A 288358-nucleotide genomic window follows, 5' to 3' on the forward strand; every position below is an offset into this window, starting at 1 on the left:
AATGTATGATTTTTTTTCCCTTTATGGGTGGTGCTATTTGTATCTGGTTGACAGAATCCTCCTCTTTCATCGGAAAATCACTGTCCTAGTTCTTTAAACATTTAAGTTTTTTCCTTTAACTTTTAAATCCCTAAACTAAGGGGAATTAGCGTGTGTGTATGACTTGAGATGGAAATGGGATTTCATTCTTTTCCCCTTATTGCTGCCTCTTTAGTCTTTCCCCCTTGGTCTGCATTGCCAGGACCACCTTGAATTATGTTTCCTGCATGCCCACAGGTTCTATTGGTCTGTTCTGGGTGTGCTGCTCTACTCTGTCAAATTGAGGATATGAGAAGGTTGGGATGTGAGACGGTTATCAGAGGTTAACCCAAGGTTAACGGTGTATCAGAGGTTCTCGGTCCTGGTATCTCTGATGATCCCTCCGTCGCTGTGGTCCTTCTCCCCTTCCTCCTAAACACAGTCCTCTTGTCTCTCCTCCCCACATCTTATTTCCCCTTTTCTTTCCCCTCTACAGTTCTTTCCACTCTTTATTCCATTAATTTATTCTTATCATTCCATTATTTTATTCTAGAAATAAAGAACTCACTTGCCTCCCAAAGAAACGTGCCTCTCAAATAACTGAGCTGGAAGATAAAATCTTGAGTGAGGTGTAAGTTGAGAAAGAAAGCCTTCCAAGAGGGATAAACCCAAAAGGAGGAGGAAAACAGGGACACAGAAGCGATTCTTAGAGCGGATAGCATTTGAGTTGAGACTCAACAGGGCAGCGAGCTGACCCAGTGCCATCTCCAGGGGCAAAGCCTTCCAAGCACAGGAGCACGCTAAAATAGGCTCCACGGACAGAAAAGCAGCCGGCAGTGAGCACACAGGGAGTTAAGCGAGTCAGCAACTGCGTAGGGCAGCCTGCAGGTGACAGGGCCGAGGGAGGGGTCCCAGGCCAGCAAGGGAGACTGACCTTTCCTTGCGAGGCCTGGGAGGGTCCCAGAAAGGCAACGCTGCCACCAGAGATGTATTACAAGAAAGTGATTAGACAGCAGGGTGCTGGATAAACCAAAGATGAGAGCACTGGAGTCCGGGAGACTCTGAGGTTGCATTAAAATAATCTGGTCAAGAGGTGGGAAGGGCTTCCACCAAGGCCTTGGCCTCAGGTATCAAAATAATGGATGCTTGCTAGGCCCCCTGGAAAACAGAATCAATCAGTCTGTGTGATCACAGGCCCCAAGAAGGGATCAAAGGCAACCCAGAAGCCTTGATCCCAGGACCCTGGGCAATTTTCAGTTCCATTTATGGGGACCCGATGGGAGTTTCCAGGAGTGAATTAAAATGTGAGTTTGGTCCCTCAAAGGAGGCACTGATGCCATCCTTTTTGGTCTAGTATCTGGCTATATAAACAAGACATGAATAGCACCGTCCACAAAGGAAAAACGCATGCATTTCTTTACATGTACGGCTGACTCACTTTCTGTACACCTGAACCTATCACAACATTGTTGATCGACTGTACTCCAATATAAAATAAAAACATTAAAAAATAAGTAAATAAGCAAATAAATAAAAAAGTAAGAACTTCTGTTCACCAAAATATATGGTGCAGAGTAAAACTATATTGTGCAGGAAGCTAAGGAGAAACTCACTCAATGACTAAATGTGGTCAAAAATGGAGTCATTATCCTATAATTAGAAACAGACCTAACAGAACAGGACCTTTTGGGGAAACTAGCATCCTAGATCCGAGGGTCGATGCCAGGGCAGGTATTGAGGAAGGGGCAGTGGGCTGACCACATCTGTGGTCCCAGCTTAGTGGACGACTGAGATGGCCAGTGTGCATAGCATCACCTACTACAGAAGTCAAGTCTCGTGAGGACTGGAAGGAATCGCTAAATTGGATGATGCAGAGTTTATCACTAAATTTGAAAAGACTAGGTATATCTGTTTGAGAATAAACATTAGACGTCAAAGATTTGAAAACTTGAGCATGGACTGAGGCAATGCGAAAGATGATGTACACGACTCTTGAGAATTCGAAGTTAATGCAGAGGCAGCTATGATGGGACCAGCTGGGGGAATGGCAAAACAGATCATTGCTTTTAGAATGGGGGAAATGTATTTGTTGATCAGAATGATCCCCAGAAGAATTTGAAGCAGGATTTCTCTGGTGGCTCAATGGTAAAGAATCCAGCTGCCAATGCAGGGGACATGGGTTCAATCCCTGGTCCGGGAAGATCCCACATGCCGTGAGGAGCTAAGCCCATGGGTTGTAACTACCGAGCCTGTGCTCTAGAGTCCACGAGCCGCAACTACAGAGCCTGAGGGCCGCAACTGCCGAAGCCCGCGCGCCTGAGAGCCCGTGCTCCTCCACGAGAGAAGTGAGAAGCCCGAGCACCACGACCAGAGTCGCCCTCGCTCACCACAACTGGAGAAAGTCCGTGTGCAGCAACAGAGACCCAGCACAGCCAAAAAGAAACAGGTAAAATAAAAAAAGAATTTGAAGTAGAGGCTGGTAATTGAGGGGGGAGTGTGAGGCTGTGGAACAGAGAACACAGACGGGCGCAGACGGGCCTCCTGCAACAAAAGAGGGAGAAACAGCAGATGCAAAGCACGAAGGAGGCCCGGAGGAAGACACCCAGGCGCCCTGGGCTCAGGAGAAGCTGGCCAAGGGGACACATGGGCTCGTCTTGCTCTTCCTGAAGAAGAAGGAAGCATTTTCTGCGGCGGCTGGTGAGGCGTGGAGTGGGAGAGTCACAGAGGATTGCAGACCAGAGTCTGCAGACGGTGATGGGATTTAATCGCCCATCTGTGGCAGAATCCACAGGATCCCATCTATTTCTCTTTTCTTATTGTCATTGTTGTTGTCTTGTCATTACCTTGTTTTTTGCATAGTTTCAGATTTACTCTCCTAATAATATCAGCCCCAAAGAGCTGAGGGAAAGATTTTCGTTTTCAGCTTCACTGCTTATAAAATACATTAATAGGCAAAAATAGAAATCAAAGCCATCTTTTTTTTTTAATGTGAAATTACAGACTACATGTTTAAAAAACAAGTTTCCCTTCAACTCCAGACGCAGACCTAAATCTTGAGGGGTATAAAAAAAAAAGCTTCCACGTGGGAAGCTGGATTTTAGGCTAATGAATGCAACTCTATTTTTGATACTATGCTGTGTGTTTATATAAAATAGAGGAGCATTTTAGGCCAATTAGTGGCTTGCAAACCCTATACTTTTTCCAGCAAGGGCTAAGCTTGACGAACTTGAGAAGTTAATACAGAAAAGTTGTTGGCAGCGAAATTGTGCGGTCGGGTTGATTCAAGGCAACAAAGCTAGAGCATAAATTAGTTTTTATTTGTTAAAAGAAAAACAAACTCTGTTTGTTTTTGCAATACAGTTTGTTAGTTCTTTTAATTTGGGGGAAAATTTGGGGAATTCCAGTTCGCAGAGCAGTAAGAGGCTCGGGCCAGGGCAAGGCAGGCCCCAGCTCCAGGCCTGTGTAAACAGCACCCGCGTCTCCCTGGGTATACCTCGGTCAGGGCAGTGGGTTGGCCTGCCACTCCTGGACCTCGGCTGAACCGGAGCGCCGGCCGGGCGGTGACTGGGAGCGGAGTCACAGGGCACCATTCAGAACCGCAGAGGGAGCCGTGGGCACTGCCCCCATCCCCAACTGTCTTCTGCAAAGACTCTGGAACCCCTGACTTACAGCAAGATCTTGCTTCGATGGAATGCTGGAGATCCTGGAGGCCTCTCTCCTTCTTTTGGAGATAAGAAAAGTCAAGAGCAGACGGGCAGATGCGGCAACACGAGACCGTCCCAGTGCCCAGGTCCGAGGCACTTTGATGTCAACTGGGCCATCAGCAGACTCACTTGTTTGGTGGGATACGCGAGGACGTGAGGGCGTTCTGAGCCCCTCCTAGGAAAGATAGCACGTGTGAAAATCAAATGACCTGCCGTCCAGCTAATGGTGAAGCCTCAGAGGTTCTGAATCCTGGTCATCATTGTGCCTGCACTCAGGCCTCAGCTGCGACTCCCCACTGAAACCAAGCTAACTCTATCTCTAGCCCCTAAACTGAACCCTGTCTCTACCCTAACCCTAACCCTGTCTCTAAACCTAACCCAACGATAACTCACTCTAACCTTAACCCAAACCCCAAACACAACCCCAAGCCTACCTCGAGCCCCCGTCGTGGGGAAACTTGAGGTGGGGTTTGCACCATCTTCCTGACTTTTATGAGTTGGTAAGAATCGCAGAATTTGTGGCATAAGAGTTTCTTTAGAAGAAGTCTGCAGCCAGGCTTAGCCCAGCGTGGGTTTTTCTTCCCCTTTAGGGTTCACCAAACACTCTCCCATTTACACAGCCCTTGAGACTCATGACAAAACTCTAAAGTGCTGTGGTGGAAATTGCTAGTGGTTCCCAATGTCTATTTTGGTTTTTCTACAACAATAGAATTCCTGTATTAGTCAGGGTTACTGTATTACTCCAGAGAAACGGAACCAATCGGATACATGGAGAGATATAAGATGAGATTTATTGGCGGGACTGCTTCACAGGGTTACGGAGCCCAGGACGCCCCACAGTCTGCCGTCTGCAGGCTGGTGACCCAGGAAGGCTGCTAGTGTACCTTGGTCTGAGTCAAGGAGTCCTGATATCTGAGGGCAGGAAAAGATGGACCTCCCAGCTCAAGAAGAGGAAAGAAGTCACCTTTCCTTCACTTCTATGTGGGCCTCCATGCGCTGGGTGACGCCACCCACGTTGGTGAGAGAAGAGCCTACAGGTGAGGGAAGCTTCAGTCTACCAAACCAAAGGCCCACCTCTTGTAGAAACAGCCTCATAGACACCCCTAGACATTATGTGTTGCCAGCTGTCTGGGTGCCCCTTAACCTGGTCAAGTTGACACATAAAATGAACCATCACAAGCCCTGATTTTTATGTGGACACAAAAGACAGACCACACATCCCAGGCTTCCTTGAAGCTAGACGTGGCCGTACAGCTAAGTTCTGCCCGATGGGATGAGAGAAGAGGCAATGAGATGTTGGCAGGCGATGGGTGCTACTTCTGCGTTATGCCATTAAAAGGAATGCTGTTGGGTCATTCACACCTAGAGACTGTCACACAGATTGAAGTCAGAAAGAGAAAAAAAAATAGTGTGTATTAATGCATATATGTGTAATCTGAAAAAAAAAAACTGGTATAGATCTTATTTACAAAGAAGAAATAGAGACACAGAGGTAGAGAGCAAACATATGAATAGCAAGGGGAAAGTGGGGGATGAATTGGGAAATTGGGATTGATACATATATACTATTGATATATTCGTCCGAAGGACTGATGCTGAAACTGAAACTCCTGTATTTTGGTCATCTGATGAGAACAGCTGACTCATTGGAAAAGTCCCTGATGAGGGGGGAAATTGAAGGCAGAAGGAGAAGAGGGCATCAGAGGATGAGATGACTGGATGCCATTACCAATGCAATGGATAAGAACCTTTCCAGGGAGGCCTGGGGTGCTGCAGTCCATGGGGTCGCAAAGAGTCAGACAGGGCTGGGCAACTGAACAACAACAGAACATTATTCGTAAAATAGATAACCAGTGAGAACCTACTGTGTAGCCCAGGGAGCTCTACTCAGTGCTCTGCGGTGACCTGAATGGAAAGGAAATCCGGGAAGGAGGGGATATATGTGTGTGTACAGCTGATTCACTCTTCTGTACAGTAGAGACTAGCCCATTATAAAGCTGCTATACTCCAATATAAATTTTTAAAAATAAACAAAGAGACACACAAAGGCAAAAAAAAAAAAAAAAAGGCAATAGCAACCTCTTTCTCTCTTCCCACTTTGCACGAGAACATAGACTAGTACTGAGGGGGACAAACCTTGTTCAGGTGAGTTAAAAAAAAATGCAAAAAATTGTGAATTTTATAGATGCTAATGGTTGTGTGACCCTGGGTACACTATGTAAACATTGTAAGTGTATTTCCTCAATTTAAATGTGAAATACAAATAGCTACCTTGGAGAATATAATGTATATTAGAGGGGTTGTGTTTAAAGCAGTGATCACAGTGTTCTTAGGTCAACAGCAAGCTGAGCCTGGTTTTGTGAGCTTCGGAGGGGGCAGGGCTGGACAGAAAGGTGGGGAAACTAGCCAGGGAGTGGGACGAAGACCTCGGTCAGCACCGCAGGCCTTCCTCTCCTTTGTGAGACCACTGCGGGGGTTTCCTCAGTGAGTAGACCGGACTCTGTGGTTAGCACTGGGACGCTTTGTCCTGAATTCACAGTAACAGGAAGAGTGACTCAGTCTTCAGCCTCAAAGGATGGAGAGGCTGAGTCTGGTTTGGAACTTCCTCCCTCAAGTCAGGATCAGTCTGGGAACCAGGAGAACAGAGCTGAGTGTTAGGATGATTCATAGACATTGGGGGGTAGGACAGTGAAGGCAGGGAGCATGCGGAGAGGCAAAGGGGATGAGCCAGTTCAGGCAACAGCAATTTTTCCTAGCTGGGTGGTTTGAGCTAGGTTTTAGAAGTCAGTGGACCTAAGCGTGAATTGCAGCTCCGCTAGCTAGCAACTGTTACTGGTAGCCGTTTCCACATCTGTAAAGAGGATAATAGCTCCCTTTTGAAAATGGTTAACAGTCATCTTCCACTGAGTTCTGATGATGTGACAGTCTCTAGCAATTTTCTTGCCCATCATCTTGAGTAATCTTCCCAACGACCTTTGGGAGATAAGAACTCTCATGATTTCCGGGTTACAGATGAGAAAACTGGCCTGAGAGAGGTCAGAACACGGACCCACCATTAAACTCTCATGCTAGTTTGCTTTTCATTTAGGATTAAATGAGAAAACCTAGTATGCTTAGCAGACTTCCCAAGTGGCGCTAGTGGTAAAGAACCCACCTGTCAATGCAGGAGATCTAAGAGGCGTGGATTTTTCGATCCCTGGATCAGGAAAATCCTTGGAGAAGGAAGTGGCCACCCACTCCAGTATTCTTGCCTGGAGAACCGCATGGACAGAGGAGCCTGGTGGGCTACAGTCCACGGGGTCGCAAAGAGTTGGACACAATGAAGTGAGTGAGCACAATACACTTAGCACAGTGCTTGTGTTATTGCCTTAAATAAATGGTCATTTAAAAATATTATTCCAATTTTAGAGATGAAAAAAAATGGAAGCTAAGAGCCATGTTGATAGAACAAATCTCAGACATTCTGCTCTAAAGGCTTTACCAGCCCTGCATCCTGCCTTGGCACAAAAAGGGCTGTCTGAAAGCAGCCTCCTTGCCCAGGATGGAGTGGAGGGCGTGCCCTGCCCTCAGAGGGCAGGCTGACGCCCGGGCTCTTGAGGACGTGGCCCCAGGCCTCACAAAGAGGATGTTTTCCTCGCTAGACGCATCTTAGGGCAGCAGCCAAGCACAGCCTCCGTCCACCGCCCTGCCTGCCCCTCCTTCCCAGGGAGCGGAGCTGCTGGGGTCACGTGGCCTCCAGCTCACTTCTGTTTATGGAGTTTCTCAGCCAAGAGGAAAACCATTAGGTGTCAAATTGCAAGTAGACAGCATCCAAGAAGCTGCCTCGTCCAGCGTGATTTGCTGCCAAAGAACCTTAAATAAACTTTGTGCAGGGCAGATGTCTAAGCCTCTGCTGCATGCAGTATATTTCATTTGTTAGATTAATATGTAGAGCTTGATTTGGTCTAATTAATTAGTTTGCATTCTGAAAGCAGAAGAAAACAATGGGCTTCTTTTCACCTCTTCTGGTTCTCTTTGTAGGGTTTCTTTTGGGGAAAAAGCAAGTTAATGCATTACTTAAGATAAAAGAAAAATCTATCTGAGGACTTAAGCAATGCTTCATTTAATTATATTTTTAGCCAAAGGTGTAGGTAAAGTCAACAATTACCCTAGGAATCAACAGCTGTGCACAGCAGTAATACAGATAGAGAAGACTTGAACATGTAAGAGAAAAAAGTCAATAGAGTAATTAATAAAAAATCTAAAATGAAACACGTAAGACACTTTGCCTCCATTTTTTTTTTTCTATACAATACTTTTGGAAGGAAACTGAATCTTTTGGCCCTCTCTTAAAATATATACATATAGTAAGGTAGAATCCTCTTATATTTTACATGACAATGAATTTCATGCCTCTTGCCTGATTCCCCACCACAAGTTACATTAATATAAATGGGCTCAGTCATATTGGACTCTATGGCCCCCAGGCTCTCTGTCCATGGAATTTTCCAAGAAAGAACACCAGAGTAGGTTGCCATTTCTGCCTCCAGGGGATCTTCCCAACCCAGGGATTGAACCCACATCTCATGCACCTCCTGCATTGGTAGGAGTGTTCTTTATCACTTGCGCCACCTGGGAAGCCTGCTATTAATATAAATGACTCTCAGTAAGCAGGGAGATGCTCCTCAGCCCTGCAAAACTCCCTGCAGAGACAAAAGGGTATGCAGGAGTCAAGCTACTCCTGGTTCCTAACACTTGAGGTGGGGAGAGAGTTGGCTGGAAATAGACGGAAGCTGGGTTTGACACTTTACGTTTAGACACAGTGCAGTTTCTCAGGAGAGAATTCACACTGGAGACCAAGCAGGCATCCTGTATAGGCGCTTATTGAAATATTCTGGGAATAAAATTTTGGAAGGACCTAAGTCAAGTTCAAGGCAGATGTTGAGACTTCCTGGAAAACTGGAGAGTAGTATGGGACTGCTCTGTAAGATAGTGTCACATAGGCCAAAATGAGACACCCCGAGAAGCCAAGGCAAGAGTAAAACCTTAAAGCAAGAACCGAGGACGAAAGACAGTTGGAGGCCTAAACCATGAAATGTTAATGTGTGTGATCAATACAAAGGCAGTGGACAGTTATCTGAGTGGAAAGCAGGGAAGATTCAGATGGGCAAATGCAACCCTACATTCAGGGCTACAAACGCAGAGACAGTGAAGGGTCCAAAACTCAAGCTGGGAAACCAGTTGGCCCCAAGAAAAGAACATCAAGGAAAACTCACAGTACTTAATGTTTGATTAAAAGAACTGCCTTCTCCTAGAAGAGTAGCAGTTAAAAAAGAGAAAACGAACCTGTTAAAAGGACATCCATCCCGGGTGACGTTTGCAGTAAAGAACCTGCCTGCCAGTGCAGATGTAAGAGACACAAGTGCGATCCCTGGGTCAGAAAGATCCCCCGGAGGAGGGCACGGCAACCCATTCCAGCATTCTTGCCTGGAGAATCCCATGGACAGAGGAGCCTGGCGGGCTACAGTCCATGGGGTCCTAAAGAGTTGAACATGGCTGAAGCGACCTGGCACTCAGAAAAAGCAAGGTCATCAGGGAGGATACTAGCCAAAGAAGAAAAGAGACCATTCGGGACAATGGGCTCCCTCTCAGGGGCATGGTCCTCCTGAAGGCAACCTCCGCCCACCAGGTTTGAGGGTCATTTACTCAGAACACAGAGGAGGAGGCCAGATGCTCAAAAACCCAGGGTCTGCCTCCTTGGTATCCATACATCTGAGGCCACAGATGTGTAGCCATGAGTCTGAAGTGAGCACAGATCACTAGGACATAAGGTTGGATGCTGTGAAGATGCTCTGCAGACTACAGACCCTCGACCCACATGATAAGTGACCCCGTGCCTGAGGACTTGTCCCTGGCCAGGCCATGCTTCCCAGGGTGTTCATCTCGTGAGTCCAGAGTGAATGAAGGTGTGAGAGGGTAACTGGGACAACTGGTACAATGAAGACATTGTCGCCCACACAGGAGGTTGCCCCGTCCATGGGCAGCCAGCTTCAAGGCTGTGTGGCTTCAGGACCCTGTGAGGACGGTGGGAGTCGAGATCAAGGCATGCCTAGGTGTCCGGCTCAGCTGGCTGGGGAGCTTTGCCTTTAGGGGCTGCTTTGCGATCTTCTAAGATGGTCACCCTTCGAGGCTGGTGACCACAGTGAAAGCAGTGGGTGAGAACACGCGTCAGAATTCAGTAAAAGCCCTGAAGACGATCGTGCACAGGAACTGAGCCCAGCGGAGAGCAGGGCGACGCTTCAAGCGTGGAGTGCAGCAGGGGGAAAGAAGCCGTTGTCTCCCTGAGCAGAACAAAGACCCCTTCCCCCTCTTCTCCTCCTCCTCCAGGTCTTCCTCCTCCTCTTGCTCTTCAGCGGTGGAATTACAGTATATAAATGTGAAGAAACAGAAGAAGATGAAGTGAAGAGCGCCCTAGCAGATGGGTCGCAACAGTTCTCTGGGACGGAAACAGGACTGGTGAACTGAGCCCGGGGGCGGCGTCAGGCTCAGGCTGCTGGGGTGTTTACTCAGGCCAGAGCCACACTCTAAAAATAATTGAATGTGAGTGCTTTTAGGGGTATGCATTTTCCATGTTTTTGAAGCTGCCACCCTTAATATTTTATCAAGCTTTTCCATTCCTTCTTGTTATTTTCCTAACCTCTGAAGGTATGTGAGTTTGCAGACTCCAGCTCTTGAGCAGTTCTGGGAAGATCTCAAGGCCAGCGTTTTTAGAGGCTTAACCTCCAAAGATGATCAGACCTGCAGAGATAAGCTCGGGCCCAAGGGAAGGAATGTACGAAATCAAGACCACAACTGAGATGGAGACAAAAACCATTCCCGGGAAGGAAATACTGTTCTAAGAGCTTCCATAGAGTTTCAGACTTTTTATGATTAAAATAAACAGGTTTATGCACCCATGTTTTTCTGAAAACAACATATATGTGTAACCTGGAAGAATGGTACAGATGAACCAATTTTCTGGGTAGAAACAGAGATGCAGGTGGACTTAACGGACACAGGTGGGGAAGGAGAGGCTGGGACAGATTGGGAGAGTGGCATTGACATATGTACACTGCCCTGCACAAAACGGGCCTCCCCGGCGGCTCAGGCAGTAAGGAAGCTGCCTGCAGTGGGGGAGACACAGGCTCAATCTCTGGGTCAGGAAGATCCCTGAAAGGAATGGCAACCCACTCCAGTATTCTTGCCTGGAGACTCTCAGGGACAGAGGAGCCTGGTGGGCTGCTGTCTATGGGGTCACACAGAGTTGGACACGACTGAAGTGACTTAGCAGCAAAGGTCTAACGAAGAAGTCACTGAAGTCTGCAGAAAAGACCTTCCTCTGTCTTCCAAGGAGCCCAAAAGCATTGCACAGAAGGGCTTCTGTGCAAGTGTTTCTGTAACTGAGATTCAGAGACAGGGTCTTTACAACACTGTTCCAATTTGGAGCAAAGAAAGCTGTGACCAACCCAGGCCTTTTATGTTTTCTGCCCAGGAGGAGCTGGTGTCGATGTGGTTTAGATAGAGGAAGATGCTGCAAAGATTAGAGGCTTGGGATCTGCTTCTGGAAGCTCTGACCCCAAAGCGAACTCCCCTCCCAGGGGTTCCTGCTGTCTGAAGTCAGAGACCAGTGGGTTTCTGAAAGGGGTGAGTGGAGATGTCAGGCTGGACCACTTTGGAAAGATTGTTTGGAACACGGTCTAGAAAAATACCCTTCTCCACAGAAAGAATATGATGATTGACCCATCAGTACCATTCCCAAGAGTGAGTGAGCCTACCGACGCAATGCCAGCATGCATGTGGGAGCCTGGAGAGCGGGCCTGTCTGAATACGCCACTGAGTTTACTGACATAACACAGAAGTGTGTCAATCGCTCAGTCGTGTCTGACTCTTTGCAATCCCATGGCCTGTAACCCACCAAGCTCCTCTGTCCATGGGATTCTCCAGGCAAGACTACTGGAGTAGGTTACCGTCCCTTCTCCAGGGGATCTTCCGGACCCCAGGGACCTCATTACAGGCAGATTCTTTACCATCCAAGTCACCAGGGAAGCCCATATTAAGTTATAGCATTTAGAAGCTGTCCATCCTTCTCCGCCCTAGTCTCAAGCAGAGTAAGACCATTGCAAAGGTTTTAGCACAACCTGCTGGTTATTCTGGGAGAAGGCAATGGCACCCCACTCCAGTACTCTTGCCTGGAAAATCCCATGGACAGAGGAGCCTGGTGGGCTGCCAGTCCATGGGGTCACTAAGAGTCGGACACGACTGAGCGACTTCACTTTCACTTTTCACTTTCATGCATTGGAGAAGGAAATGGCAACCCACTCCAGTGTTCTTGCCTGGAGAATCCCAGGAACGGGGGAGCCTGGTGGGCTTCCGTCTATGGGGTTGCACAGAGTCAGACACGACTGCAACGACTTAGCAGCAGCAGCTGGTCTTTCTACTTGGCACAAGAAAGTGAGGAAAAGCATTCAAGCACACCCACGCAAAAACACCCCAGTGTCAAAAAATATCCAGAAGACAAATCATTCCCATGAGATTTAATGTTCAGCATTAGCTAATAAGAAAATATGAGCACAAATCAGTAAACACAAAGCATATATTTTATTAAATTTGTTTTTATTCACCGCTCACTCAGAAAAGAAATATATATTTTGGTTGAAAAAGTATCCTGAATTGAAAATGGAGTCTCCACAGACTTTTTATTTCTTTTACTCAGAGAAGTAATTATTTCTGTAAAATTAATTTTTAGAATTATTTTTAAAGTAGTAATTTTGTCTTCATCAAAGAAATAAATTGGAGCTTAAAAATAAGTTAATGATTTTAAAAAAAAAAAGTCTGGGGAAGTCCAAATTTAAACACTGAATATTTTGATATTTTGTTTTACTAATAAATTAACATTCCTCTTAGAGTGATAAAAAAAACATAAAGAGTAGTTGCATGCCTTATTTGTCTGGTTTTCTCACCCTAGTATAGAAATCCCACTGAATTCATATATATTGCATTTGTTTATAAGGGCTTTTATTTATTTATTTACTTTTGAGCATTTCATGATGTCTATTTTTTCATGTTTATCTGGTTGACAAAAGCTTTTTGTTGTTGTTGTTTTAAGCTTTTTTTTCTTTTCTTTTTAATGTGGACCATTTTTAAAGTCTTCATTGAATTTGTTACAATTTTGCTTCTGTTTGATGTTTTTGGGTTTTTTGGCTGTGAGGCATGTGAGATCTTTGCTTCCTGACCAGGGATCGAACCTACACTCCCTGAACTGGAGGGAGAAATCTCAACCACTGGATGACCAGGGAAGTCCCAATCTGGCAAAAGTTTTGCTTATTGGTATTTGGTTTTTAGATTTTAATTTTATTTCATATTGGAGCATAGTTGATTAACAATGTTTCAGGTATACAGCAAAGTGGTTCAGTTATACACATATATGATCTATTTTTCAAAATTATTTTTCCATTTAGGTTATTACAAAGTATTGAGCAGAGTTGCCTGTGATATGCTGTATGTCCTTACTGGTTTTCTATTTTAAATAAGCTTTATCAAAACATTTTCTAGGTCGTACAAAGCAAGGGCTAGAAGGGCGGATTGGACTGAGACCCAGGCTGCCAGCTCAGAGAAGCTGCACTTCCCAGGCGGGTGTATAGGGATGTATTTCCTCTGACACTTTAGGTTACAGTTGATTGAGGTCGGAACTGTTTAAGTCTAAGAATTTTAAATCTTAATTTTTAAAATATTTTTTGAAGACAATTTTTATCAAAGTGAATGTATAAAAAATGAAGAATTTCCACATTTCATTTATTATGAACCCACAGCTATATGTCTTTGGTAATCTTCATATTTTCTTTAATGATGGTATGATTTTTAAAGATATAAACACCAGTTTTACTTATAAATTAACAAATTAATGATACTCTTTGAGTCAGTCATCCACTAAGAATTACTGTTGAAATATGACTATTTTGATCATTGAACTATGACTATTTTACTGAAATTGGAACAGAATATTTGCTTAGCTCTCTGTAATAAGCCCAGTGCTGAGGAGCTACACACAATGGAAAAAAAAGGTAAAAGCTTCTCTTTTGTAATAATATCCCCCCAAAATGCTCTTCATTAGTAAATTTTACTTATTTGGAAGGTTATTTGCATTTGTATAAAAATGAACTATTTCACATGCATTAATGCTTCTTTTATTAAAAACACAGATTCTCGTGGAAAAAGAAGTCACCCATGTTTTAAATTCCTGTTTAGTAATAAAATCACTTCACAGAGACCCTGTAAAATTCATGATGCATTGAATGATTTGGCTTCTATATCGTACTACAATGGTAATAGCTGTTTAGTCAGATAAAGTGGAATTGCTAAACATGGACCCAAATGAAATTTAATCACGTGTTCATTTTTGCACAAGTCTGATGGGAAAAACACCCCTCCCATTCATTTTTCTGGGTCACTGTTTTTCATTAGCTGCTTCAAAGCTACCCCATTTCTTATCTTAAAACATGGCAGGTAGAGTGTGAAGTTAATTTTAGGTGAAGAAAGAAAACCAGGGAGACAGGTCTTAGACCCAAACGTTCCTCTCCAAGACTACAATGTCTACGCAAGAGCCTCCAAGGGCGATGCTGAGTATCCTTGAGACTCCTGTTGTTCCCTCCTACCCGAGTGCCTCTCTGAATTTGCCCCAGGGAAACCTCCCCTTCCTGTTTGATGGCAGGAAGACCTCCCCAGGCTGCAGGCTCAGTGTAGCATGAGCAGTTAGCTCCACTCTCTGCAGGGGGGTTGTGGCCGACCACAAAGGCACCCACAAATGTGCTTCCTTCCAGTTAATAGCGCTTTCATTACAATGTCCCCAGAGCCTACCATGGGCTTCCCTGGTAGCTCAGCTGGTAAAAAAAAAATCTGCCTGCAATGCAGCAGACCCTGGTTCAATTCCTGGGTCTGGAAGATCCCCTGGAGAAGAGCATGGCAACCCACTCCAGTATTCTTGCCTGGAGAATCCCATGGACAGAGGAGCCTGGCGGGCTACAGCCCATGGGGTCAGAAAGAGTCAGCCACCACCGCACAAATAAGCCAGCACAGCACGGAGCCCGCCATGTATCAGGCGCTCGAAAGACAAGTGACAAACTCACCGGGCATGAGCCCTGTCAAGGTGAGTCCTGATGATGTCAAGACGCAGAAGTGAAAGGACGCCACCAAGAGGGTGGTGGCTGCTGCCCATGGTGGGCAAGTGCCCGCTGCCGGGGAGAACAGCACAGGGCAAGTGCCCGCTGCCGGGGAGAACAGCACAGGGCAAGTGCCCGCTGCCGGGGAGAACAGCACAGGGCAAGTGCCCGATGCCGGGGAGAACAGCACATGGGGGGCAAGTGCCCGATGCTGGGGAGAACAGCACATGGGGGGCAAGTGCCCGATGCCGGGGAGAACAGCACATGGGGGGCAAGTGCCCGATGCCGGGGAGAACAGCACAGGGCAAGTGCCCGATGCCGGGGAGAACAGCACAGGGCAAGTGCCCGATGCCGGGGAGAACAGCACATGGGGGGCAAGTGCCCGATGCTGGGGAGAACAGCACATGGGGGGCAAGTGCCCGATGCTGGGGAGAACAGCACAGGGCAAGTGCCCGCTGCCGGGGAGAACAGCACGACTTTTGTTCTTCAAGGTGGGGGACTTGGATGAGAAAACAGGGTGATAAACTTAAGGATCATGTGTTTTATCATCATCATCAAATCAATATTTTGCTTGAGGTGGCTCCCCAGGTGGCACTAGTGCTAAAGAACCCGCCTGCCAATGAAGGAAGCACAAGAGACGTGGGTTTGATCCCTGGGTTGGGAAGAGCCCCTGGAGGAGGAAATGGCAACTCACTCCAGTATTCTTTCCTGGAGAATCCCATGGACAGAGGAGCCTGGCAGCCTACAGTCCATGGGGCTGCAAATAGGTGGGCACAACTGAAGCAACTTAGCACATGCGGCACAGTATAAATTTATATGGGCAGACCTTGGAGATATCATGGTTTCAGGTCCAGACCACTGCCATAAAGTGAATGTCTTAATGAAGGGAGTCACATTCATTTTCTTCTGGTTTCCCAGTACATATGAAATCTTGTTTATACTGTACTGTAGCTTACTAAGTGTGCAAATCATTATGTCTTTAAAAGTGTAAATTTCTTAAGTAAAAATGCTTTATTAATTTAAAAAGAAAGCCATCACCTGACAAGCCAGGTTTGCTGCTAACCTTCAGTGTGTAAACAAGAAAGCATTTGTAAAGTGTGGTAAAGCAAAGGGTAATAAAAGTATGTCTGTGCAGAAGAAACCTGAGAGGTGACTGACCGCATTAAAACACGTGTAGTGACCCTCCATGGAGGAGGCAATGGCAACCCACTCCAGTGTTCTTGCCTGGAGAATCCCAGGGACAGGGAACCTGGTGGGCTGCCATCTATGGGGCCGCACAGAGTCGGACACGACTGAGGCGACTTAGCAGCAGCAGTGACCCTCCAATGTTCCTGCTACTAGAAGTTGCTACAGAAAGGATACACAAATAAATTCTGACATAATTCTTGATTTTGAGCAGCCGAGTTTCCTGAGACACTTGGATAATAGTCATCATGGAATATGACATCTACGAAAACCACAGTAGAGTTCTAAAAACTGTGCAAGGAGAGTAAGGCGAAGGGGTGATGAAGTCTAACTGAAGTAGTAAGAAGATACTTAGAGATTGATGATATTTGGGATGTGTCTTAAAGGCATAGAGGTTCACCAGTCTGTGATAAGAACTTACTAAGTCACCAAGAAAGGACAAAAGTCTATAGTTGAGCAAAGGAAATGTAGACTAAACATAGACAATATAAGGGATAGGAAAAAATGGTAATTAATATGCTCAGAGAATGTTTCCCATCATAAAGTATCAACATGAGGTGATTAAAAATGGAGATCCTGAGAATAAATTAATTAATCAATTAGTAAAAATTCTTATTAATAAAATTATATTTTAGAAGGAATAATCAGTGTAAGGTAGAAAATGAAGTTGAAGACTCAGAGAGGAGACCAAAAAATAATGTTTTACTTTAAGCAAAATAAATAAAAGAAAATTTGAGAATTAAGAAGTTCAATATAAAAACAAATGTAATCTTTACCTCCCCTCACACACATATAAAGAAGAAAATGGGATGGGGGAGGAAAAGAGAGAGAGAGATCTAGAGACTGAGAATTAAAAGAGGAAAGAAATCATCACACACATGATTTAGGGAAATTTCCCCAAACTGGAAAATATTAGTTTCCACATGAAGAGGCCTCACAAGTGACTAAAAGAGTAGCATTAAAAAGAAAACAAACAAAACAAAACCTTATGGTGAATAATAGATCCTAAAATATCTCAGGAAGGAAAACAAGAAACCTCCAAAAACAGGTATCAGAAATCAAGTACCATTAGACTTCCCAGAAGTAACAGCCAATGCTGGAAATGCCTTTAAAAATCAGAAGGAATCTAACAGATGTAGAAATTTGAGAAAATGTCCCCAAAAGAAATCAAATGTAGCTTCTGCACAACAAAAGAAACTATAAGCAAGGTGTAAAAGAAAGCCTTCAGAATGGGAGAAAATAATAGCAAATGAAGCAACTGACAAAGAACTAATCTCAAAAATACACAAGCAACTCCTGCAGCTCAATTCCAGAAAAATAAACGACCCAATCAAAAAAATGCGCCAAAGAACTAAATAGACATTTCTCCAAAGAAGACATACAGATGGCTAACAAACACATGAAAAGATGCTCAGCATCACTCATTATCAGAGAAATGCAAATCAAAACCACTATGAGGTACCATTTCACGCCAGTCAGAATGGCTCCGATCCAAAGTCTACAAGCAATAAAGGCTGGAGAGGGTGTGGAGAAAAGGGAATCCTCTTACACTGTTGGTGGGAATGCAAACTAGTACAGCCACTATGGAGAACAGTGTGGCGATTCCTTAAAAAACTGGAAATAGAACTGCTTTATGACCCAGCAATCCCACTGCTGGGCATACACACGGAGGAAACCAGAAGGGAAAGAGACACGTGTACCCCAATGTTCATCGCAGCACTGTTTATAATAGCCAGGACATGGAAGCAACCTAGATGTCCATCAGCAGACGAATGGATAAGAAAGCTGTGGTACATATACACAATGGAGTGTTACTCAGCCATTAAAAAGAATACATTTGAATCAGTTCTAATGAGGTGGACGAAACTGGAGCCGATTATACAGAGTGAAGTAAGCCAGAAAGAAAAACACCAATACAGTATACTAAAGTATATATATGGAATTTAGAAAGATGGTAACGATAACCCTGTATGCGAGATGGCAAAAGAGACACAGATGTATAGAACAGTCTTTTGGACTCTGTGGGAGAGGGAGGGGGGGATGATTTGGGAGAATGGCATTAAAACATGTATAATATCATATAAGAAACAAATCACCAGTCCAGGTTTGATGCAGGATACAGGATGCTTGGGGCTGGTGCACTGGGATGACCCAGAGGGATGGTATGGGGAGGGAGGTGGGAGGGGGGTTCAGGATTGGGAACACATGTACACCCGTGGCAGATTCATGTTGATGTATGGCAAAACCAATACAATATTGTAAAGTAATTAGCCTCTAATTAAAATAAATAAATTTAAATTAAAAAAAGAAATCAAATGTATGGAAGAGAAATTCAAAGACACAGTTCATGAAAAAAATCATGAAAAAGTAAAATCTAAATATAAAAGTTGGAAGTGCAGAGAGCCCCAAAATAAACCCCCTCATATACAGTCAATTAATCTATGACAATCCTGAATATTCATGGGAAGGACTGATGCTGAAGCTAAAGCTCCGCTACTCTGGCCACTTCACGCGAACAGCAGAATCATTGGAAAAGACCCTGATGCTGGGAGATATTGAGGGCGGGAGGAGAAGGGGATGACAGAGGATGAGACGGTTGGAGGGCATCACTGACTCGATGGACATGAGTTTGAGTAGACTCCAGGAGATGGTGGAGGACAAAGGAGCCTCACGTGCTGTAGTCCATGGCGTGGCAAAGAGCCAGACAGGACTTAGAGACTGAACAACAATCTATGACAAATGTACCAAGAATATACAATGGGGAAAGGACAGTCGCTTTGATAAATGATGTTAAGATGTATCTCACTGGATAACTTATAATAGAAAGTATATTTCAGATAGTTTTCCTTTATAAGTTATTACAAGATTTTGAGTATAGCTCCTTGTGCTATGCAGTAGGTCCTTGTTGGTTACCTATTTGATATGTATTAGTTTATATATATTAATCCCAAACTCCTAATTTATCCTCCACCTTTCCCCTTCTGTAACCATAAGTTTGTTTTCTATGTCTGTGGGTCTATTTTCTGTTTTGTATATAAGTACATTTGTATTATTTTTTTAGGTTCCACATTTAAATGATATCATAGGTATTTGCCTGACGTACTTCACTTAGTATGATAATCTTTATTTCATTCTCTTCAGACGGCTGAGTAGTATTCCATTGTCTATGTTTAGGTACCACATCGCTTCTTTTTTCAAATTTAAGTTTTTTTCATTTTTGGCTGTGCTGGGTCTTCATTGCGGCACGAGCTTTTCTCTGGTTGTGGCAGTTGGGGGCTGCTCTCCAGCTGTGATGTGCTGGCTTCTCCTGCAGGGGCTCCTCTTGCTATAGAGCATGGGCGCTATGGGCTTCCGGCCTGTGGGCTCCGAAGCTGCAGCTCCTGGGCTCTGGAGCACAGTCTCAGCGGCTGTGGTGAATAAGCTTCGTTGCTCCATGGCATGTGAGATCTTCCTGATCAGGGACTGAACCCATGTCTCCTGCATTGCCAGCCAGAGTCTTTACCCCGAGCCACCAGGGAAGCCCCGTACCGCATCTTTCTTATCCATTCCTCTGTTGATGGTTGTTTGGGTTGTTGCTTCCATGTCTGGGCTATTGTAAATAATGCTATAATGAACACTGCTGTGTGTGTATCTTTTTGAAGTGTGGTTTTCTCTGGATATATGGCCAGGAGAGAGATTGCAGGATCACATGGGAACTCTGTTTTTAACTTTTTAAGAAAGCTCCACACTGCTCTCTATAGCAGCTGTACCAACTTACATCTCTAATCACTGGAGAAATGTAAATCAAACCACAATGAAGTACCACCTCATACCCATCAGAATGGTCTGCATCAAAAAGTCTACAAATAATAAATACTGAAGAGGGTGGAGAAAAAGGGAACCCTCCTACACTGTTGATGATAAGCTTTTAAAAGTAATAGTAGTTCTAAGCTGAGAAATTGCAAGATTGAAAGTGGGAACAGAGATAGGAGAAATTGGACCAATTCAGAGTTAATTGTCAGTAGGGTAGGAGGTCTGAAATTAAAAGACACTTGCTCCTTGGAAGAAAAGCTATGACCAACCTAGCCAGCATGTTAAAAAGCAGTTACTGTACCAACAAGGGTCCGTCTAGTCAAAGCTGTGGTTTTTCCAATAGTCACGTATTCCTGGATGTGAGAGTTAGACGATAAGAAAGCTGAGCGCTGAAGAATTGATGCTTTTGAACTGTGGTGTTGGAGAAGACTCTTGAGAGTCCCTTGGACTGCAAGGAGATCCAACCAGTCCATCCTAAAGGAAATTAGTCCTGAATATTCATTGGAAGGACTGATGCTGAAGCTGAAACTCCAATACTTTGGCCACCTCATGCGAAGAACTGATTCCTTGGAAAAAACCCCTGATGCTGGGAAAGATTGAAGGCAGGAGGAGAAGGGGATGACAAAGGATGAGATGGCTGGATGGCATCAGTGACTTGATGGACATGAGTTTGAGCAAGCTCCGGGAGTTGGTGATGGACAGGGAAGCCTGGTGTGCAAGGAAGTCCATGGGGTGGCAAAGAGTCAGACACGACTGAGCAACTGAACTGAACTGAACTGAATTGAGGGTAGGAGGTCTGGTGGCCAAGGTGGTGGCAGGAACTGGTGAGGCTTCGGACGAGCATGTGAAGTGAACGCACAGAGAGGAGAAGGAGGACCAGAGCTCTCCATGGAAATTCCAGACCATTCCCAGTTCTTTTTTTTTCCTCTTGTAAAAATTCATATCAAAACATGTCTTGCACTTGTAATAATTTTAGCTGCTACATAAAACACAAATCTCAGATAATATTCCTAGAAAGATATCTTATATGTAAATCTCCACATGAAAAATATATAAATGTAGAACGACATTAAATAATGAATTATTTACAAAGTATGTCATTTTGCAATGCTAAATAAAATTAATCTCTTCCTTTAACAGTGTATAAATTTAGAGTTGATTTTATTTCTGAAATTCGCATGTTCTCTGAATGACTACAGGGCATTGGATTAAAATACACTATAAAAATCTGTAGAGAAAAAGAGTGGATTTTAGTAATTTGACTAAACTTGTCACTGATTTTGACCTTTTTTAACTTCCTGTATTTAAATTGTGAATAAATATTTTGCTACTTCTTCCAAGAACAAATAGAGTTTATTTACCACTGACTCTCATCAAAGAGAAATTTGACTTCCATGATTTAATGCTACTCTAAACAAAGAGAATACTGCCAAAGCCTGTTTTATTTACAGAAATAACTTGTTTCATTTAAGAAGTCATTTTATAAAACTAAAACCAACTGTGAGCTCAGATGAGAAACGTTAGACTATATTAAGGGAAACCCACACGCTTGCACACACACTGAAAAATCCAGGTGAAAGTGCTCTGCTTTTATATCATTGACACGTATTTTCTCTCATAATTCACGACTCCAGCTGTTGAGACGAAGCATTTCTTGGATGTTGAACTGACTGTGGTCGCCTGTGGTGGTGGTGGTGTACTTGTGTCCTCCAAGAGGGAGTTCTTTAGGATTATTAGACATTCCAAAATAGTGTGGGAGGAACGTCATCATGAAGCTTCTAGGACAAAGAGCTAATGGATTATTAAAGATGTGTAACCTAATCAGAATGCATCCTCAGGGACACAAGAGTGTAAGAGGGAGAAAAACACATGTTTTAAAAAATGTTGTAAAAATAACCATCGCCAAGATGTTCGGCAGAGCATAGCTAGCTAACTGTTCTTTGCTATTGTCTATGAACACCCACTACAGTGCCCGAGAAACAACGGGAGAGTATCTCCCAGAGTAACCCAGAGTAACTCAAAGCAGACACTAGACAGCTGTTGAGTAAGTTTTTTTTTTTTTACACGTTTATTTTTGTATAATTTTTTTATTGGGCTTTAGTTGTTTTACAATGTTGTATTTGTTAATACTGCAGAGCAAGTAAATCAGCTACACATACACATATACTCCTTCTGTTTTAGATCTCCTTCCTACCCCCGGAATTGAGTGGAGCCCCTTGTCCTATACAGTAGGTGTGCCTTAGTTAGCTATTGCATTTTTATTAGTTATCTGTTTTATACACCAATCCCAATCTCCCAATTCATATCACCGCTACCCCCAAATTATGACAAATACCCAACTTTTACCTTTAAATCTTCTGCATATCCTGTTTTCTATCCCTGTCTTTAGAATGTCCACGCAATGAGAGCAAATGATTAAATATAAATGGAGACCCCCTTATACAGGGATTTGCTGCTGCTTCTAAGTCGCTTCAGTCGTGTCTGACCCTGTGCGACCCCATAGACGGCAGCCCACCAGACCCATAGACGGCAGCCCACCAGGCTCCCCCATCCCTGGGATTCTCCGGGCAAGAACACTGGAGTGTGTTGCCATTTCCTTCTCCAATGCATGAAAGTGAAAAGTGAAAGTGAAGTCGCTTGGTCATGTCCGACTCTTCGAGACCCCATGGACTGCAGCCTACCAGGCTCCTCCGTCCATGAGATTTTCCAGGCAAGAGTACTGGAGTGGGGTGCCATTGCCTTCTCTGATAAAGGGATTTACTATGTGTCATTTTCTTATAAATGTACTAATTCAATTCTCTGCCTTGTTTTATAACTCATAACATGTGACAAAAGTCATGCAACATAATTCATGAGGGATGATTTCGTCTGAACTAATGAAAAATGTAAATTATGAATTGCCAGGAAAAAATCTCAATCCACAGTTACCTAAGCACATCTTGAGGAAACCCCTTCCTTGAGCCCATGTTAACAAATGGGGGCAAGTTCTGTGGGCAACTCAACTCCATCCCATCTTTCATCCAAAATATTGGCAGGGCACAGACTCTTTCCCTCTCTACTGCCTAACCTTCTCCTTGCCTTACAGAGTGAGCATGGTAACATCATGCAATCCATAAAAATTCAAGAGGATATTTTTATTCTTTGACACGTCATCAGCCTCTCTTAGGGGGGTTTGTTATACCTAAGTAGTTCTATCTAGTCCAACAAGTTCTCCGTTCAAGGGAAATTAAATCTAACATCCCAGAGGTCCCACTTATACTATGGTTAAAAGGAACATATGAATTATGAAAGCCCTGGTTTTTCTAGAGGGGAATTTCTGTGTTCTTTTACACAGGAAGCCTACTTCCAGATCCCTGGCATCCTAAGTTTGGGGACAGCTAGGTCATTGGCAGGGTTTCCCTGATGGATCAAATGGTCTTTGGAAAAGACCCTGATGCTAGAAAAGACTAGGGCAGGAGGAGAAGGGAGTGGCAGAGGATGAGATGGTTGGATGGTATCACCAACTCAATGGGTATGAATTTAAGCAAACTCTGGGAGATAGTGAAGGACAGAGACACCTGACGTGCTACAGTCCATGGGGTCACAGAGACGGACACAACTTAGTGACTGAGCAACAACAGGTCAGAAGAACCAAGCTCCCTTGGACTCGCTCACCAGAGATGGGGAATGAGTCATAATCTCCACAAATGTGGTTTGCATTTTATGGTGCTCTGTTAACGGGTTTCAAATACTGATTGATGCGTCGTCTGACAAACACACTGAAATGTGATCTAAACAGTAAGAACTTGTTCTTCTTACCAAACTGAGAGACAATGGAGCAATGACATTTGAGATTTACTGTTGCCTTGTATTTCCTGGCACTCACTCCGGGGATGAGGTGATCTTTGTTTATATGCGTTATGAGGGCAATCCTTTCCCAGGGATGTGTAAGAGTGTGTTTGTTTTGGGATAATAATTTCAGTGTTATGAGTTCAGCTGAGCTTACGACACTGTACAGTGCTGTTGCGAGAGCCATATACTTCACGTGGTTTTGTTTTTGTTTTAATCATGGGATAAAGACAGCAAATAAGTTTAGACTGTTTTTTCCACTGATTTTTCAAAACACATGAACAAAGTTAATACCCGAGAAGGCAGAAGGGCAGAACACAGACTATGACGCCAGGAAGAGCTGGTTAAACCCTGAGTCTGTCATTTGCCAAATGTGTTATAACAGGCCAGGCACCTACCTTCTCTAAGACTCAACTCCTCACCTATAAAATGGAGATATTACAAGCATGTGCGGCATAAAATTTATCTGGAGAAACAGATGCAGATAAAATAAAATGCCTGGCGTGAATTATACCTCAATAAAAGTTATTACAGTAATAATATTTATATTTATTAAGAAATGATACAGGATGTATACCCCCTTGATTAGTATTGATCCAAGAAAATGTAAAGAGGTTTGCAAAAGACGCGTCTTTCCTGTTGACTCAGATGGTAAAGAATCCACCTGCAAAGCAAAAGACCTGGGTTTGAGCCCTGGGTGGGGAAGATCCTCTGGAGAAGGGAATGGCTACCCACTTCAGTATTCTTGCCTGGGGAAATCCGTGAACAGAAGAGCCTGGCGAGCTATAGTCCATGGGGTCACAAAAAGTCAGGCAGGACTGAGCAACCAACACTTTACAAAAGAAGGACTATAGAAAATGGACCTTTAGCAGAATAAATCTTTTCACCTGAAATAGGAAATGAAAAAAATCACAAATTTGAGCATATCTTTTGAAGAACCTTTAGACCCTTCCAACTGTAAAATTTGTGTAAGAGAATGAAAGCATAGCCTTTTCTACTCATTTTAACAGATAGTCTTTTCCTTTGAAGTTGTGCATTTTGAAGGTCTTTATATCAAGAGATTTGTTGCAATTAGCCAGGGCAATTACCACCCACTTTCTTGGACCTAATAGAGTGCTATGAGAACATTTTATAACAAATCTCCAGAGTAAATTAAAAACTAAATTAAAAAGATCAGTTCTAATTAGTTATAAGAAATAACAAGCTTCATATGCAATGTTTTAGCAAGAACAAAAATAGATATGAAAGTATCACTGTGTAAGTATTAGAGTTCTAAAAGCCATCTAGATCACCCACAATGCAGGCAGAGTCTTTACTGTCTGAGCCACTGGTGAAGCCCTGTTAAGTATTACACTTCTGAGTAAAAGCTAAAAGCTTACATGTAAAAAATTCATTGCAAAGACATTCAGCTAATATTTCACACAGTTTTATCTTTGCTTAAAGATGTTAAAATGTATATTTCTTTTCTGCAAAGATTCAGTTTTCATAGTAAAATGTTAACGTCTTAGGAGTAATGAACCTTCTGTCTGCCCACTCCCCCAGCTCATCCTTTACTGCAACTTCTCATGTGCAGAAGAAAAACATGTTTCTAGTTTGCTTCTGTTAAACTACTGATAAGAGAAATTACTATTGCTCTATTATTTAAGAATTTATTTTGTGTCTTCTCAAAAGGATGGACTCAAGTGGAAAATACACATTTAAACACACAACGTTCACATTTTGAAGATGTCACTTGCAGCTGAAATCTCTAAAAATAAAAATAAAAAAACTCTAAATTTTACCTATACCATAGCATAAATGGCAACTGATCAAGTTTCTATTAAAGAAACTGAGGTACCGAGTTTGAATGAAAGAAGTGAAGGCCAGTTTTCTTTCTTTCTGGAGCTCATAGCTGCTGACTCCTAAAACCTCTTTTTTCATTAGTAACTAAACAATGTAAATTAGAAACTTGCTTCATTCTAAAATACTTCTCCTAAGTTAATGGCACAGTACTATAAAATAAGGTAAATATTTATTTTTAATTTTGTGTGTATAGTAATAAAAGAAATAGAAGGCTGAACGTAAGACAAATGTGAGTTGAATGGAAAACAACTGAATATGCATAGTTGACACACTTAAACTTAGTCAAGAGACTGAAAATGTAGAAAACCACGCCAACTCAGAGGCAGTTGGTGACTAATGTAATAAGCTCATGTGTAATTCAATAAAAAGGGTTTTGTTTGTTACCTTTTCTTGCATTTTTTCAGGTCCCAAACAATTATTAGACTATAGATCTTTTATAAATGAGATCTATAAAGCTGTTACACAAATGTTAACTGCAAAAAGCCTATATTTTAATACATGCTTACATAGTTCATATATGAAACATGTGACACAATACATTATATACAAGAAAAGGTAATAGTTGAATTTTATTGTGGTTGCTGTTACCAATTCATGGTAAAAAGTAGTCTAAATATTTGAGAAATTCAGAGTAAATGCATTTCAGTGAGACAAGAACAAACTTAACCATGAAAAATATGCATGTGCAATATTATATACCTCCTATCAATGTCTTATTCCATAAAAATAGGTATGTTAGGCTTCATATGTAAATATTTAGCACAAATACATTCTAATGACTCTACTTTTGTCCTAGGGATTGAACACACATTACATTTATTTAAAGATGTTTATTGAAGCTCAATTGTAGCAAACACATCATTTTGGGTCAAAAGTATCAAGCAATAAATTTCACATATTATACAGAGAATAATCTGTGCTTCAAAATTATAAACTCCACATGAAGATAACAAGATAGGCTTTCTTGAAATTTTAAATTAGATTAAATAAGCCTGAAATATTGGACTAAATGCTAACATATGGAATATAAGATTTCCAAATGTTAATTTAGTTAACTGTCCCGCAGTACACACATTCTATTTTTATGTCTATTTCTGGAAGTAAAATAGGAAACCATAAGATGTATTTCAGCAGGACAAGGAGGCCATCTTGAGGTCATTCTAGAAATGTACATGTCCTTCTTACTGGCAGCACACACACAATTTATGATTTTAAAAAAATAGAGCCTTTGAGCAAAGTTAATATTTCTAGTATAAAATACTGTCATTTTTCTTCAAAACCAAAATGGCAAAGTTTCTCAGAACATTTAGATTTACTTGAAAGCATCCTCTAACTCCTCCCCCATATCTGTCTGTTTCTGCCTCTTTCTCTTTCACACACACACACACACAAAGAGTACAAACAAGCTGCTTCTTGCTGGATGATAGAGATGGATAAAACTTAAAATAAGCATAAGACTGTACAAAAATGCTCCAGCAAAACTGTCTTAAATATTTTTCTACAGGTGTAAAACAAAAGTTTCCCGCAAACCCCGGTCCACGCCCTTCATGAATCCACTGTGTATCTATTTTGCCTCTCTAGTTCTAGAAAAGTAGAGACAACCTTGAATCCGGGGTTTGGAGCTGCCCCGCGTCTGTCTTTCCTATGCACTCTGAGTTAAAACGGGACTCGCGGGACCATTGGCAGCATGCTCCGGCCCCTCAGCACCTTCCGTGGGTTTGGCACCTCCAGCCTCTTTGTCTCCTTCGGGAGTCTTCTCCAGGGCCTCCGGGGGGCTTGTGCAGTTAGCATCCGGCTTAGCTTTGTCCACCTCGTTATCAATCTCAACCTTATCTTCTGGATGCTTGCTTTTCTTTACTTGTCCATTCTGGGCGGGATAGGCGCCAGCAATGACGTCATACAGAAATTGGTATTGCTCCTAGCAAAGGGAAGAAGCCAGGGATTACACAAAAGAGGTTTATGTCCTTTTTTCTTTTTTTTTGTTAACATCAGATGAAAATGAACAAGACTTAATCATTTACTTGTGGAGGACTCTGGGTAACAAAACTATTCCTGTGTGTTTTCATAAAAAGATTGTTTTAAATGACTCACTCTCCTTAGGGTTCTAAAGGACTGACTGCAAGGCAGTCTTCAGGACTGATCTTGTAGCCATGCCAAATCGGTGTTCGGTCCCCTCTCAGGCCATAAGGGGGTATCTCGTTCCTAAGCTTTTGCAAAGGAACCCATCTTGGATGCCCATTCTTTTGGTTCATGCCTACATATCACATGGCATCCGATCCAGAGTCTGCAGGAAGCCAGTCTGAGCCCCTTAGGTTAAATTCAGTGCCCTCATTCGTGTTCTAGTGATCTCTCCATCATTTCACTCATATGTTCAGTCAATCGTGTCCGACTCTTTGCGACCCCATGGACTGTAGCCCACCAGGCTCGTCAGTCCACAGAACTTTCTAGGCAGGAATGGAGAAGAAATGGGTAGCCATGTCCTTCTCCAGGGGATCTTCCTGACCCAGGGATCAGACCCAGATCTCTTGCATCTCCTGCACTGCAGGCGGACTCTACCACCGCACCACCTAATAATTTCTCTGGCCTTTCACTTATGGCATCGCTTAGTATAGGTCTGCCTTTTCCTCACACTGAACAGTGAGTATCTTAATGGCAAAAGCACACAGCAGGCACTCAGTACACTTTTAACATCAATACATGCAAGGTCAAGGTCATGCTCAAGTAAGAGCTGCCAGTGTTTGAGTGAGTGGTTAAGTCTGCATTGTGATGAGTGACTGACTCCCAGACCATCATCCGTGTCACTACACTTCAGACACAACTTGGGTGGATTAGGACAAGGCTCATTCAACAGCCTCTCTGTACCCATGAAACAGAGCAGGAGCCTGTGGTCCTCATCCCCCGACCCCAGTCCTCTGCTCGCCCTTGGTCTGTGGAATAACCTTAGTCAAAGAAGAAGTTTAATCAGAGAAAAGAGAAACAAAGGAGAACAGTCAAAGGAGACGAAATAGCAACAGTTTAGTCATTAAGCGTAGTCAAGGACCTTCAGTTCCTCTTCAAGGGCTGTAGATCATACTCCGAGCCGTATCCTGTGAGCTGTCTTATAGACAGTGAAACCCCCACCAGGTGGAGAAGTTAACTACAGGATAACTGGACTGTAGCCATAACAGAAGCTGCCACAATTCTGAGAATTGGCCTCAGAGAAACGGGAAGAAACCAACCATGGAACTGAAGACTCACTGCACTTAAAACAGTCAAGACGATGCTGGTCAGACCACCGATGACCAATCTGAAGATGACCGTGAGAGCTGACTGTGCTGTGTCTGCATGCAGTCCCCACCCTGGTCTATAAAAGCTGTTGCCCGCTGATTGTCAGTGGAGTGGGGGAGCCGGCTTTGGACAGGCGTCCACGTCCCCGCTGCTCCGGGTGCCAGCATCCAAGATAAAGCACTTTCCTTCCTACCAGCCCAGCCTCTTTATTGCATCTGAGTGGCGAGCTGCCAGACCCCTTTTTCAGTTGCATCCATACCTCTTGGGTAACTGACTTTGCAGGCCCTTTGGACAAAAGGTGAGTTTATCCCACCCCTACACCTGAGCTGGCCTTGTGGCCTGTTCAGGTAACAAAATGCAGAAGAAAACACATCCCAGTCCCAAGCCTGGGCCCCAGGGGTCTCACTCTGCAGGAACTCCGCTGCCTTTATGGGAACACGTCTGGACCAGAAGAGACACATGATCCACGCACCCCTGTTGCCATAGCTAAATGCCAGCCAACTGCCAGCCCAGGGGCACTCAAGGTCCCTTCGGACAAGCCAACTCCCAGTGGACACACCAGCGACAGCAGACACACGAGGGAGCCTGGTCCAGGCTGGCTGAGCCTGGTGTGAGCGGCAGGACTATTCAACTGAGCAAACAGATGATTGCACTATAATAAACGTCACCTTTCTTCAGTCTCTAAATGCCGGGCGGTCTGTGGCGCAGCAACACAAACTGATACAAGATTGCAAGTGGAGGGATGGGGGATTCATGAGCTTTAAGAAAAGTGTTCTTCATGAACCACCACCAGGCATCGCTGGCAAACTCCCATTAGGTCTCTTATTTATACTGATAACAATCCAAAGTGAACCATCATGTAAAATGCGATTTTAAAAGAGAAGACTAGAAAAGTAAACAGAAGAGAAGTAACAGAAAGGAGAGGATGAGAGGAGGGGGAGGGGCAGAAAGAGAGAGAAGAAGTGAAAAGGGGAAAAGACGTTAAAAGCACCGGGGCGGTGCACTTACGAAGGTGGGGACCATTCCTGGCCGAGCTCTGCGGAGCGACTTCACAGCTTGAAACACGTCTATCACTTCCTCTGTGTCAGCGCTTTCCAAGAGGTTGAACAACGCGCAAAATATTCCTGTTTGCTGAGATCCATCTCTATAAAAGAAAGAAAAGATTAAAAAGAATTCTACAGTTTATGGAGAAAGTGATATTGGGATAAAAATCAAAAGACAGAGAGAAGAATACATTCTTTGCTTCAGGTTTACTGTAATTACTTTATTCCCGTCTCTTAAGAGCAGAACGTTTCTGCTAAATGCATGTTTTATGCAAACTTTCTCAACCTGGGAATATAATAATCCTTTAGTTTAAAAACTTACACTTTAAAAATATACTTTCTCCTGTTTAGTACTTTACTAATTACCATGCACTTTAATTTACATATGAAGTTGTTAAGACACATATCATAAAGCCAATTTGACTGAAATTTAGGGAAGATAAAGGCATGGCTAGAAACTGATGAATCCAGAAAAACTGGACCTGATGCCCTGTAAATTACTAAACCACGTACTTTCTCTCCTCTTGCTGCCCCTCTAGTGCTTTTTTTTTTTTTCTCACAAACGTTAACAATTCTGCACTAATAGAAAAAGGATACCTAGTTAAGTTACTCACTAAGGAGAGGGCAGCCAAATCACTTATCAAACTGTGAGAGGCATGCTGCATTATAATAAAAATTCTATTTAGAGAATATTATTGGAAGGTTTTTGATGTACATAACCAAGGAATGTACAGTAGGTATTCATCTGTCCCCTAAGACACACATACAGTTTTAAATACTACACTTCCCTTCTTTAGTTTTCTTTCCATGTAAATTTTACCTTTGAAAACTCAAATAAATGCCAAAAAGTAGTATTTGTTTAAGGGCTTGGTTGTAGTGTATGTAATTTTAATAATAATAATGAGGCTTTCTCAAAAAGCCTCATTTCTTTTAAGCACTTCCCTAGTTTTACGTTTCTCATCTTACTTTACTATTTTAATTTCTAATTTAGTGTAACATTTTATGTAAATAGTTTATATCATGCATCCTTCTTTCAAACCTCTTATTTAAGGTGGAGACCTATCACAGATGAAACTTAAGGGCCTGCATAACATAAATTAAATAAAATCAAGTATTATTATGTATATTATTAAAATCTTTGCCTTTGGGGCTCTATTTAGGGAGTGAAGTGATGGGTTTCAAATCAAAGTTGCTAAGCATAAGATTTTGGTTAATAAATAAGATATGTGTATTGGAGGCAAAACAATCCAGAGTCCTCTGGATTCTACTGACAACTAATAGAGTGGCTCAATGCACTTGTAAAGGCAGAAACAAAATGTAACGTCGACCCATCCATCTGTCCACGCGCGCTTCCATCCATCCATTCATTCACTCAGGACAGGTCACATTCTGGGCTCAGCATTAGCGCTGATTCAGGGATTACATACCCCTGGTATTAAGGGGCGCATAACCTCATATCCCTGCACTAAAATATAGTCATTTCTACTGCATTTCCACAACACTTGCGCTGCTGGAACACGTGGGAGAGACGTGTTCCACTGCAGTCATGCATTTTTATCTATTAGGAGAAATCGCCTTTAATAGGAGGTGTGAGCCAAGAGGTCAAGCAGGACGCTGGGTTTTAGAACATATCCCGTGAAACCCCACTGACCTGCAGTGGATGAGAAGAGGCACATTCCTGTGATATTTATTCCCTTCGGCAGAATTCTTCTTGGGAAGTTTTTGTTTGAGATTCTGGATCATCAAGACCAGTTCTTTGGGTTCTGCGGGCAGCTCGTCCCCATTCCAGTTATTAAATTGGTACTGGTACACCGTTCGGGGATCTTTCCTCTAAAACCAGGGGAAGGAACATGAATTCAAGGGAGAAACTCAGCCCATTCGATAAGCTGATTATTGCTTTTCCCTCCCAGTTACTTCCATTTAAATCATTAAAAAAGTTCATCCTGAAAACATATAGAGAATTGCTTCACTCTCACAGAGCAATGCATCTTAATTTTTCAACCAGGTCAATTACACCAAAGACGCATACTCCTGAAATTGAGTGTGTACCTTGGAATGTCTCAGTTCAAACGCACGGACGGTATACGCTGAAGATTTGTTGGTGTCCTTCATGTGAACTTCCACATCTCCGTAGGTTTGCTTTCCTTCCTCCCAGTACTGAGCACAGGCTTCCTAGATGAGAAAGAACGTGGTTCAGCATCAGCTGCCCAAGGGCTCTGTTCGCCTGTCAACGCGCTCAGAGAGCCACCGCTCTCATCTCGACTTTGACTCCGTCCTCTTTCTCTCTCTTCTTCACTCTGCTCTGTTGAATGTGAAATGACTAACTGTGTTGTCAAACTGAGTTCTCTTCATAAAAATCTAAAACCTATTGGCAGTATTCTGGACATCCATCCAACAGATATATGGTGCTGCCTCATGCAAGGAACCCAGGGAGAGCCAAGGTGCCCAGCACACCACGGGCACAGCTCTGCCACCCCAGGCTAGGTCTCAGCTTTGCTTTTCCCACCTTTCCATGCCTCACCACCACCTTTTCAAAAAGGATGGACTGGGCTGATGTTGTCATCACCCCTCCAAGAACTTAGGTCTCCCTGTCCCTCCAGGGGTCCGGCGGGAAAGAGACCGCATCTTTAGAAGCTTCATCTGTATCTTGTCTGTGTCAGCTGGCTATCTGAGGAAAAGGTCAGACTGACGAACACATGGATCACAGAAGTACTTGCTCCTTCCTCAAATGATTTCCACTAACTACAGATCCACAGTTGCTGACCACGTTAGGCATTCCTGTCTGAAGTCCTGTTCCATTCCCTGGCTTTCCCAATTTAGGTGAAGGAAAAGATTACTAGAATCCCATGCCTTAAAAGAAAAAAAAAACATAAAATAGCTAGTGGGGAGCTGCTGTATAACACAGGGAGCTCAGCTCGGTGCCCTGTGATGACCGACACAGTGGACAGCAGGTAGGCATAGAGGCTCAGGAAGAGGATATGTGTGTCCTTACAGCTGATGCACGTCGCAGAGCAGAAACGAATGCAACACGGTAAAGCAATTCTCCTCCAGCTAAAGTTTTTGAAAAGAAACAAATGGAAAATGAAAAAAAGAAAAACATAAAAATAAAGGAAAAAAAAAACCTATTTTCTATGCACAAGGGTAGGGGAGAAGGGAAAAGAGAGAGAGAAAAAGAATACATATAGGATAACTGCATACTGGTGAGAACATTCATTAAATAAGCTTTAGCATATGTCAGATACAGTGTTAGGTGGTAAAGACTAAGATGTACTGCCAGGAAGATCTTGATAACTTGTGGTATTAAGAAAAGGCTCACATATATGTAACAGGCATTAGGCAGAAGATCAAATTAGGTCCGAGGTTCACCTACAACCTTAGAATTCTATGACAGTAACTCTTACATGGATACAAAGAAGACGGGATTAAGATACGGTTTTCAGGAGTTTTGTCTCTCTAGAAGATAGGATCAAAATGGGAAGAGAGGGCACGTCTAGATGTCAGAAAATTAACGCTCGCTGAGGAGAGCACAGGCGCTGCGTTAAGATTCTGTCAGTAACTCTACTTGTCCAGAGCGGACACTGTGGAAAACGTAAAAGCTGAGCATATGGCAAGATACACTGGGCCTGATTACTGATGGTCTTAAATGTCAGACCAAAGAGGTGGGTTTCTATCCTGCAAAAAAAAAAAAAAAAAAAAAAAAATAGAATAAAGATGTGGCTGTTGTGTGCATGTGTGGTAAAAGTCACATAAAATAAAACGTAGTATCCTAACCATATCTAACTGCACAGTTCAACTTGTTAGGCAGCTCTCACCATCATCCATCTCCCCAACTTTTCATTTTCCTAAATTGAAACTCTGTCCCCACTGAACACTGAGTCTCCACTCACCTCCCCACCTCCTACACCCACCCCAGCCCCTGGCACCGACCAGCATGCTTTCTGACTCTACGATGTGACTCTTCGAGGTGCCTCGTTCAAGCGGCATCAAGCAGTGTCTGTCTGTACCTACTGCATCCTTCCCTGGTGACTCTGACGGTAAAGAATCCGCCTGCAGTACGGGAGACCCGGGTTTGATCCCTGGGTCGAGAAGATCCCCTGGAGAAGGGAATGACCACCCACTCCAGTATTCTTGCCTGGGAAATCCATGGACAGGAGACTGGCGGGCCAAAGTCCACGGGGTTGCAAAGAGTCGGACACTCTCACTGCATACTGGAATGCATTTTTAAGTTCGACTCAATGCATGTCCTGCAAACAAACTGCACCTTCTTTTTCCCCTTGTGCTATACAGCAGGCTCTCAGCTGCTATACAGCAGGTTCTCAGCAGCCCCCTGCTTACACGGTCCGCCGTGTTTAGCAGAGGGAGGCTGGGGGTTGCTGTGCATTATTAGACAATCGATCTGTGAACAGTGGGCAGAGCTGGCGGGGGCTGGGGGAGGCAAACAGGAGGAATGGTCAGAACCCAGGTGAAAACTCTGGAGGCCAGCACGTGGATGGAAAACGGGGAGAATGAACAAATGGAACCGTGTGACAGTGGATCAAAGGGACTGGGATACAGAGATCCATCCAGTAAGTGATCCAAGAAGGAAGGATCAGATTTTATGACAGAAAGACCCAAAAGAGGAGATTCTCAAACGCACAAACCTTGTCTCCACTCTTCAGTTCTGTCAGCATAACGATCACCCTGACTTTTCTTTGGAAGACCATCTGCCAGAAGTCACCAATGGTCTCTTTCAGCGGTCCCTGAGCCGCGATCATCACTTCAGGTTTCCAGTAACTCTTTCAACAAAGCAAAAATTGAGACCCGGTTACTGCTGCTGGTGAGGGAATAGTGGGTTCTTAAAACAACCATGTGGAAAGACAGTCACTTAATTTGATCTCAGTGCTGTTACATAAAAATATTAAGATTCTTCGGTCCCATCCTGTGATGAACCATAATGGAAAAGAACATAATAAAGAAAGTGTGTGTATATATATGTATGTATGTATAATTGAATCACTTTGCTGTACAGCACAAATTAACACAACATTGTAAAGCAACTATACTTCAGTCTTTTAAAACAGTGACAAACAGATTCTTAGGTCCAAAAAACAATGTGATGTCTCTATAAAAGATATTAGTTAATGATAATACTTGGCTACTAAAGTAAAATCAAGTTTAGAAGATATTACTTTAGAAATCTAACAAATTTTTCCCTCCAAAAATACCATTTTTTCCTTTGAAGAGCTTAATGTGATTATTTTTTTAAAAAGCATAAGCATTTCAAAATTGCCTTCATCATGTCTCTAATTTATGTTTATATATTCTTCTGCTAGGAACCCCTGGTAGCTCAGCTGGTAAAGAATCTGCTGGCCTGCAGTGCAGGAGACTCCAAATCAATTCCTGGGTTGGGAAGATCCCCCGGAGAAGGGATAGGTTACCCACTCCAGGATTCTTGAGCTTCCTGGTAGCTCAGAATTAGCCTACAATGCAGGAAACCTACATTCAATCCCTGGGTCAGGGAAGATCCCCTGGAGGAGAGCATGGCAACCCACTCCAGTATTCTTGCCTGGGGAATCCCCATGGACAGGGGAACCTGGTGGGCTACAGTCCATGGGGTTGGAAAGAGACAGACACGATTGAGCAACTTAGCTCAGACAGCATTCTTCTATCTTAGAACTAATATTCTATGAATATGTATTTTAAGAAAATTGGGAAAAGAAATAAACTCAGTGAATATGCAAGAAGTATTTACTGAATTACGTAAAGTTCCTTGCTTGAATTCTCAGTATACTAAAAAAAAAAAAAAAAAATGGTATGTGACACAGACTCACTTAAATATTCAGAAAATCTGAATGAAAAGTTTTTAACCATACAAATAAGCAAACTTGGATCTGCTTGCAATATGGGTATCTGAGTATATGTAAACATTTTCAAATATCTGTTTTTGCTGAATTTCATTATTTTTCAAATTATATTATAGTCATATTTGCCATAAATTGTAACTAATAGTATTGTTTTTTATCAACTCATTAGGTTTTGATGTCTAAGTATTGCAATAAGTTAAGATATAGTATTAAAAATGGAAACTTTCACATCAGTGAATACATAGATATGGTCAAGCTCACCCTTCTTTTATAAAATCACTTAGTGCATGGCCGTAAGAACATATGCATATGTCTTAGAGGTGGGCCTCGGGCTTGGGAATGGTGAGGACTTACCATGACAAAGGAGGCATTGATGTACCCGCTTATCTCCTCCAGGTCGCTGTCCTCATCAGAGGACTCATCTGAATCTTGCTCACTCTCCTTGCTCGTTTCCAGCTCATGTTTCAGTGCCACTCTGTTAAAGTCATCTGTGCAAAATAAAAATAAAATTTAAATTTGATTTAAAAAATAAATAAATCTCTGCTTGACTGTCACGTGGAAACTAGAAAGTCGTTTTAAAGTGACAGATTGCGTTATGTATACTTATTGATCTACATGGAATGAGATCCTGTTCCATTCTCATTGATTAACAAATTATTTTTTAAACTCTAATGGAAAGGCAATCGATCCCAAGAAAGTCCCAGGAAAAAACATAGGACATAACTCTGTCATAATGTTCCATATGATTATTCAATATTTGATACATCTACTTTAGTTTTCCATGAAATAGCATCAATCTGATGGATAAAAGTTTTAAAAATACATCTGTAAGTTAATAAAATACATACCTTAGGTAAAACCTAATTTTTCAATTATATCTTATTAACAGTAAATTAGCAATCTTAATTAAATGAGTATCTCAAATAAATAATTATTTTATCGAGGAAAGTATTTAGTCCATAATTTCTAGCTGTTACTCAATTTCTTAAATTTAGAATAACCTCATCAAAGGATCTGATTAGTTATATCACCATCAATTTCATATTTTAAACTACATTCATAAGGACCACTTCAGAAATTAACTAGGTCAACCCTGCATTGATCCAATTTATAAGGTCGTCTATCTTAGGCTATATTTTCTCCATGTTAGTTTTAGTGTATGAATATTTATTTAGCAACTGAATAAAATTATAGTTGTATAGGTACGGTGCTATCAATATACTTAAATAGCAAAAGATGCATGTTTTGTCCTATTAAACATGATGATCAAGAGTTTATAGTATATTTCCTGCCTACTTTTAACCTCCCTGAGGTAAGGATAGGATAAACAGAAAACATAAAGGGAACAAAAAGATGTAATTTTGCTACTTGGCAATTACCCTGGAGTAAATAACTGCAATAAACCAAAGATGAGAGAAAACCTGTAAAGAGAACTTGGCCTTTCCCCAGCTTAAAAGGTTACATCTTTCTGAAAACTCATTTCTGAACTAATTGATAAAAAGAAAACACTGAATACCGTCTGTCCTCCAAATTCCATTGTCAATGTCTGGGGTTCAATTTGTTGTATTTGCTACAAGTAAATTTAAATAACCTATAACTAGTCTCTGCTGTCAAGCAAATGTTGAAAAGTTGCTTCCCAAAGGTTTGTGTCTATGTCTCACATTAAGCAAATTCAAAGAACTTCACTATGATACAAAAGATAAAAATAAACTGCATACATGGAATGATTTTAGAATTCCTGTTTTTACTCTTATTTTCTTCTTGGTTCCCAATATGCTGTGTCCTCCAGCTCCTATAAGAAGGAAGTCTCTGAAAGAAAGAAACAGAAAGGAAACACCTTTTAAAATGTAATGACTGGTTTAGTTTATTACTGCAGCATAAAGTGTTCTCTAAAGAAAAGAATTTCATTAAGTTTTGTGAAATTTGCATACATTCCTTAAGGTCCCAATTTTTAAGTTTGTCCCTGATCTTTTTTTTTAAACTATTCAGGTCTTAAGTACTTTGACATGGTGAATTTGAACATATACAATTATATAACAGAATATGTTTCCCAGTGAAGAGGTGCTAGACAGTAAAAAAGTATGGTTTGATCTTTTATAAGTTAAAAGCACTGCACAGATATTGGCCATTCTCCATATGGCAAAAACAATGTTAAATTATTTTAAAGGACCCAAAGTCAATTCTCCTCCAGGGTAAAACGTGCACAGATGACTCGGCTCATGCTTTGCATAATCAACATTTCATTTCTTTAAGCACTCCAGACTCTTCCCCTCTCCCTCCTGGTGGCTAATCAGTTGGCAAAAGCTGTCATATGTCTGGGTGAAGCTCTCAAATCCTGCATTTCTCTCCTCCTGCTTAGGACAATCACTTTCATTTCTCACTTGAAAACATCAACAGTCTCTTTGCTGGCCTCTTTACCTTCAATCTCACTTGCTCTAATCCTTCTAGAACACAACAGGGCACGTTCCTCTCAGGTTTCTGGCAGCTTCCCGTGCTTGTCAGGAAGGACCCAACATCTATCTGCACCGCTCAGGAAGCCTCTCGGGAGGCGGCCCCGACCGTCTGCAGCCTCACCTCCTGAAGGGCCCTCTGCGCTGCAGCCAAACCAACTCCTCCACCTTTCGATGGGGCCAAGCACCCTTTAATTCTCGGGAGACTCACAGGTGTGTTTTCTGCCTGGACTACCCATGTCCCTTTTTGTCACTCTGCTAACTTCTACTTGCCCTTTAGATATCTGTTCAAAGGTCAGTTTCTACCGGAAGATCTCCCTGCCTGCAGCCTTTTCTTCCTAATAAATAACTTAAACAAATATCTTTCAAGTGGATAAACAGCCTAAACTGAGGGAGCTCAACATGCACAGTTGAGTACCATTATACACACAGTTACACACACTCAGTTATACACACTCAGTGGAAAAGACCCTGATGCTGGGAAAGATTAAGGGCAGGAGGAGAAGGGGACGACAGAGGATGAGATGGTTGGATGGCATCACCAACTAATGGACATGAGTTTGGGCAAGCTATGAGAGTTGGTAAAGGTCAGAGAAGCCTGGTATGCTACAGTCCACAGAGGTACAAAGAGCTGGACATGACTGAGAGACTGGACAACAACATCAATACAGATATGTGTGTGCACATGTATATACACATGTATATATATTATGAACACATTTAGAAAAACTATGGTGTCTTCTTTCAAAGTCAATACAGCACTTTGTTCCAAACCACACTCATGTCTTCACCTCCTATAATTTTCCTCCAATCTTCAGCCATCCACAGTCTCCTCTCCACTTTTGTAGATAGGTTTCATTCCAAAAATTGCATCACTTTAGAAGTTATGATTTCCACCATACCTGCTATGGAAAGTTGCCTCCATTGTTCCCAGCCATTTATTCTAGCACCTCCAATTCAGTAATCTGCAATCCTATCAAAACCTTTAACATACTGCTTTTATGACTTTCTCATTGTACCGCATGTCTTTCTGTGGCTCACACGCTCTTTACTGACTACCCTGAATTATTCACCTGCAAGCACCCTCAGCCCCTTCACCTCCCAACTTTCGATTGGTCACTTTAAAATATCCTAGATGTGGTTACCCCAACTGCACACAGCCTCTAACCTCAACGTTACTGCAGGAAACAAAAACAAAAAAACAACTGGCTGACTCTCTTGGAAAATCCATGACCATAAATTTCGAAAGATCCAACAGTAATTTCTGGCCACCCCACTCCCTTCACCTGGGAGACTGCTTTCCTTCTCTGATAGAACTATTTCAAATCATTTTCTCTTTCTTGAGCATGAACTCTTCTTTGCCACTCACTTCTGCCCCACCCCCAAACTCTCAGCCAAGGATCTGACTTCATATGCTCTTAAGAAAGACGAGGCAATTAGACAGGAACTGCCTCAATGTCCCATCACTAATCCACCAGCCAACCTCCATCTCTACCCTCATTTTCTGCCTCCCTTTCTGCCTAGCTGGAATAATTTCACCGTTTCTATCAGAGCTATGGTTACCACCTGTGTGGATCACACTCACTAGCCACTTCCACACACAAATCACTTTGACTCTTGTGCTTAGAAGCACAGGCTCAATCATATTTGCTCAAAGAATCTACCCTTTCTTTTAGTGACTTTACATATGAATTTTTATTTCAAACAGTGTCTGTGTATATGGAGTATAGCAGAGTTAGTGAATTAAATGCAGTAGAAAGAGCAAGAATAAGAAAACACCCCTTACTGAAGACCAAGCTGGTAGTCTGCTGGTTTTTCCATCATAGTACAGTCTTCAGGTTGGATCATGTTACTTGGTGACTATCTCAAGTCCTACCCCAGTCCCACTCTGATCCAAACCATTAAATGACTCTGCATCTGATTAAAAGCACGTTCCTGGTCTTGTTGTGATAACATCTGAATTGACCAGTTTGGTAGTTCACACACAGATTCGATAAACTGAAAATTACAAGTGAAAGAGAAAGGTAACAAAACCTTTGTGACGGCTGAACAACCTGGAGATAGCTACACCAACTCTCTGAAATGGGTGAGCCACGTCCTAGGGCAGTTTTAGAGTAATTGCCCAATAAATAGGTTAGGACACACGTATTTACCCTTCAGTTTCTGTCTACCGGCTCCAGCCAGTTCCCGTTCCTAAGTCGTCATAAACTCCTATAATTATTTCCTTTACAAACCAAAACCAGATGCAGTTGTTAAAGGTGAGATGTTACGCTGCCTTTGGCGGGCCGATTTTGTGGTTCTATACTATTATTTTGACACTTTATTTTACACCAGGTTAATGAGGAATGGTTAACATGTTGGCCACAGAGTCAGATGTCTAGATTTAAACAAGTTTCCTACATAACAGTTTTGTGCTTTCAGGCACTTCTCTTAAACTATGGCAAAGCCCAAATACAAGAGCCAGCCCATGTACACAGGACAGCCTGGGAAGCAGACAGAGGTTCAGGTGGCTGCTGTTACCTGGAACTCAGCCTCCAGTGGGGAGGGATCACTGGGCGGGTCTCTTTTCTTCATGTTAGACAGGTATGGGTGTAACTCAGACAGGCTCACTTCTGTCTCCCCAAACTGATTGTACTCCACCAAGGCCTGGTGAATCAAGATGTACTGTGCCTGTCATTTCAAGGAAGGACAGAGACAGTTAATTTATCATTTACAGTCCTATGAATCACATTTAAATAAAGTACACATCCCCCACATTTGGTTCATCTGGAGACAATGTATGGAAGAGAACACTGGTATCTGCCACATTTAAATAATCTGGAAGTTGGCACTCATAGTTCTCCGGGAAATGAGTAAATTCCATCTCGGATTATTTTGCCAGGAAAAAAAAAAATAGCTTCACAAATACATTAGGCATCTTATAGCTTTTATTTTATTCCTAACAGTTAAAAAACACTATCTGTTACTTCCTCCTGGGACTAGTGTTGAGTTAGTAAGTTAAAATACTAAGATATAAAACTATAAAGTTCCACACTGTATCTGAGAGGAAAAAAAAGCAAGTTGATGTTCCATAGAACACATTTTTTAAAAGTTTTCTAGCACTTTTTAAAATAGAGATTATACGAAAGAATCTGCCTGATTTGTGGGAGACCCAGGCTCAATCCCTAGGTTGGGTAGATCCTGCAGAGAAGGGAATGGCTACCCACTCTAGTATTCTTGGGGCTTCCCTGGTGGCTTAGACGGTAAAGAATCCGCCTGCAATGCAGGAGACCCAGGTTCAATCACTGAGTTAGGAAGATCCCCTGGAGAAAGGAATGGCAACCCACTCCAGTATTCTTGCCCAGAGAATCCCATGGACAGCGGAGCCTGACAGGCTACAGTCCATGGGGTCACAAAGAGCTGGACATGACTGAGCAACTAACACACATACGAGAAAGCATAAAATACCAAATCCAGAGTTCACTATTATTAAACTTTTATCATATTTGAATTTACTGTTTTTAAACAAATGACATATTTCTGATAAAGTTCAAGATTCTTTAACACCACCTCTAGTTTGACTGTATCCTTCCATTCTATGTTATTTTTCCACAGGAAACAGTTCCTTTTTTTCTGGTGCACGATCCATGTTAAGACCCCTACAATAACATGTATGTATTTATAAACACCATATTCCTGTGTCCTTTCTTAACAGCTGCATACATAGTGCTGTACCTGTTTCATCTGGGGACTGTATTTGCTCACTGCTCTCACCTGAGCACCTGCCCACACTGAGAGCTACAGACCCGTTAACCTGCCAAGTGCAGTGGAACATGGTGTCCAGAGTCCACCCGCCCACGTTCTGCTGGCCTATTCCCATGCTGCTGTGTATTTAAAGGTTTCCATTTTTTGTTATCCTAGCAATGCTGAATTCAGTGAGCACTCCTGAATGTGTGTCTAGTCGTGCAGATTTGGAAATGCTTCTTTTGGGTACATACAGTGTATGGAATTTCTGGGTCAAGTGCAGACATTCTCGATAACAATATTTATCGATTACAATTACTGACTATGTCTATGTTCCGGGGATTTGTGTAAGTGCTTTACTTGGATGACCTTGTGTGTCTTAACTCTAAGGTAAATACTCTTTATCATCTCCATTTGGATGACTTCACTGAAGCACAAGAACTTTAAAAACTGGTTGAAGAGTGCATGGTATTAAGAATAACTATCACTATTTGAAACTTCTAAATCTAGTCCCCCAAACTAGACTCTTAACCACTGTACTGTACTATTAGGTCTTCCTAGTTTTAATTTTATGAAATGCTGACAAACTTGGTTTTGGCATTTTTGTTTCCCAACCTCGTATGTGTAAATGGTATTTCATTATTTTTTAACATATACTTTATAGTCATCCTTATTCCACAAGTGCTCTCAGCCACCAATGCAAAATGCTTCTAACTGTGATCGGCGCTTTAGTTTTCAGGAACCAGAAAGAAGCTGTTTGAGAACAGTTTGGATTCCTTTAAGGTTACTCCTCCCACCATGGAAAAAGGTCTAAGCCGGGAGCGGAAAGTGAGGAGCGTGCCCGGAACACACCTCGACCTGCACCATCAGGCACCTCTGCCGCCGGAGCTTGACGACGTAGCCGTAGACGTCCACCTTGTTCTCCGCCTCCAGGCCTTCCAGCATGGCATCGATGCCGATGTAGGTGCCTGTGCGCCCAACACCAGCGCTGGCAAAGCACATGAAGGCAGGACGATGAGCAGAAAGGCCCAGAGCGCCTCCCACCTCCCTGCCCACCCCACCCCCTAGGCTGATCCAGAGCCCGTGTTAGAGTGTCCTGAGCCACAGGGCAAATTCCCCTTGCCTATTTTGCATATGGTAATGTAAGTTTCCACGTTACTCTTTCCTTATATCTCTCCCTTTCCTCCCCCTCCCCATGTCCATGAGTCTGTTCTGTCTGTTTCTCCACTGTTACCCTGTAAATAAATCCTCAGTACCACTTTTCTAGATCCCATATATATGTGTTAGAATACGGTATTGTGTTGAGGTTTGACAGAAAACAGCAAAATTCTGTAAATCAATCATCCTTCAATAAAAAAAATGAATTAAAAAAAAAAGCCCAGAAAGGTTAAGCAGGGGAAACACTGCAACTTTCTTCTCACAGACTTTCTAGAAGCAACAGCTGCTGAAGGGGAGCGTGGCCCCGACAGCCCCACGGGCACAGGTGTGAACAGCCCCGGTGCTGTCGGGGGTGGTCTTCACGTACCTGCAGTGCACCACGATGGGGCCGCTGAAGAAGTTGCTGAAAGCGTTTACCCTCCTGCGCAGCTTGAGGAGCAGGTGAGGGTCTTCGGGGACCCCGTGGTCCGGCCAGCTGGTGAACTGGATGTGAGTCACTGCTCTTCCACTTGCCTTTTCTTTTCTCTGGTCGGGAGATAATATTTCTTTTAGATGATGTGTATTTTTTAAACTATGGAAAGTAAATAGGTGGAAGGGAGGGCCAGTGCACAACACTTCTCATGCGAGTTTTTTTTTTTTCCATTCATGATTGCATTTTCCTCTCCAGTGAATAACTAGGAATTGAGACATCATGCAGGGATGGCATGCACTAACCGGTAAGCAATTACTTACCAGGAAGGTAAGTAATGTATGACAAGTGTGGCTGAAACTGCTAGGAACTTTCATGCTGCCAAGCCAAAAACAAACAAACAGTAAAAACACAAGAACACACACAAAACCGGGGGCTGGTGCATGGGACTGAAAAGAAATAAAGTAAAAGCTACTCTCACAATGGTTTGAAATACTTCTTCTTGGGTAGGCAGACAGGACTATCATCATAGGAAGAAAGTCTGATTAATTATTTGACTAATGCTGTATTTCTCATATTAGAAATGTCAGTTCAGACAGTAGAGAGAGAATTGGGGAAAGTCAGCTCCAGATTACAGCTCATGTTCGTCCCAATTTCAAGGCAAGCATTAGAAGACACATAATTCATAATCTCTAACCAAGTATGAAGAGGAACTACCAGCTTGGTTGGTTGTCATTTTCAGATCAGAAGTAACTGAGCTAATGAAGAAGAGTAAGGTCAGACTAATCAATGTAACCAGATTGGCGTCGGCCTCTACACATCACCCCAATCTATGACTGGTCCTTCCTGGCTCCAGTGTATCATATATTCAGCCATGGACCACTGGTTTCACAGCCCTCCAAGGTCATAGTTGTTAGCTGTTCAGTTCAGTTCAGTTCAGTTGCTCAGTCGTGTCCAACTCTTTGCAGCCCCATGAATCACAGCACACCAGGCCTCCCAGTCCATCACCAGCTCCCGGAGATCACTCAAACTCATGTCCATCGCGTTGGTGATGACATCCAACCATCTCATCCTCTGTTGTCCCCTTCTCCTCCTGCCCCCAAATCCCTCCCAGCGTCAGAGTCTTTTCCAATGAGTCAACTCTTCGCATGAGGTGGCCAAAGTTTTGGAGTTTCAGCTTCAGCATCAGTCCTTCCAATGAACACCCAGGACTGATCTCCTTTAGAATGGACTGGTTGGATCTCCTTGCAGTCCAAGGGACTCTCAAGAGTCTTCTCCAACACCACAGTTCAAAAGCATCAATTCTTCGGTGCTCAGCTTTCTTCACAGTCCAACTCTCACATCCATACATGACCACTGGAAAAAACCATAGCCTTGACTAGATGGACCTTTGTTAGTAAAACAATGTCTCTGCTTTTGAATATGCTATCTAGGTTGGTCATAACTTTCCTTCCAAGGAGTAAGCATCTTTTAATTTCATGGCTGCAGTCACCATCTGCAGTGATTTTGGAGCCCCCAAAAATAAAGTCTGACACTGTTTCCACTGTTTCCCCATCTATTTGCCATGAAGTGATGGGACCAGATGCCATGATCTTAGTTTTCTCAATGTTGAGCTTTAAGCCAACTTTTTCACTCTCCTCTTTCACTTTCATCAAGAGGCTCTTTAGTTCTTCACTTTCTGCCATAAGGGTGGTGTCATCTGCATATCTGAGGTTATTGATATTTCTCCCGGCAATCTTGATTCCAGCTTGTGTTTCTTCCAGCCCAGCATTTCTCATGATGTACTCTGCATATAAGTTAAATAAGCAAGGTGACAATATACAGCCTTGATGTACTCCTTTTCCTATTTGGAACCAGTCTGTTGTTCCATGTCCAGTTCTAACTGTTGCTTCCTGACCTGCATATAGGTTTCTGGAGAGGCAGGTCAGGTGGTCTGGTAGTCCCATCTCTTGAAGAATTTTCCACAGTTGATTGTGATCCACACAGTCAAAGGCTTTGGCATAGTCAATAAAGCAGAAATAGATGTTTTTCTGGAACTCTCTTGCTTTTTTGATGATCCAGCAGATGTTGGCAATTTGACCTCTGGTTCCTCTGCCTTTTCTAACACCAGCTTGCACATCTGGAGGTTCATGGTTCACGTACTGCTGAAGCCTGGCTTGGAGAATTCTGAGCATTACCTTACTAGTTGTTAGTGATGCCGTAAGAGTTTAGAAGGCCAAGGAGAAATAGCCAACTGGTATATTTTTTTCCCCTGCACAAAATGTATCTGGATCATATGGAAATACAATTCAGATTACTGAGAAAACTTCCAATAAATGGAATTGAGAGAAACTATCAAAATTATCTATGTGTGTATGTGTGTGTGTTAGTCGCTCAGTCGTGTCTGACTCTTTGCGCCCCAATGGACGGCAGCCTGCCAGGCTCCTCTGTCCATGGGATTTTCCAGGCAAGAATACTGGAGTGGGTTGCCATTCCCTTCTCCAGGGGACCTTCCCAACCCAGGGATTGAATCTCAGTATAAGGACCTCCATTTTTAATACCTTTATTAAGATATTTTCACATTCCTTTAAAGAGTAAAAGTTTTAATTATATTCACAGAGTTGTGAAGTCATTACCACTAATTATAGGGTATTTTCATGACCCTCCAAAAAACCCCGTACAGATTAGCAGTCAGCTTTATTCTTGCCTCACCCACCTCCATACCAAACAATCACTAACCAACCTTCTGTCTCTGTAAGCGTGACTATTCTAGACTTTTCATATGAGCAGAATCATATAATAATATATGGGAAGACCACCATTTTAACAGGCCACACTGACAATTTTTTTTTCTGACCTAAACATTTTATCTCTCCTACAGAGTTAGAACTTTAGACTTCTTATAGTAGTCTCTATGCCATTGTATAAATATTCTTTCCATAATGGTAATAAACCTATTGAGACTAAGGACCATTTTTGTCACTCATTCAATAATTCAGTCATTCATTTAACACAATTAATGAGCTCTTTCTACTTCAAGGGTCACAATGTTATAAACACTTTGAATGCAATGTGGACAAAGATCATCTTCACTGTGATTTACTTGACCTTGGTGGCTTATTGTTTTAAGCAACTCTTCCCCCACATAGTTCATTAAAAATAAAATTTCCAGGTATATTTCAATGTCTCACATTGACAATTTCATAGTCACATTTTAGGCTAACTGTACGAAAATTAAAATTCTATCAAAACCAAACTCACGTTTCCAACAGTCAGCTTCTGAATGATGTAATCTGGGCATCTTTTGTGCTCGTTGATCTCCACAACCACATCTCCATAAACCCGGCTGCCCTCGTCCATTGATGGCCAGTACTCTGCACACTTGTTCTATGTTTAAAAAACCATTAAGCATTTAAGTTTTTCATTTAAATGAACTGTTCATTAAACACTCTTTGTAAAACAAAACAAACAAGAAATGTGTTCTTTGAATGTCTCAAAACATGTTTCTATTCCATTTCACTGGGATGCTTGAAAAGTATTCCATTTCCCAAGAAGTGCCCAGAAGGATTTCCTTCATTCTACCCAGCAGATGATCTTCCCAGGCTTAGCTGAGTATTAAATGGGGACGTGCTTGGTGGTGAGCAAGAGATTATGTGGTTGCATGTGGTTAATTTCAGGCTGGGGCATGCGGAGGTTTTCAGGTTTCCTAAAGTCACGTTACATAAATTACCATCTATCTGCCCAAGGTCAGCATGAAGGTCAATGTGTTTCAAGTAGTCACAAGTACTTGTGAAACCAGCTCACAGAAGTGTACTGAACTTAAAATAAGACTGTAACAAAATAGGAATCCCATAGGAGTCCAGCAATTAAGCAGAAACATTTAAATTTTTTCTTAAATACATAGATCTGTATGCTCAGTTGTGAAGTCGTGCCCGACTCTTTTGTGACCCCATGGGCTGCAATCCGCCAGGCTCCTCTGTCCATGGAATTTTCCAGGCAAGAATACTGGAGTGGGTTGCCATTTCCTTCTCCAGGGACGTATATTTATATATGTACATATTTATCCTTCTATAGGTATGAAAATTTAAATCAAATGTTCAAAGAGAACTGTTTTGTCATCAAGCACATACGGATGTGACTTTTTGAAATGCAATCCAGCCTCTCTTTTCCTAACATCCAGCCTCCACCTGTGAGTCCTAGACCTTCACCCTGAGAACCTTCTGGGTTCCTACCTTGTTCCCTTCCTCACATCGAGTGACCATGACAATAACCGTGGCTTTCTGCTCCCAGATCATCCTCCAGAAATCATCAACAGTCTCATCCCTGGGACCTAGGGGGTAAACAAATAAAAACTGGTAAGAAATACCCTTTTTAAAGTGCTAAAAAGCAATTTTTCAAAAAGAATATCAGACTACCAGAGAAATTACCTTGTGCTGCAATATATTTCCTGGGTTCTTTGAAACCCTGTCCAAGACAGACAAAAAGAAATATCATTTACTGAACGTTCAATTATTCATTTACATGCAAAAGTGTGAAGTAAGGAAGTTACTTCAAATCAGTCATTTCTTGGGTGTGTATCTTCCTGAGCAGTTTCAAATTATAAGGATGAGTTTATTAACTCATGATCAGTCATTTAACTGTGCCAAACATATTAACATTTACAAACAATATCCATGACTTCATGTGTCTTTGTGATATACCCTAAAGAAAGCTGAAAAGTATGTAGGTTTTAGCTCCATCTGGGACGGTGCAGCAATTTATAAGAGTAATCAGGCATTCCTACATTTTATATCCTGTCAAGCTTTAAAGCACTATCTGCCACAATTTAATCCTCCTTACCAGCCATAGAGTAACTTTGGGGATTTTTACTCAATTTCTTTCAATAACTCATCCTGAGGTTAGCCTCAAACTTCTACCTTTTATCTAGTGCTGGGATATACCACGGATGGCCTCGTATCAGCCACATCATGTATTATCTATAGAAGTGTGGCCATGGGCTTCAGAGCTGAGTAGCTGTGACAGAGGTGGTGTATCCTGTCAACCCCCCAAAGCTGCTACCTGGCCCCTTACAGAGAAGCCTGCCAATCTCTGCTTTCATAGAGTGACATTTTTTGTATCCGAGATATATATTTCAGGTAAATTAAACATCATACAGAACAGTGTGAATATCATGGTAACATTTTTGGATAAGTGGGGGTAACAAATATTGCTGTTTCCTGGTTTATGTATAAAGAAACTCTCAGTGGATAAAGAGGAAACATGATGTGGTGGTTTAGTAACTAAGTCGTGTCCCACTCTTGTGACCCCATAGACTGTAGCCCGCCAGGCTCCTCTGTCCATGGGATTCTCCAGGCAAGAATACTGGAGTGGATGGCCATTCCCTTCTCCAGAGGATCTTCCCAACCGGGGATAGAACCCAGGTCTCCTCTGCTGCAGGCAGATTCAAGAATAATCTATGATAAAAACTGAAGTTTAGTATTAACATATATACATTACTATATATAACAACCAATAAGGTCATGCTATATATTCCGTAATAGCTTCTCTGTATTTTCATACTGCTTATTTTTTTTAATTTTGTGTGATGCATTACTTCATTAGCAATGGTATAATAAATACAATTTTACAATATTTTGGATAAATTAACCATGTACAATATCCTCAGACATTTATCAACTGAACAAGGGCAAAGTAACAAATTAACCAGTGGCTTCCAGTTCTCATGTCTATGGTGAGGTGCAAAGGCAGGGCTCTTATGAGAAATACACATATAGATAATTTAGGTAATATACAACACAGGACAGGCACCAGAGTATTTTAATTCTTATTATCATTTTGTTGGGAGACAAAAATCCTATATTACCTAGCAGTGATAGTAAATAATAAATAACTGTCCTTGCAAATATTAGTGATGATGTTGTTTATACCAGTGACATTGATGGGCTTCCTTCAAATGATTTCAAATAATATTTCTAAAAACTTGCCATGAGTGGACATATGTATATGTATAACTGACTCCCTTTGCTGTAGCCCTGAAACTAACACAGCATTGTTAATCAACTACAATGCAATAAACTCTTTAAAAACATAAAAATTGCCATGACAAAGATGGAGCTGAATAGAATATATAGACACAAGAAAAGTGAAAATGGTCAGTGACAGAATGGTGAAACTGTAAAACCTCGCCATGAGGCATTTTTTACTCACATCAATATAGCTGGCATTTATATAGTTTGATCCTGCATCTCCATTTATGTCAGAGAGTTCAACACGGTTGTAGTCATCTGCTCAATGAAAAGAAATATTAAATAAGTGAAATAATGAGTAATCAAGTAGCCTCAATGTATGGGAATCCAATTCTCAATGAACAACTTACAGGGAAGGATATCAACATAGCGATTTTTGTTCTGGTTAAAGGATTTTCGGGCATCCTTGATGGAAAACTTGCTGAATACCCGTGGAATGCTCTGAAAGACACAAAGATCCTTTGGGTCAGAGCAGATTGTAGAAAAACCACTTCCCCTCACCACTTATCGTTCTGAACAAATGAGACATCCTGGTGCGTATTTCCTTTACCCTGTTGAACAAGCTGCATATGGTAATTGAAATGAACGTTATTAGGAATTATGCAAAAAGTCCTCTTTAAGAAAATGAATGATGGACTACTTGGAGAATAAATCCCATGAGAGCAAATTTAGCAGTAATTGCTCTGCCACTTTCAAATTCATTGAAAAGCACACTTGGATAATTATCTAGAGCACAAGGACACATCAGCCAAATGTGTTTCTGGACATGACTTTGTAACTAGTACTCATTCACTGAAGCAGCATTATCTTGAAATGTTGACTAGTGTTACGACTATGAATCTCTCTGCTGGTCTGCAAATACCTGGTAATAATAGCTGCTTTGACTCCGCTGCACTATTATGTGGGATAAACTATCAAGGCCAACAGCTACACAACACATTTAAGACGGATCATGTTGGTGACAAAGAGAACTTTCTCGTCCTATGGCAAGAGGAGCACCCACCTGAAATTCAGCCAGGAAGAGCCTCCCCTCGTCAGCCATCTTCCGCTTGTAAGTCTCCAGCAAAACATCTGCATGGATGGGCTCCACGTTCATCAGCTGCTTCTCATCATCTTTAAACACATTAAAGGTTCACGGCTAGTATCACATCTCTTTTTCCCACGTTCATACACATTTCATTAGAAGCAAATCTTGGGTTAGGCCCTGAGCGTTTTTTCCTTCTCACACACAGTCCACCTGGAACATCTCACTCACATACAGAGATTCACCTGTAAACCTATGACATCTAAATTTAGGGCTCTAATACTCTTCTGGTCTTTTATGGATTAATCTTTCCCACTGACTCTCAGGTCTTCCACCCAGTTATTCCAGAAGGACCCCAAACTCAAGATGTTCAAAGTCATCTCCCCTTTATTCTAGCATCTCAAATCTCAGCAAACAGGAACACCATTCCCAAAGTCAGCTAACAAGCAAACTTCCAAGTGACCCACGATTTCTCCCTCTGTCCTTACATCCAACAGGTCACCGTGTACCTCCCCTTCTGCCCATGACCATGGGATCCCTCCTCATGGGACCCCCTCATCCACATGATGACCCCTCTCCCTGCCTCCAGTCTGTACCCACCCTGACTGACTTTTTAAACTCCACAAATTCATCTTCTGATCCACAAATATGAGCGTGCAACTCCACTTGCTGACAAAAAAAGCTCCCACTACTGTTTGTGCTCCACAGTCTACAGGTTAAAGTTTCGATGTTTAATGTGACACACGAGCACTTTTTGTAATTTCACATGACTCATCTCAACCACAGTTTCCTATACTCTTGTTCTGTATCTTAGGCACGAATATTTGCCAAGTACATCACAGAGGTTCTCCCCACGCCTCCATTCACACTGTTCTCTCTGCAGAGAATGCCCCTCCTCACTGTCTATCTGCACTAACAGATTTCAGGCCAAGTATCACCACTATAAGGATTTCTAGGGCTATTTCCTTTGTTCCATTATATGCATTTCCAGTGGTCATGTATGGATGTCAGAGTTGGACTGTGAAGAAGGCTGAGCGCCAAAGATTTGATGCTTTTGAACTGTGGTATTGGAAAAGACTCTTGAGAGTCCCTTGGACTGCAAGGAGATCCAACCAGTCCATTCTAAAGATCAGCCCTGAGATTTCCTTGGAAGGAATGATGCTAAAGCTGAAACTCCAGTACTTTGGCCACCTCATGCAAAGAGTTGACTCATTGGAAAAGACTCTGATTCTGGGAGGGATTGGGGGCAGGAGGAGAAGGGGACGACAGAGGATGAGATGGCTGGATGGCATCACCGACTCAATGGACGTGAGTTTGAGTGAACTCCAGGAGTTGGTGATGGACAGGGAGGCCTGGAGTGCTGCAATTCATGGGGTCGAAAAGAGTCGGACATGACTGAGCGACTGAACTGAACTGAACTATACTTACCTATATTGTATTTTTAAATTTTATCTATTTTAAGTTATTGTGAAATATTGTAAACGTATAAATAAGAGAATTTGATGACTACCCTGATACCCGGGACTCATCTTAATGTGATAATCTCTATACTTGACTGTAAACAGATTGCATTCATTTTTTACGCCACCAGAATATGAAACTCATTATATACCAGAGTTGCGAAATAACTTACTAAAGAACAAAATATATTAAAGTAAAGAGCTATAACTGCATATGGACACTGACAAACAACAGTTTCAGAATCTTAAGAGAATATAAGCTGCCACACGTGTTGAAAGTTATGCTCCTGCTCCTATCCATGTACATCCAGCAGCATCTCTTTCAGTATCCATGTTAATGCCCCCTATTTATTAGATGAAAAAAATGTTCACTAGGATTATATTTAGCTTTTTGACTGTGGAAATCCTCCATCCAATCACAACTATCACACGGCCCATGCACACCTGTTCCTTTGGGTGGTTAGAGCTCCCCGGCATTCATTCATTCTGACCTAGGGCCACCTTGGGGGTTTTATGGGATTTGGGTACGTTCTAACCACTCCAAGGGGCAATCTGTGGCAACTCTGAGATAAATGCTCCTTGACCCTTTCCAAGAAAAGTTAAAACCAAAGAGAGGAGTGCTGAAATGTTTCCAATCTTGAGTATGTAAAACCAAATCATTTTCTTTATTAAAAACACAGTTTCAACTTCTTGAACCCCATCCCCATTTTACTGGATAAAAAAACACATTTTTAAAGAGAATTGAAAAAAGTACAGTAAAAGTTGAAAAAAAAGAGAGAGAGAAAAGATGAAATATGCTTTCATTTCCAAAGTCAGGGCGCGATCTTTTGTCATGTCTGTCAATGTGCCTTTAGTGGGAACAGCCCCCGTGCCACCCTTGTGGGGACGTGGACACACTTGCCACCTCGCTGCCCGTGTGACCTTCCAACTGCTCTTCCATCACACTCCTTTGTTGGTCTAATGATTCCCCACCACCTTAGAAGACCTAGCTTCTTGCCTTCTGCATAGACAGCTTTCTATCTTCTGTCTTTCTATAGCATCATATATACCCCATGCCTACGGCACCTAGCAAATTCTGTCATAGTTGTCTGTGTCTGTCTTCCTCTCAGTTCAGTTCAGTTCAGTCGCTCAGTCGTGTCCAACTCTTTGTTAACCCATGAATCACAGCACTCCAGGCCTCCCTGTCCATCACCAACTCCCGGAGTTCACTCAAACTCATATCCATCGAGTCGGTGATGCCATCCAGCCATCTCATCCTCTGTCGTCCCCTTCTCCTCCTGCCCTCAATCCCTCCCAACATCAGGATCTTTTGCAATGAGTCAACTCTGCACATGAGGTGGCCAAAGTATTAGAGTTTCTGCTTCAGCATCAGTCCTTCCAATGAACACCCAGGACTGATCTCCTTTAGAATGGACTGGTTGGATCTCCTTGCAGTCCAAGGGACTCTCAAGAGTCTTCTCTAACACTACAGTTCAAAAGCATCAATTCTTCGGCACTCAGCTTTCTTCACAGTCCAACTCTCACATCCATACATGACCACTGGAAAAACCATAGCCTTGACTAGATGGACCTTTGTTAGCAAAGTAATGTCTCTGCTTTTGAATATGCTATCTAGGTTGGTCATAACTTTCCTTCCAAGGAGTAAGCGTCTTTTAATTTCATGGTTGCAGTCACCATCTGCAGTGATTTTGCAGCCCCAAAATATAAAGTCTGACACTGTTTCCACTGTTTCCCCATCTATTTGCCCTAAAGTGATGGGACCAGATGCTATGATCTTCGTTTTCTGAATGTTGAGCTTTAAGCCAACTTTTTCACTCTTCTCTTTCACTTTCATCAAGAGGCTTTTGAGTTCCTCTTCACTTTCTGCAATAAGGCTGGTGTCATCTGCATATGTGAGATTATTGATATTTCTCTGGGCAATCTTGATTCCAGCTTGTGCTTCTTCCAGCCCAGGGTTTCTCATGATGTACTCTGCATATAAGTTAAATAAGCAGGGTGGCAATATACAGCCTTGACATACTCCTTTTCCTATTTGGAACCAGTCTGTTGTTCCATGTCCAATTCTAACTGTTGCTTCCTGACCTGCATATAGGTTTCTCAAGAGGAAGGTCAGGTGGTCTGGTATTTCTATCTCCTTCAGAATTTTCCACAGTTTATTGTGATCCACACAGTCAAAGGCCTTGGCATAATCAATAAACCAGAAATAGATGTTTTTCTGGAACACTCTTGCTTTTTCCATGATCCAGGGGATGTTGGCAATTTGACCTCTGGTTCCTCTGCCTTTTCTAAAACTAGCTTGAACATCTGGAGGTTCATGGTTCATGTATTGCTGAAGCCTGGCTTGGAGAATTTTGAGCATTACTTTACTAGCGTGTGAGATGAGTGCAACTGTGTGGTAGTTTGAGCATTCTTTGGCATTGCCTTTCTTTGGGACTGGAATGAAAACTGACCTTTTCCAGTCCTGTGGCCACCTCTGAGTTTTCCAAATTTGCTGGCATATTGAGTGCAGCACTTTCACAGCATCATCTTTCAGGATTTGAAATAGCTCCACTGGAATTCCATCACCTCCACTAGCTTTGTTCGTAGTGATGCTTTCTAAGGCCCACTTGACTTCACATTCCAGGATGTCTGGCTCTAGGTGAGTGATCACATCATCGTGATTATCTGTGTCGTGAAGCTCTTTTGTGTACAGTTCTTCTGTGTATTCTTGCCACCTCTTCGTAATATCTTCTGCTTCTGTTAGGTCCATACCATTTCTGTCCTTTAATGAGCCCATCTTTGCATGAAATGGTCCCTTGGTATCTGTAATTTTCTTGAAGAGATCTCTAGTCCTTCCCATTCTGTTGTTTTCCTCTTTTTCTTTGCATTGATTGCTGAGGAAGGCTTTCTTATCTCTCCTTGCTATTCTTTGGAACTCTGCATTCAGATGCTTATATCTTTCCTTTTCTCCTTTGCTTTTTGCTTCTCTTCTTTTCACAACTATTTGTAAGGCCTCCTCAGACAGCCATTTTGCTTTTTGGCATTTCTTTTCCACGGGGATGGTCTTGGTCCCTGTCTCCTGTACAATGTCATGTACCTCCATCCATAGTTCATCAGGCACTCTGTCTATCAGATCTAGTCCCTTGAATCTATTTCTCACTTCCACTGTATAATCATAAGGTATTTGATTTAGGTCATATCTGAATGGTCTAGTGGTTTTCCCTACTTTCTTCAATTTAAGTCTGAATTTGGCAACAAGGAGTTCATGATCTGAGTCATAGTCAGCTCCTGGTCTTGTTTTTGTGGACTGCATAGAGCTTCTCCATCTTTGGCGTCAAAGAATATAATCAATCTGATTTCGATGTTGACTTCCCTGGTGGCTCAGATGATAAACAGACTCTGGGAGGGCACAAACAGAACCTTATGCACATCAGGACCCAGGAGAAAGGAGCAGTGACCCCACAAGAGACTGACCCAGACTTGCCCGTGAGTGTTCAGGAGTCACCAGCAGAGGCGTGGGTTGCCGGTGGCCTGGGGCAAGGGTTGGGGGCACTGAATGTAGCAGTGCATGCATGGGACTTTTGGAAGGAGGTTGCCACTGTCTTCATTACCTCCACCATAGTTAGTTCAGTTCAGCTCAGTTCAGTCGCTCAGTCGTGTCCAACTCTTTGCGACCCCATGAATCATAGCACGCCAGGCCTCCCTGTCCATCACCAACTCCCGGAGTTCACTGAGACTCACGTCCATCGAGTCAGTGATGCCATCCAGCCATCTCATCCTCTGTCATCCCCTTCTCCTCCTGCCCCCAATCCCTCCCAGCATCAGGGTCTTTTCCAGTGAGTCAACCCTTCGTATGAGGTGGCGAAAGTACTGGAGTTTCAGCTTTAGCATCATTCCTTCCAAAGAAATCCCAGGGCTGATCTCCTTCAGAATGGACTGGTTGGATCTCCCTGCAGTCCAAGGGACTCTCAAGAGCCTTCTTCAACACCACAGTTCAGAAGCATCTAGACCCTAAAATTTTAAATGCAGAGTCTGTGACCTGTCACTGCCATAGTTTCAGGCACACTCTGAGAAGGTACAGATCCTTGCTGGTTAAATAAACACATCAATGAATTTAAATTTTATCACAGAGGAAGTCAAGGTTAGATTTTTAAAATGTTGAATTATTATATAAAACAAGGGAGATATTTGCCAGTTAAAAAAACGTGCACACTTACCCCTTTCAACGAGTTCCTGCTGCTCATCTAAATTGCTGTAAAGATAAGAAATGTAAGTTTGCATACTCTTAAGAAACAGAATTCAGTTGGCAAGTGATTTATATTTAATGAATGTCTTGAGGGAAGGAGGAAGTAGAGATGGGGAGGATGAAAGGGAGAGGGGACAGGGTAAGAAGGCATACGGGGGGGGGGGGGGGCGGCGGGGGAAGGAGAAGAAAGGTGGGGAGGGGAACCAACCATGGGAGGTTGGTCAGTCTCAGAGAAGTGACCGCATTTTTTAAATTTGGAACTTCTTGATTTTCATAAAGTGTAGTTGTTCCTGGCCAGAGGAATGTATATGCTTCCCGATATATTTCTCTCCATTGTCACTTCCAGATACCTATGACCCACTTTGTACAAAAAGAACAGGCACATTCTTTTCATTGGTTATTACTGAAGGAAATCTATCCCATTATTAGTGAACATAGAAAAAATAACATTGAATATAAACCAATAAGACCATAGGAAAGTCTTTCATCAAAGGTTAGTGATGTCCTAGACTTCTTACTGTCATCTCTGCTGCTGCTGCTGCTGCTGCTGCTAAGTCACTTCAGTCGTGTCCGACTCTGTGTGACCCCAGAGACGGCAGCCCACCAGTCTCCCCTGTCCCTGGGATTCTCCAGGCAAGAACATTGGAGTGGGTTGCCATTTCCTTCTCCATCTCTGAATTCCACTTAATTGGTTCCAAGTTGGCCTCATAAATGGGACTTTCATCATTATAACTATTATTATTATCTTTTCATTTTGAAATCAACTCTTACCTGGATCTTTTCTTATGCAGATCATAGATTTTATAGAGAACAATGAGCAGGGCTACTGATGTCACAATAATCAGAAATACCAAAAATATGATGAGTGCTTTAGCATTATCTAGAAATGAAAAAGAACACAGGAAGAGAGCTTACTATGTCAAATACGTTGCTGGATTCTTTGAGAAATCACTTTTAAAGTACTTACATTTAAACACTTTCATTTCTTTTGAAGTTTTTAAAAAATATAATTTTTAGAATGAGACCAAAGACAGAATGTTTCTGATTTTGTAAAGTCTTGCCCATATCTTGCCCATTTATTGGTTCTGAACCAATAAAATATTTCATATTTTAAGAATTAATAGAGTATAGAAGAGCAATTCTCTACCTTTCTACTAAATAATGTCCATTTATGAGACACTATCATTTAGATTTAATTATCTTTCTTTTGGTCACTCCATTAGAAAGGGATCAAATAGGTAATCTAGTTATGATTCTCAGAGATAACCTCCTATAGTTTCTATGCAGAACTAGCTAGCTTCTTAAGGGGATCAGAAAGGTCACTGCCCTACATGAGATAAACCTGCTTATTCAGGTATAAAATCAATTAACCACAAAACAAAATTATTTTATTCTAACCTTGATATTAGACTTCTCCTGACATGAATTTTCACAAAGGTTTAATGTGAAATCACATCCTTTCTTGGAGAAAGGGCAGAGAAAAGAGAGCTTATTGGAAATATCTCTTGTGCTGAACAAGTAGGTAATGCTGTTCATCTACAGTGAAAGTCTGGTGAAATAATGTGGAGACATCAGGGTCTCAGTACTGGATACAGACTTCTTGGGTTCCCAGCTTAGATCCACCACTTCCTGACTGGGACCTTGGCCACAGCCCTGATTATCCTTGTATCTCCATCCCTAATTAGCAAAGAGGCTAAGTTTGATCCACAGTAGCCATGTAGCATAGTGTCGGGACATAGTGCTAATTATTCACTAGTCACCCAAAATATATTGGGTCTTAGTGTGTGTCACTGATTTAAGTATTTAAGATCTCTCAGAGAACGAGACAGACAAAGATCCTTGTACTTGTGGGACTGACATTCTGGGAGGAAAGACAGTTAACAATATATACTATAAACAAGAGAACAGTGACATAGGTTGAAAGATGATGAAGACTGGAGCGTTGGCTGCACAGCACTGAACAACTGTGAGGAGATAACCCACATCCAAGGGCAGAGAGGCCCCAGCAAGATGGTAGGAGGGGCGAAATGGCATTTAGAATCAAACCCCATTCCCACCAGTGATGCTCAGAGGGCTCAAACAAATCTTGTGCACACTAGGACTCAGAGACTCCACAGAGACTGAGACAGAGCTGTGTTTGAAGACCTCCTAGGAGGGATGGACCAGCAGTGGACTGCTGCAGAGGCAGGGGCTCTGGGTGCAGCAGACCTGGGTATGGCATAAGCCCTCTTGGAGGAGGTCGCCATTACCCACCATAGAGCCTCCAGACCATACACAGGACTGGGGAAACAGACTCTCAGTTCAGTTCAGTTCAGTTCAGCCGCTCAGTCGTGTCCGACTCTTTGCGACCCCATGAAATCACAGCACGCCAGGCCTCCCTGTCCATCACCAACTCCCGGAGTTCACTCAAACTCATATCCATCGAGTCGGTGATGCCATCCAGCCATCTCATCCTCTGTCATCCCTTTCTCCTCCTGCCCTCAATCCCTCCCAGCATCAGGGTCTTTTGCAATGAGTCAATTCTTCGCATGAGGTGGCCAAAGTATTGGAGTTTCTGCTTCAGCATCAGTCCTTCCAATGAACACCCAGGACTGATCTCCTTTAGAATGGACTGGTTGGATCTGCAGCCCAAGGGACTCTCAAGAGTCTTCTCCAACACCACAGTTCAAAAGCATCAATTCTTTGGCGCTCAGCTTTCTTCACAGTCCAACTCTCACATCCATACATGACCACTGGAAAAACCATAGCCTTGACTAGATGGACCTTTGTTAGCAAAGTAATGTCTCTGCTTTTGAATATGCTATCTAGGTTGGTCATAACTTTCCTTCCAAGGAGTAAGCGTCTTTTAATTTCATGGTTGCAGTCACCATCTGCAGTGATTTTGCAGCCCCAAAATATAAAGTCTGACACTGTTTCCACTGTTTCCCCATCTATTTGCCCTAAAGTGATGGGACCAGATGCCATGATCTTCGTTTTCTGAATGTTGAGCTTTAAGCCAACTTTTTCACTCTTCTCTTTCACTTTCATCAAGAGGCTTTTGAGTTCCTCTTCACTTTCTGCAATAAGGCTGGTGTCATCTGCATATGTGAGATTATTGATATTTCTCTGGGCAATCTTGATTCCAGCTTGTGCTTCTTCCAGCCCAGGGTTTCTCATGATGTACTCTGCATATAAGTTAAATAAGCAGGGTGGCAATATACAGCCTTGACATACTCCTTTTCCTATTTGGAACCAGTCTGTTGTTCCATGTCCAATTCTAACTGTTGCTTCCTGACCTGCATATAGGTTTCTCAAGAGGAAGGTCAGGTGGTCTGGTATTTCTATCTCCTTCAGAATTTTCCACAGTTTATTGTGATCCACACAGTCAAAGGCCTTGGCATAGTCAATAAACCAGAAATAGATGTTTTTCTGGAACACTCTTGCTTTTTCCATGATCCAGCAGATGTTGGCAATTTGACCTCTGGTTCCTCTGCTTTTTCTAAAACTAGCTTGAACATCTGGAGGTTCATGGTTCACGTACTGCTGAAGCCTGGCTTGGAGAATTTTGAGCATTACTTTACTAGCGTGTGAGATGAGTGCAATTGTGTGGTAGTTTGAGCATTCTTTGGCATTGCCTTTCTTTGGGACTGGAATGAAAACTGACCTTTTCCAGTCCTGTGGCCACCTCTGAGTTTTCCAAATTTGCTGGCATATTGAGTGCAGCACTTTCACAGCATCATCTTTCAGGATTTGAAATAGCTCCACTGGAATTCCATCACCTCCACTAGCTTTGTTCGTAGTGATGCTTTCTAAGGCCCACTTGACTTCACATTCCAGGATGTCTGGCTCTAGGTGAGTGATCACATCATCGTGATTATCTGTGTCGTGAAGCTCTTTTGTGTACAGTTCTTCTGTGTATTCTTGCCACCTCTTCGTAATATCTTCTGCTTCTGTTAGGTCCATACCATTTCTGTCCTTTAATGAGCCCATCTTTGCATGAAATGGTCCCTTGGTATCTGTAATTTTCTTGAAGAGATCTCTAGTCCTTCCCATTCTGTTGTTTTCCTCTTTTTCTTTGCATTGATCGCTGAGGAAGGCTTTCTTATCTCTCCTTGCTATTCTTTGGAACTCTGCATTCAGATGCTTATATCTTTCCTTTTCTCCTTTGCTTTTTGCTTCTCTTCTTTTCACAACTATTTGTAAGGCCTCCTGTCCAAAAAGACAGCCATTTTGCTTTTTGGCATTTCTTTTCCACGGGGATGGTCTTGGTCCCTGTCTCCTGTACAATGTCATGTACCTCCATCCATAGTTCATCAGGCACTCTGTCTATCAGATCTAGTCCCTTGAATCTATTTCTCACTTCCACTGTATAATCATAAGGTATTTGATTTAGGTCATACCTGAATGGTCTAGTGGTTTTCCCTACTTTCTTCAATTTAAGTCTGAATTTGGCAACAAGGAGTTCATGATCTGAGTCATAGTCAGCTCCTGGTCTTGTTTTTGTGGACTGCATAGAGCTTCTCCATCTTTGGCTTCAAAGAATATAATCAATCTGATTTCGATGTTGACTTCCCTGGTGGCTCAGACGATAAACAGACTCTGGGAGGGCACAAACAGAACCTTATGCACATCAGGACCCAGGAGAAAGGAGCAGTGACCCCACAAGAGACTGACCCAGACTTGCCCGTGAGTGTTCAGGAGTCACCAGCAGAGACGTAGGTTGCCGGTGGCCTGGGGCAAGGGTTGGGGGCACTGAATGTAGCAGTGCATGCATGGGACTTTTGAAAGGAGGTTGCCACTGTCTTCATTACCTCCACCATAGTTAGTTCAGTTCAGCTCAGTTCAGTCGCTCAGTCGTGTCCAACTCTTTGTGACCCCATGAATCATAGCACGCCAGGCCTCCCTGTTCATCACCAACTCCCAGAGTTCACTCAGACTCACATCCATTGAGTCAGTGATGCCATCCAGCCATCTCATCCTCTGTCATCCCCTTCTCCTCCTGCCCCCAATCCCTCCCAGCATCAGAGTCTTTTCCAGTGAGTCAACTCTTCTCATGAGGTGGCGAAAGTACTGGAGTTTCAGCTTTAGCATCATTCCTTCCAAAGAAATCCCAGGGCTGATCTCCTTCAGAATGGACTGGTTGGATCTCCTTGCAGTCCAAGGGACTCTCAAGAGTCTTCTCCAACACCACAGTTCAAAAGCATCAATTCTTCAGCGCTCAGCCTTCTTCACAGTCCAACTCTCACATCCATATATGACCACAGGATCCATACATAAGTCCCAGGTAAATAACAGAGGGAACACAGCCCTACCCATCAATAGAAAATTGGATTAAACATTTACTGAGCATGGTCCAACCTATCAGAACAAGACCCAGTTTCCCCCTCAGTCAGTCTCTCCACCAGGAAGCTCCAATAAGCCTCTTATCCTTCTCCATCAAAGGGCAGACTGAAAACCACAATCACAGAAAACTAACCAATCTGATCACATGAACCACAGCCTTGTCTAACTCAATGAAACTATGAGTCATGCCATGTAGGGCCACCCAAGACAGATGGGTCATGGTGGAGAGTTCTGACAAAACATGGTCCACTGGAGAAGGGAATGGAAAACCATTTCAGTAGTCTTGCCTTGAGAACCCCATGAACAGTGTGAAAAGGCAAAAAGATAAGACACTGAAAGATGAACTCCCCAGGTGGGTAGGTGCCCAATATGCTACTGGAGATCAGTGGAGAAATAACTCCAGAAAGAATGAAGGGATGGAGCCAAAGCAAAAACAATGCCCAGCTGCGGATGTGACTGATGATGGAAGTTTGAAGCTGTAAAAAGCAATATTGCATAGGAACCTGGAATGTCAGGTCCATGAATCAAGGTAAATTGGAAGTGGTCAAACAGGAGATGGCAAGAGTGAACATCAACATTTTAGGAATCAGTGAACTAAAATGAACTGGAATGGATAAATTTAACTCAGATGACCATTATATCTACTACTGTGGGCAAGAATCCCTTAGAAGAAATGGAGTAGCAATCAAAAGAGTTGTCAACAAAAGAGTCCAAAATGCAATACTTGGATGCAGTCTCAAAAATGACAATGATCTCTGTTCATTTCCAAGGCAAACTATTCAGTATCACAGTAATCCAAGTCTATGCCCCAACCAGTAATGCTGAAGAAGCTGAAGTTGAACGGTTCTATGAAGACCTACAAGAACTTCTAGAACTAACACCCAAAAAGATGTCCTTTTCATTATAGGGGACTGGAATGCAAAAGTAGGAAGTCAAGAAATACCTGGAGTAACAGGCAAATTTGGCCTTGGAGTACAGAATGAAGCAGGAGAAAGGATAATAGAGTTTTACCAAGAGAGTGCACTGGTCATAGCAAACACCCCGTTGCAACAACACTAGAGAAGACTCTACACATGCACATCACCGGATGGTCAATACTGAAATCAGATTGATTATATTCTTTGCAGCCAAAAATGGAGAAGCTCTATATAGTCAGCCAAAACAAGACCAGGAGCTGACTGTGGTTCAGATCATGAATTCCTTATTGCCAAATTCAGACTTAAACTGAAGAAAGTAGGGAAAACCACTAGACCCTTCAGGTATGACCTAAATCAAATCTCTTATGATTATACAGTGGAAGTGACAAATAGATTCACGGGATTATATCTGATAGACAGAGTGCCTGAAGAACTATGGATGGAGGTTCGTGACACTGTACAAGAGGCAGGGATCAAGACCATCCCCAAGAAAAAGAAATGCAAAAAGGTAAAATGCTTGTCTGAGGAGGGCTTACAAATAGCTGAGAAAAGAAGAGAAGTGAAAAGCAAAGGAGAAAAAGAAAGATACACTCATTTGAATGCAGAGTTCCAAAGAATAGCAAGGAGAGATAAGAAATCCTTCCTCAGTGATTATTGCAAAGAAATAGAGGAAAACAACGGAATTGGAAAGGCTAGAGATCTCTTCAAGAAAATTAGAGATACCAAGGGACCATTTCATGCAAAGATGGGCTCATTAAAGGACAGAAATGGTATGGACCTAACAGAAGCAGAAGATATTACGAAGAGGTGGCAAGAATACACAGAATTATACAAAAAGATCTTAATGACATGATAATCATGATGGTGTGATCACTCCTAGAGCCAGACAACCTGGAATGTGAAGTCAAGTGGGCCTTAGGAAGCATCACTACAAACAAAGCTAGTGGAGGTGATGAATTCCAGTGGAGCTATTTCAAATCCTACAAGATGATGCTGTGAAAGTGCTGCACTCAATATGCCAGCAAATTTGGAAAACTCAGCAGTGGCCACAGGACTGGAAAAGGTCAGTTTTCATTCCAGTCCCAAAGAAAGGCAATGCCAAAGAATGCTCAAACTACCACCCAATTGCACTCACCTCACACGCTAGTAAAGTAATGCTCAAAATCTCCAAGCAAGGCTTCAACAGTACGTGAACCATGAATTTCCAGATGTTCAAGCTGGTTTTAGAAAAGTCAGAGGAACCAGAGATAAAGTTGCCAACATCTACTAGATCATGGAAAAAGCAAGAGAGTTCCAGAAAAACATCTACTTCTGCTTTATCAACTATGCCAAAGCCTTTGACTGTGTGGATCACAATAAACTGTGGAAAATTCTGAAAGAGATGGGAATACCAGACCACCTGACCTGCCTCTTGAGAAACCTGTATGCAGGTCAGGAAGCAACGGTTAGAACTGGACATGGAACAACAGACTGGTTCCAAATAGGAAAAGGAGTAGTCAACACTGTATATTGTCACCCTGCTTATTTAACTTCTGTGCAGAGTACATCATGAGAAATGCTAGGCTGGATGAAGCACAAGCTGAAATCAAGATTGCTGGGAGAAATATCAATAACCTCAGATATGCAGATGACACCATCCTTATGGCAGAAAGTGAAGAGGAACTAAAGAGCGTCTTGGTAAGTGTGAAAGAGGAAAGTGAAAAAGTTGGCTTAAAACTCAACATTCAGCCCGCCCCCGCGCCCCGTCCAGCCAGCTCGCTCAGGCTCGCTCCGGCCCGGGGCCGCCCCGTCCGCCCCGCCCCCGCCGGCGGGACCGGAGGGCTCTAGGTGCCGCGCGGAGACCCTCTGCACCCGTGTGATCATGGCGCTGCGCGCGGTGCGGAGCGTGCGCGCCGCGGTCGGCAGCCTGCGCCCACCTAGTACCCGGCGAGCCCTGCTCGCAGCGGCCCTGGGGACTGCGGGTGGGTGCCGTCCGGGCGCTGCGCACCGGCCCTGCTCTACTGTCGGTGCGGAAATTCACAGAAAAACACGAATGGGTAACAACAGAAATTGGTGTTGGAACAGTGGGAATCAGCAATTTTGCACAGGAAGCTTTGGGAGATGTTGTTTACTGTAGTCTGCCTGAAGTTGGGACAAAGTTGAACAAGAGGAGTTTGGTGCTTTGGAAAGTGTGAAAGCTGCTAGTGAACTCTATTCTCCTGTATCAGGAGAAGTAGCTGAAATTAATAAAGCTCTAGCAGAAAATCCAGGACTTGTCAACAAGTCTTGTTATGAAGATGGTTGGCTGATCAAGATGACATTCAGTAACCCTTCAGAACTAGATGAACTAACGAGGGAAGAAGCATATGAGAAATACATAAAATCTACTGAGGAGTGAAAATGGAACCCCTAAATAAACTGCTTTGAAACAAACAAACAAAAAAACCCTCAACATTCAGAAAACTAAGATCATGGCATCTGGTCGCATCACTTTATGGCAAATAGATGGGGAAACAGTGGAAATAGAGACACACTTTATTTTCTTGGGCTCCAAAATCACTGCAGATAATGACTGTAGCCATGAAATTCAAAGACGCTTACTCCTTGGAAGAAAAGGTATGACCAACCTAGATAGCACATTAAAAAGCAGAGACATTACTTTGCCAACAAAGGTCCGTCTAGTCAAAGCTGTGGTTTTTCCAGTGGTCATGTATGGATGGGAGAGTTGGACTGTGAAGAAAGCTGAGCACCAAAGAATTGATGCTTTTGAACTGTGGTGTTGGCGGAGACTCCTGAGAGTCCCTTGGTCTGCAAAGAGATCAAACCAGTCCATCCTAAAGGAGATCTGTCCTGAGTATTCATTGGAGAGAGTGATGCTGAAGCTGAAACTCCAATCCTTTGGCCACCTGATGCAGAGAACTGGCTCATTGGAAAAGACCCTGATGCTGGGAAAGATTGAAGGCGGGAGGAGAAGAGGGTGACAGAGGATGAGATGGTTGGATGGCATCACCAACTCAATGGACATGAGTTTGAGCAAGCTCTGGGAGTTGGTGATGGACAGGGAGGCCTGGCGTGGGGCAGTCCACGGGGTCAAAAGAGCCAGACACGACTAGGTGACTGAACTGAACTGAACTGAACTGAGAAGATGAGGAGTTAGCTGGACAGGTATCTGGGGGATGCGTCTTCAGGCACAGGTGGGATTAGGTGAGAGCCTCGAGGCAGAACACACCTAGCATCCAAGGAGCAGCAGGAATCCCCTGAGGCTAGAGTGGGGGAGAGGGATGGGCATCAGGAGATGCCAGCGAGAATGTGGCTGGGAGTCAGCAGAGGGCAAGGGTAAGATTGGAGGGGCTTGTGAAGCATTTAAGGTCACATTGGTGTGTGTGTGTGTGTGTGTTTTCTTGTTTGTTGTTTTGCTGCACCACTACGTTTGTAAGATCTTAGCTCCCCAGTCGGGGTTGGAACCTACACCCTCCAGAGAGAACACAGAGCGTGAGCCGCTGGGTCTCCAGGGAATGCCCGCTTACCTTGGTGTTTGAATTAAATCTGTACCACCTGCAGGATTTTGAGTAGAGGAGTAATAAACTGTGACTTGGGCATTATACAGATTTTTATAACCCCCTTGTTGAAAGTACTATCATCCAGGCAAAATACGACAGTGCCTCAGATGAGGCTGGCAGAGCAGGTGTTAGGAGAAAGAAGTCATACAGCACCATCAGTGAAGACCATGAAGGCTGTGCGGAGCTGCCCTCAGGGAAGCAGAAGCTCAGTTTGGGATCTGAGAGTCTGAAAGGACAAGTAGACAACCCAAGTGCAGGTGCCAAGTAGGAAGCTGGCTAGAAAGGATCTGAGACTGGACAGAGGGTCTCCAACATACAGCTGTTGCTTAAAGCTGTGAAGACTGAATGATTAACCCGGAAATTAAAAGTGGATAGAAGTCCCAAGACTCAGTCCTGAGACACGCAGGGTTAAAAAGTAGGAGGAAAAGATGCAGCCGGCAAAGGGACTCTAAAGTGAAGCAGGATGAAAGGAGCTTTGCTGTTGCCAGGTGTGCGGGTGAAGAACTAGGGTGGCAGCTGAAGAAGAAACAGGGTCAAAAGAGATACTGCAGTTGCTCCTGCCTGTTTGCTTTTAAAAACTGCATGCCGATGAGACCTATCCAGCAGAGGAGGGAAATGATGACCCAGGAGAAAAAGAAGAAAGCTGTTAGTCACAGACGTTGGTTCCAGGATCAAGGGATTCCAGAGTAATGGCAAGAGAGAGATTATGGTGATGGATTACGAATTGACGTTGTGCATGGTGGGAGCCCTAAAGGAAATCAGTCCTGAATATTCATTGGAAGGACTGATGCTGAAGCTGAAACTCCAATCCCTTGGCCACCTGATGCGAAGAATGGAAAAGACCCTGATGCTGGGAAAGACTGAAGGGAGGAGAAGGGGATGACAGAGGAGGAGATGGCTGGATGGCATCACGGACTCGGTGGACATGAGTTTGAGCAAGCTGTGGGAGTTGGTGATGGACAGGGAAGCTTGGCGTGCTGCAGTCCATGGGGTCACAAGGAGTCAGATGCGACTGAGGGACTGGACTGAACTGATGGTGGGAGTGGAGGGCCTTGATCTACATCAGGGTTCACTACGGCTGCTGTGCTCACTGTGCTTCATGAAGATGGGCAGAGACCTAGCGTTCTTCTCTTGCAGGTGAGGAAACAAATTCAACCCTCCTAAATCATGTTTCTAAGGCAATACAGAAATTATACATTTGAGGTGGGGGTGGGCTGAGAAGCCTGGGTGCTTTGAAGGAGATGGGTGGCGAGGAGAATGTCCAGATGGTGCCAAGGTTTCCAGGTCTTGGTTATCTCATCAATCACTAATGTAGGCACCACGGCAAAGAAACTGCAGAGCGAACGCCAGCCTCAAGTCAGCGGGGACTTTCCCGCTGGAAGACCCCGAGACTGTTCTGGGTGAGCATGACCTAACCACGAGTCCTTTAAAAAAGCCGAAGTCAGTGATTTGAGGTGCTGGAAGGACTCCCCAGGCTGTCTGGAGCAGGTCAGGTGGCAAGAACACGAGGGGCTTCTGGGAGCTGATGGCAAGCCCTGGCCCCGGGACCCCAAAGAAATCAGGTCAGCGGTCCCAGCACAGCAAGAAACAGGACTCCTCCAACCTGTATCGACCCTGGAAGCATTTGTATGCATATTCTCCAGATAAAAACTCATCCTGGCCGACATCTAGGTTTCAGAAGACCCAGTCACATGGAGCGGGAACTCTGACTACTGAATTGTGAGCTAATAAATCAATGGGTGTGGCGTGAAGCCGCTGGTTTAACCCGTTGGACAGCAAGAGAAAACGAATACACAGCCACCTGTCCCGTGTGCTTTCAGCTGGAGACAGTCCGTGGGGTTGAGGGGAACGACTGATCTCCTCCCCTGCCCTGCTCCCCTCCTCTGCCCGTGGCTGGCCCTGGCTAACTCTTAAGCAGACTTATTTTCTCTCCCTTGCTGTTAAGTGTGTCCAGGTAACTGAGATAAGTGTAGCAGGCATATCAATCACAGCTGGGTGTGGTATTTTCCACCCCATGAAAGACCCTCCATTCCCTTCTCCAGAGTGCTGGCTGGAGCTTGGTTGTCATCCCAAATTCAGGGGCCACCTCTGGAGAGGGAAGCCCCTGGGTCCACGTGGAGCTTTGAATGAGTGTGTGGAGCAGGACTCTGCCCTCAACAAGGACATAAACATCGCCAGTTGGAGGAGAAACAGACCTAGAGCCCATCAGACAGAGTAAAGTAAGTCAGAAAGAGGAAAACAAATAATGCGTATTAATGTCAGGATGTGGAATCTAGAGAAATGGTACAGACGAATCTCTTCACAGGGCAGAAGTACAGATGCAGATGTAGAGGGCAGGCAGGCGGGCACCAAGGAGGGGGGACGAACTGAGGGCCGAGCACTGAGGCATGCACGCTACCGCGGGAAGCCGCTGTCCGCGGGAGTTGGGGCTGGACAGCGAAGCCTGCCCAGCTCAGCTCAGCTCAGCTCAGCTCAGTGCTCTGCGATGACCTAGAGGGTGGGCTGAGGGGTGCAGGTCCAAGAGGAAGGAGATGTACGTATGCATGTAGCTAAGTCACTCCACTGTACAGCAGAAACTAACCCAGCAACTGTGAGGCAACTATACTCCGATTTTTAAAAATGATTAAGAAAATAAGCAGTGTCTACTCAGTTACGCCACAACGATTTGGGGATCTGTCTGTTACGGCATCCACCACTGTCTTAACTGATCAGTACCCCTCACTCATCCCACACTGACCGAGCAAATGCTATGCTTCCTACAACCACGATGGTCTCTGGGGATAGGACAGAAAACACGGCATAAAAGGCACCAGTTCGGAGGGAATCTTCCTTCTCTCTGGAGGGAAACGAACTCTGGACAGGTAAATAAGCCAATAAAGCGATTATATATTTTCCTTGGATTTAAGGGGGAAAAGGTAGAGAACTGTAAAAATAAGAGAAACCTATTTTCTACATGATCCGTGGAAGATTTCCTGAGCATGAGACATTTCTTTTACAGCCAGAAGCATGGAGTGACTCAGCCAGGCTAAGGGCTGCCCAAACTGTGTGTCTGGAGACAATGGATGATGCTGGAGAAAATAAATCAGAAACAACATTGGGAATCTCCGCGGTCCACACGGCCCCTTAAGGACAATGGAACTTCTAATCACCTTCTCCCCTGTGTCTCACTGTAACTAGGATAAAATTGCCAATGAGAACCAAACCCTCAAGGAAACCCTCTCACAAAAGATGGATGCCAAAATAATACATCAACTTTTGACTCCAAAATGTGACTCAGACAAACTCCAAAAGGCCAGCAAAAAGAAAGTAAACCAAAGAAAATTTTCCGCGGATAGTAGTCTCCAGGTCACAAAGGCCAGTGGCATCCAGGAAAATAAGTGCGAAAGACCCGCAGAGGACCAAGAATAAAGAGGAGAGCCGAAGTGTTCCCGGAAGAAAATATAACAAGGGGGCATAGGAAAAGAAAAAGAAGCCGGGAAGTCACACGGGACACAGTGGAACAACAAACACACTTTGAAACTATTCTTCTACAGAGCTTGCATGGGTTTATTTATTTGCCACACCATGCAGCATGTGGAATCTTAGCTCCCTGAGCAAGGACTGAACCCACAACACCCTGCAAGAAGCTGAAGACTTAGCCACTGGACTACCAGGGATGTCCACGGAAATATGTTCAAAGTCTAGATCTTTAAGCTTAGATTCCATCCCAGGGTAACATATTGATCAAGTGCCATTATAAAGATATCTTAATGCATGCAAAATTGGAATATTTCCTTTTTACAGTACCAGATTAAAAAAAAAACGTAAAATTTAAAAAATACATGAGATTCAAAGGCAGCGATTATAAAACGGGAAACTGATGAAGGGAAATTTTATAATGGCATCAGGGCTGTACCCTTTGAGAGCTTCAGAAGAAAAGGGCCCAAATGTTAAAATACAGGTGGTAGAGTGTGATGCCAGAAAAACTGAGTAAAATACATTTTGAGTAGCTGTGCTTCTGCAATTCACAACTCAAGAGCCACCCCACCCTTGAGTAGATGTCACTATTAAAAGGGGACCACATGATTTATCTCTTAGGAGAATCTGTTGTTAGAAAGAGTTGATCCTTTTTCTGCCTTATGGAGAAAAGGAGGATGGGGTAACCCTATATCTCCACTGAAGGTAAAATATGATAAAGATGGACTAGCAGCTGTGGTACTTGGCAACACAGAGGACGTCAACACAATCCCTGAGTGCTACATGGCGTCTGGGCCAGGACGGCTGTGGATGAACCACCGTCCTGGTGAGAAGTGCTGACCTTGGCTTCCCTGAGTGCATGCACCCAGCGCACCTCATGTTACTGGGCTCACCCCTGTTGGCACCTTTGGCAGCTGTGCCCACGGAACTGTTACATGATGTATCAGTTCCTTTCTTGACATGGAGCTTCTAAGCTGGGACACTCTGCCACACGTGGCCTCCCTCTTCTCAGTGGAGTCCAGAGGGTCGAATCGTTCACGGTCCTCGGACTGCGGTGGGCAATGCTGCCAGGAAGTCCTTGGCCAGACGCCGCTTCTGACTGTGTTTCCTGCTCTGTGTTTCTCCGAGTGAAGTGGTGCCAAGCTGGGCTTACAGACGGTGTGTGAAATATCCCGTGGAATCTATGACCCCCAAGAGTAATGCTGCCACTGTGAACTGTTCACATCATCAGAAAAACTCAATGAAGCTGTTGGTATTGTAAGAAAAGTGCATGGAAATAAAGTTCAGGAGAGCTGGCTGAATGTGTATGGCATTTCACATCAGGAGCCTTCATTTAAAATATCTGAGCAGAAAGAACTAAAACTTTTTATGGGACCTAGTCAAGCAAGTTTGGAAAATAAGATGCTTTTATATATTCCCTCTTTGGAAAGACCTGGGGAAGTAAAGCATTACTGAATGTGCACGGCATATGAGGTGCCATCTGAAGGGGCTTCCCTGGGGTCCAGCGTTTAACACTTTGCCTTCCAATGCAGGGACCGCAGGTTCGACACCTGGTCAGGGAATCAAGATCCCACGTGCCTCAGGGCCAAAATAACCGAAACATAAAATGGAAGCAATATTGTAACAAACCCAATAAAGGCTTGAAAAATGGTCTACATCAAACAAATCTTAAAAAAATAAAAACCAGCTATGTTTGGTAACACCACACTTGGAGGTCTGAATTTAACTTAATTTACAAAGCTAACAAGCAGAGAAAACTTCAACAGTGCTAGGTCTTCTTCCTCCACAGGCTCAGACCAAGAAGCAACTCTCGAAAGAGCAGCAGATGATATTGTTTTTAGACATGGAGGAAACTGTAAGAAGAACTGAAAACAGAAATAGTGAACATTGGGCGTTCTGGTGAGCAGAACAAGCAGAGGGCGGTGGTGACGCCCAGCTGTTATCCTCACTGTTACAATGACATCAATTTCAGGGATTTTTCCCACACACAGCTCTATTTTGATTACAGCATTTTTGCTTGCATACTCAGTCACGTCAGACTTTTTGTGATCCCATGGACTGTAGCCCACCAGGCTCCTCTCTCCAGGCAAGAATACTAGAGTGGGTTGCCGTTTGCTTCTCCAGGGATCAAATCCAGGTCTCTTGCATTGGCAGGTGGATTCTTTACCACTGAGCCACTGGGGAAGCTTTTAGGGACTGTTTATCCTAGCTTAGTTGGGTAAATCAGCATAGATTTGTAAGAACACCTGCTTCTGCCAAGCATACAGTTGAGGGACAGAAAAAAAAAAAAGAGTGCTGGCTTCTGCAGCACATATACTAAGACTGAAACAATATAGAGAATTTTAGTGCCACTCCTGCATAAGGATGACACACAAATTCATGAAGTGCCCATATCTGGGGGGAGTTTGGGATGAGCAGATGCAAACCGGTGTGCATACTGAATAGATTATAATGGATAAACTACAAGGTCACACTGTATAGCACCGGAAACTATATTCAATATCCTGGATAAACCATAATGGAAAAGAACATAAAAACAGAGTGTTTTTAGACGTATGGAGAAGGCAATGGCAACCCACTCCAGTACTCTTGCCTGGAAAATCCCACGGACGGAGGAGCCTGGTGGGCTGCAGTCCATGGGGTTGTGAAGAATCAGAGACGACTGAGAGACTTCACTTTCACTTTTCACTTTCATGCATGGGAGAAGGAAATGGCAACCCACTCCAGTGCTCTTGCCTGGAGAATCCCAGGGATGGGGGAACCTGGTGGGCTGCCGTCTATGGGGTCGCACAGAGTCGGACACGACTGAGGCGACTTAGCAGCAGTGACATGCTTCACTGTTCAGCAGTAATTAACACAAGCTTGTAATCAACAATTCAACTGTACATCAATAAAAAGTAAGTTCAAAAAAAGGTAATTTCTAACGCAGTCCACAAACGATTTCTAACACGGAGCACAAAACAAATGTGCTGGTTCCTAACAGGAAGAAACATCATAAACAGAATCATAATAGGAGTCTATGTAGATAAATCCTTCATGAGTTATTTTATGAAACCAACCAACTTTTAAGAATTGAATTTCCTAAACTGAACTTAAGATATTATTTTCTTTTTCAGGAAACCTCAGGTTGGATACATTCAGTTGATTGAAAAGCAATGTCCAGAATGACCAAAATTCTGCTTATGATAAATAAACAGCTTTGGCTAACTAAGTCTAGTTTTTGGTCACGGGAGTAAGGTTGACTGGTTCGATCTCTGGGTAGGAAGATCCCCTGGAGGACGAAATGGCAACCTGCTCTAGTATTCTTGCCTGGGAAATCCCATGGACAGAGGAGCCTGGCGGGCTACAGTCCATGGAGCTGCAAAGAGTCAGAGGCACAGATTGACCCAGCAAACACACAAAGCATTTGTCTGAAAAAAAAAAAAATACAAACAGCAAACACACACATGCCCCACGGAGATAAGATGACTGAAGATACCAGACCGCCCCCTCAGCTTACTTTACATCCAAACATGCTTATGTCAGAAGGCGGGTGACTGAAGACAATAGCGGAGCCTTTCTTTCAAGTTTTCAGATAAATGCTAACAGGACAAAATATTCCACTATGACATTTATTGAGTATTGTGGAGTGGCCAGGTGCGTGCGGACAGGAGAAGGGGCCCCAGAGCACGCAGGGCGGCCCCGAGCCTGCCCAAGTGCAAGGCCTTATTTCAATATAATGTTCACCCGCATGTACATTTGCTCACACAACTTAAAATATAATATTTATGGAAATATATAATTTGGAAATTTAATAATTACATATGAGTACAAATGTAAAATAATAAAGCACTGGAAGCGTGAACACATATCCCATGAAAACAGAATAGATAGCCAAGAGAAGACTTACAAGATGTGGATGCTCTAACACTCTCCGGAAGACCAACAAATTTTGTATTGTCATAATAGACCTGGGTTTCAGAAACGAGAGAGAAAAAGGTTTTCTAAATTAAATTTGTGAATCACAATATAACACATTCCTATTTGTCATATATTGCTGTTTATTTTCATTAAAATGTATACTGGATAACTTGAAACTTCAAGACTATGGCAATAGTCTATTATCAAATTTCTTAAATATTTACCAGTGAAACGATATAAAGAAATCTTATCCCATTTAGCAATAATAATAATACTGATAGTTATGGTCAGCAAGAACTAAGTGGACACAAAGGAATAAAATCCAACACACCAAAGTGTTCATTATTCAAAGTTAAAATTCCCTATGAATAGACTAATATCGTCACATTTCTTTAAAAAGGAAACTCTAGTGTATACTGCTTACTAGAGTTACACATACTCTGTACAAAAAAATTTTAAGACTAAGTGGAAACAGTTTAATGTAAGAATCACACTATTTATATTAAAGTGATTTAGTTCATAAGGGTTAAAATGATACAAATCGATGACATGGCAACATCTACAGTTTAGACGTAAGGAGTTCAAAATATTAAACATGATCAAGCAAAAACAATTTAGATACACAAGGGAAACTGCATGGACCAAGAAAGCATTAAGAATCTTCAGTCAAAAAAACAAAACAATTGAGGTAAAAATAGATTTGAACAGTATAATTAAAAGAGATTAATGATAAATATACTTTGGCAATCTGATGTGAAGGACTGACTCACTGGAAAAGACCCTGATGCTGGGAAAGACTGAAGGTGGGAGAAGGGGACGACAGAGGATGAGATGGTCAGATGGCATCACCGCCTCGATGGACATGAGTTTGGGTAAACTCCAGGCCTTGGTGATGGACAGGGAGGCCTGGCGTGCTGCAGTCCATGGGGTCGCAAAGAGTCGGACATAACTAAGCGACTGAACTGAGCTGAATGATAAATATGATAGATCTGTAAAAAAAACATACCTAAGCTTTTACCCTGTGGAGGATATACAATCTCCCCAGTACTCGCAGAATGTTTATAAATATTTATCTCACATTGAGCTGTAAAAAATAGTGTAAATTTCAAAGGGCAGAAATTGTAAAAGCCCAGTTATCTTTTAAAAATAATAAGTATAATACAAAAATGCAGGAACTAGAAATGTGCAAACATTTTCTTTAAAAAAATTAATTAAAAATGCTTCCAAATTACAATTACATAATCTATGGGAATTATTAATAATTAGAACAATCTACTTTAAAAATCCATTCATTCAATTTTATGTCAGTCATTGAGAGATTAGGGATAAAAGACATGGGATAGAGTGAAAATTTTAGCAAAGGATAATCGATAAGTTTAAAACTTTTTCTTAGTTAATAAAAAAGAAAAGGAGAAAGAAATAGTCAAAAATCACTTTCAGTTCCCAAACTAGCAGAACATCAAAATAAACTTACAATAATGGAAAGTAATACATTAACAACTATAAAAACAAGTGTATTGATTTATTAACCAGAGAGAAGACTGATGTGTAAAGCTAAAACGTTCCTCCTTCATGAAGGTATAAATGTAGCAGCGGGTTCTGAAATAAACATAAAAGCAAGTTATGGGAACTGCAGAGAAGAAAACAATAGTCTTTTGAAGAGTGAGGAAGAGAATGGAAAGCTAACTGTCTCCTAGTTTGAATTTTAAGATTGCACTTTAATATGGTGTTGAGCTATATTTTTCCAGAATAAGTTATCACGATTGACACATGGGAGAAGAAAACTCCAGAAAGAGAGAAGAGTACTAAGTTCCTAAAGAGAGTAAAACCTAAGTGTTTTGAGAAACAGAAAGAAAGCCAGTGTGCCTGGAGCTTCCTGGGTGCTGAGGAAGATGAGGTAAAAGGGACAATGATAGGTAGTAACAGTGCATTTGTTTGGGAAAAGAAAAGAAGTGCACTCATTCAAACCCTCCTATACTGTGGGGAGGAATGTGAATTGGTGTGGCCACTATGGAGAATAGTACGGAGGTTCCTTAAAAAGCTAAAATTAGAGCTATCATACGGCACAGCAATCCCACTCCTAGGCATAAATCCAGAGAAAACATGATCTGAAAAGGTGCATGAACTGCGATGTTCACTGCAGCACTATTTACAACAGCCAAGACCCGGAAGTAACGTAAATATCCACCAGCAGAGGAACGGACAGAGAAGATGAGGTACATGGACGCAGTGGGATATCACTCCGCCATGCAAAGGAACTCAACAGTGCCATGTGCAGAGGCGTGCATGGACCTAGGCTTCCATACACAGTAAAGTCAGTCAGAAAGAGAAACATCGCTCATGTATGCGGAAGGTAGAAAAACTGTAGAGATGAACTGACTTGCAGCGCGGAAATAGAGATGTAGACGTAGCAAACAGACATGGTTACCAAAGGGGAAGAGGGTGCGAGATGGTGTGGGGCTTTAGGAGTGACATAGAGACACACTGATACTGTGTATAAAACAGACAGCTAGCGAGAGCCTGCTGCCCAGCACGCGGAGCGCTCCTCGGCGCTCTGTGGCGACCTAAATGGGAAGGAAATGCAAAAGTGATATGTGTACATGTATGACTGATTCACTTTGCCGTACAGCAAGAACCTAACAAAACATTGCAAAGCAACTATACACCAATGAGTTAATTTTTAAAAAAATCTTACATTATATGTAACTTCCTTTTGGCCCAATACATTCTTTTTCAGGAATTTATTCATACAGAGACAATAAAAGACATATTCAAAGATGCTGTTCTTTTCCAATAAGAGTGTTTACTTATTGTTGCTTTTAACAGAGACCAAAACAGTGATGGCGAGTAGAATGCAATAAAGCCATAAGACAGAACCTTGTGCAACCATTAAAAATTAGTAGCAGAATATTTAATATGGAAAAATGTTCATGATACAGTGATTTTTGAAACATGCAGTTTATCAAACTGTGTGCTTTTATCATGGAACTGGTGAGACAATGAGAAATATATCCAGTTTCTGACACAGAGCTCCTAAAACCTTCGTAATTTCCTGCGTGCATGCTCAGTCATTCAGTCATGGCCAACACTCTGTGACCCCATGGACTGTAGCCTGCCAGGCTCCTCTGTCCATGGATTCTCCAGGCAAGAATCCTGGAGTGGGTTGCCATTTCCTCCTCCAGGGAATCTTCCAGACCCAGGGATCAAACCCAGGTCTCCCACATTGCAGGCAGATTCTTGCTCACTGAGCCACCAGGAGTGATAGTCTTTTCTTCTACTGAAGTAACTCTGAGTGGGTTCCCAGATGGCTCCCACAGGAGGACTGCCAAGACCAAGCCATAGTCAGTCTTGGAATTTTCAGCCCCTCCCCCATTCTCGTGAGAAGGGAGAAGAGTGGAAAATGGAGTTAACGACTGATCACGTCTGTGTGATGAAGCCTCCAGAAATTCCCAGAAGTACAGGGTTCAGAGAGCTTCCAGACTGGGGAGCACATTCACAGCAGGAGAGAGACACACCCTCAACTCCAGGGGGACAGAGGCTCCTGCACGCAGACCCTCCCAGACCTCCCTACATATCTCTTTAGCTGGCTGTTTACCTGAATCCTTTCTCACAGCCTTTAAGTATCTGCCTGAGTTATGTGACCTGCCTTAGTAAATTAATCAAACTCAAGGAAGGGGTGATGGGAGCCCCTGACGTGGAGCCCAGTCGAGCAGAAGTAATGGGCATCTCTTAGCTGTCATTCCGAAGTGGGGTGGGGCCAATCTCATGGGACTGACCCCTCCCCTGGACATTCCAGGGGAGTGCCCCTGGAATACAGCACTTTCTCTGGGTAGATGGTGTTGAAATTAAGTTAAATTATGGGGCACCCACCAGTAGTCTCAGATAGCTGCTAGACATGGGGAAAAACCTTTACACATTTGGTGACCAAAAGTGTCAGAAGTGTTTCAGGTCTTCAGCTTTCTTTGGAAATTCTTCTCTGTATTTCTTACAGGGAAGAAACACAGTAGACAGAATGAACTGAATGAGCTGAGGCTTTCTCCTACAGCAAGAGGAAAAGATTGAGCCCTCCCATTTTAGAAACACATACACAAAATATGATCAGTAGACAGTGAGTTTATGGGTGAGTTTTTAAACTCTTTGCATACATTGCTATTTCCCTACATTTTTTTTTTCTATTTTCTAACCTCAATGTACCTGTAAAAAAATATTTGTAATTAAAGAAAGCTCACATTAGTAAAGACACAAAGCCAAGAAGAACAAAAGATGTGGCAAAGTAATAATCAATAATTATCATTAATAAATAGTAACAATTTGTGCACTGTGTTTCTTGACATAGGAACAATAATTTATAAGTAGTCATGCTGAAGGTCAAAAATATTCCAACCAAATATCTGCCATTAAGACTTATAAAGTGTGATTCCTTTAGACATCAGAGCTTCTCAAGCTTGTGTGAGCACTGGTCCTAGTATTATTTACGTACTGCAGAATAATAACTATAATATATATCAGTTCTGGAGTGATTATAGAAATTGTAATCTTACCAAAAAATTATATTCTGTTAAATATTGAAGATCTTCTACCAAGAATCTGCATTCTGATCCTGAATCTTCTTTAACCAAGATATTTCCAGTTCTTACTTCCAAATGGTACAGCCCTTTGGGGCCATTAAGCTGGTCAGGAGGTTTACAGCTCACAGCTATAGTATTTTCTGTCCTCCGTGAAGCACTTAAACCATTGACCTTGCTTGGATCTATCAAAATGAAAAATAAAAAAAAACAAACACACAGCGGTTACTTTAACCATTTGTTAAATGAGTATTTAAATTACTGGATAATATATGTGAACAATATAAACCATTCTAAGTGCTTATTTGGGGATAGGGAAATTAGGAGATAATGTACATAAAAAAGCTGTTTAAGAAAACGTCTGAAAATAAATTACACATCTTTCAATGAATATTAGCATATAAGTTGCACTTGAAGCTATGAGATTTTTGTGATTCTCCCAAAGAGAGCGTGCTGTTCTTCTTGTTCTTCAGTCACTCAGTTGTGTCCAAGATTTTGCAACCCCAAAGACTGCAGCACCCCAGACTTCCTGTCCTTCACTGTCTCCTGGAGTTTGCTCAAACTCATGTCATTGAGTCGATGATACCATCCAACCATCTCATCCCCTGTCGCCCCCTTCTCCTCCTGCTCTCAATGTTTCCCAGAATCAGGGCCTTTTCCAGTGAGTTGGGTCTTCATATCTTGAGGCCAAATTATTGGAGCTTCACCTTCAGCATCAGTCCTTCCAATGAATATTCAGGATTGATTTCCTTTAGGATGGACTAGTTGGATCTCCTTGCAGTCCAAGGGATTTTCGAGAGTCTTCTCTAGCACCACAGATTGAAAGCATCAGTTGTTCGGCACTCAGCCCTCTTTATGGTACAATCGTCATAGCTGTACATGACTACTGGAAAAACATAGCTTTGACCACATGGACCTTTGCTGGCAAAGTGATGTCTCTGCTTTTTAATACGCTATCTAGTTTTGTCACAGAGAATGTGTAGAAGTAGAAAACAGAGGAAATGAAAAGAAGGGGCAGGGAGGGAAGAGATAGTGATGGGGAAACCTCGAAGACCTACAGATGGCTCAGGCCCTCCTTTTGGAAGCACTTACATGACCCTGGGGATACCTGGCTGAATTCTTCATCAGCAACAAATCGTCTTTGTGTCTGTGATAGCATAGGAATTCAGGAAAATAAGCAAAGTGTAAAGTTTGAGGACTTGGACTTTTGAAGCATGAACTGAAATGACATTAGGGGCAATTTATACCCAGCCCCGAGTAGAACACCTGTCCTCTGTGAGCCTAGCCCCAGGGAGGGTCTCTGGAGCCCTGGCTGCTGATCTGCACAGGGCTGTTTCTTCTGTCCCGACCCTCATGGAGTTCACAGTCACCCCAGAGACGGATGGAGCTTTGCACCTGGAATCTGTGGCGCTTCCCATTGGTGGCAAGAGTCAAATGAATGTAAAATGTGACTTAAAACAGTAGGCAGTTCATTGTAAAGAGAAGAAAATGCTGACAAAATATTATGGTTTATGAAGTGCTTGTCATGCAAGCAAAAGTCAGCAAGTGAATGGTTTGTGAGTGTAGGATTCTCAGGTATCTGATAGCAGTCGAAATTTCCAGACAATAAAGAAAACAATAGGTAATTCATTTTTCTCTAAGTTGGTTAGGTACTTAATTGCCTGAATTCTTACACACTGTACCAGCTCATATGTTCTCAGGCTTCATTCTTACAATTCTGTGATTATACCTGAAGGACACAGAGAAAACCTCAAATGAGAGCTTTTAAATTGTTGTTTTTTTAATTATTATAAACCCTGGATAGTAACAAACGTGCCAAGTCAACGCACTTCCCAAACGAAGAATAAACATGAACTTGCTGTTTAAACAGTTTAGACTTCGCTTCTCACCATTCATAGAAAAAAGCGTTAAAGTTCATAACTTACTTGCTGGATCTGTCTGAAATGTATGGGTTGCATTTCTACTGCGATTTACTCTTCCTGTGACCCGGGCTTGTAACACCACCGTATAGTTTGTGAAAGGTGTCAAATGGTGCAAATCTATTCCGTCCTGGGTTTTATCCTGAGGGGTGCAATTTGGTCCACCTCAGAGAGAAAAATAGAAACATTTATTAAGTCATCAAAAGTCAGGATTACCACATATTTAACTTGGTCTGTACATTAAATCATTCCAAGCCCACTCCAAACTGAGTGACTGAAATACAAAAATATTGTTTGTGCTCAGAAGTACATACAACTATCGGCAAATGTATTGAATGAATGTAATTCCTCCAAATAAACTCAAACATTCCAAACTAATGGTTTCATAGTTAATTTGGTACATAACATATTAATAAATGAGTCCAAGCGTATCAGTGAAGATGGTCTATTTTCTTTCTGAGAAAGCACAGCCCATGGTGGATATTATGAAAGTCTTTTTTCCAGTACTTTAGTGAAACTCTTTCTGATAACCTCCAAACTTTGAACTTGGTATGAGCTACTGTTAAGGACTTCAGATGCAGAATGCATTTGATCACTGATAACTCCGTCTCCTTGTCCTACTCCTCTGAGCACTACAGGAATTGAGACGACGAGGGAAAGCGGCGGAGTCTGAAGGCCGCGAGAGACGGGTCTGAAGGCCGCGAGAGACGGGTCTGAAGGCCGCGAGAGACGGGGCTGCGGGCGAGCTGGTTCTGAAGGACCCTTTGAGCAGAGTCAGTGCGTGAGCCTCCGTGGAGGCTGCATTCAGCCAGTGACCAACCCAGCTTCTGAGAAAAGGGTGCACAAAGCTTGATGTTGTATCCCTCCCTGCCCATCCCTCCCCACCCATTCTGTTCAAGGCTTTTAACAGGGCAGTCATAAATCTGGATAGCGCTGAATAAGAAGGATCAGTACTCGTTGCAAAAAATAAACAAAAACTTGTCTGACCACAATAACCAATGTATTACCTCCTTCTAAGCCTATTATTCAAATGCTTTTTTAAACTGTATAGAATACAAAGGAACAATAAACATTGTTCCATAATTCCCTCCATATACTCTGGCATTGAAAGAACTCCATAGTGGAGAGAGAATATAAAAAGTGAGGAATACAGCAAGGGAAAGTGAGAAGGAGATTCAGAAAAGAGAAAAGAAAACCAATGTGCTCACACAGAAACCAAACAAAGAGAGCTCACGGGAGAGGGGTCCAGCGAGGCAGACTATCCAACCGTCCTGCTGTTTTATCTTCCTATAATTTCCACTTTTATTTTCTCATAGACATAACTTTTCAAAGTACCATAAGCTCAAATACATGGCAAACATTTCTTTTCCATATGAGAAGACTCCGTATGAGTCCTCTTATGCTAACTGGAAAACTACATGTGCGTGGAGCTTTGCTTTAGTAGTCTGATTATTATGATTCAACCAGCAAAAGGCATATGTTATCAAAATATACAATAACACACTGAACAGATGTGACTTTCTGCCTCTTGAAATCTGAAAATTTCACCTACCCATCAAAGAGATGGAACTCTGTGAGATGTTCCAACTCAAAACTACTTTAAACTATAGGGCAAGGACTGTCAAGAGGGCTATCCCAAGGGCTGAGTCTATTCTGAGATGGTCCACAGTCCCCACTGTCTTCTAAAGGCATTTTAGATACTTCGCATCGTCCAGGAGAGGTCTGTTCTCTTAAATAGTCCCTCCAAAGGAAGGGCGAGCCCAGTGGCTGGACTTCCACAGAAGTTTCATGCTAACTAGAACTACGTTCCAAGATTCCACTGGCCAGTAAAGTGCCCTCCATGACTAAATAGGAATATGTTCATTTTTATTCACCCAATTTTGTGTGTACGCCAGCTGGATCGAGCTATGGAAGCGGCTTGTTTGTCGTCCAGAACAATAAGTTCAAACCAGTGCAGCTCACTTACATAATATGCGGAAGACAGCTGAGTATTATCGTCCAGAGATTTTCCTTCTCTAGGCTTTAGAGTGTAAAGATTATAAGTAAGAAGGTCAAGAAAGACAAGCAATATTGGGGATGTTCTGAGCTTCAGGCATCTCAGAGGCTGGGGAGTCCATAGTGAGTGCAGGCAGTTCTTAAAATCAAGACATATAGGATGCCCATCACGGTTGCTGTGTAGAAAGCTCTGTGGCTTACTCACTTCTTCCATATATCTGCTGCTGCTAAGTCACTTCAGTCGTGTCCAACTCTGTGTGACCCCATAGACGTCAGCCCACCAGGCTCCCCCACCCCTGGGATTCTCCAGGCAAGAGCACTGGAGTGGGTTGCTATTTCCTTCTCCATCCATATATCTAGTGTTTTCCAATTTTAGATTTATCTTTCCTGATATGGAATTAAATTTTCTACAAGTTACCTGGAGTAATCCAATAGCAAAGAGAGAGTCTGTCAAAATAACTTTGAGGTGGTGTCCAGGTACACTTTCCTTCAGTTGCACTTTCAGCAGAACAAGTAAAATTCTGAGGTGCTTCTGGTTCTGTTGAGAGAATAAGAAGATAAAATATGAAAAAAACAAGACATAGAGAAACCATTTTTCATATTATTAGCATGCATTGTTAATAGTCATCATTTGATTAACTATGAATCAAAGATGAAATTGTAAGAAAGATACCTGCTCTTGTTACATTTTCTTTAGAGATCATTTGGCTCAGAAAGTAAAGAATCTGCCTGCAATGCAGCAGACCTGGAATCAATCCCTGGGCTGCGAAGATCCCTGGAGAAGGGAATGGCAACCCACTGCAGTATTCTTGCCTGGAGAGTCTCACAGATAGAGGCGCCTGGCAGTTTACAGCCCATGGGGTTGTAAAGAATCAGACACAACTGAGCATATAACACTTCTGTATATCTTCTTTTGTAACTACATGTTTTATAAGGTACTAGAGGATTGACTTTGTTAATAATTCATTTACTATTCAGTACCTACGTTCATGGAAGAGACTGGCTTACAGTGCCCTCATCTTTGTGCATGTTTGGTATCCACATAACAGTATCCCTAAGCCTATTCCAAACCCTAACAATAATCAAAGTGAGTTGATAGATTTACATGTTTTCTATACTGTGGGGTAGTTTGGATAGGACAGAAACTAAGCTTACCTTTCTGGTTTATCTTTTTTAAAGGGTAGGTGAAGTAAGCAGACAGGGAGTGTGAAGTGAGTGAAGAGGTATTATATTGTGATTTTAAGTCTAATTTTCTAACTTTTCCCCTAGGCAAATGTTCATAATTTGTATGTTCTAGAAAATTATTCATTTTATCTAACTGTTCATATTGGATATGAGATTCTTTATAATCTGTGAAATTTCTGCTGCTGCTGCTGCTAAATCGCTTCAGTCGTGTCCAACTCTGCGTGACCCCAAAGAAGGTAGCCCACCAGGCTCCACCATCCCTGGGATTCTCCAGGCAAGAACACTGGAGTGGGTTGCCATTTCCTGCTCCAATGCATGAAAGTGAAGTTGCTCAGTCGTGTCCGACTCTTTGCAACCCCATGGACTGCAGCCTACCAGGCTCCTGTGTCCACGGGATTTTCCAGGCAAGAGTACTGGAGTGGGTTGTCATTGCCTTCTCCATGAAATTTCTACTGTATTTTTAATGTCCTTTTGTTAATGCATGGGGGAAGGTTGTTTTGCTAGAGGTCTATTTTATTATTCTTTTCAAAACCAAGCCTTCAAACTGATTAGTAAATTCCTGATATCTTTGCTTGTTTCTTCTTTCAATAATCTGTACTCCAGGCTTTGTTATTTCTCCTTTCTAATATCTTTGTATTTTTTTTTCTGGTTCTTTTCCAAGCACTCTCCATTGATTTCATTCAATATGAGCTAAGCAATAAAAGTTCCCATAAATTATCACTTGATCTTACTTAAGGTACAAATTCCCCTCAAATATGTCTTTACTTTATTCGAGTCTGAATGCCTTTGCTTCAAAAGGTAAATTTAAACCGTTTTATTTATACTAACTTTTGATATGGTGGTTTGTTTAGTCGCTAAGTCGCGTCTGACTCTGCTGACCCCATGGACTGCAGCCCGCCAGGGATCTTTGGCCATGGGATTTCCCTAGAACACTGGAGTGGGTTGCCTTTCCCTTCTCCAGGGGATCTTCCAACCCAGGAATCGAACCCAGGTCTCCTGCACTGCAGGCAGATTCTTCACCAAGTGAGCTATGAGGGAAGTCCGACTTTTGATATACTTTGACATTTCTGCTCTTTTACCTACTGTTTACTACTTAGCCTTTTGTGTCTCCCTCTCTGCCACATTTTTCCTCTTCCTTCCCCTCCCCTTCCCCATTTTTCTTCTTCTCCTCCTCCTCCTCCCCCTCCTCCTTTCTCCTTTTCCTCCTTTAATATGTAGAACATCTTTTATTCCATAACTTTCTTTTACTGATTATACACAATGTCATCTATTTATCTGTCCTTCATATTTTTAATGGTTGTTCATAAATTGCCTCACAATTAACATATTTTCCTAGTAAATTTCTAAAGTCAACTGGAGTCTCTTCTGGTTGTTTAGTCACTCAGTTGTGTTCAACTCTTTGGACTGCAGCACGTGAGGTTTCTCTGTCCTTCACTCTCTCCTGGAGATTGCTCAAACTCATGTCCCTCGAGTCAGTGATGCCATCCAACTATCTCATCCTCGGTCATCCCCTTCTCCTCCTGCCTTCAATCTTTCCCAGCATCAGGGTTTATTTCAATGAGTCGGCTCTTCACATCAGGTGACCAAAGTATTGGAGCTTCAGCTTCAGCATCAGTCCTTCCAATGAATATTCAGGGTTGATTTCCTTTAGAATTGACTGGTTTCATTTCCTTGCAGTCCAAGGGACTCTCAAGAGTCTTCTCCAATACCACATTTCTAAAGTATTAATTCTTTGGTGCTCAGTCTTCTTTATGGTCCAACTCTCACATCTGTACATGACTCCTGGAAAAACCATCCCTTCGACTATATGGACCTTTGTCAGCAAAGTGATGTCTCTGCTTTTTAATTCACGGTCTCGGCTCATTATAGCTTTTCTTCCATGGATCAAGCATCTTTTAATTTCATGGCTGCAGTCATTATCTGAAGTGATTTTGGAGCCCAGGAAAATAAAGTCTGTCATTGTTTCCATTTTTTTCCCCATCTATTTGCCATGAAGTGATGGGAACAGATACCATGATCTTAGTCTTAAGTCAGCTTTTTCATTCTCCATTTCACCTTCATCGAGAGGCTTTATTTCTACTAATCTCTTTACTTCCATTAAATATGACTGAAGTTTTAGCACTTTTCGATTCCTTCTCCCTGCCATCTTCCAGATGCTGTTATTTTCCAGAATTTTATTTTTCAATTGCTACTAGTTATAATAATCTTATTATTTATGTTGCTGGCTTCTCAGTAGTAACAACTATTATTTTGCTATCAACAATTCGCTTTATCACTGCTTCTCATTAGCTTCTGTGCTCACCTTACTCCTGTGAGAGGCAGGATTTGAAAGTGGCCCAGAAGAGGCAGGAGACACCAAAAGGAGGAGGCTGCTACAGGAGCGAGGAGACGCAATGGGAATTGTGTGAACAAGCATGTCACTTACCTCACAGTCTTGTTTCCGCCTGGACCTCACAGCAGCCTACAGTTTGCAAAAACTTCATAGGGGTTTGGATTCTCTGTCATTTATTTCTAAATTCTCACTTTAAAATGGACACAACGCCTTTTCGTGAAACCCTTTCTCCAAATTCATAATCTTTTTCTATGATTCTCAAAGAATCATAAGAATATAAAAAGAAAAGAAATTTAACATACAAATGTAAGCAATATACTTACCTCCAAAATCTGTTTCAATAGTTTTATTTTGGCTAATAAGAAGCTGTTGGTTATAGAGTACTTGTGAACTACAGGTATAATTAGTTCTGGGTTTAAGATTCTTCACTTCAAATTTTTGCTTCCTCACTTTAAATGTGTCTTTATTATCACTTGGAGAATAGTCATCTAAAAAAAATAAGGACTGCATATGAGTATATGAGTGTAATATATCACACTTAAATTTCACTTTGGTTTTATATCTATAGTTAATATCTATTAGATTAAAAACCTATGCAAATGGTCAAAACAATAAGTAAAAGATCCAGAGATCTGCTGCAATAACGTGTGGTTTTGCTACAGTCATTTTTAAAGAAAACACTGGTAAGTAGAAGTGAACTTGAGAGTGTCTCTAATTTAACTGAAGAAATGAGGCGTTAGTTCATCGTTCTCTGTTGAGAGTTGAGACTGCATTTGAGTCAGCCTTCATCGCGTGGATAATGAGATCACGGCTATGTCATCAGCCTGCCGCATGTTCGCTCTCGCTTTCCTCATCCTGCTCATGTCCAGGCTGTGCGTCGTCCCCAAAACATGATGTCTATAACCAGTCCCACACTCCACCCTCTGTGAGAGTGTGTATTTTCGTCTGTCTGTCTTGCCAAATACAGCCTAGCAGGTGGCTTTATGCCAAGGGAGGGAGATTTCATCCCAATAAACTCAAATGAAGAGAAATTGAAAGGTATTAAATCATTAATTACTCAAAACAAATTCTAACTCAAGTACCCCCCTTCCATGAACACCAACTCATATCCCTTGCAGCACTGATGTTTCTTTTTCTCCTTTCCTTTGTAAAAGTCTTCTGGCAGTTTTTTATGAGTGTTGTTGATGGAGGGCTGACAAAGGAGCTCGTGGAAGCACATGCAATTGCTTGCTTTCCGATTCGTGCTAGGAGTCTGTGTATCTTAACTTTTTAAACTCTTCTCTGATAATCTCTTCAGCAAAGCCTCCTGTGTAACTGTTGCCAAGAAAATTCTTATAAATAAAATGATACTGCTATTTCAAAAATTACGCAGTATCTGTCTCTTTTGTGAGTTTGAGTGGTATAAAGAATACAAGTGTTTGATTCCAAACATATCATGGACTGTGCAAGAGAGAGAGGGACAGAGATTGAAAGAAAGTGGATGAAAGGAGGGAGGAAGGAATCATTAGATAATATTCAGAGAAACTTCCCACTATAGGAAAAAAAAAAAAAAACCTCCTCTGATCAATGTTAAATTCTTACCACATTTAAATTTGTATTCAATTTTACTTTCATTACACTTGAATTGTCCATTAAAGGGAAAATCTTCATTTTCCCAAAGTAAACAAAGGGAAGTATTTGCTTCTTTATCTTCCACACAGTCTTTCAGCTGAAACTTATTAGGATCTGTCAGAATAAAGATACAAAAATGGATGATTAATATTTCATAATGCATGCCATACGCTCAGTGACAGTTATTCAAATATATTCATGATACAGAATCTGGCAAGAATTTAGATTACTTTTGAAAAGTTGAATAATTCTCAGGGTTTTGCATTTCTTAAGTCTTTGTTCTTTTTTTTAGATTTTTGTTTGGGATCTATTTTTCAAAAGTGGCGTAAATTCTAAATGAAATGCTACCAACATATGTAATGCTAATTCATTTAGAATTTACGCTACTTTTAAAAAATAGAACCCAAGCAAAAATCTAGATAAAATTGCATCTTTTGCACATTTTAAAAGACTGGCTTCATTTTGTATTTTTACTTATATTTTCCGTTTTTCATTTACTCTTTGATTATTTTCATTGAATGGTCATTACACAGAGCACGTGTGATTCCCTCTGGGTAATGCATTTTTAAAAAAATTGTCACTTTCTGTTTTTATTTGATCATTTATTTCAGTAATATTTTTAAAAAATGAGTAGGTTAAATAAGTTTATTTTTTCCATAAACATCAGATGTCTAGCCTACATAAATGTTAATAAGTAAATCAATGATCTTGAATTAATAAAAGATGTAAGAGATTTAACAAACTTACACGGCTCCCAAGTCCCGTTTTGAAAACACATTTAGTGAAGGTAGCGTCCCTGAAGTCCACATAGTATCTTAGTCCCTTCTCTTTCCCAGCCGTTGCTGAGGCACCAAAACCAGCTGGATCCCCCTAACGAGACTATAACTCTCTCTTTTTTTTTTTTTTGGAGAAAGTACTTTTTTTCCCCACAAACATCAAATCTTTGACTTTGTATCTTTCCAAGATATTCTAGACATGCACAGGCCCACTCAGTCCTGTTGGACTCTTTGCCACCCCATGGATAGTAGCCCCCCAGGCTCCTCCGTCCATGGGATTCTCCAGGCAAGGATACTGGAGCGGGCTGCCATGCCCTCCCCTAAGGGGTCTTCCAGACCCAGGGATTGAACCCACGGCTGCTGCAGCAGCGGACAGGCTCGACAGGCTCTTTTACCACTGAGCCACCTGGGAAACCTTTATTCCAGACACAGTTGCATTTAGAAGGATTAATATATATAAACATTAATACATTATCTGTGTATATTAATATTAATATTATCAATTAATATATACACATGTGCATTGATGTGTACATACATATAATGTATGCATACATGTATATACATATAATGTGTATATATAATGTATAAATATATATATATTAAATGACTTGAATTCAGTTGAGAAGAGGAAAGAAGCTCGTGAATAATCGCTCAGAGAAGTAGATTATATCTGGTCGCACAAACCACGCCGTAAAAGAGGTGCAGGGAGGCGAGTAAGGGATGAAGAGAGAAGGCTGCTCCGAGGTCACCACTTTCCCGGGTCAGGAGGGCAGCCCGCCCCGCCCCCGCCCCACGCCAGCTTCCCCTCCCCCCGCCTCGCGACAATCCACACGCAAAAGCGCGCTGTTGTTGTAAACACACAAACAGAAAGCAACCGGCATTTACCTGGGGGTACCTCTAAGGGATATTCCAATGGAGGCTCACACGAAGGGTGTGACATACTGATAATCCTAGTTTCACATGCAGACAGGCCAGGGTGCTGCTCTTCACATCTAAGAGGTTCACATTCCTCTCCCGTATAATCGAGTGTTGCAGTAAATGTGTTGTTATCGTTGAAAGAGTACCTCACAGACACATTTCCGTATTTGTCCCCTGAAAGAAAATAAGACAGCCAGGATCATCTTTGATTTTTCAGAACAAACAAACCTACATTAACTACAAACCCCTTAACATAGTTTTTTAAAATATCCAAACATCAACAAAAATAGCCCCAGGAACATAAAATGGAGAAGGAACGCGTCAGCGCCTCTGTGTTATTCCTTCGTGATTGTCTTTACATCGCTGTCCCATCAAAGACCCAGCTCATGAGCCTGTATTTGGATGATTATGGGACTCATGTGTCTTCCCAACTGGACTGTAAATTCCATAAGAGCAAAATCTATTTTGATCATCACCATAAATTCAGATCCTTGTGTAAAACCTGTCATTAGTAGGGTCTTAAAAGTGGCTGAAATACACAAAACAGAGAGACATACCGGAAAAATTTCTTATTCCAGCTCTATCATTTCCCTTGCTTTCTAAACTGCAGTACTTGATTCTCTCTTTCTCCTGACACAGAGAACATTAATTATCTGAGAGCAGAGGCCTCACTATGCCTCTGCTTATGAAAAGTTATGGACAACAGCTCCTCCTCAAGCTTTCTCGAGTGTCATCTCACACTCTCCCCTTCATTCGAGCACATTCCATTGACTCACAAAAACACCTTCTCAGTACACACTGATGTATTCACTCATTTTTTAGTGCAACAAAAATTATGACGCACTTGTTTTAAAACACTGTCCCAAACAACAGGAATACAAATGTTCCACTTTGGGGTCTCTAACGTGGAGATGGGCACGGGAATGGGCTAGAGAGGACAGGAAAACCACCAAAACAAGATGATGCACAAAACAACACGGGAATAAAGAAGCAGAGGAGCCTGCTGTGGTTAGAGGACCGGGAGAGGCTCTCTAGGGCACGTGACTCAGTTTGCAGTTTAAAATAGGAGCAAGACATAGAAAAAGTGATGGGGGAGAGGGGCGGGTGAGGATGGCACGAAATTCCAAGTGTAGGGAAAGAACCTGGGTGAGCACAGAAGCAGGAAGAAATGTGCTCAGAAACCTAGAAGCAGCTCTCTGTCAGTCTGTTTCTATTTTGTAAATAAATTCATTTGTATCACTTCTTTTCAGATTCCAAATATAAGGGATACCATATGGTATCTCCCTTTCTCTAACTTACTTCACTCGGTAAGACAATCTGTAGCTCAGTCTCTAGAGAAGAAACTTATAGGGGGAAGGACGGGGGTAAGGGACAGTTAGGGAGTTTGGGATGGACAAGGACACACTGCTATATTCAAAACGGATAAGAGCGAGGGCCTCCTATACAGCACAGGGAACGCTGCTCAACGTTATGTGGCAGCCTGGATGGGGGAGAGTTTGGGGGGAAATGGATACATGTATATGGATGGCTGGATCCCTTTGCTGTCCACCTGAAACTATCACAATCAGCGGTACTCTAAAACAAAATAAAAGGTTAAGAAATACAACAATGAGTTATCTCCGTGTTACTTATGTGAAAAAAAGTAAAAAAGTAATAATGCAAGAGGAATCTGATCATGAAGGATCATATTAATTAAGCAAACATTGAAGGCTGGTGTTTGCACTGAATATATGAAGAGCTACTGACCGCGGGACTCCCGTGGTGATATTTAGAAACACGTGGAGTGCGTGAGCCCTGGTCGTGAAGAAGGACTCTGCTTTCACTGAGAACAGAGGAAGAAGATAGAAGGACAGATACAAACTGTTTTCAAGCATCTGCTTTGAGGAGAACCCTAGTGAGATAGAGAGACAGAGGAGACTTTTTCTTCTTGATCAGCCTAGAAGGTGCTATTCACATTCCACATTTATCATTACACGGAATCCTCCCGCAACCCCAAAACAAGCTTGCTATCACCCCACTTTAAACACCCAAGGTAAGGGTAAGTGGCTCCACCAGAGCTGTTTAGCTAGTAATGATTGATCCTGATCCTCAAGTCCAGGTCTGAACATGACATCAAACTTCTCACCCTGAAGGACTCTGGCTCTTAAGAGCTGGAGCTAATCATTGGTTAGAGATTAGAGCCACAGAGTTTATTTTGCTGGGGTGGGGGAGCAGAGGTCTTGGAAACTTGAAACAAAGAATGAAATCATTAAAGTGATATATGTTGCCTCTAGGTAGACAAACTTACCACATGATGGCTTAGATGCATTAGTAGGAGCTGAAAGAAAAAAAGAGAATGCAGATGATTAAAACCAACTTTTAGCATATCTCTGCCCTTAGTCATTTTAGGGAAGAGTGGTTTACAATGTTTGATCTTCATAAACTGTAGAATCTACCAAATTAGATTGAACAGAAAAGACAGAGTTGCAGTGCCTAGTCCCATATTTGGATCTCAAAACCTCAAAGGTTGTAAACCAAGGAGCTAGCCCCTAAAATATTTTCATGAATTTACCTCATAAGCCCAATCGTGATACAATATTAAGACTTTTTGACACACATCTGATTATGGAATGGTGATGTGGCTGACTATTTAAGCAGCCAGAGGCATTTTTAAAGTCTTTATCCCCTTGATTAATCTCAAAAGAGGTTTATATCATTGTAACCCCTAGAGAGTTCAGTTTGCCTCTCTGCTTGCAAAGAATGTCTTCCCTGGTGGTTCAGACGGTAAAGCGTCTGCCCGCAATGCGAGAGACCCAGGTTCGATCCCTGGGTCAGGAAGATCCCTGGCAGAAGGAAATGGCAACCCACTCCAGTACTCTGGCCTGGAAAATTCCATGGATGGAGGAGACTGCTGGGCTACAGCCCATGGGGTCACACAGAGTCGGACACGACTGAAGCGACTTAGCAGCAGCAGCAGCTCCACGCTCTGGTTTCACTTTTGTGAGCTCTTCACCCATATACTAGACTCAGGGTGAAAAATCTGTCCATCCACTGAGACAAGTATTGTGTGAGCGTATATATTTAACTGGCGAACAGGACGGAAATGTCGCTTGTGGAAGCTACGAGATCCCTGCTAGTCTGGTCTTCGAGATGGAGAAACTGAGGCAGGAACAGCGCCCCGGCAGGCTCTGATTGGCTGACCCATCACAGACTCCGCCAACTCCTGGGCGTTCACTCCCGGATGGAGGCCCCCTCACCTCTGTCCCCATACCCCCCGCCCCCGGATGCTGAGGCTCCCCTGCCACTGACTTCTTGATACAAAGCCTCCCAATGAGAGAACTGTTCTGTTCATACCAAGACCGAAATCCACTCTTAAAAGTCCTGGTATAGCTAGCTGGTCATCTCTACTCAAATTCGTCAAGTTCACACTCGAGGGGAATGCTACAACCGGCACGCAACAGGTTATCGCAGTGACACCGGCCCAGATCTCAGCAGCTCTCGCACTGCAGACACGGGTCAGTGCTTTGGACTAACTGCCCCTCCACGGCCCCAGGATTAGGACACTCAAGTGAACATCTTGAAGACAGAGCCTGGGGTAGATGGGGCCAACGCAGCGCCTTCAGGGAGCGTGTCCCCAGTGCGTGGTGGTGGGGTGACTGCATGACTGGGGGTCGGGTTGTCACCTATGGTTGAGGGAGCGGTTGCAGGGCTAACGTTGGATGCAGTGGTCAGTGCGGGGGTCGTGGTCTGCTCATCTGCAAGGAAATGAACAGAGGGTCACAGTTAATGAGCTTGTCCTATAGAAGGGCGAGGGGAAAATGCCTCAGCAAAGATCATTTCTTAAAGGAATCTTTTCTAGGGGCTTCCTCCTCATTTGAATGGAGGCTTGCTTGTTTCTAAAAGAAAGTGAGTTAAAGATTTATCTACACGTGGCCCTTTAAGATAACTAAGAGTTCATACTATTGGAACCAGACACTGTATATGCTGAGAACAAACCCTTCCTTGGTATAATTCTGACGTGTGCAGTCTCCCTCCAATGAGTCTCCTTCTCATTCTGTTACAACTCTCCTTATTCCAATTATTACACTAACGAGGATCCCGGTTACCTTTTTGTATTATTCTTTTCATACCAGGCTTTTTACATATCCCACCCTCATATCAATCTTATGAAATGAGTATTATTATACCCCTTTTTACAAGTGAAAACCAGACACAGAGAAAGTAGGAGCAACTTTCCTGAAGTCAACTAGAAAGTTGAAGAGGCTGGATTTGATCTCAGGGCTATGGGACTGAAAGCTTGTTACCTTTCTTCTTTGCCATGAACTTTTATAAAATAAATAATAAAATAAAATATGCCCAGAGGAAGCTTACTGGTAAGGTTTTGTTGCCTAATTTAGTATCAATGTGTGAAAATTTGTAAAACAGGAAACCCACTGAGCCCTGTTGGGTGTGAAATAAAACAGCTGCCTGAAGGTCTCAAGTTTCCATTTCATGATCCAGCATCTAACATGCCTAAGGCATCACAGTCAAACCTGAGGTGTTATCCTGGGTGGTCGGGTTGGAGGTGAGTGGAGGTGAGGCTTTATCTTGGGTGGTCGAGTTGGAGGTGAGTGGGAGTGAGGCGTTATCCTGGGTGGTCGAGTTGGAGGTGAGTGGAGGTGAGGCAGCACGGCTGCTGAGTGCAGGGCTGCGGGAGGTGGCTGGTGGGGCAGTGGGGTCTGCAGGCAAGGTGGTCGTGGTCCCTTCTCCTGGGGCACCTGCAATCACAAAAGCCATCAGCATTCCTGCCCGGCAAGTGCAGGGCCACGCGGCCCGTGGAGGCATCGCCTACTGATCAAGCTAAGGCCTGGCAGCAAACACTCAAGCACTCCTGCAGCATCACAACCTACCCGTCTGCAAACCCCGATGAAAAGCAGCGCGGCACACGGAAGAGATGACTTGAAGGGCATCACAACTCACATTGTAAAAGCATCGGGGGCGGGGAGCTACCCTGGTGGCTCAGTGGTAACGAATCCTCCTTCCACTGCAGGGGACACTGGGTTCCGTCCCTGCTCTACGAACACCCCGCACGCCAAGGAGCAACCAAGCCCGCGCACCGCAACTACTGAGCCTGCGCTCTAGCGCCCAGAGTTGCAACTACGGAAGCCCCCGCGCCCTAGAGCCTTTGCTCTGCAACAAGAAGAGCCACCTCAAGGAGCAGTCCCCATCTAGAGAGGAGCCCTGGGCTCTCCACAGCTGGACAAAGCCCGCGTGCAGCAGCAAAGACTCAGCAGCGGGAATAAATGAGGCATCTGGGATCTGGAGAGAAAGTCTGGATCTGCCCTCCCACCCAGGGAGGCCTCGCTTCCTGGCGGGGGTGGGGGGGTACCGTGGGTGACGCTGAAAATGCACAGAGTGGGTGCTGCTGGCGGGGCAGAGGCCGCAGAGGTGGAAGTGAGCTCTGAGGGTGGAAGGCTGCGGTGAGGCCCCCACGGAGGACCTGCCCCCGAGCCCTGCCCGGAGCCTCGGGGCGGAGGAAGCCAGCGGTGCGGGTACTCCCTCCTGATTTTCTGAAAACAGAGCTGGGGGGGGATCTCGCCTGCACCTTTGCGGAACTGGGTGCTTTTTTCTTCCAGCTGAGGGTCACGATGTTCCCTTCAGGATGGCGGCTGCCCTTGCCAGGGGAAAGTGGACTGGTTTAGAGCCCAAGAACGTCATGCTACATGGACAGCAGCCCCCTGGGTTTCCAATCACAGACGCGCTCATGGGTGTAGAATCAAGGATGGCCGCCGATGAAAGCCCACCATGTACTTCCTTAAGACGTCTCATTGTCAAGGTTCAAAGCACCCACCGCGTGTCACACATCCCCCAACCCCAGACACACTCACACACACACTTCACCCAGAATCACAGCACAGGGGAGCAACATGTATTCACTCGGTGCTAACTAGATGCTTCGTTGTCCTGGCAGAAACAAAATACGGGCTAGCTCCTGGTTGAACTTGTGTGGTGGCTTCACTGCCCTGACCACTGGGGTCACTGGCTCAAGGGTATGAGGTTGGCTGCGCTTCTGCAGTTAGATGCTGGGTGTGTCAGTGTGTGACACGCACGTGCACGTCCCCCGGTGGCTCTGACGTGAGCACGCAGGCTCCCTCCCATCATGCACATCCATGCCTGCCAGAACTGAACGGGCATCTTTCCCAGATTCTGGGTCTGAGTTCTCAGCTCAGGCTCCAGAAGCCCCTTAACCCCCAAATTTAACTAAAGCCGCTCCAGAATGGAGAACGTAAACATCCGTTCTTCAGTTCCAGATCCTCAGAAGAAGCTTCCCACAGAACCAGGAGAAGAGTGGAAACTTGGTTTGTTTGTTTTTAAGCCTTCAAAAAACCAGCAGGCACACGACTGGCCCTTCTGAAATCAGTCAGGCTTGACTTGAGGCTTCCTGCACACCCTTTTCTCCTCCTCCACTCACTAGCTCATTCTCTCTGTCCCTCCCAAGGGTCCCTAGTCCTCAGGGCGTCCTGAGAGCCCTCAGTCTTCCTGGTCCAGACATCCATAACCTTCCCTCTTCAAGGGAACCTACTCTTCCTGGTGGAGTGATCTCAGAGATGGCACAGGAGTGGCAATCACAATTTAATGAGGTTAATTGAGCCTAACAAATTTTTCATTAGTGGACGTAGCCACCGGGACAGAAGTCCGTGATGGACAAAGCAGACAAGTCTGTGTGACAATCACCCCTGCCCTCATTCATGGATGGGAAGCATCTCGGAAAAAGTCCTTCCATCCACAACTTTTGAATCTGTGGATTTGCTAAATCTCCGGATCTTTTTAGGGCTTTCCAGGTGGCTCCATGGGGTCACAAAGAGTCCAACACATCTTAGCAACTGAACAACAATAGGTGGCTCAGTGGTAGAGAAAACTCCCAAGGCAGGAGACGCAAGATACATGGGTTCAATCTCTGGGTCAGGAAGATCCCCTGGAGAAGGAAATGGCAACCCATTCCAGTATTCTTGCCTGGAAAAGTTTCCACGGCAGCTGGAGTCAGTGAAATGGGGTGGCTGTTTAAAGCTCATGGATTGCCTGTCATAATTTTTATGCCAAAGGAACGGTTTTAATACTTCAAAATAATAATTTGATTATTGCCAAGATTATTTTTCAGAAAATAAAATGTGTTTTGTTTGAAAGCATATGAAGATTTCCATGCTAATTTAACCATTAGTATTATTGTGCCAGAGCAAGTTAGTATTTGTAAAGAATTCATCCTTATGTCCAATCCATTTCCTTTTAAACCTTTTTTATCAAGCTTTGCTTCATATGTAAATCTCTGGCTTTAATGGTTTTGGGGGGAAATTGTGGAAATAAAAAAGTAGTAATGTTGTGGGTGTGTGTGAGATAAAGTAGGGAATCTCTGAAATAGAAAACTTTGTGTGCTGTGCTGTTACTCAGTCATTAAAAAAGTTTAGCATGAAACTAGACATCAGCTCCCTCATCCTCACATTCCTTTTGTTAAAGGGAATTTGAACGCTTGCCATGTTTAGGTAGGTCCCAGCCACCATGCCTGCCCTGTGGTTGCAGGGGAAAATGGGATAAAGATTAAATATAAATTATTGCAATTGATATAACTGCTTACCACAACCAATAAACTTTACTGGGATGGTACTCAAAACTGTGTGTGCCGTGAACCACGGGTCTGTGACGGCGCCACCCATGCTTCTGTTTCAAGCTAAGACTGATGACCTAACTGAACAAATAAATTTCTTCTTCTCTTTAATCAGAGCAGGTCTATTAAGCAGTTTGCCTCAGAAAGTGGCACCCAGCACATTATTAAGGCAAAAAGCAGGAACAGTCCTCGGGATGGTCGGTTTACGTGGCAGATACACTTGCAAACCTAACATTACACAGAGAACCAGCAGCTCATTGGTGTCCCTGGATTCTAGGAACCTCAGAGATTTTCCCCGGCAGAAACACCTCCCATGCACTCTGTCACTTTGCTACCAACATGGCCCTGTTATCTTCAATTCAACTGTTAGGACTCACGACCCTAATTAAATAATTTAAAAAACAACAACAACAACAAGAATCCAAGAACAAAGCTGTATTATTAACCCTCAGTGTGATTAAAAAAAAAAAATCAAAGGTCTGAAAGAAATCCAAGAACAAAGCTGTATTATTAACCCTCAGTGTGATTTAAAAAAAAAAAAAAATCAAAGGTCTGTCTCCAGTGATTTTCTGATACTGAGAACCTGGGATTGAACCAAGAAAAGCTCTACTTTGGGGTAAAAGCCAAGAAGGGTAAGACTGACAACCTGAAAGGGGATGTTCTGACTCTTGGAGGGCCATAGAAAGTCTAGGTGAGCAGGATCCAGGAAAATGAGGCTGTACGTGAGCCAGAGGACACTCAGAACCCACCCCCCACATCCATGCACACCCTGATATTACCCAGGGGGCTTCCCTCTCCCCCCTTCTCCCCAAGAACAGGCTTCGTGACTTTAGTCCGCCAACATTCCACTAAAACCTAGAGCTTCTACACTTCACACACTTCAGCGAAATCACAGACACAGACACTGAACACAGAATTTAAAGGCAAACTGTTCTGATAACTTTAAAATTAAAGAGAGCGCGAGAGAGACGAGTTTTCCTAATCCCGTGTCAGTTAAGATCTCCGCCAACCTGTCACAGCAGTGCTATGGTTTCCCCAAGAGGTCGGGGGTGCTTTCGTGGTGAGACTGTCTGGACTCGCAGGAGGCGAGATCTCTGAGGAGTCTTTTCCTCCTTTAGAGATGTTTGCGGGTGAGGATGCAGTGGTGCGAGCAGGTGAGGGGCCACCTGGAGTCCAAGTGGAGGGCTCTTCAGTTGTGTTCGGTCATGTTCACAGGAGATGCAGGAAGGAGAAAAGAAACACGTGAGTCATACCCCAGATCATACCGTCTGAGCCTGCCAACTCCCCGGCCCATTACTGTGTGTACATAAACATACACACATATACGTAAATATATACACACACCATACTGCCAGGAGCCATGGTATATATGTGTATATGGGGTGTGTGTGTGTGCATACATATGTGCACACGCATATATACAAATAAAGATGCATGCAGAGGAATAGATAGAATATGTAGACATATGTAAAGCAAGCTACAAAACAGGGGCTAAAGGCAAAAACAGGGAAATGGAATAAAAAGCAGTGACCGCCTCCCCGCCTCTTACTTCACTGGTGGACTCTGTCCAAAGCACTCAGGTTCAGAAGGATGAAACACAACATGTGAAGATGATTAAAAGAAACCATAAAGACTGATCAAGGCAAAGGATAAAGAAAAATACAGTTGGAAGGGGTTCATTAGGAGGGCTAGGGTACCAGGAGATAAAAAATGAAAGACAAACGTTCTAGATGCATACACTGATTTTTTAAATCAATCAGATTCAAACAAAGCATGGTGTCATGTGGCAGCCTGGATGGGAGGAATCTTGGGGAGAACGGATACATGTATATGTATGGCTGAGTCCCTTTCCGGTCTACCTGTAAACTAGCATGGTATTTTTAACCAGTTATACTCCAATACAAAACAAAAAGTTTAAAAAAAAATTAATAAAATGGAAAAAAGAAATTCAAAGAGTGAGTAAAAGACTGGAAAACAAAGTTCACAAATATATAAATGACCTAAGTCTCCAAAAATAATTTTTTTCATGATAACAAATGAAACATCAATCTGAGATGCTGAGGTAACATTTCCCCCAGTTTCAGTTCACTTCAGAAAAAAGAAAAATGTGGCGAGGGGGCGGTGGAGTAGAACGGTGCAGAGTCGAGCTGAGCGCACAGCGGAAGAGGCTGCAAGCAGGGCGAGCAGGCGCTGTGTGCCGGGGGTCGCGGCACATGTGCACTCTTCCTCGGCGAGCAGGTTTCCTCTTCTCAGAGGACGCGGAAGTACACCCGTTGTTTAAAAAAATAAAACAACATGGTGATCTCTGACTATTGGGATTATAGAGATCCATTTTTTTCTGAATTATCTGTTTAACCTGTGTTTACTTCTGTGAATAGCAAATTTCATGTTATGCAATATCTAATTCATGAAAAATTGAGTTCTATCACACAAGCATTTTGATTCATTCAGTTCAACAGGATTAGGCAAGTAAGACTAGCACAAAAATATTGGGAAAAGGAGAGACTGGCGGGGGGGCGGGGGCGTGGGGGGAGGCAGCGACCAGCAGGACAGAACTAAGAACAGAAATGGAAGATCCGAGCAGAGATTAAGAAAACAGAAACAGCAACGACGGAAGGAATTCGCAGCTTCAGTTATCCATGTTGAAGGTGACGTGAAATCCATTTTTCACCAAATAGCCATGAAATCTGCCTGAGTCACATGGAATTGCCCCAAGGCTAGAGCGCCCGAAAGATCACAGAACTAGTCTGTGATTACAGAAAGAGACAGTGCAGTTGTTCCACGTGTTCTTTGCCAAAGAAAGGTCCCAAACCCTAAAATTTCATAACCTAGGACGTCACAAATAAAGGAGTTTAATTAACAAACGTTCATCCACAATGACACACCAAGACGTCCAATGGAGTATTAAGTGGCACCTTCCTGTCTTGAGCGTCAAGTGCTAAATCTAAACTTTGGGGTCTCTCGTTGCCAAATGTCAAGTGACCGGACGTGCGTGGGGCTGGGGGGAGACTGGAGGAGGACGGGGGTGGGGAGAAGAAAGAAGGGAGGGAGGAGCTGAAGATTCTGCCCAATAACATTAATCCACATCCGTCACTATAGACTTAACCAGTGTCTTGTTTTTACTAACGGTGTCGGCAACGTTCCAACGAGCCCTTCTGCTTTCAGGAAAAGAGCCTGGTTCCCACTGATCGTATTCTCGTACTTGGGAGAGAATATTCTGGCTTGCATCGGGGGCCACTATTTCACTTACCCGGGTTCACCGTTTGGAGGCTTGTGATGGCTCCGTGCAGAGAGCGTGGAAACTCTCTCAGTAAGGTGAGGGTCACCTACTGTTTTAAATGTTCCCTCTCCTTTCCACCCCCTTCCCATCACTTCTGGCAAAAGTAACCAGTTTCTGTGGTTGAGAGGAACTTACCCTTCTGTAAAAGGTGGGTATGTCAGTAGATGGAATAAACTGATCACAATCTGCTATGCTTCAATGACTTTCGTATATTTATAAGACCTCTCTGCCATGGGCTAAAGTTTCTTTAGGGAGAGGACACATGTATACCTGTGGCCCATTCATGTTGATGGATGGCGAAAATCATCACAATATTGTAAAGTGATTATCCTCCAAATTAAAATTTTTTTTAAAATAACAAACAATTCTGAGGAGATTTCAAATGTGCCTCATTAGAGCTGTGCTCTATAATTGTTAAACCAGGGTTATCTTAGGGACATTACCTATCTTCTTAATGATTAATCAGGGTATCTATAACATATTTTCAATAACAATAACATTTAACCAGTGTAATTTATTTTTAACCGGATGTAACCTAATTTTTCTCTCTCCTTTGACATGTGAAATATATGAACTAATTGTCAGCATCTTCATTGCTTAAATTTAATTTACCTCAGGATTAGGACACTTGTTAAAACAGTTCAGGTGTGACAATACAACTTGGAAATGATTATTTAAAATATCTCAATACTGTCAAAACTTGTCTGTTGCAGGAATTTATACATTATATATATATATATAAAATATTATGTTTAGAATTCTAATTTATCATATAGTTCCCTAACTATGAAGCTCTGCAATCTGACCAAAATAAATTGATGTCTTTATAGTGATAAAATTTAAAAAGAGATTGAAAACTTGCTGTATGGTTTACTGTCAGGCGTAAGAAAAGCTATAATTTATACACAATAATTCGTCTACAGATAATAATATGTTCAGGTAGTTATCAAACTTCATATCTTACAAGTAGGAATATTAAGAACAAGAGAATGTCAAAGGTCATTCATGATTATAAGGCTTGTCTGTACAAAACGATTTCACTAGAATATCACAGAAAATTTTATCAACATTAAATATACAAAGTTAGCAACAAAAAGTAAAATAAGTAAAATGTAAATACCTTGAGTGGAAGGTGGGGTAGAGTTTCCTGAAAAAAGGAAAACAAACATCTCTTAGAAAGTTTCAAATTTCACACATACATATGTAAATATATATATATATATATACATGTATAGCATCTCTATGTTAATTCACATTCACATAGTCACAATTTTCAGTACCTTTCTCCCGGTGAAACCATAGCTCTTCTCTCTCTTTTTTTTTTAATTTTATTTTATTTAACTTTACAATATTGTATTGGTTTTGCCATATATCAAAATGAATTTGCCACAGGTATACACGTGTTCCCCATCCCGAACCCTCCTCCCTCCTCCCTCTCCATACCATCCCTCTGGGTCGTCCCAGTGCACCAGCCCCAAGCATCCAGTATCGTGCATCGAACCTGGACTGGCAACTCATTTCATATATGATATTATACAAGTTTCAATGCCATTCTCCAAAATCATCCCACCTCTCCCTCTCCCACAGAGTCCAAAAGACTGTTCTATACATCAGTGTCTCTTTTGCTGTCTCATATACAGGGTTATTGTTACCATCTTTCTAAATTCCATATATATGCATTAGTATACTGTATTGGTGTTTTTCTTTCTGGCTTACTTCACTCTGTATAATGGGCTCCAGTTTCATCCACCTCATTAGAACTGATTCAAATGTATTCCTTTTAATGGCTGAGTAATACTCCATTGTGTATATGTACCACAGCTTTCTTATCCATTCATCTGCTGATGGACATCTAGGTTGCTTCCATGTCCTGGCTATTATAAACAGTGCCGCAATGAACATTGGGGTACACGTGTCTCTTTCAATTCTGGTTTCCTCAGTGTGTATGCCCAGCAGTGGGATTGCTGGATCATAAGGCAGTTCTATTTCCAGTTTTTTAAAGAATCTCCACACTGTTCTCCATAGTGGCTGTACTAGTTTGCATTCCCACCGACAGTGTAAGAGGATTCCCTTTTCTCCACACCCTCTCCAGCATTTATTGCTTGTAGACTTTTGGATCACAGCCATTCTGACTGGCGTGAAATGGTACCTCATCATGGTTTTGATTTGCATTTCTCTGATAATGAGTGATGCTGAGCATCTTTTCATATGTTTGTTAGCCATCTGTATGTCTTCTTTGGAGAAATGTCTATTTAGTTCTTTGGCCCATTTTTTGATTGGGTCATTTATTTTTCTGGAATTGAGCTGTAGGAGTTGCTTGTATATTTTTGAGATTAGTTGTTTGTCTGTTGCTTCATTTCATAGCTCTTCTCTTAACGTCATGTTTATAAAGCCCAAGTATGTCAAAATTACACTATTAATATTAGTTTTTGAATTCTCGGGTAAAATAAAAATAATGGACTAAAGGAGAACTGTTGGAATTAATTTCAAGTCTGCAAAAAAAGTTTTAAAGGACTTCTGGAAAGTTTTTCCCAAACGAATTCCTTTATTGAGATAAGTATTGATTGCTTACTATGTTCTGTACATTATGCCACGTTCTAGGATAAAATATGATCAAGATAAAGAAATTCTCTGCCCTCGATGAACTTAGTCCAATGTGAGATATAGACAAAAAAGAAAAGAAAGAAAAAATAAAGAGAAAAGCCATACAGTGTGATGACGGACAAGAGGAAATATGACGTAGAAAAGAATATGCTGCTGCTGCTGCCAAGTCGCTTCAGTCGTATCCGACTCTGTGCGACCCCATAGACGGCAGCCCACCAGGCTCCCCTGTCCCTGGGATTCTCCAGGCAAGAACACTGGAGTGGGTTGCCATTTCCTTCTCCAATGCGTGAAAGTGAAAAGTGAAAGTGAAGTCGCTCAGTCGCGTCCACTCTTCTCGATCCCATGGACTGCAACCTACCAGGCTCCTCTGTCCATGGGATTTTCCAGGCAAGAGTACTGGAGTGGGGTGCCATTGCCTTCTCTGAGAGAAGAATATGAGTATCACCTAATGCAGACTCCCAGTGCTGGTGGCTGGCGGGTGGAGGAGGTGTTGGAGAGCATTTCTTGGTACATTTAGCCTGTGAGCTCAGGGATTACAGTCAGCTACCTTACTGGCGTGATGAGAACTGGATCCCAGCCCACGGAGCAAGGCGTGGATCCATCCGCCATCTCAGTAAACAACTATTGAATAAAAAGATCCTGTCGGTTCTCCCCCAAAAGACAGGCAGCTGACCTTGTGAGAGGGTAGCATAATGGATGGGCCGGTATTTAAACTACTTCCTGCCTCGAGATTTTATTTTCTGAGGACAAACAGATCTGAAAAAAACCCTCTCCCCTCAGAAACATCATCAGAGGTGTATCAGTGAGGAGGGTCCTTCAATTACATTCCCTGGTTTGCTCTTCAAAATAAAACATATTCTTGTATTAGGAGATCAAACCAGTCCATCCTAAAGGAAATCAGTCCTGAATATTCCTTGGAAGGACGGATGCTGAAGCTCCAATACTTTGGCCACCTGATACGAAGAACTGACTCATTGGAAAAGACCCTGACGCTGGGAAAGATTGAAGGCAGGAGGAGAAGGGGACGACAGAGGATGAGATGGTTGGAAGGCATCACCAACTCAATGGACATGAGTTTAAAGAAGCTCCGGGAGATGGTGATGGACAGGGTAGCCTGGTATGTTGCAGTCCAAAGAGTCGGACATGACTGAGCGACTAAACTGAACTGATTTTATGGATAGATAGATACACACACACATATATACTGTACATTGTTTATATAATATGAGCTTCCCTGGTGACTCAGATAGTAAATAATCTGCCTGCAATGCAGGAGACCCAGGTTTGATCCCTGGGTTCAGAAGATCCCCGGAGGAGGAAATGGCAACCCACTCCAGTATTCTTCTTGGCCTGCAGAATCCCATGGACAGAGGAGCCTGGCAGGCTATAGTCAGTGGAGTCTCAAAGAATCCAACAGAACTGAAAAACTAACACTTTTCACTTTCATATGTATAATATTCATTATACATAAATATTTAAGAAAATATTCAGGCACTACAGCAATGTAACTGGAAAAGACACTTTCATTTCCTAAGCCATATCCACTAGACTACAATTATTTTTTAAAATATTTCAATTAGTTTTTAGAATTTAGCTATAATTTGCAAAGTAGGAACACATATAAAGACAATCTATATGAAGTAGACTAGTCAAAAATCTAAGTAATATGTAAAGGACATGTGAGTATGCATTGTGTCTGACTATTTGCGACCCCATGGACTAGAATCCCCCAGGCTCATCTGTCCATAGGATTCTGCAGGCAAGAGCACTGGAGTGGGTTGCCATGCCCTCCTCCAGGGGATCTTCCGGACCCAGGGATCAAACCCAGGTCTCCTGCATTGCAGGTGGATTCTTTACCATGGAGCCACCAGGGAAGCCCCTCTAAAGGACATATCCATGCTCAAAAGTCCTCTGATGACTGTTCCATAAATGTACACAACAGATACTTGTGTGGAGGTTATCTCCCCACGTGAGATAAAGAGAGGATAGAAATTCCCTGGTGGTCCAGTGGTTAGGACTCCACGCTTTCACTGCTGAGGGCTCAGTCCCTGGCGGGGGGCAACTAAGATCCCATAAGCCCCGAGGTGACGCCAAAAACAAAAACTACAACGAACAAAAACATGATAAAGTAGAGGAAGGTTGAAATTATGTCAGTATTGAGAGGAGACTAAACTACCAAATGTCTGTATTGTTTGTTGATGTCCCATCCTAATTGGCAATTCTTCCAAAATTATATAAACAGTGATTTCAAGTGTCTGTTGCATTTCATGCATCAGAACGTTAGCAAAATCACAGGCCGAAGGGACTCTGCTGAATCCTTTTCACTAAACAAGAAGACCTGATGAGAAGGGTGGTGTGAGATATTCAACTATGTCACCAGTTAGCCATCTGGTCAGTGTGTTTGGCCACTGAGGGGTCTGATTGGCCAACAAAGCTCGTGAGGTTACCTGTGTTGTGGGATATAGGCAGACAGCTCTCTTTATACCCAAGTTCGTGTATGATTAGGAAGCAACCACCTAGCTAGTGGTTAGTGGTTAGTGGAATCAAACAGACCTGGAAAAGCAAATAAAATATCTGCCTAAAGCACTTACTAACTTATGTATGACGGCTACCTATTTAATGCTGTATGTATGTGCCCATTCAGTCGTGTCCAACTCTTTGTGGCCTCATGGGCTGTAGCCCGCCAGGCTCCACTGTCCATGGGATTCTCCAGGCAATAATACTAGAGAGAGTTGCCATTTCCTCCCCCAAGGGATCTTCCCAACCCAGGGATTGACCTGCATCTCTTGCATCTCCTGCATTGGCAGGAGAATTCTTCACCATTGAGCTCCCTAGAAAGCTATTTAATATTAGGAGGTTGTGCTAATACAAAGAGCATTACAATAGGTGTCAAACTTATATGAACAATATGGAGAAGGTCTGGAAAACAGGTGAAGAAAAATGTGTGAAATGGCAGTAGGAATTATGAGGGTATATGCTTAGATGTGACAGTCAAGGAAAGGTATCAAGATTTTTCAATTTTTTTTTTTTTTTTTTTTTGCATTGAACAGTCTCTTGGGTTCCACACACACATCATATCCAATAAATGTAATAAAATAGAGCACCATTAGATATCAAGTGTTTCTGTATGTTATAATTTGACTTTTTCTCTTCTGGGAATAATGTTTCCTACCCTTTAAAATATATATATATATATATGGCAAGAACTAGTTTTCACCGTTTAGACAAAGGACTATTTAGAAGTATTCCAGTAGGTGGCACAAGAGCACCAAAAATCTGCAAATCCTTTCCTCGCATTCCCATCTGGCTGCTGTGAATCACCCATGGAACTGACTAGGTACATTAAACAGATGAAAATGGAGATAACAGGCCACTTGATCTTCAAAGCTGTGTTATTCTAACACATGTCTTGTTACTGAATTTACCTTTCCCAATATGTTTCTTTTACAACTCAAAATGTTTAACTGATTGCAAATCAAAGTTACCTTGAAGTCACACCCCTAAGTCCCCCACCAGAGATTTCAGCAAAAACTAGGAATCAATTGAGTGAAAATGACATTTCAAAAGACATATTGAGCTTTAAATACCAACTGTTCGTATCACCACCACTGCCCCAACCCCCTACTCCCTCAAAAGGAATGGAACGCCCTTTCCAAAGGGATCTAAATCTGTCTTGTTCGGCAAATCTAAGAAAGGTAAGAGGACAGAGGGGTGAAGCAGAAGAAATGAAATAAATGCTGGTTTTCAGGATCAGCCTCCAATGAATGGTTGCATGTTTTGAAGGTTAAAAATGCACATCTGACCTCTGTAAACATAAAAGCAATATAAAAATGGAAAAGGCAAATCAAGACCCGCCCCCCAAAAAATACAGGTCAAGTAAAACAGATATGTATGGTTTTCCTTGCTTGCTAAGGCATGATAATAATAAAACAGAATAACAAATATAAAAGGATTCAACCTTAACTTATTCTTTAAATGTATGATCAACAAACAGCAAATCCAACAAGTATATCCAATTACTACGTATCTATGGAGTAAGTGCAAGTGACAAAGCATTGACTAGACTTCAGAAAATTATAGGAAGTAGTCTCTCCTTCCCTCCTTCAGTAAATATAATAATTAGAGCAACAATTTGCCAAAAGGCTGTGTATTAGACACTCTGCGAGCCTCTTTACATGTTTTTGCCCTTAAGCATGCCAGCAAGTCAATGAGTCAGCAATTATTTTTCCTATTTTATAGGGAATGAAACTGACACTGAAAGGAGCTTAGTAAATTATTTGGTTGCACACCGAGCAAGTGGCAGACATGAAGAAGGCTGTCTGATACTAGTTCTCCTATTTTTTATGCAGAATTTGTATTAAAACATTGCTTACATTTTTTAAGTGTCTAAAGTCCCATGAATAAAACAGTTGCTGCTTACCACCAGAAAATCATGTTAGATATTTCAACTGGTAAAGGAACATAGGATTTTAATATCTATTGACATGGAGCTCTTTTGACAGATTAAAAAAACTAAGGCTCAGTGAGTTTTAATGCCTTTCTGATTTCATGCAATTTAGAAAGACTCAGAGATTTATTGGTGACTCAGTGGTAAAGAATCCACCTGCCAATGTAGGAGACGTGGGTTCGCTCCCTGGGTCAGGAAGAGCCCATGGAGAAGGAAATGGCAACCCACTCCGGTATTCTTACCTGGGAAATACCTTAGACAGAGGAGTCCAGCAGACTACAGTCCATGGAGCCACGAAAGAGTAAGACACGACTTAGCAACTGAACCACAGCAACGTGATTTATAAGCTCCATCAATTACCACAGAATTTCAACATCCCTTTTGGGAAGCCTCATTCTTAGATACAATGGGATTCCAAGAAACACAGACTGACTTCTTTAGGAAGGACAGAGACCAAAATAAACAGAAGAAAGACCTGGGAGAAACAAGAACGTGCAAGGAGCAGACCCCTGAAAACTATAATTCTTCTCAGAAATGAGACAATATTGTATCCACGAACAGAAGAAGGGGCACTAAAAAGCAACATTTCAAGAACAGGAAAGGAGGTCAAGAGATACTGGCTAAAATCTTCAGGAAAAACAAACAGCAGGACAACAGAAAACAGCTGTTAAAGATGGTCGAGTAGCTCCGTGCTTGTGTTTTCTTCTGGAAAGCCAGAGGATGCCAACAGGTAGAGGGCCATGGCCTGGTCTTACTACAGATCTCCCAGTCCCATCTCATTGGAAACCCCAGGGAGTAGGTGGCATTGTCCTCTTTTAACAGAGGATGTCTAAATAAATAAATACATGCAAGGCTAAAGAGTTCCTAGCAGAAGGAGTTTGGTTTTAAATGCAGATATGATTCTAAACGGAGAAGGCAATGGCACCCCACTCCAGTACTCTTGCCTGGCAAATCCCATGGACAGAGGAGCCTGATAGGCTGCAGATCATGGGGTCGCTAAGAGTCAGACACGACTGAGTGACTTCACTTTCACTTTTCACTTTGATGCATTGGAGAAGGACATGGCAACCCGTTCCAGTGTTCTTGCCTTGAGAATCCCAGGGACAGGGGAGCCTGGTGGGCTGCCGTCTATGGGGTCGCACAGAGTTGGAGATGACTGAAACGACTTAGCAGCAGCAGCAGCATGATTCTAAAATGTCCCAGGCTTATTCAACTACACACTGCCATAAGGGAAACGTATTTAATGCTCAATCCAGTAGTTACTCTAAAGAGACCCAAGATGAATAAAATACCATGTGTGAACCATCAAAGCGGGATTCAGAGTAAGTCACACACTGAAATTTATTTTTTAAAAGCGCAAATTGCTGAATGATGGCTATAAAAGAGGTAGCTTCTTACTCAGAAACAAACAAACAAAAAATGATGGGGGCGCATGGAAGGCAAGGAAGGGTGTGAACAGAACTGTGATGAACTAACAGAACTGAAACCAAGCTGAGGGACATCCCTGGTGGTCCAGCGGTTATGACCTCACCTTCCAGAGCATGTGGGTTCCATCTCCCGTCAGGGAGTTAAAGATCCCACATGCCTCACAGTCAACCAAAACATAAAACAGAAGCCATATTGTAAAATTCATTAAAGGCTTTAAAAATGGTCCACATAAAAAATGCAATCTTTAAAATAAAAATAAATAAATAAATAAACCCAAGCTGAGACCTTCTCCTTCAGTGTGTGTGTGTGTACTCAGTACTGTCTGACTCTTTGTGACCCTATGGACTGTAGCCTACCGGCTCCTCTGTGGGATTTCCTAGGCAAGAATAGTAGAGTGGGTTGCTATTTCCTTATCCAGGGGATCTTCCTGACCCAGAGATCGAACCCATGTCTCCTGAATTGAAGGCAGATTCTTTACCACTGAACCAGTAGGGAATCCCTTATTCTTCAGTATTTGTACACAAAGCTGATTCAAGGAAGGAAAAATAAAACATTCCTGAAAATGGTTTACTCTTATTATGTGCATGCTTTAAAACTAAACAAACAAGCAAAAAAGTCTGTGATCAAACCTACATCTCCTAAAAGAAGTGGGATGTAGTAGAGAGAGGGTGGTGGGTGGGCTTCCTGGGGCCAGGGGTTGACAGCTGGCTGCAGGACTGGGCACTGATCCAGGTCTGGGTCAAGGTCCATGACTTAGCATCCACAGACTTTTTTTAAAAAAGGAACCAAGAGTGAAATCTAAATTATAGTGAGTTGGCCAAGAGGTTATGGAAAAACCCAAATGAACTTTTTGGCCAACCGAATACTATCTTCTAGTGAACTAAACACTGCTGCTGCTAAGTCGCTTCAGTCATCTCCGACTCTGTGCGACCCCATAGACGGCAGCCCACCAGGCTCCCCCGTCCCTGGGATTCTCCAGGCAAGAACACTGGAGTGGGTTGCCATTTCCTTCTCCAATGCATGAAAGTGAAAAGTGAAAGGGAAGTCGCTCAGTCGTGTCCGACCCTCAGCGACCCCATGGACTCCAGCCTTTCCGGCTCCTCCATCCATGGGATTTTCCAGGCAAGAGTACTAGACAATAATAAATAAACAGGAGAAGGACCCTAGGTTGCAGCGAGTCCGCCTGACCAACCTGTCCCCCGCTCTGGCAAACAGGATCCCTAGGTCTGCCGAGGCTGCCCAGAAGGGAAGGGAAATAAAAGCAGAGTCTGATAACACGCGCTACTAACTTCTCATTTCCCCTTGCTGAAAACTCCGAACAGAAACACTTGATTGACTTTCAAAATCATTAAAGGAACCTGGTCTAATGGGAAAAGCTCCCCTTTCAAACAGAAGAGGTTCTCAACACGCTCTTCTCATCAGAAGGCTGTTTGCACAGCGAAGAGCAGCCTTGGTGGCTTTTCTGCTCTTGTGGTTTCTCCTCCTCCAGGGTACTTCTGTTTTTCTGATTCTGAGTCTTTATAGGAAAGGAAGAGGTGTAGCCGTGCGGTTAAGCGCGCAAGCCTTTGCAAATGGTGCAGCGCGTTGCCATGGCAGCGTCGGCAGCGGCCCCAGCCCGGGGTTAAACCACAACTTCTCTAGTTGATGGCGAAGCCGGCTGATAAGACAATGAGCTCGTGCGGCAGCCCTGAGTTTCAGAGCTCTTTGTTTTTGTTTCAATGAAAAGGTGTTTCAAGAAGAAGGTTGAGAATTAGGAGAGTGGTTTGTCCCCCTTGGAAGCATTCCGTTTGTAAAGGCGTTTGCAGATCATATTTTAATGAGGAAAAAAAAAAAAAAAGTTAAATCCAAGCTCCTCTTCAATAAAGTAAAAAGTCACCCTCTCTTGGGCCTGCAGTGAAATTGGATTCATTAGTTACATAATGCAGCTTAGAGAAAACAGGTTCCAAAGAAAAAAGTAAGACAGATGTGCTTATTTTTAAATAGAATTCACACTCCTTTAACCTTAAGGTTATGAAATGACCAAAGAGAGCAGAGCTGAAGATATTTCACCAAGTGCAGAGTTCTTTATCATCACCTACGAATGTTACTCTCCCGCTACGACATACCACATCACACCCTTTGCAAGCAAATGTTCTGAGCTAAATATGTTCAGCGACTTCCTCAATATCACACTTGAAGTCTCCTGAAAGGTCACGCCTGAGAACCCAGAAATGTATAGGTGCGTTTTGGTCCCTCAGCCACATTACCAACTGGCTTCAGCCCGTTAGTAACCATTTTCTATGCCGAGTGTTTCTACCAACTGCCCTGATGTTGTTGTTCACCTGCTAAGTCGTGTCCAACTCTTTGAGACCCCGTGGACTACAGCACGCCAGGCTTCCCTGTCTTTCACTGTCTCCTGGAGCTTGCTCAAGCTCATGTCCATTGAGTCCGTGATGCCAGCCAGCCATCTCATCCTCTGCTGCCCCCTTCTCTTTCTGCCTTCAGTCTTTCCAACTGCCTTAGGTGTTAGCTGAAGATAGTTAATGATATATAAAATATTAAATAGCATATGAACACCCATAAATTATCAATCCTGGAAAATGGTCATGAGATCATTTTTATTGAGTGTTTTCAGGAAGATTCATATTGGGTCAGTTTCTTGGGCCTCTGTGTGTCAGGAAATTTTCCTCTCTCTTAAGTAAAAAGGAACATTTTTGGAATACCTACTCTCTTTGGAATATCTCTGTGGGGTGTTAGAACTCTTGCTCATAAATGAGAAAACAAGGATGCTGACAGTTTGAATAAATTGAATTAAATGAACACACAGAGTGAGTAAGTTAACAGTGCAAAAACTCAGTTCCACCTCTACCAGACAGCAAAGAACCAGTATTTTTTATCAACCACATAAGGCCACCCCCTGGCACTGCAGGATTCAGAGCACCCATTTCACATTACTCTTGAGCTTTGGCTCATACTCCGTGAATATCTAATACCTGGGCTCTGAGCTTCTTTCCCCAGCCTTTCCCCTAGTCTGACTCTGACCTCGTCCTATTTCACCAACCTTTACATTCGGGCCTAAACTGTGACCCCCCCCCCCAACTTCCCCATTCATTTTAGACACAGCCACGAGGAGTCCACTTTTACAATGTACTGATATGCTTTATTCTTGTTAAAATAACTTAGTAGGAGATTCCAGAATCTTTACTGTTATTATTGAAAGCCCTTCCCAATCTATCTCCAAGTTGCCTTTCCAATGCCATTATCCGTATGCTTAAATGAAATTACTTATTTAACTTCAAATTCAGTATAAGTGCAATTTATTGCAACCAAATAGGGCTTCAGCATACTTCCCCACTCCCTTTCAGTTTTATTTTACCCTAACCTGGAATATCTTTCCTTCTTTTAATGACCCTGAGTCATGGCCATCCAAGACTTGATTCAAAATCCAACCTCATGACAATTTTCCTGGTCCCCTCAGGTCACCACGGTCTTCCAGCGTTTAGAATAATAATGATGTATGGCACTCAACAGGCATACATATCATGAATAAACTTATCTATTTAGTTATCTGTTTCCATGGTACGTTCCAGTTAAGGTCATAGATGTTTGGAACAGCACAGGACGGCTTGAATCCCTCCATCTCCACTCTCCAGCTGTGTGACCTTGGAAAAGTGACATACAGTCTCTGAACATCAGTTCTCCAGTTAATCTGTAATATCTAGTCATAGGGCTGTATGTCTGTTAGGTAAGACAATGTGAAGCACTTCACGAGTGCACTTAGCCCCTAAGTAATCACTGAGCCCTTCCTCACTTAGGGACCGAAATGGAGAACGACCACTGTTTTTCTCATGAACGCCTGATCATCACCTTTGGGAATCTGACTTGTTAACTCTATCTGTGTTTCTTAAAGTCGCTGGTGAATCGTCAGGCCTTGCACATTACACAGTGACTATCTGTGGAAGGTAAATAATAAATATCTTGGGTTTTAGTCTTCATGCAGTTCATGGTAACACAGCATTGGGCAATAGAATTCTGAAACTCATTGTAAGATATGGGATGTGTAATTTCTCATTTCATAAGACAGCACTGTGGTTCCTCTTGTCATTTTCGTGTGCTTTCACATTTTCCTGCACATCTCTATTTATGTCCTGCAATGCAGAACAAAATGCAAACCTGTACCCACAGCAAACCGAGCTTTGCATTGCATTCACAATGACCTGGTGTTGAATCCTAGCCGGCCACTTAGAACCCTGAGCAGACTGAATAATACGTGTGTTATTGTTCTCCTTGTGTGTGGAGACAGAATCACCACACCTCATGTACGTGTAGGTACAAAGGAGGATTGGGTTGAGTAATATTTGCGGAGGGTTCACAAAACGGACAGCAGGCACACAAGTGGTGTTGAATCAGTGTTCATTCCAGTAACACCCATCCATCACTCTGCTTTTTTCACTTGCTGACCCTCAGTAGTCCTAATTTTCAAAAAGAGTCAGGAATCCAGGGGTAGTTAAAACTACCATTTTAAGAGGCTCTCAGGGCTGAGTCATCTATTCATTTAGTTGGAACTCAAAATCTCATTTTATTTTTCATTATGAGTTGAGTAAGAATCTACACCTGCCTACCATCTTGAATTCTCAATTTTTGCAGAACTTTTGTGCAGTTAATGCAACTTGTGCTGGGAAAGAAAGGAAAGACTCTGAGCTCCACCCAGAATGTGTCATGTGCCCTTAGCATGGACGTGCTTTTCATATCCAGTGCTCTGTCTTCTATATTTCTTTTGCATGCTCCCCATCCCTTGGATGAAGGACTGTTGCTGAAGCTCCAATACTTTGGCCATCTGAAGCAAAGAGCCAGCTCATTGGAAAAGATCCTGATGCTGGGAAAGGTTGAAGGCAAAAGGAGAAAGTGGCAAAGGGTGAGATGGTTGGATGGCATCACCGACTCAATGCACCTAAGTCTGCACAAACTCCAGGAGATAGTGGAGGACAGAGGAGCTTGGCGGGCTGTACTCCATGGGGCCGCAAAGAATCGGACATGACTTAGCAACTGAATAACAACATCCCCTGGAGGGCTTTGAAGAAATTTTATCAAAGAAGGGCTTATGAGTGAAAATAAAGATACCAGCCCTCAAAAACATGTGGTTTCCTAATGACCCATCAGCTGTGATTGCTGTCTCAGGCAAGCAGCGGAAATGGCTGGGGCCCATGGGTGCTGAGCCCCAGGCCTCCCTTCCCAGAGGTGCTCAGACACCAGCGCCATGCGGTCTGGGACCCAGCCTTCTGGCCATCGCCCAGAACACTACCCCAGAACCCCTCACCCACCGACACAGATCTTAAGTTGGACCATAGTGATGGCCCATGAAAGACTTTTCTTACTGCCTCTGACTTACAGTTATAGGATATCAGAGGCTAACGCAACCCTGAAATACTACGTGGTCCTAAAGAACTACGGGAGTACTCTACAGCTCAAGCTTCTGTCTGTGTGTCTGTCCTTTGTAGATTAATATAGCAACACTGTAAATAAATTGTATGCACACCAAAAGATAATAATAGCAGTTTGCTGGATGGAGACAGGCGTGTCTTCTTTTCAGCCTCACGTCCAGTTCACTGTCCTCCTTACCGACTGGCTGAGGCATTGCCCAAAGTCGAAAGCATACCAGAGGCTTTCGTGCAAGCTATGCTAAGGTTGTCACTCTTTTAAAACCTCCAGATATGGCTTCCTTAGACCTGAGTCAAGTGTCCAGTGCCAGCCTGGGGGACCAGACAGCACGTCAACTCTGTGTATTGAGTTGAAACTGGTTTGACTGAATCTAGGTATTAAAAACACAACAGCATTACAATACTTAAGAGTGGATGTGCGGTGGCCAAAATAAAATGCCTCATCATGTGTCTATTTCTCACTGCAACTGCGTCTTTACTTGCTTTTCACATCAAGGTGCCATTTTCATCTCACAGAGCACACATATCCTCGAGTTTGAGGTGTGGTCCTCAATCCTGAGGCAGGCACAAAGTCTGGGCAGGCAGAGCTCTGGAATGGTGCTTTTCACAGGCTTTGGTCATCCTTTAAATTGGCCCACCCATTTCAGATCCAGGAATGGAGCCACTGGTCAGATAAAGGGGGGCATTCAGGGTAGGGAAGCCTGAGAGATACTCTGGTGCTCCAGTGGCTAAGACTCTGTGCACCACTTCATAAAGCATGGGTTCAATCCCTGGCCAGGGAACTAGACTCCTGCCAGCTATGAGGTGCTACCCAAAAACCTGTGCATGTGTGTATGTGTGTATGTGTGTGTGTTTGTCTAAAATAAAATGGATAGAGATACCTTCCTTCCTTTAAGTGATAAAATGATCCAAGGAAAACAAACCACATGGGTTTGAATTATCAGTTCATTAACATATTTGCATAAGTTATATCTAATCTTGCCTGGAGAATCCCAGGGATGGCGGAGCATGGTGGGCTGCTGTCTATGGAGTCGTACAGAGTCGGACACAACTGAAGCGACTAAGCAGCAGCAGCAGCAGCATACCTAATTTACAGAGATCGAAAAATCATTTTTATGCCTGATCTATAATAAAGGAAATCTGATTTCTGGCCTAGAATGTCATTTCATGTCATAGAACAAAAAAGTATACTTGGGCTGAGATAATTCTTATGGAAATCTCATGAGAAGCTCATAGATTTAATTTTTTCACATCATTTATCTCTTTATGAGAATCTATTCCAATTGACCCTAGTAAGGGGGAAGCTGAGGCCAAAATTAAGTAAATTCTTACGGTTAATGAGATATTATCAATGTTATATATTTTTTTTAAGAATGAAAGTTACATGTGAATGAGATAAAGGTAAATTTGAGCACATTTAGTGAGAAAGCACTGGGTTTTGTTTTGTTTTGTTTTGTTTGGTATTATAAGTTCTTATATCATAGTCTCTCACCTATCTCAACAAAATTACATTTTATTTAAAATTTAGATTTTGTCCCTGACAGCTCAGTTGGTAAAGAATCTGCCTGTAATGCAGGATACCCTGGTTCGATTCTTGGGTTGGGAAGATCCCCTGGAGAAGGGATAGGCTACCCACTCCAGTATTCTTGGGCTTCCCTGGTGGCTCAGATGGTAAAGAATCCGCCTGCAATGTGGGAGACCTGGGTTCAATCTGTGGGTTGGGAAGATCCCCTGGAGAAGGGAAAGGCTACCCGCTCCAGTATTCTGACCTAGAGAATTCCATGGACTGTATAGCCCCTGGGGTAGCAATGAGTCAGACACGGCTGAGTGACTTTCACTCATTTTCACTTTCTCACAAAAACGAATTACACATCAAAAACTACAGTTACTACAATCTTACAGTGAGTAGAATTGGGAAATATTAAAAGTTCTCCAAGGATGACGGAAAAAAATTTGTTATAACTGAAATCAGGACTTCAGATTACAGAAATAGTTAAATGAAATCCACATGCTATATAACTGTTAATAGATTATTTTAAAGAATTATGCAAACTACTGGGGGCGCTGCAGAGTCTCCAAAAAAAGAGTGGGAATTCTGGTAGAGTGGTTTTGCAGCATACGGTACGATTAAAGTTTTTGGTAAATTAAACAGAGTCACTTTGGTATATGCATGGGGAAGAGAATCTAGAAGTGTATGCATCGTTATATTAACTAATAAATATTATTAACTGCTTACCTTATTGTCCATCTATTCACATACTTCTGTGTCTACAATGTTATTGTGAATATATTCTATTTGTAATTAGAAAATTAATATTGACTGTGTGCTAAGAAGTTCATTTAAAGCTACATTTAATCTCTATATTTTCTAATTGGTTTTGAGACAATGATTGAAAGACTATGAAACAGACCATAGCTATGCTTTTAGAAGTTAAGGATCACATTATACAATATCCTCAACTTGTGGATTCTTAAAAACTGCACTGACAGTTATAATAAATCAGAACAATGGACTCACTGTGAATCTTAGAACATGTAGCCATATCTTTTGAAAATGGAGACTATAAAAGAGAATTAGAAAAATGGGAAAATATTTGAAAAGGCTTGGCGCATCCCACTAAATGTAGAAATGACAGCATCAATAATGATGATGAAGATGATGATTCTAGTTAATGTTGATTATTAAGCCCTGGCTCTGCTAGTACGATGGACTTCCCTGGTGGTTGAGCGGTAAAAAAAATCCACCTGCCAATGTAGGAGACACCAGTTTGATCTCTGATTTGGGAAGATCCGCTGGAGAAGGGAATGGCTACTCACTCCAGTATCCTTGCCTGGACAATCCCATGGACAGAGGAGCCTGGCAGGCTGTAGTCTGTGGGGTCGCAAAGAGTCAGACAAAACTTAGCAACTAAACAACAGCATCTTCTAGTATGACATTGGGGAGGTTAGACAGACAGTCTTCCCTTTAGGTGGCATCCTGACACTCTGCTCAGTCCTGACTCATACTGATAACTGACCTCCCTCGCTGCTCCTCCAGATAACACCAAAGCCACTAGGTCTTCAAGACCATTATTTCTTTAATATACGTCCCATGGGGTGCTAGGTGGCATCATAGGATTACTGTGGACTGGACCACCATGCAGACAAAGTGCCTGGCCCCATGGTCCAGGCTAAGAGGGCGGGGGGGCTCAAAGGTTCTGCCTTCCACCCATGGATTTAGGTCCCGAGAATAAGGTCTGCCTTCTTATCTTAACACTGGGTGGATAAGACCTGTCTGGCTGTGGTGTGGTGAAAATGAGGGATCCATAAAGACTCAGAGGCAGAGTAAGCTTTCCAAGTCACAGGCAGCTGCTTTCGTTGCCAGGGATGCCAATGTGAAGCAGGAAAGGGCCAACTACAGAAAGGTCATAGCAAAGAGCCGGTGGAAGTCTCCATGAGGAAATCTGTGTCCGCTGACACTTGTGTGAGGGCGTCTGTGATGGAGGTGCTCCCTGAGTTTCCGAAGGGTGGTCAGTGCCACGTTGATGAGGACAAGTCACCGTGGTAACAGCCTAGCTGCAGAGTGGCACACATGCCATCGGGAGTCATAGAACCCCAGTGAACCCTGGGCTTCAGCATCGCTGTGAGAAGTAAACAGCACACTACGAGTGATAGTGCTGAGTTACTCAGTCCTAACGGAAGCTAGTTTAATAATAACACCCTCTTGAAACTTACTTATCACTAGTATCTATGTTCAAGAGAGAGCATCACAGTTAAGTTGGTCCATCAGACAAACCCCAGTGCAAATTCATTCTACAAGACACCTGACCAGTAACTCTTCAAAAGTTTGAAGATCATGAAAAACAAGGGAAGATGTTGAGAACAGTCACAGGTCCGAGGAGACTGGAGAGGCTTGGTGAATAATTACTGTGGTGTTCTGGACTGGATACTGCAGCAGCAGGAGGACGTTGGCGTTAAAAACTGGTGAAATCTCAACGTCTATTTCTCAGTTTTGACAAATGGACTATGGTTATGTAAAAGGTTAAAATTTGAGGAAGCTGAGTGAAAAGTAGATGGGAACTCTCTTTGCAACTTTTCTGTGAATCTAAAATTATTCCCCAATTAAAGGTTATTTTAAAAAGAGTTTTATTTTCATGCCTCTGAGAAACATAAAGATTGTCTTGCACTCTTACACAGAATTACTTTTGAGATTCAGAGGAACTTTCATGGCACATCTGGTGAGTGTTTGCCATCGTGGCTCTGTCTTCATGCAATTGCAGTGCAGATGCTGTAAATAGCCACTGGGAAAAAGGCTGCATTGGATACTGTGCCCTGTTTTAGGAATCTTAAAATTTCGGGATTGAAAGATACAATAAAGTGTACTTAATCATCTACTTAACATGAAACTGCTTTAGAAAATTCCTGCACACTGTGTGTGAGCTCACTCTTAAACGTCTTTATAGAAAACGTACTCACAGCTTTTTGTAGATGTGGACGCAGCATCCACCACCTAACAGAAGTGAAGGTGGCCTTGAGATAATTGCTCCAGGTTCCCATGGAAAGAGGACGTGGGCGTTAGGCCAAAGAGGCAGTGGCATTTCTACTGCAGGTAAGGAATAAGCAAATGCAGGGAAATGAAGCCTTCGGGTTAAGAAGATAAATCTGGATGCTGTTGAAAATGTGTAAATGTAATTTTTTTCAAAGTGGTTTTTGATTGCTATTTTATGGTATACCAAATGAATATATGAGCTTACCAATAGAGCTTATAAATAACTCTACTTATTTTTTAGGGTTTTCAGCCCCTATATGTTTACACAATTCACCATGGCGTGAAAGTCATTTAATTAAAGCAACGTTTGGAGAGAAGTATATCATGAACATCTCCTAACTATAAATTTCTTAAATTTGGGTTTGCTTTTTAAAAAATATCAGCAAAGTCAATACATATATGAAGTGAAGTGTTGGTTGCTCACTCATGTCTGACTCTTTGTGACCCCATGGACTGTACGCCGCCAGGCTCCTCTGTCCATGGGATTCTCCAAGCAAGAATACTGGAGCGGGTTGCCATTTCCTCCCCCAGGGGAATCTTCCTGACCCAGGGATAGAACCCTGGGTCAGGAAGTCTCCCACTTTGCAAAAGGATTCTTTACTGTCTGAGCCACTAGGCAACCCTATATGGATAGATAGATAGACAGACGGACAGACAGATAGATACCACAAACCAAAAGATTTATTTGAGGAGAAATTCTGTTTCACTCTGAGAACATATTCTTCTGTAGTCTTCCATCATACGCTGTTAATTTTCAATAAGAGACTGTATTCCTTACTATCACTGGAAGAGAGATAAACATGAACTCTTTTGTTTTCTAAATAACAAGCTGAGAGACTGGGGCTTTGCCCCTATAAAAGAAACAGCCCAGACAGGGTCTTCTTGTTTAATAAAATCCAATGTTTCACTGTTAATTCACTCAATACATATAGTCAAATCCCTGTTGTATACAAGACGCCGTGTCTCTGACGCCAGGGAAACGCAGCCTCTGGTGTCGGGCAACTTCCAGCCTAGTCGACATGTGGTCCTAGTAACACTGGAACATGCACAGACCCTGGCACGTACCCAGCACTCTCACCACATCTCCAGTGTCTGTGTGAATGTGCCGTACGTATTAGCTTCCTCGTTCATTGCAATCATGTGGCGTGTGTATAATTACCGCCCCGACTTTGGAGATGGAGAAGGCACAATAAGGTACCATGAATAATTTGCCCAGGCTTATTCAGCTCGTGAGCAGCAGAGATGGGATTTGAGCGCAGACAGCAGGGCTCGAAGTCAGCTCTCTTCATCACTGGGCTGTAGCCGCATAGCATCATGCTAAGTGCTTTAGTGGAGCCGAGCACAGCTGACCACGGCAACCGACAGACAACGCCTAACCCGACCCTGGGAGGAGAATAGAAGACGCCCTGGAAACAGCAGTATCTAAGCTTAGAAGGTCAGACTGGAGCTGGCCAGGGAGGAAAGATGAGTCTTTCAGAGAAAAAGAACAATGAGGCCCCGAGTGGAGAACCTAGAACATTTCAAAAAGTGAAAGCAAGAGGAGAGGTAGAAAGGGCTCGAACCTGGAAGCGAAACTGCTCTGCTGGTGGAAGGACCTCCTATTACCCACTCTTCTCCTCGGGCACCCAGACCCGCGGGGGCACTTTCAGCAGGTGGGTGGCCCGTGCGTGGATTCAGAGTGGAGTTCAGGCAAGACAAGGGCACGGGGTGGGAGGCTGCCAGGTGCCTCAAAATGCTGTTAAAATACCTTCCGCTGCAACTAGCGGGGAGGGCAGGGGGAAAAACCCTCAAACAGAATAAACACCAAGGAATTTATTGTTTTCCCCCAAAGGGTTACTTCAGTGGGTCCACAGTGGTATCAGAGCCCAAGTTCCTTCCGTAGATTCTCTGACATTCACAGGGTGTTGACCTCACTGCCCTCAAGGTCTCAAAATGACTAGGTGCCACCGTCTCATAAAATACCGATCAGAGACAGGAAGGGTGCCTTGCATTCCCTTTGCTTTTTAAACCTGAGGACAAAGTCTCCCCAAGCCCACTTGATGTCTCATGGATCTAAATCACACCCCTGTTAAAGGGAGAATGTGCGTCACAAGCTACTCTGACCCATCAGGTGCCGTCGCCCCGAAGCGGCCAGGTCTAACCGAACTTTATCGTACGGAAAGGCATAAACAGATGAATAAACAAAAGAATGCAAAACCCACTTCTGTTTCTAAAAAGTTCTCACTAGCAAGAAAAACACAGAGGTGTGGGGGTTACAAACTCAGATGTTTCTCTTAAAAAATAAACTTTTTATTTTGTATTGGGGTATAACCCATTAATGGGCTTCCCAGGCGGTGCTAGTTAATGGTAAACAACCTGCCTGCCAATGCAAGAGACGTGAGACCTGGGTTCAGTCCCTGGGTTGGAAGATCCCCTGGAGGAAGGCTTGGCAACCCAGCCCAGTATGCTCGCCTGGGGAATTCCATGGACAGAGGAGCCTGCTGGGCCACAGTCCATGGGGTTGCAAGAGAGTCAGACATGACTGAAGAGACTTAGTACGCACACAGGCATAGCCGATTAACAATGCTGTGATCATTGCAGGGGAACAGCAAAGGGACTTGGTCATACATATATGTGTATCCATTCTCTCCCAGACTCCCCTCCCATCCAGGCTGCCACGTGACATTGCGCAGTCTCAGAGGGCTCTACTGTAGGAAGCCAGGTGGGCTGCATCGGAGCCAGGGCAACCAAAGTGGACAGGAGTGAATATTTCAAGAGATAGAAAGACTGTCGACTTGGGAAGAGTTTATACGTGAAGGCTGAGTAAGGGGAATGGAGACGTTCAGAATAGGTTCTAAGTTTCTGCCTTCCAAACCAACTGTGTGAAAACTGATAGAATTCCCTGGTTCAGGGACTACAAGAGCAGAGTAGGTTAACGGAAGAAGGTTTTGAGTAGAGTTTCAGTAAGGCTGTTCTGAGATGCCTGGAGTATGGGTTCTAGGTGTCTGGCGTATAGCTGGCAACTTGGGTCTTTAAAACAAAGGAGACAGAAAAACTGGAGACACAGACCTAGAAGCCTGGGAGTGAGTGATCACTCCCAGAAAGATACCAACACCAGTAATTAAGGAGCCAGAAGAGAAAGAGGAGCCAGAGGACTGAGGTAAGGAAGAAAGCCTGGAGAAGGTGGTTTCCTGTTTCCTGGAAACTAGGAGAGGAAAGAGATCCAAAAAGAAGAAAGCCAAACATCTGGGAGAGGTGGAGTGAAATATATGTTCAAGCTTGGTCCAGTGGGATTTAATTCCTTAGAAACTGGAAGGTGGGGGTGGGGGGTGATGTTGGTGTGTGAATGTGAGTAGGTGTAAGAGGAGAAGGAGTGAGAAAGTGGTAGGCGGGTTGATGAATGGGAAGCCAGGGTGGTGACTGTGAGGTTGGAAAAAATCTTTACAAAGTCTGTGAAGGAGACCAAAGAGCTAGAGAAAAAAGACTTGCAGAGACACAGAGTGGAGAGAGGGGGCTTCTTATTTGTTAATTACACTTTCATTGCAATTACTTCTCCCAAAATTGTGCTTTGATGATCACATTGACGAATTGCTCTGGAGCCTTTATGGCAGAAAGCTTTAAAAAATGTAATGTAATTATCTCTGGGATGTATCATGTACTAAATCCATTAGGAAAATTTTTGGCTTTTAAACCTTTGTTTTTAAATATGTGATGAATGTGTCAAACACTATCTTGTGTTGTTTTTTCTGTGTGTTTCTACAATGGTTTTTCCTTATATTGCAAATCTTTAAGCCTCAAACTGCTTAGGTTTCATATTTAGGAAGTTAAATACAGTTTTTACACTTAATAGGGCTGTATAACATTAACCAGTTATCATGAATTTTGCCTTCCAGTGTTTTTCAGTATCTGACATAGTTACCATGAATTTTAAGCCTGTGTCTTTCCTTAAAAGTGCTAAGGAAATAGCAAATACTGTGAAAACTTGAAAAACAAAGGAAAATATTTTTTTTAAATATTTAACCTTTAAATCTAATTGTATCATCTCTAAAGAAGTAAGTCAATCTACGTCTCAGCCTTTATAACTTGAAAAACTCTTGATCAAACAAATCAATTAACTCCCTGCACAAATGACGCCTACTGGTAGACCTGCTAAGTCATCAGATGATTTCTGAGTGAAACAAAGGAGTTAATTTTTCCCCCCTAAGCCTAGAATTGGAGAAGGCAATGGCACCCCACTCCAGTACTCTTGCCTGGAAAATCCCATGGACGGAGGAACCTGTGGGCTGCAGTCCATGGGGTCTCTAGGAGTTGGACACGACTGAGCGACTTCACTTCCACTTTTCACTTTCATGCATTGGAGAAGGCAATGGCAACCCACTCCAGTGTTCTTGCCTGGAGAATCCCGGGGACGGGGGAGCCTGGTGGGCTGCTGTCTATGGGGTCGCACAGAGTCGGACACGACTGAAGCGACTTAGCAGCAGCAGCAGCAGCAGCAAGCCTAGAATAGCTCTAGTTAAAGTCAGTTACAACTATGCTGTCCTTTTCGCCATAAACACACATAAACCCACAGGCACACAAAATCTTCATCTGCTAAACACAGCGGTTCATTAACAATTGCTTAAAGGTAATATTAAAGACCAGTGGAGGTAAAGAATGGCAATTCTCAAGGTTTAAAAAAATCTTGCAGGAATCCCTTGGCGATCCAGTGGTTAGGACCTGGGGGTTTCACTGCCGAGGGTGTGGGTTCGCTCCCTGGTTGGGGAGCTAACATCCCACGAGCAGACAGACCTAGCAGAAGAAACGAAACCAGAGCTTGTTTTGTGGCCGAAGCAGGAGGGAGGGCACACAGGGGATCACAGGGGAACGCTGGGTGAGCAAGTGGGTGGGTGTGAGCCCCAGCAAAGCGGGCAGAGAGCCTGCAGGAGCACGGCCAGTCAGAGATGCAGAGTGGAGCCCTGTGCAAGAACCTGGCAGCAGAGGAAATGACACTAAGAATCAGTCATTTTCAAACACACTCACATTGACCACCACAATGTGAATTCTGAAAATGGGTTCATTTCTTGCGGTTACTATGCAACCAAGGAGCAACTCCTTTGTAAATTCTGACCCAGTGTGTTAGCTGTGGGCACAGCTTCAACCATGTTATCTGCACAGAAGTCACTCCTTTGAAATGACTGCCATTAAGCTGGATCCCAGAAAATGGTTCCTTCTGAGAGCCAAGAGTGCCCGTGTTTCAGCCTGTCTGTCCCGTGTCACCTACTGTACATGCGAAAATAACATCTAGCCAAATGCTTCGTGGCCTCGGTGGTCTTGCTATGTGGGTGGATGGAAGGTCTCTGTTAAACAACCTTAATCTCCCTTAAATATGTATCGAACTCTAATTCTTCCATAGGTAGAAATGGATGTTCCCAATCTGAAAGGCTAAAACATCTGCCTATGCCTTTCAGAGTTTGAAATCTCTGTGACTCTGCGTTTATCTCCTCTAGAATGTACACTCTTCGTCTCCTCTGTTCCTTTACCTTTGCTCTCACGTCCCTGTCTCACCTAATCTGAAAAAAATCTTTGCTTGTTCGTGGAAAACACTTTAGCTGCTGCCATATTCCCCTCTTCCTTTCAAACCATCTCCCTTGATACAGAAGCGACTCATGACTTAACCTCCATTCTCACCTGAACCCTGATCAGTGGTTTTTCCTCCAAACCATGCAACTGGAATGATTATGCTCATTTGGCATTTAGCTGCCAAATTCAAGAAAGGCTCTTATTTCATTCTCCTGCATACTGTCTGTGCTGAGTGGCAGTATGGGAGACGCTCGGCTAGATTAAAGCCGTCTCTTTGCAGGCAGGTTCGTACCCCAGATGTCTGAATGCATCTGTGTGCGCTGCACCTCCCCAACTCCTGTAGAATCTTTAAAGCCCAACCTTAGCTGATAGCACTTTTTGCTACCCTGTCACTGTCTATGCTTATATAAAATCCATCACGCTATTTCTTCACTGTATCTTCTGATTTGAGCAGGTGGAATGCTCTCCCACGTAGGTATGTGGTAATGCTCACCATTTCTGCTCTTCCTCTGAAGTCACTTTCTGTGAGACTGCCCTGACCCCTGTAACAGTCTGTCTTCCACTGGTATGAGAGCACATTTTAACTCCGACTTCTGCTTTCAGGGTCAGCTACACGCTGAATCCCTGAGTAATATTCTAACACTCCCTCACTGCCTGTGTTGTTGTTTAGATTTTTTTTGCTTATGGAGGCCATGTTTTAAAGTCTTTATATTGCACTATTTTTTCTGTTTTAAGTTTTGGTTTTCTGGCCGTGAGGCTTGTGGGATCTGAGCTCCTTGACCAGGGAACCCACATCCCCTGCCTGGAAGGCGAAGTCTTAACCTCCGGACCGTCAGGAAAGCCCCCGCCAGTGTGTATTTTTATGACTATACTTTCTTATGCTGTGTGCTGCCCAGGACACCTGCGACACGGCAACGATGTATCCAAATCTTAGGATTTAAATTCTATCAACCGCTTCAATATTTCTCTAGACATCCGATGTGTTGTTACCTGGTCAGCATATTTCTATGGTGCCTTGTGAATTGCCGGTTTGCAGACATGTGTGTGCATGTCTGCAAATAGAGGAAACGTGTTTCTGAGGCAAAGATCACGACTTTATCCTTTCTGTGTTCTGCCCAGTGTTGAGAGCGTTGCTCTCAGATGATAAGGATTGGACACCACGGCTAGAATGACCCCAGTGACCCAGCACCTGGTGAATGAAGGGCCCTGCTCTTGTAAAGGAACTAAGCCAAACCTTCTCTTCCCAGACTCATTTGGCCAAAGAGGCTGGCCTCTTACATCACCGCTAACTGTATGACAGAATCAGGCCCATCTGAGGTCAGCTCACTATTTTTCTTTGATCTTTGCACCCTGAGAAGCTTGTCAGATAAAATGGCCTAACACAGATTTAATCATAGGAAATGAGCACCAGCTCTGGCAATGAGCAGGCACCATGAGTACTCAAAAGCTCCTCCTAACCCTCTTCTTCCTTGTCCTGGTCTACCATAGAGGCTGGAAGGTGAGAATGTTTTATTTCTCCTTGCCTCCTCCCTATCCCGAATTTCAGTAGGTGCCCCATGATACTTTTTCTGGCCAGTAGGTGAAGACAAAGTCTCTGGGAAAGGTTTCCAGCTCTTAAACAAAAGGCAAAAGCTCATTAGAAAAAAAAAATTTCCTGCTACTTTGCCCTTCCCTTTCTTCCTTCTTGGGATGCAGATGAAAAGTATGGATGCACAGCCGCCATTGAGAGACACAAGATGGTCAGCTTGAGGACAAAAGCCTCTAAAATCTTAACAGAATTAGATCAGACACATGAAAAGAGGAGCGTCACTTTAGCTATTCCAATACCACTGTGCTGGGCATGGATTAAACGCCTCTAGATCCCTAGCTGTATAGTTTTAATTTGTTTGAATTACTTTCCTTTGTTTGCTAGCTGAATACCAAGCTGACTGATACAGTAAGCTGCAGGATCATCGCTGAAGTTTCTTATGGTTATCTACACTCAAGTGAGGTTAGATTTTACTTTTAAAGACAAATGGAAATAAATCTACTATGTTTAAAGATAGTTTAAATAAACGTTATTTAAAATAAAAATTATTTAAATAAATAAAGTAAATTAATTAAAAATAAATCTACTGTGTTTATGATGGAAGTACTCATAGTCTACCTTGAAAATAGTGTTCTCTTAAGAAGGTCGCTTTGCTCATGGAGTACTGTATGCCCCTGAATTCTGCGTCTGGTCTGACCAAGGTTGGATAAAATCTGTTCATGCCATCTCTGCTCTGGCCCTGTGCATCTTAAAGACTGCTGTGAGTCCTTCTCTTCAACTCAGTTAATAGATTATTAGACTTTTCAGTTTTACATTTACTTCAGCATCTAGATAGAAAATTGCCTTTCATCATTGCCTTTTCTTTCTAAGATAGAGCAACCTCACCTCAACAATTGTTTCTAAAAGTGTTTAGAAACAATTGCTTGGGGCTGGTGCACTGGGACAACCCAGAGGGATGGTATGGGGAGGGAGGAGGAAGGAGGGTTCAGGATGGGCAACACATGTATACCTGTGGCGGATTCATTTCGATATTTGGCAAAACTAATACAATTTTGTAAAGTTTAAAAATAAAATAAAATTTTTTTAAAAAAATTGAATTTAAAATAAAAAGAACAGAAAATGAAAAAAATAAAAAAATAAAAGTGTTTGGCCTAGAAAAAAAAGATCTATTAAATCCAGAGATCACCACATCTACTAAATCTACAATCACCAAGGGAATCTCACCCTTGTTTCTGCCTCTCCTTCTCTAAGTGAAAAAACACACTTTTCCAGACACATAAGTTTGCCATTTCCACCATTCAAACCTCTGTAAGTCAATGCCCACAGCTCTACCTGAATCTTTAAATGTGAAGATGCGAGTCAATTAAAAGACAGTGAGCTCCCTTTGTGGGTCACGACACATGAATGACAACGTGAATCGTGCATGAGCTGTCTTTCCAGGATCAGGAAGAGATTCACTCAAATTTCTTCATATTCTCTTTTTATCCTGAATGTGCCGATCAGAATTTATCTGCCTATACTTCAACAGTTTGCCAAAGAGACTCTTCATTTGGTCTTTCTTGCCATGAACCCTGTGGAACAAGCTTGAATGTTTGTGTTGTGTTTACCAGCCAGAGGTAGGGAACCAAGAGGACCCTATACTGAGTCAAGAGTTATCTGTCCTTGAAGTGAAGTGAAAGTCATTCAGTCATGTCCGACTCTTTGCGACCCCATGGGCTATACAGTCCATGGGATTCTCCAGACCAGAATACTGGAGTGGGTAGCCTTTCCCTTCTCCAGGGGGATCTTCCCAACCCGAGGATCAAACCCAGGTCTCCCACATTGCAGGTGGATTCTTTACGAGCTAAGCCACCAGGGAAACCCAAAAATACTGGAGTGGGTAGCCTATCCCTTCTCTAGCGGATCTTCCCCACCCAAGAATCAAACCAGGGTCTCCTGCATTGCAGGAGGTTTCTTTACCAACTGAGCTTTCAGGGAAGCCTGATATCTGTTCTTGAAGACACACAAATGTGTCAAGAAATCAGAATGAGAATGTCAGATGCTCTGGGGGCTGACCTTTCTGCTGCTTCACTGGCTTTGCCTCCAGCCTGCTTCACTGCCCTGGTGCCTAACTTGATTTCTCTGGCCCATCTTGATGTCAGAACACATCCATCAAAAGTATAATAAGTAACAACATGTATTCCCCTACAAAATAGGATATCCAAATGATCTATTGAACTGTTATAAAAGGCTGTGGAAATCTTCTAAAATCCCTCCCCTTTTGTTGGACCCAAACCCACTCAGATTCAAGACCCTCTCTGAATTGGGAAGACCTGAATTTTTCTTCATGGGCTCCCAGAACGTCAGCCTTAGAAGGCTAAAGATAGCATTGACTACTGTTGATATGAGGGTATCACAAAGTGAAAAGAAAGCGGCTGCCCAGTTGCTTCTTCAGGTGTTGGAATCTATAGGAGTTAAAAGGAGGAGGCCCGGTGGGAAAACTAGTTCTTAACTTGCAACCCAGTGCTCCTTGGGGTCCTAAGTAGCCTCAAAGAGGAGAGCCTTGTCTTCTTTCTCAGAGTTTCACACTCATGAGCCATAAACATCAGAGCACGTCTTGGCATCTGGAAGCTGGAATTTTCCAAATTTCCAAAAAGCATTCATTAAATACCATTAAGAGCCCCTCTACTTGACCTTGTTATCAAGTAACATGACTAGTGAAAATTAGGGGGACTTCCTTGATGGTCCAGGGGCTAAGACTCCTTGCTCCCAATGCAGGGGGCCTGGGTTCAACCCCTGGTCAGGGAACTAGATCCCATGTGCCGCAACTAAGACCTGGCACCGCCAAGTAAACAAATAAAAACAGGACGAGCAGAATCAAGGCTTCAGTGTTTTTCCTAAAAAAAATTATGAGTTGACTACAAAGCCCAGCTTTCTACAGGGAAACAGTTTCTACATTGGGCCCCAAGAAGACGGCCCCAAGGGTCTGAAAAACACCATGCCCTCTGCAGCCTGTTCTCAGGAAGACAGGTGGGCACTTGGTTTTCTTACACACAGAGCATCTTTAAATCTCTTCTCACCAACCAAATAGTGTATTTGCCATTAACACCCTTCACAGTTGCAGCAGAATTCAAATCAGCCATTTTGAGCAAATACTTTCCCGTTTTTGTGAACCTTTCAAATGTGGGAAGATGGTCTGTTCCTTATTTCTCACAACCAGCTACAGATGCTGAAGGAAACAGAAGGAACACCGCACTCTCACCTCAGTTATCCAGAGATCAGTTTTCTGAGAACACACAGGCTTATATGGATGTATAAAAATCAGAGCAACGCTGCCCCAAATAATATAATTTCTCTTCCCCTCCTCGCCTCCATACAGTCTCACTATGTGATGTACTGGTTCCTAGATGACTTATGGGCATGCAGGAGAAAGCAGTACAGTTCTGAAACACTGAAAGTGGTTGTTGCTATTTTTAATTTCTTTTTCTTTTTTTTTTCTTTTTTTTTTCTTTTTTACCTTTTGGCCACACCGCACAGCATGTAGGATCTTAGTTCCCCGACCAGGGATCAAGATAGTTCCCCTTAGTTCCCCTGCATTGGAAACTCGAAGTCTTATCCAAATGGGCTGCCAGGGTCCCCGTTGTTATTGTTAACAGAGAAAAGCCCTTCTGTTTGCGTTCTACTCTGCTCAAAGGCAGGTAAGGTGATGTCAGACATGAAGAAATAATAATACAAATAATAGTATAGCCATGACCGTGTGCATACTCAGTTGCTTCAGTCATGTCTGTCCCTTTGCAACACCATGGACTGTAATCCACCAGGCTCCTCTGTCCATGCAGTTCTCCAGGCAACAATACTGGAGTGGGTTGCCCTTTTCTACTCCAGCAGATCTTGCTGACTCAGGGATCGAACGAACCCAAGTCTCCTGAGTCTCCTGCATTGACAGACAGGTTCTTTACCATTAGAGCCACCTGGGAAGCCCACGATAATCATAAATGCTAGCTAATATATGCTCACATGTATTTATGCTTTCTCTGGGCTAATCGTTTATTCTTTAGGACTTGGGAGGTAGATACTCAAAATCTCCCCATTTACAGATGAAGAAATGAAAGCACAGGGTGGTTAAGCAACTTTCCCAAAGAAATCCAGTATGTGGAGGGTCTGTGATTTAAATCCAGGAAGTCTAGTTAGTCAAGTCCCCAATCTTAACCAATGGAAAGACTATCCTATAATTGAGAGTGTGTCTCCAGACCACCAGGTCCACTCCGGATGCAGAGGAGGCTACGGGTCTGCAGTGACCTGATCAGGGCATGGCCCATGGGATCCCCTTAGAACTGAAGCCTCTTTCCATGCTTCCAGAAGCTCACCAGTGCCTCCACTTATCCAGACTCAGGATTTTTTTCCTTCTATTTCCACAAACCCACCTGAGCCCCTCTACACTTCACAAGGGGTTGGGGCTTATTTAATTAGATAAAGGAACCATATAGCTTCAAGCACTCTTCAGAATGCTGTTTTTTAAAGAAAGATAAAAAGTTCAAGACCATTATTATTCAGATTATGAGCACTCCCAGCTTGGCTCTGCTCCATAAATGGACTGAAAAGAATAAAATTCAGCAAGGTGCCGAGGGGAGCAGGTGTACCCAGCAGGACTCAGGTCTGCGGAATTCAGAATTACATAGCGGAGTCGTGATCCAGGGCATCTTGCCTGCAGGGTAATTGTGCGGGAGAGCGTCTCTGCTCCCCAGGAGCATGGTCACAGACTCGGGAGGCTGTGGTGGTCCCCAGGAAGTAGGACACAGAGGCTCCCCTTCTCCTGTGGCAGGTGGTTTGTGCCCTGGCTGGGGACCATGGCAGTTCAGCCCCTCGCCCCCACACTGGGACATGTCGCATTGTTGCAGCAACTGACAAATGGATGGGTCAGTCCAGAGCGAGAGCTTGACCGACCATCGCTTAAAGACTGCTTGAAAAGATATGGGCTTCCCAGGTGGGGCGGTGGTAAAGGACCACCTGCCAATGCAGGAGATGCCGGAGATGTGGGTTCGATCCCTGGGGGGAGAAGATCCCCTAAAAATGGCAACCCACGCCAGTATTTTTGCCTGAAAAGTTCCATAGACAGAGGACAGACCACAGTCTGTGGGGTAGCAAAAGAGTTGGACACGACTGGGTGACTGGGCACACACGTAAAGGATACATGCAGTGTTTTCATTTCCACAAAACAGTGTTCTGTATCTTATTTGCTCTACTTGTGGGGTATCTGGCTTCCCAGTGTCTTGATCTTTAATATATAAAGTTTCTTTCCCTTCTTTTTTAATACTTCATTTCAGATAATATTGAAATAACTGAAAACAAAAAAAAATTACTCATACTCACATCCTCAATTGCATTGTTTAAAATCCACATCACCCTTTGGTCTGTTTATGAATGTATTCAATATCTGTTTTTTGCCCTAATATCGCAGGTGGAGTTTTACAGTCTGCATTTTCCATTAAGAAATGTCACGTTTATTTTGCCAGGTTGCCTCCTTCTCCCCGAATAGTGACCTCTCCTGAGGCTGTCACCTCACCCTTACTCTTCACCCTAAATCACGCCCAGCGTTTGATTTCCTCATCGACACCTGGCAATTAAATTCCTGTTAAACCAAATAATTATCAGATCCTTAAGAGAGAAAGAACAAGGGCCTGAAATAAATACCTCAGAGCTAAAGGAGAAATCATGATTTTCATAATTCCTGTGAAAACACCAGCAGGCAAGTTCAAAGAACAGAAACCCCACTGTCCGGGAGCCGGCTATCTGCAGCCTCTGTAAGGCTGTCCTGGAAAAGCAGCGAGTGACCCTGGTCTGTGTGTGGAAGGTCACTGCTTCTGCTGCTAAGTCGCTTCAGTCGTGTCCGACTCTGTGCGACCCCATAGACGGTCACTGGGTAGATTTAAAGTAGGAGTCTCCAGCATAAGAGGAGGACAAAGCTTGAGATTTTTTCCCGTCTTCCTAAATACTTTTTCATTTCTTCTCTCTCTCTCTCGTCATCCTACTTTATCCCTCTCATTGCTACCAAATAAACTACTCCCACCTGTGATGCTCTGGACTAAAATATATACTGAGGGACTTCCCTGGTGGTCCAGAGGTTAAGAATCCACCTTCCAATGTAGGGAATGCAGGTTCGATCCCTGATCATGGAACTAAGATTCCACATGCCTAGAGGCAAGTAAGCCCGAGTGCCCCAACTAGAGAATCCGGGGTGCTGCAACAAAGACCCAGCACAGTCAACATTTTTTTTTAAATCAAAAAAATAAAATATGCATTGATATTTATGTTTATAGTAATACAGGCTTATACTGTATTTTTATATATTTATCTAAACACACAGCCTCCAGAACATTCCTGGTTCTTCTGGTTCAAAATGAACCAGAGTCAAAAGGTTTCAGATCACATCTTCACCCTGCTTCCTATGAGCCATGTAACTTCAAACAACTTACCCAATTTCCTGACACATCCCATTCTTTATCTATCAAATAGGGATGACAAATGTATGGACACCATAGGACTGTTGTAAGAATTAGGTGAACGAATGAATATTGCATTCAACATAGCACATTTCAAGTGCTGAATAGTGTCAGTCATTTTAATGATTATTCCTGTTGATGTTATTATTTAGAAGCCAATATAGCACGAAGAAATATGTCACAGGAACCCAGTTATGTGGGCTCCGAGATCACCAGGGTTTAATGTGAAAAATTAGCCTATTAATTGGACGTGGTCACTTCTTGATAGTCATTCTTAGAAAGACACACGTGTGCTGAGTCAAGATCCTAGGTGTCTGAAGAGCCGGATCCAGCCCGGATACCACACTGAGAATGGAATTGAAATCCTGGAGTATTCAAAAGAGGTTTAACCCAATCGTGCGGGGAGCGGAGGATGAAATACAACATGCCAAGCATAGAAATTCAAGAAAATGTAGAATATTTTTTTCTAAGACAAAACAGTGTTGGTGAGGATATAAGAAATACATCCAAATACTTGAAATATTATATGGAAGAAGGTATCATCCTATTTTATGCCAATGTAAGAGAAAGAAATTTACCAAGTCGGTTTCAGTCAGTAGGTCTCCAGGTGTTTTCTGGAGACTCACAGGGTCCCCAAGAATCTGTCAAGGTGTCTTCAAGGCCAAAACTATTTTCACAAAATGCCTATTTTTTTTCCTTTTTTCCCCCACTCATTAGTAGAAAATAGATATTCCCAGAGGCTACATGGCATATGATATAACAACAGTCAAAATGCAAAAGCAAGAAATCCCCTGGCAGTCCAGTGGTTAGCACTCTCACTGCCAAGGGCCAGGGTTCAATCCCTGGTCAGGGAACTAAAATTCCACAATCCATGTGGTGTGGCAAAAAAAAAAAAAAAAAAAGGAAAAGCAGATATGAGAATCCAAGTATTTCTACTAAGACAGACATTAAAAAGATTTATAAAAATATGAAACATTGCCACTAGCCTTACTAAATTCTTGTTTTGTAATATATGATTATTTTAAATAAATAAACATGTATTATTTTAAATAAATATTATTACAAATACTGTTTATATTCACACCTATGTGGTTTGTTTTTATTATTATTAAATTAATAGTAAATAAATACTATACAGTCTCAATTTTCTCTTTCATTATGGTCAGTAGAGATATGACCCACATAAAGAAAACTCTTCAAGGTTCATAACGATGCTGAAGAATGGAGTTTACTTTAAAGAATGTTCAAGAAGGGGGCACTAGAACTGAAATGTCTGAGGCCCAGTCATAATGGGGAGGCTCTGAAACCACCAATTTCAAATACTTTGACCTGCTCACCACCAAAGGAGACTTTCCTTTATAGTTGTTGTTCACTTGCTAAGTCATGTCTGACTCTTCGGGACCCCACGGACTGCAGCCCTCCAGGCTCCCCCGTCCATGGGATTCTCCAGGCAAAAATACTGGAGTGGGTTGCCATTTCCTTCTCCGGGGGATCTTCCCAACCTGGGGACTGAACCCACATCCCTTACATCAGCAGGTGGGTTCTTTACCACTTGAGCCACCAGGGAAATCCCCTTTACAGGAAGGGTATGTGGTAAATGGATACATTGATACTAATTGCCTCTAAAATTTGTTTCAATTCAGATTGTGCAATTCCCTTGAGAAAGGAAATGAAAGAGACTCCGCTGAGATACTGTTCTCATGAGGCTGCTGGAAGAGGGGTCAGATTGGCATGTGGTTAAGGGTGGAAGTTTGGGGTGAAGCAGAAAGTGAAGAGTTCTCCCCAAGCAAGGGACATGCACTCTGACCTCTGTGCCTGAGGTAGATTCTCTGAGAAGAGGCTCTGGGTTCACAACCCAAGTCACCTACATTTCTTAAGAACCTCTGTCTAGTCAAAGCTATGGTTTTCCCAGTAGTTGGATGTGAGAGTTGGACTATAAAAAAAGCTGAATGCCGAAGAATTGATGCTTTTGAACTGTGGTGTTGGAGAAGACTCTTGAGAGTCCCTTGGACTGCAAGGGGATCAAGCCAGTCAATCCTAAAGGAAATCAGTCCTGAATATTCATTGGAAGGACCGATGCTGAAGCTGAAACTCTAATACTTTGGCCACTTGATGTGAAGAACCCATTTGTTGGAAAAGACCCCGATGCTGGAAGGATTGAGGACAGGAGGAGAAGGGGACAACAGAGAATGAGATGGTTATATGGCATCACTGACTCAATGGAAATGAGTTTGAGTAAATTTGGGGAGTTGGTGATGGACAGGGAGGTCTGGCATGCTGCAGTCCATGGGGTCACAAAGAGTCGGACACGACTGAGCAACTGAACTGAACTGAACTGGAAGGATAAAGGCTGGTTTTCCTAATGGCCCCACAAGTCTCCCCTGAACATTCCAGAAACTAATGCTTAAGAGTCATTTGAAGAGGAAAATTGGTCAGAGCACATATGATTCCTCCTCTAGACTGTGTCACCTCCAAGAACTTGGAAGTCTTGACTCAGCAGCCTCGTTGCTCTGGTTCTACTGCTGGAGTCAACCTTTGTATCTAACATCTACACGTATTTGTTGTTGTCCAGGCACTAAGTCATGTCCGGCTCTTTGCAGCCCCAGGAACTGCAGCACATCAGACGTCCCTGTCCTTCACCATCTCCCTGAGTTATACACATATATGTCTCTCTTTTCTTCCACTCAGTTTTATATCAAAATTTAAACACAGCTGCACCAAAGATAAATGTGCAAACTAGGAGAATGCAGTTCACAGAGGAAATGCAAAAGATGATAAGCAAATGAAAAAAAAAAAACAGTAAGTATCAAACTAAATGCAAAATAGGCACTTTAAGGAGTGCCAGTTGCTCCTATAACATTAACACATTTGAAAATGATGCAAGTAAACCCTGGCAAATGTACATGAGAGACTTGCATGCACCTTGCCAGGAAGAGCCTCGGCAAGAAAATCTTTCTGAAAAGTTCTTTGTGCCTTTACATGGAGAGACTCAAACTGTTCCTGGTCTTCAACATAGAAATTCCAGATCAGGGACTCTGTCTAAAATAGTCACATATCTATGGTCAAGGGTTTCTGTATAATGATATGCATTTTAAAGAGAAACTGCCAAAGCATTCTTCTTTGACAACAAACTAAAGAATTAGTTCCATGGGAAAAAGTAAGACACCCAACCCCCAGGACCACATCGGCTTGGTCACCAAATGCACACTGTCCGATTCTTGAGACAGCCCCCCACCTGTTGTTGCCTGAAGCTTCGGTCCCCTCTACATCTCCAGGGGGGATCACACAGGAGGTTCCATGTAGGGAGGGGCCAGACACTTCCCACCACTGCTGTGTCTTCCGTCCCTTGGCTCAGAGTGAAGCGTACATCTGTTGAGTCCTTGTAGGAAATAAGCAAGTAATTTTGCTGTGACAGTGTGTCCAGTGACCACAGGCAGGGGCACAAGAGGGACATCAGAGTGTGAGGATGTGGTACCTGATCGCCAGAGACTCGGGACTCATGTGGACACCCCCTTAGGACTGGGCACCTTAGGAACGGCCTCCTCCACTGATCCATGTTGGGTTTCCAATCTTAAGGAAATAGAATCTCACTTCTCTGAATGTGTTTATTTTACTTGAAATCACTTGGTCCCTAATTTGAAGTTCACCATTAAGACTTTGAAAAAAAAATGTTGTTATCAAAACCATGCCCGTGTAGAAAATGGCCTTTCTCGTTCACCACTGCAGAGGCAGAGCACTTCCTGCCAGGGGAGAGGTTTGCTACCCACTGCCATGAGGTAGGAGCACATTGCTTTTTCAACTGGATATTCTCAAGTCTCATTAACAAATGTCTTTTCTTCTGGAGACTTACTCCCAAGGGAAGATGTCTTCTCTGATCATTGTGAAAAGCTTCCAACAACCGTGCCGTGTTCTCAACAGTCATTGTGGGGGACCGAATGAGTAGGGTTTTCCGGAAACTAGCATCAGAACAAAAGAGCCATTTCATCACTTTATCATCTGCGTGTTTGTGTGTGCATGTGTGACAGATGTGCTTCATTTACTATTCCCAGGTTACAAATGCTGAAGTGTTAACCAGCTTTTTGGGGGTGAGAGGGACAGGAAAGCGGGGAGAGGCACAGAAAACTCATTACCTTAGTCTGTAAAAGACCAAGTAAAAAGGCTCTACGACCCAAACCACTTCACGTGGAGGAAATGTTTTTCTCACGCGCTAGAGACTGGCCAGTCACAAGGACCATCCTAGCCTCTCCGTGTCTTTCTGTCTCCATGTCCTCCAATTCCGGAGGACGCAAAGCACTAACGTTCCATGTTTCCTTCACTAGTTCATTTATTCATGGTGCACGCTGCTTTGTTCCATGCCCTCCTGATACAAGGAGGTAACATAATACCATCCTACTCAGACCCAGTGGTTTGCCATTTTTCTCTCAGGATAGCAGCCATCAGTATCAGTGTCTCTATACAAAACAGTCTAAAATGTTCCCGTGTTCACAAGGAACCTCAGAGTTCTAAGGGTTGATTCATTCATTTCTTATGAATCCAGCAAAGATGTGTTGAAAGACCACTCTCTAATGCGAAAGCATTTGCACCTGAGGATATAAACGCAAACAAGGAAAAGGCAATCCTTGCAGGGACTCACGGGATTATGTGCTGTGCTGTTTACTTGTTCAGTCGTGTCTGACTATTTGCAACCCCGTGGGCTGTAGCCCTCCAGGCTCTTCTGTCCATGAGATTCTCCAGGCAGGAATACTGGAGTGGGTTGCTGTACCTTCCTCCAAGGAAGGTTGGGAATCTTCCCAACCCAGGGATCGAACCAGCATCTCTTGTGTCTCCAGCATTGGCAGACGGGTTCTTTACCTCTAGCGCCACCTGGGAAGCCCTACAATATTTCTGAGAAAAACTAAAATGTCAAGGGAAGAGCATTCCCATGAGACAGGTCAGAAGACGTCCCTGTGGGGATGTGGAAGGCTGCAACCTACAGGCACATCAACCTCTTTCCTAAAAATGTGAATATAGGAAAAAAAAAACTGGGCTAGGCCATGGAGTTGGTTACCAGGCTACAGTTCAATATCTAAACGTAATTAGACTAGTCTGTATAATTATGGAAGAGATGCTACCAATGCTCACCGATTTTTAGGGGGCCTGAAGGAAGCCCGTGGCAACAAGAAACCTACAAGAACTTGTTCAAAATGAAAGCATGGATGTTAGCACATGAGCAGAAATTTTGAATGGGTAGAGGTACTGTGGTGTTGGAGGAGACTCTTGAGAGTTCCTTGGACTGCAAGGCGATCCAACCAGTCCATCCTAAAGATCAGTCCTGAGTGTTCATTGGAAGGATTGATGCTGAAGCTGAAATTCCAATACTTTGGCCACCTGATGCAAAGAGCTGACTCATTGGAAAAGATCCTGATGCTGGGAGGGATTGAGAGCAGGAGGAGAAGGGGACGACAGAGGATGAGATGGTTGGATGGCATCATCGACTCGATGGACATGGGTTTGGGTGAACTCTGGGAGTTGGTGATGGACAGGGAGGCCTGGTGTGCTGCAGTCCATGGGGTTGCAGAGTCGGACACGACTGAGTGACTGAACTGAGGGTACCCAAGCGCTGCGGTGGAGATGCAGCCCTGAAATGCATATTTAGCAAGAACGGACTTTCCTCTCAGACTTCTGGTATCTCCATCTGGGTGGAGATTGAAAAAAAATAGAGCCAAAGTTTTCTCACAGTGTTTTGCCACTTCTGCTTCTGGACTCATTCAGAAACCCGGAAGAAGCAAGATAGATAAAAATGAAAGCACTGTTTATTTTTTTAAAATGACAATTGATTTTTATCCACAAAACTCAGTCTACCTCATTCAGATATGTTTGAGATTATAGGCAAATATCCCTAATGAATCTATTTTTATTTAGAGAGAAACATTGTTTATTCTTGACATTCTCTACCTTAGCTTAGGGAGAAATAAAGTCCTCACTTTTTGATTTCAATAAATAACAGAAAATGGAATTAGTTACAAAATTTGAATTTCTTTAATGAAAAAAAAATATTAAAGCACCATATTGGTAAGTATTCAGGATCAGAAAAGCTTCTTTTCTCCATTAGTAAACTTGGAAAAACTTAATTTTCTGAAACAGTTAATTATCAACACTATGATTAGAGAAAAGACACAGGTAACTTTCTGTGCTGTAATAACCAAATGTTTTTTTTTTTTTATATCAGCCCAAACTTTTTTTTACTGTAGGAAATCAAAGTCTTTAGTCTAAATATTCATATACATGTAAATACTGTATTTTTATACTAGTGTTTACTATTTACACCTACTGGTGTAAAATGATCTTAATTCCATGCTATGCTGCATTTTAAATGTTCCATAAACCCGAGAAGCACATCTTCTAGTTGACACAAAATTGGTTTTCCTCTCTAATTGAATCTCCTTGTCTCGTGCACTGTGCTACGACTCCCTGCTAGAAGGCTGCCTGTGTCTGCTTTCACAGTTTCGAGTCACAGGATGTGGCTGCCTCAATTTTTATCTCCATCTGGCAGAACATAACCAACCTGTTTAAGTTCTCAGCTCCGACTTTATAGCAACTAAATGTTCCTTGGGTTCCCGGCCCCCCACCAACTCCATGACGGTATTTCCTATAAAGCCTTAAGTCAGTGCCCTTGTTCGGGGAACTCACAGCAATGCACGACAAACAGCCTAAACCCGTGGCGCCCAGCCGAGCTGGACCAATTGCTCAACAAGTTTCTGAGATCCCTCTGGTAGCTCCCGAGCACACCCTGCTCTCAATTAGCCTCTCCTATTCTCCTGGCAGGTGTTGGATTCGATGGGGCGGGGCGGGGCGGGGCGGGCGGGGGGGAGGGGGTGGCGAGAGGCGGGGCGCGGATATTGAGGACGAAGAAGAGAAAGGAAGGAAAGCAACAATATCTTTTAGTTTAAAACCTGAGGATAGTAGGTACCTCTTTCTTCCCTGTGCAAACAATGCAAACACATCTGTGACCCTTTTCACCAGGAAACGCTTAAGGTTGGTTCTAGCACATCTTATCAGCGACAACTGCCTGACACAGTTGAACTGGTCTTAGAGAGGGACATGCCTTGTGGCCCCCTGTGATTAGAAGTGGGTCTCTATTCATCGATGAAATAGGGACTGAATTGCTGTTTTGGCTCTGGGACAACTGGTAAATACACAGATCATTCTTACACGGAAAAAAAAAATGATGTCCTTACAATGAAGACGTTTTTATATTGTTCTGTTAAGCCTTCTTAAACCTTTTTACTATTTACTGTCTTGCGGCTATAGTAAAATTCTCAAACTTGTGGATGTTTCTGATCTTTTAAGTTTCTAAACAACAACAAAAAAATCAATGTCCCCTTTGGTCACTTTAAACAGTAACCCATCAAACTTTCTGGTGAACAATGCTTTGCATGTCCTTCCTGGAAGCATCCGAGGGTTATGTCCTTTACGAATTGCACAACGGTACTGCCGGGGGAGTCCTCAAGAAGTGATTTCAGCTAAACCACTAGTCTCAAGGAAGGCGATGAGGGTCTGAGACTCTGCTCTCAGACCATTGGCAATGCCTAAACACTTTTGGGTGGTATTGACTGTGGTGGAGGGGAGAAGGGGGCAAGGGAGGCTACAATGTCTCATTTGTAAAGACCAGGGATGCTGCTGAACATGGTAGAATGCACAAGACAGCTCAGTTATCCAGCCCAAGACGTCCATCACACTCAGACTGCGTTCATTTCACTTTAGGGAACTGAGCTCCGAGGACATCAAGTGACTGACCCAACACCACCCAGAAGAGTCTGAGAGAGTCGAAGCAACAGAAACTGGTGATGGGGTCAAGGTTCAAAGCTCATCCCTAAACGTCTAATCTCATTCTCATTTCATTCTGTCAGGCAAATCGCTATGAACCTTGGGGTGTACAAGAGGACTTCTGGACTGAGGTTCCTCATTTTAGGGCATATAACACAGGGCAAGTCCTAAACAATCTTGAGTTTCAGTCTTTTTCACTCGTAAAGTAGATGAGCCAAAATAGATGATTTCTAAAGTCCTTTTTAGGATTTCTTTACTCTAAAATTCTATAATTATATAAATAATGATGCCTTGTCTCCAAATTCCCTTCATCTTTCTCTCTAAACATCTCTGGGAATCCTAACCACGAAAGAAGCAGAAAATATTGCTGCTAATTTAAACAAAACAAAACAGCACCTAAAAAATTCGTGACTCTCAGTAAATAGTGAAGAGCATGGTGGTTGAGGTTTAGTTGTTAAGTCGTGTCTGACTCTTGGGACCCCACAGACTGTAGCCCACCAGGCTCATCTGTCCACTGATTTCTCAGGCAAGAATACTAGAGTGGGTTGCCATTTCCTTCTCCAAGTGAAGAGTGCAATAAGATTCAAATATGTTATCTAAAAATAAAGTGAAAGGAATAAAGGCATCCTCAATGTCTATGATTTTAGTAGGAAAACAAGTTTTTCTGGTCCTTTCCTATCCTATGGACATATTAACTTATTTTGACCATAAACATGCAATATAGGAAAACACAAGAAAATCAGCCATGTACTCAGCAAGATGTTGCTACCCAGTTAATGGAATTTGCTTGACAGATAAAATCCATGATATATTTCCTGAGATAAAAGTCCCCCAAAATCTTCACTGATCTTAAGTATCAGTAACTTTGATAATATAGATAAGAAAATTTAATCAGTGTTTTAATTCTCATACTCATGCATTTAGAGCAAAAGTGGGATTAACATTGCTTGTCATGTGCTCTATTTTGAAGACTAAAACATTCAGTAGGTTAATTGCTACAATTGTAAAAGAGGACAAGGGATTAAAAAAATAAATGTATAGTTCTCCTCTGTTCACTAAAAACAAAACTATTACCTGTAGCCTATATACATAAATTTTTTGGGGTGGGAGGGTTACCATGTAACTTTTAAGTCCTAATTTTAAATCCTCTTTCTTTATTAAAAAAAAAAAAGCAAATGGCATTTTTAGATGTCAGACTGCTGTTAATTTTCCCACTAGTTAATTTTTTAATCAGAATTAAATGAGCTACCATTTCTCTCTTTTTTTTGTACAAAAAGAATTTTAATCTGACCCATGTGCTATCATTATCGTTGACCTCTGGATGTTTTAACAACATTTTGATGAATCTTAAATCAATTAACACTCTAAAGGAAAACATCTGTGGTCCTAATACTTTTTAGAGTGGCTCTTAATATTGTTTTTATAAGGAATTTTAAATGTATTTAGTTTTAAAGAAGTCATTGAAAATTCCATAATTCACTATGTGCTAAAACAGTAGATATGAAAATCATGTCCATTTTATTAACAAACATGAGGCATGTGCATCTGTAAGAAAGGATTATGTAAAAAGTCAGCGGAAGGAAATATTTGCCTGCCCATCAAATCCAGGTGTTCAGCCCATAAAATGGAGGCCTAGAAAGAGAGGCAGGCTATGGTATCTGATACCCTTAAGAAGTGTTACTTCTGATAAAATTCATGGACAAGGAAAGCCAAATTAGATTTTTAAATGAATTAAGCTTTAGTTTTAAAAGAATTGTAACAATATTTTCTACATTCAATGTGGAATGGAATAAAGGGTGAATTAAAAGACACAGGATTTCTTTTCCAGAAATAACAGTATATAAACACTTCAGTTTAAAATATAAAGATTACTCTTAAAGCCAAAAAAAAAAAAAATGTAGATCCATGATAAAAATTTTTTTTCAAAAACTGACAAAACAGATATCAGAGCAAATATTCAACAAAACCAAGGCTTTGTGGGTTGCATTGATTTTTTTTCTTTTCTTTAGTCCATTGGTCTTTGGCAAATACAGATATTTGTAGAATAGTTTGATCACAAAATAGGAGTACACATTGACAGGGGCTGAATATTCCATATTTCCATTTGATTTATAGATTAATATGAGAATATTTCTTGTTTTTTAAATCAATATTTCTACTTTTATTCCAATTCATAAAGTGAAAAACCAAAAGAGAGCTAATGATTACAGTAATAACAGAACTTCGTACTCCCTCACGGCTTTCCAAATTCTTAAAGAATTCCTTCTATGACTTCATTTCATTGCACTTTATGAAGTGCTTTCTCGTTCATTCTCTGTAACCAGCCCATACTTAGAAAGTACATTTTGACATTTAGTTTAAGAGAAGGCATTCTGTTGAGGATCACAAAAGTCATTTTGGATTCCTTGAGCCTAATGCACTTTTTTTTGTTTTGAAAATTGACTAAGCAAGATGGGAAAAACATGTAAAGTTAAACTGATGTTAATAGACAACATCTTTAGTTTTACAGCACTCCTGAAAAATAGAATGTGATGAAACTGGCACAAATTTTACATTTGACAACTGAAGGCATTTTGTGATTCTTATTTCCTCAGCTTTGAAGTTCTGCTTACACTGTACTGACTTGTTCCACGTCCGGAACGCTGAGGTTCTACATGCCTTTGACCTCGCACTGGCCATTCCCAGTGGTTCTTTCATCAGCGCCTTCTAGATGCCCTCAATGTAGCATCACCTTCTATTCTGAGAACAGGGATCCTCTTGTATTGCAAAGGCTTTGGTGAGTTTGTGTTGTAAGTCACCCTGAAAACAGTCTTCCTCTCTGTAAGAACCTCCTTCTCTCAAATCTGTAGACTTGTGGGTTCCATTTGTTCTCAAGTTACCAGTGAGCAAACCAGCATCGCAGCTGCTCACATGGAAAGCTGTTTTGAGTTCTCTTTTATTTAGATGGAAAGTCATTCACTTCATTCAAACTTTCACCCTTGAAACAAGGGGCAAATAAAGTCACACTTGCTCCATCACTGGGCTAACGCCTCTGAAAATGGATGACTTGGTTGTACCAGGCTAACCCTACTTCTTACACACAGGTGGATGGTCTTACAGCAGCTAGGCCTTCTGATTCACTGATGCAATCATCACAAGCATGATCATCTACTTTCCTGCAGGAAGAGACTGCTTAAGGTCCTTTTTCTCTCATTCCCTCTCCCCCAGCCCAGACCTTGCGCGCACGTGTGATGAAGCAGTTGTGCCTAAACTATGCTTTATACCTGGACATAGATCCAGCAGGGCTGGAAGAGAAGGCCCTACAACCGTCTCCTGTGCTGAGACTTTTCGGTGTGATTTCATTCTTGGGATCACGGTAAATGACCCAAACATTCGACTTTCAACTTAAGTGAAACTCCATCCCACAAAACTAAATGTGATAATATCAATATTACTTACTCTTTGGGTTTAATCTTATTAATAATTCCGCTGTCCTCTATTAAGACTAGAGACTGGGGATTGTCGGAGCATTTATTTGATAGCCTGCAGGATTCTGAATACAGAAAATGTAGAAAGAGACAGAGCAGTGTGGTGCAGGCAGCTCATCCTGCTTTGCGCCAGGCACACGGGAGGGGCCCTAGGCTCCTTCCTCCTCAGGCTTTGTACTTAAAACCAGAACAACAGCGAAGGGGGAGTCTACCTATTCCCTCTTAGTACAGGATAACCAGTAGCTTTTACGATAAATATCGGGAAACAAACAAACACAAATGTGAGCCAGACTTGATAATGGTTGTGTACCTAAGTTGCATGAGGTCACCTTTATAAAATGTTGAGAGTAGTATTTGGTCAGCACTTCTTTTCTTGCTAGTTAACTACCAGTGAGTACAAAAATAAGCTCCTCTAAAGATTTACCTCTAAGAAAACCTCTAAGCCTGAAATTAAGATCTTATTTGTGTGTGGTCTCGAAAGGACAAATCCCCATGTGTAAGCTGCAGAGTTATCAAGGCTGTTAGTTCCACCTAGTACAAGCCTATGGGATAACCAGTTGTTTTCACTTTTCTCAAGGAAATGAAAGATTTAAAATTTGATTTAGAAATAAGCCTCTCTTACAGAGGAAGACAAATGCTATATGATATCACCTCCATGTGGAATATAAAAAAATAATACAAATGAATCTATGTACAAAACAGAAATAGACTCATAGACATAGAAAACACACTTATGCTTACCAAGAGGAAAGGGAAGGACAAAGGACAAATCATAGGACTAACAGATACACACTACCATGCATAAAACAGATATGCACCTAGGATTTATGGTATAACTCAAGGAATTATATGCAATACTTTATAATAATCTATAGTGGAAAATAAAATGTATATAACTGGGTCACTTTACTATACATCTGAAACTAACACAATAATATAAATAAACTATATTTCAAAAAAAGAAATAAGCCTTTAGTGGAACAAATTCACTCTCAACAACCCACCACAACCTGTCCAAGTATTGCCTTAAATAGTATTTAAAGGATTTTTTTATCAGTAAGCATCAAAACAAGGTCCCCACAATAGACTCAACAGAGCATCGGTTTTTTTAGTTAAATTCCTAATTCATTAAGTTCTCAATATATTTTACACAGTTTGTGTTTAAAAACTACTGTACCTTTCTTTTTTAATAGCTAAGCCAGCAAGCTATACATAAGATATGTAAGATACTTGATATTTGATATATCACATATAACACATATGTGATATTTGATATACCATGCTTCTAAATATTATTATAACTTCATCCATACTTATTTTTGTGATAATATTCAAGTCAAATGGGGATATTTGACAATAATTAGTAAATTCATAATCTCTGATCAATAACCTTTCAAGAGGAGTCATGAATTGGGATTTTTAATGGGATTTACTGGATTCTTATTACAGGCCAGCAAACATGTTAAGCCTTTCACAATCATTACTTCTTTTTTTCAACATCCAAAGCAAAACATTCTCCATTTTCCCACTAGCTACCCCTTCTCACATTCTTCTCTTAAACTCTCCTGCCAACCCCTTCAAAACGGTGCACCAGGCCTCAGCTTCGAGTCCCCAGTCCTTCTCCATCTGAACATTCTTCCAGGTGTCTCAGAGTCAGTCCCTCAGCTCTGAATTCGTCTGCACACAGTGAATCCCAAAGTTATGGCTCCGATCAAGACCTAATGAGCCCCTTAGTCTTAAAAAAAAAAATTATTGGAGTATAGTTGCTTTGTAGTATTTGTTAGTTTCTATGATAGAGCAAAGTGAACCAGATACATATATGCTTTTTTTTATAATATATATATGCATGTATATACATATATATATATATACGTGTGTGTGTATGTGTGTGTGTTAGTCGTGTCCAATTCTTTGTGACCCCATGGACTGCAGCCCACCAGGCTCCTCTGTCCATGGAATTCTCCAGACAAGAATACTGGAGTGGGTGGTCATTCCCTTCTCCAAGGGCTCTTTCCAATTCAGGGACCAAACCTGGGCCTCCTACACTGCAGGCAGATTCTTTACCCTCTGAGCCACCAAGGAAGCCCCCACATCTATGTCTCCTCTTTTCTGAGTTCCCTTCCCATTTAGGTCACCAGCAGTGACAGAGCTCCCCGTGTTACACAGTAGGTTCTCATTAGTCACATAGTATCAACAGGGTGCATATGTCAATCCAACTAAACAGGGAGACCCCTCACGCTTAATTTAACTCCAGCTGACATCTCCACATCTCTAGATGGATGTCTAATGAGAATTCAAGCATGGTCAAAATAGACCCTGGATTGTCTGCCTCCTCCTGGGATGTTTCCCATCTTCATTGCTCATGGGGGAAAAAATGAGTCATCCTGCACAACGTCTTGCTTCCTTTCCACACCGCAACTTCTCCAGACCCTGTGCAAATCTGTCCTTTCTGTTACCATCAACACTCAGTGCAGATTCTCCCTTCTGCCATCTCGCCTGGTGCTAACTAGTCCCCAGGCTTGTCTCATCTCCAGCCTGCTCTCCCCACAGCACCAGGATAGTTTCTGAAGAGGGAAAAGAGGCTAGGTCATTCTCTGTGTGAAAATTCCAATGGCTTCTTCTCATTGCACTTAGGGTGAGTCCACACTCTTTCCACCCCCAAGAGGCGCAGGGAACCTGCCCCTTCTGTTGCTCTCTCCCTCTTCAGCACGCCTGAGTACTCCGTCTGTACCTGCCACACTGCAAGCTTCTCACCTCCTCTCTGGGCCTGAACCCATCCATTGTTTGCTTTTTCCAAAGGGTCTTTGCACCTGCCAGTTGCTCTTCACATGAATCTTTATATTCTTGGCGGCCGACAAGGAGCTTGACGGCACTTCCTCAAAGAAGCCTTCCTGATCACTCTGTCTGAAGGTCCATTCACCCCCACCTGATGTGGGTCATATCACACTGCTTCACTTCCCAACACTCATCAACATCCGCATGTTCTCGATTATGTATTTGGTTTTCTGTTATCTTTCTTGCTAAGATGTAGGCTTCAAGAAAGTTGTATTTACCACTATTTACCACTATTTTTATTCCTGGTGTATTTACCTCTATGTCAGCACTTGGAACAGTTCCTGGCACATAGTAGGGGCTCTAAAAACAATTAAATCAATGAATAAATTGTCTTATTTAAGAACTGCTGCCATGATTCCCATTGTACAGCTAATGAAGCTGAGAATTTAAAAGGTAATTTCCCTCGTGTTTCGTAGTTGGAAAGCTCAGAATGAAGTCTAGGAAAGATGTCAAAGGTTAATTTCTTCAGCACTTTAAAAGTAGAACTTGCCTGAATCCAACATTTTTAGTATCATCTCTTTTTTAACTAGTAGTAAGCATGTTTATCTATCTGCAATATTCAAGGAGTTCTTCAAAATCAGCAGGGAAAAAGGTGGCAATGGCAATGTATATGGGCAAATATAAACGGCCTTCAAAGATGAAGTTTAACTGCTAGTTACTAGTAATGATGAAATTTACTAGTGAACAAGAAAAGTAAATATTAAAAGAAAGAAATACGGGTGGGGGCGGAATTGCCCCTATAAACTTGGCAGAAATGTAAAAGAATGAAATACAATGTGGTGACGAGAGGGGTTTGAGAACTCATACATTTTGAAGCAGGTATCGATAATGTCTAGTATCATCTCTTTAAATTATTTCTGTCAACTTCCCGACCCTTTTCTTGTCCTCATCTACCTCCTTCATATCATCACTTCCTCTCACAGTCAAAACTCTGAACTGGTGTCTTCCACTTTCTTTATGCCTTTTTAGTGAGTATAGATCTTGATCACACCTGAAGAATCAACAAGCAAATTAAGAAAATAAAACCATGGACCACCGAAAAGCAGGAAGACAGGGCTTAATAGGGAAAAGCCAAAGTCTTGGTTTAGTAATCCAAAAGGGGTTTAGAAACCAAAGTCTGAGAAGTCAGAGTACAATATTTGGCCTGAATCATCTGATTGGCAGCCCACATTCATCGTGGCAACCAAACAATAGATATATTTTTTCCTTTACTTTCCTTTAAGTTATCATCAGCTTATTCCTGGAGTGGCAAACTGTAAGAATGCTCTACCTGATTCATTTACTATGCCTCTGGGATGACTATGAAAAGACAATCTGGTGTCTACACTTCCTGGAATGAGATGAGAACCTCATATGTTTTCCACGATCAAAGTGTTTAGCAAAGGTCAAGTTACTTCCCTTGCTTCAAGCTTCAAAAGCAAAAAAAAAAAAAAAATCTAGATACTTCGGTAAATTATTCAATAGCTTTCACTTTATATAATATCAAAACCAAATTAGGCATGGGGAAAATCCAGTATTTCCATTCTATCACTCAGCTCAAGTCAGAATTGGTGCTACGCTTTTGTTAACCACCTTTTTAAGACAATGGTAATACATCACTTTTGCATTATTAACATGGCATCAATATTCATAGTAAAGACCAATTGATCAAAGATGTCTTTTTGCTTTTCATAAGAGATAGTCTTAGATCTCACTAAAGGCACGGAAGTGGCTCAGGGTACAATGGCTCACTCATGTAGCTGAATCAGGTGGATGTGGATTAATGCGTATCTCACACAAATCACCTCTAAGGAACTATGTTCCCCTCAGTCTTGGTGTAAGTTGCCCATCACCAGGCAGCCATGTGCAAGTTTCCCTGCTTTTAAGCTGACCATTAGGAAGGCTGAAAAAATAAACCTAGAATCAGATAGACTTGGTCTGAAATCACAACCCTGGATTTCCCTGGTGGTCAAGTGGGAAGACTCCATGCTCTCAATGCAGCGGGCACAGGTTCAATACCTGGTCAGGGAAATAAGATTCCACATGCCACGTGGCATGGCTAAAAAAGTAATAATAATTTGAAAAAAGAAATCCCAACACTTACGCCCGCCCAACTCCCACTCTTTATGAGGGGGTGACCTTAGAAAATTACTGTGAAAGATCACCAAAAACAGTGGAGGATTTGTTTGTGTGGTGTGTGTGTGTGTGTGTACATGTGTGTGTGTGTTTAAAATTCCTCTCCAAGTAAATATTTTATTTTCAGTTTAAATCATAAACAAACTGAACAAATTGATACTGTTGGCTAGCTCCTCAGTACATCTACCACCTTGATTGATGAAATATCTAATAATAATCTCCTCAATTCAGTGGAAGCCCCAAAATTTCCATAACCAAAAGCCTGCTGAAGAAATCTGGTTGGAATGGGGGCCTAAATGTAGCCTGGCAAGAATAGAGTTTTTATTTAAATAATGTACTATATGTAGATTTTAAAGGAATAATTTATCATTTGTAAAAGATTGAGAACACAAATAATTATCTGTTGCGAGTTATGCTATCACTTTAAGGAGACAGCTTATGAAGACTTTGGAAGCTTTAGGGACTTCCTTGGTGGTCCAGTGGACTCCATGCTTCCACTGCAGGGGGCTTGGGTTCAATCCCTCGCTCAGGAAACAAGATCCCGAAAGCCACAAGGTAGAACCAAAAAAAAAAAAAAAAAGAATTTGAAAGATGTAAAACCTTATCTCTAAGCTGCACGGCCACATGGAGATCACACACTACACAGGCAAGCCATGGAATATGGTATTCCCAACTCACAGCATAGGGAAAACACTCAAAAATATTGATTAATGAATACATGAATAGAGAAATAGGGTTCACTAGTCTGGTAGAATGAAATACTCATAGAGTGTTTAGGTGATGGGTATTGGTAACTGGTTTTTACTTTCTTATGTATTGATTTCTGCATTTCTCGACTTGTTTGGAATAATTGTGGTTCATCGGTGGAAAAAATGGGATATGCAGTTTTATACACAGCATGTGACTGAAAGAGAGGAGCAGCAGGAAAGAAAGAAAAAATATTAGCAAGGAGTTGAGAATTTTTTTTCTTTTGTCTATTTCTTGAAATTTTCTATCACATAGAAATTTTACTGTGAATAATTCACTTAAGGAATAACAACAAAAAGGCAATTCGAATCATTTCCATGACTTAAGTTCTTCCAAGGACAGAGTTGGGTTGGACCATTCACCTCTGGTAAATGAGTAGAGACCTGCTGAAAACCTACGGGAGCTCACCAGCAGCGGTGAGAAACAGACCTCCAGGTCAGAAGAGGACCTACCCAAGTGTGAAAGGAGTAGAAGACCAGGGCAAGTACAGGAGGGCTGCCCGCAGGAGGTGACCTTTGAACTAAATTTTGAAGAGCAATTATACTTTGCCCAATTTAAAAACAGTACGGAGGGAAGAAAGCACAGTGGGGAAGAGCTGCAACAGCTTGCAGGCAGGAAAACACTGTATTTTAGGGAAATGGAAGTGACAAGAGTATACAGTACATGTCACAAAGTGGCTCCAGATACAGCTGGAGAAATCTAGAGGGATTCCCCTAGAGCCATACGTGCTGTGCTAACTGCTTTCATTTTCCCTAAACGCGCAGAGAACAGAGGAGGGTGCTTGTGTGTCAGTTGCTCAGGCGTGTCCGACTCTGTGAGCCCGTGGACTGCAGCCCACCAGCTCCTCTGTGCATGGGATTCTCCAGGCAAGGATACTGGAGTGGGGTGCCACTTCCTTCTCCAGGGGATCTTCCGGACTCAGGGACCGATCCCTGGTCTCCCACATTGCAGGCAGATACTTTACCATCTGAGCCACCAGGGAAGCCCATTAGACACTTTATTCTGTTACTTCACTTGCCATGGTGTCTTGAGAACATTTTAGACTTCTGTTGATTGTTCTATTTATCTTTTGCTCTACCAGTTAGTAAGAAGTTGGCACAAACAAATGAGAATTAAAATATAATAATGCTAGACTGTACAACAGTCCAATAAGTGTTTCTAAAGTTTCCATTGGCTACCTGAGAAAAAACGAAAACTCAAAATCTCAAAGGAAACTTGCTGAAAGAGCTCTCAATCACAAAATGGGTGTTACTAACAGAGGTATCAACACAAAATAGATCTGATGATGGCTAGTACTGCCCAATTTAAATTTGACAACAGTGAAAAATTATATAACATAAGTTACATTTTATGTGACTTTGAAATGTGAAAAAAAAAAAAAGAAATCAACAGTGTCTAAAACTGCACACAGGAAATGTTGTTTCTGGCTACATAGAAAAATTAAAGCCTTTGGGAGAATTTAGATCTGTATTGCTTGACAGGAAAAATTACACTTGGAAAAATAATAGGGCCTCCCTGGTGGCTCAGATGGTAAAGAATCCTCCTGCAATGCGGAAGATCTGGGTTCTATCCCTGGGTTGGGAATATCCCCTGGAGGAGGGCATGGCAACCTACTCCAGTATTCTTGCCTGGAGAATCCCATGGACAGGGGAGCCTGGTGGGCTACAGTCCAGGGGGGTTGCAAAGAGTCAGATACCACTGAGCAACCAAGCACGTATATTACTTGACAAGAAAAATTACACTTAGAAAAACAATAGCCATAAAGGAAAAAATCCCACAGGCATAATCAGTAAATGTGATGTGAATAAAAATCAATTCATGAATTTAATAACAATTGTAAAAGCTACATGAAAACTGATGCTGTTGAACTTTAGTTCAGTAAAATAAAAATGGAAAGACTGGTAATGATTCAATTAAGTTATATAAAAAAATACTCACAGAATTAAATTGGCTTAATGGAGGGAGATTTTTGTGTGAAATCTATTTTCAAGGAAAACTCAAAAATGTTGGTATATTCTAATTTAATGTTTATATTCATAAATGTTGAGTCAAAACACTCCTGAGATCAAAATCACGGGATCCATATGTTCTCTATCCCTCTGGGAGGCACTGAAGAAGGCATGAGCAAAGGTGAGTTTTGCCTTTACAAAGATAGTCCTAGGGGGGTCTGAGGAGAATCAAGGTTCCAGACTATGGTTACAGAAAGAAATAAGACTCTGGAGCAGAGCTGTGATACAGGATGGATCTATAAACCACTTAAGAAGTAGAATCCAGAAGAGTTTGCAAACCTCTACAACAGGGGATACGAAATTTAAAACATTCATAGATTCCTAAGGGTTTATTCCTCTGCCACACAGACTGCAGCTTCATCTACTCACTCCCCAAGGAAGAGGTGTGACTGGGACCCACGTTTCAGTGGGGAAGAGCTGTGTGCTGATTGCATGGAATTTCCAACTTTGCAGAGTATCTCATAGTTTTCAAAGCATTTTGACAAGATTGTCACTTTTCGTGCCAATGACAGTTTATAGATGAGGAAACTGTGGATCAAAAGTGGAAAGTTATTCGACCCAGATGGTACAATTCATAGAATTTGATTTCCAATGTATTTCTCATTCCACCTGCCACAGTCTTCTCCAACTTGGAATCAGTCCCGACTCACTTCCTATGATGCTTAATGTGTCTCTTTTATCAGTAAATAAAGGATTTTTTTTTTCCTTTAAGCAGATACATTTAAAATACAGTGACCACACTTTATTCCCTTGATACTGTCCCTATGATAACATCTCTTAACACTATTACTTATACATGTGTCTCTAATCCCTTTTCATGACTGCCGGGACATGTTTTTAATTGACAATACAGAGATTCTTCTTATCCATCAGGGATTTTTGCTAAGTACACTTTGCCAGCTGCTCATTTCCTAACACTACATCAGAGCAGGACATCGAGGTGCCCTCAGCCCTTAGGCTCTGCTCCAGAAGATCACTTTTTCAGGGGGTTGAGGAATTTCCTCCAGTCAATCACATTTTGTTTGAAAGTAAATTTTTTAATATATGAATGACAATTATTTTCATTTAGATATCATGACACATAGTTACAACTTTATCACACCTGCAATACACTTACAGGAGAAACTGAAGTTTTAGTAAGGCAAATTTTGTTCACTTCAGATGCATGTGTCTCATTTTTAACAGGAAGTGAATGTTTACTTTTCAACACTGGATAGCTTCGCGCCATAAAAGATGTTAACGTTTGCTTCAGTTTGGGTCATCAGTAAAGAACCTAATAAAAGCATTGATAATCTTCCTGGTTATCTTTTCAAAAATGAATCAGCAGAAGATACAGCGATGGGACGTGAACAATTCTCGAGTACCTCACTGACTTTCTGTTTACTTATGTTTGTCCCAGCTGAAAGAGTAGGAAGCTTTTCATTTCTTTATTTTTTCTTGTTTCTGTTGTTATATCTGAACACATAATATTCTGCTTATAAGAGCCATTCCCCAAACTCTTGAGAGACTGAAATTTAAGTAATATATTGATGTATATAGTTAATGGTTAAAGGAATGCATATTAAAGATTTTGGGAAATAATTAAACATTTTCTAATCTAAATATTGGTTGGGTTAGCTGTGTACAAAAAATCTAATAATTTCTATATTTACTTCCATGTGTTTCAGAACTATGTAGAAATAGATATTACATGGTATTTTTAAATGAATAGCCTGCAATATTTTTTCTTTATCCTTCCATAAGACTACTATCTTTTTTTTAATTGAAGTACAGTTGGTTTATAATATTGTTTTAGTTTCAGGTGTACAGCAAAGTGATTCAGTGATTTTTTTTCAGATTATTTTCCATTATAAGTTATTACAAGATATTGAATGTAGTACCCTGTGCTATATAGTAAATCCTCATTGCTTATAAGACTACTACTAATATCTTTATGCTTGTAAACGTCATAGCATTAATTCTTTAGTGTTAGGCAGCTTTGATGTGGTTGGGTGCCTTATAATGAAAAAAAACTATTTAGACAAGATTAAAATTAAGTTTAAACTGAGGTTAAGTTAAATTCCATTGTCTTCTCTCCTAACAATTCTCATAAACGTAGAAGATGACTGAAAATGACCAGAGAACTGCCCTGAAGACGAATTTCTTTCTCTGCACCATTGCCTTACCTACACGGGGTCTAAAAACAAAACCTTGCAATGTTCACGCTGGACTTTCAGTAACAAATTTAATCAACCTGACTACAAATCTCTGCTCTTCACCTGCTCAGACTGAAATTCAGTATCACATTATTTAGGAAGAAGGGATACTCAGACTCCTCCAGGCTTGCTGTGCACAGATGGTGAGGCTGACAGGGGGAGCTGTCTTCCATCTGCCCTTGGAAACGGCCCCAGGGATCTAGGTCAAGTGCCGCCCACGCGGGTCCGCGGAAAGGCTGGACAAGCCCCAGGTGTCTTGTACCCCTGCCACATGAGTCCCTCCCTTCCTAATTCTTACTTTTTGCCCCAAGGACATCTGGATTTGAAGAACAAAACTGATCCATCAAACAAAATGCTCTAACAAGAATGTCCAAAACAGCAAGTGAAGAAAAATTTAGCAACAATATTCTTAACATTGGATTTTTAAGAAATCAGAGGCTCTTCCCAGGTAAAAAGTAAAATGATATGAAAGAAGGAAATGGGGGGGGGGGCAACGCCTGTAAAGATTTAGATCTAAAATGATTTTATCTAATCTTGATAAAATTGCTCATTTTCTCAAACAGCCTCCATCCTTCCACTTAGCCTCTAGCTAGTTTTTTCGTCTTATATTTCTCCTCTTTCTGTCTTTACTTTTTTCTCATCGCCTCCCCCCACCCCCGCCTCATTTCTATACTATTATAATCTGCAGGTATGCTCCCCACCCCTGCCCCCCCCAAAAAAAAACGCCCATTACTTTTTCAGCACCTGGGAAGAAATCAAGCACAGATGATACAAAAAAGATGGTTCCCGCTTTCATGTGAGTTACACTGGCAAGCATGCTCTGATTGGTAAATAGTAATGGCCAAGAGCAACAAACTGAAACAGTATGTGAAACACTGCTTCGTTTTTTATACAAGGAAGGGTGATAAAATGTATAGAATCATGGTGGAGATATTTTGTGGGAAGAGTGATGACAGAGAACTTTAGAGGGGAAACAGGATTTGCACAGCACCTTAAAGGCCTGGAGCAAGTGGAGAGAAGCAGGGTGTTGAAACTGCCTCCGGCTCACTCTATTTTAGTCCATCTTAAAAGGAAAAAATATCTCTGCCCAGCTCCCAGCTCCCTGAGGAGTGCCCCGGCAGTGAGTTTAGAATGTAAACCAAGGCGATGAGAAGATGTCGGAGGGTGTTTTCCTCTTTCATTTTATATTTTTAAAGCTGTAGGGTATGAAAAGAAATGGACAGATGAGGAGATCGTTACAATACTGAGTGTGAAAAGTGATAAAGACATGAATTAAAGGGATGGCAATGGAGATGAAGAGGGGAAAGATTTTAGAGATCTTTATAAAGTAAAATGATAAGACTTGGGGACCATTTAAATATACATATTTCAGACTTTCTCTTTTGCAAAAACGCAAGGCAATGAAACAAGATTCCATTTAGGCAAGGAGGTAGGTTCACCCGTGTAAGGGGTGAATCTGGAGACAGAATAAGGACCATTAGTACATAGCAGGTGATGATAAGGAACTCTGAGTTTAGAAATGAGAATAAAACTGGCCGAAGATTGAGGCCTGTAGAACCACAATGTTTAAAAGCAGACAAATATGGAGAACCAGTAGACAGATGAGAAACCAATATATACTCATATATGTGTTTATATGTGTAATGAAATAACTAACATATATATAGCCCACACATTATAACTAGCCTGTTCATGTGTGTGTGTGTGTGAGATGTAGAAGCATCTATAGTCTTACAGAGGTTAACTATCAAAAGGACACCACGTAACCCAGGATACAGCAAAGACCTAGCTCAGTACTGAGTGCGCTGACCCTGCGCTCAGTCCGTGGAGCAAGGGTGGAAAAGGAAAGCAGACCCCCAACCTCACCTTACCTTTCCCTCACCAAACGTGTTTCAAATTCTAGCAATAATAAGGATCCCAGGCAGATGTGTATTAGGAAAAATACTTTCCAAAAAATCAGTACATCTTCATCCCCACACCCCCAAATCTCTACATTGTATTTAGACCTTAATAGGATTGCCGATCCAATTCCATTCACAGTTAGACTGAACTCCCGCAAGTGTGCAAGGCAAAGTACACATTTGTAACATAAGCTATTTATTTTTTGTCGATGGAAAAATGAAAACTATGTCCAGGAAACAACTCTTAACCGTTATGACTCATAACTCACATAACTCCTGCATTCATAGCTGTGACGGTACAAAGCTGTAACCTGGCCATACTTGGTTCAAGCCAGAGATCACTCATCTCTACCTGCATTCTTGAAACCATCTCTCTCCCCCCTAATTATTTAGAAAATTTAAACAAAATGTTGGTTTCCTGTTATCTCAGCAAAGAGGCACAGAGCAAAGAGATTACTGACTTTTATGTAAAACTCAACCCAGCATTGTGACTGCTCTGGGAAAGCTGAACTCTGCCAACATTTGTATTTTAGAGATTAAATAACATATCCAAGTTGTGCACCCATTTATCCATTGATGTCTCTCTCCATTTGGCTCTATTTCTTTATGTGTTTAGAATGCACAATATAAATTTGATGTCTAATATTTCTTATAAAACTCAATTTAACACCTTCAAATAAAACATATACTCCAGCTCACAGCTTGCTAATAAAAGAAAATATATCATTGAAAGAACTAATAATTTCCCAAATTATGCAGTGAATCATTAAATCTCTCTTGGGACTTCAAAGTATGATAAACAAGAGTTGCACACCTAGATAATTGTATCTATATTTTTTCCCCCAAAATGAGTATATGTTCCAGGAAGACTAGAAAAACATTGCCTTCAGGGTTTCTCTGAGCAGCTCAGGTTAAACTTGGTCTTTCAAAATAAATCTTTGTATACCTATCCATTTATCTATGGTACAAACTATTCAGCAAAATTGGTTTAAAGGTTTCTAGATCATTTTATACTCTCATGTTGAATATAAATTCAAAGATGTTTCTTAGAGTAAAAAGCCTTAGTAGGCGAAGTTGAAATTTTTATGGTAGTTTGCTCTATGGCCTACAAAATATCTCATTTAGAAAGTTGTGCAACCGTTTCTGAGTGAGAATTTTAATGGAAATTTACTCTGATGTGATAATATACATATTACCTTATAAAAATTATTATTTCTTATAATACTTTAATTGTGATAACCAGCTTCATAGGAATGGTAACTTAATAAACATTTTCTGTACTAAGGCAAAATGCTATACCTACATAAAAAATATTTAATCCATTTTTGCAGTTAAAGAAAAAATATTTATATATATACACACTGCTTTCTACCATTTTTAGTTTCACAGAATCTAAATTAACAGTGTAACATGTTCAGAAGAGAACTTCTGTCCTGTCTTTTAGAGAAAAGGAGAGTGGTGGAAAATTTTTAAAAAGGCATTTCAAAGTGAATTACAATAAGCAAGATTTTTAAAAATATGTTTCCCATTTTTTTAACTTATTTAGAAATCTGCAAAAATACCATTTCAAATATCCTTTTAATAACAATTTTTAAATAAAGCTTTTCGATCCTCCACCATAAGAAGTCATACTAAATATCAACCAAAATGTACTCATGACCCTGGAACCGTTCGAGAAATGTCCACTAAGTAGCCCAGAAGTGTGCAAAGATCTTAAAGCTGAATAGATGCAGGAGCTCCGGTCAGTTACATTTTCCTATAGAATGCATCCTTTGCATGATTCTTAAGAGTTTAAGTATTTTTATCTCGTCAAGGCTGTAAGATTTACCCAGCACCCAGGAAGGGCGGTGGCCCCGCAAGAGTATTCAGAGGAAATAATCATTCAAAGGATTGTAAGGAACAAAAACCTTGATTTAAAATACATTTTGTGATAAAAATTTTGCAAAAAGTTACTCTTTAATTCCATATCCAAATTTGCTTTTTTTTTTAAGTACCATACAATTAAGTATTCAATAAAATATTTTGGCCATAATCAAAATTTGAGGAAGCAAACCCCCAGTCCAAAAAAAAGGAGTGGTTTGTGTGCAAACAAAGCCATATTATGATTTTTACAAATGCAGTGTTTGTTAAAAAGACCAAAATCTAGTTTTTTGGTCATTCAGATATCTTCAGACTTTCAACACTGCTGTTGGAATACCCTTGAACAGTTTGTAAACCAAGACACAGATAGACAATGTTTGCCTTTGGAATTTGATTTTCGGGCCAAACATGTATGCCTTTTTAAACAGAAACAATGTGTTCTGTGCCCCAGGGAGCCATGTCTCTCCGAGGGACAATGACCTTGACCATTTTACAGCGGGCTTCCTCACCTCCAGTCACCAACACTTCACTTGCTTTTATGTCTATTTCAAACCAATGTCCTTACACACACACACAAATAACTAAGGAAATATGAATTTCCTTGTGCTTACCTGCAACAAACACTGCGATGTCCAGGAAGGCAAAGCCGAACGCCAGAAGTTTAAGCCACAGATACATGGTCATATCTGGAAATCAGCCAAACTCCCGAGAGACAGCATGCGTCCTTCTGAAAGGCAAAATAATGGTTATCTCCGAACCAATGTTTCTCTGTAAGGCCGAATCAAGAAGGAAAAAAGTGAATGCGTACTCTTGAACTGGTGTCTTATCAGACAGGGGCGATTTCCTCCTGCTGCCCTGAGAACAAACCACTTGCTGCGAGGCAGTGATGTCAGATTCGGTTTTACTAACTTCTCCAAAAGGGCTGCAAAGGGTCCTCTTTGCAGGAAGTCAAGAAAGTTGTTCAAAGTCACTGCCAAGGCCTCCTACTTCCTTAATTCAAGTAATTAGACTGACTTACTAGGCCTCTCAAAAGATTTTCCCCAAGAAAGATGCATTTTTCATATCCAAACAATACTCCCATGAAGTATTCATGATAACTAGAAAATGACATGCCCCACCCTCAAAAATCCATAACATTCTTACCTAAACAATGATAAAACAGTCAGCATGGGTATAACAAAAATAAGGACTGGCAAGATGATATGCTAATTGAATTAATGAAGGAAAAAAAAACTGTATTTGTCTTAAAATGACCAAATGAATGAAAAAGCAACTACCTCTCTGGTTATTTTCGACAACCAGAATCTTGTACCATTAGGGCATTCAGAACCCCGCAGTATGACAGTTCGAGTATCCAGCCACTCTCTATGCAAAGCACTTTCAGAAAGCTTAATAGGCTTGCCCCAAATCTTTCACAGATATTCTTGCAGGGCTGGGAATGGAATCAGAAACTCACTTCTCCTGCAGTAAATCATGCTTTAAGAAGGAGTGCCTCTGTGACCTGAGATATTCTTGGTATTGCTGATGAGGGAAAGAAGAGACATTCAATCAAGAGCTGTTTTTTACAAAAGTTAACCTTTTATTCCCCCTCAGCCATACTATCTCAACCTTTCTGATTAAATGACTGCAAATAAATACACAACATCCTTTGTGATTTTGATGGTGTTCTCAGTAAGTCCATTAATTAGGAAAATGCGTGCGAGAAGGAAGCCTCTATGACATCAGCAGTACAGGACTGCCCTGGTGGTCCAGTGGCTAAGACTCCGAGCTCCCAACGCAGGGGGCCCGCGTTCAATCCCTGGTCAGGGAACTAGACCCCAAGTGCTGCAACTGAAACATCCTGCACTCGGCAACAAAAGAACCCCTGTGCCGCAATGAGGACCCGGCAAAGTCAGATAAACCGATAAATAACAGACATTTTTTAAGAAGTCAGCAATACAATGGAGTGAACTGGTCTCCTCATCACAGAACCTGCAGGCATGCATTAATAAAATCCCCTACTGCACGCATAGACCAGGCGTCGTGCTCTGAACTACAGATCAGGCGGAAGGAACCCGAAGACAGAGCCCTTGCAATGATCTGGCTAGGAAGTGCTTGAGCAGGATTCCTATGTTGTTGTGTATAAACCTTTTGATGTTTGCATACTTGTTTTTCTCTTACTTTAGCTGCTAGGAACTTCAGAACCCAATTTGCACATACCCTCCCACTTGGTACAAATGAAAATAATTCCACCCCTTAATTTCCAATTAGTAAGTAGCATTCTAAGGAGATTCTTGTTATTATTATGATTTTAAATGATGTTTGTTATAGTAGCTAACACTTCTGTACTCTCAGCACATCCAGGAAAATGCTTAGCCCTTTAATCATATAATACAATTTGTACAACAAACTTGGAGATAAAGAGATACATAATTCTTCATCTTATCTGTAAAGTTCAGAGAGCTTAGGTGATTTGTCTGAAGTCTCACAGCTGGGACGTAAGCAAGCTACGTTTTGAACCCAACCTCAAGTTTCATCTTACTTTCCTTATTTGCTTTACTTTTTTTTTTTCATTTTCTCATCTCCTTCTCCAATCTTTTTTACTTTGTACTTTTCTAATTTTTAATCTCAGAAAGCTAGAACTTGATGGCATACAGATGATACTGTTCTCTTTTTACAAACGTGTTTTTAAATTAAGCGTCTCTGCACGTCAACACTGCTGTTGAGGAGTTAGGCCTACAGAAAACATTGATCTGTGGCAGAGGTCACGAATTTTAGTTCTTCTCACCTCAAGCTGTTTCTTAAAACACATTTGCAATGGAAATCTATCTGGGGATTAGCTGTGAGTATCTTTAAGCAAATATCTGTGTTCTGTTAGCTCACTCTTATGGTAGGATATTTGGTAAACTAAAAGCCATGAAAAAACTGTGTGACATGCCATTTAAAAGGGAGTTAAGACAATATACTTTGAATAAACTGAAGAGAGGGAATTAGAAGCCTTTAAGAGACATTTTTAAAAGGGCTTTGCAGATTACAACTTTGAAGGAATAGGAAGAAATGCAGAGATTTAATTTCATTTCAGGCAAGTGGGCAGAGAGAGTCCACCCAAGCAACACTGAGGTTAATTAGAAACAAATGAGTTGGATGGTGTTTTTATTTTAAAGTGTTAAAACTGAGTTTAATGTCAACAAGAAACAGTAGACTTTGGGGTAGCAAAATGTATAAGGGATACTGCTGCTGCTGCTAAGTCACTTCAGTCGTGTCCAACTCTGTGCAACCCCATAGACGGCAGCCCACCAGGCTCTCCCGTCCCTGGGATTCTCCAGGCAAGAACACTGGAGTGGGTTGCCATTTCCTTCTCCAATGCATGAAAGTGAAAAGTGAAAGTGAAGTCGCTCAGTTGTGTCCAACCCTTAGCGACCCCAAGGACTGCAGCCTACCAGGCTCCTCCGTCCATGGGATTTTCCAGGCAAGAGTACTGGAGTGGGTGCCATTGCCCTCTCCAATAAGGGATACTAGAAAAGTATAAAGAAATAGGGCCTCATATAGAAAGATAGCACTGGGTAAATAGTATACAGTTCAAGTGCTCTCAGCGACTTCCCTGGTGGTCCAGTGGTTAAGACTCTGCCATCCATTGCTTGGAGACACAAGTTTAGTACCTTAGCAGAGAACTAAGATCCCACATGCCATGCCAAAAGTTTTATTTTTTAATATTAATTTAAAAAAAAATTTTAAGCCAGACATGAAAAAGAAAAAAACTATCTGGCTCAGAAGGAGGTGATAGTCAAATCCTGCCAAACCTCGTAGGTTCTAAGCCACTTATCACTTTATCTTGAGAGACACAGGAGCTGTTGGGGTGTGTGAACTGTTTCCAAGCCTCCTTGCTGATGATCCCTGCATCCAAGATCTGATCCCTGCACTCACTTCCCTGTCCTCATCTCACGTGACACAGCAGCATCGAGCTGTTAGCCTCTCCGCCAACCCTTGTCTCCAGCCAGCTTCCAAAACACATTCCCTGACCCTCACTGGCTCATCCGTAGCAGCTGTCATGAGAGGTCCTTCCTGTCCCTGCCACAGGACAAGCTCAGGCCAGCAAGCTCAGGCCAGGCCCGCTTCACTCTTCCTGGACCTCGGAACCCTAGCTCTCCTGGCGATTCTCGGTAACCTGACCCATGGATCCGCAAACATCACTGCCAACTGATGCAAAACATTCAATACTGATATGCAAAAGAAAAGATTCTGCCTACTGGCCAAGAAACAGGGTAAACTCCTAGTTCAAGCAACGACTTGATCTCCTTAATATGGAGCTATTAGTTCTACCTTGGTGTTGCTGTGAGAACTGAATTAACGAAACAAGCATTCCATTAATGGTGTGAACACACGAGGTTACACTTAGAAGCATACACAATAGAGCATGCATCCTGTCCCTCCTTCCAGCCCCAACCAAAAGAGGAGAGCCCCAGAGGAGGGAAGGGGAACACCCCGAGGACCTCACCTCTCCAGAACCTTCTACACCTCCTCCTGACAACGTCCTATGGACTCAGGAGAGGAGGTGAAAGAGCTACGCTGACTGAGGTTCAATCGTTCGGCTCAGCTGGATGGATCTCTTTTTTACCCCAATGTAGCTAAGCAGTTGGGGTACCTTCCCTATATAATGTTAAGAGATGGATAATGAAGATTCAATATGCTTTCTTTAATTGGTTTAAAGACACTGTGGATGGCAAGATGCATTCTGATTTCAGCCAGATCAAAGTGCTTTATAAGATATGTGTCTCAGAATCAATGAAATACACTGAAAGAGATAACCCACGGCAGGAGGGGTATACAATTATTTTAACGAGCTCAGACTGTTTAGTAAACCAGTAATGTATTAAAAAAAAAAATACAATCCAGGCAGTGAGTTCTGACAGATTTCCAAATCTACCTCAATAAGAAGGTCTTGTAGCTTTTCACAAATTCAGAGAACATTCCACTCTGGCCAGGTGGTCTATGGATCCCACATTGTCCTTATTCTATAAGGTCTGAGCCTGGGTATGAGCGCTCTGCTTCAGTAAGAAGACTGATGACAAGCCGCGTTTAACATTGGTTGGTTCCTTTCAAGGCTTCAGGATGCTATTTCTCTCTATCTGTGTGTCTGTCTGTCTGTCTCTCTCCATCTCTTACTGCACCAGCTCCTGGCAATGGATGGCTTCCTTTTCTGGCCTATTCCAATTACCCAACTAGATGCATAATACAATACCCAGCAAACATAGTCGAGGAGACTGATTGGCTTCCAAATGCCGTGAGGAGTAGAATGTTGGAATCATGGTGGTGTAAAAGAGAGGACTCCGCACACCCTACTGTGTATGCCTCAACTGTAACCTAACAAGTTCACCCAAGCCTTGTACTGAATGCTCCCTCGACTGATTTAGTTTCCTGGAGGCTCAGACAGTAAAGAGTCTGCCTGCAAAGCAGGAGACTCGGGTTCCATCCCTGGGTCAGGAAGATCCCCATGAGAAGGAAATGGCAACCCACCCCAGTATTCTTGCCTGGAGAATCCTATGGAGGAGCCTGGTGGGGTCACAAAGAGTCGGACATGACTGAGTGACTAACACACGGTTTTCACAACCCTAAGTGTCGTGACTTTTTCAACAAGATAGAAAATAAAAAAACAAAAGATGCTGCACACTTGGCTCCATCTGAGCTGCCACTGACGCCCCCCTCATACCATATCCACACAGCTGGGGTCCTGCCCCCCTGCGCCCACGGGTTTTCCTTTGCGGGACTTTTCCCACGTGTCGTACCATGCTCAAACTCCTTATCACTAGCTTAATAGCTTAGTAGCTCTTATAGTTAGAAAATATTGTTAAATAGTCATCTGCATTTTACTTACCTTTTCACAAAAAAATTTCTAGAAGTTCATGCTGCATTTAAAATAGATTACCAACAAGTACCTACTGTACAGCACAAGGAATTTGGCTCAATATTCTGTAGTACTTAAAGGGGAAAAGAATTTGAAAAAGAATGGATACTTGTATGAATCACTTGAAATTATGAAATTAACTTGAATTAACTGAATTAACATGAAATTAACTGAATCACTTGAAATTAACACAACATTATTAATCAACTATACTCCAACATAAGATGGAAAATTTTTTAAAGTCCATATTTTAATCACACAGTGGTTTGACAGCCCTCTGGAGCAGTAGGATAGTATCAAAACATAAATCAGTAGACAATGCTATAAATGTTGCAAAAACACAAGTTTCAAAATTTATGAATCCAGCATTAAATTAGTCCACATAATCAGATTAAAAAAAAAAAGTTCTGTCAAAAAGTTCACAGTAAATCTCAAAATGTCAAAAATATGGACATGCCAATGTTCCAAGCTTGTCACACAGAATCACGAGGGGAATAGGGTTAGAGTGGCGATGGATCGGACCCCGTGAAGCTAAATTACATAAAACCAAGGCCAAGAACGTGAGAGCAAGTGCACATGTGGTGTGAGGTGCTCCTAGAACTTCCGTCTCCTGGAAGTCTCAACTTTAGCATGCCCTCGGCCTCATAAAGCCATTGCATACTGCTTTGGCCAACTTGTAAAACACATTATAGAAGAAAACAATGAGGGATAGTGCAGGAAACTGTACTCAGTGTATTGCAATAGCCTGGAGGGGAAAAGCGTCTGATAAAAGAGTATGTATCTAGCGGCACATATACAGTCTTCGCAGGTGGCGCAGTGGTAAAGAGTCTGCCTGCCAATAGAGGATGCACAAAAGATAGGGTCAAGAAGGTCTGCTGGAGAAGGGAATAGCAACCACGCTAGTATTCTGGCCTGGGAAATCCCATGGATAGAGGAGCCTGGCGGGCTACAATCCACAGGGGCACGAAGAGTTGGACACAACTAAGCAAGCACACACACGTGTGTGCACACACACATATATGTATACTTGAATCACTTTGCTACATACCTGAAACTAACACAACATTGTAGATCAGCTATACGCTAATAAAAATTAATTAATTAAAAAAGATTCATTCTCCATTCTGATTTGTTCAGATTTGACATGTAAGCTTTGATTGTGCTGATTTCAATTGGACATGATTTCGAAGATGCCCTTAGGTTGATAATGTGAGATATAGCACATTTTTTGGGGGGGGGCCAAGTTGTCCAGCATTGGGGATCTTAGTTTCATAACCAGGAAGCGAACCTGTGCGCCCTGCAGTAGAAGCACAGAGTCTTAACCATTGGACAGCCAGGCACATCTCATCACATTCTGTTTTGAGGGTGATGAACTCCTGTATGATTTTTTTTTTAATTTGGAAAACATAATTTTTCAAACAACATTTTATTTGCTCGAATAAGGCCCAGTGGTGGAGACGCCCGAGGCCGTCTCTTCCGAGGAGCCTTCTGGTCCAGCCCTCTCCCCACAACCCTGAGCACTAGCACACTCGTGTAACACCAGCACCTGGACTGCTTCACGCCAAGTGTCCTCCGGGGCACGTTGCTTGGGAGGAACCAGGGCAGTGCTGCAGATTCCTAAATCCCATGTGTTTCTTGCAAACCGATGAACTGAAAGCTAGGTGGCTGCAAGCCTGCCTAACTCGAAGCCTCGCAGGTGCTGCTTCTGAGAACTAGAAGGGTGAGAAAACCTTGGGTCACTGAGTTGTGCAGGCTACTTCCTAGTGCAAACGTGATTTCTGAGAAGCCAGCTTTCTCTGCGGACGGAGAGACAAGGGTGGGAGGTGTGACTTTGTGAGCAGGTGTGTAAGAGACCCAGGCCAGCTTTCCCTGCGGGCTGGTCTCAGTCGATCCCTTCCTCTGACTTCTGTCTGCTTTATGCTCACCCATGTCATTGGAACAGGGCTGTGTCCCAACATGCCACTGAGAGATGCTAGCCGAATAATGAGGACTCTGGCAGGACAGCCAGCCAGTACAGTAAGGTGCCTGACAGGCTTAGAAAACTGACCGAGCGGATCGTCGGGAATCATCTGTGGGAGACAGCAGACAGCAAACTCACAACCGTTCTCCCCAAAACGCACTTCTGTGCTAGAGCTTCCCACCTCGGCTCGTGGCACTCCCAGCCATCCTGCTGTGAAGATAGAAACCTCAGTGTCATTCTCGAAACTCACTTCCTCCAGTCCATCACTAACTCCTCTCCATGTGATCTCCTAAGTGTATCTTCCATTTCTCTCCATCAACCTCACCAGCCAGGGGACCACCGCCTCGTGAAGACGCAATTAAGATGAGCTCTTCACGGCTCTGCCTGTTTCTGCTTTAACAACATTTCCTACTCCCCAATTCATTCTCCACTCTGTAATTAGTGAGGTCTTTTTGAAATGAAATTATACCTTAGGCACCTGCCCTCCATCCTGTCAATATTTTTCACAGAATTTAGGGTAAAAGAAAAATGCTTAAGAGGACCTTCAGTGGCTTTGCATGACCCAAATTTCTGCTTCTTCTACAACCCAATTTTTCACCATCTCTTCACCCCAGTGGTACAGACACTGGCTCACACCTTCCTGTTTACCATAGTTTCATGCAGGTAAGAGATTTTACATCTAATGTCCTCTTCTCCATCTGTCGACACTCTTTGAAACCTACAGGTAGGACCAAGCACCCCTATCTTGGGGAGCATTCCTTTACGTCTCTGATTAGACCGAATAACCTACCATTACCGTCCCAGTGTTTATTTCATTTTCACAGTCACATTGTTTGTGTAATTGTTTGGTTAATTTCTTTCTCCACCACCAAGCCAAATGTCCCACGCAGTCTGCACCCCCAGCGCGTGGGCAGAGGTGAACGCTCATTAGTTGTGAAATGAATGAATAAACAGAAGTCCTTCCTGATGTTTCTGGATGGCCTAAGACTCTCAGGACTTCAGTGCAGCCCTGAGGTGAGGATTCAAGTTTCTACCCTTCCTGGTATAAAGTGGGTAGCAGGTTAGATTTGAGTTACAGAAAAATAAAGAAGTGTGACAACCTGAGGATACCTGAATTAAAGTCACAGAATCGTATCTGCTGTACAGACAGTCCCCAACTCATGATGGTTTGACTTGACCATTTTTTTGATCTTATGATGGTGCAAAAATGATATGCATTCATCAGAAATCATACTTCAGATACTGAATTTTGATCTTTTCCCAGGCCAACGATACATTATACAATACTCTCTCTGAAGGCTGGGCTGTGGCAACCTTAGCTCCAATTCAGCCATGAGATCATGAAGGTAAACAAGTCATACACTCACAACCATTCTGCTTTTCACTTTCAGAGCAGTATTCAGTCAATTACAGGAGATGTTCAACACCTCACTATAAACTAGGTTTTGTGTTAGATCACCTTGTCCAGCTTCAGGCTAGAATGCAAGTGTTCTAAGCACAGCGGAGGCAGGCTAGTCTAAGCTACGATGTTCAGTAGGTTTAATGTACGAAATGCATTTTGACTTGTGAAATTTTCAACTTACAGTGAGCTTATCAGGACGTAACCCCATCACATGTGAGGAAGATCTGTGCTTGCTGAGTAGGGCACCCTTATTCTTCCTGTTTACCAAGACAAGTTCATTTTATACTCTGTATCCAGGAAGAAACAAAAGAGCATGTAAAACCAAAATCATCTTCCAAAAGTTGTAGCTGTGTTTTGACGGAAGTCCTTTTAACACTAATAAGCACTCCATTAAAGTGAAAGTGAAGTCTCGCTCAGTTGTGTCCAGCTCTTTGTGACCCCATGAACAGTAGCCTACCAGGCTCCAAGGTCCATGGCATTTTCCAGGCAAGAACACTAGAGTAACTGCCATTTCCTTCTCCAGGGGATCTTTCCAACCCAGGAATCGAGCCCAGGTCTCCTGCATTGCAGACAGACGCTTTACCATCTGAGCCACTAGCAGGCCATTAGTTAGGGTTAATTCTTCCTGCTGGATCAAAGAGACCCTCAAATCTACAAAGGCTTTTTCAAACACGGTGAAAGCTTATTTCTGCCTCACAAGATAGTTCAAGTCCAGTGTCCCCAGCTTGGAAGTCGATCTTCCCCACACGGTGCTGCAGGGACTAGATCCTTTCCGTCTTGCCGCTTCACACTTCCCTGGCCTTGGAGTCGCTGGCGTTCAGTGGCAGAAGGGTAAAGACAGCGTGGATACGTCATACACAGTGCTTTGAGGCCTTGGCCTGGAAATCACACTTTGCCACCCACTCCACTGACCATGATTTGTAATGTTGTCAGAGCCAGATACGGTTGGGGAAGGGCAATGGGAAAATGTAGTCTCCAACTGCAGGCAACAATTCTATACTATGGAAAAGAGAGCACATATAAGTTTGGGAGGACAGCTAGAGTTTTTCCAAAAATACCTTAGGTTTAGATAAGGGAAAAAAATGTTCAGAAGAACTTGGAAGTAGAAACAAGAGAGTGTTGGAAAAAATAAAAAATACTGCTACATGTAGAGTACAGTACAAATCAAAGTGAGTAAGATATTATCCACGCCCTAGAGGAGTTCGGGCTTCTCTGGTGGCTCAGGTGGTAAAGAATCTGCTGGCAATGAAGGAGACCCAGGTTCAATCCCTGGGTCAGGAAGATCCCCTGGAGAAGGGCATGGCAACCCACTCTAGTATTCTTGCCTGGAAAATCCCATGGACAGAGGAACCTGGTGGGCTACAGTTCTTAGGGTTGCAAAGAGTCAGACACGACTGAGCGACTGACACACTTTCAAGCTAAACACTACAGGAGTTCCAGCCAGGGAGGACAAATGCACAGGAACTCTAACATAAGATGCTGTGTGACATAAACGTGAGCAAACATATATGTGTGTACATGTGTGTGCGTTCGATTTTTTTTTTGATGAATTTAAGACTTTTCAAATCTTCAGGACATGCTTAGATCTTAAGAATTGTCTTTATTTTCTTTAGATGATTGTCAAGCATTGGGTTTTGTGGCTGCCAAAGGTATATCATCTGTAAAAAGTTATTTATTAGCTAACTAAGGAGAACCTACCATACAGCACAGGGAACTCCACTCAGTGCTCTGTAATGGCCTAAAAAGGAAGGAAATTCAAAAACTAGGTGATATATGTATACTTATAGCTGATTCACTTTGCAGCACAGCAGAATCTAACACAACATTGCAAAGCAACTATACTCCAATATAAAATTAATTAAAAAAAAATGTTACTTGTCTTATAGGAGAAGCATAGCATTTATGACCCCTTATCACCTGTCAGATAACCTCGACACTATATTTCTTTTTTTATGAATTGAAAGTATATTTACTATGTAGGGGGCTTCCCTGGTGGCTCAGCTGGTAAAGAATCTGCCTGTAATGCAGGAGACCCCGGATTGATTCCAGGGTTGGGAAGATTCCCTGCAGAAGGAATAGGCAACCCACTCCAGTATTCTTGGACTTCCCTGGTGGCTCAGATGGTAAAGAAACCGCCTACAATGTGGGATACCTGGGTTTGATCCCTGGGCTGGGAAGATCCCTTGAAGAAGAGAGTGGTAACCCACTTTAGTATTCTTGCTTTAGAGAATTCCATGGACAGAGGAGCCTGGCAGGCTACAGTCCATCGGGTCCCAAACAGTTGGACACAACAGAGTGACCTTCACTTTATTATGAAAGGTAGTAAATTTTCACAGCAGAAAAAAAAAAATCATTGTAAATTAAGCAAGATAAGAAAGGCAGCACAGTAGGGAATGAACTGGAGTGAAAATGGGAAAATACCATGAACCTGGACAATTTTATGGAACAAGATTATGTTTAAAGAGCCAAGAGGGGAGAGTCATCTTTAATTCGTAACGTTTTCTCTTAGCACTACTGAGAGCAGTAATAGCAGTAGTAGGAATTGTAATACATTCATCAAAAACTATTCTCACATTAACATGAATTTTCTCACAGGGTCAGAGCACCAGGATGAGGCAAGTAGTATATGTCAGCACATTCTCAGGCTCAGATTAGTAAAGAAACTTCCCCCAGTTTATTAACACTGTAAGAGACAGAACTTAAATTTGAACCCAAGTCTTGAGTATAAGCACTTGAACCCCACCCGATCTTCCACAATTCTACACTAAAGGATTTTATTTGCAAGCTCATATAATTCTATGCAACTCAAATGGAAAAATCCCAGAATCAGGAAACGTTTCCAATCAAACCTACCTTCGTGTCTCTCAGAAGTAGTAAACAGTGTAAACACGTATATAACGCAATTTTTCAAGGGTGTGATGTCCAATCTCTTCTATCCACCTTCTAAACACTGCAGTTCATGGCCCTGCTCCTCCACCACACTTTCTCCCAAGACAGTCTGATTGAATCCTGTGAATTAAAATGCCGTGGACTTCCACTGATTCAAATCTTCATCCGTATTTTCTACCCGAGGCCCAAACTTTACCTCTGTACCCATTTCCTATTGCCTAATATGACAAGATTGTGCTCCACCAACAACACGTGGACCCTGAACTCTCCACGCTCCCCCCACATCCCACCCTCCTGCCCCACGTACAGCCCTGCCCCAGTGAAGGGCACCGCAACCTACCCAGCTACTCAGGCCAGGTACCTGGAGATCAGCCTCACTTCCCATGCTCATCTCAAATGGCCAAGTCCAGTCCAGAAGTAAGTTTTCTCAATCCTGGGTCTAAAATGTGCATCCCTCTCATGTCCTTCTTCCCACTGGCGCCACTGCCATGTGGGCATGACACAGGTTTTCTCCTGGAGAACCTGCAAGGTCTCCTAACCCAGCTCTCAGCTTCCACTCTTCTTTGCTCAAACCCATCCTCCACTAGGGCAGCAAGAGAATCTCCTAAAATGTAAATAAGCCCGAGATAGGTCCTTGCATACAATCTGCTTAAAGGTCCTGTTTGCAATTCAAATAAAATTCAAACCCCTTAGGAGAGCCCACAAAGTCCTGTAAATTCCAGCCTGGGTCTCACACTTAATTCCGTGGACTGTTTTATTCCACGCTTCCGTGTTTGTTCTCCCCTTACGTTGGCCATGACGTATGCGGTTAACTTGAACTACACTCCTTCCCTCCTACTTCCCATCACCAAATCTTTCTTCTGGAACCCTGTACCAAGGTCAGAGGATAAAAAAAAAATCTCTGGAACTGACCAAGCCCCATAGTGACTGTTTCCATGAGCCTCAGGATCTAAACCGGTCAGTTCTCTGACCCCATATCAGGTAAAATATCCACCTATTACCCACCCTATGACATCCCAATCAATCACCTAATGCCACCCTTCCAATAGGAATTGTCTGTGTCTTCTTGATCAGTTAGTCAGTTCAGTTGCTCAGTGGTGTCCGACTCTTTGTGACCCCATGGACTGCAGCACGCCAGGCTTCCCTGTCCATCGCCAGTCCCAGAGCTTGCTCAGACTCGTGCCCATCAAGTCGGTAATGCCATCCAGCCATCTCATCCTCTGTCATCCCCTTCTCCTGCCTTCAATCTTTCCCAGCATCAGGGTCTTTTCCAGTGAGTCAGTTCTTCACATCAGGTGACCAAAGTATTGGAGCTTCAGCTTCAGCATCAGTCCTTCCAATGAATATTCAGGACTAATTTCCTTTGGGGTTGACTGATTTGATCTCCTTGTAGTCCAAGGGACTCTCAAGAGTCTTCTCCAACACCAACATAGTTCAAAAACATCAATTCTTCTGTGTCTTGAGGCTGTTTAAGAATTGGCTACTAGCCCGCTAAAGGGCTCGGCTCTCCGTTGAGCCTGCTGCTGTTCTAACAGCGTCTCTCACTCTAATAAACTATCTTCTCTCATTCTGCCTCACGTCTGGAACTTCTTCTCCAACTCGTTCATCGACCAGTACACTCCTCCTTTTCACATCATGGCTTGACTATCAGAAAGGCCTTTCCAAACCATCCTTCCTAAAGAAGACCCCAACTCTGCTTCTCTCCTCTATTTCAGCCCCTCTGTCTTTCCCTTTGTAACGTCTTTCAATCATTGGGATTTCATCCATGTTCCCCACTTGGATGTAAACCCCATAAGGGCGGCGGTCTGCTCACCTTGCCCACCACTGAATCACTGGTGCCAGGCACAGCACATACCCTTTTTTTCCTGGCCTCACCGCACGGCATGAGGGACCCTAGATCACCAACCAGGATCGAACCCGCATCTCCTGCATTGGAGGTGCAGAATCTCACCACTGGCCCTCCAGGGAAGCCCAGTGCCTGTCTTCTGGAAAGTCCGCAGTTCATGTCTGTGAAGGAGAGCGTGGTGGTATACATGAACAAGAAGACGATTAAATGAGTAAGTGGAAGATATGCGTTTATTTTTCCCACGTGAGGAAACCTTAACATATATAATTTTGGTAGAGACACAGCGTGGTATATTGACGGCTTGCACTTTGGAGTAAAAGCTTTCTTTCCTAAAAAGGTAATAGCTGCCACCAAGCTTGGAGACCTTTGTGTAAAAGTTACTTTGCTACCGACACGTAATGGTGCTTTTTCTTAGCACGGCTTTCTCGGTATAAAAGGGTAGACACTACTTTACTGAATTGGAACATGAACTAAATGAAATGAATGTTGAGCATCTGGCACCATGGCCTGTGTCTGAAACGTCAGTTCCTTGGAGAACACAGCCTGGGATCTACATTGATCCCGGGGTCAGAGAACTTGTTTCTATTCTTGAGCGTCCCACTTACTTGCTCTCTGACCACTAACTTGCTCTCAGTTAACCACTCTTTTATTTTTTACTTAAGGGCAAAACTCCATCATTTTCTACCCATAATATTATCTGTCACATATTAGCTTCCGTAGATAATGTGATAAGATAATAACAAATTGCCTTTAGCTCTAATTTAGAGGCTTAAATCCATCATCATGTCATTTGGGGAAAGTTTAATGTAGTTTTTAGTGAACCTTAATAGTTGCAAGGGTTTCCCTGGTAGCTCAGATGGTAAAGAATCTGCCTGCAATGTGGGAGGCTCGGGTTTGATCCCTGGGTTGGGAAGATCCCCTGGATCTGGCAACCCACTCCAGTATCCTTGCCTGGAGAATCCCATGCATAGAGGAGCCTGGCGGGCTACAGTCCCTGGGGTCATGAAGAGTTGACATGACTGGGCGACTCACACACACAATGGTGGCAAGAGGGGCAAAAATGGAAATGCTAACTTTTTCCAAATGAGATTTTAGTCCGATTTCCAAAATAAGCTGTAACTGTGTAAACGTGAGTTTCAAAACTCTGCAAGCACATCTTTTCTAATCTCTTACTAACAATTTAATAACCCGGTTCAAGTGTTTGAGAATCTCTAATCTGAAGGAATCTGCCACCAGGCCTGCCAGGGGCACTTGTGACTTGAAGTCAATGGACTTCGCTTTCATATGTAATCAGTTGGCTCAGATGGACAGATGGTTGCAGGATTTTGACCTTTGTTTCTTTGGGAGAAGTATTGTGTTTTGGGAAAACTGCCCAAGGAAGTCACCTTCGCACTTTCTAGAACCACACTGAGACTCCACCTTCCACTCTGAACACACAAAAGGGTGACCAGGTAATAAAACTCCAACCCCATCTCCCATGATCTGGCACGCAGCAGGAGTCGAGGGGACTTATGTAATCGTCAGCGACTTCTCCATCAAAGAGGAGTCAGTTACCCTTGTTGGGAATAACAGGGTGAATCGTGAACATGCCCCATGGTAAGACCAGAAACACAAAGCTCTCAAGTTAATTAGATGGGGTCTGAACACCGAGAGCAATTAGAATTCTAAAATCTCCACTTCTCCATTGAATCCTCATTTCCAAACTGAAGATGAAGTAAAATGGAATGAGCTTTTTTTCCTCAAGAGGGCTTGATATCAAGGCAAAGAGATGCCTTCGGTTTAACAACTGGAGTGCAATTGCGCACATGTTCACTGACTTAGGGAAAAATAATTCAATAAATGTCCTCTACCTTCCAAAAATCTCCTCTTTTGGGAAAAGGCTGTAAGTCAAGTGAGAGAGATGAAGGAAGTCACACTCTCCTTGGCAAGATTTGAACAAGAGGAGATACTTTGGGAAAATAGCAGCTTCCACGTCCTGTCTCTTGAACGCTCACCCTTGAAGCCTTGAGCCCATGTTAGCCACACGTGGAGGTCATTCACCAGCAAAGTTTTCAGGATATAGAGTTGCACAGAGTAGACAACATGTAAACAAGCGTGTGTTGCCGTGTGAATGAAGCCTTACTTATGGCTACAAATTTGAATCTCATATAACTTTCAGACCTCATGGGGCTTTATTCTTCTTCAGATTCTTTTTAAAATGTAAATACATTTTAAAACCTTGCTTAGCTCATGGGCATTCTTAGTTCATGACACATCAGGCTGCGAGACTGCACTGGAGAGAGAAAAAGGTGCTCACCCAGCCCTCAGCTGCTCCAGTGCTTGACACGTGTGTTATCCCGGATGAGGCCCCAGTTATCAGGGCAAGATGAGTCATCTGGCTGTGCTCTTGCCAAGTTCTTGGTTCCTAGAGCATGAGATACGATAATAATAAATCATTTTAAGCCCTAATTTTGGGAATCATTCCTTAAGCAGTGACAGATAACCGGGATGACTCATAACAAAGACAAGCGACATTGACTATTTTTGAAAACTTGGAGACCATCTCAGTAGCCTGTCTTCACAGATACCCCTTTCCCTTGGGCCCTGTGAGTCAACAATTTTGATCGTATTGATCAAAGTAAGTAGTTTTCTTGGTGCTGTAGATACAACTCTATTATCAAAACGAGCAGTTTCCATGTAAACATCACATTTAAAGCTATGCAGGGGTTTCCCTGGTGGCTCAGGGGTAAAGAATCCACCTGCCAATGCAGGAGACACGGGTTCGACCCCTGAGCCGGGGAGATTTCACATGCCATAGAGCAAGCAACTAAGCCCATGTCCCCCAAGTACTGAGCCTGTGCTCTAGAGCCCAGACATCGCAACTGTTGAGCCCAGGTGCCCTAGAGCCGTGCTCCACAAGAGAAGCCAGTGCGATACGTCTGCACGCTGCAACTAGAGAGGAGCCCCCGTTCACCACAACTAGAAAAAAGCCCACGCACAAAGGAAGACCCAGCAAAGCCAAAATAACATTCCTGAGTGTTCTATCTTACGTTAGCCCCCAAATTACCTCTTTGCCTTAATTAAAGTCCAATTTTTTGACAGTTGCAACAGAAGGTGCCCTGAGACACAACATGGGAAAGGCCTTTCTGGCAGTGGGATATTCATTTATTTACCCTTTGAGCAATACTTTCAGAATTACATCAAGGATATTCCAGGCATCGGTGACAGGCCGTAAGAACACAAAAACAGGTGGGCACAAAGTCCACCGCCACCAGCGGCTTACCATCTAGTAGCAAAAACACACGAAATAACAAATAATTCAAACGTAGTATGATAACAGGGGAATAAGACGGCGGCCTGAAGGAGGAAGTGGCAACCATGCCTGAGTTGATGGCAGAAGGTGCCCTGAGCAGAGCAGGAGCTGGGCGGGGGAGCGGCGGCAGGAACACCCGCCCTGTCCCCAGTTCTCAGCAAAGCTCCTTGTTTGAAGACCTGCAGAGGTCTCCAGGTCACAGAGCCGCTGTGTGCAGGGAGGGGTTTGGAGAGATGGGCCCTTCTCGGGTAACGGAGGGTTCTGGATGTGTCACCAGTGGTTTGGAGTTCAGCCAGTGGGCAGTGAAAAGTCCTCAGAGCCTTCTAACGTTTCCTTTTGGTAAACTGGTCTGTTGATACTTAGGCTGGGGGACAAGCCTCATGTCACCAGGGTGAGAGCCTGGACCAAGGCAAGGCCGCCGGGATGAGGGTGGGAACCAGCAGCCAAAGCTTCTCAGGATGCTTCCTCAATGCATCAGACTGTCAACAGGAGGGGGTGACATGGAAAATTTCCAGGCTACTCCCAGGCTTATACCAGCCAGACGGGCAGGCCATCGGGCACATGTGCGTAACTGAAATCATCTCCCCATTGGCCTTCAATCCCAGCTTCTGTTTTGTCTTATACATGCTTCCTTTTTTCTTCCTCTCTGCTACCAACTCATTTCCATTTTCCCTCAAGAATGTACAGTTTGGTAACTTCCCTTTTTTATTGTTTGCTTTTTATGTTCTTTATGTCATCGCCTCCCTAACAAGCCTTTGGTTGATATATGCTCTCTCTCTCTTTTCTTTCTCTTATTTCTTGGTCTTTCCTTTACTGTTTCTTCCTCCAAGCCCGTGAAACAGGTCCAGCGCCATGACATCCCGGGACAGATAGAGGGTCTGAGTTTGTTTGCTGCAGAAGGTCCCTGGGAAGGCCGGGGTGAGCAAGGATGGCTCCCCAACGCCTGAGCACTTTCAGGGCAGGTCTCTCTGCACCGCGTCCACGTGGCCCCCGCAGCACATGGCGTAGGAAGTGGCATTTTGGTCTAGAAGATGTGAAACAGCTAATGGAGGGCTCAAGTGCAGCTCCCCACAGCCTCCTTGCTGCCTCTGATGTGGGCGGAAGTGAGCTCAGTCTGCAAAGCTCCCCTGTTTCCCCTCCCCCCTCCTCCTCCCTTGCCCCCTCCTCCTCCCTTCTACCCTCCCCTCCCCTCCCCCGCTCCGCGGTGGTGCAGCTGCAAAGCATGTGCTGTGAACATTGGGGCCACAGAGCCGTGACGACTTTGCCGCTGAGTTAGAAGCAGAGAGAAGCGGAGGCCCGGGGGCGTGAACAATGGGAAGGTGGCCCTGGGTCTCCCTGCAGGGGGCCTTGCCCACCCACAGCTCCTTGGAGCAGCCCCTCCAGGCCCTGCGAGCGCTTCCCCTGCGATGAAGAGCAGGTGAGATGCTCGCGGGTTCCCTGTCCACAGGGCCGCCTGAAGCCCGGCCTCTCTGGCTGCCTGGACTGGACGGAGGAGCCTGCGGGCCGCTGGCCCTGCCCACCTGGGGGTGCGCTCCAGTGGCGCGTGGAGGGGAGCGGGGCTGGGCAGACACCCCAGGCAGCCCCCTGACACACCCCTGGGGCTCACACCCATCCCTGCCCTTAGCTGACACACACAGCCTACCTCTGGAAGGGATCCTTCCTCATTTAAATAAGAAGCTATGCTTTGAGGGCTCCTCGAGTGGACTGAAATATCTGCTACCTACAAGGGAGGAGAGAGCAGCTCACCTGTTACCATGGCGCCGTGTCCCCTCCATGAAAAGTGATGACCGCAAAGGAAGAAGGGGCTGGGAGATTGAAGAGGTCAATGCCAGTGGCAAAATGACTTATTGTCTAAAGCATATGATGAAGGAGAGTATATATTCTAATCCTAATCACCTGATTAAAGACTGCTGAAGGAACCCAATTCATTCTGTAGGGTTTATGCTCCTGATGCCTGCAGTTCAAAATGAATAAGATCCAAATGAATAAGCCAGCTTTTCTTCCACGATTACTTTGACTTTTGTGTTTCTGAAATACAGGAACCAGGTCCATATTGTACTGTGTTTGAATACAGCGATGCTCTGCCTTATGGTCTGGGGTAGTGCTTTAAAGGATGTACATGAATCTTGGGTTTCTGAATAAAGAGGTGAATCCCACAAACAGGCCGGGCTTCTGTACCAATGGTAGAAACAGCTGAAGCTCACAAACATTGACACACTGTAACTCCTAGATGTCCACAACAACTTGAATGCAAAGGAGAATGTGCCCATCTATACACAGTTGTCTGTCCATTTGTAATTAAATGAGAATTTTTTTTTCTAAACAGTTGTGTGTCCATTTGCAATTAAAAGGGATTTTTTTTTGCTACTAGCTTTTGAAAATTGACTTTTAGAAAAAGTCAATTCTCAATATTAGATGATATTCAGGATTGTATGGTCATTTTGCTAGGTATGTGGTAGTGGTACCTGACGATACAAATGTGAGTGCAGGAGACTGTTAATAATTTTCATACACCCTGGCTGAAGTCTTTAATAGCAAAGTGTCATGTTGTTTTTATAATGCTTCTGAATAAAACATCAAAGAGATTAAATTGAGAGATTGATAGATAACAGACAGACAAAGAAAATAAAGCCAAATGTTAAAAATTGATGAGTCTAGGTGTAGAATGCGGAGAAGGCAATGGCACCCCACTCCAGTACTCTTGCCTGGAAAATCCCATGTATGGAGGAGCCTGGTGGGCTGCAGTCCATGGGGTTGCTAAGAGTCAGACACGACTGAGCGACTTCACTTTCACTTTTCACTTTCATGCAATGGAGAAGGAAATGGCAACCCATTCCAGTGTTCTTGCCTGGAGAATCCCAGGGATGGTGGAGCCTGGTGGGCTGCCGTCTATGGGGTCTCACAGAGTCGGACACGACTGACGTGACTTAGCAGCAGCAGCAGCAGCAGCAGCAGGTGTAGTATGCGGGTGATCACCATATAAGTATTTTTATTTAATTTGCATAATACAAACTTGAAAAAGAATATATGTAACAAACATGCAAATTCACCTTCCAGTTAACAGTATCTAGTCCTAGCTCTTTGATACTCACCATCTAAAATGTCTTCATTCAGCATCATATTACTCAGTAGTATTCACTTTGCTACTACATTGAAAGCATGTACAACTGAAGCTCAGTTTTAAAAAGATGCTACATATACACATTCATGGGCACAGGGAACTCTGCTCAGGGTTATTCAATGTTATATGGAAGCCTGGACGGGAGGGGAGCTTGGAGAGAGAATGAATGCTCTACATGTATGGCTGAGCCCCTCTGCTGTGCATCTGAAACTGTTACAACGCTGTTAATCGTCTATACTCCAGTATAAAATAAAAAGTTTAAAAGACGCACACATTCAGGGGTGAACTTACCCATCTTCCTATAAAAGGGGTGCATTTTATTGATGAATATAAAAGTAGGTTCTGAAAATCACACTTTGAAAGATTCCACTGATGTAAAGATCTGTGTGTGTGTGTGTGTGTGTGCGCACATATCATAGACAGATATGACTATTTGCCAAGAGGCAAACGAGGATTATCTCTGAGTTCTGGATTGTCAGGTGACATTATCCTCTTCTTTGTATGGGTTGATTTTGCTTGGTTCTTTACAATGAGTGTTATATCATCTTAAAACACAAAAGTGTAAGAAAGCACGTAGTCATTTGGTCTTTAATCCCGTCCTATTTAATCTGTTCTTGTTAACCAGAAGCATTCTATACACACAGTACCTAGGCATGAAATTGACTTTCTCAGGAAACATGCAAAAGCATGGAACTATTTTCACCTTGTACTTAAACCCATATTTCTTTTTCTTTTCCACTTAGGATAGCATTTGAGTTTGTGGTTTGTATTTCAAAGAATTAGAAATTCTAAATAAATAATGCCCTTCGGCACTGTATTTTCCTCTGTACCTTAGGAAAGAATTATTCATGTGCTGTAGGCAGGCCAAACCATAAGAAGAGCAAGTCAAACTGACTGTTACATTTTCAATGAGTCTCTTTTTACTCACGTAGAGCATTGTCATAAAGGCAGATCTGCACATTTCCCATTTCCACAGACCTGCCTTTTAGCTTTCTTATCTCATGGTATATCTTATAAGTGGATTGCACACACTTTGTTTTCATATCGTTATACATAATTATGAAATGAATTAAGCTCAAAATACATTGTAATATAGTGTATACTTTTCCTCATCATGTTTATTACGATGATGAAACTTATTCTTAATTTTTAACATCTTCAGCCATATTTATTGGATGTTCACCATGGCTGCAGGTGGATCCCGCTTACAAAGTGGTTAATTTAAATATTTCAAAAACTAGCAACATATATGGCAGAAGCCTTCACAATATTGTAAAGTAATTATCCTCCAATTAATATAAAAAATAAATTCTTAAAACCTAGCAACATGCAACAAGCAGGACAAGAATAACTTTCTTACCCTCTTCTTTAGTGGATTAAAACATAATCACTGCCGTTCATGCTGATGTACTCAGGGTAGCTCATGCAAAAGTAGGAAATTGTAACACGACACAATTGTTAGTGTCTTTCTTTTTGGTTTGCTTCATTTATCCTTCTGAGCAAACTCTGAAGTAAGGATCAGAAGAATTCCCTAACAGTGATGTAGTGGATGGAGTCCTCAACTAAAAACATCAAAGATCTATTAATATAATCTACTCTCATTTCTGCTATTAACTAGTTAAGTGATGTCTACAAATTACTTAACTGATCTATCGATTTTGTAACTGGGAGAACAAATGGTTTGGACCGGGTGTCTTTAAGGTCCTAATGCACTGATGTTCAAATCTGGAAAACACTGTCTCTGATCTCCCTTGAAGGGAGGAAGGTGAAGCAGAAGGACCGTGTCAACACAGCCAGGTTCTAGAGCTGCACTGGCCCCGGGGGATACGTCAGTTTCCCTCCGGTCAGCCTCTCCCATACCAGGGTCTAAGCAACAGAGTTCTGAGTTTCCCTTCAATGATCCCATGTCTGTGCTTGTTTGTGTCAGATGCAGTGTGTAGCCTGAAATCAGCACATCAGTGAGATCAACTCCCTTTTGAAGCCACTTCTCCCTGCAGCTAATGAGGCTTGTCCATCCCTCTTTGTCTCTGGGGACTCCTGTGTTTTTTTCTCTCCGTATCTCTCCCTGGCCACTTCCCCCTTGTCTGAATAGCATCATAGGTTGATGCTTAGACCTAGCTCCGGTGTAACTCCCTAGGATTCCTGTAAATGGTAAGAGGATTACAGCTAAATGTACAACTGAAATCAGAAAGTGGCTTTGGTAACAAAGCATCAGGGCATCGCCGTTTCTCCAGCATAGGATACAGTGGTGATTGATTCTGCTGTAATAAGATGCCCTTGACTAGGATAGTAACATCCTCAACCGGGTACGTCATCGACTCGGTGGGTGTGTCTGCGGATTTCATCTGCAGCGGCAGGGACCAGGAGCACCTTTCAGCCAGGACTGGAGAAGGAGGGATGACCCCAGAGCTGAAAAGGAGGAGAACCAAAGATGGCGAGGGAGGCTCAGAGGATGAGTCAGAGGCAGCACATGTGAGACGACCCTCTCCTGCCCCGAAGACGATGCTGCGACTATTGGAAAGGGATGCTGAAAAGGCCAGAGTCCATAAATGGCAGAAGGATATTGTGAACTTCCTCTTGCCATCTACCTAAGAAACACATTTTACATCTATTTTAACAACATACTATTTGACTCCAGCTGTCTGAAAATCCTCTCTGGCTAGTCTATATCATCTATAATTAGCCTCAACATTTTCCATGATTTCCAGAATCCTAACACTAATACAATATTCCATGATACAGTACATGCTACTGAATAATATGTCAAAGGCTTTTAAGTACATAGATGTAGGTCACTACTGGGCTTTCCCGATGACTCAGCAGGTAAAGAACCTCCCTGCTCTGCAGGAGATGCAGGAGATGCAGGTTTGATCCCTGGGTCCTGGGTCAGGAAGATCCCTTGGAGGAGGGCAAGGCAACCCACTCCAATATTCTTGCTGGGAAAACCCCATGGACAGAGGAGCCTGGTGTGCTACAATCCATGGGGTTGCAAAGATTTGGACATGACTGAAGCAGCTGAGCATGCGCACAGAGGTCGTCACTAACCCACCAAATTAATCAAATATATTTAAGCCACAAATTCATATTGAACACCCACCCTGTATTACTTAGATGTGATGCTATTAGAGTAAAAGTGTGAGAGTCGGGTGAAACAGCCCTCAAAATAAATAAGATACATCTTAAGAGACAGGTTATGATTCCAAACAACAATAATGAAAGCAATAGGCGTGGGGCTTCCCTGGTGGCTCAGTGAAAGAATCCGCCTGCCAATGCAGGAGACATGGGTTCGAGCCCTGGTCCCAGAAGATCCCACTTGTCACAGAGCAACAAGCCCATGTACCACAACTACTGAGCTCGCGCTCCAGCGCCCGGGAGCTGAGACTGCTGCGGCCTGTGCGCCCAGAGGCTGAGACAAGAGAAGCCACCAGCGAGAGGCCGGCACCCCACAGCTTGCTGCAGCTAGAGAAAGCCGGTAGCCACAACGAAGACCCAGGGCAACCAAAAACAAATAAATAAAACCGTAGCAACAGATCAAGAGCCACCGTTTGCCAGTCACTTGCTGCACACCAGGCACTTATGGAAAACTTTTATATGTTGAAACCAATGTTGAGCAGAGAGGTATCTCTCTTTCACAGCTGGGAGGTCGATTTCAAAGCCAGGTTAAAAACTTTGCAGCAATCATTTTTTGAGGGGGTGTTTGCATTGTGTTTGTGGTTGTTTTAATCTGCATTAACTGTTACCGTTTAAATGTGAGAAGGATTTACTGCCACATTCACATTTTTAATTTCTCTTGAGAAACTAAAAGATCGTGTGCTACACTAGGGCTTCACATTTTCCATAATAATAACACGATAAAGCTGAATCATGGATGTCAGCTCTAAACAAGGCATCAGGCATCCACTAATGTATTTTTTGAAAAACGCAAGCAATTTAACTTGATAAATTTTCACAATGTTAATAAGAAGTTAATTTTCACAAAGAAGTGCCCACAGCAGAAAACGAATCATTAGCAACACCGCCTCACCCTCGTACTCTCCGCCACCAACCCCCATCCAAGGTCATTACTACCTTGACTCTAGCACTTAGGTTATTTTCGACTGTTTCTGAGTTTTACATGAATCATATACAGTTAATTTTGTGTGTGCCTTCTACCACACATCACTGTATTTTTGAGATTCATTCACGTTGTACTGATGATCTGCAGCTTGTTCATTCTGGTTGTGAAATCTAACTCCATTCACAAATATGTCAATTTTGTTTAGCCATTCCACTGTTGATAGACATCCTGCTGTTTCCCCTAGTTTTCGGCTATTGCAAATAATGCTGCTGTGACATCCTGGTGCACATTTTCTGGTGAACATACCTGCATTTTCCTTAAGAGAATTAGCCAAAGAGTAGAATTGCTGGGTCACATGGTATGCATGGCTTAATTCCAGCACGCATGCTCAGTCACTCTTTGCAACCCCATGAATGGGAGCCAGTCAGGCTCCACTGTCCGTGGGATTATCCCAGCAAGAGTACTGGAGTGGGTTGCCATTTCTGCCTCCAGGGGAATCTTACCAACCCAGGGATCAAACTCGAGTCTCCTGAGGGTCCTGACTTGTCAGGTGGATTCTTTACCATTGAGCCACCTGGGAAGTTCAGCGTAAGTTATCGTCAAAAATATTTCCAAAGTGACTGTGCCAATTTACACTCTCCTCAGAAGTGTATGAATACTCTGATTACTCCCAGTTCTCATCTTCCCCCTTTCACATTTTCTTTCCATTTTCCTTCTTTCAACGGGAGTACCAGAGTATCCCATCATGCTTTTAATTGGCATTTCCCTGATGGTGAATGAAATTGAGTACTTTCCATAAATCTGTTGACAATTCTCTTTTGTAAAGTACATGTCAGTCTTTTACCCATTCTTTTTTGAGCTGTCCTTCCCTTCTTAGTTTATTAGTAGAAAATATTTATATGTTTGAGATATAAAACTTTGTGAGATGTATGTATTACAAATCCTTTTCTCTTACTATGTAGCTTAATTTTTATTCCTTAACAGTGTTTTTTAGTGAACAAAAATTTTCCTTTTTTTTTGAGGGGGGGGGGCTTCCCTGGTGGCTCAGATGGTAAAGCATTTGCCTGCAGTATGGGAGACCTGGGTTTGATCTCTGGATTGGGAAGATCCCCTAGAGGAGGGTATGGCAACCCACTCCAGTATCCTTGCCTGGAGAATCCCACAGACAGAGGATCCTGGTGGGCTATAGTCCATGGGGTCACAAAGAGTTGGATACGACTGTGACTTTCAATTAGTAAACAAAAATTTTCCTTTCTACTGTAATCCAATTTGCCATTTTTTTCATTTCATTCATTCATTACATTTTTTTTTTAATTGTACTGGGTGTTCATTGCTGCACCCAGGCTTTCTCTAGTTGCGGCAAGCTGGCTTCTCATTGCAGTGGCCTCTCCTGTTGCAGAGCACTTTCTCTAGGTACACGGGCTCAGCAGTTGTGGTGCCCGGCTTTAGCTGCTCCGAGGTATGCAGAATCTTCCAGGACCAGAGACTGAACCCTTGCCCCCTGCGCTGGCAGGCGGATTCTTACCTCCTTCACCGCCAGGGTGGTCCAGTTTCATTCATTTTTTTCTGCATTTCATCCTTTCATTCATTTTGCACTTTTACTTCTATAAATTTTCACGTCCAGTTTACAAAATTGCTGCCTATCTGAAGTTCATGAAGATATTCTGCTGCTTTCTTATGGACTATTTGTTAATAATTTAACTTCTGACATTCAGATCTACAATCCATCTGAAGCTGTTCTTTGTCCATGGTGTTGATGTATGGGTCAGGATATTTTTTTCTGCATGGATATACAACTGACCCAGCATAATTTATTGAAAAAAAAAATCCCATCACTAGAGTGGCAGCTTTGCCATAAACTGTTACACAATCAGTGTTTGGGATGTTTCTGGACTCTTTTGAGCTCTTTGGGCAGTTCATTCTTATACCAATACTGCTGCTGCTGCTAAGTCGTGTCTGACTCTGTGCGACCCCATAGACGGCAGCCCACCAGGCTCCCCCGTCCCTGGGATTCTCCAGGCAAGAACACTGGAGTGGGTTGCCATTTCCTTCTCCAATGCATGAAAGTGAAAAGTGAAAGTGAAGTCGCTCAGTCATGTCTGACTCTTAGCGACCCCATGGACTGCAGCCTGCCAGGCTCCTCCATCCATGGGGTTTTCCAGGCAAGAGTACTGGAGTTGGGTGCCATTGCCTTCTCCTGTCTTAATTACCATACCTTTACCAAAAAATGATACCTAACACTGTAAGCCCTTCAGCATTGTTCTACAAGATTGCTTTGACTAGGCCTGGTCCATTGCATTTCCACATAAATTTTATTTTATTTTTTAATTGGAGGCTAATTACTTTACAGTATTGTAGTGGTTTTGCCATACATTGACATGAATCCGCCATGGGTGTACATGTGTCCCCCATCCTGAACGCCCCCTCCCACCTCCCTCCCCATGCCATCCCTCAGGGTCATCCCAGTGCACCAGCCCCAAGCACCCTGTCTCATGCATCGAACCTGGACTGGCGATCCATATGTATATTATCATATGTGAAACAGATCACCAGTCCACATAAATTTTAAAAAGAGTTTGGCAGTTTTATGAAAATATCTTCTGAGATGTTGACTAAGATTAGGTTATATACTTCAATTTTGAGAAAATGTATATTTTTACATTATTTGTCTTCTGAACCATGAATGTGGTATATAATCTCCATTTATTTAGATAATCAGTTTTTCTCAGAAATGTTCTGCTGTCTTAACTATAGGTGTCTTGCAAATTTTACTGGATTTATCTCTAAACATTTGACGTTTTTGGTACTACTGTAAATTGTGCTGTGTTTTTGCTTTCATTTTCTATTTGCTCCTGAAACATAGAAATGTAACTGGTTTTCACATAATGACTTCATATCCAGCAAATGTAGTTTCAGTGTTATTAAATTCACTTGTGAATTTTAGTAATTTGTAGATTCATTTGGACCTTCTACACACTTGATCATATTTCCTTCATTCCTAGCTATGTCTTTATCCCTTTTCCTGCCTTCTTGTACTAGGGTGGCCCTCTGGTACCTTATTGAAAAGCTATGATGATACTGAGAAACAGTTTCTCAACCCCAAACACAGGGGGGAAGCCTTCAATATTATACAATTAACTATGGCATCTGTTGTAGGGTTTTGTTTTGTTTTTTTTAAATAGAAGCTCCTTTTTTTAGATTAAGGAAGTGGCTCTCTCTTCCCAGTTCACTGAGTTTTTTTATGACACCATTTATTTCTTTTGTTCTTGGATCTGAGGAGATAATTACAGAATTACTGTCTGTCTGTCTGTCTCTCTCTCTGCCTCTGTTTCTTTCTTTCTCTCCCAATTACATGGTAGAATACATTGCTTTTTGAATGCTAAACTTCCTTTGCATTCTTGGAGTAATGTCGTGAAGCATATATTTCTTTATAAGTGCTAATATTTTGTTTAGCATTTTTGTTTTCTTTTGTAATTTCCTTGTAATGCCAGTGTAAACTTTCAATAACAAGACTGCGCTGCCCTCTTAAAATAAAATGGAAGATATTTCCTTTTGTTCATTCGTTGGGAGAGTTAATAGAAGACTAGAGTTACTTCTTATGAAAGCTATCTGGGTCTGGAAGGTTGAGAGGAGAAGGAATGGAATCATTAGTTATGGAATCTGTTTTTAGGTTAAAAAAGAAAGCAGTTTTGCTAATTCTTGTCGAGGAAGTTTGGAGAAGTATTCTCAAGAAATGCATTTATTTAGTCTAAATGGATAACTTTCTTAATATAAAGTTGTTCTTAATGTTCTTTTGCTATTTTTTTTTAAAGTTTGTAAGATCTAACTGGTGCAGCCACTGAAAAGCAGTGTTTACTTAGTTTATTTACAATCCCTGAGAAGTAGAACCCTAAGTATCCCTCACTAGATGCACGAATAAAGGAAATGTGTGTGTGTGTGTGTGTGTACAAAATCATTATGTTGTACATCTTAAACTAATTCAATGCTCTATGTTAATTACATCTCAATAAAACTGGACACAAATTTTAATATTGACAAGTTCAGTAGTGATATCATTTTTAAAAATTACTGGTGTCAGTATTTTATCTTTGTTTCTCTTCTGTCCTAATCAGTTCTGCTAAATATATACTAATCTTTTTCAAAGAACCAATTTGAAGGTTTTGTTGATTTTCTCACTTATATTTATTTTTATTTAATTGATGATTTTGCTCTTTTATTTATTTCCTCCTTTTCTGTGTGTTACTTTGGTTTGATTTGCTACTCTATTTCTAGTCTCTTGAGATGAAGGCTTAGATCTTTGATTTTTGATGTCCACTATTGTCCTTCACCACTAACTTTACTCATTTATATTACCTTTTTCATCTCTAACAGCATTTGGGGTTCATAAATCCTTTAAATGGTTTAAGATCAGTGTGACATGTTTACATGTTGATAGGAGGTAAAAGAGCAAAGATTCAAATCCAGGCTATATTGCCCTTAAATTCATGGTGTTCCTTCTCATATAGGGTTGATTCTATAAGCCATTATGTGAAAAGAAGAGCACATAGAAAAGCAAAAGTAAAGCTTGCCTGATGCACACTTCTTGCTAAGTACAGAGCAGCTTCTGGAGGAGTCAGAGAAGTGAGAGGAGAACCAGACTAGCTGTGTCTAGATCCTCCCTAAGTACGAGTCTTTCTGCTTCTGTGGCCATTCCTTCCTCAACTGCAATGCAAGAAGCATGGACTAAGCATTCCCAAGGCTCCTTTCCATGCTACCAGCAGAGTTTAGAGAGGAAATGATGACCAAAGATATTGAATGTTATAGAGAGGTTTAAAATGCATAGTTTAAGAAATAGGCAATGCACTTTTTAATCACATAATAATTGTATTTCTAAAAGTGAAAGTATTAGTCACTCAGTTGTATGCAACTCTTTGTGAGCCCAAGGACTTTGGCCCACCAGGTTCCTCTGTCCTTGGAATTCTGCAGGCAAGAACACTGGTGTGGGTAGCCATTCCCTTCTCCAGGGGATCTTTCTGACCCAGGGATCAAACCCAGGTCTCGTGCATTGCAGGCAGATTCTTTCCGTCTGAGCCACAACAGAAACCCCATATTTCTAAAGGCAGGAGCCAAATGGCAACAGTTTTTAAATTAAATGGATTTTATGCCTTTCTCTAGTGGATGGGGAACTCTGTGCAGAAAAACATCTTGCAGAGTCTTACACAGAGGGGAAAGGTCATATCAGGGGTAGAAAGCACAGACTTCATCAGCCTGAGTGACACTTGGGTTCCTGGGTCCTCTTTTTCATAGCTAGAGAGTTACAGGCACAAGATGGGACCAATCAAGAAAGATCATCACAAATGGCAGAAAATAATAATAATTAACTTGGTTTTCAACATCAAAAGAGTATTGTAAAGAGATTGTATCAAAAAAAAAGAAAAAAAAATCCAAGATAAACAACATCTTATCTAGTCAAGACAAACTCGATAAGACAACTCCTCACACAAAGACAATTCATAAGACAGTTGTAAAAAAATCCCTTCAGTGACCTGAGGTTTTCATATATGACTTTATGGGAGCAAAAAAATTAAAAATAAGTTTAATTCTCCCTGTTGAAAGTAAGGGGAAAGATTTCTCTCCCCTCATTTTTCTTAAAGCATTGACCTTGGAAAATTTGTGATTTTAAGTACTTTCTCCTCTCTTTAAAATATGTGCACACATCCTTTTGGAAACAAGATAGAAAGCCATTTGTCAGCTTTGTGACCAGGACTGCACTCCCAAGCACTTGGGAGAGCTCTCCTTGAAATGTAACTTCATGGGAGGGAGCGCCCCACCTCCCAGTGTCCATGGAAAGGCAGAAATCCAACTTCAGTGGATACCTTGCTCCAAGTTCAAAATTGAAAACTGAAAATTAAAGTCTCTCAGTTGTCAACTCTTTAAGACCCCATGAACTCTAGCCCGCCAGGCTCCTCTGCCCATGGAATTCTCCAGGCAAGAACACTGGAGTGGGTTGCCATTCCCTTCTCCAGGGAATCTTCCTGACCCAGGGACTGAACCCTGTTCTCTTGCATTGCAGGCAGAGTCTTTACAGTCTGAGCCACTCCATCATAAAAATATTAAGTATTTGTTTCTTCTCTGGATAAAGCCAATAAGCTAACATAGATGGTGATGCCAATTTCCAAAGTAAAGTTTGGATGAATTATGAGTGACTGTCAAGTTTTCTTACTTGAAGGCTAGTTATTCTTTTTTTCAAGTCTGGAAAATATTTATATAATGGATTGTATCCTCCTGACTGTATCAATCAATAAGGGTTTTTTTTTTTTTCCTTTTGTCTTTTCAATCTCCTAGCAGATTACCTGTGGTGCATGGATCTGGATGAAGGCTTATTCAAGAACAGGAGTGCTTTTGTTCCCTACGAACTTTGTAAAGAGGGCTTCTGATTTCGAAGATGATTTTGTTCTTATTTATATTTGCCAAATGCATAGTAGGGTTGAATCTAGCTCTGACCCTCCTGAGACTTTAAAGCATATTCCAAGATAAAGAACTTCATCTTTGTAGCTAGACTTCTCTGATGTCTGCTCCCAGCCAAGTTAGTGAATCACTGCCTAGACGTGGATTGTGCTAGGAGGGGAAAGGAGATGGAGAGAGTGAAGTCTTGAGCCTGGACCCCAGGAAGCACGTTCCTGACATCAGAATTATTTGTTTATCTCCCAGTACCTTTCTGGAGCTGGGTAAGTGTCCTCCATGTGAACACTCTCTCACATAGAATAAATAAAGGGAGGTATTAAAGTCCAGTGCTCCAGAGTTCAGAAAGAAGGAAAGCAGAAGTGAATATACTTGGGACTTCTTTGGTGGCCCAGAGGTTAAGACTTTGCCTTCCAATGCAAGGGGTGCATGTTTAATCCCTGGTTGGGAAGCTAGATCCCACATGCTTCATGGCCAAAAACCCAGAACATAAAACAGAAACATTATTGTGACAAATTCAATAAAAACTTTAAAAATGACTCTCATCAAAAAAAAAAAAATCTTAAAAAAGAAAGGAAGGAAGAAAGCAGAAGGAAAGGTAACTTGAAGCTACTGGATGGGAACTTCAGGGCCTCTGGCTTGACGGGCCCCTTGCAAGGACCTAAGGAGGTGTTTACATGGTCATATATGTTTATAAAATTGGCAAAAGTAAGAAGTTTCTGTATTCTTTTTGATAAAAAGAACCCACCAAATCATGAAACCTGTAAGCTCTTGCTGTGAGAGGAAGCAGAGACATAAAACAGGAGCAAGAAAAGGTGGAAGAGTAACTGTGAATTTATGTATGTTTCCAAGACAGGGTTTTCAAAAGAAAGTAGGCACTTTCCAAAAATAGCCACCACATTTTCTTAGGAAAAAATAATTTTTTTTTTAAATTCCTGCCAAGTAATAGGAAATTCAGCTACCCAAATGACCTAAATTCTTGACATCCAACTGAAAGCCTGTCAGACAGTTTTCCAATACATCTGCCTTTCTTACACATAATTTATTTCACACATTTAAATAGCACCAGCTGAAAAGAAAATAATGTGGTCATTACAATTGTACTTTCTTTCAAAAACAGAATGTTTTTAGGAGTTTAGGACTTTTAATTATGAAAGTGCAGGTGAAATTTTTTCTCCCATATACTAAAAGTATTCCAGCAAAAATGCAAAAATCACTACTTCTGGGCCATTTTTTTAATATTATTATAAAAATGTGAGTCTATGCAGCAGAAGATAATGAAAACCCTTCTCCAACATCCTTGTTTCTAAAAGACTCTGAATTAAAATAAGAGGAAAGTTCATTGAGCACAGCCCAGGTGGGTTGGGGGATGCAGAGACACAGAAAGAGCAGCCAGAACAAGCATCAGCCTCCAGAGTGAAAAGGCACGTCCTGCACCGGCCAGAATCCGGAGGGTCCTGCGCTCATGGCCTCCTCCTCTGTGTTGGGTGGGGCTTTACTGAAGGTGGAAGAGTGAGCAGAACCTGGACTCAGAGACTAGACAGGAATGGATTTGGGAGCCTCAGAGATGAAAGGAGAGCAGTGACTTGGCCCCCACCCACCCTCTGGAGGTCTTAAGCTTTGCAGACTTACTGTGAGCTTGCTGAAGGTGACTAGAATATGTTTTTTTTTTCCATTATGTTTTATTAAGGATATTGACTATAACTCCCAGTAGAACCTTGTTGCTTATTTATTCTATATATAATATAGAACTGTAGCACTGAAGAAGCCTCTTGAGAGTCCCCTGGACTGCAAGGAGACCAAAACAGTCCATCCTAAAGGAAATCAACCCTGCATATTCATTGGAAGGACTGATGCTGAAGCTGAAGCTCCAATACTTTGGCCACCAGATGTGAAGACCTAACTCATTGGAAAAGACCCTGATGCTGGGAAAGACTGAGGGTAGGAGGAGAAGGGGACGACAGAGGATGAGATGGCTGGATGGCATCACTGACTCAATGGACATGGGTTTGAGCAAGCTCTGAGAGATGGTGAAGGACAGGGAAGCCCGGTGTGCTGCAGTCCATGGGGTTGCAAAGAGTCGGATATGACTGAGCGACTGAACAACAACAGCAACAACATCTGCTAGTTCCAAACTCCCAGTCCATCCCTCCCCTTGGCAACCAGTCTATTCTCTATGTCTATGAGTCTGCTTCTATTTCAAAGTTCATTTGTGTCATATTTTAGATTCCACATATAAGTGATATCATACGGTACCTGTCTTTCTTTTTTGACATACTTGCCTTAGCTGATAATCTCTAGGTCCATCCATGTTGCTGCAAATGACATTATTTCAGTCTTTTTTATGGTTGAGTAATATTCCATTGTTTATACATACCATATCTTCTTTATCCATTTATCTGTTGATGGACATTTAGGCTGCTTCCATGTCTTGGCTATTGTGACCATTGTGTTGCTGTGAACATAGGGTACATGTATCTTTTCCAATTATAATTTTATCTAGATACGTGCACAGCAGTGGGATTGCTAGATTGTATGGTAGCTCTTTTTTTCATTTCATTTTGAGGGGGCCTCCATACTGTTCTCCATAGCAGCTTCACTAATCGACCTTCGAAGGTTAGAACCTTAGCCTTGTCTGTCCTTCATAGGAAATCCCCCCAAGATTTTCCTTGCCCTGCACAAAGTATATGTGCCAGAGAAGCTGAAAAACCAGGGTCACAGGAGATGGAGGATATCTTTATCCAGCAATTTTTCAGGCTCTGGTAGGTAAAGAGCATGGGCCTACCCCAGTCTTCCACCTTGAATTCCAATGAGTGATGAAAACGGGCAGTGGTCCAAAACAAAGATGGCGGCTGGGTCCCCTGGAGCAGGGGCAGCAGCTGGGCATGAGGTGTACAAGGGAGCCGGTGGGGCCACAGTCAGGCCAGCCACCAATTCCTCTTGGGATGGTGGGGAGGTGTGTGATGGGTAATGAGCGAGGCCTCCGTAAACCACGTGCTTGATTTTTCATGCTGTTCTGTTCATAAAAGAACTTTGGTGATTAAACAAATTTCACTACTTGTTTCAGTAGGGGCTCTCTTCGACCAGGCTGAAACCTCCTCAGGGTCTCTCTCTCTTTTTTTTTTTTTAATTTGTGTTTTTGGGGTTTATTTGTCTTTATTTTCTCATTACCATGGAATAGCGTCCAGTGATTCTCAAGCAGCAGCGCTCTGTTTGATAATACCAGGTAATTCATTATGAATTCATGATATTATAAAATAATAACTGTAAGAATTCTTGTTCAAAAACATAAATAGGGAGAAAGTCCTAAACAACAGAATTCCAAAAACTTCAAATATTAACATTTTCTTAAACAAACCATTATAAGAGTTTTAAGTTTTGTGATCATCTGCTAGACATCAACTGTGTGTGGATATATAACAACAGAAACAATGGCAGTAATTCCACCAAATTTGAAATAATTCTTCCAAATGGTCAACTCATTTTCGAAGAATGAAACTTTCTAAGGAAAATGTGTAAGGAGATGAGTTGACGGCGCTTTTCATTGTATACAGAGGCCACTGGACCCCAAGCCTGATCTCCTCGGTAAGCTCATGACTGAGGGCTAACAGAGACAGATTTTATTTTCTTGGGCTCCAAAATCACTACGGATAGTGACCGAAGCCATGAAATTAAAAAGCACTTTCTCCTTGGAAGACAAGCTACAACAAACCTAGATAGCATGTTCAAAAGCAGAGACATCATTTTACCATCAAAGATCCGTCTAGTCAAAGCTATGATTTTTCCAGTAGTCATGTATGGATGTGAGAGTTGGACCATAAAGAAGGCTAAGTGCCAAAAGAACTGATACTTTCCGATTTGGTGCTGGAGAAGACTCTTGAGAGTCCCCTGGACTGCAAGGAGATCCAACCAGCCCACCCTAAAGGAAATCAACACTGAAATTAATTGGAAAGACTGATGATGAAGCTGAAGCTCCAATACTTTGGCCACCTGATGTGAAGAGCCGACTCACTGCAAAAGTCCCTGATATTGGGAAAGACTGAAGGTAGGAGGAGAAGAGGGTGGCAGAGAATGAGATGGTCGGGTGGCATCACCAACTCAATGGACATGAATCTGAGCAAACTCTGGGAGACAGTGAAGGACAGGGAAGCCTAGCGTGCTGCAGTCCATAGGGTCCCGAAGAGCTGGACAAGATGGAGAGACTGAACAACAGCTATCATCTGATCTAGAAGCTGACACACCCTTCTGGAGCTCTGTTTCTAGGAACCACCTGAAACAAAAAGTTTAGACTTCTCTTTTTCATTTCATCCGACTCCGCTGGAATGGCCCTTGTCTCTTCATGGATGAGAGCACTTGGCGTGGAGGCGTTTACAGTGCTGATCTGGTATATGAAAACAGTCAGCCAATTCTCAAGACTCAGAGACTGCCCCTAAATCCACTGAATGGAACAATGTGTCTTTAAAGTCTGTGATAACAAGTCGATTAGTACAAACAAGGTTCTTCAGTTCTCACAACAGGTGACGTTGTCTATTTTACGCGATGTGGCTGGCGTTGATTTGACAGCTCTGAGGATTTTAAATATTGAGTAATGTGCTTCTACTTGCAGAAACCTGAAAACTGCCAAGTACATTTCCTATTAGCACAAAGATTTTATTTATATGGTGAAAAAGAAGCTGTGGCCCACAAATGTGCCTCGTTTACTTTTGCACTTCCAAATAGAAAACGTAAACGCTTAAATGTAAGAAAATGCCAAAAGTGGGATGAATTACACAAAATACACATTTTGAACAGCGCGTCCCATAGCTACTGCTGACCACCTCAGCGATAGCAAAATACTGCACTTACACAAGAATTCACTGTGAGCCCAGTCACAGAGGCCGAGCTTAACATTTCATAGGGCAAGACCCTCAGTTTGGCCCAAGAAACACTTTACAGACCTTAAAATGATTTAGAATATGTCTCTTCCTAAGTAATTTTCATTTCAACATTTTTGCTTTCTTATGCTTGGTCTTGCAATATGAAAATGCAGGCAGATGATTTAAAAACAAACAAACAAACAAGAAAACAACAAAAACAAACTCATGCTATACACTTACAGTTTCAAGCAATAATAAATGAGATTTTGAGGTTTTAACTAGGTGTCCTAAAGTTATCATTATCTAGGTTTATTTGAAGCCTTTGAGACTTAAGTCTAACACAATGTTTATGATATAAAGGGATTTAAATGTGACCTTCTGACATTATAGTTAAAACAGCCATATCTGGTTTACACAAGATAACTTTCATTGATAAGCTCCTGTGATCACTCTGCTTATAGAATGAGATTGGTATTCTAGGGTTTTATTTATTACTCATAGATTTACTATAATAAAGCTAATTTTCTATTTTGAGTAAAGAGGTATTCTTAAAGGGGTGTGTCTGAGTAGGTTTCAGTTGGACTCATTTCATATTCAAGATCTATTAACGTATTATCTTTGAAAGCCTAAAAGGTTGGAAGCAAAATCTTTTGACTCTCAGTATAATCGCTGAGTTTCCTTGAGTAGATGGACAATTTACTTGACATATTAATAGTTCAATGAAGGACAAGTGTTGGGCTCCACCTATGTCTTCTTTTTCTTTTTCTTATTTTCTTGTCTGTGCCACATGGCATGTTGGATCATAGTTCGTGATCAGGGATGGAACCTACATCCCCTGCGTTGAAAGCGCAGAAGTCTTAACCACTGGACCGCCAAGGACGTCCCTTGGCATATGTTCTTGGCATCGGATCAGGCCAGGATTCCTTAGTCTTCACAGTATCGGTCTTAAGCTTGGGTAGTTTTTTGTCATGAGGGCCTTTCCTGAGCACGGCACCATGTTCAGCCGAATTCGTGGCCTCTTAACATTGGATGCCAGCAAGACTTCCCAGTTGCAACAACCAAAAATGTCCCCAAATGTTCTGGGTGTAGGAGGTGGGCAGATGGAGGGGTCAAACTAGGACCCAGTTGACCACAACCACTGGATTGGGTGTTAGGAATTTTAGAAAGTAAATAAAATACAGAACAGAAGACTCTCTTCTACCTAGCATCCGCTTAAAACCGCTTTGAACTCGCCTCAGCCAAGGATGGCGGGCTCTCTCCTCTGCTCCCGCAGCGCGGAAGCGTGGTCCCCCGAGGGGCGCGGAAGGATGCTGTGTCAGGGCAGCGGGGCCGGAGGGACTCCTGCATCTCCCGGGCCGCGCTGTGCGGGTCAAACCTGCACAGGAATCGTCTCCACCGGGTTCTTCTGGGGTCCGTGGAAAATCTCCATCTCTCACACAAATGAATTGCAGAAACCGGTAAGCTTTTCAAGTGCGGAAGAATGGGCTTTGTCTAACCCGAAGTGATTTTCAATGAAAGCGCACATTTACATCGGTCGGGGCCGCTCCCCCGGGGTGTGCGGGAGCGGACCCCCGCGCGGGGTGACCCTCCCACCAGGCCTGTGGCCCCGGCCCGCCTGTGGTCATTTTTGATGTGGGCTTGGGGGTCCTGCTCGGAGCGGGCTTCGCCCGGGGCCGCTCGTCCTTACAGAAAATGTTAACAAGCGCGCACATTGAGGACGGGGGTCTCCCGCAGCGATGCTGACCCGAGGCCACAGATTCGGTAGTGAGTTTATGGCTTCATAGCATGGTTTTAATTTAGTCACCTCAAAGATTTGTATTCCTCAGACTTGCACACCGCCCGCCCCCTCCCCTCCCTGGAGCGCCCCCTCGCCGCCCCGCGGCCCCCCCGAGGAAGCTCCTCTTGTAAAGAGCGCAGAGGCCACTGGGGAAGCTAATGAGCAGCAAACACAGAGCGGAGAGGCAGGTTTTTTTTTTTTTTTTTTTTTTTTTTTTTTCCCTCCTTCAAAAGGCAGCTCAGAGGGCTGCTTTCTTACCCAAGTCTCCACAATACCCGCTGCCCTGTCCCCGCCGCCACGTTATTTCCTATTTATCAGGCTTTTAGTCTGAGCAGCTTTTCATCTGGACGCTGACCGCAGGAAATTTAGATAGCTCTGAAAAAGAAAAGACTGAGCTCTGAGAAAGACTGAACCTTTTCTGCAGATGCATCACGGTGGGCTGACTTGCTTCACACAGTAGACTGTGCTCAAGCTGACGGGGCTCTTCTTATTTACGTTTTGGTGGTGGGCTAACTCTTGGCCGTGGGGTCTTTCCTGGGGGGGTCTGGGTGTTCAGCACAACCCCTGGGCTTTACTCACTGGATGTTATAGCAACTCCCACTCTTGGCATAACAACCAAGAACATCTCCAGAGATTGCCAAGTGTTCCCTGGGGGCAGTATTACCCCCTGATTGTTTAGTCGCTAAGTCAGGTCTGATTCTTTGTGACCCCATGGACTGTAGCCCGCCAGACTCCTCTGTCCATGGGATTCTCCAGGCAAGAACACTGGAGAATTTCCTTCTCCAACACATTTCCTTCTCCAACCCCCTGATTAGAACCATTGATTTAATGTCACAGGGAGTAACTGTTTGTCGTTTTATTATATTCTGAAATTGTAAGACTGCTGAAATTTACTACTAGAAACCGTGGGCACAGAATCAGATGGCTTTGCTTGTTTTCCAAAAGAAAATGTTCCTCCCTTTTTTTTTAAGATTTCGATTTTACTGATCATCAGTTTTTCAAGGACAAGTGTCGTAGATTTTGCCAACTTTTCATTTTCTTTAGGAAAGGAAGACACATATACTTTTTTTTTTAATTTTGCGAAATATATTAATAGAGATGAAATGGAGAGAAACCTGTTCAGTCAGAAGCCAGGGTGTTTCATTTTTCACGAGTGTTTTCAGGGTAAGTGGATTTTTTTCATAGTCGAGAAGAATGTGAGTTTCTCTCTAGCACTTGCCTGCTGTCCCTTCATGACACCTTCCCATTTTTCCTGAGCGAGTCCAGATCCTCTGTGCTGCCACCTGTTCCAGGGAAGCTGGGCTGTGAGATAAGGTGAACCCATTTTCAATCATTCACTTGTGGCTAAATAACAGGGATCTGAGGGGCTTAGGATTTTAGTAAGGAAATATTGCCAGGCCAACAACCGACAAGTTACACCACATAGAGCTCTTCAAAATTAAATCAATTCATGTGGTCTTTATACCAGTAGTACACAAGGTATATTTTAAGAAATGTGTTTAACTAAGTGCATTTTAATTTTATGAAAACTATAAATAAAAAAAATAAAACTATAGCTACAATTGCAGCTGAGTACTCTGATTTTTTTCAAGTAAGCAATTAAAATAGAGCTTTCCTGTTGCATTTTAGCTTGATCCTTGACACATGAACTTTAAATAAGGGCCATTTGCTAGAATCTACAAGGAGAACTCTGGTGGAAAGAAGAGGACTTGATATGGGACAAGTGAAATATCACAAAGACGGATAAATAAAGAATCAAAAGACATACTTATGCTTAAAAATACAATGATATTTTTGCATTCATCGTTGCATTTCACAGGATACTGTTATTATTGTACAATGTGCTCAGTTGCTAAGTCATGTCCAACTCTTTGTGACCACCAGGACTGCAGTCCACCAGGTTCCTCTGTCCATGCGATTTTCCAGGCAAGAACACTGGAATGGGTTGCCATTTCTTACTCCAGAGGATCTTCCTGACCCAGGGATCAAACCCACGTTTCCTACATGGAGGGCAGATTCTTTACCATTGAGCTATCAGGGAAGCCATTATACATGATAAATCACAATAGAGTATAAAAAACTTAAATAATAAGATCCCAGTGAACAACAAGCAGATAGTGGTTAATTATATATTATTGATTGTTTGATTGATTGTTAGTAGGAGCAGAGGTGGGGTGCAGAGTAGGAATTTTGTGGTGCATTAGGTCAAACAAAGTAAGATGGATTTCTCAGTACTGAGTAGTGCTGGAGAGACTCTTCAGGATAGCAGTCAGAAATGAATGTCTGTCTCTGCAAAACCTCTCTTGCTGTGCAGATTTAGAAAGGAAAGCAAGTTTTTGCTTGCAGGCATTATGTAACCGGCCACGGCAACTGGAGGGATTTTATTGCCTGGATCTGTGAGGTGCCAAACATGAACAGAAACTGCAGAACTTTAACAGTGGGATTGAAGATCAATTAAAACACTGAACTGAAAAAGACTGACTTTGGAGTGAGTGTGGAGAGACAGGGATCATCTCTAATTAGAGCAGCAATTCCGAGGTAAATTACCACCCAGGTGAATTGTTTGGGCTTCACACGGAGTATAGATCAGAGTAAGAGCAGAAGATGGGCAGAGAGTGTCAACAGAAGACAATCGTCAGAAGGGTCGAGAGCAAGAAAATTGCACTAATTGCTCCTGACTACAATTAATAATCAGGTGAGAATAAATGGAAACTAATACAGAAAAACATTGTTGTTAAATTTTCATACTATTTGTAGATAGTGGGCTTCCCTCATAGCTTAGTCGGTAAAGAGTCTGACTGCAATGCAGGAGACCTGGGTTCCATCCCTGGGTTGGGAAGATCCCCTAGAGAGGGAAATGGCTACCCACTCTGGTATTCTTGCCTGGAGAATCCCATGGACAGAGCTGCTTGGCGGGCTACAGTCTATGGGGGTTGCAAGATTGGAGGAGGAAATGGCAACCCACTCCAGAATTCTTGCCTGGGGAATCCCAGGGACGGGGGAGCCTGGTGGGCTGCCGTCTCTGGGGTCGCACAGAGTCGGGCACGACTGAAGTGACTTAGCAGCAGCAGCAGCAGCAGAGTTAGACACGACTGAATGACTAAGCGCACAGCACAGCACTTGTAAATAGTAGATATGTTTATGCATAGGTTAAACTGTTTAGTAAACTGGGCATATTATTTCATAGTCGAGGCTTCTTTCTGCCTGACTAGTTATTGTATTAGCTTTATGTCTTTGAATGTTTGAAGAATAGCTTCGAAGCATCATCTTAGGATGGTAAGATGATGGATCTGAGTAACAGCTTTTGACAGAATTTTGATGCTTACAGTTGAAGACCCTGTAAAACAGCAGAATTGAAAGTAGCCTATTAGTTGGACATGTGTGCATACACATTAGCTCAGTACTAATGTGAATTAGGTCAGGCAATACTATCTTGCCTCATTGCTACGCCATCCTGTTATCCACATGCCGAGTCACTTCAGTCGCGTCGACTCTTTGTGACCTCATGGGCCATAGCCTGCCAGGCTCCTCTGTCCAGGGCATTCTCCAGGCATGAGTACTGGAGTGGGTTGCCAAGTCCTCATCCGGTGGATCTTCCTGACCCGGGGATCGAACCCATGTCCCCTACATCTCCTGCACCGGCAGGCCGCTTCTTTACCACTAGTGCCACCTGGGAAGCCCCTGTTATCTGCATAGTATTGCAAAGAGGCCCTTGGAACACCCTTTCCATGAAAGGGAAGAACTCGTTCAAAGAATGTTTACTACAGACATTTTGTATACTCGGCTGACAGTCCTTGCAGCATTGCCGTCCGTGCGTCCGTCTACTATACACACCTGCGCACACACACACACAGTATGGGAGGCACGGCCCTGGCTTGCTATGTAAGATGTGAGCAAAGCTCCAGCCCCTTTCCTCGAGAAGTTCTCAGTCTGGCGAGGTATGGTCCCTGAGGAGGGATTTGAGAGCAGAGCAACGGGAAGGTCATTAAGAGTTTTAGGCAGACAGTGACATAATCTGATTTACACTTTTTAAATCTCCTAGGACTCTGCAGACGGTGTCTTGTAGGGAATCTAGAATGAACGTGAAAGAAACAGTTGGATGTCGTTGCTGTGGGCAACATGAGAAAGGATGGTGCCTGAAAATAAGGACTGTCAGAGTGAGGTGGAGGGAAGGGGCAGGCCGCAAACGCAGTGTAGACTTGACGTCCCCACCTTGACCATGGCGGTGGGCATGGCGTGGGAGTGAGATGTAAAGGTAGAAAGGTTCAAATTTGGAACATTCTTTGTAAAAAAAAAAAAATTAAAAGTCTAATTCATGGCACTTTAATACGGGAACCAAATCAGAAGAATTCGTTGGTAAAAGGGATGACAGGATTTTTGAATTTTGAATTAAAGGATAGATGTGATATTGAAACCGGGTAACAGGATGAATTCCAGGGCTGAATAGAAATAAACTGATTTGGAATCACTGGACTGTGGCTAGGATGACGGTGATAATCAGAGTTGGTTAAGCTAACTTCTCTCTTTTTCATCACTCACAACAAATTTTGGACAATTACCACCCCCGATATATTTTGAAACAAACAGGTACTTCCGTTCTTCAAGCTCCCTCAGATGCAGGGATTGCAATGTGGACTTAGGAATCACCCTCCTGCTGGGTAGGCTCCCAGAAAACATGCTTCTTGCCGGATAGAAGAGCTGGAGGAGGCCTCTCTCCCTCCCTCTTTCCTCTGCTCTTCCTTAAATCCCCCTTTGCCTTCCACCCATGACATCTGATGTGTGAGCCAGGAATCATATGCTTTAGTGATTGTCTCATTGTCTTAACTCAAGCTGCCATGACTCTTGCGTGTGTGCTAAGTCACTTCAGTCACATCTGACTCTTTGCGACCCCATGGACTGTAGCCCACCAGGCTCCTCTGTCCTTGGGATTCTCCAGGCAAGAATACTGGAGTGGGTTTGCCATGCCCTCCTCCAGGGGATCTTCCCGACCCAGGGATCAAACCCGCATCTCATTACATCTCCTGCATCGCAGGCAGATTCTTTACCACTAGCACCACCTGGGAAGCCTGCCATGACCCTTGCTTGGGTCCATAAAACATGATGAATACGAAGCATCATTTCTAGGTGGCAGCATTAAGAAGCCCCACAAAATTATGAAATATCAATCCAGGATTTTGATAAATCAACTCCAATCGTCTTGTTAAGAAAGCAATAAATACCTTCATGCTTGAAACAACAATGGGTAGGATTTTCTGTCATAAATTAATCCTTGCTGGTAGGGGGTAGTACATTCAAGTGTCAATTTAGGCTAAAAAAGAATAATAATAATAAGTGGAGGGCAGGTTAGCCATGGATATAGTTGTACGAATCCAACTTAACTGAAATCTTAATCAATAGCATGTGATATGATAAACTAGATTTTTTTTTAAAGTTGTTCTTAGTTTAGAATCTCTTTTTAACAAACAACAGCTTGGCATAATGGAATAGGTCTGCCAAACACAAACTTAATCCAAAATCTGCTCCTCTCTATTTTAGCTTTGTGACTGTTGGCAAAGTTACTAATCTTTTTATGGTTACCTAAGGTGGTTGTGTCCGACTCTTTGTGATCCCTTGACTATACAGTTCATGGAATTCTCCAGGCCAGAATACTGGAGTGGGTAGCCTTTCCCTTCTCCAGGGAATCTTCCCAACCCAGGAATCGAACCGGTGTCTCCTGCATTGCAGGTGGATTCTTTACCAACTGAGCCACCAGGGAAGGTGGTTGTGAGAATGAAGTGAGAGCACCTAGGTACAACATGTGATGCATGAGCTTTGAATGCGGTGAGCTGTTGGTAAACAGTCTCCAAGCGTCAAATTTCTCATGACAAATCCACAGGCTTGACGTGAAAATCAAATGATGTAACACATATATTAAATGTCTAGCAGAGAGAAAGTTCTCAAATAATACCCAACACCTCACCTCTAGATCAATAACAGAGCTAAACTGCTTTCATATAAAATGTCTGGTGGAAATGAAATACACAGTAAAATTAAGTGTCCATTTCCATAAGATGATGAAACAACTTGGAAGTGTTGGAATCTACCTGGTTTAAAGATCTTTGAGGTCAGGAACTGAACGTAAAAACGAGGCGGCTCTAGAGAACTAGGGGCTTCCCAGATGGTTCCTGTGCGTAAAGAATCCTCCTGCAATGCAGGAGACACAGGATATGCAGCTTTGATCCCTGGGCTGGGAAGACCATCTGGAGGAGGACATGGCCACCCATTCCAGTATTCGTGCTTGGGAAATCCCAGGGACAGAGGAGCCTGGTGGGCTACCGTCCATGAGGTCGCAAAAGTCAGACAAGACTGAAAGACTAAGCACACACTTAGAGAACTAGACATTCTGTGTCCATTGGAATTAACATTTGAATAAATGTCAGACGGAGGAGGAAAGCTCTAGGTATCCATTCTAGAGACTCAAGAAGCCTGGCTGTCTGTCTAGCTAATCTTTTTGTTATGGCTCAGAAGTTTGCGCTTACCCAGCTAAGCCTCACCTCGGGTCCCCCCTTCTTGGAGTGCTTTCTGACTTGCGTTCCTGGCCTTGGATCATTAACCCTGGAGCTGTTACAGCCCCAGACCCTGGCAGCTCTGTCTCTAACCACGGTGCGGTGACCCGGCCAGGAGCCTTGGGAACCGCCACATGTCATCTTGCTTGCTTGTCCCTATAACCTTTGAGCACCAGTAACGTGTGACTTCTGAGCAGCAGCATTAAGATCCCGGGTTTGGTTCACTGAGTTTCCTTTCCCGTGGCAGGCGATCCTGGAGGCAGAACCGTATCTGATGGCTGAGTAGACTGCAATGGCAGAGAGAGAAAGACCCCCTGCCAACACTCACAGTCGGAGCAAGAAGCAAACTTGGTTCTTCTAAGTCTCTGTGACGTTGAGGCTGTTGGTACCCACTGCCTAGCTTACCCTACCCAGATGAAAACCTTCATGAAAGGAAGCTCTCTACCCTTGATTAAAGCACTCAGATCTGCAGATCCAGACTAGTTATCTCAGGCGAGCTCACTGCAGATCCCTTATGTGCTTAGTCATTCAGTCATGTCTGACTTTTTGCCACCCCATGGACTGTAGCCCACCAGGCCCCACTGTCCATGGGAGTCTCCAGGTAAGAACACTGGAGTGGGTTCCATTCCCTTCTCCAGGGGATCTTCCCAACCCAGGGATCAAACCCATGTCTCTTGCATTGAAGGCAGATTCTTCACTGTCTAAGCCACCAGGGAAGCCCAAAGCTCCCCTACTGAATTCAAATTCTTCAATAACAAAGTACGTTTCTGAAGGTCCAGTTGGAGGAGTCAGCACATTTGGAGATATTGTAGCATCTTTTATTTGATGTGTTATGCTCCAGGACCCAAAGGAAGGGTATATTAGTTAGGATTCTAAAGAAAGAAAAAAATGTACCTTTTTCAGTGTCTCTGTTTTGCAACATATGAAACAGCAGCTTTACTTGGTAGCAATATGGGTTCATGGCCAACTTGAATTAGCACCAGTTTCATGAAAATACTAATTTGAAAAGCTATATGCAGCCCAATGTTCATAGCGCATTATTTACAGCAGTCAAAATATGTAAACAGCCTAAGTGTCCATGGATGGATGAATGGATGAAAAGATGAGGTGTATGTATACAACTGAATGCTACTCAGCCATAAAAAAATACAATCCCACCATTTGGGACAACATGGATGGACCTTGAGAGTATTATGCTAAGTGAAATAAGTCAGAAAGGCAAATATCATATGATTTCACTTACAACCCACAGACAGAGAAAGGGAAGGAGAGAGGGGGAGGGGAAGGGGGTGGAGAGAGGAAGTGGAGAGAGAGAGAACAAGAGAGGGAGGGAGGGAGGGATGAGAGAGAGAGAGAAATTGGCTGACACGATCGCAGAGTCTGAGAAGTCCCCGTGACCCACCATCTGCAAGCTGGAGGCCCAGGAGAGTGGGTGGTGCAATCCTGTCTGAGCCCACAGGCCTGGGAACCAGGGAAAATCCCATGATGGAAACCCCAGCCCGGGGGCAGAAGAGATGTCCCAGTTCAACAGCAAAGCAAAGAAGGGGAGCGCTCCCACTTCCTCTGTCCATCATTCTAGTCGGCCCTCAGGACTGGACGAGCCTCCCACACACATGCTAGGGCAGGGCATCAACTTTACTGAGACACCCACTCAGTGCTAATGTCAGCTGCCATCCTCCCAGACACACCTAGAAATCGTGTTTCCTCTGGCACCCCAAGGCTGGTCGAGTTGACACATAAAACTGGCCGTCACCAAGAGGAACATAAAACAAGGCTAAGAATCAAATGAAGAAGTGAAATGTCAGTGGCTTGGTTGTGTCCAGCTCTTGGCAACCCCATGGACTGTAGCCCACCAGGCTCCTCTGTCTATGGGATTCCCCAGGCAAGAATACTGGAGTGGGTTGCCATTCCCTTCTCCAGGGGATCTTCCCCACCCAGGGATGGAACCTGGGTCTCCTGTGTTATAGGCAGATTCTTTACCATCTGAGCCACCAGAGACTCAGTGGTAAAGAACCCGCCTGCCAATGCAAGAGCGTGGGTTTGATCCCTGAATCAGGAAGATCCCCTGGCGGAGGGCATGGCAACCCACTCCAGTATTCTTGCCTGGGGAATGTCATGGACAGAGGGCCTGGTTGGCTACAGTATATCGGATAACAAAAGAGTTGGAAACAACTTAGAGGCTAAACAAGAACAAAAGAATCAGAGCCCTAATAAAGCAGGGAAGAGGTTCTTTCTGGACTTATGCCCTTGCCTCTTGTCTGAGAGAAGCTGAGAGCTGTCCTTTAAAGCATGGCTCCTATCATCTCTTCAGTACTACCGATTTCAAACTTAGGAAGTCATATGGTAGAAAAGCAACTGACTTTTCTTCCTCATTTCTTTCTTTATTCACTTTCAAGTCAGATAATTGGAGTGTTTTCTTTGTAAGTTTGGGAGGAAGGACATTCAAGTGGGCCAGCTAGCTCTCTGCACCTCTAATGGGTTAGGAGCTGTGCATGTGGTTGAAAAACTCCACGGGCTGGGCCCTTGACACCCAATGGAATGCACATTTATACCAAGCACCCACATTTTCTGACCCTTCAAAGCTCTCACAGTACTTTTTCTCCAAAGCTACCATATCTGAAAAACAAAGCTTGCTTCATTTAGAAACTATATCACTTATGGGTTATTTAACCCATCCGAGATGGCATCTAGATAATGACGAGAAAAAAGATGTGCTGTGCGGAGTCAACTCAGGCACAAAGAATGTAGTAGCTTTAATGCTGTTGTTCGGTTGCTCAGTCGTGTCCGACTCTGTGACCCCGTGGACTGCAACTTAAATGAGGCAACTGCATTTGTAAAGTTAAAATCAAACCAACATGTTGAACCGTGTGTGTAAAACATTGAATATATCCATGAGCTTCTTAGGAGACATTTCTCTTGAAATTCCTTTCCAGTGGTTAAATAAAAATTAAGGTTTAAAAAAAAAGCACAGCAAGACCATGTGTTTGATAGTTATTTTATTTTGAATTCTTTTCTTGCTGGTTTTTTGTTTGTTTTGCTTTGCTCCCCACAGCATGTGTGATTTAGTTCCTCCACCAGGGATCAAACCCCTGCCCTCTACAGTGGAAGCTCGGAGTCCTAACCCCTGGAGCACCAGCTGAGTCCCTGCTTACTGTTTTAATCACAGATGGAGTGTAGTATTTTTAATGGAGTGAAAAGGAGAGTGTTCTCTATCAAGCTGTACCTTTTGGTTCTTGCTCATTCCTAGCATCTTTGGGGATACATATAGAGTATGATGATATTCCAAAATAAAGACAGAAACTCTGAATGTCTTCTTAGGTCTTGGTCAAGAGACAATAACTCCCTGAGCACAGGGCGAGCCCACCCACTGCTAGGTCAGCCCTTCTAGGAACATCTCTTGTCACCTCTCAGATGGTAGGGCCCCCATAATTCTACACTGACCTTCAAGAAGCCGGTGAGGGGAAAATGGAAAGCACAGGGTACCTGTTGATTCAGACACAAACAAATAAGCAAAATTTTCAACCAAACTCAGGAGGAGAGAATGTGGGCACATCACAGACCCTAAGTCTCATCAGAATTTAATTTAATAAATGCAGTGCCTCTAATATTTGAGGCTGGTGAGATAAGAAATGAGCTATTCCTGAAGACCTTCATATTGAATAATCTAATGTCAATTCTCGTGGAGAAGGCAATGGCACCCCACTCCAGTACTCTTGCCTGGAAAATCCCGTGGACGGAGGAGCCTGGTAGGCTGCAGTCCATGGGGTCGCGAAGAGTCGGACACGACTGAGCGACTTCACTTTCACTTTTCACTTTCTGCATTGGAGGAGGAAATGGCAACCCACTCCAGTGTTCTTGCCTGGAGAATCCCATGGACAGGGGAGCCTGGTGGGCTGCCGTCTATGGGGTCACACAGAGTCGGACACGACTGAAGCGACTTAGCAGCAGCAGCAGCAGCAGCAGTATCAATTCTCGGTTTTTATCTTTCTCTGTAACACTCAATAGGGTTGATCCCTCCCTGCTTCTTTCTGTTTTCTTTATATTTGGCTGCCTTGGGCTCTTCATCGCATCAGGCAGGATCTTTGTTGTGGAGTGCAAGCTTAGATGACCCATGGGATGTGTCTTGGTTCCCCAACCAGGGATGGAACCTGTGTCCTCTGCATTGCAAGGCGATTCTTAACCGCTGGACCACCAGGAAAGTCCCAATCCCTCCCTACTTCTTGGAAGGCTTTCTGTGCTTGACTTCCAGGATGTCAGGCTTTTCATTTTTACTGGGCGCTCCTGTTTTGGTCTCTTGCTGATTCAGCTCAATTCTCCAGCCTCTAAAGGTGAGGATGCACCGCCACTCAGCACTTGGACTTCTCCAAGCCTCACACTTCCTAGTGAGCCCCCTGCACAACGCTACATGTACACTGATGATTCTAGAACATCTCTAACCTCTTTGTGAGCTCCAGACTTCTGCACCACAAAATTACATAATTTAATTCTCTCTGACAACACTCTTCTTTCTGTTAGGAAATGAGACCGCCACTGAGGTCAAAATCTCAGGAATACATCTTTACTCCTTTCTTGGCCTCATACCCCACATGCACTCTATCAAATCTTATCAGCATGCCCTTTAAAATATTCTAGAATTGAATTATTTATTATCGCCTCCAGTGCTATTACCCCTACCAAATTGGAATCCACTCTTGACCCCTTATGTTCCATTTTCTACTTAGCAACTAGTGTGAGCTTTTAAAATGTTACATTTCCTGCTTCCAAATGTACACCCTTGCTAAAAACCCTACAATAACGTCTCATAGCACTGAGAATGAAATCCAAAGTGCTTTCTCCCTACGAGTCTCCTGTGATTTGAGCACCTGACTCTCTCTCCAGTCTCGTCTTCGTGGCCCCTTAACTGACTCAGGCCACCTGACCTGCACATGTTCTCTGAGGAGGGGGGCAATCATGCATCACTGTTCATTTGTCTATTTTTTTATTGCAGTATAGTTGCTTCACAGGGTGTTTCTTCTGTACAACAAAGTGAATTCATTGTTGGTAGAAATATACCCCCCCCTTTTTTGGATGGCCTTCCCATTTAGGTCACCACAGAGTACTGAGTAGAATTCCCTGATCTATACAGAAGGTTGTCACTGCCTATCTATTTTATGCATAGTATCAATAGTATATATATATGTGTGTGTGTGTGTATATACACATATCCACATCAATGCAAATCTCCCAATCCATCCCATTCACCCCCATTCCCCTTCAGTACCCATATGTATATTCTCTACATTTATGTCTCCATTTGTACTTTCCAAATAAGATCATCTATTCCATTTTACTAGATTCCACATATATGTATTAATATCCTATATATTTTTTCCCTTTAAGATTTACTTCACTCTATATGACAGTCTCTAGGCCCATCCACATCTCCATAAATGTCACAATTTTGTTTCTATTTATGGCTGAGTATTATTCCATTCTATATATGTACCAAATCTACTTTATCCAGTCCTGTTGATGGATATTTAGGTTGCTTCTACATCCTGGCTATTATAATAATGTTCCTGTCTTCTTAAATTTGCTTATTTCTCTCCTCAAATGTTCTTCTCCAAGAAGGCCTCAAGCTCACTTCTTCAGTTCCTTTATTGTTTCTTCAAATTACCACTCAAAGAGAGTCCAGAGCTGTCTTTCCAGTTCTATACTCTATTCCGTGTTGATCATTCTCTCCCCTGTGTTGTGCTATTTTTCTTCGTAGTCGCCAAAATCCAGAACAAAAAAATATATAAAGCGGTGATTTTCAAGAAGTTAGACATCAGGTAATAAGGAAAAAACCCTGGAAGATAGAAGACAAACAAAGTCAGGTAAACCAGTGCCTCACACTACTGACTACCAGCTGGGCGGCCCTGGAGTGACTGAGGAGAAATCCCACACCCAATTGTGAAGGAGAAGACCCAGAGGACAGTTCAGTTCAGTCGCTCAGTCATGTCTGACTCTTTGCGACCCCATGAATCACAGCACACCAGGCCTCCCTGTCCATCACCAACTCCTGGAGTTTATCCAAACTCATGTTCATCGACTCGGTGATGCCATCCAGCCATCTCATCCTCTGTCATCCCCTTCTCCTCCTGCCCCCAATCCCTCCCAGCATCAGAGTCTTTTCCAATGAGTCAACTCTTCGCATGAGGTGGCCAAAGTATTGGAGTTTCAGCTTTAGCATCATTCCTTCCAATGAACACCCAGGACTGATCTCCTTTAGAATGGACAGGTTGGATCTCCTTGCAGTCCAAGGGACTCTCAAGAGTCTTCTCCAACACCACAATTCAAAAGCATCAATTTTTCGGCACTCAGCTTTCTTCACAGTCCAACTCTCACATCCATATATGACCACTGGAAAAACCATAGCCTTGACCAGATGAACCTTTGTTGGCAAAGTAATGTCTCTGCTTCTCAATATACTATCTAGGTTGGTCATAACTTTCCTTCCAAGGAGTAAGCGTCTTTTAATTTCATGGCTGCAGTCACCATCTGCAGTGATTTTGGAGCCCCAAAAATAAAGTCACTGTATCCACTATTTCCTTATCTATTTCCCATGAAGTGATGGGACCAGATGCCATGATCTTCATTTTCTGAATGTTGAGTTTTAAGCCAACTTTTTCACTCTCCTCTTTCACTTTCATCAAGAGGCTTTTGAGTTCCTCTTCACTTTCTGCCATAAAGGTGGTGTCATCTGCATATCTGAGGTTATTAATATTCCTCCTGGCAATTTTGAATCTGGCTTGTGCTTCTTCCAGCCCAGCGTTTCTCATGATGTACTCTGCATATAAGTTAAAAAAGCAGGGTGACAATATACAGCCTTGACGTACTCCTTTTCCTATTTGGAACCAGTCTGTTGTTCCATGTCCAGTTCTAACTGGTGCTTCCTGACCTGCATACAGGTTTCTCAAGAGGTAGGTCAGGTGGTCTGGTATTCCCATCTCTTTCAGAATTTTCCACAGTTTATTGTGATCCACATAGTCAAAGGCTTTGGCATAGTCAATAAAGCAGAAATAGATGTTTTTCTGGAACTCTCTTGCTTTTTCCATGATCCAGTGGCTGTTGGCAATTTGATCTCTGGTTCCTCTGCCTTTTCTAAATCCAGCTTGAACACCTGGAAGTTCACAGTTCACGTATTGCTGAAGCCTGGCTTGGAGAATTTTGAGCATTACTTTACTAGCGTGTGAGATAAGTGCAATTGTGCGGTAGTTTGAGCATTCTTTGGCATTGCATTTCTTTGAGATTGGAATGAAAACTGACCTTTTCCAGTCCTGTGGCCACTGCTGAGTTTTCCAAATTTGCTGGCATATTGAGTGCAGCACTTTCACAGCATCATCTTTCAGGATTTGAAATAGCTCAACTGGAATTCCATCACCTCCACTAGCTTTGTTCATAGTGATGCTTTCTAAGGCCCACTTGACTTCACATTCCAGGATGTCTGGCTCTAGGTCAGTGATCACACCATTGTGATTATCTGGGTCGTGAAGATCTTTTTTGTACAGTTTTTCTGTGTATTCGTGCCACCTCTTCTTAATATCTTCTGCTTCTATTAGGTCCATACCATTTCTGTCCTTTATTGAGCCCATCTTTGCATGAAATGTTCCCTTGGTATCTCTAATTTTCTTGAAGAGATCTCTAGTCTTTCTCATTCTGTTGTTTTCCTCTATTTCTTTGCATTGATCGCTGAGGAAGGCTTTCTTATCTCTTCTTGCTATTCTTTGGAACTCTGCATTCAGATGCTTATATCTTTCCTTTTCTCCTTTGCTTTTTACTTCTCTTCTTTTCACAGCTATTTGTAAGGCCTCCTCAGACAGCCATTTTGCCTTTTTGCATTTCTTTTCCATGGGGATGGTCTTGATCCCTGTCTCCTGTATAATGTCACAAACCTCCATCCATAGTTCATCAGGCACTCTGTCTATCAGATCTAGCCCCTTAAATCTATTTCTCACTTCCACTGTATAATCATAAGGGATTTGATTTAGGTCATTCCTGAATGAGTAGTGGCTTTCCCTACTGTCTTCAATTTAAGGCCGAATTTGGCAATAAGGAGTTCATGATCTGAGCCACAGTCAGCTCCCAGTCTTGTTTTGGCTGACTGTATAGAGCTTCTCCATCTTTGGCTGCAAAGAATATGATCAATCTGATTTCAGTATTGACCATCTGGTGATGTCCATGTGTAGAATCTTCTCTTGTGTTGTTGGAAGAGGATGTTTGCTATGACAAGTGCATTCTCTTGGCAAAACTCTATTAAAACTTGGCAAAACTCTTGCCCTGCTTCATTCCGTATTCCAAGGCCAAATTTGCCTGTTTCTCCAGGTGTTTCTTGACTTCCTACTTTTGCATTCCAGTCCCCTATAATGAAAAGGACATCTTTTGGGGGTGTTAGTTCTAAAAGGTCTTGTAGGTTTTCATAGAACTGTTCAACTTCAGCTTCTTCAGCATTACTGGTTGGGGCATAGGCTTGGATTACCCTTGAATGGTTTGCCTTGGAAACTAACAGAGATCATTCTGTCGTTTTTGAGATTGCATCCAAGTACTGCATTTTGGACTCTTTTGTTGACCATAATGGCTACTCCATTTCTTTTAAGGGATTCCTGCCTACAGTAATAGATATAATGGCCATCTGAGTTAAATTCACCCATTCCAGTCCATTTTAGTTTGCTGATTCCTAGAATATTGACATTCACTCCATCTCCTGTAAGAGTGAACATCTCCTGTAAGAGTGAATGTCAATATTCTAGGAATCAGCAAACTAAAATGGACTGGAATGGGTGAATTTAACTCAGATGGCCATTATATCTATTACTGTGGGCAGGAATCCCTTAAAAGAAATGGAGTAGCCATCATGGTCAACAAAAGAGTCCAAAATGCAGTACTTGGATGCAATCTCAAAAACGACAGAATGATCTCTGTTAGTTTCCAAGGCAAACCATTCAAGGGTAATCCAAGCCTATGCCCCAACCAGTAATGCTGAAGAAGCTGAAGTTGAACAGTTCTATGAAAACCTACAAGACCTTTTAGAACTAACACCCCCAAAAGATGTCCTTTTCATTATAGGGGACTGGAACACAAAAGTAGGAAGTCAAGAAGAATTGACTCATTGGAAAAGACTCTGATGCTGGGAGGGATTGGGGGCAGAAGGAGAAGAGGACAACAGAGGATGAGATGGCTGGATGGCATCACAGACTCAATGGACGTGAGTCTGGGTGAACTCTGGGAGTTGGTGATGGACAGGGAGGCCTGGTGTGCTGCGACTCATGCGGTCGCAAAGAGTCAGACACGACTGAGCGACTGAACTGAACTGAAATGACTGAATTTGCCTTGATTCATGGATCTAACATTCCAGGTTCCTATGCAATATTGCTTTTTACAGCATCGGACCTTGCTTCTATCACCAGTCACATCCACAACTGGGTATTGTTTTTCCTTTGACTCCATCCCTTCATTCTTTCTGGAGTCATTTCTCCACTGATCTCCAGTAGCATATTGGTCACTTACCGACCTGAGGAGTTCCTCTTTCAGTATCCTATCATTTTGCCTTTTCATACTGTTCATGGGGTTCTCCAGGCAAGAATACTAAAGTGATTTGCCATTCCCTTCTCCAGTGGACCACATTCTGTCAGACCTCTCCACCATGACCCGTCTGTCTTGGGTGGCCCCACATGGCATGGCTTAGTTTCATTGAGTTAGACCAGGCTGTGGTCCGTGTGATCAGATGAGCTAGTTTTCTGTGATTGTGGTAGTGGGGCAGCTGCACCGGACCACGCAGGAAGCGCGGCCAAGGGGGCTACTCCGCGCCCAAGGTCAGGGGCAGAGACCTAGAGTGCCAGGCTGCGACAGCGCAGGAGCAGCCGAGAGGAGCTACCCCACACCTGAGGTCAGGGGTGGTGGACGAGAGGAGCAAACTCACGTCCAAGGAATGGTGGCTGCGCAGGCAGGAGGGCCGAGAGGAGCTACTCCACGTTCAAGGTCAGGAGGGGCGACTCGTCTAAGGTAAGGAGCAGTGGCTGCACTTTGCTGGAGCAGCCGTGAAGAGATACCCCACGACCAAGGAAGAGAAACCCAAGTAAGACGGTAGGTGTTGCGAGAGGGCATCAGAGGGCAGACACACTGAAACCATAATCACAGAAAACTAGCCAATCTGATCACACAGACCGCAGCAGGACAGTAGGAGGGGTGAAATCGTGTTTAGAATCAAACTCATTCCCACCAAAGACACTCAGAGGGCTCAAACAAACCTTCTGCGCACCAGGACCCAGAGACAGAGACAGAACTGTGTTTGAGCACCTCCAGAGGATGTACGGGTTAGCAGTGGACTGGCGCAGGGGCAGGGGCTCTGGGTGCAGCAGACCTGGGTATGGCATAAGCCCTCTTGGAGGAGGTCGCCATTAACCCCACCACAGAGCCTCCAGAACTTACACAGGACTGGGAAACAGACTCTGGGAGGTCACAAAGAGGACCTTGTGGGCACCAGGACCCAGGAGAAAGGAGCAGTGACCCCACAAGAGACTGACCCAGACGTGCCCATGAGTGTCCAGGAGTCTCTCAGAGGTGTGGGCCAGCCGTGGCCTGCTGCAGGGCTGGGGGCACTGAGTGCAGCAGTGCATCATGGGACCTTTTGAAGGAGACCTCCTATCTTCATCACCTCAACTATAGTTTGAAAGTGAAACTGAAGTCACTCAGTCGTGTCCGACTCTTTGCAACCCCATGGACTGTAGCCCACCAGGCTCCTCCCTCCATGGGATTTTCAAGGCAAGAATACTGGAGTGGGTTGCCGTCTCCTTCTCCAGGGGATCTTCCCGATGCAGGGATCGAACCCGGGTCTCCCGCATTGCAGGAAGACGCTTGGCCCCAGGTAAATAACAGGGAGGGAACGCAGCCCCACCCATCAACAGAAATTTGGATTAAAGATTTACTGAGCATGGCCCTGCCCATCAGAATAAGACCCCGTTTCCCCCTCAGTCAGCCTCTTATCCTTCTCCTTCTGAGGGCAGACACTGAAAACCACAATCACAGAAAACTAACCAATCTGATCACATGGACCACAGCCTTGTCTAACTCAATGAAACTATGAGCCATGCTGTGTAGGGCCACCTAAGACAGACAGGTCATGGTGAAGAGTTCTGACAAATGTGCTCCACTGAAGAAGGGAAAGGCAAACCACTTCAGTATTCTTGCCTTGAGAACCCCATGAACAGTGTGAAAAGGCAATAGGACACTGAAAGATGAACTCCCCAGGTTGGTGGGTGCCCAATATGCTACTGGAGATCAGTGGAGAACTAACTCCAGAAAGAAGGAACAGATGGAGCCAAAGCAAAAACAACACCCAGTTGTGGATGTGGCTGGTGATGGAAGTGAAGTCTGATGCTGTGAAGAGAAATACTGCATAGGAGCCTGGAATGTTAGGTCCATGAATCAAGGCAAATTGGAAGTGGTCAAACAGGAGACGGCAAGAGTGAACGTCGACATTTTAGGAATCAACTAATTAAAATGGACTGGAATGGGGGAATTTAACTCAGATGGCCACTACACCTACTACTCTGGGCAAGAAGAGTAGAAAAAGACATGGCGTAGCCTTAGAAGAAATGGAGTAGCCATCAGAGTCAACAAAAGAGGCTGAAATGCAATATTTGGGTCAATCTCAGAAACAACAGAATCATCTGTTCATTTCCAAGGCAAACCATTCAGTATCACAGTAATCCAAGTCTATGCCTCAACCAGTAATGCTGAAGAAGCTGAAGTTGAATGGTTCTATGAAGACCTACAAGAGCTTCTAGAACTAACGCCCGAAAAAGATGTCCTTTTCATTATAGGGGACTGGAATGCAAAAGTACGAAATCAAGAAATACCTGGAGTAACAGGCAAATTTGGCCTTGGAGTACAGAATGAAGCAGGGCAAAGGCTAATAGAGTTTTACCAAGAGAACACACTGGTCATAGCAAACACCCTCTTCCAACAACAAAACAGAAGACTACACACGGACATCACCAGATGGCCAACACTGAAATCAGATTGATCATATTCTTTGCAGCCAAAGATGGAGAAGTTCTATACAGTCAGCCAAAACAAGACTGGGAGCTGACTGTGGCTCAGATCAAGAATTCCTTATTGCCAAATTCAGACTGAAATTGAAGAAAGTAGGGAAAACCACTAGACCATTCAGGTATGACCTAAATCAAATCCCTTATGATTATACAGTGGAAGTCAGAAATAGAATCAAGGGATTAGATCTGATAGACAGAGTGCCTGAAGAACTATGGACAGAGGTTCGTGACATTGTATAGGAGGCAGGGATCAAGACCATCCCCATGGAAAACAAATGCAAAAAGGCAAAATGGTTGTCTGAGGAGGGCTTATAGATAGCTGTGAAAAGAAGAGAAGCAAAAGGCAAAAGAGAAAAAGAAAGATATACCCATTTGAATGCAGAGTTTCAAACAGCAGGGAGAGATAAGAAAGCCTTCCTCAGTGATCATCCAAAGAAAAAAGTGAAAACAATAGAATGGGAAAGACTAGAGATCTCTTCAAGAAAATTAGAGATACCAAGGGAACATTTCATGCAAAGATGGGCTCAATAAAGGACAGAAATGGTATGGACCTAACAGAAGCAGAAGATATTAAGAAGAGGTGGCACGAATACACAGAAAAACTGTACAAAAAAGATCTTCACGACCCAGATAATCACAATGGTGTGATCACTGACCTAGAGCCAGACATCCTGGAATGTGAAGTCAAGTGGGCCTTAGAAAGCATCACTATGAACAAAGCTAGTGGAGGTGATGGAATTCCAGTTGAGCTATTTCAAATCCTGAAAGATGATGCTGTGAAAGTGCTGCACTCAATATGCCAGCAAATTTAGAAAACTCAGCAGTGGCCACAGGACTGGAAAAGGTCAGTTTTCATTCCAATCCCAAAGAAAGGCAATGCCAAAGAATGCTCAAACTACCACACAATTGCACTCATCTCACACACTAGTGAAGTGATGCTCAAAATTCTCCAAGCCAGGCTTCAACAGTATGTGAACCGTGAACTCCCAGATATTCAAGCTGGATTTAGAAAAGGCAAAGGAACCAGAGATTGAATTGCCAACATCCATTGGATCATTGAAAAAGCAAGAGAGTTCCAGAAAAACATCTACTTCTACTTTATTGACTATGCCAAAGCCTTTGACTGTGTGGATCACAACAGCCTATGGAAAATTCTGAAAGAGATGGGAATACCATACCGCCTGACCTGCCTCTTGAGAAATCTGTATGCAGGTCAAGAAGCAACAGTTAGAACTGAGCATGGAACAACAGACTGGTTCCAAATCAGGAAAGGAGTACGTCAAGGCTGTATATTGTCACCCTCCTTATTTAACTTATATACAGAATATATCATGAGAAATGCTGGGCCAGATGAAGCACAAGCTGGGATCAAGACTGCTGGGAGAAATATCAATAACCTCAGATATGCAGATGACATCACCCTTATGGCAGAAAGTGAAGAAGAACTAAAGAGTCTCTTGAAAGTGAAAGAGGAGAGTGAAAAAATTGGCTTAAAACTCAACATTCAGAAAACTAAGATCATGGCATCTGGTCCCATCACTTCATAGGAAATAGATGGAGAAACAGTGGAAACAGTGTCAGACTTTATTTTTCTAGGCTCCAAAATCACTACAGATGGGACTGCAGCCATGAAATTAAAAGACGCTTACTCCTTGGAAGGAAAGTTATGACCAACCTAGATAGCATATTCAAAAGCAGAGACATTACTTTGCCAACAAAGGTCCGTCTAGTCAAGGCTATGGTTTTTCCAGTAGTCATGTATGGATGTGAGAGTTGGACTGTGAAGAAAGCTGAGCACCGAAGAACTGATGCTTTTAAACTGTGGTGTTGGAGAAGACTCTTGAGAGTGCCTTGGACTGCAAGGAGATCCAACCAGTCCATTCTGAAGGAGATCAGTCCTGGGTATTCTTTGGAAGGAATGATGCTAAAACTGAAACCTCAGTACTTTGGCCACCTCATGCGAAGAGTTGACTCATTGGAAAAGACTCTGATGCTGGGAGGGATTGGGGGCAGGAGGAAAAGGGGACGACAGAGGATGAGATGGCTGGATGGCATCACGGACTCAATGGACGTGAGTCTGAGTGAACTCCGGGAGTTGGTGATGAACGGGAGGCTTGGTGTGCTGTGATTCATGGGGTCACAGAGTCGGACACGACTGAACGACTGAACTGAACTGATAGATATATCCCCTCCCTCTTGGACCTACCTCCCACACCCTCATCCCACCCCCTCGGTTATCATGGAGCTTAGAGCTGAGCTCCCTGAATGATATAGCAGGTTCCTACTAGCTATCTAGTGGGATTTTGGATTACCTGTACTAGATTTTACTTACCTGGCTCCTGAGAAACCTGCATGCAGGTCAAGAAGCAACAGTTAGAACTTTACATGGAACAAATGACTGGTTAAAAATTGGGAAAGGTGTACAACAAGGCTTTATAATGTCACCCTATTTGTTTAACTTATATGCAGACTACATTATGCAAAATGCCAGCCTGGATGATTCATAAACTGGAATTGAGATGACCAGGAGAAATATCAACAGCCTCAGATATGCAGATGACACCACCCTAACGGCAGAAAGCAAAAAGGAACTAAAAACCTCTTGTTGAGGGTGATAGAGTGAAAAAGCTGGCTTAACACTCAACATTCAAATTATTAACACCATGACATCTGGTCTCATCACTTCATGGCAAATAGAAGAGGAGAAAGTAGACAGATTTTCTTTTCTTGGGCTCTAAAATCACTGCAGATGGTGACTGCAGCCATGAAATTAAAAGGTGCTTGCTCCTTGGAAGGAAAGCTGTAACAAACCTAGACAGTGTATTAAAAAGCAGAGACATCACTTTGCCTACAAAGTGATGTCAAAGGTATGGTTTTTCTAGTAGTCATGTATGGATGTGAGAGTTGGACCATAAAGAAGTCTGAGTGCTGAAGAATTGACAGTTTTGAATTGTGATGCTAGAGAAGACTCTTGAGAGTCCCTTGGACAGCAAAGAGATCAAACCAGTCAATCCAAAATGAAATCAACCCTGAATATTCATTGGAAGGACCGATGCTGAAGCTGAAGCTCCAGTCGTTTGGCCCCCTGATGCAAACAGCCAGCTCATTGGAAAAGACCCTGATGCTGGGAAGGATTGAGGGCAGGAGGAGAAGGGGGCTGGAGAGGATGAAATGGTTAGATAGCATCACCGACTCATTGGACATGAATTTGAGCAAACTTCGGGAGATAGAGAAGGATAGGGAAGCCTGGCATGCTGCAGTTCATGGTGCCACAAAGAGTCGGACACAACTTAGCAACCGAACAACAACCATCCAGTTATGAAGGTTTACTGAGTTCTTTGCTGACGTCGTGTTTCCCTTGATGCTTTGTGATCCCTGTAGCCTCGTGTAGGTATCTGCACATTTGAAGCAGCAGTCACCTCTTTCAGTCTGTACAGACTGACTTCAGTATGAAGACCGTTTGTGGAGAGGGATCCACTAGAGCTTGCTGTGGCCCCGGGTCTAAGACTGCAGGGCTCTAAATGCAAGGGTATGTGGTGGCTCTGGTCTGGGGTTTCTGAGGTCTGGAAAGCTCAGGCTGATGGGGACCATGACACTCACACGGTTCTCAGCGTTCTTAGACTGCTGAAGGGGCCTGCAGAGGCTTGAGGAGCTGGTGGGGTCCTTGGAAGCACTTTTGTGTCCACCAGTTAGGGAGCAGGGCAGGCCAGCCGGGGTGGCCTGCAGGGCGGTGCACACACGCCTGAGCGGCAGGGCTCAGCTGCCTGAGTAGCCACGAGGCCGGGCTGCAGACACACACATGGACTGAGGGCCCGTGGCAGTGGCTCTGGGTGAGTGCACAGGCTGCGCAGCTGTGGGGACCCTTGCTGTCAACAGGCACTCCCGTGACTGCTGGGCATTCCCACTGGCACAGTCGGGAGCAAGGTCAAGGAGATGCAAACACACGGATAGATGGGTTAGCTGCAGGGGAGCCCAACAGTGCGTGCCAGTGTCAGGAGAGAAGGCTGTCTCTGGGTCCACAAGCAGTCTGCAGGAAGGGGTTCGGGGCTGTCCACGTACTCTACTGTGATTGCAGGCTCTCATCACAGGTACACACATGGCGGCAGCCTGTGATGGGGCTCAGGCCAGCGGCATGCAGATGCGCAGCGGGAGGTGCAGGCCCACTGTGTGTACACGGCAATGGGGTCCGCTGCAGCGATCTAGGGTGTGTCTTGCCCCCCGGGCTGCTGCAGACCTCAGGGTTGACTGCCAGTGTGGATCCTGTGCTCCAGGGGGAGCTGGAGGGTGGGGAGGAGGGAGGAGGGAGATACACAAGCTGCTGGTGTCTGCAAAGGTGAAACCGGTAGGAAGGAAGCAACCGTGAGGAAGTCTGCAGGTGGGGTGGGGGGGCGTCCGTGGTTGCTGTGCCGCCTTTGGTTTCTGGAGCTGCAAAACCCACTGGGCCTCCCTGTATAGGACGCCCTTGGGCGCCGTGGTCACTCCCACCACGTGGCTCTTACTGGTTGCCACTGCCCTTTTCCTGTTCCCAATGGTCTGCTATTCATCTCAGCCTCACTGGGTCTCTAGCTGGGGTGGGTCCAAAGAGGGTCCTCCAGGAAGTGCCCCCAGGAGGCTGGGGAAGCCGGTCAGTCACACTCCTCTGCCTTTCCTGGCAAGGGGCACTCTTCTGAGCTGGGGAGTTCCCTCTCAGTACTGACCAGCTTCAGTCCGGAGGAGGGGACGATGTGAGCAACATGAAGCTGTCACTTCCTTCCCTTTCTGTGTGGTTTATCCCCAGGCTTTCTGTTTCACTGTGCTGCCGAGGTTCTAAGTGAGCTCCTGAGCTCTCCCGGAGGAGTTTTTGCTCATGGATCGCTGTCTAACGGTTGATTTCTGTTGGGGAACAGTGGCTAGAGTCTTCTACTCTGTCATTTTGGTGATGTCACTCCTTAGCATGTACTACGTTGGGGTCCCCAGAAAGGGATGAGTGAGGAAAAAAATGTAAGGAAACCATGGATGGACACTTTTCCAGCTTGATGAAAACGATAAACCCACATATATAAAAGAAGTTAAAAAAAAAAACTCATGCACAAAGCGTGAAGAAAACTATAGTAAGGAGCATCATGATCGAATTCCTCAAAACCAATGACAGATGAAAATATTGAAAACATCAAGAGAAAAAAAGCACATTACCTACAGAAGACCAGAGATAAAGAGGACAACAGATACGTCACTGAAGCCAATAAAAGAGAAAAAGCACCATTAAAATGTTGAAATGTAAAAAAGAAGATTGTCTAGAATTCCATACATAGGAAACATATTTCAAAAATAAAAGCAAAGACTCTTTCAGAAATACAAAAGTTGATGAATTGATCACATCTCCAGCAGATCTGTGGTACCAAGAAACAAAAAAAAGTTAAACAATGTACTTGAGAAGAAAGAAAATGGTACTGAGTGAAAATATTAATCTACACAAAAGAATGAAATCACCAACAATGGTAACTAGATGAGTGGATGTATAAAATTTTCCTTATTATTTATTTAAGTTTATCTAGAAGATAATTGAGTATTGAACAAAAAAATTAAGAGATCTGGTGGGATTCTTGACATATGTAAAAGTAAAACGTACATAACAAAACCATGAAGGGCAGGAGAGGGTAAATGAAACATACTATTATAAGCTCTCATACCACACATAAGGTGCTATAATATCATTTGAAAGTAAACTAACAACTCAAATAGGTATACTAATAACCCTAAGCAATTACATACAAAAATGTGATAGCTAATGTCAATAAAAATATAACAAAACCAAAAAACACCCAATCAAAAAAAAAGACAAAAGAAAAGAGAATAAAGAAAAAATGAAACAAATAGAAAGCAAATAGCAAAATGATAGATTATAATCTAACTATATTAACTACCACATGAAATGCAAATATTCTAAACAAGCCACTTAAAAAGCAAAGACAGTCATACTGGATCTATAAACAAGACCTACACATGCAAGGCAGAGAAGGCAACGGCACCCCACTCCAGCACTCTTGCCTGGAAAATCCCATGGACGGAGGAGCCTGGTAGGCCGCAGTCCATGGGGTCGCTAAGAGTCAGATGCGACTGAGCGACTTCACTTTCACTTTTCACTTTCATGCATTGCAGAAGGAAATGGCAACCCACTCCAGTGTTCTTGCCTGGAGAATCCCAGGAACGGGGGAGCCTGGTGGGCTGCCGTCTATGGGGTTGCACAGAGTTGGACACGACTGAAGCGACACAGCAGCAGCAGCAGCATACATGCAAAGACTGATGTTTAAGTAGACATAGTTTCAAAATAATGGAATGGAAGAGGATGTAACATCATGATACAAATTGAAGGAAAGTTGAAGTGGCTATGTTAAGATCAGACAAACTTGATTTCAGAATAAGAAATGTTGGAGGTAAAAATGATCATTTTACAATTCTGAAGGTGTGAATTATTCAAGAGAGCACTACAATCCTAAATATACATTTTATTACAGAGCCACAAATTCATACAGCAAAAATTGTTGGGATTACAATGAGAAAAAGACAAGCTACAGTACAACTGGAGTTAAAGATTTCGATACTCCTCTGTAAACGACTGATAGAACAAGTAGAGATACTGTTAAGTGTATAAAATACTTAGACAACAAAGCCATTAACTAAATTGACCTAATTCATACTCTATTCAACAATAGCAGATTACACAAATTTTTCAAGTGTGTGTCAGACACATCAAAATAAACCATATTCCAAGCAATGAAACAATTGTTGACAAATTAAAAAAAGTCAATACATATATGTTTTTTTGATAACAGTAGGATTAAGTTAGAATCAATAAGAGAAATATTTTTGGAAAATCCCCATATATTGGGAACTAAATAATATACTTATGAATAATTAATAATTCACAAAAGAAGTGAAAAGGAAAATTAGAAAATATTTTGAAATGAAAATGGATTATGATGCATTTGAGTAAAAATTAAAAATTTAGGGATTCTTCAAAAGCTACATGTAGGGGAGTTAATAACATTAAATAGTTATATATTTTTTAAAAATCTTAATACCTAAAGAAAATTGAATAAAACTCAGCAGTGGCCACAGGACTGGAAAAGACCAGTTTTCATTCCAATCCCAAAGAAAGGCAATGCCAAAGAATGCTCAAACTACCGCACAATTGCACTCATCTCACATGCTAGTGAAGTGATGCTCAAAATTCTCCAAGCCAGGCTTCAACAGTATGTGAACCATGAACTTCCAGATGTTCAAGCTAGATTCAGAAAAGGCAAAAGAACCAGAGATCAAATTGCCAACATCCGCTGGATCATGGAAAAAGCAAGAGAGTTCCAGAAAAACTTCTACTTCTGCTTTATTGACTAGGCCAAAGCCTTTGACTATGTGGATCACAATAAACTGCAGAAAATTCTGAAAGACATGGGAATACCAGACCACCTGACCTGCCTCCTGAGAAATCTGTATGCAGGCCAGGAAGCAACAGTTAGAACTGGACATGGAACAAAAGACTGGTTCCAAATCAGGAAAGGAGTATGTCAAGGCTGTATATTGTTACCCTGCTTATTTAACTTCTGTGCAGAGTACATCATGATAAATGCTGGACTGGAAGAAGCACAAGCTGGGATCAAGACTGCTGGGAGAAATATCAATAACCTCAGATATGCAGATGACACCACCCTTATGGCAGAAAGTGAAGAGGAACTAAAAAGCCTCTTGATGAAAGTGAAAGAGGAGAGTGAAAAAGTTGGCTTGAAACTCAACATTCAGAAAACTAAGATCATGGCATCTAGTCCCATCACTTCATGGGAAATAGATGGGGAAACAATGGAAATGGAGAGACTTTATTTGGGGCGGGGTTAGGGGGGGCGGCTCTAAAATCAACACAGATGGTGACTGCAGCCATGAAATTAAAAGATTCTTGCTCCTTGGAAGAAAAGTTATGACCAACCTAGATAGCATATTCAAAAGCAGAGACGTTACTTTGCCAACAAAAGTCCATCTAGTCAAAGCTATGGTTTTTCCAGTAGTCATGTATGGATGTGAGAGTTGGACTATAAAGAAAGCTGAGCACCAAAGAATTGATGCTTTTGAACCGTGGTGTTGGAGAAGACTCTTGAGAGTCCCTGGGACAGCAATGAGATCCAACCAGTCCATCCTAAAGGAAATCAGTCCAGAATATTCACTGGAAGGACTGATGCTAAAGCAGAAACTCTAATCCTTTGGCCACCTGATGTGAAAAGCTAACTCATTTGAAAAGACCCTTGATGTTGGGAAAGACTAAAGGCAGGAGGAGAAGGGGACGACAGAGGATGAGATGGTTGGGTGGCATCACTGACTCAATGGACATGAGTTTGAGTAAACTCTGGGAGTTGCTGATGGAAAGGGAGGCCTGTGGTGCTGCAGTCCATGGGTCACAAAGAGTCAGACAGGACTGAGCGACTGAACCTAACTGAACTGAGATCAGAATATAAAGTACTGAAATAGAAAAATGACAAAATAAGAGTGAAACAATGAAACCAAGGAGCTCATTCTTTAAGAAGATCAATAAAATTAATAAAGCACAAAATGTAAACATCAGGCATGAAAGAGTTGACATTACTACAGAATTTGTAGATATTTTGGATATTAAGAGAATCCGACAGCCAATGCAGCAGATGCAAGGATTCCAGTTCAATTCCTGGGCCAGGAAGATCCCCTGGAATAGAAAATGGCAACCCACTACAGTATTCTTACCTGGGAAATCTATGGACAGAGGAGACTGGTGGGCTATAGTCCATGGGGTCACAAAAGAGTCAGACAGGACTTAACAACTAAACATAAACAAACTCTTCTCCCCCCATGGACACCCCAGAATTACAACCACTTATAAAGCACTTGGGGCTTCCCTGCTGGCTCAGATGGTAAAGAATTCGCCTGCAGTGGGGGAGGTCTGGGTTGGATCCCTGGGTTGGGAAGATCCCCCGGAGGATGGCTTAGCAACGCACTCCAGTATTCTTGCCTGGAGAATCCCCATGCACAGAGAAGCCTGGCAGGCTATAGTCCACGGGGCCGCAAAGAGTCAGACATGACTGATCAACAAAGCACAGCACAGCCCAGAGAAGCTGGACTTCCCAGATGGTGCTAGTGGGAAAGAAGCAGCCTCCAACGAAGGAGACCTAAGAGATTCAGGTTCAATCCCTGGTTTGGGAATATCCCTTAGAAGAGGGCATGGCAACCCACTCCAGTATTCTTGCCTGGAGAATCCCATGGACAGAGGAGCCTGGAGAGCTGCAGTCCTTGGGTTGCCAAGAGTCGGACACGACTGAAGCGACTTAGCACAGTAGAGCAGTTACCTATGAGAACAATCTGAAGATGAGCTGAAAAGATTTTCCGCAATTAAAGACACAAAGAGGGGACCACAGTGAGACGAGTAAGAGGAGCAGAGACATAGTAAAGTCAGGACCCTATTCTCAGGTAGCAACAAACAAATGGGGGTAATCACCATTGCAGAGGTTCTCCCCAGGGAGCCTGGGGGGCCTGCATAGGCAAGACGAGGCCCCAGAACACCTGGCTTTGAAAACCAGCAGGTTTCACACCCGGAAGACCCAGGTGATTGTGGGGAACACAGACTCCACTCTTGCAGGGCACACACAAAATCCCACATGCTCTGGGTCCCAGGGCAGAGGCAGCACTTGGAGAGGAGGCCGGCTCAGGCACACTTGCTGATCTTGGGGAGCCTCCTGGAGAGGCAGGTGGGACCTGAGACTCCCCCTGGGGAAGGAGGCGATGGCGGCAGGCATTCGGGGAGCTCGTTCTACAGGGTAACATGAGCTCAGACAAGCATCACTTTGGCATCTTTCCTCTGGTCTGTTAACGCTGGGGGCCCAGCCCTGCCCCCCAGCAGGCCAGGGGCCCCTATGCCCCCCTTGGCTTCGCAGCCACCTGCCTGGGAAGCTGACCCCACCTTCCCTGTGCTCCCAGCCATCCCCTGAGGGTGGGCTCACAGCCAGCTAGGCCAGGGCCAGGCACCACCTACCAGTGGACCCCCAGCACAGCAGAAGAGTGCAGGCAGCCCACCCAGGGAGCACCCCTGAAGCTACTGCTCTGGGCACCAGACAGGAGCAGGCCACCAGGCCCGGGAGGGTGCCTCTGGTGTACGTGAAATCCTACAGCCAGCATGTTCTTAAAGGTGAAAACTGAATGCTTTCCCCTCGAGATTAGAAACAAGATAGAGTGTCCACCCTCCCCACTTCCGTTCATTGTATGAAAGATTCGAGCCACTAAGGCAAGAATATCTAGACCAAAGCCACCCTGATTGCTAAGAAAGAAGTACCAGTGTCTCTATCTGAAGATAATGCAATCGCCTTCATAAGAAATCTGGTAGACATCACCTACCACTGGGGAAAAGTTCATTTAGAGAGGTTGTAGAATAAAAGATCAACCTACAAAAATAAAAATTGTATTTCTCTGTATCAACAAAGAATAATTTGAACTGAAAGTTTTTTAAAAATACTATTTGTAGTAGCCTTTAAATAATCAGCTACTTTAAGGTGACCCTGATAAAAGATGTGCATACTACATTAAACTGAAAATTATAGAACATAACTGAAAGAGAAAGTTTTAAAACTGTAAATAGATGTTCCCAGTTTATAGCTCAGAAAACAAGACATTTCGATATTGATTTTCCTCAAATTGATCTATAGATTCAGTATAATCCCAATAAAAATCCTGTGTGCTTTTCTATATAAATTAATAGTCTGATTTGAAAATCCGCATAGAAATTCAAGGAACCTAGAAAAGTCAAAACAATTTTGAAAGAGAAGAACCAGGAGGAGTAACTTTAACTGATTTCAAGACTAGCTATAAGGCTAAAGTAATAAAGTGTGGTGTTGGTATAAAGGCAGAAGATAGATCCGTGGGACAGAATCGCAGGCCCATACGTAGATGGACAACTTTTTGGCGAAGATGAAAAATCAAATCTGTGGAGAAAAGAGTCTTTTATGCAAATGGTGTTCAAACACAGTCTTTAGTTGACATTTTTATATGATGATCAAGCAACTGGATAAGCATATTCAGAATATAGACTTTGAGTCACACCTCACACCATGTACAAAAGTTAAGTAAAAAGTGATTCTAGATGTAAATGCTAAACCAAAAACTCTAACATTTCTGGAAAAAAAGACCAGGAGAATATCTTTGTTATCTTGTGTGTTAGGCAAAAATTTCTTTGCTACAACACCAAAAAACTTTAAAAAAAAAGATTAATTGGATTTCATCAAAGTTTAAAACTTGTGATCTTCAAAAGGCTGTTAAGATCATGAAAAGTCAGCCTAGGAGAAAATATTTGCAAATGATAAATATAACAATAAATTTGTATTCTAAATACATAAAGAACTCTCAAATGTCAATAATAAGGGGGGAAAGTCCATTTTTTAAAACGGAAAAAAAAATTCAAGGAGCCATTTCAACAAAAAGTATGTGTGGATAAAAAGGAAGTGCGCATGAGCAGATGCTCCGTTCTGTTAGTCATTAGGGAAATTCAAATTAAAACCACAAGGCAGGAAATTCCCTGGTGGTCTAGTGGTTAAGACTCTGGACTTCCAATGCAAGGGGCTTGAGTTCAATCCCTGGTTGGGGAACTAAGAGCTCACATGCTGCGCAGAGCAGCCAAAAAAATAACAAAATTGTAAAAAATAAAATAAACTTCACTTTTTAAAAAGTCCTTAAAGCCTCATATTTATTTAAAAAAAAAAAAAAAAAAACCAAGAACAAAAAAACCAGCAAGAGACCTTTATATCCCTCTTAGAAAGGCAAAAATTAAAAATACTGACCATACTGACTACTGGCAACAGTGTGGAGAAGCTCTAATTCTTTTTTTTTAATACTTATTTATTTGTTTACTTGGCTGTGGCAGGTCTTAGTTGTGGCACATGGGATGTAGCTTCCTGACCAGGGATCGAACCCAGGCCCCCTGCGTTGGGAGCATGGAGTCTTAGCGACTGGACCACCAGGGAAGTCTTAACAGCTCTAATTCTTATACATCAAGAATGGAAACACAAAATGGTACAGCCACTTTGCAAACTCTTTGACATTGTTTTAAAAAGTTACATATATATTTTGTGTTCTAACCAATCTGCTTCATACTGACTCATACAAAAGTGTTTTTGCAGCTTTATAAAATCTGTTTTTGACAGAAAAGTGGGAATTCAGGTTGTACCTAGAGAGAGGTGTTGCAGCCATCCTCTTGTTGGTGATAGTCCAGGACTCTCTCAAAAGGGATTCAGGGACTCTGCTAGCAGTGTGTGCGGAAAGTGAGTGCTGTGCATTTATAGCCAAACTGCTGAGGTTTGACTCCCAACCGCCTTAGTTTGGTACAGGTGAGTCTTTGGCAAGTTTCCTTCTCCAATCACATGAAATTGTTGAGAAGATTTAATAGACTGAGTAGTCAGTGCTCAGTAAATGATAGCTGTTATATTTTTATGTTAAAGTGTGGTTGGTGGTGATGCAGGGGGCAGGGGGTGGTTCATAGCTCTGGTCAGATGCTAAAAGAGTCCCGTGACTCAGAAAGGCAACAAGTCCTCTGATAACTGAAGCTGTGGAAACAGGTGAAAAGGCTCAGAGATAGTACGGAACCCTGGGGGGACATCTGAGCTTAACAGACAAGACGATTGAGAAGCAGTACAGAGGGGAGCTGAAAGCAGGAAAAGACAGGGTCACAGAAGCTAAAAGAGAAAATGTATTTAAAAAATATGTATTATCAAATACTGCAGCCCTGTAAAAGCAGCTCAACTGTAAGACAGGTCCATTGGACTCGATGAGTTTGTGTTGCATTTTTTTTTTAGATATAATTGACATAGAACATTATGTTTCTTTCAGGTGTACAATGTAATAATTTGATATTTGTCCGTACTATGAAATGATTATCACAGTAAGTCTAGTTAACATGGGCTTTTTTTGTTTTGTTTTGTTGCTTTGCAATGTCGTGTTAGTTTCTGCTGTATTGCAGAATCCGCTGCTTGAACACGTATATCCCCTTTGTCGCCACAGAGCCCTGAGTGGAGCTCCCTCTGCTACACAGCGGGTTCTCAGTTACCTGCTTGATGCGTAACATCAATAGTGTGCATCTGTCGACCCCAATCTCCCGATCCATCTCACCCCCTCCTCCCTCTTGGGGTCCATCCATTTGTTCTGTACCTCGTGTCTCTATTTCTGCTTTGCCAGTGGGTTCACCTGTACCATTTTTCTAGATTCTGAATATATGCGTTGATGTATGGTACTTGTTATCCTCTTTCTAACTTACTGACATTGACCTGTGAGAGAGCGGTTCCACCAGAGAGGCGGGGACACAGGCAGGTGGTAAAGGGGTTGTGAATGAATGCTTTGGAATTGTTGGCAGTTCATTCAGACAACTTTTTCAAGAACTTTAGAAATGAATTTAAACAAAAAAAAAAAAAAGGAGAAGAAGAAGGCTATGACTGTAGGCGTTAGTAGGTCAGAGAGTTTTCCCCACACTGCTGCTCTAGGGCAAAAGTCGCTTTCGAGGGTGGGTATGTTGGTGGGTGTGGCTATATTCTATTAAAAGTTTATTCATGGAGACAGGCAATGGTAATAGGCAGTATCTGATTCTGCCAGAGAGGATGAATTAGAGATAATAAGACAAAAACTGGGGTCTGATGTTTCAGGGAGATGGTTAGAAAAACTGAGCAGGCAAGGAATGCAGAGACTTGAAGGAAGCCCTTAGCACAGGCAACAGAGAAGAGGGAACCGAGTCTAAACAGACGTAGGAGATGAAAAACCACAGGTCTTAGCAGCTGATTGGAGGGAGGAAGAGATGAGGATGAAGGTCTGAAGCCTGGGTCTGGCTTGGCGGACAGTTGCTCCCACTGACTAATGGGAAACCCTGCAGACACAGTCACAGCTGCAGAGAATACAGTATTTAGGAAACCTCTGTGTTCTGGCCACAAACCACAGCCCTGACCAAAATTCTCACCTCCATCCAGGACTAGCTACATAATTTCCGGGACTCACTGCCTAGTAAGTGAACATGTGGGACTTCTTGTTCAAAATTGTTAAATGTCTCAAACAATACCCCAGAGCATTCAGCCAAGGAGCCATTCTAATTGCTGGACGAGGTGTGACCACACAGGTCAGAAGACCATAAATCTGACTGTACCTCCACCTCCAGCCTGGCAGCTGGCAGGGGCAGGTTAGCTACTGGACTTCCGGAAGCAGGCTACATTTACACAAAATGGAACCTCTTTTGCTTCCTTTTTTTTTTTTTTTTTTTTGACTAATGGTTTTTAACAGTGCTTTACCATATCAATAACTTAAGGAACTTCTTTTTACTGGGGTCCTAACTTTTTAGCATGCCTCAACAGCCCATTTTTCTTAGTCTCCCCATCTGTGACATAGAATAAATAGCTGTCCTTCGAAGATGATTTCACTTTAACAGAGCTTTTTTTTTTTTTTTCTTTCCTCCAACTCACAGCTAAGATGACTTCAGCGTGTCAGGGTGCATTCTCCAGGAAGATCGGAAAAGCCCCTGGAAGGTGAGTTTCTCCAGTGCCTCAAGTTGACAAGTGCATTTTGGGAGCTGGTTTGAAAGTGAACACAAGTTCCAAAGCCTCAGGCAGCAAACTGTGCTCCAGGGCTGCTCTTCTCCTGGGGGCCTGTGGATACCTTAGCAGGCTAACCTGCTAAGAGAATTTTGTGTGGTCAGCGGGGGAGGTTTTCTCTGACCAGGAGTCCAGAGCCACATCTGTCTGTCCAGCTCACCGCTGTTGTTTTCTGACCTTAATCGACTCACTCAACTCCACTTAGTACCTCTGCCCCTGGTGACACAGGGCGTCTGGAGCTTCAAGATCCAAAACTCACTTTTCTGTTAACTTTGCTGTCATTCCACAAAGCTCCCTCGGCCCTAGTATGTCAGGATATTCAATAACGAACATTTCATAACGAAGAACAAATTAAAATTTCATCTTCATCATTTGCAGTGATTACATACACATATTTTTTGGATTTAGATTTTCATATATTTTTTAGTCATGACAACTATTATAACCAAATGTCAGAATTGCTCTATCATAAAGGTTTTTGACAATTGTGAAGTATTTCCATATTTTTCATGTATGAAAATGTTCTTATACATCTTCTTTGTGAAACCAAAACAGTTTTGATATTTAACTTTACATATTAATAAGATTTCAGAGAAATTAAACTATTTTGGCTCATTCACCAATAAAATGTATTCTAAATTATTTTTCACTTGCTCTTTACCTCAACTTTTTATTTTTTAATGTTTATTTGATTACATTTGAAAATGTATGTAATTTATAAATAAATAACATTTAGGAATCAGAGGTAAATGCTGAAAATTTTCTATTGACTGCTGTGTACTAAACTATATATATTCAATGGTCTGCATAACTATCTATCACTGATATTTAGGAGACATTCCAAAACTGGGTTGGTACTTTGTTCTAAGTGAGCTCTAAGTTGTTCTTTTTTTTCCCTTTATCTCTGAGTTTATTATTTTTAGCAATTCATTGTTATCCCAGGTTATCCCAAGGAAAGAAAGTTACTCTTTCTTTTAGAGAGGAAGGCGGTCTTCTGGTTTTGCAAAAAAGAGTTTAATTTAGAGACCCAGGCCAGAACTAGTCTTAACTGCTTTGTGCTTCAAAATTTAGTGAAATGGGGGTAACTCTTTATCTTTTCTTATAAAACATAGTTTAACAGAGTTTTTAATATTTAATTTAATCACTTCTAAGGCATTTCCCAGGTAGCTCAGTGGGTAAGAATCAGCCTCCAGTGAGGGAGACCCAGGTTCGATCCCTGGGTTGGGAAGATCCCCTGGAGAAGGCCATGGCAACCCACTCCAGTATTCTTGCCTGGAGAATTCCATGGACTGAGGAGCCTGGCGGGCTACAGTCCATGGAGCCACAAAGAGTCGGACACTACTTAGCAACTAAACACTTTCTACACTCCATCTGACAGCTTATCTTTGAAGGTTCAGCTGACTTACAGCCTCTTTAGTGAAAACATTCGTGGTTAATCTGGAATATTTATGCACAACTATGTCAAACTGTTATCCACAGGTTTAAAATCTTATCTTCTCTGCTGGAATATGAGTCCTACACACAGTTTTGTTTTGTTTTTTAATTCACCTCTACATGCCCAGTGCTTAGAACAGATCAACTCATTGTTGATCAATGTCTGAAAAATTCCAGAATGAATGAAAGAAAGGAAGAAAGAAAGAGAAAGGAAGGAAGCAAGGGAAAGCTTGATTGAATGAATGGATAAATACATGAACAAATGGTATTTAAAGGAGAAGTTGCTATTAGAGCTATTGGAAGAGAGCAACACATTTCTCATTCAGTATTCTCTGTTAGGCAATCAGTAGACTCAGCCCTGAGCACTGGGTGGAGAGGAAACTCAAAGGTTTGTAGCTGGAGCCAAATATAGCCGGTAGCAAAAAAAAAGTTAGCACTAAACCAGAGCTGGGCAGATCATTGAAACAGAGCTTCCAATTCAAACAGCATAAACCTGAAAGTTGGAATCCAAGTGAAAATCAAAGAAAGGAAGGAAGGAATGCTAGAGCGAAGGAAAGAGGCGGAACCAAGAGAAATCCCACAGGAGAGGGAGCGTGATGACCAGCATCCTTTATGTGCTAGTGACGTCGGACACGGCCCAAGCGACTTAGCACACAGCACCGTGTCCTCGGCACCCGCAGTGACTCAGGGTCGGACCCTGGAAGAGGCCGCCCGAGCTCCTGCGTTCATTCTGCTGCCCACCAGACGCCTTTCTCTGATGCTGACACCTCTCATTTGCAAACCAGGGATGACAGTCTAGCTCCCTCGCAGAGCTGATGTGAGAAATTAACTAAAACGTATCTGTAAAGCATTTAGCATCATTCCAACATATAATCAGTGATGTTAGCTACTGTTATTAGGAGACCTTGATTCATTTGGACAGATAAGGTAAAGTAAGAGAATAAAACATCTATATGGGTCTTGGTTCGGAGAAGGCAATGGCATCCCACTCCAGTACTTTTGCCTGGAAAATCCCACGGACAGAGGAGCCTGGTGGGCTACAGTCCATTCGGTCACTAGAGTCGGACACGACTGAGCGACTTCACTTTCACTTTTCACTTTCATGCTTTGGAGAAGGAAATGGCAACCCACTCCAGTGTTCTTGCCTGGAGAATCCCAGGGATGGGGAAGCCTGGTGGGCTGCCGTCTCTGGGGTCGCACAGAGTCGGACATGACTGAAGCAGCAGCAGCAGCATGGGTCTTGGTAGCTCATATGGTAAAGAATCTGCCTGCAACATGGGCGACCCAAGTTTGATCCCTGGGTCGGGGAGGTGCCCTGGAGAAGGGAATGGCAACCCACTCCAGGTATTCTTGCCTGGAGAATTCCATGGGCAAAGGCTACAATTGACGGGGTCTCAGAGTCAGACATGACTGAGCAACTAAGACTTTCATGGGTCTTGGATGGGGTGACAGTATTTTTTCAGCTTTTTATTTTATGTTGGAATATAGCTGATTAACAGTGCTGTGACCGTTTCAGGTGCTCAGCAGAGAGACTCGGCCGTACATACACACGTTTCCACTCTCTCCCAGACTCTGCTCCCACCCGGGCTGCCAGCTAACAGCGAGCAGAGTTCCTGTGCCATACAGCAGGTCCTTGTAGGGTGACCGTATTTATCAGTGGCTTAGACCAGACCTCGTTCTGCATGTTGTCCTGGTAACTAACATGGTTAGTGTGCTCTTTCACTGGCATAGATTGTCTTAGAACATACTTAGCAGACCCAAATCAGAAATAATTTTTGAAACATGAAATAAAAGATGCAAATTATAAAGAAAAATATGTTAAATCACACTGGGTCAACATTTTAAATTTCTGAACAGAAGACAAATTTTAAATTTCTGAACAGAAGGCAAAAAAAAATGAAAAACTGCACTAGTAATCAAGAAAATGCAGATAAAATACAATGGTGATTTTGCTTCTATAATAAGACAGAGGGGGTTATAGTGCAGACCTCCCACAGGGACCAGGTAGAAAAGTTGGACACATTGTAAAGAGTTTAAATTAGACAGGGTGGGAGGAGAGAGGGATAAATTAAGACGTTGGGATTAACATATAAGCACTACTATATATAAAATAGATAATCAACAAGGATCTACTCTATAGCACAGGAAAAAATATACTCAATATTTAGTAATAATCTATAAGGGAAAATAATCTGAAAAAATATATATATATATATATAACTGAATCACTTTGTTGTACACTTGAAACTAATACAGCATTGTAAATCAATTATACTTCAACTAAAAAAATTTTAAAATCAGACAGGAGCTTCCCTGGCAGTCTAGTGGTTAAGACTCCACACTTTCACCATGGGGAGAACAGGTTCAATCCCTGGCTGGGGAACTAAGATCTCAGTGCTGCCTGGTGCAGCCAAGAACTTTTTAAAAAATTAGAGTATGTTCTATTACAATGACAAGCTAGAAATTCGTAGCAGAAAGATAACTAGAGAATACCTAGATGTTGAGAAATTAGACAATATTTTTCTAAATAACCCATGGCTCAAATAATTAACTAAAATGTAGATGATATCAATGAGAATTAAAATATGGCCTATCAAAGCACTGAGAAGTATATAGCATTGATGAAAATATTAGAAAAGGAAAAAGTACATATAATGAATGATTTTTATTGATCTAAGTATCCATTTTTTAGACACTTGAAAAAGAGCAAATTAAATCCAAAAAAAAGTGAAAGAAAGGAAATACATATAAAAGCAAAAAGAAATGAAAGACAGATTGCAGAACAAATTAACAAGACCAAATGCTGTGGTCTTTAAAAAGACTTATAAAAGTCATAAATCCATGCTGACTGGCCTTTTTTTAAGAAAGGTGAAAATAGCTAATACCAGGAATAAAAACGAAGTCATCACTATAGATATTTATTCCAGGTAGGCGTTTACCCTTCAAGACCAAAGGAATTCACATTAATGGGATAAAGGAAAAACAATTATGTGATCATTTCAATAAAAACAGAAAAGGTATTTGATAGAGTTCAACATCTATTCAAAATTACTTTCCTAAACGAGGAATAAAATGAAATTTCATTAAACTTATTTAAAAAAAAAAATAGCCAGCTTTATTTTCATGGAGAAATATTAAAAGCTTTCCTCCTTGGATCTTGAATGAGGCAATGATGTTAAATCATTTTCTTAAATCAGAGTAGAAAAATCAGAATCACATTTAGGTTAAAATACAGCATGGATGGACCTAGAGATTGTCATACTGAGTGAAGTAAATCAGCGAAGACAAACCCCAAATGATATCACTTATATGTGGGATCTTTAAAAATGGTACAAATGAACCTGTTTACAAAGCAGAAACAGAGCCATAGGCATAGAAAACAAACCTTCAACCGGGGGAAGGAGGTGGAAGAATAAATTGGGAGATTGGGAGACACCTTACTGTAACTAGTAAGACCCACTATATGGCACAAGGAACCCCACTCAGTCCTCTGCAATGGTCTATATGGGGAAGGAATCTAAGAAGAGTGGATATATGTGTATGTGTAACCGATGCGCTTTGCTTACACCTGAAACACAACACAGTAAATCAACTATACCCCAATAAAAATTAATTCTAAAGTGGAAGTTAAAAATAACCCATCTGAAAATAAATTCAACTTATTCATGAAAGAAAGTAGTCATTTTTAAAAATGCATGTCGATCCCTAGCATCTGAAGCTGCCTTTTTCTGGGAGAAGGAAGAGGAAGAGGGGGGAAGGGAGAAAAAGACAGAAGATCATTGGCTCTCTCTCAACCATTTTTCTTTTTTTCTATTTTTTTTTCATATGAAAAGGCATTTAAAAGACAGAAAATTGTAAGCAGTTCTAGAGGCTCACGTTAACACGTAGGTGCTACTGGTGTGAAAGAAAGGAGGACATGGCAGAAAGCCAGACAAGCTGGGTGATTCATGGAGGTGCAGGGGAGAGGCGGCAGGGCTGGGAAATGAAACACTTGGAGACCGAGGAGTCCGGTTTTGAAAGTCCCTGTATTTTACGTTTTGCTTCTATTTTATTTTCTGTTATGGTGTCATAAATGCTCCTAAATCCTGCTACAAATTAGATCATTTGCCTTTCACTGAGTCAGAAACAGCTGTTATCTCTTTTGACTAGAATGAGAAAGTATCAAGCTGCAGAAATAAAATGGATTGAAATAAGTCGATGGAGGCTTCCCTGGAAGCCCAGTGGTTGGGACTTGGCCCTCCAACAAGGGCTTGGGGGGTGGTGGTGTTGGGAAGTTAGAGGTGTCCGCAGGTTCAATCCTTGGTCAGGGAACTAAGATCCCACATGGTCATGGCCAAAAAAATAGAACATAAACAATGGAAGCACTATTGTAACAAATTCAATAAAGGCTTTAAAAAAATGGTCCACATCAAAAAAATTCTTTAAAAAGAATAAAATAAAATAATGGATGGTCCTGATTTCTTACAAAATCCTCCCAAAATTAAAGCCAACATTTCTCCCTATTACCATTGTCCCAAGGGACAGTCAGCCGCAGCCCGGATTTAATAGAAAGATATGAACGTAAATAAAAATAACCCAAGGCAGTGGGAAAAGCCCAACACTCAATGCCAAATTTAAATTGCTATTTTCAGTTATCATGACCTGTCTTACAATGATCATTCATAAACTTTCTTATTCCAACTAAATGTAATATTTGGGTTTCAGGTAAGTGAGATGAATCCTACTCTGCTGTGCAGGTTACATGTTAACACAAACAACTAATTTTTCCCAGTAGAATCTGTATAAAAATCCTCATTTCCAGGGCATGCACCAGGAAGCAAAATTCCACTCAGACATAAAGTCTGTGCTCCCTCCTCCCTAAATGTGTTACATTGGTTGAAATGTCAGACTTGTCACTGGGACCAAATACTTAGTATGTTGCCCTTTCCATGTGATCTCGGTGGAATCTTACAGGCACATCCAGAGTCTTGGCAAAATCAAGGGCTCCCGGCTGTAACAAGGTCAACAGTGTAGACTATGCCATTCTGGATTCAATCACCCATGGGCCATTAAAAGCTGACTTTATAAAATATAAATAAATAAAACCATGAATCTGTTGACTGAGTTTTGCCAGCACTTCTTGTACTGAACCTCCCCAGCCCACTCTAATCAAGGCTGTAAACCACCTGTGATTAAACTGTTTTTCCTGTGGGAAGCAAACAAAGATACATTGAAGCCAGGCAGGTAAGAGCATCATTCTCCAGACTTCACGGAGCCAAATTTCGCGTCGCCAATCAATATGGAGCCGCAAGGTTGTTTTAAATGCCTTGCCACGGGAATTGGCTCGCAGCCACCGGAGCAGAGTGAGGGAGACGGAGCTGATATGGGACGGAGGGAGAGGGAATGCCGTTTGCCTCTCTGGAGTCTGTGTATTTGTATACCTTGCTAACAATCAGCATTTTAAGAGAAAGCTATACATTTAGATTCCCCCAAGTCAGAACTCTTAGAATGTGGCTTGGATCAAATATCAAAATATCATTTTGATATTTGGCAAAACTAATACAGTTATGTAAAGTTTAAAAATAAAATAAAATTAAAAGAAAAAAAAAAAAGAATGTGGCTTGGATCTAGAGAGGACAATTCTGATATGAAGCTCTTGCTTGCAAGAGCAAGCTAAGCGCAAAGGATCGAGACCTGAAGAGTGATTTATTAAATTTCATTATTTTTAATTTATTTTTTTGGCCACACCACACAGCACGTGGGATGTCAATTCCCCAACCAGGGACCGAACCTATGTCCACTGTATCCTTGCAAGGCAAGCGTGGAGTCTCAACCACGGGACCACCAGGGAAGTCCTGCTTTACTAAATTTGGAGTATTTGGCTTGCTGATTTTAAATTTTTTTGTATTATGCACTTTTGGAGTTCTGTACATTCTTGTAACTTGGAGGTATGTATGATGCTTCCTCCAGAGAGAAATCTGGCTTTCAGATATAAAAATCCAAAGAAACAAGAGACAGTTAAAACTAAGGCAAATATCAAAGGGAATTCAAGTATGTAGTTTCTGAGCTCTGCCTTGAGACTTCACTTTCTTGCCACATATTTGTATTTTTTGTCCTCACAAGAATGCACAGTATTCTTGCTATTTTATAATGATTTTCCAGCAAATAAATCAAAACAGGTTATTTAGATTTTTTTGGTGATAGAAGGAAATATTTCTCAAAAAGGCCATTATGAGTAACAATAGGAAGTGGAGAATTTATGTATGATTATTGCATTTGCAGATAATTTTATAAAGCAGAAAGCTATAAATAATCTGCCATAAATAACAGAGTGTTTCCTTTTTCTGCTATATAAATTGCAAATCCCTCAGCGATACAATCAAAATGCACATTGGTACTTCTCATATTGCCTTTTTTAGCCTTTTATTAAGACTCCAGCCTCTGAAAGGCTGAGCAGGTGTATCTGGGAGTCAAGTAACATGATGCTTCATCTCCTCTACTTGCTTGTCCTCATTCCGGACATGTAAGTGTTTATTATTTTTTTTCTCCTGAGAGAACATTATGCCTTCCAAATACATGCAATAAATGTCCAAATCATCCACAGGAAGTGCATTCGTTGTTCAGATGAGGGGACAGCAGAATGTAGTTATGTGTCAGGAGAGGCGGGAGGAGTTTCAATGTCTTAAAAGCATGTCTGGATGTTATGAAGCTCTGGGAGCCGCGCTGGTGCTCAGACAGCATGCACTGGAAAGCTGTGCGGCTGGATTGAGCTGGTGCTTCTCATTCCCTCCCTGAGGTACAGACAGCAACACGACCAAGACCTGCCTTCGACCCACAAGCGGGAAAGGCTGTGTGGTCCAGCCCCTGCTTCTCAGATCAGGTCTACACATCCCTCTGCAGACAGCAAGGGGATACAGACAGGAGCGGCTGGGAAGAGGATGAATCTGAAGCCTTTCCTGGAGTGGCAGCTTTACTTGAGGGAGGGCGAGAGGGAGCGTCAAGAACATTAAAGTAAAAATTCCCCCTCCTGGGCGTATATCTGGAGTACACCCCAATGTCCATTGCAGCACCACTTACAATAGCCAAGACATGGTAGCACCCTGAGTGTCCAATAGATGAATGGACAAAGATGCAGTAAGTATGCACAATGAATATTATTCAGCCAGGACAAAGCGTGAAATAGGGCCATTTGCAGCAACATAGGATGGTCCTGGAGATTATCATACTGAGTGAAATAAGTCAGAAAGAGAAAGACAAATACCATATGATATCTCTATGTGGAATCTTAAAAAATGATAAAAACAAACTTATTTGCAAAATAGGAACAGACACACAGACATAGAGAACAAGCATGGCTATCAAAGAAGAAACTTGGGGGGAGGATTAAATTAGGCATTTGGGATTAACAGATACACACCACTATGTATAAAATAGATAACCAACAAAGACCTGCGGTACAGCACAGGAAACCCTACTCAATAGTCTGTAATAACTTATATAGGAAGAGAATCTGAAAACAAATAGATACATGTATATGGATAACCGAATCATTTTGCTGTATACCTGAAATTCACACAACATTATAAATAAAGTATATTCCAATGTAAGATAAAAAGTAAAAAATAAAAGAAAGTGGTCAGTTATTTAAAGATAATATTGAAGCAATACACTAGATGAAGTAATATGCTAAATTCATACAAATTTTAGGGTAATTTTAAGATAAACAAGTTTTAGAGGCTTCGTAGATGTGTCCGGCTTTGGCAGGATGTGCCCAGACACACTCAGCTCCTGTGGTGTGCAGAGCTGACAGCTTCTTCTGCTGTTAGGACTACTTGGTGGGAAAGTGTGAGAAGTAAGTCAGAGCAAGAGTCACGCCAAGCTTCTGCTTTTTCCCCCTGTGAGTGGTATGAACCGGCCAAGTCCTGCTCAAAATAGACATAAAATGACCAAAATGCTGTCACCAACAAATATCACAGAGATTTGTGAAAAGAATCAAATATGATCATGTAGGTAGAAGCCCTTTGTAAGTGGAAAGAAAGGCAGATTTTTAAAAATGTATTTATTCTTATAGTTAGCAGACATTTACTGAGCATTTACTATGTGATGAAAGTCCACTAGGTATGGTTCTTTTGGGGCTGCACCACGTGGCTTGTGGGATCTCAGCACCCCAACCAGGCAGCAAGCCCACACCTCCTGCAGTAGAAACGTGGAGCCCTAACCAGTGGACCACCAGAGAAGTCCCTAGATAAGTTTCTTATCTTCAAGGAGCTGTCAGCCTAATAAAGACAAACAAATGATTCAATCACTTCAATTCAGTTTGCAAGGAGGCCAGTGATAGTTTTCTCTGAGTTTAGAGCTGATATTTAAGGGTAGGAATTTCTGACCTTAAAGGAATAAACCACAGAAGACAACTCAGGAAAGAGATTTCTGAGCAAGGGGACACTCAGAGGCACAAAGAAAGAGCACATTTTATTTATTAGAGGGATGTCATGTTTGAGGAATGGCATCTTGTGGAGTCAGCTCAGATACGTATTTTTCTCCAGCGACGTTTCACGTGGAATAGAAGCAATAGAATTGATTTTTTTTTTTTTTTTTTTTTTGCAGTCAAGGCTTTACCGGGTGATTACAAAAAGGGATTTGAATGTATAAGCCAAAAAGTGATTTAATGGAAGGATCAGAGAGTCAAAACCAGATGGAAGAAAGCAAGAAAGTTGATGGATGGGTCTGCAGGAGGGTGGAGAACCCCCCGGGTGAGACGCTGAAGCGTCGAGAGCATACGAGGATTTGCCACATATAAACAGAGCACAGGGACTTCCTTGGTGGTCCAGTGGTTAAGAATCCACCTGCCATTGCAAGGGTCAGGGGTTTGATCCCTGGTTGGGGAACTAAGATACTGCATGCCGCAGGCGTGGCAAAGGAAAACAATAAAGTGATAGGTAGGTATCATCCCAATTTTGTAAAACTAAATGCCTGGCAGGATACACGAGCAAATGTGAATAGTTCCTGCAGGGTGGCTTTTAGGAGTCAGTGTGATTTTTTCCTGTATTCCGTATTTTCAAGTTTTCTTCATTGAGTATATATATTGCTTATGTAATTCAGAGAAAATAAAAAGCAGATGTAGTGGCCCAGAAACATGAGAGTCAAACCAAAGAGGTAATTAAAAAGGATCATTCCAGACCCCAGGAAATGGAGAGGGACCCTGGGCACCCAGGCTGACTCCGGGGTGGACAGACACGCCACAGGGACTGGACTTCCTGCGGCCTCCACCCTGCAGCCAGCCTCGGCTCGCTCACCCAGAAACACACGGGAAAACTCACACACCAATGAGAAACTCACACGCCAGCGTGGGCACACACACACACACACACACACACACATGCACTCCTGAACTTCCTTTTTCTTAAGATGACAGGAAGCCGGAAATACCGTTAACACAGGCAACCACACCCAGAGCATCTCTGCATGTTTCTGTGGGGATTGGGCTTGTTTCTTTTTTATTTTTAATTAATTTTCACTGGAGTATATTTGCTTTACAATGTTGTGTTTCTAAAAGTGATTTAGCTAAATGTATGAACAGACGGTCGGGCCCCATGAACGGCAAGAGGGACAGAAGTGACTGCATGGCTGCCGGCCTCTGTGCTGGGAGCTGTGTGGAGCACCAACTCCTTGAAGCTTCACAGCAACTGGGTTAGGTGATGAGAACCCCATTTTTCATTAAGGGAATTAGTGTTCAAATACTTAATTTTCTAAAGGTTGGATAGTTAAAATGCCCCTAGAGGAATCTGGACACAGGTTATCTTTGTCAGTCGCTAAGTCGTGTCTGACCCTGGGATCCCACGGACTCTAGCCTGCCACTCTCCTCTGTCCATGGAGTTCTCCAGGCAAGAACACTGGAGTGGGTTGCCATTTCCTTCTCCAGGGGATCTTCCTGACCCAGGAATTGAACCCGGTCTCCTGCATTGCAGGCAGATCCTTTATTATCTGAGACATCAATGGCTACCCACTCCAGTATTCTTGGGGCTTCACTGGTGACTCAGTTGGTAAAGACTCTGCCTCCAATGCAGGAGACCCAGGTTCGATCCCTGGGTCGGGGAGATCTCCTGGAGAAGAAAATGGCAACCTATTCTTGGTGTGTTCTTTCCTGGAAAATCCCATGGACAGAGGAGCCTGGTGGGCTACAGTCCATGGGATCCCAGAATCAGACACGACTTAGCGACTGACTCAGGTAGCCTGTGTTCAGATTCCCCTAGGGCCATTTTAACTATTCAGCCTTTAGAAAATTAAGTATTTGAACACTAATTCCCTTAATGAAAAATGGGGTTCTCATCACCTAACCCAGTTGCTGTGAAGCTTCAAGGAGTTGGTGCTCTACACAGCTCCCAGCACAGAGGCCGGCAGCCATGCAGTCACTTGCGTCCCTCTTGCCTTCCATGAGGACCGACCGTCTGTTCCTCCATCAGGAACCAGCCGTGATGTGAAAAAGCCCACGAGCCACAACCAGAGATGTCCCCACATGCGGCACCCCAGAGGAAGCCCACGAGCCGCAGCAGAGACCCAGCGCAGCCAAGATACTAAAAAGGCAAATTTAATTTAAAAATCACTGCTACTATTCGCCTTCTGGATCCCTGGTAACCCTCTCTTACACATGCAATGAAATCATTAACCCGTAGAGACACAGATCTCTCTGACAAAATAAAATCATTTCTACCACTTTGTGTAGACTTCAGCAGGCTTCCAAAGGGATCAACTGTTCTCATTGACCCCAAATTAGCCTCTGCCTTTGACAATATATACTTTTTAAAGTAAACCCTCTCTATTTTCTCTAACAGTGATCATTTCTTTCTCCAACATGTCTTTTCCCTAAATGAAGAACGGAGAGTCTCTGCCAGACAAGATACTCTCAGAAATATCCCTCCAGATGGACTCATCTGAATAAGAGATCACGGAGGGACATCCAAATTAGCTAAGTGGATAATGACCTTGGCTTTGGATTTGCCACCTTTTCTGACTTGCTGGTTTAGAGGATGCTCTGCTTTCTTTGGGGATTTGGCTTTTGTACTGGAGCTCACTGCCTTTTTCGGGCTGAGTGATGAGAGGTATCAGGTGTTTCTGTGTCCTCCTCGTCCTTACTGCAGCCTCAGTGAACACACAGAAGAGGAAAAAGAAATTGAGGTCCCTTCTGGCAACAGACTCAGCAAGTAGTTGTGAAGGAACTAGGGTTGTGAAAATGAAACCTTAATGCACATGCCAGACCAGAAGTCTGCTTTCCTTTCACCAATATTTAACTTTCTTTAGTAAATCTGGATTCTCAAAAGCCATAGTAGGTTACAGGCAGGGCTAAGGGACGTTTCTGAGTGTTTCATTGCCAGATCTAATTCAAGTAATCTCAGGCAAAATAGTTGGAAGGTCTTTGGACTCAGGTGGGCTTTTCAACACTGGAAGCTGAAGGTCAACGGGGAGAATTCGAAAGCAGGGACCCAGATCTGCAAGTCAGTCTTGAGCCAAAGCTGTTCTCATGAATCCTTCAACTGCGTGTTACAGGTGGGCAGGGTCCCCGCGTTACTAACATCCTGCGTTAGGCGAGGTTTACTGTTCATCACAGCGGCCCCAGTACCGGCCTTCTGGGGATGGAACCCATGCCTCCTTGCAGTGGAAGCTCAGAGTCTTAAAACTGGATCACCAGGGACGTCCCCACCTATAATATTCTTAACATGCGGAACAGCGTCTATCAGGTAGTAATAGATACTTGCTGAATGAATTGCTTACATTATCAAAGACATTTAACTACTTTTTACACATCATTGCATTTGAATTACAAACTTGCAATTACCTTACAGGGCATTGGGTCTTACTGTCCTCATTTCACAGATAAGAAGATGAGCCTCAGAAAGGTTAAACAGCTTGCCCAACCTAGAAAAAGAGCTGTTTGATTCTAAAACTCCTGTAACAACACACCATCAACTCATCTCACCCTTAGTCTTGAAGTCAATTATTAAGGAACTATTTATAACCGTCCTAATGGCAACAAACTAGCTACTCAAGTTATTCTAAATTAGCCTTTCGAGAAAATTAAGCATTCCTGTGCTTATTCATGCACTTAGGCAAGAGATATGTCAGTGTCTACTGCTATGTGCCAAAGACATCACCAGGTTCTGGGAAAATGGACCAAGAAGACCTGAGCTCCTGTGCTTAGAGATCTGGAGAGACATACACAAAAGTGGAAAACTACAACACAGAGGCCAGAGAGGCACGGGGCATTAGGGGATCTGAGCCCTGCTTCCCCCGAAAATGGCAGACACGGGCGAAGAATTAAGAAGCACAGGGTGGGACTTCCCTGGCAGTCCAGTGGCTAAGACTCTGCTCCCGACACAGGAGGCGCAGGTTTGATCCCTTGTTGGGAAGCTAAGGTCCTGCCTGCTGCAGTGTGGCCAAATTTTTTAAAAAATAACAAAGAAGCCCCAGGCTGAAAGCACTCTGCTGGATTCTCCTGCACTGAGACGGTCACAGGACAACGTCCACGTGCACCTGTTAGACTCTTAGCTTCGGTCTTATCATTTCCAATTTTGGTGAATTGCCCGTCATCCTTCTCCTGGTTTAAAAACTCTGGGCTTTCACTGTAAAGGGTTAAAAGCTCTGTGCTAACATGCTTTGTTTTCAGGTATTTCATTTGCTTATCCTTTCATCATTGTTGCTGTTTTTCTCTGTATATCCATTACATTCATTGTAAATCATGGAGCCAAAAATTAGAATCAGCCCCCACTAAAAAACACTGGAGCAATGATACATATCACATAAAAGAGAAGCCCTCCTGTGAGTCTACTCCTGTTTATATATCCCAGGGTATGGGGGGCTGATTTCTATGTGTGCAAGCAATTCTTGAATGACATGTCATATTCTTGATGTCCGATCAGGTCCCTTCAATTACACCAGCTGCAATTTTTCCATTTCCCCTTTACCTTTTAATCACCCTCCTCCAATCCAACCAGAGCTTTTGGATATTCTGTCTTTAGAAGTGTCCACGTGTTATATAGCTTTTAGGCTTAATTCTAAGCAATTTGAAAGTAGTTTAGGAGAAGAAACTAGCAAAAGAAAACACACACATGAATAAGTTGCAGATTCTAATTAAACAACTCACTAATTCCGGTGTAGTTTTATTTTTATTGACAGTAAAAACCAAAAAACATTTGTCTGTTTATGCTACAACGCACGCCCTACCTGTGAGGCCCTGACTTGTGTGTTTACTGTCGTTGCAGTTATAAAACAAGAAAACAGTTATGGGAGTTCACATTTTTAAAAGATTGTGAAACAATTTTGAAAAATAATTGAAATATCATTATTACAGCTATCATCAAAATAATTCAGATGTTTCCATAGCTTCAACACAAGTACGCTGCTGTTCAACTGGTTGGCTGGAAATACAGAAATGCATTTCTAGTCAACCGTTTTCTATGGGTTAAGTGTCATATCTTTTTGTCTTTTCATACCGTACCCACAGAAAATGGTTGAATAGAAAGAGATCAAATCAGTCAGTCCTAAAGAAAATCAACCCTGAATATTCATTGGAAGGACTGATGCTGAAGCTGAAGCTCCAATACTTTGGCCACCTGATGGGAAGAGCCAACTCATTGGAAAAGATCTGATGCTGGGAATGATTGAAGGCAGGAGAGGGGGATGACAGAGGATGAGATGGTTGGATGGCATGACCTACTCAATGGACATGAGTTTGAGCAAGCTCCAGGAGATAAGTGAAGGACAGGGAGGCCTGGTGTGCTGCAGTCCCTAGGGTTGCAAAGAGTTGGACACAGCTGAGCAACTGAACAACACCATTTTCTGTGGGTTCACCTGTGATTTGCAACTGGAGCTCAAACTCTTACTGAAAGAAAGAAAGAAAGGGTGTAAGGAGGGAGGGAGGAAAGGAAGGAAGGCAGAGAAGAAAAAACTGTAATAGAAGCACTTTGTAAGATTACTGCTTTTGCATTTCACTCTGGTGCTGTACCTATATCACATGCTATCCTTTATAGCACATAGATAGATCATAGCTCAATTTTCTAGGTCCCAGATATTTTTCTAAGTGCTTTTCAAACATCAAATCATTTTATCTTCACAACTCAGCTACTTTATAGTTGAGGAATTGACGGTATGGAGAAGTTAACTAACTTTCCCAAGGATGCACAGCATGTAAGTGGTGGGACTGGGTTCAAAAGCAGCACCGCCCAATACAAATGCAATATGAGCCACATCTGTAATTCTAAGCTTTCTAGCAGTTGCATCAGAAGTAGTTGAGAGCCATTAAATGAATTCTCACACATTGTATTTCACCCAAAATATTGGATTGGCCAGAAAGTTTGTGTTTTATGAACTCTTTTGGCCAACCTAATATTATTTCAACATGCGATTAATTTTAAAAAGAGATATTTTTCCATTCTTTTATGCACACCACAAAGTCCAGTAGGCATTCGCATGTATAGCGCAGCTCCTTGTGGACCAGCCAGTCACACACGTGATCTCTGTGCGTGGGTATAGCAAGTGGCTACCATTTTGTGCAAGACAGTTCTAGAGTCTGGGCATTTTGTTTTTCTTTTGATGTTTGACATCAGTCAATAACAGTGTCAAACGATGAACCTTGAAAATGAAGAACATTTCCGTTGGGTTAGTGGATTTAACTTACATGTACATGCGTCAGTTCCAGATAACAATACAAGTACTTTATGTCTGTCTGGACTTCAGAACCTGCCGCGTGCCCACAGCTGAGTTGTAAGTACCGCCTACCATTTACAAGAATAGGAACCTACTTCATGCAGATGTTCCCATCCCCCCCAGGTGCTCAGCTCCACTGCACAGCAGCAGATGTCCTCTCCCTCCTCCACCCCTCCCCCTCCCCGCCCCTCCCTCTCCCTCCCCCTCCTTCCTGGTCCCTCCCTGTCCTTCCCCCCAATCCCCCTCCTCCTCCTCCATCCCCTGCATCTGCCCATTTCCTTCTACTGGGTGTGCAGCTCTCTCTGCCCCAGGCTCCTCTTCCAATGGACCCTTCTTTTTTTGTGTGTATTCCCAATGCAGAAGGTCTTCTTAAAGCTCCAAAGTGGTTTTTTGTTGTTTAGTTGCTAAATCATATCTAATTCTGTGTGACCCCATAGATTGCAGCACACCAGGCTTCCCTTTCACTGTCTCCTGGAGTTTGCTTAAACTCATTTCCATCGAGTCAGTGATGCCATCCAACCATCTCATCCTCTGTTATACCTTCAATCTTTCCCAGCATCAGGGTCTTTTCCAATGAGTCAGTTCTTTGCATGAGGTGGCCAAAGTATCGGAGCTTCAGCTTCAGCATCAGTCCTTCCAATGAATATTCAGGGTTAATTTCCTTTAGGATGGACTGGTTGGGTTTCCTTGCAGTCCAAGGGACTCTCAAGGGTTTTCTCCAGCACCATAGTTTAAAAGCATCAATTCTTTCGCACTCAGCCTTCTTTATGGTCCAGCTCTCACATCCATACATGACTACTGGAAAAACCATAGCTTCAACTATACAGACCTTTGTTGGCAAAGTGATGTCATGACTTTCTGTTTGACTGCTTTTTTTTTTTTAAGCTATTTTTTTTAAGCTATTTTAAAACATATTAAGGTTTAATAATGTTAACCTTTATTTTAACATGATTGCTTGAACTCCTATGGATTCACATCAAATACCAGTTTGGTTTTGTCAGTGTTTCTTCTAGTAATAATTCCATTGTGAAAGGACTACCCCTGTGCACTTTCTCCCGGATGCTTTACCTGCTGTTACTGATGTTCCTGAACATTCTTAGGATCACCAGTGGGTAGCTATGTGGGCATTCCTCACTTCCCTCTCCCGTATGGAACTGGGTCAAAGGAGCTCTTAGGCAGTCCTAAAAGATAAAAATACTCATTGAAGGCAGCACAGTGCGGGAATGAGGGGAAAGAGGAAGCCCGCCCCCCTTTGCCTCCCTGTGGAGAGTTCCTGGTGGGAGGTCATGGGCAAATGACGGTGGGAAGTCTCAGCCCTCTACACAAGCTGGGAACACCCTCACCACCCCAATCTTGTGATGACCTAAGTCACCCAAGGGCAATTTCTACCCAGCAGAGACAACAGGGTCCCCAAGTACTGCCTCATCGGTTCCTTAACAACTGATTCCAGCCTGGGGAGTTGGGGTGGGGGGTATTATTGTTGTTTAGTTGCTAAATTGTGTCTGACTCTGTGCAACCTCATGGACTGTAGTCTGCTAGGCTCCTCTGTCCATGAGATTTCCCAGGCAAGAATACTGGATTGTGTTGCCAGTTCCTCCTCCAGGGGGTCTTCCCAAACCAGGGATCGAACCTGCATTGGCAGGCAGATTCTTTACCACAGAGCCACCCATGAACCCCTAGCCCAGGAGTGGCTCAACTCCATTTTAAATGAAGGAACTGCCTCCGAGGCTCTGCATCTTCAGATTCTGTCTCAAGCTCCTCTGCTGCTTCTTTAGAGGGAGGCAGGAGGCATAGGGAGAAGACAGGTCCAGTGGCTGTCAACGATGAATGTCTACAAAATTTCATCTACGGTGCCCACCTCCAACCACCTCGTGCTGAAGCAAGAGGGAAGGGCGCAGGGCACACAACCTTTGAAAGAATGACATAGCTCGAGGGCACAGCACAAACTGGTTAGGACCAAATGGGCCCAAGACGGCAGACAAGTCAACGTGACTAGACCTTGGTCTTCAGTATGCACTCGTTATAACACAGAGCAAGCTAAATGACACACCCAGAGCTGTCATGACAGTTCCCAGTTGGACCATCAAAGACCGAAAAAGTGGGCAGCGGCCTAACCCTGGAAATCCCTGCCCCTTCCCCTGAAATAGTTGGAATAATCCTCCCACTCATTAGCCTATGAAATCACCCAGCCCATTATAGCTAACCACACCACATTTCAAGGCTGCCCTCACCCTCTGTGATGGCCCACATTCTGTCTTTCTGAATAAATCCACTGCTTACCTACCACTTTGTCTCTCACTGAATTCTTTCTGTGATGAGACATCAAGAACCTGAGCTTCATTTGGTCCTGAAACCAGGTCTGTGATCTCAGTTGGAAGCCCAAGGGTTTTGGCTGGGTTCAAATCCCGACCCCGTGGGTTCACGTCCTAATCTGAGATAAACGGTTTCAGTCTTATGTACAAACAACCCAACTTGTTTGCAGAATAGCCTGTCTTTTCCATGCAAATTTATGCATGTTTTATTCCTAAACCTCCTATGTGTAAGACAACAAATTAAGTAGAAAGAGTATGAAAAGTTGAAGTCAGTGTCAACTCCTGATCCTCACCTGACCTTTAAGGAGCCAGATAACGAGGACCGGCCACCTGAGTTCCCTGTCTTTCAGTTTCTACGTCCATAAAATGGGCAAAGTAATGCGTGCCCTGTTGACGTGGGCACGGTGAGATTCAAAGAAGGCAATACAAGCTTCACATGAGTGTGGGTCTCCTTCTGCGGCAGAGAACACTGCACTGTCAGCAGTGAGAGAGGAGGGAAGGGGGCAGGTCACAGCCTTTAAAAGACTGAGATAGCCTGAGGGCATTGCATTAAGTGATTGGAACCAAGTAGGTCCAAGATGGTGGGCAGCCAACCTCCACTAGACTGTAGCCTCTGTACACATTCATTGTAACACATCAGCTGGCTAACTGATACACCCACCAGCGCCATGACCATTAGGAGACCAGCCATCAGAGATCAAAAAGTGGGTGGTGGCCCAATTCCTGGAAATCCTTGCCCCTTCCCTGAAGTAACTGGAATAATCCTCCCACTCATTAGCCTATGAAATTACTCAGTGCATGAAAACTAACTATGCCATATTTCAAGGACTATTCTTGCGTTCTGAGATGGACTATACACTTTGTCTCTAAATAAATCCTGTTCTTAGCTATCACTTTGTCTCTCACTGAATTCTTTCTGTGATGAAACATCAAGAACCTGGGCTTCGTTATGTCCCGAAACCAGATGTGTAACCTCAGTTAAAAGACCAATTAAAAAAGATTTGGGCTCAAGTCCCAAATCTTGTTACATGGTTACATGGTTTCAGCAGCACCATGAAATTTATGGAGTTCAAGTCAACTAGTTTGTATCACAAAATGTACAATGGAGGACTGATTGATTTTTCAGAACCTGTAACCTCTACACTGATTTCAGTTCAGTTCAGTTCAGTCACTCAGTTGTGTCTGACCCTGCAACCCCATGAATTGCAGCACACCAGGCCTCCCTGTGCATGACCAACTCCCAGAGTTCACCCAAACCCATGTCCATCAAGTTGGTGATGTCATCCAGCCATCTCATCCTCTGTCGTCCCCTTCTCCTCCTGCCCCTAATCCCTCCCAGCATCAGAGTCTTTTCCAATGAGTCAATGCTTCACATGAGGTGGCCAAAGTACTGGAGTTTCAGCTTTAGCATCATTCCTTTCAAAGAACACCCAGGACTGATCTTTAGAATGGACCGGTTGGATCTCCTTGCATCCAGGGGACTCTCAAGAGTCTTCTCCAATACCACAGTTCAAAAGCATCAATTCTTCGGTGCTCAGCTTTCTTCACAGTCCGACTCTCACATCCATACATGACTACTGGAAAAACCATAGCCTTGACTAGACGGACCTTTGTTGGCAAAGTGATGTCTCTGCTTTTGAATATGCTATCTAGGTTGGTCATAACTTTCCTTCCAAGGAGTAAACGTCTTTTAATTTTATAGCTGCAATCACCATCTGCAGTGATTTTGGAGCCCAGAAAAATAAAGTCTGACACTGTTTCTACTGTTTCCCCATCTATTTCCCATGAGGTGATGGGACCAGATGCCATGATCTTCGTTTTCTGAATGTTGAGCTTTAAGCCAACTTTTTCACTCTCCTCTTTCACTTTCATCAAGAGGCTTTTTAGTTCCTCTTCACTTTCTGCCATAAGGGTGGTGTCATCTGCATATCTGAGTATGTCAAATAAAAAAAATGCATTTTATAGAATTTATTTTCCTTTGATAAAGAGGTACCTCTGGAAGATGAAGGGTGAAGTCTCAACACGAGTCTATTACATTGACATTAAAATCTATCTCTGAGTGAATTTCTCCTCCATTACTTTGTTTAACCTTCACAAAACCAAGCATGTCTAATGGTATATGTTATGGTTATAGATTAATAGTAAAACAGTAGAGCCAATGTTTCAGCCAATTAGAAACACTCCCCACTTGTCTAATCCACCCCACTCACCATTAAGCATTTGATATTTGTCTGAAAGCCAGAAAAACTGGAAAACCCAGATCTTCTTGTTACCGAAAGAGCGTGTGGGATCAGGCTGCTCACTGCTAAAAAGCCAATAAACAGGCCAGGCTGATGGAAAGGAAAGTTTACTTTCTTTCAGATTCTAGCTGGGCGGGGTTGGGTCCCGGAAACATGTCCAAAGGCCAACTCCGCTTCCACTGGCGACCATGGAGCAAGAGCTTTTATAGAGAGAAAGCAGCGGAGGGGGCGTGAGCGGGGAAGGGGGGATGCTGCACGCAGAAACAGCGCAGCCATCTCTAACAGTCATCTTCAAACTGGTCTTCAGTGGCCTGACCAGCATCATCTTGGTAGTTTTAAAGTACAGTTAATCTTCACTTCCAGGGTGCACTTATTCCCATCTCTTTGCAGTCGATTCTTGGAACTGTGGCAGCTCGTGTCCTGGGTGCAGTCTGGTCATCGTGTGGTTAACTTCTCCACCTGGGGTTTCAGTATCTATAAGGCAGCTCACAGGATATGGCTCAGAATATTATCTACAGCCCTCGAGAAAGAGCTAACGGTCCTTGACTATGCTTAATGCCTACATTACTACTATTTAGTCTCCTTAGACTGTTTCCTCTGTTTCAGCATTTCTCACTGCTCTGATTAAACTTAGTCTTTGGCTAAAGCTTCCCGCAGGCAAAAGGCAGGCAGAGGGCATGGTGGGAGGCAAGGACCATAGGGTCCTGCTCCGTTTAACTCCTTCTTTTCATTCTTTCCTTCAGTCTATGTCAGCAGTTTCCAAACTTTGAAATTCAAGGAATTACGATGCACTGTTTTGTTTTGTTATCGTTACTGTTACTACTTTGCCTTGTGTGTGTGTGACTTTTGGTCCCACAGTGCACCGTGTAGGATCTTCGTTCCCTGACCAGGGATCAAACCCACGCCCCCTGCACTGGGAGCACAGTGTTTTAACCACCAGGGAACCCACGCAGTTATTTTGTTGTTTCTCCTAAGCAAATTCAAGTAAATCAAACTTTACAGAACTTTAAAGGTGTTCATTCGAGTATCTTAACATGGGCAAGCCATAGACTTCAGGACCGAAAATGGCTTTATAAACTGCAGATCTACCCCAGGACACCCAGTAAGACCACCTACTCTTGCCACTGCAGTTTCCTTCAGCTGAGCCCTCCAACAGCTGACACTGATAACTAACACTTACCAGGAACTGCCTCTATGCCACTCATGACAATAGGCATCTTTTGTTGATTATCTCTGATCCATACCACAGAAAAAGGTGGGTGTTAACTATCACCATTTACAGAAGAAAAAACAGAGGTTTCAGCCAAGGAGAGCAGCACCCTGAGGTCCCTTGCCTAGAGAATAATGTGGTCAAAACTCAAGCCTGAGGTGTGTCCCATGCAGACAGCTCTTTGCACTAGGATGGAGCACGGTCATGATGCCCAGCTCAGAAGTCTGCGAGACAGACTCGCTGCGATGACCCAGGCCGTGTAAAAGGCAGGAAGGTTACACGTTATTTTTGGTATGATCTCTGCTTTATCCAAAGGCTAACATCAGTAACACTCAGGAAGCGCTTTCTCCATGCAGGTATTTCTCACTCTTGATCCAATTTAGTTTTCAAGATATACTAATGACACGGGAACTGATTTATCTACGATGTTTCATGGATGAGGCTGAGTAAGGTGCCCAAGATCACCCATCTTATCAGGGACAAGGGTGTAGCCCCAGTGTCTTGGGCTTTGGTTACCATTACTGAGCCACCCTACACCCTAAGAAGCTAGGGCCCAGCTGCCAGGGGATCAGTCTTTGGGAGAAATGGCATCTGAAATACAGAAGTCTAATGATCCTCTGGTTTTTCTTGTTCAAGGGTACTGACTTTCAGTTGCAAATTTGTTCAAAGAAATTCTGAAGCGAAAAGCATGAAGCATATCATTGAACAAAGAACTTCCCTGAAATCTACCCTTGGTATACATTTCAAACATTGAGGACTAGGAAATCAAGAGTCTTGCTGATATGACAGCTGTGGACTGAGCAAAACCTCTTTTTGAAAGGACTCAGATAGCAACACTGACGAGCTTGAGAAAACTCTGGGAGACAGTCAAGAACAGAGAAGCCTGGTGTGCTGCAGTCCGTGGGGTTGCAAAGAGTCAGGCATGACTTAGCAACTGAGCAACATCAACAATCTCATCTTGGAGGCTCCCGGGTGGCTCAGGGGTAAGGAGTCCGCCTGCCAGTGCTGGAGACGAAGGAGACTCAGGTTCAATCCTGGGGCCAGGAAGATCCCCTGCAAGAGAAAATGGCAATCCTCTCCAGCACTCTTACCTGGATGGACCGAGGAGGCTGGTGGGCTACAGTCCACGGGGACACAAGTGAGCAGCTGAGCGTGCGTGTGTCTCATCTTGAAGATTATGACTTCGGAAGAACTAAACTAATTGGAAAGAATCAAAGTATGTGAAATTCCTTAAAATTTTATTGACTTAAGTAATTTCACCTATGTTACACCTTAAAAAAAAACAACTTTATATTTAGTGCAGGGAAAAAGAAGTGTCTTGCTTTTCTTTCATCCCCTCTCTGGATTCCTGTTTAAATCCTTTTACCTCATCCCTAAATTGTCTGATGGTGAGAATTCTCAATAACACAGTTCACCAATGTATTATAGCTAATCCAAACCCTAACTTTCCTCTTTTCTTTGTAAATGATTTACTACTCTTATTGCTATTCTATTTGCATTTTTATTTTTTGGTCACAAGGCACGTGGGATCTTAGTTCCTTGACCAGGGAGGAAACCTACAGTCCCTGCACTGGAAGGTGGAGTCTTTTTTTTTTTTTTTAACTTTACAATATTGTATTGGTTTTGCCATACATCCATGCATCTGCCACGGGTGTACACGTGTTCCCCATCCTGAACCCCCCTCCCACCTCCTTCCCCATACCATCCCTCTGGGAAGGTGGAGTCTTAACCCCCGGACTGCAGGGAAGTTCCCAAACCCTAATTTCTCATAATTAGAAATCGATAGAGACTCTAACAGAAAATTAGATAGAAAGAAAGGAGTTTTTATTATGTTAGAATAAGTCACAAAATGAAGCACTTTTTCTAAATCACTATGCCACAGGCAATTCCTTCTAGCCGTAGGAATTCATCTTGAAAACAAAATTTCTACTTGAAATAATAAATTTGATGAAAAAATGAATTAAGTAGGACCTGTCAGGGTAGAGAAGTGAGTTCTCTTGGGCAGACAGAAAATCGTAAGGACATGAGCTGTGAGGCTGATGAGATAACAGGAATACACAAGGTTTCAAACACTTTTTATTTAATTATATTTTTTAAATGTGCCATTAACTTGTGCTAGACACTTTTCTAAGTGCTTTATAAATATTAGCTAGTTTAATCTCACAACACCCCTGTTAGGTAGGTACTGGTTTTAGCTCTCCTTCTCCAGGGTTCAATGAAAGGAAGGGCTGAGCTGGGACCCAGACTAAGCTCTCTGCTCCCATGTCTGCTCTTACCCAGCTTTGTGTTGTATTCCTGTAGCCATGCGTACTCCTAACTAGACAGCAAGGACATGGAAACTAAGACATATCCACCTAATGCCTCAGCCAACACTTTTGGAAAACACTGTACCTTCCGTCGTGTCCAACACTTTGTAACCCTATGAACTGTAGCCCACCAGGCTCCTCTGTCTATGAGATTTTCCAGGCAAGGATACTGGAGTGGGTTGTCGCTTCCTCCTCCAGGGGGTCTTCCCAACCCAGGGACTGAACTCATGTCTCTTAAGTCTCCTGCATGGGCACGCAGGTTCTTTACCACTAGTGTCCTCTGGGAAGCCTCAAAAAATACATCTTCCTTGACTGGGAATCGAACCTAGGTCGTGGTGGTGAAAGCACTGAATCCTAGCCACCAGACCACCAGGGAACTGTGCATACCGTACCGAGTCTAGATTAAACCTAGTTGAATATCCTCTCAAGGAATAAATCCTGCTAATGCGAGTTTGTGCACCCAAGCCACAGAAGCTAAACAAACTGAAATGTCAGAGTTTGGAACAGAGTAAGGTTTAATGTGGGGCCATGCAAGGAGATGGGTGGCTCATGCCCTAAAAAGCCCCAAACTCCCCAAGCGCTGGAAAAAAAAATTCCTTCTTTTTGGCTGTGCTGGTTCTTCATTGCCGCACACAGGCTTTCTCTAGTTACGGCGAGTGGGGGCTACTCCTACTTTGGAAGAGCAGGCTTCTCACTGCGGTGGCTTCTCTTGGTGTGGACCACAGGTCTGGAGCAAGGGCTTTAGGAGGTGCGGCTCACGGGCTGAGTTGCCAGTGGATTCTAGGGCAAAGCATTGCAGTCGGAGCGAAAGGGAAAGGCAAGGATTCAGAAGCAGCAGGTGGCCTCCCAGATAAGGAGGCCAGAATAACTTGAAGGGCATCCATGGCGGGCGCCTTCAGATGCCTTGGCAAAGGACCTGATTTTTACCCTAATCAGGCTGGGCAGTCACCATGAGGCCCTTAACAGAGGAATGACATTGTTCTGGCTGTTTTAATAGGATAACTCTCACTGCTGTACTGAAAACAGATTTAAGTGGAGCCAAAACAGGAAGAGAAGAGCAGTCAGTAGGGACTTCCCAGTTGGTCCAGGGATTAAGAATCCTCCTTGCAACTTAGAGGATGCAGGTGCAATATCTGGTTAGGGAACTAAGATCCCACATGCCAGGGAACAACCAAGTTCATGTGCCATAAGCACTGAGTCCACGCACCACAACCAGAGAGACTGTGCACTGCGGCCACCCACGTGCCACAGCTAAGACCCGATGCAGCCAAATAAATAAATAAAATATTGTTTAAAATAAAGAAGAGCAGTTTGTAGAATAAGGCCAATCTACTACTCAAGCGATGATGGTGGTTTTAACCAGGGTGACATTAAGGAGCTGGTGAGAAATCAGATTCTGAATTTATTTTGAAAAAAAAAAAAGTCAACAGATTTGCTGAAGAACTTGATCTGGGTAAAGAAAAAAAGAATGACTCGGTCTGATGAAATATGTGAACGGAACAACCATTTTCTTCAACGAGGGGAAATGTAGGAGGAGCAGGTTCACCAGGGCCCAGGAACTCAGATTCGGACTTGCGAAAGGCAGGATGCCTTTCGGCAGCCGAGCCAATGTGGTGCTGCTGGAGCAAAGCACAGGTGTTCTCTGTGCGTCCTCAGCATGTAGATGGCAGTTAAGCGTGTGAGCCAGGATGAAATCACCCGGGAGGGAATACAGATAAAAAAAGGAAATGGTACAAAGACTGAATCCTGGGAAACTCCAAAACTTGTAAGAAAATGGGAGGAACCAGAGAAACAGACGGAAAGGGAGCAGCCAGAGAAGTGGAAGGATTTGGGGTGTGCTTCAAGTGGAGGGTGGCTTTCAAGGGATTCAGCTGGGAGGAATGGTCACAGATGCCCACACCTACCTTCAAAGCAACCTGCGGTTGGGGGCTGGCTCCTCCATCCTTCAGAATAAACACACAGACACTTCAGGGACGACAGGGAGCCTTCAGAACAGGGAGCCGAGGGGACGGTAGAGGACTGGACGACAATCTCAGGTCAAGTTCCTTAGATTAGAACCCTCAGATTGTCTGCAGAATGTGCCCCTGAGACGTCAGCTTCATGGGGGATGGGGAAGCCATTAAATGCTGTGAAAGACACACAAAGACCCGAGGTGACAGATATGCAAGCTTCTCACAGGAAATAGGGTTATTTGTTGTACTTCAGCTGAAAAGTGTCAATGTAAAAAAGTATACATATAGAGAGAGAGTTAAAAAGGGCAAGTGAAGCTTGACAAATGTCCTCTGACAAGTCAGTGCAAAGTCTTATAAGGTGGAGAAGGGATCACTGGGGTCTTGGAGGATCCAACAAGTTTGGTTCCTTCAAGCTGACATTGGAAATGGGCTTCACAGGCCTTGTTTTCCAGGCAAATACAAAAAAGCTCCCCAAGGCAAAAGGAAGCGTCTTTTTTTCTTTTAATTGGAGGATAACTGCTTCACAATGTTGTGTTGGTTTCTGCTGTCAGTTCCGTCGCTCAGTCGTGTCCGACTCTTTGCGACCCCGTGGACTGCAGCACGCCAGGCTTCCCTGTCCATCACCAACTCCCGGAGCTTGCTCAAACTCATGTCCGTCGCGTCGGTTTCTGCCGTAGGACAACATGAAATCAGCCGTAAGTGTACATATATCCCCTCCCTCTTGAGCCTCCCTCCCCTCGCCCTCCCCCACTCTCTAGGTCATCACAGAGCACTGAGCTGAGCTTTTGTTATGTAGTAGCTTCCCATTAGCTATCTAGTTTACACACATGCGGTGCAGAGCTTAGTCACTCAGTCATGCCTGACTCTTTACAACCCCATGGACTGTAGCCCACCAGGCTCCTCTGTCCATGGGATTCTCCAGGAAAGAATACTGGAGTCTGTTGCCATGCCCGCCTCCAGGGGATCTTCCCAACCTAGGGACTGAACCCAGGTCTCCCACATGGCAGGCGGATTCTTTACCAGTTGAGCCACCAGGGAAGCCCGATTTTGCACATGGGAGTGTAGATATCAATGCTGCCCTCTCAATTCACGAGAAGGGAAAGGCTGAATAAAGACATGGAGCGATGTTTCTGGGGTGGAAGGGTTGATGAGCAGTGGGGTGGAAGAGGAGAAGGAAGAAGAGGTCCGAGGAGGGGACAGGAGTCAGGAGGGCAGCTTCCCCGCCTAGCAGTGGGTGCACAAAGAGAGGACGGTCCGCTCGGACCCATGCGTGTCTCATGTGCCATTGCCAGCTGTCATGAAGAAGTGATGGGAATAATCGTTCTGTGCTGCAGACCAAGCCCTAGTTTGGCCTGAAAATTGCAGTTCACAGTTTTGAAATACCTGGAAGCTCCAGGCCTTCAGGAAACCAGGAATCCATCTACTTTTCACTATTGTTCAGACTCAAGGACTGAACCTACATGGGCAGAAGGAGGAAGGGTCACACAATTAGCAGAAATATGCAGGGGAGGGGATGGGACAGACAAGAAGAGGAAGTCTGAGCAAAAATGAAACTTCAAGCAAGAGAAACTACAGATTACAGACTAAACGCTTGCTAAACGTATAATTATAGCTATTCAAAATTTCAGTGTTACACTGCTCTCAAGTTAAGTACCAGGAGAGCCAAGAGGCATTGACTATAATCCTTCAACAGTGGATACTTCCAAAAAGCACAGATTTTCTCTGTAAGATTTTGCTATTTTTTGGTATTTTGTTTTATTTTTCACTATGAAAAAGAAATATGAAGTATTTAGAAAAGAGAATCATAGAACAAACACCTAAATCTATACTATGCCGATTCTTACACTTCCTTTTTACAAAGTTACAATGAGTGATACGTGTTCTTTTTCTACCTCATCTGAGAATTCAAATCTCGCCTACTGTTTGGAATTTGTATAAAAATAGATAACTAAAATATTCAATTTATTGTTGAAAATAACTATAAATAAAAAATTATATAATATACATATAGCAATCAATAGTATCAGTAAATCATGTGGCATACATGGTTCCATGTGAAAATCATCAACATTAACACAGAAACCAACATCAACACAAAAACACATAAACCATGGTTTATGCCACTCAAATTAAAGAAAATTGTGTTATTTGATTTAATTTCTAAATACAAAAGAAAAGGATAAAATAGGAATAGAATAAAAGAAGTAAGAAGTAGAAGAAGTAGGAAGATGAAAACAAGTGATTCCAAATAAGTAGAACAGGAAGAATTCTAGGGATTTCCCTGGTGGTCCAAGGTTAAGATTTCTCCTTCCAAAGCAGAGGATGCAGGTCTGATCCCTGTTCAGAGAGCTATGACCCCACAGGCCTCCCAGCCAAAAAACCAAAACATGAACAACAGTGGCAATATTGTAGCAAATTCAATAAAAACTAAAAACAGTTCACATTAAAAAAACAAAATCCTTAAAGATTTGTATTTGCCTAAAACAAGCATTTCTGAGGAGGAATTTTCAGTAATCGAGGAGACCTAAGTTAAGCCAAATCTCACTTTGCTTTGATTTTTTTTTAATTGATCACCTAGCATTTTATTTGATCCATACTTTAACTGTGTTTTATGCAGAGGGAAAGGCCAATTGATATTGCTTGTTTTCCCTGTTCATCTTTTTCATGAGGAAAATAGAAATATGGAAGGAAAGAGAGATATTTCTGGGAAGAGAGATGATTTGGGTTGGGGAGAGGGAAGGACTTGGTTGACCTTGAGATCAGCTCAGTTCTTCCACTCAGGAGCCCCTGACCTTGGGGCTGCCCTTCAGGTTTTCTGAGACACAGGTTCCTGAGACTAGTCTTCTTATTTTATACACACTCTAACATCTTCATTGATGAAATTGATATGTCATGTGTCAACAATACCATTCCCAGGGCTACTATGAGAATTAAATGGGTGAATGTAGGAAATGTGCATTGTAGTTGTGAAGTACCAGACCCAGTTTTGTTGGCATTTTGTTAGCAAATAAAGAAATTCTTGTCAATTAGCACCCGCACAATACAAAATATTTGAAAAACAAACTAAAAACCTGGGTTATTAACATATATAATTTTTTTTAATTTTATTTTATTTAACTTTACAATATTGTATTGGTTTTGCCATATATCAAAATGAATCTGCCACAGGTATACATGTGTTACCCATCCTGAACCCTCCTCCCTCCTCCCTCCCCATACCATCCCTCTGGGTCATCCCAGTGCACCAGCCCCAAGCATCCAGTATCGTGCATCGAACCTGGACTGGCGACTCGTTTCATATATGATATTATACATATTTCAATGCCATTCTCCCAAATCATCCCACCCTCTCCCTCTCCCACAGAGTCCAAAAGACTGTTCTATATATCAGTGTCTCTTTTGCTGTCTCATATACAGGGTTATTGTTACCATCTTTCTAAATTCCATATATATGCTTTAGTATACTGTATTGGTGTTTTTCTTTCTGGCTTACTTCACTCTGTATAATAGGCTTTTTATTTTATAATAGAAAATAGCCAATTAACAATGCTGTGATATTTTTAAGGTCACCCAAGATGGACGGATCATGGTGGAGAGTTCTGACAAAACGTGGTCCACTGGAGAAGGGAACGGCAAACCACTTCAGTATTCTTGCCTTGAGAACCCATGAACAGTATGAAAAGGCAAAAAGATAGGACACTGAAAGAGGAACTCCCCAGGCCGGTAGGTGCCCAATATGCTACCGGAGATCAGTGGAGAAATAACTCCAGAAAGAATGAAGAGACAGAGCTGAAGTGAAAACAACGCCCTGTTGTGGATGTGACTGGTGATGGCAGTAAAGTCTGATGTGTAAAGAGCAATACTGCATAGGAATCTGGAATGCTAGGTCCATGAATCAAGGTAAATTGGAAGTGGTCAAACAGGAGATGGCAAGAGTGAACATCGACATTTTAGCAATCAGTGAACTAACATGGACAAGAATGGGTGAATTTCACTCAGATGACCATTATATCTACTTTTGTGAGCAAGAATCCCTTAGAAGAAATGGAGTAGCCATCATAGTCAACAAAAGTCCGAAATGCAATCTCAAAAATGATAGAATGATCTCTGTTCGTTTCCAAGACAAACCATTCAATATCACAATAATCCAACTCTGTGTCCCAACCACTAATGCTGAAGAAGCTGAAGTTGAAGGGTTATGTGAAGACCTACAAGACCTTCTAGAACTAACACCAAAAATAGATGTCCTTTTCATCATAGGGGACTGGAATGCAAAACTAGGAAGTCAAGAGATACCTGGAGTAACAGGCAAGTCTGGCCTTAGAGCACAAAATGAAACATGGCAAAGGCTAATAGAGTTTTGCCAAGAGAATGCACTGGTCATAGCAAACACCTGCTTCCAACAACACAAGAGACAACTCTATACATGGACATCACCAGATAGTCAATACCAATATCAGATTAATTCTATTCTTTGCAGCCAAAGATGGAGAATCTCTACACAGTCAGCAAAAACAAGACTGGGAGCTGACTGTGGCTCAGATCATGAACTCCTTATTACCAAATTCAGACTTAAATTGAAGAAAGTAGGGAAACCACTAGACCATTCAGGTAAGACCTAAATTGAATCCCTTACAATTTTTCAGTGGAAGTGAGAAATAGATTCAAGGGATTAGATCTGATGTACAGAGTGCCTGAAGAACTATGGACAAAGGTTCATGACATTTTACAGAAGACAGTCATCAAGACCATCCCCAGGAAAAAGAAATGCAAAAACCAAAATGATTGTCTGAGGAGGCCTTGCAGTCGTTGAGAAAAGAAGAAACACTAAAGGCAAAGGAGAAAAGGAAAGATATACCCATCTGAATGCAGAGTTCCTAAGAATAGCAAGGAGAGATAAGAAAGCCTTTCTCAGTGATCAGTGCAAAGAAATAGAGGAAAACAATAGAATGGGAAAGACTAAGGATCTCTCCAAGAAAATTAGAGATACCAAGGGAGCATTTCATGCAAAGATGGGAACAATAAAGGACAGAAATAGCATGGACCTAACAGAAGCAGAAGATATTAAGAAGAGGAGGCAGGAATACACAGAACTGTACAAAAAAGATCTTCATGATGCAGATGGTGTGATCACTGACCTAGAGCCAGACATCCTGGAATGTGAAGTCAAGTGGGCCTTAGGAAGCATCACTACAAACAAAGCTAGTGGAGGTGATGGAATTCCAGTTGAGTTATTTCAAATCCTAAAAGAGGATACTGTGAAAGTGCTGCACTCAATATGCCAGCAAATTTGGAAAACTCAGCAGTGACCACAGGACTGGAAAAGCAAGAGAGTTCCAGAAAAATATCTCCTTCTGCTTTATTGACTATGCCAAAGCCTCTGACTGTGTGGATCACAACAAACTGAGGAAAATTCTGAGAGATATGAATAGCAGACCACCTGCCCTGTCTCCTGAAAAATATGTATATAGGTCAATAAGCAACAATTAGAACCAGTCATGGAACTACAGACTGGTTCCAAATCATGAAAGGAGTAATTCAAGGCTATATATTGTCACCCTGATTATTTAACTTCTATGCAGAGTTTATCATGAGAAAGGCTGGGCTGCCTGAAGCACAAGCTGGAATCAAGATTGCTGGGAGAAATATCAATAACCTCAGATACGCAGATGACAGCCCCTTATGGAAGAAAGCAAAGAAGAACTAAACAGCCTCTTGATGAAAGTGAAAGAGGAGAGTGAAAAAGGTGGCTTAAAACACAACATTCAAAAAACGAAAATCATGACATTGCCATCACTTCATGGCAAATAGATGGGGAAACAGTGGAAACAGCGTCAGACTTTATTTGGGGGGGGCTCCAACATCACTGCAGATGGTGACTGCAGCCATGAAATTAAAAGATGCTTGCTCCTTGGAAGAAAACCTATGATCAACCTAGACAGCATATGAAAAAGCAGAGACATTACTTTGCCAACAAAGGTCCATCTAGTCAAAGCTATGGTTTTTCCAGTAGTCATGTATGGATGTGAGAGTTGGACTATAAAGAAAGCTGAGTGCTGAAGAATTGATGCTTTTGAACTGTGGTGTTGGAGAAGACTCTTGAGAGTCCCTTGGACTGCCAGGAGATCAAACCAGTCAACACTAAAGGAAATCAGTCCTGAATATTCATTGCAAGGACTGATGCTGAAGCTGAAGTTTCAATCCTTTGGCCACCTGATGCAAAGAACTGACTCACTGGAAAAGACTCTGATGCTGGTCAAGATTGAAGGCAGGAGGAGAAGGTGATGACAGAGGATGAGATGGTTGGAGGGTGTCACTGACTCAATGGACATGAGTTCAGGCAAGTTCTGGGAGTTGGTGATGGACAGGGAAGCCTGGCGTGCTGCAGTCAATGGGGTCACAAAGAGTTGGGCATGACTGAGCGACTGAACTGAACTGATTTTATAATGGAATATAACCAATTGACAATGTTGTGATAGTTTCAGGTGGACAGCAAAGGGACTCAACCTTGTATATACATGTATCCATTCTCCCCCAAACTCCTCTCCCATCCAGGCTGCCACATTACATTAAGCCAATTCCCTGTGCTATAGAGTAGGACCTCGTTGCTTATCCATTTTAAATATCACAGTGTGTACATATACACCCCAAACTCCCTACCTAAAATTTTCAGTGTATGATTATTCTCAAAATATTAGCTTTGATTTTAAAAGGGCCTTAACTCAGTTATAGTAAGTAACCTTTCGAAAAAAGCGAAGCCTTTAGTTGCTCAGTCATATCCGACTCTTTGTGACTCTATGGAATGTAGTCTGCCAGGCTCCTTTGTCCATGGAATTCTCCAGAAAGAGTACTGGAGTGAGTAGCCATTCCCTTCTCCAGGGGATCTTCTCAACCCAGGGATCAAATTCAGGTCTTCCATATTGTGAGCAGGTTCTTTATCGTCTGAGCCACCAGGGAAGCCCAAGTGACTCTTGAGCATGGTCGAAACAACCCCCTCCTCTTATGATACAGTTCAGATTCCCCCCAGGCTCCTGGCCCCACCCACTTCCTCACTGCCCACCTCCCCTGGACTTGACCTTCCCATTTGTTTTGCGATTTAGATTGTCAGCTCCAGCCCAGTGTGGTTTTGTCTCTACAGAAGATCCTGTGAATACACTTTCCAACTCTCCCATGGGTAGGCCTATAGTTATTTTCTTTCCTCCCAGAGCCCTGGCTGAGAGGGCTTTCTCTGCTTTTGTGTGGGTTTTTCTATCCCTCCTCGTTACTAGGAAGGTGACCCTTCGAGAGTCAGGTGAAGACAAGACCGCATCGAATCAGTCTAACTTCCTACCTTGAGTTACGCTCAAAGCCCTTTTCTGTGTGAGCGGACACCTCTCCCAGTATTCTACTTTGCCTCTTTTGTCAAGAAAGGTCATGCAACATCCCATGGGTATTTTTGGCCCTGGAAAAGACTCTTCTATTAATTAAATAAAGAGAAGACAAACTTCTGTCATAAAATTTGAAATTATGTGTGAGATATTAAAGAAAATTGATTACAGTTTTCTGCAATTGACATGTTCACTGCAAACTATGGATATTTTGAAATTGCCTGACAATATTATTGTGCTAGCAGCAACTAAGAATGGATTTTCCTCTGTTCTGATTGAACATCTAGGTATCAAAAATTGTCATTGCTGTATGGACTTCCTTGGTGGTCCAGGGATTAAGATTTAGCCTTCCAGTGCAGGGGGTGTGGGTTCAAACCCCAGTCAGAGAGCTAAGATCCCACATGCCCCACAGCCAAAAGCTCAAAACATTAAACAGAAGCTGTATTGCATGAGATCGGTGTGAAAGTAATCATGGTTTTGCCTTGTTGAACTTTGCCACTTGATACTGCAATACTTTCTTAAATAAGTGTGGTTTTACTCCATTTCAATGCACACATCTCACTTTCTCTTTTTTTTTTTTTTTTGGCCAATGACCTATTACTTGTTGCTTATTTTATATTTATTTTAGACTATAAAAATGATGTTAGACAAAAAGCAAAGTCAAGCAATTTTCTTACTCAAGTTCAAAATGGGTCAAAATGCAGCAGAGACAACTCACATCATCAGCAACACATATGGCCCAGGAACTGCTAAGGAACGGGCAAGCAGTGGCGGCTCAAGGAGTCTTGCAAAAGAGATGAGAGCCTTGAAGATGAGCAGCGTAGCGACCGGCTATCGGAAGTTGACAATGACTAACGGAGAGGATCATCGAAGCTGATCCTCTTACAACCATATGAGAAGTTGCCCAAGAACTCAGTGTCAACCATTCTATGGTCATTCAGCATTTGGAACAAATACGAAAGGTGCAAAAGCTCGTTAAGTGGGTGTCTCAAGAGCTGACCACAAATCAGAAAAATTGTCATTTTGAAGTGTCATCTTCTCTTATTCTACACAACAGTAAACCATTTCTTGATCGGATTGGGATGTGAGACAAAAAGTGGGATTTTATATGAGATCATGGTCACTCTTTGGTGGTCTGCTGCCAGTCTGACCCACCACCGCTTTCTGAATCCTGGGAAAACCATTACAGCTGAGAAGGATGCTCACCAAACACATGAAATGCTCCGAAAACTGCAGCTCTGAAAACAGCATCGGTCAGCAGAAAGGGCCCAACTCTTCTCCACAGCAGCGCCCAGCTGCACGTCTCACAACCAATGCTTCAGAAGTTGAACAAATTGGACCAAGATGTTTTGCCTCATTCACCATATTCACCTGACTGCTCGCCAATGGACTACCCGTTCTTCAAACATCTCAAAAACGTTTTGCAGGGAAAATGGCTTCCACAACCAGCAGGAAGCAAAAAACGCTTTCCAAGAGGCTGCTGAGCCCCAAAGCGTGGATTTTATGCTGCAGGGATAAACAAGCTTATTTCTCATTGGCAAAAATGTGTTGATTGTAATGGTTCTTGTTTTGATTAATAAAGATGCATTTGAACCTAGCTATAATGATTTAAAATTAATGGTCTAACCATGATTACATCTGTACCAACCTAATAACAAATTCAATGAAGACTTTAGAAATGGTCCACATCAAAAGAAAAAAAAAATCTTAAAGAAAAAGAAGTTGTCATTACTACAAAATGCAGTTGCCATATGATCCAACAATCCCACTCCTGGACATATATCCAGACAGAACTATAATTCAAAAGGTACATTCATCCCTATGTTTAGAGAAGCATTTATGTACAATGTCCAAGACCTAGAAGTAACCTAAATCCATCAACAGAGGAATGAATAAAAAAGATGCGGTACATATATACAATGGAATATTACTCAGCATAACAAAGAATGAAATAATGCCATTTGTAGCAACATGAATAGACCTAGAGATTATCACACTAAGTCCGAAAGAGAAAGACAAATACCATATGTCATCACTTACACGTGGAATCTAAAATACGACACAATGAATACTTATCTATGAAATAGAAACAGGGATAGAGAACAGATTTGTGGTTGCTGGAGATTGGGGGAAAGGAGGATGAATTTGTCCCAAGCAGATAATTGAATCATTAGAAACAAATAAAGGAAGAGACCTAAAACTGGAACCACAGGGACAAAGAACAAAGAAAAATCTTGTTTTAAGTTAAGTTGGAAGAAAAATGCCATAAATAAGTCAATATTCCTTGGAAGGTGAGGGACGCTGATCTCCCTACAGATATTTTATTCATTCTTTGTAAGCAAACACAGCACCCCGTTGAAAGTGTTCTTAATTCACAGAAAAGAGCTAAAGTTGACACAACTACGTTCTCAGCCTCCTTAACTTGCTTTTCTGGATTCCACCCTTGGCCTCTCCTTGGAGTCCAGTAGCCCACACCTCAGGTCACTTTGGAAGCAACAGCTGTGCTTGTTGACACAACAGTGTGAGCTCTGAGCTGATTTCTCTAAGGACAAACAGCCATCCCTTCCCAGAGTCGCAGAAGCTGCCTGACCTGGAGCCGCAGCCATGACCAGCCAGTCACAGGGGATCCACCAGCTCCTTCAGGCAGAGAAGAGGGCCAAGGACAAGCTCGAGGAAGCCAAGAAGAGTAAGTCTCTTCCATTCCGTCTGATATGTCCGGGGCAAGAGACACAGGTTCCATCCCTGGGTCAGGAAGATCCCTGGGAGTAAGATACAGCAACCCACTCCAGTATTCTCGGCTGGAGAATCCCATGGACAGAGGAGCCTGGTGGGCTCCAGTCCATGGGGTCGCAGAGAGACGCGACTGAGCACCTGCCTTCTCTGTCACAAAATGGGATGAGGGGAGTGCAGCAGGGTGGGCGCGCACAGATCTCGGGGGCGGGGGAGATGCCAATGAAATCCTGGTCCCACCACGCTCCCTGGGAGAGGCTGGCCGCTTCCCAGAAACTACCCACGTGTTTGTGTCCCATCACCGTAGCGGGGATGGGCTTCTCGGCTCAGGTCTTTAGGACCGGTCACGACCTAAGGGAGATGGTTAAGGGCACTGAAGTCACGGAGGCTTAAGCTTTGCCTCTGAGCTTCCTCCATGGTGCTACAGCTCAGAGTCTCAATACTGTGCCATGGTTCCGAGACGGACAACCGGGAACTCCCTGGCCGTCCCGGGGCGCAGTCCTTGGTTGGGGAACTAAGATCTCACGAGTTCTGGGGCATGACCAAGAAGAAAAAAAAAAGGACGACTTCCAGACTGAATCTACTTAATAGGGGGTGAATTTCCTCAAGTGACTTATCCTCTGTAAGCTTCGGTTTCTGTTCCTGTAAAATTGCAATCATAACAGCTCATGGCTCATTCTCCTCCCTCTCTGGATGGCTTTTCATTTCCAATGTTCAAAAATTTTTGTTTGTTGTTTAGTCGCTTCAGTCATATCTGACTCTTTGTGACCCCATGGACCATAACCCGCCAGGCTCCTCTGTCCATGGGATTCTCCAGGCAAGAACACTGCAGTGGGTTGCCATTCCTTTCTCCAGGGGGATCTTCCTGACCCAGGGGTCAAACCTGCACTGGGTCTCTGGGTCTTTTGCTTCTCCTGCATTGTCAGGTGGAGTCTTTACCACTGAGACATCTTTAAAAATATTTCCATTTAATTCTCATTTGCTAACGTTCTTGCTATTTAGTCATGCATCTACTTAATTACATGTAGGATATCCTCATTAAACCTGTATCTCCTTCCTCTTCTCTTTGCTATTCACAACAACCATATGAATTAGGTATTACTATTATTTCCATTTCATGTATGTGGAAACTGAGAGTCCATAATTTGCCATAATATTTTTTGAAAAATAGAAAAATTCATCCAGGTACCATGATCAAAGCATACCTTGTTTACTCCTCACACCAACTTATTTTGCAAAAAGGGGAACATGACCCTGAGAGAAATCATGCTGGTTGCTCAAGGTCACAGAGGATAAATTGTAGAGACAGACTTGGATGGGGTCTGAGTCCCCAGGCACAGTCTGCACTGTACAAAATGTACTTGATTTTTATAATGAATGAACTAACGTTGAAGATCTCTGACCCACTCAGGTTCCCTGATCTCTTTTTCGCACTCCTCCATTTCCTATCACATCGCCACTTAATCTGTCACAGAGAGGGTCATTACCTTCCTCCTAATTACATGCCCTGTCCTTGCGGCAATTAGAGTCTAAGTCCTGTAGATTAGGATAGTGTCATAAAACCATTGCTTACACATGAAGTGATAGGAAGAGGGTGGGTCCGGCTTCAATATGCTGAATGAAAGGCAGGCTCAGGACACTGCAAAGAGAGAGAGAGAGAGAGACAGAGAGAGAGAGATGGAGATGGAGAGAGACAGAGACAAAGGGAGAGAGAGAGACACAGAGAGAGAGAGGGAGGGAGGGAGACAGAGAGACAGAGATGGAGAGAGAGAGACACAGAGAGAGAGAGGGAGGGAAGGAGACAGAGAGACAGACAGAGACAGAGAGGGAGAGAGAGACAGACAGAGAGAGAGGGAGGGAGACAGAGACAGAGAGAGACACAGAGAGAGAGAGATGGAGAGAGAGAGGGAGGGAGGGAGACAGAGAGACAGGCAGAGACAGAGACAGAGAGGGAGAGGGAGGGAGGGAGACAGAGAGAGAGAGATGAAGAGAGACAGAGACAGAGGGAGAGAGAGAGACACAGAGAGAGAGAGGGAGGGAGGGAGACAGAGAGACAGAGATGGAGAGAGAGAGACAGAGAGAGAGAGAGGGAGAGAGGGAGGCAAGGTCAGGTACCCCTCAGTCCCTGGGGGTTTTCGACCACAGGTAAAATAATTTTCCTTTCTTAAGATAAATTGATTTCCTGAGCACTCAGCCATGTGGACACCAACAACGAAAAGAGAAAAAGCCCCGTGGAGGAGCTGGAAGAGGAAAGGAGGCTGAGAGTGAGTGAGTTCAGCCTGATCCACCTCTCCACTCCTGTTTCTGCAGGAGACCCAGCCGGGACTGGCCTGCTGGTGTGTGGTTAGGGTGCCACACTTCCAGTGCAGGGGGCGTGGGTTCCAGCCTTGGTCAGGGAACCAAAAATAAAATTCTTAAAAAAAAAAAAGTTTAACTAAAAATATAATTTTTAAAAACATGACCAAGGATAGCAAAATGGTATAAATGTGGAGCAACTGTTTGGAAAACAAAGTTGCCCAGGACTTGCTGGCTGAAACAGTGTAGAAAATCTGCTTATCTTTTATTCAAGTTTCTTTACCACATTTAAACTTTCCAGAACAGAAGACCAGCTTATTTAAGACTTAATAATTATGTTACCTTTGCTTTCCCTTGTAGAAGAAACAAAACAACAATCAAATACACAAACAATATTATCAATAAACAATAAGGCCCTACTGTGTAGCACAGAAAGCTATATTCAATACCCTATAATAAACATAATGGAAAAGAATATTTTAAAAAAGAATGTATATGTGTGTATAACTGAATCACTTTCCTGTTCAGCAGAAATCAATACAACATTGTAAATCACCTATCCTTCAATTTTTAAAAAAAATGACAAATCAAAAAATAAAATAAAGAATATCATCATAGGATCCAAATGTTTTTTACCAATTATTTCTCATTTTTCAATGTCATTAGAGAAGCCTAATGAGTCAGGCAAGTTGTTTGGAGGTGAGAACCACTCTAAAGGATCTAACCTCAGATTTCATAATAAAGATGAAAGCCAAACCTCTTTTCCTTTCCTCTAGTAAACATGCTGCCTTTGGGCAATCACCCCTCAGATGTCAGTACTGGAAAATCCATACCGTATTTTTCTTATTCAAAATGTTAATTTTGTTTACCAGTCACTTAAAGTATTTGTGTACTTTTTTTTTCTTACTCTTTGTTCAGAAGTAGTCAAGCAAATATCAGTCAGTAATAGTAAATACTCCGACCTTAAAAACCATTTTGGAAAATATGTTTGTGAATGTTTTTTCAACCAATAACCTCTGCACTCTGCACACACAATTTTTTTTAATTTACTTATTTTTTGATTGAAGGATAAACGCTTTACAGAATTTTGTTTTCTGTCAAACTTCAACATGAATCAGCCACAGGTGTACATAATATCCCCTCCCTTTTGAACCTCCCTCCCATCTCCCTCCCCACCCACCCCTCTAGGCTGATCCAGAGGCCCTGTTTGTGCACTCAGTTTTTAAGCAAATATTTGTTTGTTTGTCTGGCTGCAGCAGGGGTTGGCCGTGGCACGTGGGCCTCTCATGTTAGTGGCAGCAAGTCAGCTCTAGTGCCCTGAAGGGCTCGAAGCTGGGCCCCTGCATTGAGAGCACAGTCTTAGCCCCTGGACCACCAGGGAAGTCCACTTTATACAGGGTGTCTGTCTTCTTCCTCAAAGAGCATGGGCCCTGAGGACCGTTTTCACTGGATAAGCCCGGGTTCTTGCTCAGCTATAACTGAGCATCGTATTCCCTTCACAAACAGGCCAAGGTACCCCGGGTAGGTTCTCTTGTGTTTCACTGTTCTTTTATTTCATTCCTTTATTTATTCAGTTCAATTGCATCTTTGATCAGAATTAGAATAAAAAATTCAAGGTACTATTATCAACAGGAGGAATAAGGACTTGTGTCTTTGGAAATATGATTTTTTTCTTTAAGCTTGACGTTTTATAAGAGCACTATTTATCTCACTTACACGCATTGCAGACTCAGAGATAGAGACATCTGTAAGGATGGTAACCAGACAGTGTGGGCTGAGCCTTGGGCAGGCGGGATGGTGTTGGGCAGGTCCATGTTCCAGGAAGTCCACTGAATTACACTTTACGAGTATGTGACTGCTCAGTCGTGTCTGACTCTTAAAGATCCCATGGACTGCAGCCCACCAGGCTCCTCTGTCCATGGGATTCTCCAGACAAGAATACTGGAGTGGGTTGTGATGCCCTCCTCCAGGGGAATGATACTTTTGCAAAATAAATAATTTAAATATTTCTACTTCTTACTTAGATAACACATCAGTGAGTACAATAATATAGACTTGTTCGGATGGCTTGCCATGAGTTTTTTTGTAATTGCTTATTTGTTTTCTCAGTATACAGATATTCCAAATTTATTTCAACAAGCATCTTGACTTAATCATTTTTTTCATGATGCAAGTGAGTGTTCTGATTTAGGGAGACATGAATTCTACTTAACTAATAAAACAAAAAATGTTGCAGTAGAAATTCATGGCCCTGTTTTGCATGTTTTGTAAGCTTGTAAATGCTTCCTTTTACTTTATAGTCCACAGACTAATGGGGTATTGGTAAGTATATTGGACTTTGATATCTTCGAGTGGGTTGTGTTAAAATAATAACCATACAACATTTTCGTCTATTAAAAACATTTGGTTATGTTCAATCTAGGATCTACATAAAACTACATATTATATATATATATACACATTTTAACAAGGAAAGAACAAGTTAAAGGAAAAGTAAAGGAATTACAAGCAGGCAGAGGAATGAGAGGAGACGTGAGGACCAGCAGAGAAGCAGCACTCTAGCAGTCACAGGCCCCGGTAGAGAAACGCTGCTTTGCTTTCCGGGTTATTTACTACTGTTTGCGGTAGGCGAGCAGAATCAGGGCGTTCTTTGAACCAGCATGGTTATATCATAATATTAACAACCCTCTCAAAGCCAGGAGAGATTTTTTTTTTTCTCTCCATGTGGTAGAGCTTCCCAGGTGGCACGGTGGTAAAGAATCTGCCTGCCAATGCAGGTTTGATTCCTGAGAGAAGGAAATGGCAACCCACCCCAGTATTCTTCCCTGGGAAAGCCCATGGTCAGAGGAACCTGGTGGGCTTCAGTCCCTGGGGTCACAAATAGTTGTGTGTGTGCACGTGCGCGTGCGTGCACACACACACACACACACACACGTGGTAAAACAATAAAAATGTTATTAGTAACAGATAGAAATCTCCAAATACTCCTAAAGTGCCCTTTCTGTTTATACCAAATCAAGGTGACCCCTGCTCTGTTTATGCCTATTTTTTTTTCATTTGGATACTTACTCTTTCTACCGCACTCAACCACCTGACTTTGCTTCCACTGCTCAGCAAACGTTGTTTCTCCGAGCCTTAGCTTCCCAGGACTCCTGTAACCAGGCACCCCACACAGGGTGGCTGACAGCAACAGAAATGTGTTAACCTCCAGGTCTGGCGGCCAGAGTCCAGACAGAAGCTGCTGGGGGTGGGGACAGTCCTTTCTCAAGGGTCTCGGGGAGGACTTTTGCCCTGCTTGTCTCCCAGCTTCTGCTGATGGTCAGCAGCCCTTGCCTTCCCTTGGCCGGGAGCCGCGTCCTTCTGACATGCCTCTGCAATCAGGCAGCAGTCGCTGTGTGTCTGCTCTGTGTCCCTAGGCCTCTGTGTCCAAACTCCCTCTCCTTTCTGGTTTTCAAGGTTTTGTTTTTGATGTGAGCCCTTTTTAAGTCTTTACTGAGTTTGTTACAATATGATTTCTGTTGTTTTTTTTGGGGGGGGGGATGCGGCACGAAGCATGTGAGATCTGAGCGCCCCACCTAGGGATCAAACCTGCACCCCCTGCATTGGAAGGCACAGTCCTAGCCACTGGACCACCAGGGAAGTCTCTCCTCTCCTTGTAAGGATGCCAGTCCTCAGATAGAGGGCCCATCTTAATCCAGCATGACCTCATCTCAACTTGATTACATCCACAAAACCCTTCTTTCCAAGAGAGGTCACATTCGCAGGTACCAAATGTAAACAGACTTTCGAGATGTGTAAACACAATCTAACATCTGCTGGTCATCAAATTCACTTGACAGTCCTGTGTCCTTATCTTCTTTGTATGTTTTTGTATGCCTCGAACTTCTGTATGCCTTGAATCTACATTTTAAAAATTCCCTTTGCTCTGGAAACTCTAATCAGAACTTTGTCCCTCCAGCTCCGTCAGAGTTCCCTCTTGTCAAGACCAGCAAAGTTGCTAAACCCAACTAATGAACAATCTCAGTCACAACTGAATTTTTCTTTCATCTCTGAAACCCTCCCTTTACTGCCTCCGCAACCCTGCTCTCAGGCTTGAATTTCTGTCATTTTGCCAGTCTCTAGAGTGGGGGCCCCACCTGGGATGTGTCCTCTTCCGTATCCACAGACGCTTCCTAAGAGATTACATCTAATTCTGTGACTTTAAATCTTGGCTCCGTGCTGATAATTCTCAAATTTTACGTCTCCAGCCTGGCCTGTTTCCTTGATCTCCAGATTTATATAAACATCAGCCTTCTCCCGATCTCCGCTAGATGTTTACTGGGCATCACAATTAAACTGCCCGCTTGACTTTGCCCCAGAATAAAATGTTGGAGCCAGCATGGGCTCACGTGTCCCTCCCGTTTATTCCTCAACTCTCTTCAAAGGATATGTAACTCCTTGCTAATTAATTCCACGGCTGCTTTGCTATTTCTGCTCATCGTAAACATTCGTCTGAACCCCTGCAGTAACTTTCAGACCCATCTTCCTGCTTCTCCCTTGCCCCTACAATCTGTTTTTGTCACACCAGCTAAAGAAATCTGTGTAAACCAGAAGTAGTAGAACACCACATCTTGGCTAAAAACCCTTTGCGGCTTTAGCATCTCAAGGACCCTAACCTTTACCCTCCTCGTGAGCTCTCTGTGCCCTGGCTTCTGCTGCCTCTCTGATGTCATCTAACACTCAACCATTCTGCTCTCTCTGACCTGAGGCCCGCCATGAGGATGCCTTTACTGTTCCTTCAACAGGTCAAGTAGCGTTCCCGCTCAGGGTCTTCATGTCTACTATTCCCTCTGCCTGGAATGCTCTTCCCGTTCAGGTATTTGCATGGCTAATAATATTTCTCGAGGTCCCTGCTCATGTATCTCATCCTCTGAGAGGCTTGCCTTGTCTGTGTTAGCACCTACCCCTCTCTCTGACCCTTAGCTGCCTTTGCTCTCCTGCATGGTATTCGTCATCTTTGTCGTGTTATATCCTCACTGTCTCTTTTCTGTTTCTGCCTCCCTCTATTACATTATGCAGATCTGCTTGTGGCTTTTGCTGCTGTATCAACAAGACCCAGAAGAGTGGGCGACGTAGTGGACAGACAGTGGTACTGGTGGGCTAAATGTCTCTTATTTCCACTCCAGGGAACGTGTGTTGGGCACCTTGTTGGTTTTGTTTTTTGTTTGTTTGTTTGTTTTTATATTGGAGTATAGTTGATTAACAATGCTGTGCTAGCTTCAGGTATAAAGCAAAGCGATTCAATTATGCCTATACAAGCGTCCATTCTTTTTCAAATTCTTTTCCCATTTAGATTATTACAGAATACTTTTTTTTTAACTTTTTACTTTTTAATTGGGGTATAGCAAATTAACAATGCAATAGTTTCCAAGTGAACAGTGAAGAGACTCAGCCATCCATACACATGTATCCATTCTCCCCCGAACTCCCCTCCCATGCGGCTGCCACTGAACATTGAGCAGAGTTCCCTGTGCTGCACAGCAGGTCCTTGCTGGGCATCATTTCAAATATAGCAGTGTGGACATGTCCACCCCACTCTCCCAATCTCTTCCTCCCACCCTTTGCTCCTGGTAACCCTAAATCAGTTCTCTAAGTCTGTGAATGTTCCTGTTTTGTAAGTAAGTTCACTAGTATCAATTTTTTAGATTCTGCATTTAAGCGATATCTTCAGCTATTTGTCTTTCTGAAGGTGGTGTAATTTTAAAATTGGGAAACCTCCTGCACAGAGACCCCAGCAAGAGGTTAACAGGAGCAGATCTGAGGTGCTCATTTTGCTTCGCCTCCGATGAGACAGCCGGCCTGAGGCTCCCCGCTTCTTGCCCTGGATGCAATCGGGCGGAACATATGCCGGCTCTCCCGGCAGCAGCTGTCCAGTCCTTCCAGACAACTGCTGTGCAAGCAGCCATCTCCCCGCAGCTCTCCTCTTTAATTGAATGAGAACCAGCGGGTGACCGGTGCCACGCGGGGGAATCAGACGCACTCTCGCTTGTTGCTGTGGGATGGAGCTAGTGTGTGGCCTCTTAAGTGGAGTCCTGGATGCTTCTGGGGGCAGGGCGCTTGGAGAGCTTCTTACTAGCATCATTTCTATGTGCTAGAGTCATGACTCTGAGACCAGTATTTTCACCTAAGATGCAATTAACATGGAGAGTCATGACGTTTCATGTGCTCGATTGGATAAAACCGGATCCTGCAACCCATCACTATGTATCCTGCAATCTACCCTAAGAAAATGCTGCCACACCTTAAATACATTTTTCTCCTAATGTCAGTCATGAGCAGTGATAAGAAAGTGGGCTGGGGACCCCAGAAGAGCCTACCTTGCCCACATATCATCTATTTGTTCTATGGATGATCCATGTCCAATTGCCACCAAATGGCTAGAACTATAGAGAATTGAAAACGTCTGTAGATGCAAAATGGGGAGGAGTGTTAATTAAGCATTGCTGTGAATGCTTTAGAAGAGCAGTCATGTTCACGAGACCTTGGCTTTTACAGAGAATTTAGAAGAAAGTATCTGTTCTGAAGGAGGTCTGCTCAGTCCCACTCAGGTGAAATAGTCAGACACATTTCGATTTATAACTCAGAGACTCTCTTTACTCCATCTGTATACAGTGACTACCAAAGCAGCTTGTATATCATGGGAAGAGAAATCTACAAACCATTTACACTCAAATACACCAAAGGTACATAAAGCCAAGTAAAGCATGTACCTAGATAAGAGATAAAAGTTTATGTTAAGATTTTCTTTTAATAAAATGTTTGAAAAATAAAATAACATAAAAATTCTTTTATGCTACTTAATGAGAACATGCTTATTAACTTACTTCTTTTGAAGTATCATTGACTTATAGTGTTGTGTTAGTTTCAGTATATACATATATGTGTATGTATACACATATATGTATATACCTACATAGACACACACATATATATGTATACATGTGTACACATCGGCTTCCCTGGTGGCTCAACTGGTAAAGAATCCGCCTGCAGTGCGGGAGATCTAGGTTCGATCCCTGGGTTGGGAAGATCCCCTGGAGAAGGGAAAGGCTACCCACTCCAGTATTCTGGCCTGGAGAATTCCTTGGACTATATAGTCCATGAGGTCAAAAAGAATCTGACATGACTGAGCGACTTTGACAAACAATCAAAATATATACACACACATATATATCTGTGCACAGATCTATATACATATATATATATTCTTTTTCAGATGATTTTCCTAGATATGTTATTAGAAAATATTGAATATAGTTTCTTATGCTATACAGCCCTTGTTGTTTATATTAATATGCTTATATATTTGTATATTTATAAATGTTGCTGTTGTTTAGTTCCTAACTTGTGTCTGACTCTGCGACCCTGTGGACTGTAGCCCACCAGGATTATCCTGCTGTCCATAGGATTTCCAGGCAAGAATACTGAAGTGGGTTGCCATTTCCTTCTCCAGGGGATCTTCCCCACCCAGAGATCAAACCCATGTCTCCTGCATTGCAGGTGGATTCTTTACCACTGAACCGCCTGGGAAGCCCATATTTGTATTTAGTAGTGCATATATGTTAGTCCCAAACTCCTAACTTATTCCTCTCCCCCACTGGCCCCTTTGGTAAACATGAGTTTGTTTGCTATGTCTGAGAACACACTTATTTAGTTCAAAGTCTACACCATAGAGGGCTTCCCAGGCGGCACTAGTGGTAAAGGAGCGGCCAACGCAGGAGGTGCAAGAGGCACGGGTTCCATCCCTGCGTACGGAAGATCCCCTGGAGGAGGGTCCCACCGCAGTATCCTTGCCCGGAAAAATCCATGGACAGAGGATCCTGGCGGGCTTACAGTCCACACGGTCACAAAGAGTCAGATGCGACTGAAGCGACTTCGCAGGCACCCACCACACTGTAAACAAACCTTTGACAAAAGCCATCAACGAAAGCTTAAGAGACATTACCAGAGAAAAGGAAATATGCTGTTAGATGGGCAAAAGGATAAAGGTATGTAACTGAAACAGGCAACAGATTTGGGGAAAAGTTAATTTTAACACAGTTCAGGATTTCTTCAAAGTTTTAAAGCTCACGAAGCATGAGTATCTGAAGGCGGTGGGTGGTGAGCGACTAGCAGAGATAACTGTTTCTCTGTAACCCCCAAACTTCCTCTGGCTGTCAAACAAAGTCACGGGCTTACCTAATGATCTCCACAGCTCTGTGCTAGTCTGAAACTTTGATCTTCGGTGCTGTCTGCTGGCTTAAGGCTTACACCTTTGCTCTTAATAAAAGAAAAGAGAGCTACTTAACTAAATCTCCTCACCATTAAAAACAATTGCTTTTACAATCACTTTCAAGTCCCCCTCAGAGAAAGCTGCTACAAAAAATATCTACTTTGATGTGTTGTGGGGCTTAATCAGACTTTCTAGAGTCAACAAACTGGAAAAGAAAAATCCAATAAAATACTTAAAAAAAAAATTGTGAGTCGGTTTGATAGAGTCTGAGTAGCATGTTTGTGCACTTGGAGATCTGCCAGTATTAAATAGAATCCAGTTGGTATGGACTGAAGGATTCCTGGCAGCAAATCAGGACAGAAAATCTGACCAAATGATGTCTGCTCGAGTCAGTGACAACTAAAGCCTGTTCCCTGGCTGGCACCGCTGTGAGTAAATGGGCGGGTATTGTATTGAAACATGGACTTGTGAAAGAACGTTGTCATGTCCCTGTTCTAAAGAATCCAATTGAAAAAAATCAGGGATTTTTCAATATCTATCATTTTTTTAATAAAGGGTGTCATCCTAGAAAGAAAAAAAAATTAAAAAGCTTAAAGAAAATGTAAGACCACATCCACATTTTTAAAAGTCAAGTTGAAAATTCCAGATGTGTTGAAAAGAAATATCACTCCTTCCGTGCCCCTGTTAATTTTCAGGAAAAGTCAAGCGACTACGCCAAGCCAAGGAGGAAGCGATGGCAGAGACTGATCAGTACAAAATGCAGCGAGATGAGGAGTTTCGACAGAAACAGGCAAAGGTGGGTACGAGAGTCAGCACCAGGGTTTTTGCAGCGTAGACTCTAAGGCATGAATGTATTCATTAATAATAAGATATTGATCCTCCTCAGTGTCACACGCAACGTTGTTGTCGTTTAGTTGGAAGCCATGTCTGACTCTTGCCACCCCGTGGACTGTAGCCCTCCAGGCTCCTCTGTCCATGGGATTTCCCAGGCAAGAATACTGGAGTGGGTTGCCATTTCCTCCTCCAGGGGATCTTCCCCACCCAGGGATCGAACCTGCATCTCCTGCCTTGGCCAGTGGATTGTCACTGCTGAGCCACCAGGGAAGTCCATCATGCATGATACCAGGAGAGAAAAATACACGGGACGCAGCAAATAGAGTTCAACCAGGGCTAAATATGGGGCTTCCCTGGTAGCTCAGCTGGTAAAGAATCTGCCTGCAACGCAGGAAACCCTGGTTGATTCCTGGGTTGGCAAGATCTGCTGGAGAAGGGATAGGCTACCCTCTCCAGTGTTCTTGGGCTTCCCTGGTGGCTCAGCTGATAAAGAATCTGCCTGCAATGCGGGAGACCTGAGTTAGAAAGATTCCCTGGAAAAGGGAAAGGCCACCCACTCCAGTATTCTGGCCTGGAGAATACCATGGACATGGAATGAGTCGCAAAGAGTTGGACACAACTGATCAAGTTTCACTTCACTTCAAGGCTGAATATCAAATAAAATCACCTTTTTTTAAAAAAGACATTTTGATATGGATGGACCATTTTTAAAGTCTTTGTTGAATTTGTTACAATATTGCTTCCGTTTGATGTTTTGGGCTTTTGGCCCTGAGGCATGTAGGGTCTTAGCTCCCAACCAGGGATCAAACCCATACCCCCTGCATTGGAAGACAGAATCCTAATCACTTGATCTCCAGGAAAGTCCCTCAAACAAATGTTACAAAATTACTGATTTTACATTTTCACTTCTGAGGCCTTTGGATTTGTCAGAGAAAGTATCAATCTGTAGTTATTATCTAACACAGTATAGGTTAAAAATCATGTTCTCAAATATACAAGTGAATGGAATTGGTTAAAGCATCATTCCTGCTATAGATTATCGACTAATACATTTAAGTAAGAAAAAAAATCAGAGAACATTTTTTTTTTCTTGTTGCTGTCTATTAACGTTTACTGGTAGAATCAATAAAAAGTGTTGCACAGTGTTTACAATGAGCTTGTTAGGCCAAATTTCCTTCGGTGAACTCAAGATTTACAAATGATCCACGTAGATGTTGTTGTAAATTGCTGAAAAGTCTTCTGGTTTTTCCTTATGATTTCCTTTTCAATTGGCTGACTTCATTCAACAAATCTTTTACTAAAATATTAAGAAGTGCTTTTTCCTACACTAGTAATTTTAAAATATCTGCAGTTTACAGTAAAAAAAATAAGTGCATGAATTTTTCTGAGCCAACTGCAGCACAGACTAAAAGAAACGATTAAGTTCCATGTGCCATAACTAAGGTTTGTATGTTTTCTTTTTGCCTCAGCAAAATTATAAATAAAGCTCTGTGTAGAAGCTGGACATTGCAAGATGAACTACAAGCAGTTTGTAAATCTCTCTGTTTACAGCTTTGATTTTAGTGGCAGTTGGTACAGAAATCATGTAGGATAAGGTACATTAGATCCCACAGTGGGAAAAACTTTTCCAAGGGGCTATTTCTTAAAATAAAATGTCCTTTCTAGAATAAAGTGGGCAACTTAGCAAAAGCAACTCCTTCTTATCAAAATTCACAAAAAGAACTCATAAGATTCCAAGAACACACATGTATATATCCCCTCCATGATTGGCCCCTGGGAATCTTCCCAACATCAGCTCTGAAAATGGTATGCACTTACTTTTTACTCTGAACTGCAGATATTAGTCAAATGCTAGGGTAGGAAACAGCATTGCTTTATATTTTCATGAAGGATTTATGGAGTGAAGCCAGCTAGTTGAAAAGGAAATCATAAGAAAATACCAGAAGGCTTGTTAGCAATAGACAACAATATCTACTTTGGCCACTTGTAACTTTTTTTGTCTCTACTTGCCCTGTTCTCGCCATATGTCTCCTCATTTTTCCCCAGAAGAACTAAGTAGGCAGCTGCCACCGGGCCTTTGCATATGCTATGTCCATTCCGTGGTTCTTATTTAATGCACATTCACCTCTCCTTGATCTCTGTTTAAGTGTTAGCTCTTCTTACTGATCACCTTGTCTAAAATAATGTCTCTGGTAAAATATATATATATATATATATATATATATATATATATATATCCATTATAGTCAGAGCATTTATCACCACTGGATATATTATATATTTAAAAAAAATTTTTTTTTGCTTATTGTTTATCTTTCCTTCTGGACTGTGAGCCAAAGTGATGGTTCTTTGTTTTCTTCTCTGTTGCCTTTCTTATTGGAATAGCATCTGCTCCTCCAGAAGCATCCAACAAGTATTCACTGTACGAATGAATAACTAAGCATCTCTTCCATGGGCATCTTTTTCTTTTTTCTTTTTTCTGTCATGCGTCTGTATACGCTCAGTCACATCTGACTCTCTGTGGCTTCATGAACTGTAGCCCACCAGGCTCCTCTGTCAATGGAACGTTCTTAGTAAGAACACTGCAGTGGGTTGCCATTTCCCTCTCCAAGGGATCTTCCTGACCCAGAGATTGAATCTGCACCTCCTGCGTTGGCTGGCAGATTCTTTACCTCTGTGCCACCTGGGAAGCCCATGACGTATTAGGACCCACCCCCCCCCCAAAAAAAAATAACCATTCTTGATGCCAATCAGCTTTTATGATCCTGTGTGGGACATTTCTAACATATGCATTACTATTTTTTTAAGTAATTACAAAACTGACCATCATTTTAGAAAGTAGCTGGGTTTACTCCCTTGAAATATTATTTCTCCAGAAGAATCTCCTACAGTATAAATCTGGCTCGGGATATTTATTCTCTGCATCAGAGAGTCATTAAAACTCCTCATGGCTCTCATAATTAGAGCTCTAATCCAATTTTACAGCTAGTTGATCAAAAGCTCACATAGAAAGGTCAGCATGTTTAGACCTCTGTTACCTCAAGTATATTGCAAACCACAAGCACGGATCTTCTATTCTGGCATGACCCCCGTATGTCAGACAGAGAGCTAGTCCACTAAAGCTCATCATCATTAACCCAGGGCATGTAGGAGGTCTGGGAGGAGACCCAAGAAACCAGCTGTCCGCCTGCCACTGGGGTTGCACCTTGCTGCTCCTTTTGGGGGTTGCTTTTTAGCTCTTGTTAATGTATTTTCCAATTCCCCTGACTCATCAAGAGAAACAAGTACCCCAGTGTGGGCTGTATATCAACGAATGTCTTTACAGCAAAGATTTACTGACCCCTTGCTATTTTCTTATTCCTTGTTTGACTTTATCACTTGCTAAAATTTCATACCACTCAGCAAGGAAAAGGACCAAACTAGTAAAACATGCAACAGCTTGGATGATTCTAGAAAGATGCTACACTGAGAGAAAGAAGTGAAGATGCAAGTCACTCAGTTGTGTCTGTCTCTTCGTGATCCCAGGGACTGTAGCCTGCCAGGCTCCTCTCCTCTCCAGGCAGGATGTTGGATCCCCTGTCTCTAGGGGATCTTCCCAATCCAGGGACTGAACCCAGGTCTCCTGCCTTGCAGGTGGATTCTTTACCATCTGGGCCCCCGGGGAAGCCCTCTGAGCCACAAGGGAGTGAGCCATCATTTATACTGTATGATTTTATATGAACACAAAATATATACTCTATTCCATTTATACGATATACTCAAAAGACAAATCTCTAGTGATACAGTTACTTCAGCCATCCCGCAGGACCTTGGAAAAGTTCTACAAAATAGCATCTTCTAATGAGGAAAACAGTAGATCGCTACCATGGAAATATGAAGTAATGTTAATGCCAATAAACGGTGGACTGACCATGCATCTAAGCAAAAGACTCAAAAATGAGTGCCCTGGTCATATAGATTTGTATATCTTTAATATTCCTAAATTCATGTCATGAAAGTATTTTTGTTTCCTTAAAGCAGCTACAAATTGAGAATGCAAAGCTGTGTGCAGGAACTGAGCCTCTGTTGCCCTTAAACTGAAGTACAGCTTACAAAGAACTGTGTTTAATGTTGAAGGATTTCACCAGCATTGTTGGTCATTAGTTGTAAAGCTACACACATCAGTGTCAACACTGAAGGTTTGCAAATTCACGTGGAGAAGTCCTTCAATGGCAGCCTTTGACCCAATGCACTGCTACGTATTGCATGGTTACCCACTTCTATTTTATATAGTGTCCCAGCCATTCAAACAGCAGGCTTTGACCAGCAAGCGAGATCGAGCACAGGTAATAAGTCTTCTGTAACACCTGGCGATCCACTCACTGTCTTCTGTTCAATCTACATATTGAGCATCTATTATGTGCCTGACAGCGTTTGAGGCACTTCACCTCATCAGTGGCTGAGCTAACCCTTACCCTGGTCCTTGCAGAGCTCGAATTCTTTCATGTAACTCCTGTGTGTCTTAAATCAGCACTGTCTTCAGATACAAATGGAATTCTTCCCAAGGAAGACCTTTTAAAATGGTATACGGGAACTTCCCTGGTGGCCCAGTGGTTGAGACTTCACCTTCCAATGCAGGGGGATCAGGCACAATCTCTGGTTGGGGATCTAAGATCCCACATGCCTCACAGGAAAAAAAAAAAAACATAATACAGAAGCAATACTGTAATAAGTCAATAAAGACTTTTAAAATTGTCCACATTAAATTCATGTTGCTGTATGGCAGAAACCATCAAAATACTGTACAGCAATTATCCTCCAATTAAAAATAAAATTTTAAAAACTATAAAAAATCTTTAAAAAAATAAAATAAAGTGGTCTGTAGTGAATCAAGGTATCATATTGTCCAGAAAATACTGCAGAAACTCAAATTATTGTGGATCAAATAAACTTAGAAATAATATCCAGTTCAGTTCAGTTCAGTTGCTCAGTTGTGTCCCACTCTTTGCAACCCCATGAATTGCAGCACGCCAGGCCTCCCTGTCCATCACCAACTCCCGGAGTTCACTGAGACTCACATCCATTGAGTCAGTGATGCCATCCAGCCATCTCATCCTCTGTCGTCCCCTTCTCCTCTTGCCCCCAATCCCTCCCAGCATCAGAGTCTTTTCCAATGAGTCAACTCTTCTCATGAGGTAGCCAAAGTACTGGAGTTCCAGCTTCAGCATCATTCCTTCCAAAGAAATCCCAGGGCTGATCTCCTTCAGAATGGACTGGTTGGATCTCCTTGCAGTCCATGGGACTCTCAAGAGTCTTCTCCAACACCACAGTTCAAAAGCATCAATTCTTTGGCACTCAGCCTTCTTCACAATCCAACTCTCACATCCATACATGACCACAGGAAAGACCATAGCCTTGACTAGATGGACCTTTGTTGGCAAAGTAATGTCTCTGCTTTTGAATATGCTATCTAGGTTGGTCATAACTTTCCTTCCAAGGAGTAAACATCTTTTAATTTCATGGCTGCAGTCACCATCTGCAGTGATTTTGGAGCCCCCCAAAATAAAGTCTGACACTGTTTCCACTGTTTCCCCATCTATTTCCCATGAAGTGATGGGACCAGATGCCATGATCTTCGTTTACTGAATGTTGAGCTTTAAGCCAACTTTTTCACTCTCCACTTTCACTTTCATCAAGAGGCTTTTTAGTTCCTCTTCACTTTCTGCCATAAGGGTGGTGTCATCTGCATATCTGAGGTTATTGATATTTCTCCCGGCAATCTTGATTCCAGCTTGTGCTTCTTCCAGCCCAGCGTTTCTCATGATGTACTCTGCACATAAGTTAAATAAGCAGGGTGACAATATACAGCCTTGACGTACTCCTTTTCCTATTTGGAACCAGTCTGTTGTTCCATGTCCAGTTCTAACTGTTGCTTCCTAACCTGCATACAGATTTCTCAAGAGGCAGATCAGGTGGTCTGGTATTCCCATCTCTCTCAGAATTTTCCACAGTTTATTGTGATCCACACAGTCGCTTTACTATTATTAGTAGTAAAGTAAATAATACTTTACTAATAAGTATTTCAGCCAGGATAAAATACAGGACTTTGGGTTATTAAAAGGGTATTCCAACATTTCTGAAAGTTTAAAATGGATTATACAAATTTTAAAGTGCAAGCAACACAGTGATAAATCATAATAATTATTACTAATGTTTACTGTCCATCCTAAAGGAAATCAGTCCTGGGTGTTCATTGGAAGGACTGATGTTGAAGCTGAAACTCCAATTCTTTGGCCACCTGATGTGAAGAGCTGACTCATTTGAAAAGACCCTGATGCTGGGAAAGATTGAAGGCAGGAGAAGAAGGGGACGACAGAGGATGAGATGGTTAGATGGCATCACTGACTCAATGGACATGGGTTTGGGTGGACTCCGGGAGTTGGTGATGGACAGGGAGGCCTGGCATGCTGCGGTTCATGGGGTTGCGAAGAGCCAGACATGACTGAGCAACTAACTAACTGACTGATTACTTGCTCAGTGCCAAGCTTCTGTGCTAAACACACCTTCATAACAAACATCTTCAAAAAATTATCATATTGTCTTAACAAAGCACATTAAGAATACAGCTAAGGCTGGTAGCTGTCATCTGTCATCCTGTACCTACACTGTCAAAAAAGATGGTCGTTCTCAGGTGGCTACCAAGCCCTTCAAGGGCAACTAGTCCAAGTGAAGATATTCTATAAACAAAATACACAGCAGGATACAGGAACTTGTTCTTCAATCATTCAGTCATGTCCGACTCTGCGACCTCATGGACTGCAGCACCTCAGTCTTCCCTGTCCTTCACTATCTCCCAAAGTTTGCTGAAATTTGTGCCCATTGAATTGGTGATGCCATCTCTCTCATCCTCTGTCGTCCCCTTCTCCTCCTGCCTTTCATCTTTCCCAGCATCAGGGTCTTTTCAAATGAGTCAGCTCTTCACATCAGGTGACCAAATGACCGGAGCTGCAGCTTCAGCATCAGTCTTTCTAATGAATATTCAGGACTGATTTCCTCTAGGATTAACTGGTTGGATCTCCTTGCTGTCCAACAAACTCTCAGGAGTCTTCTCCAGCCCCATAGTTCGAAAGCACAAATTCTTTGGCACTCAGCCTTCTTTATGGTCCAACTCTCACGTCCATGCATGACTACTGGGAAAACCATAGCTTTGACTAGATGGACCTTTGTCAGCAAAGTGATGGCTTTGCTTTTTAATACATTGCCTAGGTGTGTCATGACAAACAATAAAGCAATAATTTTACATTTTATATTAAAACAATAGCATAGCTATATTGGGCTAAGTACAAATATTGTTCAAGCTAATTTTTCCAATTTTTTAAATATAATTCTAGAAAATTTTAAATTACATTTATGGCTCACTTTGAGGCTATTACAATTCTGCATGCTTTGCACTCATAAATCTGGTTGACTTTTTACAACAAACCCATCAAATAGGTGATGTTACCCTCATTTAAAAAATAAAGATTCTAAGGCTGAGATGAAAATTTCCAGTCTAATGGGACAGCTGCAGTAATCCAGCCTAATAATAACTATTTTAATACCTCTCCAAAGAAAAGTAGGTAATATTGTAGTTTCATAACAGTGTGTCTTTTAAATTTTTCACTACTTAAGACATTGAATTTAGTAACGGTAACTTTTTTTTTTGAGTTTGGTATAAAATCCAATATTGGATGTAGAGGAAATTTTTAATTTTGGTAGAACTACTTTGGTAAGTAGTTTTCTATTATTTTTCAACATCTTTGTAGCAAAAGGAAAATTTCATCCACATGTCTATGCTTCTTGTGTACTCACTTATCAAAACGTTATTTTATAAAAGCTATTTGATGTCTTAGAAGCTATATCACTTCAAAATGATTTTGTTTGAACTAGAAAGACCCAGTTGCCTGAACTGTAAACAGAAAAGAACTTGAACCTGATGCCTCAGTGACATTTGATTTCAAGTTTGGCACCCAGAAAGATCATTCGGAGTCTAGACTTGAGAACAGTCTAACAACCTTGAGGTAGAAGGCAATCATTAGTGGAGTCTCCTGCTAAATTAAAGGCATGCTTTCCCCAAACACTCAGGGAAGAGGAAAACAAACAAACAAAAACCAGCTGTATTGCCTTCACAACTCCCTGTTCAAGAAAGGCTGAGTTTACAGAGGAGACCAATTAGGAGCTGACTGTTGGCTTTAGCAAAGGATAATTTTACAAAGGGTTTCACCGCAGAATCTCTTTAAATTGGTCACTCCTTGGGTAAAATTATCTTTTTGCTTTTTCCTACTGTTCACGGAAATTATATTTCAATCATATCATTACTTGACAGAGAAGCTAAGAGAGAGAGGAGACGATAGGAAATACTGGTGATCACTGTTAATGAAAAGACAATCAGAAAGTTAAGTGACACTGAGTCTAAAACTGTAATGGGACTCAGTCAACAAGTCCAGGTCTTCAACTTACACTGGGGTTAATTTCTGGTCAACCCACGCCAGGTTGAAACTACTGAAGTCAAAAATGCATTGAATATCCCAATCCACCCATGGGCTTCCCAGGTGGGTCACTGTTAGAAAACTCCGACGTCAGTGCAGGAGACATGGGTTCAGTCTCTGGTCGGGAAGATCTTCTGGAGGAGGAAATGGCAACCTACTCCAGTATCCTTGTCAGGAGAATCCCATGAATTGAAGAATCTCGTAGGCTATGGTCCATAGTATTGCAGAGAGTTGGACACGACTGAATGTCTGAACACACACAATAAATGATATATCTGGGCTTGTGAAGGTATCTTATGGGGCATATTGTGGCTGTATATTCCTAAAAAAACAGATTTAAAGAGTCTAGATAATTTATTTTAAAAATTCACAAACCAATTATTTGCTCTTTTAAGACCAGCAATAATGGGTTTAATGATGTCTTTCAACTTTATTTGCAGACTTTTAATTCAGAAAGTAAGACACAGGAACTCTGTGGAAACTATCGTAAATACATGAAAAAAACCTTCTGAGCGTGGTATTAATATAATGATTGTGAACTTGCCCTCAATTTGTACTGTGTGAAGGTCAACTTAGAAGTCACCTGCTGTGGCCAGCTTCCTTTTTTTTTTTAATAGTTGATTTACAATACAGCTTCAGTTGTACAGCATAGTGATTCAGCTTTGACCTTTTTTGCAGATTGTATATTTTTTAGAAAAGTCTATCAATCCCACTCACAGCATTGGTGACCTTATCCATTCTCTGAAGAAATTCTGGAAAAATAATGCATAATGCAAATGATAATCCAAACTGAATTTAACTTACAAAACAAGTAAATTTTAATGTGATGTACAGTGTAGTGAATTCTGTTTTATTTTGGTAGATAATGGGCTCTCAGAGTAATGTCTTAGAAGAAATAGAAGTTCAAACCCTAGGGAAGATAAAAGAACTGAATGCAAGCTACAGCATGTCCATGGAAGGTGTGATTGATGAGCTTTTAAGCATCGTCTGTGACGTGAAACCGGAAATCCATGTGAACTACAGAATCACCACCTAACTGTGCATCTGATTGTTCAATAAATAGTGTTTCCATGCCCCCTGGTTGTTTATGGCTTCCTATTTGTATTAAGAGATTTGAAATGTACATCTTACATTTACTACACATCTACAGATTTTCATGTGACATAATTCACACATGAATACTGAATTTAAAAGCAAACCAACAAAAAAGTTACCATAGCATTCCTGGTAATAGGTGTGACCTTCTCTTCTAATTTGGACTAAGCCAAGAATGCAGAGCTAACATGTTTTTGACACATGAGCAAAAGCATGGATTTGGCCATTTTTAGCGGGTGTGGGTTTTTTGTTTTCTAATTTCTTCCCCTCTTTATCAGCTTAGAAAATGTGTCCTTGGTTGTGGTTGTTGAAAGGTCATTTTTAAGGGAGATAGAATCATGACTCTAATATTGGTATAAAATTATTATATGTTAAGGATTTTATTTAACTCATTAATCAATGAGGAAACCAGTAAGATGTTATCATTAGTTCAAAGAATAAGACCTTCATAGATAGAAAGAGAGATGATAAGACAGACACATACACACACACATACATGTATACACACATAAAGAGAAACAGACTATATAACTATCCTCTCTGCCTAATCTCAACTAGGCAAATATTCTTCTCTTTCAAGAAGAAAATTAAAAAAAAAATGACAGATGAGTTGCTAGCACACATGCTTAGGCTAAAAACAAAACAAAACAAATCAAACAACAGACCAACAGCAACAAGAAGACCTTAAAGGAGAAACAGTAGGTTCGGGTGTGTGATGACCTGCATGTCTGTATTCCCCACCCCCAAATCCATATGCAGAAATCTAATCCCCATTGTCACGGTGTGTGGAGGTAGAACCTTGGGAGATAATCAAGTCATGAGGGTGGCACTCTTGTGAAAGGGATTAGTGGCACCATTAAAAGAGACCAGGACTTCCTTGGTGGTTCAGTGGATGAGAATCCTCCAGCCAGTGCAGGGAACAAGGTTCAATCCCTGGTCTGGGAAGATTCCACATGCAGCAGAGCATCTAAGCCTGCTTGCTGCAACTCCTGACCCTGTGAACCCAAAAGCCTGTGCTCCTCAACCAGAGAAGCCACCACAGTGAGAAGAACTTGCCCCACAGCACAGCAACACAGATGCAGCATGGCCAAAACCAATGCAATGAAAGTGGCCCGGAGGCTGTCACCCACTTTCTGCAAGCAAGGCTACAAGAAGTCGTCTGTCTGCAGCCTGGAAGAGGACCCTCGCTGAACCTGGACATGCTGCCCCCTTCATCTGAGACTTCCAGTCTCCAGGATTGTGCAAAGTAAATTTCTGTTATCCATAAGCCATCCAGTCTATGGAACTTTGTAATAGGAGCCCCCACTCTCATCCTCAAGGGACTAAGTGTGCCATTTAGCCCAGTTGCCCAGAGAGTATAGCTAACTTCTTAAGTCGTTGATGTTGTTCAGTCACTAAGTCGTGTCCAAGTCTTTGCAATCCCGTGGATTGCAGCATGTCAGGCTCCCCTGTCCTCCACTATCTCCTGGAGTTTGCTCAAATTCATGTCATCGAGTCACTGATGCCATCCAACCCTCTCATCCTCTGTCACCCCCTTCTCCTGCCCTCAATCTTTCCCAGCATCAGCGTCTTTCTAATGAACTTTCTCTTCACATCAGGTGGCCAAAATATTAGAGCCTCAGCATCAGTCCTGCCAATGAATATTCAAGGTTGATCTCCTTTAGAATTGACTGGTTTGATCACCTAGTTAAGGGACTCCCTAAGTCTAAGCGAATCTCAAGAGTCTTAAGTACCAGGTACTTTGAGTGCCATGTATAAATTATCTTGATTCTGTTGTGGTGTGTATTATTAGCATCCCCATTGAATATGATAGGAAATAAGATTAAGAAATTTGCCTAGAGTTGCTTGAGAACTATGGACAATTCAAGGCTTCAATCTAGAAATACGACTCCAATGTCTTCATGCTTCCGTACTTACTCTGCTGGCTCCCTGAAAAGTTTCTATATTTATACCAGTAAGGTCTGAGGCACTCTGATTCTCCAATAATTTGTGTTGTTATTGTTGTTTAGTTGCAAAGTCATGTCCAAATCTTTGCAACCCCATGGACTATGGCATGCAACACCTCCCTGCTCCTCACCATCTCCTGGAGTTTGCCTAAGCTCATATCCATTGGATTGGTGATGCCATGTATATAAGGACAAATTTTAATTCCAATCCAAATAAAATTTAATTAGGAAATTTTCATTTTTACCAAACTATGCATATACTCAATTCCAAACACAAACTAAAATGATTCTAACTGATCATTGTTTTTAGACTCCCTCGTAGAATGCTGGTAAAGAATCTGCCTGCAATGCAGGAGACCCTGATTCCATTCCTGGGCCAGGAAGATCCCCTGAAGAAAGGATATGCTACCCACTCCAGTATTCTTGGGCTTCCCTGGTGGCTTAGCTGGTAAAGAATCTACCTGCAATGTGGGAAACCTGGGTTCAATCCTTGCATTGAGGAGATCCCTTAGAAAAGGGAAGAGCTACCCACTCTAGTATTCGGGCCTGGAGAATTCCATGGAAAGTGTAGTCCATGGGGTCACAAAGAGTCGGACACGACTGAGCAACGTTCAGTTAGATTACCAGCATCGCTGTCTCCTTTTAGCAGACAAAAGTTAAAATTTTATCACAGTTTTAGATCTCAGAAATACAGTTTTACATTCACATTAGGTAAACAAAAGACACTTTGAATTCCATTTGTTTCTCTATTTTCCCAACTTTGGAAGCAATGAAAACAAAACAAATTTGTTTACTGGTTTTATGTTGTAGATTTCTCCATTTACCAGAAAGACAACTGATTCCCCAGTTAATGATAAGAAAGGTATCAACTTTCCTAGGACACTGTCCCTCATTTTTTCAGAGGGAGGGGAGGTTTGTAGGAGAAGCTTAAGACATCAAACAAAGGTGTCTCCATAAAATGAGGGCAGGATTTCCATCTCAACACAGATTTGGAGAATTAATTACTCTCTCCTACAGCTCAAGACATGTCAAACAATGCATAAAACAGCACATGTGAAAAGTCATCATGTGAGAAGATCACTTGGAAAAACACAGCCTTGTGATTTGCCTTGAGTCTCTAATCTCATGAAAAATATCTTAAGTAACTTATCCCATGAAAACCATCAAGCTCTCAATTTTCTGGATGTAAAAACCTCAGATAGAGTGTCCTGAACACCGAACCTGATAAATTCCTGAGCGTGCAGAGGAGATAGGATGATTCTTTTAAGCCTTAAGCACTATGGAAACACACTAAAGTCAGCACAGGGTTTTCCTCTACAGGAATCAGCTCCCATATCCAGAAGGCAGCCGTGAAGATTGCGTCTGGTCCCAGCATGGCCTCAAGTTCTCTGTGTCCTGCTGGTAATTCAGTCTCTCTGGGCCTCAGATTCTTTTTTTTTTTTTTTTTAACTTTTTATTTTGCACTGAAGCACAGCCAATTAACAATGTTGTGGTCATTTCAGACGGACAGAAAGAGGACTCAGCCATACGTATACATGCATCCATTCACCGCCCCAAACTCCCCTCCCATCCAAGCTGCCTTATAACACTGAGCAGAGTTTCCTGTCCTATCCAGTAGGTCCTTGTTGGTTATCCATTTTAAACTGAGCAGTGTGTACATGTCCATCCCAAACCCCCTAACTATCCCTTCCCCCCATCCTTCCGCCTGGCAATAGGAAGTGCATTCTCAAGTTGGATTCTTTCTTTAATGGCTTAATTGACAAAATGCTGTTGAACTAAGTGATCCTGACAGGTCTTCACTCCTTCATGGATCACAGCCTTGATGTGGCAAAGAGGCTTGCATGACTCAATGAACCTATGAGCCTTGTGCTTCAGGGCCACCCAAGACAGACGGGTCATAGTGGAGAGACCTGACCAAACATGGCCCACTGGGGGAGGGAGTGGCAGACCACTCCGGCATTCCTGCTGTGATGCCCCGTGAACAGTATGAAGAGGCAAAAAGATGTGACACCAGAAGGTGAGACTCCCAGCTCAGAAGGTGTCCGGTATGCTAGTAGGGAAGAGCAGAGGGC

At 42.6% G+C, this 288358-nt stretch overlaps 2 protein-coding genes, 1 long non-coding RNA gene, 1 other non-coding gene and 1 pseudogene across 7 annotated transcripts; 3 read left to right on the plus strand and 2 right to left on the minus strand.

Annotated features, from left to right (window-relative positions):
• Positions 1-3314: 3314 nt before the first annotated feature.
• LOC112585031 lies at positions 3315-4344 on the minus strand. The gene is made up of 2 exons (XR_003109323.3): positions 4157-4344; positions 3315-3897 (listed from the first exon to the last, which is right to left on the minus strand). It is a non-coding gene; the product is annotated as an uncharacterized LOC112585031 (long non-coding RNA).
• A 22014-nt stretch (positions 4345-26358) lies between these two features.
• Positions 26359-157355, minus strand: PTPRC (protein tyrosine phosphatase receptor type C). 4 transcript variants are annotated; one of them, XM_044942632.2, is made up of 32 exons: positions 157199-157355; positions 157002-157117; positions 100607-100633; positions 97217-97393; positions 93100-93324; positions 92251-92322; positions 90876-90905; positions 88556-88762; positions 86862-87005; positions 85604-85768; positions 82182-82301; positions 79775-79933; positions 77826-78034; positions 73274-73334; positions 56922-57030; positions 56122-56156; positions 50445-50554; positions 49792-49882; positions 49623-49699; positions 47843-47879; positions 47648-47745; positions 46677-46802; positions 43395-43552; positions 42722-42857; positions 40667-40816; positions 37415-37505; positions 36051-36184; positions 34494-34628; positions 31903-32025; positions 31505-31683; positions 29819-29954; positions 26359-27461 (listed from the first exon to the last, which is right to left on the minus strand). In XM_044942632.2, exons 2-32 carry the CDS (start codon positions 157072-157074, stop codon positions 27186-27188), a joined length of 3870 nt encoding a protein of 1289 aa, XP_044798567.2. In that variant the 5' UTR covers positions 157075-157117; positions 157199-157355; the 3' UTR covers positions 26359-27185. The 4 variants fall into 4 exon arrangements, with proteins under 4 accessions (XP_044798567.2, XP_044798569.2, XP_044798570.2 ...); XM_044942634.2 differs by lacking the exon at positions 97217-97393; XM_044942635.2 differs by lacking the exons at positions 93100-93324; positions 97217-97393.
• LOC102389648 lies at positions 64054-64766 on the plus strand (annotated as a pseudogene).
• LOC112585294 lies at positions 71677-71780 on the plus strand. The gene has a single exon (XR_003109770.1). It is a non-coding gene; the product is annotated as a U6 spliceosomal RNA (small nuclear RNA).
• Positions 157356-263138: 105783 nt separating the features above from the next.
• ATP6V1G3 (ATPase H+ transporting V1 subunit G3) lies at positions 263139-284320 on the plus strand. Its single transcript, XM_006078423.3, has 3 exons — positions 263139-263314; positions 274600-274700; positions 284108-284320. Exons 1-3 carry the CDS (start codon positions 263233-263235, stop codon positions 284279-284281), a joined length of 357 nt encoding a protein of 118 aa, XP_006078485.1. The 5' UTR covers positions 263139-263232; the 3' UTR covers positions 284282-284320.
• The last annotated feature ends 4038 nt before the right edge of the window (positions 284321-288358 follow it).

Source organism: Bubalus bubalis, chromosome 5, assembly GCF_019923935.1.
Source record: "Bubalus bubalis isolate 160015118507 breed Murrah chromosome 5, NDDB_SH_1, whole genome shotgun sequence".
NCBI classification, from domain to species: domain Eukaryota; kingdom Metazoa; phylum Chordata; class Mammalia; order Artiodactyla; family Bovidae; genus Bubalus; species Bubalus bubalis.

Excerpts from the sequence above, each read along its gene's own strand:
- ATP6V1G3 (XM_006078423.3), top strand. The coding sequence starts at position 263,233 with ATGACCAGCCAGTCACAGGGGATCCACCAGCTCCTTCAGGCAGAGAAG. Across the intron at positions 263,315-274,599 it reads GCTCGAGGAAGCCAAGAAGA|GAAAAGTCAAGCGACTACGC; the intron begins GTAAGTCTCTTC and ends GTTAATTTTCAG. Across the intron at positions 274,701-284,107 it reads TTCGACAGAAACAGGCAAAG|ATAATGGGCTCTCAGAGTAA; the intron begins GTGGGTACGAGA and ends TTATTTTGGTAG.
- PTPRC (XM_044942632.2), bottom strand. The coding sequence starts at position 157,074 with ATGACCATGTATCTGTGGCTTAAACTTCTGGCGTTCGGCTTTGCCTTC. Across the intron at positions 90,906-92,250 it reads AACCGCTCCCTCAACCATAG|CTCCTACTAATGCATCTAAG; the intron begins GTGACAACCCGA and ends TTTTTCTTTCAG. Across the intron at positions 40,817-42,721 it reads GCCTGATGGTGCAGGTCGAG|GCACAGTACATCTTGATTCA; the intron begins GTGTGTTCCGGG and ends TTGAAATGACAG.